The 288,358-nt window shown below is 39.7% G+C and overlaps 1 protein-coding gene across 1 annotated transcript; it reads right to left on the reverse strand.

Annotated features, from left to right (window-relative positions):
- Positions 1–47,391: 47,391 nt before the first annotated feature.
- Positions 47,392–203,114, reverse strand: P3H2 (prolyl 3-hydroxylase 2). The gene is made up of 15 exons (XM_039234232.1): positions 202,556–203,114; positions 82,495–82,647; positions 81,352–81,541; positions 75,952–76,083; positions 73,489–73,631; positions 73,062–73,151; positions 70,650–70,690; positions 69,323–69,417; positions 62,560–62,687; positions 61,672–61,767; positions 60,955–61,105; positions 59,982–60,099; positions 58,485–58,560; positions 53,748–53,888; positions 47,392–49,081 (listed from the first exon to the last, which is right to left on the reverse strand). Exons 1-15 carry the CDS (start codon positions 203,030–203,032, stop codon positions 48,989–48,991), a joined length of 2,124 nt encoding a protein of 707 aa, XP_039090163.1. The 5' UTR covers positions 203,033–203,114; the 3' UTR covers positions 47,392–48,988.
- Between the last annotated feature and the right edge of the window lie 85,244 nt (positions 203,115–288,358).

The raw sequence follows: 288,358 nt of genomic DNA on the forward strand, positions 1-288,358 counted from the left end.
TTCTGAAACTGGAGTGGCATCAAGGTACCAGTGTGTCTGGTGTATTAAAACAAATCCTGGTATTTCTTTTAAAATAATGTTCTAGGAAATTAACTTTTGTGAAACTCACCCAGGCAGGAGAAAGCCCTAGGAAGTATATTTCTAACACTTGATGTTCAGAGTGATTCTCAGGCCACTGGGAAGTGTGTGCGTGTGTGTGTTTCTTTTACTACTTTTGGGACGGGGGCCCATGCTTTCCTTTTGTCTTTTGCTTTTTCAGGGACCTAAAGTGTTTCGCCCTACCTGATTCACTCATTAGCAACACAAACTTGGCAAAATGATATGAACGTTATATTTGGAACATTCCCATTTCTTTGCCTATCTTCCTGTCTTCCCTACCAAAGACCACACGGTATTTCGTTCTCTGTGCACACCTGACGTTCCCAGAAGAGTGGTGATTCCCTCTCTCGTGGATAGGGCTCCAGGGTTCCTTTGTACTTTGTCAAGAACTTCAAGCCATTTCTTGGAGGCAGTTGCCTGCCACCTCACTCGTATTGACCCCTACCTTCACACCTGTGATAACTTCAAAAGTCACATGCAGGACAGGAAGTCGTATCTAAATGTAGCCTTACCAGGACTCGACAGAAGGCATCATGGTGTCCCCTGGCTGGCTAGTGTTCAATGAGGATTCAGTAATCAATGGGAGTTCTGTCTTTTTGTATACTGCCCTTTTTCTTCCCTCATATAATATCCTATTCATGAGAACGTAGCTTGGCTGCCTCTCCTCTCCATCTTTCATCTCCTCAGCCTCATTACTTCTTTCCTGGGGTACAATACCACGGTCTTTGCTCATCATCACAGCCTCTGTAACACTTTGACCTCCCTTGGTGAGTATGGCAGGAGTGGTGAAAGTCTGTCTCTCTCCCATGACTATAATGCATTTTTTTCCTTTCCTGAGGAAAAGAGCTCCCTGGTCTCTTGGCTGAAAGACTATTTGCTTATGAGCTCCATCCCAATTATTTGCATGGCACTCTTGTGTAATACCAGGCTCTCTTCCTCATGCTGAATGGGCCATGTGCATTCGTGGTGAGGGAATCAGAGGGAAAAACTTGGTTAAGATATAAGAATCAGACAGGACAGGCTGAGATCAGCAAAGGTCTGCGAAGAGGTGGCACACGGGCTTTGGTGCTGATGGTTCCCTTGATGATTCCTGCCCAAAGGGTTGCTCAGCTTCTCTTGATACCCTTTGGTCTGTTGCCAAACATTGTGGAAAACTCCAGTGGAGAAAGACACGGCACTATGATCTTAGAGGTACAGACCAAAAGGGACTTAGGGATCATCTGGTCTGACTTGTTTCCTGAAGGAGGAAACCGAAGTCCAGTCAGGAAACAGGACTATTCTGCATCTCACAGCAAGGGTGCATCCAACTAGCCAGTAACAAGGAAGAACTGTTCGTCCCCACCTTCCTTTCCCACTTTTAATGCAACACAACCCAACCTCTGCTTAGAAGAGGTCTCTTTTCCATGCCACAGCTAAGCCCTTGTTCTTATGGATCCTCTTTCTCAATGGAACTCGGCAATAAATACTCTGAAGGCTTCCCACAAATGGATCTTTCTCTCCCTCTGTATTGCTTTTACTGTTTCCCCACCCCCATGCTTTTGTGTAGCCACAAACACTCCTGGCCTAAAGCACTTTCTGGAATTCACACTCCAGGAGTGTTGGGAACCAACTGTGGCTTTTATGCTCATGGTGCAAAAAACCTCTTACCAGCTCTGGCACTTGCTTTGATCTTCTTGATTTTTTTTTAGTTTTGGTTTTGAATGCAAAAAAAGAATATTCACTATTGTGTTTGGATTAAGGATTTAAAACTTCTCTGCTTAACACAAAATTTTTAAGGAAAAATTAATTATAGCCAGCTCCATGGCCTGTCTACCAAAAATTCCTTTTGAAAAACTCGGGTGCTCCTTGATGGGAGGATGTCATCACTCTTACTTTAAGCTTACCGTCTCCTACAGAAACTGAGGCAAGTGTCCTTCCCAGCTGGACAATCTCCTGAAACCAGAGAATGCCTGACTCTCATGAGGATGCATCACCTCTCCCACACTGTGACAAACCAGTGTCTGCACTGAAGTATGTATGTAGCAAATACGAACGAGAACTTAGCTGTGCCGTGTGACCTTCTATGTTCCTACCGCCAGCTGGTGACTTTGGGAAAGCTACTCTACTTCTCTTTGCTACTCAACTTCACGTGTAAAATGTGGTTAGTGTGGTACCTTGTAACTTTGTTGTGAGAACTAGATGAGTTAGTATCTGCAAAGCATTATTTTAAAAACCCTGAGGCAGGGGTGCCTGGGTGACAAGCTGGTTAAGGGTCCGACTCTTGATCTCGCCTCAGGTCCTATCTCAAGGATCTTGAGCTTAAGCCCTGCATTGGCATCAGGCTCTGCGCTGATGGTGCGGGGCCTGCTTGGGATTCTGTCTCTCCTTCTCTCGACCCCTCCCCTGCTTGTGTGTGCCCTTTCTCTTTCTCTTAAAATAAGTAAATAAGATGTACCAAAAAATCTAAAAAGCCTAAAGCATAGTTAACGGTTGCTAGGCATTTATTTTTTTTTATTCTTTATTTATTTATGAGAAGACTTCTATGTGTTTGTCATAGGTGAATTCTGGGAACCTACCAGATTAAAACACCTCTAGTCTGAGTTTCAAAATTTGGCAGGAGGGTTTTCTCTGAGAAAGACCCTCCCACACTTTGGAAGGAAGACATTAGGTTTTCTTTTCCACTTCTTGTTCAGATGTGTCAAAAATCCAAATCTGGGATGACGAGGAGGTACTAGAGATAGAAATAAGAGAAGCTGAACGACACGGCTCTAGGGTACAGAACTCAAGTTCTAGTCATCCCTCTGCTGTGAGCTACATGCATCCTTGCACCAGACAGGTAGGTCTTATTCTCTTCAATCCCTTAGAGAGGAGTAGAGCTCTAAGTCTTTTTCTACCATGAGTATTCTAGAAGTGTGTAGTTCTACATGAGGTAGCCCACCACTTGGAAATACCACAGGGCCGCATGCTGATATTACATAGCTAAAATTATGAGGCCATGCGAATTAATACCATTTAGAGGAAAGCTGCGGGAGTTTCTGGGATAAAAGCAAAGAATTGTGCAACAGCTGCAGGTATTTTCCAGGGCAATATCCCTCCATAACGTGCCTCTCCCAGCTGAGGAAGCCTTGTTTAATCTCTGGGGGGGAGGGGGGATATATATATACAGACACATATATATATAATGCAGAAATTACATGTAATCATATATATGTATATATGTGTGTGTGTATATAATATATACATATGTGTATATATTAAATATATATACAAATAAACACAAGTATATTTACTTAAATTTATTAAATATATATACACAAATATATACAAATATATAAACAAATAAAATCAGGAAAAACAAAGCTAAAGAAAATCTGGTAAAGGACCTTATGACTGATTATATAAATAAATTTGAAATCTTTCTATTCTTCATATATGCTGACTCAAAGTTTTCTAAGAAATTTCATATAAATTCTCTCTTTTCACTTCTACAGTCCTATGCAATAGGCAGAGCAAATATTATTGGTTATAGTTTACAGATAAGAAAGCTGAGGCCCTGAGAGGTCACATGCATGCCCAAGTTCACAAAGCTAGATAGGGATAAAGTCCAAGGTCACAACCAAGTCCTTCATTCCATTTCAGAGTTCTTTCCCAGGGTACTACTATCTCTGCATTAGCAAGGAAGTTTTCAGTGGGCCACTCTTCTTGGGAAGAACACAGACATCCAGAAAGCAGATGCCTGTGGTCTTGTGCTAGGCAGTTCCAAAATGTGTCATCCCCAGCTTATAGCCAACATGCCAGATCCCTTAGTGGAGGGAGAACCTTTCAACTGCTGGCCATTGGTGAAAAGGTAAAGCCCATCTAAAGCCCACCGCTGGTTTACTCTTCACATTTAATGGCATCCAACCAATTCTGACTACTCCACATTCCCTGCTAGAATGTAATTTTTGACTAAGCAGGCTTCTTTGTGTCGCTTATTGATGAACCTCAAATACAGTAGTCACTTGAGAACTGTAAAATGAGAAGACAATCCTTGAATTTTCATGCTTCTGTGCACTGCTCCACTATTCTTTCCAACACAGTACCTTGAACTTACTCTCATCCATCTCCATATCTATCTCTAAGATGACTCATCTTTCAAGATTAACTCAAACATCACCTCCACAACCACACTTGATTGATTATCCACCCTAGGTATGACTCTACTGCACTGGCTTGTATTCCTGATCCATGACACAGTTCAGATCACCTCTGCTACTCACTTTGATTTTTGGCAGGGTTGTTTCTGAGCACTAAAAAGCATTGTAGTCATTGTGATGTAGAACATAACACTTCTCTTGCTCTCTGGGAGAAAAAAAAGAGGAAATAAAAAGTGAAATAGAAAAGAAAACAAATAGAATAGACTTCTGCGAACTACACTATCTGTCAAAAATGCCTTTAAAACCCAGGTACTCCTTGATGCAAGAATGATCCTTCCTCCCTCAGAACAGTAAACATTAATGTTTTTAGGGCAGGCACCCATTCTCGTTGGTCAGTGTGGACATTTTGAGGGATCTGTGCACATTCTGTATGGCTGGTTAAATGGTTTGACTATCACTCCTTCTTATATGGGTTACCACAAGTTGTTTGCGTTTTGGTGGCCATATATCTCTTGAAAGTGTTTCCTACACAGTGGCCATTTTAATATTCAATTTTCTATCCCAAATTCTAAGCAAAGTGTTTAAAATAAAGTATTTGGGAAAGGTTTGATGGATTTCTTTCAGTGATAATACACAGGAAAAACAGGTCCTATGTTTTTCTTTACCTAAATGGCTTTTAGTATCAGGAAGTAAAAAGATGAAAAGATACAAAACCAGATGGTGTATTCAAAGTTTATCTTCATACATATACACAGTCTTTTCTTGAAGGTTGCCTTTTCAATCACACTACACATCAGCTATGATTTGGCTCCTGTCTGTTATAGAAGGGAAGAGCTGTGATGGTTGGGGGTCCCAATCCCCAGCTGGGATTATAACCCTCAGATTTCAGATCTTGTCTGCTCTTTCCATCTATCTTCCTCTGGATTTCTTCCTAGAACCTGAAAGTCGACTGACATCTACTCTAGCTTCTCCTTGATTGGCCACTGACTTACCAGAGACATGCTTCATATTAAGGAAAAAAAAAAAAAAACAAAAAACCTTAATCCCTATGATGTATATGGAAATATGCTTTTTTCTTTCTTTTTTAGCACACATAGGATTTGTACCTTTAAAAGTATGGAAAAGTTTTAAAAAATAATATGATACCGATCCATGTAACTACACTGCAGAACTTATGATTGTTAACATTTTTTTTCATAATTGCTACAAATCACTGTGTATGTATACTTATAAATCAAACATTTTAACAAAGTTAAGACCCCTATGTTTACCTCTTATCTACAAACCTATACATCTTTCTCTGTGACATCTTCCCATTACTTTGGGCCAGAAAAAAAAATCTTATCAGAAGTTTAGAGCCAATTTTTTTTTATATCACTTTCCACAGAACAGATAGGTACATTCCATAGAGACAAAAAATAATCATAATCATAACATCTGCTACTATTTCTTGAGGCTTATTTTTACATCAGAATTTCTACTGTCATGCCGTCCTGTAAGTTAAATGATGATACTGCCATGTTATAGGTTCATATGAATTTGTTACAGAACTCTGAATATTTGGAATAATTTGAGCAAGACCATGCAGAGAGTAAGTAGAAGGAGCAGGAGTGAAATACAATTTTTTTTTACTCTAAAATCTTTGCTCTTTCCTCTGATTCTTGCTGCCTCTTCTGAAATGGTTGAACAAAACATGTGCCAATTGTACTGAACTTCAAAGCCCATAATTTCTAATGTGTTCTGGACACTAGGAGGTATCTTTAGGAGCAAGATGGATGTGAGTAAGACTTGGCCTGTGTCCTTTAGGTGTATATAGTCTAGAATTTAAGGAGAAGGTAGTAGCAGATACAGAAATATAAATAAATATCAGTAAGGTCTTTCAGAGAGAGGTTATGGTATGAATTACTTGGAAGCATATAGAGGAAGGAGGGATTCTTTTGATTAGAGAGAGTTAATGCATTGTTGGAGAAGCAACATTTGGACTCTTTTGTGGGATAAGTGTCACAAGCAAAGTCATAATAGCCTAAAAATATAGGGAGTCTGTCAATAGATGGTTTTCATTAAGCTAGGAACATGAATGGGTCCTGCAATGTCATACTTATACATGATCGGGAAAGAGAGGCCACTGCATCTACCTCAGGGAACTTTTGCCCCTGAAAAAATAATAGAATTTTAGAAAAAGCCTGTTTTTCTGGTGCTTTACAGCTCAGTTAAACATTTAAAAATTGCTAATGGGGGAGCGCCTGGCTGGCTCAGTCAGTAGAGCATGTGACTCTTGATCCTGGGGTCATGAGTTCTAGCCCCACGTTCAACACAGAATTTACTTTTTAAAATAATTTTTTAATGTTTATTTATTTTTGAGAGAGAAAGAGCAAGCGACAGAGCATGAGCAGAGGAGGAGCAGAGAGAGAGGGCAACACAGAATCGGAAGCAGACTCCAGGCTCTGAGCTGTCAGCATGGGACCTGATGTGAGGCTTGAACCCACAAGCCATGAGATCATGATGTGAGCCAAAGTCAGATGCTTAATCGGCAGAGCCATTCAGGTGCCCCAACTTTAAAAAAAAAAAAAAAAATATTGCCTGGCTCATGGGTGGTTCAGTCGGTTAAGCGCCCGACTTCGGCTCAGGTCATGATCTCACGGTTTGTGGATTTGAGCCCCGCGTCAGGCTCTGTGCTGACAGCTAGCTCAGATCCTGAAGACTGTCTTCAGATTGTGTCTCCCTCTCTCTCTAACCCTCCCCTGCTCATGCGGTCTCTCTCTCAGAAATAAATAAAACATTAAAAAAATTTTTTAAATTGCTAATGGAGTAGACACCCTTGAGGACATTTGGACAATTGCTCATTTACTCTTGGATCAGCTTGCAGTCTTTGCACTTCCCAAGATATGGGGCAAGGGGCAGGAAAGCTCTATGCCCTGGGGAGAATGCCACATGAGGAATTGCCAGTCGTCTGTGCTGGGGCTAGCTGATACAGGAAATACCCAATCTGCATACACACACTGAATACTGCTGGAAGAAAGACAAAATCATAGAAGACTGACAATGGTGAGCTAATAGGGACCACCTCATTCCACAGTAGGGATACCATTGCCAGGTAATTTGAGTCAATCTCCCAAAGTCACACAACCAGTCAGTGACCAACCTCGAGCAACTTCCCAGGGGTCTTCTTCATGTCCACTCTTCCCATCACTCCATGGTGAGAGCATTCCTAACATCTTCTCCAACTTTCTTATGCAAAACATGCCCCCGTTTGGCTTAAGGCAAACAATGGCAGGCTAGCAACACCCTGAAAATTACTCCATAGGATATTAGGTAAAGGTGACCTGCCCTAAGTGTTCATGTCTTCCATGGTAAAGAGGAAGGTCTGTTCTGTCCTAAACTTTCCTAATGTTTGGGAACCTACCTGGGCCTCAAGAGAGAAGGCCTGGCCCAGTTATCTGACGAAGTTAGCTTCTGTCCCTGCACCCATACACTGCTGTTTCTATATTACAGTGGCAGGCACAGAGATGACACAGGAGAAGGTGAGTTTTATGGGCCCAAATGGAGAGACAGTTCACTCAGAACTAGAAAATACCTCTATTGTTCAAAGGCTTTAAGTATTCATGCTGTTCTAATACAGCCAAAGACCTGCCTTGAAAGAAGACCCAGAATGCTTTGTCTGTAGCAAGGTTAATCCCCCCTGAATGTTTCTTCAATTAAAGCAAGCTCTAAGGGCAAAGAAATAGACAAGTGAATTAAGCCTCAGTGACTCAGCTCTTCTTTCTTCCATGTACTTGTCCACTAGCCAGGAATGTGGGGAGGAAATGAGTTAGATCAGATCTATGCTTGAGCTCCAGGAAGCAAAGAAGTAGGATCTATACACGCCCAAGGTGATTCTTCTTTAAAATGCTATTTCTTTACAGTGAATCTTCCCTAGCACTTGGCTCCAATGAGTAAGAATCTCTCCTTTACAAGTCTGGGAAGAACATGAGTGGTGAGAAAAGTATGAATGTCTAGAGAAAGGCAATTTAGGTGTGGCCTAAGTAGTCTCATTTGCACTAGGAGGGAATTGGGTGAATCACTATCATAGGTTAGATTCCCTACTATCAGAGCCAAAACCAAAAAAATTATAATATACAAGTGATTTGTTGATAAAGTGCTCCAAAGGAAAATGGCCAGAGAGTGGGAGAAGCAAGACAGGGAAAGAGAGAAAGCCAACCAGGCAAAGGTGCAGTGTTAGGCAAAGTCTTGGGCAAAGAAAGCACCTTCAGCTTGAACTTGGAGATGAACTCTGGAGTGCTCGGTTTGCCTCAAAGAGGTCCCCACTTGAGGCCATGGAGTTTGAGTTTCATAATCTTGTACCTATAAATTACTGGTAAAGGGCAATCCAAGGATTATAGAAACTTCCAGGCCCTTCCAGCTACCCATGTTTTCCAATTTAGGGCCCATACGTGGAGTAGTACTCCAAAAACAGCCACAGTTTCAGACTGTTGGAGGTAAAATACACCAAAGACCAGGGCATGTAGTAAGAAAAAAGGTATATTTTTTGTTTATTTATTTTGAGAGACACAGTGCAAGCAGGGGAGGGGCAAAGAGACAGGGAGAGAGAGAATCCCAAGCAGGCTCCACTTTGCAGTGCCGGGTCCAATGCAGAGCTCAAACCCACAAACCATGAGATAGTGACCTGAGCTGAAATCCAAAGCCGGAGCTTAACCCACCGAGCCGCACTGGTGCCCCAAGAAAAAAAGTATTTTTTTAAGTTTGCAAACCAATAAAAAACAATAACACTATATGTTAACTAACTAGAGTTTAAATAAAAACTTGAAGTATAAATGAAATAAAATATCATTGGGAATACCAGATGTCCAAAACAAAATAAAACAACAAAAACATAGTTCTGAGGGTATCATGACCTTAAGCCAATGGCACACTGCCAGCTACATTCACCAAAGTTTTCTTTTGACTTAGAAGTCTTTGTCCAAGAGAGTTAGTTGCCTACATTTACTACTTTTCAGGCTCTGAACTAATGCTTGCACATGTACACTTTTGTGCAACATGGTGGTTCCCACATATAGTATATGATAAAGCAAGACCCCTGGAGCTTGGCAGTCCCAGGTTTAACTCTTGATTCATCCTTTTGCTAGCTGAGTAACTTCACAAAAGTTACCTCACCGCTAAGTGACTCAGGGAGTAAGGAAGTGGTTGTGAGGAATAACCAAGTACGTTTAATCACCCAGTCACGACACATGGGTAAAGTCTCAGTCAATATTGGTTATTAAGAATGATGACAAGCGTATAGAATTGTTGAGCTGCTATATTAGAAACTGAAACTAATATAACAGTGTATGTTAACTATACTGGAATTGGAATTTTAAAAAGAAAGATGATAGCAATAATAATTTCATTTGTTTATACAACAAATACTTATCAAGCACCAATAGGTGTCAGAGCGTCTTCCAGGCCAGGACTTAACAGAGGTGTTAGATAAAGGCTTTGCCCTCATAGAGCTTACATTCTTCTAAGCAAATAATAAGCACACAAATAAGTAACTACTACAGTGTCAGTTACTAATCAATGCAATAAAAAATACTGAAGTTAGACAAACAGAAGCAGTAGGGCAGGAGATGGAGGTGATTATTTGATGCCATGGTAAAGGAACATGTTTTGGGGAAGAATAATTGAGCAGAGACCTGAATGAGTCAAAGGGGTGAGCTAAAGAAAGATCTGAGTATGAGTGTTTTGGGAAGAGACCACAAAAAAAGCCAAGGCCATGGTTAGGAATATACTTGGCTTGTTAAGGAAATAGAAAGAATCCAGTGTAGCTGCTGTGGGGTGGTGAAGCAGGCCACGAGTACCAGGAAATCAAGTCAGACAGTGGCAAAGACCAGTCCAGATCACACAGAGCCAAGTAACCCATGGTAAGAAGAGTGACTTTTATTCAATCTGACTGCAATAGGAAATCAGTGGAAGGTCACAGTCACAGAGAGGGACAAATCTGAGTTGCATTTCCATATGTTTTTAATTTTTAAAAATGTTTATTTTAGAGAAAGCGTGCAAATAGTGGAGGGCAGAGAGAGAGAGGGAGACACAGAATTCAAAGCAGCCTCCAGGCTCTGAGCTGTCGGCACGGAGCCCGATGCAGGGCTCGAACCCATGAACTGCGAGATCATGACCTGAGCTGAAGTCGGTAGCTTAACTAACTGAGCCACTTATGTAACCGATGAGGGGGCCTTTCTATGAGGGTACTCTTTTCTCCATATGCCATAGGGACAGCGCTGGACCTCACACAATCCCCAAGATCAGTGAGTAAACTGAACTCTAATTGTAGACATGGGTTACTCACTCATTCATGTTGCTATATTGTCTTTCAGACAATAAGAGTAATGATCTGTAATATTTTCAGAGCAAGTCTACATAGACCATCTCTAACATCAAGATAAGGCTGCAGATGCACCATCTGAGTATCTTTAATCTATAGCTCCTCTTATTTTTCTGGCTTCCAGCTTGTATCTCTAGTTCCTCTACCTACCTAGAGTATAGTCTCTCCCATCCAACTGCTTTAGTTTGATCTTATTTAACAAGGCTACCCAGTTTGCTAGAAGCAAAATTGCACACTGTTGGAAATTAATTTTTTGATGCATTCCATTGGACAGAAATTCCATCATTCAGACACTTGCAATGGCTCCTCACTGATTACAGATGGAAGTTCAATGTTTAGCTGAGTGTTCCACACCTGGACCAGACAGACATCTCCAGTGCGCCTTAGCTATGTTCTTACACACTCACCATGATACGGCTATTCTCCACAGTCTCTCAAACACAACACACACAGTTTTACTGCCACATTGTTGTTTGTATCTATTATTTTTCTCAGTGTTATGCTTCTCTCGTGGCCAATTTCGAGTCCCACCCCTTTGTTATATTGTCTTTTCTGACAACCAACCTTCAACAGTGATTCTGTCATCTGAACTTCTTCTGTGGTTGCTACACTTAGCATATGATCTCTTGGATTACTCCTAATCTTCTAAAGAACATACTTATATCTATGGGCCATCTGTGATCTTCAAGGTCAGGATCACATTTTACATGTCTTTGTACACCAGGCCCTCTGCATAGATCACTTGGCTTTCCCACCAAACTCATCATTTTTCAGTCATGCTAATTTCACACCTCTTTCCACTGTCAGCACACCTACACTATTTTATTTCCTTCTTGTAGAATGTATGAACCTAAGCCCACAAATCTGAATGAGCAAGAAATTTATTTTCCTTTATTCTTATTAAACCTTGATTTAATTTCTACTTCAAGATCTACTTTTGCCAATATAGGAACAATCTCAGACAATTCAGGCTTTTTTCTTCCTTTACCTGGTGCTTAGTCTAAATTGTATGGGTGGAGGTGGGAGGGCATGGTACTCAGGTGCATGGTACTCAGTTAACTGTCCAGTCAGATATTCCCTAAGGATTCCATGATCCCATTTGGCCCTTACTCAACCATCCATGAGTGTTACTTATGAGAGATTTCTTTCTGTCATGCCAATGTCCGTCCCTGACCCGCAGCTCTCTCCATACCAGGCTTAGAAACATGGTAATCTCTCTCATGCTGTTTAGGGCTCCACCCACCAGACTCATGCACAGTATTTATACTGAAGTCTTGCCACTTTCCCAGGGCTCTGCTCTTAGAGCAGGAAGTACAGCTCCTTTCTTCAGCGTCCACCAGTGCCTATGTTCTCATCTCTTGCACCTCATTAAGTATGACTGAGGAAAGCCTCTCAGGGAAGAACAATTGAATAGATAGAGACCTGAATGAGTCGAAGGGCTGAGCCACAGAAAGATCTAAGTAGTAGTGTTCTGGGAAGAAGCCATAGTCAGAGCAAAGGCTCTGGATGGGAGCATATTCTTGCTCTCTTGGTGAAGAAAACTGCTATGGTCTGAAGGAGCCAAAATCTTATTGTTTCTCAAATATTTTGTTTCTTCCCAAAGTCTCTAAGTTAATCTTAGAGATTTATAATCCAAATCCAGGAAAACACTAACACATCATTTCTAACTCTACTTTGAAACTTCTCTATCTTAAGTCAGCAAGACTAGAAAAACTACTGTTCTGATTAGGTAGGTATGCGAACATATAGATAAACTGCTGGGAACAAATAATGATCGTGGGCATAAAATGTTATGTTATCACAATTATTTTAATAAGCACAACGCACTTCTCTTCCACTTAACCTATCAATTTTGGAGTTAAGTTAGATGTTTTCCTCTTAACCCATTGACATCAGTCTTGTATATATATCCAATACCAAAGATAGCTCTGTGGCCTAAAATTAGGTCCAATATTAACACTAAGCTCCAGAAGATTCTGCTTGAGAGAAATGCATGAATAATGCATGTATTATGCATGTACATAATTCAAAGTAGATGGAGATAAACTTTAAACAGAGAAGAGATAGTATAATCTAGATATTCACATGAGGAATAAATTAATTCCATCACATAGCTTCTTGTCTTCCCTAAGGCTGACACAACTGCCTACATATTCAGTAGGCATTTGTTGTTCATGGTTGTTCATGATGATAATGACCTTGGTGTCCATTTGAAATTGAATTTGCAATTTTCTGTTTTTTCTTAAAGCAGGAATCACGTGTTGTTTATAATACAGAGCATATTATCTTCTCAAAAGCCCACTGCATAGAATGATACAGATCAAGCACTGAACATGGGTACAGCACCCACATGCTTGTCTATAGATATTACATACTTGTATATTTTTGACAGCAATTGTAGACAGCTGGAAAAATAAAGTGCTTTGTTTTTTTAAAAAAACTTATTATTTATTTATTTTAGAGAGAGAAAGACCAGAAGTCAGGGAGGGGCAGAGAGAAAGAGAGAGGGAGAGAGAATCTTAAGCAGGCTCCACACTCAGCACAGGGCTTGATCCCCTGATCCTGGGATCATGACTTGAGCCAAAATCAAGAGTTGGGCACTCAACCAACTGAGCCATGCAGGGACCCTAAAAGTGCTTTGTTCTAACAAAACTCTTATATAATGACAATTCCACAACAGGTAGTAGTAAAGCATCTTGACAAAAGGACAGCATGTTATAATTTATACAGTTGCCATATGGTCTGAGGGCTACTCTTCCTCCTAAGTGTCAAAGAGTTCTCTAATTTGGCCCTCAAAATTTACTTTTAAGGGGTGCCTGGGTGACTCAGTAGGTTAAGTGTCTGACTTCGGCTCCGGTCATAATCTCACGGTTTGTGGGTTCGAGCCCCGCGTCAGGCTATGTGCTGACAGCCAGCTCAGAGCCTGGAGCCTGTCTTTGGATTCTGTGTCTCCCTCTCTCTCTGACCCTCACCTGCTCATGTTCTCTGTCTCTTTCTCTGTCTCTCTCTCTCTCTCTCTGTTTCTCTCTCTGTCTCGCTCTGTCTCTCTCTCTCAAAAATAAATAAAAACGTTAAAAAAATTTACTTTTAAGAACCTCCATTTTATTCATACCATCAGACATTAGGAATATGCCATAGGCCATAATTTAGTTATAAATTCAAAACAAACTAACAAAAACAGACATCGGGTACCCCTCACCTTTTCTCTTTCCACAATCATATATTAATCTATACAAGGGACACCTGGGTGACTCAGACGATTAAGCATCTGACTGTTGATTTCAGCTCAAGTCATCTCACAGTTTGTGAGTTCAAGCCCCACATCAGACTCTTCTCTAAACAGTGTGGAGCCTGCTTGAGATTCTTTCTCTCTCTCTCTCTCTCTCTCTCTCTCTCTCTCTCCTCTGCCCCTACCCAGCTTGCACTTTTTCTCTATCTAGAAACAAGCAAAAACAAACAAAAATCTATACAAAACATGGTATTAGGAAACCACACAAAAGGAGCCAAAGTAAGATTCTAGAACTGCATCAGACCTTGCATTCACCCTCAGAACGTTCACACTCTGATTTACAAAATAACCAAAGACAAATGGTTAGAGCACTGTGTGATGAGAGGAATAACCAGTGCAGAGTGCTGAGGAAGCACCAGGAAAGAAGGGACTAGCTCTGCCTTAGGAGGGAGGAGAAAGCTTTGATAAGGAAGTCACATTTGCCCTAGATATCGTGGAATGAGTGGGGACTTTCCAGGCAAAAAAGGGAGGGAATGCTTCCCAGACAAAGAAAACAGAACCTGCCTGTCTCGGGGGAGTGAATGTTGCTGCAAGAACCACTAAGTGAGGCTGCACCTTGGGGTGCATGGGCGTGGACAAGAATGATGGAGGACAAACCTGGCGGAGGAGCCTGTCGGCCAGGGCCTCAAATTTGCTGTGAATAGGAAGCAGCGGAATGTAAGCCTGTAAAGGAGGAGCTTCAGAAGCTACTGGAAGGAGTGAGGCACTCTAGGAGCTGAGTTTGATAAATGTCTCTCTGACAGCCTTCTGGAGACGGAGTAGAGAAGGGAGGGGTGGGGAAGGTTCTAGTCGAGGTGGGAGAAGGGGGTCAAACCTAATGTCAGTAGCGTCCTAAGAACCTCCTCCCTTGCAGGATGTGGTGGGAAAGCCCCAACTGTCTTGAGAACAAGAATCTCACTCTGACTCCTGTTCAGCCCATAGCACCAAGCAGCTGAGGGTACCCATTTCCTGTATGCCATCCACCTCTGATGCGCACAAACAGTAGAGATGTTCATTTAATACCTCTTCGTTACTGGCTTTTATAGCATTGTGCTTTTTTTTTTTTCTTCCCAGCATTTTCCTTAGATTTGGAATTATTCTGTCACATGTGTCCTTATTTGACCACTGTCTAAGGATTCTCCCTAAACTCCAATCTCTGCAAGGTCAGCAGTTGTGTCCGAATTTGGTCATCACTATCTATAAAGGTGAATAGAGAGCCCGGCATGTAATAGATACTCAATACGTGTTTGTAGATGGAATATTGACGGAAATATTGAGAAACAGTTGAAGTCACAGTACTCTGTTTGGGAACATGTTTGGCTTTTCTTGTTTTTCAAAATATCAGGCAAAGTATTCAGTCTGTGATTTAATTACTGTTTGATCAAATTTTCCCCTTCGGATCGCAAATTTCCCTTCAGCACTGCATGTGAGTACTAGTTTAGCATGTTACATTCCAGCTCTGAAACTCAACTTGAAATGAGAAGTAAAGTTGACCAAATTATCTTATTCTGTGGACTTCAAATTCCCAAATAAAATAATACCAATGGCATAGCCTGCCTTTGATTATTAGTATTCCCTTTTCTTTATTTATTTTATTTTCTTCTATAACTAAAGAGGACTTTTTTTTTTTAACCTAAGGCAAGCAATTTTTCAGTCACGACTTTAAATTTGATGAGGTTCCATTAAGAAACTCCATGCATCTCCTACATCTAACAGGCATACGCAAAAAGAGACAGTCAAAGCACTTCATTAAAGGCAGAAAGATTAAGGCAAAAGATTACACAACAAAACCACCCACATTCAGTTTTGCAAATCTAACAGTCAGCTTGAATCATCACCCGACTGCAGCCTGCATTCCGTTCCAACTCGTGGCTTCGGCTTACCATTCAAGACCCAAGAAAGTAAAATATTAGTGTTGGTGACCAAAAAGGCAGGTGTGTTTCTCTTTCCTTGGTTACTCTTAGCCCTGCAGGCACTGATTGTTTCTGGTTTTTGATTTAGTAACACGTCTCTTGGGAGGTAATTAAAGAACTAGCACGAATCTTTAGATCACTAAAGAATAACACTGGATCCTATTGCAAGCAATGGAAACACTGGCTTAAGAAACCAGCTTTCCCCATCCCCGCTGACCCCCATCAACAATATCCTTCACATTATCCTAATTAAAGAACTAGCACGAATCTTAAGGTCACTAAAGAATAACACTGGATCCTATTGCAAGCAATGGAAACACTGGCTTAAGAAACCAGCTTTCCCCATCCCCGCTGACCCCCATCAACAATATCCTTCACATTATCCTAATTAAAGAACTAGCACGAATCTTAAGGTCACTAAAGAATAACACTGGATCCTATTGCAAGCTATGGAAACACTGGCTTAAGAAACCAGCTTTCCCCATCCCCGCTGACCCCCATCAACAATATCCTTCACATTATCCATCTCATTCTTTACCAGGCTCTTGTCTCAAGGACTGTATTTTTCTCTTCTACCTTGATCCATGTTGTTGCCTTAGTAGTGATCCTCTCCCGGTAATCTAACTCGTTCTTTACCTGCTCATTCAAAGGCCACCCTTGTGTTCTCCATTATCATTCTAGGCAAACTGTGTAATTCTTTTGTCTTCTTTCCTACAGCACATAGTTTATGCACTATTAGCCAGCCTTCCTATTCTGATGCATTCCACTCATCTGTTTGTTATTTTCCTGCTATTAGACTGCAAGCCCCTTTAAGTCAGAAAGTGGGGAATTCATATGCATGGCCCTACCTAGAATCCAGTTAGTGCCCTAAATAATGTAGACAGCATTCATTCTAAATGGTGAGTGAATGAATTCCAGAAAGCATTTGAGAATCTTTACAATAATAGACAAAGGTAGAATAAGGTAATTAAATGAAAAATATAAGAAATATCTTCTATAAGAAAAAAATACAGAGCAAGGTCAATATAGTTTTTATACTTAAGCATTTAGCTGCACATGAGCTTCCTGGTGACCAGTGGAAAAAGAGAACTAAGGATCCCATTACCCACATGACTTGCTTAGGAGTCAGAGGCAACGGGAAATTGACCGGTCCTCACAAAGATTGAAACCGGGCCTCAAGATATCACAGTCTCAGAGACTTGAGATAACCTACCTATCATCTATCTATGAGCTAAAAGAAAGCAAACACCCTTCAGAAGAAAAAATGTATATATATATATACACATACACACAGACACAATAATTTTAATACACAATGTCAAACAATCAATTCAAACTTACTAGTCAGGCCAGGAATATGATAAAATAATGGGGAGAAGGAGGGGGAAAAAAAGACACTGTAATAAAATTGCCAACAGGTAAATCACATTTAAAAAAAGTATTTTCTTAAAAAAATAAAAAATCAATAAATAAAGCATTTTCCAAAACTGACAAAAGAAATTATCCACAAATTCAAAAAGTTCTGTTTCTTAGATAGGATAAATACAAAAAATAGACACCCTCAATCACATTGGAGAAAAACAACGAAAAAACCAAACAAATAAAAATCAGAAAGATTATTTTAAGAGCTTCAGAAAACAGACACATTTCTTTCAAAGAAGTAAAAAACTGATAAGGTAGCTCTTCAAAGGAAACGAAGAAAGCCAGAAGACCAGAGAATGGTATTGTAAAAATACTGGAAACAAACTCACAGTCTAAAATTTTATACCAAACAAAAGTATCTTTCAAAAGTACATTAAAAACAGATAAAATTTATATAAATAGTGCAAAATTTCACTGGCAGTAGACATACACTAAGAGATACACAAGGGTATCCTTTGGGCAGAAGGAAAACTGATGTGTAGGAAGGAAATTTTCCTAGACAGAAATGTAAATAGGAGAAAATAGAAACACTGGGAAGGGTAACTATGTAGGAAAGTGGAAATGAATGCCAGTCAGATAAAACAATACTGCTAATATAAGGCAGGGTTTAAAATATATTAAAATACTTGACTACAATATTTCAAAAGGCTGAACGGGGAAAATAGAATTTTAGTGTCCTCAATTTCTACAAATGGACAAAACACAAATTTTGCATATGCACCAGTAATTCAAAAGTTCATGTTGTGACCCCAAGGGTAAGTAGTAAAATAAAATAGATAATTTATAACTCAGAAGTTAGCAGAGGAGAAAATGGAATGATAACTTTAAAAACAATCAAAGAGAAGACAGGCAAAGAGGGGAAAAAAGAAACAGATGGAGCCAACCAACAAACAAATAGCAAGATGGTAGATTTAAACTTAAAAATATCAGTGGTAAATTGTCTGTAAACAAACTGCATATTTCAGAGCTGATAAAAATAAAAATCCACATTCAATTTATGAGTCACACCTTAAACATAAATATGTAGAGAGGTTAAAAATAAAAGAGTGGAAAAAGATATAGTATGCAAATATTAACCAAAATTCACCTGGTCTTATTCTATTACTGTCAGATAGAACAGGCTTTAAGGCAGAAAGCATTATTAGAAGTAATAAGACATAAAAACTGTAACAATTATACATCTGTCTGTACCCAGTAGCAGTTAGACTATAAACTACAAACTATAAAACTATAGTCAATGTGAAAGATTTAAAACTTTTTCTCTATAACTGATAGAGCAGCAGACAAAAGCCAGTACAAATACAGAAGTTCTGAACCATATAATGAACAAACTTGACTTTAATATCTCAAAGTTTCAAAATTATAATGTGTTCACTAGAAATATACATAGTATATGGTTCTATAATAATTGATGTCCTTCTCACATAACTCACGGACTAAATGAATACATCACGATGTAAATTACAAAATTCTTTAATGGCTGCAAAAATGCAGCATATTACAACTTGTATTATGCAACTAAAACTGAGAAAAGAAAAGAACTTGGCTTTATACGCATGTACTAAAAAAGAAGAAAGGCTGTACCTCATAGTTTAAGTTTTCATCTTAGGACACTGGGCAAATGACAATATGTACAAATGCCAAGATGTCATATGAAAAAGGATACAAGTATCCCAGGAATACAAGTTTGTTTGAAGATTAGACATTTAATCAGTGCAATTCATATTATATACAGAATAAATGAGAAAAGATGATCATTGAAACAGAAGCAAAGATAGCTTTCAACAAATCTCACACCCATTCATGATAAACTCTCCTCAAATTAGCAATAGAAGACAATTTCTTTAATTTCTTTAATTTGTTGAAGGGTGTCCAATGGAAATAGAAGATAATTTTATACTTTATGGTAAAGGAGAAACTGACAAAACTCTACTGGTTACAAAATATTGGAAGAAAACTTTTTTCTCTTTATTTCGGCATATGAATGGACAATTAGCTTCTGTTGCCGTTAATGCCAAATGAACCCTTTATCTACTTCCGTGGGAATATAAACTGGTGTAATCAATCAGGAAATCAGCTAAGCTACAAGTGTGAGATTTAAAATGATTATACCCTTTGACCTAGAATTTTCACATCCTAGAATCTACTAGAGGATCTTATCATAGTTGTAGGTAAATATTTATATGTAAGAAAGTTCACCGAATAATTTGTTTTTATTGAACCCGAACTTTAAAACTGTGGTAATTAAGGTTCCTTGAATTTCCCTTTAGAGAACACAATCTACCTCCAAAATTATTTAAGAACTCAATTATTCCCTCCTCCTTCCACAGAGAGAAAAGAAAGGTGTATAACAATTCTCTTACTTGTCCTTAAACTGACAAAGAAAGCTCCCTATGAGTGGCAAGACTGGTCAAGGGAGGCTCACAGCTCCTAAGCAGAAGGACAACAGTGAAAATAATTATGCTTCTCAAGGAGTTTCAAAGAGAACCATCTTCTGTGAAAGTAGAAGTAGCTTGGAGTAGCTGGATCAAAGTTTTTCTCCATTCGGTTCAGTAAAGCATTGATGGGACAGGTGCTAACCAGAAGCTAAGATCTAGATTTTACCAGTTGGACTTTCTCAGCTAACATGAGGGTTCTTTTCTCTCCATATGCTTTTATGACCATTTTGTCCCTCTTCTTTAGATTCTAGGCACTATCTCAACATAATGGCTTACATTTTTAACTAATGATTTTCTTTCCATCATCTTAGGTTGTTTACAGATATGCATAGTCTATCGAATAAAATAACTTTATAATTTTATAATATCAAACAACATATCATATACATGCTAATTTTATAGCACTGCTTATCACTTAATGTGAGGTGTAGGCTCAAAGGACTCAGTATCTATCCTCTGAGATATAAAAATGTTTCTGGAAATCTTACTCTAAAATTATAGCGACAACAAATGCTAGTAATCAAAATAGTTACTAAGGAGATGTTGGTCAAGTTGCAGTATTACTATATAATAGAATATTTTTCATCCAACAGTTATGTTTATGAGCAAAGACTGGGAGGAATTTTCACTAGTATGTATGGTAGGTGCTCAAAAGTATTTGATTTGTATTTCATGTATCTTCTAATATCGGCATAATATTACATGTACAACTTATATGCTGCTTTTTCCCATTAGTCGCCTGGAGTATATCTGTAAACATTCTTTGAAAACATGACTGTCAAGTGAACATATGATATTTCATTATATGTTAGTGAACAAATTAGGACTAACTACAATAAAATAGATCATACTGGTCCCAGGTTAAAAATAGAGCTAACATTTTTCCAGATTCTACCATATTGGTAAAGAGTATCAAAGGCATTTTCTCTCAAAATTCACATCTGTCTCTATGGAAAGGAAAGGAAAGAGAAAGGGAAAGGGAAAGGAAGGAAGAAAGAAAAGAGAGGAAGGAAGAAAGAGAGAGAGAAAGGAAGAAGGAGGAAGGAAGAAGAAAGAGAAAGAAAGAAGGAAAGAAAGAGAAAGGAAGGAAGAAAAAAAAAAACCCACTGGGAAGCAAATCTCTAATTTTCCAAGGCCATCAAAGAAGTGTCCACTGTGTCCATAAGAAGCATAGAGCATTTCTTGGCTATATATAACCTGTACTTGTATATCAATAGAAAGACTTACTTTGGTTTTGCTGCAGCTCTGGTTTTTACCAAGTTTGTCTATTTGATCCTCAGACATATTGAAATTCTAGGGGTAATATTTCCAATGCCTCAACTGCCAGACTTTGAGGAGTGCTGTAGGATCTTGCTTTACAAAAGAATTGGTAGAGGGACGCCTGGGAGGCTCAGTTGGTTAGGCATCTGACGTCAGCTCAGGTCATGATCTTGACAGGGAAAATCTGTTGTAAGATGGCTGACCGGACTAATAAGAAAGAAAACACGTGTCCCTGATTAATGAGGAACACAGAAGTAACAGGCTATGAGTTGTTCCTCTGCTAATGCTCTGGGCTCAGACTTCTGGAGAATGAGCTCTTCTGAGCCCACCAGTGTAAAATAAACCTCCTCCCTTCCAAGATCACCAAGTGTGGTTCTTCCCCCAGGTGATCTAGATTCCATTACAATCTCACGGTCTGTGAGTTTGGGCCCTGTGTCGGGCTCTGGGCTGACAGTGCAGAGCCTGGAGCCTGCTTTGGATTCTGTGTCTCCCTCTATCTCTGCCCCTGCCCTGCTCATGCTCTGTCTCTTTCTCAAACATTAACAAAGATTTAAAAAATTTTTTAAAAAAATTCTTAAAAAAGTCTTAACAGATTGCTAAATCTTCTTCTAAATCTCAGTGCAAGAAGTCACTACACTGCCAATCTGACAATTGGCACTGTGAAAATTACACTATGCAATGCTTTTCTAGCTTCAATGGACGTAAGAATCACCTTAAAGAGCTTTGAAATACAGATTCAAATGTACCACGTCTGATTGACCATATCAGATTCTCTTGGGTTTGGGTTTAGAATCTGCATTTTAACAAGATCTCCAGATGGATTTAATGCAGGTACTCATTAGAAATGGTTCTCTGCTAGATTTGTTTTTAATACAGAATAGTTGACAAAACAGTAAAAAGGCTTCAGAGTTCAAGTATTCACCCACAAAGATTAACTTTCACATAATCATATCCTTTTAAGCACGAACAACGCCGTCGAACTGTTGTCCGTCATTCACCCCAAGGAGAGCATTAGCTTAAATAGAAGAAGGTGTCCCTTTAGAAGGGGGATGCCAGCTGCTGACTAGCTGTGTGACCTTGATACCTTCAGTAAAATGAAGGGAATCATCTACCTGGATCAGTGCACACAGTAGCTATAGCAATGAGATTGGATAATAGAAGTGAGAAGGCTTTGAAAGCCAATTCCTACGATGAAAGGTTATTCACTAAATTAGTTCTCAAACTCTGCTTCATATTAGAATCTGGGAAATCTTTCAGTTTCTGATGCGTAGGCATTAGTAATTTTTTAAAAAGTCCCCAGGTGATTTCAAAGTGCAAGCCAAGTTCAAGAAGAGCAGATTACATCGATCTTTGCATTTTTACTTTCCTGAATGGTTCAAGTTCATCAGAAATTCCCAAGCATTGATAAATTACTGCTATAAAATCAATTCATTGGATTCTTGGGATCAACGCCACTCTCACTACAAATCAGCAATGTTTTATGATGGGCACGGGCACAGCTGCCAAAAAGCCCATTTTCTCATTGTTCTTTATCATAGTTTTATGGACTGACTGAAATTGGATTAAGAAAATTGGCAACCAAGTCAGCGGAGTCTTAGGAAAACAGCTGCCATACTGTCCATTGCCACAGGGGAAAAGATCAACCCTTCATTTCTGGAAATGCTTAGTCACAAACCACATGTCATCAGCCTTACCAACAGCTCAGTTCCATTTCCCTTCAGGTGAGACTGAGTCACTTTTCTAGAATGATGACAGCAATGGAAGATGGCGAAAAGAAGAAATGTGTTACCAACACGGGGATAAGGATAGCTTATCTCACTTAATTTATTCAATGTATGTGCCTCTGGGTACAATTAGTTCAGAAAACCATTAAATTAATTCAGGCGCCAGCCTAGATAAGGTCCTTTACCTCCTAAAAGATTCATTTAAGTTTAAAGGAGGCAATGGTTTGTTTCTGATAGAGATCAATGCATAATCCCCGACCCTATCGTGAAATTAAAAAGAAGCACCACGGGACTGAAGGAGCATGTCCAACCAGAATGATCTGGCAGGAGAACTTGCCAGCCTCAGCCTTCCAATAGCTTCAAAGATGATTAGTTAGGACTTACACCATTGCTCCAGTCTCCTTTATCGTTATTCCCGCCAAAGGATCAATTTTACAATCCACTATCCTTGCTGTTCCAGAAGCTTGGAACCATCCCCAATCCCCTCTACCACCACCACCACCACCACTACCGCCACCATTACCTCTCATTGCAACATCACAGAATGGCCACTTTCTTTTCCATAGTCTCTTCAAATTTAATCCCATACTAGGAATGTGAAGAGCTGAAGTTGAGTGTAGTCTTAATCCAGCTATGTAACTGTTAGTAGTTTACGTACCGTTTCAGAGTCTCACTTTCCTCATCTGTAAAATGGACCCAGTAATTCTGATTCTGTAAGGTGTTAGAAGCCTTGAATGTCACGTTAAAGTGAGGAAGCCACTTTCTAAACTATAAAACGTTTCCAAATGAGATGATTATGATCACTGTCAAGACACCCAGATGCCCAAGGAGTTTCTCTCTCCATTTGGAATATTAGTTACCCTTTTCCTGTCTCCTAAAGAGGCCCCGGTGTGTCAGGATCTGAAACTGGATGACACTTGTGTTCGGAACTCTACGGCCCCTTTTGTGCAAGGTGAAGTTAGTGTCATGTAGAACAAGAACATTGAATAATGTCAGAAGATCTGTGGTTTATTTGTTGTTATTAGTCATTTAAGTTTTCTCAACTCTCATCTTCTCACCTGTGAAAATGGGGATTAAAAGCTCTATCTGAAAGACTCATTTCAGGATTTACATGGGAAAATGTAAATGAAAGTGTTCATAAATATCTTAAAACTATGCGAACAGCAGATTATGATGCAGGATAGTGGTTCTTAAGCATTGTGATGCTGGTTGAGACTGACCAGGCCAATGTCTGAGATAATCATTTCACCTATTTAGATTTGGGTGATTATAATATTGAAGTTTTAGGATCCAGATCTGGGGTGGTGTAGAGTCAAAGTCAGTCACCCTTGAATAGTTCTAAACCCACATGCATAAATTTTTTTCATAAATTCACATGCATATTTTTTTTTCTTCACCAAGTCCGAGATTCTCTTTCCTCCCTTGCTGCTAAAACACGTTCATCATTCTCCATCCTCTTTGTTAATCTCTTCTTCTCTGACATTACTTTTTTATTATTTTTTGGCTCTCTAAAAGTAATTTTTAACACACGCTTTTGTCTCTAACCTTTTTATTCTTTTCTTTCTACACTTTTTTTTTTTTAATGTTTTATTTATTTCTAGGAGAGAGAATCAGCGTGAGCAGGGGAGGGTCAGAGAGAGAGGGAGTCACAGACTGAAACAGGCTCCAGGCTCTGAGCTGGCAGTCAGCACAGAGCCCGACGCGGGGCTCGAACCCACGAACCGCAAGATCATGACCTAAGCGAAAGTCGGAAAGTCGGACGCTTAACCGACTAAGCCACCCAGGCGCCCCTCTTTCTACACTTTTTTAAGAGATGCTTACTTAGTCTCATAGTTTTGATTACCGTGCATTTATTAGGAATATAAAAGCCCTTGTGCTATACACTAGTAACTTCTAGATCTGTCTTTAGTATTTTAATTTCCCCTTAATCCTACTCCCACAATCTAAACTCCCTGGTAAACATCTAGAATTCCCGTAAGTACTCAAATAGATAGGTAAATGAAAATATAAAACAACCCTAGGATGCCTAACCTGAATGTTCTCCCATCCTGACTTTTGTTACCTCTTGCTCTCTGTTAATGCTCCTACAATTTTCAGGCTGTGAAAGCATTTTTAATTGAAGTGGTTGCCAGATTTTGACAATGTCTCCTCCATGATATTTCTCAGACTCAGTCTCTCATCTGCATTCCCCTGGGGGAAAAAAAATGTAATTATATCATCACTACCTCTCCCCCAGATTACTGCATAGGCTCAGTTAGATCTCCTGGGTTTGATAATCTTTCCATCTTATTCATCCCATCCAGATGCTGACAGAGCACTGTTCACAGCAAACTAGCGATAGAAGTATTATGCTTTGATTTGCTGATATATTGTTGAAAATGTTTGCATTTTGGTTCATGAATGTTAACTGCCTTTTGACATATAAAATGGAAACTGTAGTTGTAACAATATCATGAACTTATTTCAAGTAGTTTGCAATTCACTGCGGATGTATTAATCCACTAGCCTGTGAACAACTCAGGAAATTAACTCTCGTGTGTGGTTTTGGATTATTCCAGAATGTAGCAAAATGTATGATATACAAATTACTACATATATTCATTCAGTCAAGTGACCGACTGAATAATTAAGTACAGTTAGACCTCATTCTATCCCTTGAAATGGATTAGCTAATGGGGACTCAAAGGTGAATAAAACTGGCCTCTGTTCTACTGGATATCTCCTGATATTGTATAAGTCACAACTCAGAATTATCACAAATATGTAAAGTATCTGAATTTCAGGGTATTGGTCATTGTACAAATGGGCCAATTAGCAAAATCCCTGTTTGAAAGCTAATTCTCTATAATAAAAAGCAAGTTTTCCAGAAGGTATTCAGGGAATTCAGATAGCACAAATTATAAGTGAGGTATTTATCTACTATAGAAATAAAAGGGTTAGAAAGTGCAGTTAGTGGGGGAAATAAGTGTGGGATTTTTCTTTACATTTCTCATCACTCATTTCAACTTAGTTCTTTCCCAGTCTCCGCACTTCACCACTGACATTCCTCTAAACTCCATAGGAAACAATGACACGGATATTCACAATATGGGTAAGCTCTGATAAGTGTTTGCAGCAACAAAGGTAGGACAAATGTCCATTGTTGGCTTTCTCATTGAAGGGGAATAAAGAGCTTTGTGACGGAAACCTGAAGAATACAGGCAGAAAGAAATGAGCTGCTTAAGAATTAAAAAGACAATGGGTAGGGCTAGGTGTTTATAAAGATATTCCTTCATCCCTGATGCCATTTGCTAAACAAATGTTTACCAACTTCTTAGTATGTGCTAGGCCCTATGCTCAGTACATCAGAGATGAATAGACCATGGCTTTCATGCTTTCATGGAACACACAGTCAATGGAAAAACGTAGGTATGCACACAGATAACTAGCAGTGTCTAGCATAACATAGGTGTCCTTTCAGTACTTATTTATTGTGCATCCATTACTTGCCAGATACTATTGTAGGTGCTTAGGACATAGCATTAAACTAAACAGGGAGAAGTCCTTGCCTCCAAATTACTTCTAACAGGGGGAAAATTTAATGGTAATGAGAGAGAGAAAAATTCTAATACAGATAAAATGAGAAATACAGATAAAATGTTACTAGTGTCCTAGGAATGAGAGAGCAGTTACGCTGGATTAGGGAGAGTCAAGGAAAATGAGCCACAAGCTACAGTTCCAATTTGTGTTTTCTTTTCTTCCTTGGAGATTCAAGAGAAATGCAATTCAAGCAGAAAAGAGCAGGTGAGTCACAGCCTTCAGTGAGGCAGGCAGGTGCGTGTGCACTGGATTGTCAAGCCTTTATTGTGGCTGGGTGGGTTGGGTATGCGGCTGGGAATATGGAGACGTGAAGTTGGAGAGTTGCATGAGAATCTCGGGACACTAAGTACATGACTATATAGCTTGGGTTTTGTCTTAAAGACAGAAGAAAGCTAATGGAGATTTTAAAAAACAGAAAAAGAATGTTACCAGGGTGTTTTCAGAAAGATGGATATGGTAGAGTCACTGAGAACAAGAGAAAAGAGTTGGAAGCCAAGGTATCTTTCTGTTAACTTAAAACAGTGAAGGGGTGCCTGGGTGGCTCAGCCAGTTAAGTGTCTGACCTCGGCTCAGGTCATGATCTCGCAGTTTGTGGGTTCAAGACCCGCAGTGGGCTCCGTGCTGACAGCTCAGAGCCTGGAGCCTGCTTCCGATTCTGTGTCTGCCTCTCTTTCTGCCCCTCTCCCACTCACGCTCTGTCTCTGTCTCAAAAATAAATAAACACTAAAAAAATGAAAACCGTGAATAAACATGTATGTGGCCCTGTTCTAATCTAAGAAGCAAAGCTGATGCTGGCCTCCACAGGCTATGCATCAAAGCCTGTGACCTTGGAAAAGTCACCAAGGTACCGGAGAAGCATATTCTAGAAAAGTATCATAGTCTTCTTTGACATTTATAAAGTACTACTTTCTCTAGGCAATAACATAACCATTTAGGAGGATGGCTTCAAAGTCCCCACCATCTACTGAGTCACGGGCAGCAATGGGTCCATGCTCAGAAGAGTGTGTTGATATGATGACTCTACCTCTCTGCTCACATCTGCTTTAGAGAAAAGGCAGATTGTGGCCTCCCAAGTATCTAGCCTCTTTTCATCTCAGCAGTTGTTTCTGCACCTTATTTATTTATTTATTTTATCTCTTTGGGCAGAAAAAATAAGAGGGAAGCATGGGGAATGAGTAGAAGATATTACAACTCTGCTCATGATAGTTATTCTCAGGAGAGAGGGAGAAGTGGAATGGAGGTAATATAGACAAAGTAGTGACAAGCATATAACTGTCTCCCAAAGATGGCAAACAGGAAAGTTCACACCTCCTTACACACGCACGGCCAGAGTAAGTGGGGAAATAAGAAAGACAAAAACAAAAGATAAAACACAAAGAACAACAACATTCAAAAACACACAAACACACAGATGGCGGTTGAGTGGTTCCCAGACAGCGTAGTGTAAAACTCTACCAAATAATTAAGTTGGCAGATGGAGTGGAAGAACCACCCAAAGCCAGCTTAGGCTAGGATTTTGACAGCCTTGAAGATCGAGCATTCTAGAGCCTTGATTAAACGATATGGGTGGAGTTTTTTGAGGGGAGGAGTACCTCATATTGTTCAACTCCTAGTGTTTTTTTACCCCCGTTCTCTTTCTCAGTTCACTGGACTACTTTAGGAACACCAATCTTCCTGTAGGCTTTAGGTACAGAGAAACTTCCATGACAATTTTAGAGAATGAGATGGAGATGGAATGCTGTAGAATATTTAGAAAATGACAGTAACTTTCAAAAGCAGGATCTTGCAGCCTGTCTTTGTTGTTTCTATCTATTTATACACTTTTTGGTCTTTTGGGCACGCTTTTCAGTGTGTGGTGAACTCCTAGTCATCCTGTTAAGAACCCGTTAACTCCCATGTGAAGCTTTCCTTTTCCCTCTCAGCCTAAACCTACTCTGATTTTGTAATTCCATGACTTTTGTATATATTTTCATTTCTAAAAATTGTAAGGCATTGTGCTATTTTATGGTCTATCTTCCCCTCTAACTAGACCTGAGGGCTAGGGCTATCTGATTCATCTCTCTTTTCACCATAGCAAATAACACAGCTCTTGATACATTAGAGGCAGACAATATACACTAATAACATAAACAAATGAGTAAATGAGTTGATTGATCTCTTCCCTTCTCTTTCTGTCACTGCACGCGTAACTAGACCTTCTTGAGCACTCTGAGGACGTGCCACTCCTGTGCACTATCTTTGTGGCTGGTCCCGTGGGAATTCTCCTGGCCTTTGCCATGTACATCTTCCCTTTATTTTTTTGGCTGGAGAGTGATCAGACCTGGGTGTTGGAAGTCAGCTCTACCACTGAGTCACAGTGCCTCTGGGCACCATGGTTCTGCTCCGTGTGAAAGGTCTTTCTGCAGCATTCTTACAAGGTGAGTTTTCTAATTAGCTTTCCCTTATAAGGTGCCAGAGGGGACGATTGGTCAGCATTGGGGCCCACAGATGGGGAAACAGGGGCCAACAGACTTTGCCTGAGGCTAATGGGTGGGCTGAGGCCTCACAGTTAACATGTGGTGAGAATAGAATGACTCAGTGCTCTATTTCCCACCCTGGGTGTCCTCACCCAGTAGTTCTCTTCATTTGGCCAGGCCTCAACCTCAGGAACATGGAACAGAGTGATGTGAGTCTATGACTGAGCTGTTGGCTACATTCTGCACTGGTACTGAGATGCGCAGATTAAATGACTTTGTCTTTAAATGGCTAGAAGGGTACGCGATGGTTCCCTGAGTGTCCTCTGAATCCCCTAGATTATTTGCTTGGAAATACTCCCCAGGGAAAGGGTAACATAAGGCCTAAGAATTTACAGAATGGGAGAGAAACTGGGTAATAACTGAATAGCATAAGTACTGTTATAGCACAACTCTTGTGCATTATGCCCTTTGACTATTTAAAAGACTTGTATTCCATTGTATATAACCTTATTAAATATGAAGTTTAACTAATATCCCTTTAGGATAAAGTTATATAAGTTGTTTAGGACACCTGGATGGCCCAGTCAGTTAAGTGTCTGACTCTTGATTTCAGCTCAGGTCATGATCTCATGGTTCATGAGTTCAAGCCTGAATCAGGCTTTGTGCTGGTGGTGTGGAGCCTGCTTATGATTCTCTCTCCCTCTCTCTCTCTCTGCCCCTCCCTTGCTAATGTTCTCTCTCTCTCTCTCTCAAAATAAATACATAAAGTTAAAAAAATAAGTTGTTTTATGTTAAAAACTGAAAAACATGAAAAAAAAAAAAACCCAAAATAAGTTTACTTATCATCCCACCATTTATAAATAACTACTGATGGAAGCCTGGGTGGCTGGGTAGGTTGAGTGTCTGACTCTTGATTTTAGCTCAGGTCATGATCCCAGGTTTGTGGGGTTGAGCCTTGAATCAGGTTCTGCACTGAGCATAGAGCCTGCCTAAGATTTTCTCTCTCTCTATCTCCCCTGCTCTCTCTCTAACATAAAAAACAAAACAACAAAAAAAAAACACCCCAAAAAAAACTATGGTTGATTTTAGAGATTTCCATTTTACATTTTTTAGCATAGTTCTTCATAGCATAAAAAAGGATAAGCATAATCTTCATTTTATGAGTGAGGAACTGAGCCTGGAAGGTGCCTGGAAGAGTAGTTTAAGAGTGGAAAGATTAAGTCATGTGATCATTTACTGTGATACTGGCTACAACTTAAAATTTCTTTTGATCCTCAGCTTTTCCCTCCAAAGAAGATAAAATTCAAAGCCAATGTCAGTCCTAGCTCAAAGCCCTAAGATGAAAGCTGATCTTTATTTTTCTTAATGTTTATTTATTTTGATAGAGAGAGAAAAAGTGACACAGAGGGAAGGGCAGAGAGAGAGGGAGAGAGAGAGATTCCTAAGCAGGTTCTGAGCTATCAGCACAGAGCCTGATGCGGGGCTCGATCTCACAAACTGTGAGATCACGACCTGAGCTGATACCTAGAGTGGGACACTTCACCAACTGAGCCACCCAGGCATCCCGGAAAGCTGATCTTTAAATTCTGAATATTAGGGTGATGGAAAGTTCACTATTAGTGTGATGGAAAGTTCCGAATATTAGTGGGATGGAAAGTTCAGCTAAATTCACCTTTAACTTTAGATATGCTGCCAGAAAACCTATGAATTAGGGGGCTGTCTTATGAATTAATTATTTACCTCACCCATATGTTTTTTCATGTAGCCCCAGATTTTGAGGTCTAAGAAGGGAAGGGGGGAGGTAGCGCAAAAGACAATGAGATGAGGGCATCGGCTACCATTTTGATCCAGGAAATAGCCAATGGATGGATGGTGACATCATCAGCCCTGCACTAATAGTTAGCTGTAGTGTCAAAGGTAGTTTTCTGCATTCAGTTGACCTCACATCACATGACCTGAACACCCATATTCTGTGGGGCTCACACCCTCTCCTCTGATGGCCAGACATCGTTGCAAAGGGACTCCACCTGAAATAGGCAAAGTTCGAAGGGGATGAGAAGATGCCCACTCGGTCAGAGGAATGACCTTCAGTGTACGGGTCTCCAGACTGGGAAAGCAGTGAACATACGAAAAGGAAAAGATTCTGCATTCTTTCCTTTTCATTGTTGGTCTGTGATCTCTTGAGATTTTTTTTTTTTTTACCAGGTATTTATTTTGGCTAGATGTTGCATCTTATTTAGGAGGGAGCTTTGATCCTGAGGTTGGGGTAGTGGTGGAGGGACAGAGGAACCAGAGTAGGATATGGAAGCAGAAGGCCAGACCTGGCTGCGTTGGCTTAGTCCTGGGCTCTGAGCTCTGGGCTCAGGGACAGAGAAAACCTTTCCATCTACTACTTGGTGTATATCCAAGTTTAAGGTGAAACACAACAGGCTCTCGGGGCAGAAGTTCCATTCAGGAATAAAGGCCGGGCATCAGCTGGGGCATTCTTCATGTTGTATCATAATGTGGATTGGCAGCAAAAGGCAGAGAACATCTCAAGTATGTAATTTACAAAAATACCCAAACACTGTTGTTTAAACCCAACTCCGTAGGAACAGCGATGACGGTGATGGAGGTGATTATAATTACTACTATCCAGCGTGTTCTGTGTGCACTTGACATGTACTATTCTGTCTACAACCCTACAAGGATCGGAGTTACTTATCCTGTGGCACAGGGGAGGAAGATGGTGTTCACAGAGAAGGTGAGCAACTCTTCCAAGATCACCCAGCCAGCGGGTAACTGGGCCAGACGGTGGGCTTTTCACAGCCTGTGAACTTTCTTTCATGACTTGCTGTCCCTCGTTCAGGGTGCGAGCCTTGGGTTTTGGTCTGTCGTTACTGCCCTCGCCTCTCAGTAGAGAATGCAGGGTGCAAAGGCTGGGATCTCTGAAGGCTTCTGCACCCAAAGCGTCAGGGCTCCTGATGTGCAAAGCCTTCAAGAGCAGATCCAGCCTCACTGCGTGGCAGAGGTGGAGGGCATTTCGCAGCACAGACCACAGCCTGAAGGAGACCAGGAGCCCCCCTAAATTGCAAAGCAGTCCTTAAAGGTATCCTGGGAGGGAAGAAAGGCAGGGGTGGGTTCTTAGACTGAATGGGAAGCAGGGCTGCGGGGGTGCGGGGAGGGAAAGGGGGTGTCTGGGTTAAATGCAGGCGGCCCACAGCTATTTCCAGTGTCTGTCAGGGCAGATCAGAGCGGACTTCTCTTCCTTCAGCCCCAAACAAGTACTTGTTTTATTATTATTTAGAAAAGAGATTATCTTGAGACAGAAGCGGCACCCATATCCTGCCATCCTGATTAAAAGCGGGATGAACATGAAATGATTTCTGGATCCCGTGTGTCCCATGAAGCCAACGCCCCCCAGGGAAATGGCCCTCTCCCAGCCAGTCCAGCTCACCGCTTCTGAAGCTGCTCTAAGCCTGTCTGCATTGGGAGCTCCAGGGAGATGTGTGCCCGCTGCCGCCGGCTGGCCCGGGGAGGCCGCTCGAGCCGAGCGGGTGGCTGGCTTCCCAGGGGCACAACCGCGACAGTTAATTACATCAGCCCAATTAGCAGCAGCACCCACCTTGTGCAAGCAGGGCTCACCTGCAGATCTACCCATGTCTGGAAAAGGGCCCCGGGGCCTTGGTGGGGAGGTAAATGGGTAGCAGTGACCTTCTCTGACAACCCTCTTGTCCTGGAGATAAGTGAGGGAACTGGAAAAAGACCAATGTCTTACGCCACAGTGTGCTCAGTAGCCTGCTGATCATAATGGTTTTCAGATCATTCCACTGGGTAGGAACACCGTCTTCCCTCAGAGCCTACTGAATGATCAGAGGTGGAGCTTTATCAGATTTCTGCCGGCCTTAATGAGGCCGTGTTTGCCCCGCCTCCATGGAACAGGGACCGAGGACAGTGCCTTCTCTGCGGAGGTGGGAGGCAGGGGCTGGGAATGGCACAGCTGTTTTCCTTGGCTCCAAACTCTCACTTCCCACCCTCACAGGGAATCAGAATCCTGGGCTCAAACACAAAACCTAATCGCCCACTAGCTGCTCACTTTGAGCAAGTGGCTTCAATTCTCGGATTTTTAAGCAAACTACACGAGAAGGCACCCGGGCTTGGCAGGGAGCTGGAGGGGGTGTGGGGCGGGCGGGGGGGGGGGCAGGACCACAAAGGGCAGCGTGCAGAGGGGAGAGCGGGGAGCGGTTCTGTATTGCAATCGTGGTGGCGGCTGTACAACCCGATGCGTTTGTCAGAACCCATAGAACTGTACTCTGAAACGGCTGTGTAAATTCACAACATAAATTAATTTTAAAAAATTTACTTACTTTTGAGAGAGAGAGAGAGAGACAGAGCATGAGTGGGGGAAGGGCAGAGAGAGAGAGGGAAACAGGACCTGAAGCAGCCTCCAGGCTCTGAGCTGTCAGCACAGAGCTCAAAGTGGGGCTCAAAATCAGGAACCAGGAGATCATGACTTGAGCCGAAGTTCGACACTTAACTGACTGAGCCACCCAGGAGCCCCCACTACATAAAATTTAAAAATGTGATGAAAATAACTCTTCACAGGTCAGTTAGGAGGATAAAGATGATAAAAGGTTTGAGAGTACCTAGCACAATGAATGGCCCATATTTATCCTAAATATAGTGTTTTCTCCCTTTGTTTCAGAGGATTTTTTTTCCTCATCCATAAAATGGGAATTAAAATATTACTTCCTATAAACCTAACAAGTCTTTTCTTCTTCATAAGCCTGGTGCAATGATAATATTTATAAATCCAAATACTTTATCAGGGCTCAAGATGTAACAATTCATTCATTAATTCATTCCTTCATTCCTATTTTTAAAGTTCATTTATTTATTTGAGAGTGAGAGAGAGAGCAGGGGAGGGGCAGAGAGAGGGGTGGAGGAGAGAGAGAATCCCAAGCAGGCTCCACGCTGTCAGCACAGAACTCGATGAGGGGCTCAATCTCATGATCGTGACCTGAGTCGAAATCAGGAGTTGAAAGCTTAACTGACTGAGCCACCCAGGCGCCCCCATTCACATTTTGTAATGCCTTTGTCGTGGTCAGCCCCGTGGGAGGACCTGCTACATTAGCATATTAGAGCCAATCCCTGTCCTAATGTAGTTCACGGTCTAGGGAGGGAGACAGAGATCTCTGATGAAAACATCAGGGTAGTGAGTGCTACATGTGTGAACTTCCAGTGGCTGTGGACACACTTCTACAGGACATCTAACATAGACCATTACCTAAATATTTTCTGAGATGAGATTTGGAAGACCAGAAGGAGATAGACCCAAGAAGCAGCAGGGGAAGAGAAAGGGAACTGTAGGCTGAAGAAACTATACGTAGAAAGATCTAGAAGTGATGGCAACCAAGGCTCATTTAGGGACAGAGCATCTTTCAGTCTAGCTGGGGCTGGGGCTGGTCCAGTATGAAGATTCATGCCTTGGCCTGAGGACACGGGGGCAGGGGGGCACTAAATCACCGTTAAGGAGACTTCTAATCCCATGAGTATGTATTTCTGTGACCATCCTTGGTTCCCTCTTTGCACCCACTGGTAGGCAACTGGGACCTTCATCCTCCTTTCTCCTTGGACGTCGGGATCAGAACCTAAGGGAAGGTCTCTCCCTTGGAGAGTATGAAATCGTAGTTTCCTTGCATTTGCTTTTACACATCATCCAGCTTCCAGCCTGAGGTTTCCACCTCAGTGGTGGGAGGTGGGAGGAAGCATTGGAGGGATTCAGATCCTTTCTAAGGCTGCTGCTTGATATCAACCCAATTACCAGAGATGGCACTAGCTGCGTGGTGACAGCCCTCAGGTATCTGCACCTGTGTGGATCTGGGTGGAATTCTTTATGTGACATTTGGTGGGCAGCAGTTCTGTTCCTGTCTGCCTCTTCTTTCCTCTCCTGAAAAGGAAGCAGCATCAGCCGTGGGACAGAGTCCGAGTTACCTTAATAGCAATTACAAGGAAATCCTGGAACGTTGGGTATTCTGCTGAATTAATGCGTTCCACTGTGTTGTTCCACGATGGAGAGACTCGTCCCTAAAGAATTCTGGGCCATTTGTGTTTTTGTTAACATTTTAAAAATGTTTTTATTCATTTTTTGAGAGACAGAGACTATGAGAGGGGGAGGGGTCAGAGAGAGAGAAGGAGACACAGAATCCATAGCAGGCTCCAGGCTCTGAGCTGTCAGCACAGAGCCCGATGCAGGGCTAGAACCCATGAACCGTGAGATCATGACCTGAGCCAAACTCAGATGCTTAACCGACTGGGCCACCCAGGTGCCCCTATTCTGGGCCATTTGTAAGTAGCCCCTCCCCCCCGCCTGGCCCTGGACCACCTCAGACTTTAGAGCTCTGGTGCCCTCAACCCTCCTCTAGAACCCCTGGGGCAGCCTCACAGTCTAGCAAGTGACGGGGTGAAGCTTTCATGGTGGGCCTCCCTCAGGCCCTGTCCCAGCATGTTGTTTGTTCTGATTGCTTACGGGACACTAGTTGTTATATATTGTAAATGTCACCTCTCTAAAAGACAGAGGATTTGACTTCCCCGTGCAAATCACTTCTTTCTGGGCTCCTATTAGTCAATGCAAATAAAAATGATTGTCGTAGTATTAGGTACGTGGCGTTTTGAGACTTGCTGATTTCTCAGGTCTTTCCCCTCTATGACATTCTATGCTTTCGTAAATGTATGTAAACTCGTGAAGAAATTCAGGGTCCTGTATCTGTGGTCTGGCTAGCTGCAGTACTCGCCCAGAGGAAGGAGTTGATAGGCTGCATCCGATATGAGTGGGAACTTCTCAGAATCATAGATTCCTAGCATTTTCAAGCCAGGAGCAACTTGGAGTTCACCCAGAGGGCTATTTGGAACGTGCCCACACAGCTCCAGGGAGACCACAGAGGAGGATGAGGCGGGTAAGTGGTCAGGGCTCCGAAGTTCAGACTCCTGCTTCAGCCCGAGTAGCTGGATTTTTTCCTGTTTTATGCAGTGGTATTCCTCCTAAGATTTTATTCTAATAAACGTATCAAGGCAGGCCTGGGAGGCTCAGTCAGTTAAGCAGCCCACTCTTGATTTCAGTTCAGGTTAAAATCCCAGGGGTTGGGCGACTGAGCCCTGTGTCAGGCTCCATGCTCAGTATGGAGTCTCTCTCTCTCTCCCACTGCCCTTCTCCCTTGCTTGTGCTCGCTCTCTCTCTCTCTCTCAAAAACAAAACAAAAAAAATATTTCCATAGCTAGAGAACAAATCCTAAAATCCTTAAATCCTGGCTTAGCAACCTGCTGTCACTATGATTTTGACTAGGTTACTTAACCTCTTTGGGCCTCAATTTTCTTGTCTGTAAAATGGAACCACTGGTCCTATAGCTTAAAAGGTTTGAGAGCACAAGGAAGCCTTCAACACAATGTCTGGCATGAACTAGGGCTTTGTTATCTCTTCGCTGGATCTAAATCCAGTCCATGGTTACTTCCTTGAGGTGGAATCCAAGTTCCCAGGCTGCTCTGAGAAGACCGAGGTCTGTGGTAAACACACACACACACACACACACACACACACCCCACATAGAGGTACACCAGCAGGAATTGCCAGGAGGGCATTTCAAAAGTAGTAATTACACTTGCAACACTTGCTATAGCTGTTACCAAACAAAATGACAACAGCAAAATCTTATTCAACCGCGACTGCAGAGGGCGATGGTGCCGATAAACACCGCAACACGGTGGATTTGGTTACTGCCGAATAACTGGCTGACCTTCCTGGGCTCGGGTTTGCATCCACATGGTAGCTGTACAGGAGGAGCTGAATAACCGGTCTGGTCCCCCACACGCAGGGCGTGGCGGCTGCTGCACTCCGCGTGTCTCCTTTACATGAACTGTTCTAGCCCTTTCCATCGACCTTCCAAGTGCCCTAAGATGGCGGCCGGCTTGTTTCTCCCACCTGAGGCAGTGCGGCAATAGACAGAAAACTATGTGCATCTTGAATTACTTCCCGTTTCTGAAGGGATGATGCATTTGAAAATGGGACAGCCCAGAACCTCCTAGAATCCCTCTTCTGTTAAACCCTCTGTTCTCATATGACTAATTTGCGAATCCACCCACTCTGGGGGCCATTTGGTGGGTGTGAGGAAAGATTTGCAAGCAGTGTTCTAATCACAAATTGTATCAGTGCAGGGCTTTGTAATCTGATGGGGATTGGTCCGCCCTTGGTGTCATTTTCCAGGCTGCTAGGGCAATTTATCCCTGGGGTGAGGTTCAATGCTAGCCCCATGATGAATTGTGTGTGTCAGTTCGGCTCCATCATTCACTTTCTTTGCATTTCCTCATGCCTGGAACCTTCTTGTCTCTCGTATGTGGTTTTTTTTTCCCTCCCCCCCCCTTTTTTCCCATTGTAATGTATACAATGCTTCCCTTTGCCTGTTAATGTGTCCTTGCTTTCACGCCCAGGTTAATAACAACTTTGGATTCTGCTTCTTCCCTAGCGCTGACTGGTAGGTTTGGGGAATGTCCCTGCTTGTGGTGTCCTTAAGGAGCACCGAGTCCAAAGCCTTCCTTCTGCAGTTGGAGAAAATAAGAGCTGCAGGGAGAAAGTACCCAAATCCAGAGCGGCTGAGCTAAGACTGACACTCCGTCAGATGCCTGTCCACTGTGTTCATTCACTCCTTCCCTGAATCACATACGCATGTGTTCAATAAATATTTCTCGAGTTCTGCTCTGTGCCATGTACTATTTTAAAGTCTGGAAATACCATAATGAGTACAATTCCCGTCCTAGAAACTATGTTTGGAGTGGAGAGAGATAGGCGGATAAATCAGGTGAATTGTAAATAGGTTGTAAGTGCCGTGAAAACATAAACCAGACAGGGAATGTCCGCTGTAGGAGTTCAAGCATAAAGCGAGGTCATGGAAGACCTCCCTACAAAGGTGAGCTTTGGTCCAGATTGGTGGACGTAAGGACTGAGCTGTGTGAACACCTGAAGGGAGAAAGGTACAGGCATTAGCAGTGTATGCAAAGGCCCTGAGGCAGGAGCATCTGGGCACAGTCTAGGATCAGTAAGGAGGCCAGTGTCACTGGAGCTAAGTAGGGAGTATAAGGGAGGTAAGGGCAGAGAGGTAGCTGGCTCAGTCTTGTGGGCCATTGTAATGGCTCACCCAACGAGATGGAAAACCAGTGAAAGATTTTGAGCAGAGGAGTGACACCATCTGTTTACATTTTGAAAGGATGACTGGTTTCTGCGTGGAGAATACACTGACAAGGAGACAACGGTGGAAACAGGGAGAGAAGTTAGGAAACTGCTGCATTCTGTCAGCAGAGAGACAAAGGTGGCACTGAAGTAGCTGCTGTGGAGAGCGGGGAAGATGCACTTGAACTGAGTACTTAGGAAAGTGAGAAGGCAACAAAGGCTGGAGCCGGACTCCTCAGCAGGGAGACTGAACTTAGGCTAGGGTTATGGCAAGTCAGAGGAGGCTTCCTGGAGGAAGAAGCATCCAACACTAGAGTGGACTGTCCAGGTTTGTCTGGGGCCATCCTGATTTTAATCTCATCCCTCCCACCCCCATCCCCGCAGGAACTGGTGACACCGGCCCACAGTGAGAGTTTCCCGGTGACGCTGGGGGAGGTGGGAGCTTGAGAGTGCTCCGGGCAGAGAGAAAAGATGGCAAACTTCTGAGAAGCAAAGAGAGAGGACAGTGCCTGGGCCGGGATAACCAGGAGGAGAGGGTATAGACGGGAGCCCGATGTGCACAGTGCTATAAGCCCTAAGAATAAACAGGCCATGGGTTTGTTTTGATGTCAAAGCAGAAGGGTTTTTAAGTGAGGAGTTGTAACACTAATAACTTGGCAGTTCTACCCCTCACTTCCCTACTTATCAAAGAACTACTAAAAAAGATCATTTCTAAGTTTTTACCCAAAAGTGAAAAGCAAGAAATCAATAAACGGAGTAGGAAATCAGTTTGTATTCCAGCTGAGTGCTCAGCAGCTACTGGGGGCCATTTTGTCCAATAAGGTCATAGCCTCTATGGAACCAATTAACCCCCCCCCCCCCATTTCTCTATTTGCATCAATGGCATTCTTTTCCTAGGCTCGAGAGCTCAGACTCAGGACTTTAATCTTCTTTCCTTGGTGACTCTATTAGCCTCTTCTTTCTTTTTTCTTCAAGATGCTCTCTTTAGCCCTTTCCCTCTTGTTCCGTGGCCACCAGCCAATTTGGGCTGTCTTCCTGTGTGCCCTGGCAGTAGTGGGCTCAGGGGTGTGTGTGTATGTGTGTGTGTGTGTGTGTGTGTGTGGTGGAGCAGGTGGGTTTAGACCTCTCTGGGTGCGGGGAGGAAGGGGACGTGTGGCCTCTAGGGAATTCAAAACCATCATTTTCAAGTCAGTCTGCTTTGTTTTCTTTCTATAAGCCAGGAATTAATGACAATAGCAAAATCTCCTCACTGGAACCGAGCGCTCCCATATATTCCCGCCCCAGCCTTGATTTCTGTTAACAGTTTCTTCACTGGTCGCCCTGATTCCTGTCCGTTTTCTTCCAAACCCTGTATGCAGCCGCAGCGTATAAACCTGTCTCTAACTTCCCCAGACCTCAGAATCCTTCCTGAGGTTTAACGGATCAGCCCCAATGCCACACAGTCTAGTCTAGCTCTTGATCAAGCCCTCAGTAACCCGAACCCAGACTGACAGCTGAAACTGATCCTATTACTCTGCGTCCCAAGCTCTCTTTGCGGTGACAAGAGCCTTGTGTGGGTCACAAGGGTCTTGTGTTCCTGCCGCATGGGCTGGGGTAAAATCCAGCTTTGGATCCCAGCACTGCCAGAGACTGCTTGTGTGACCTTAAGCAAGTCACTTTCCCGCTGAGGGACTCCATTTTTCTATTAATCAAATGTGGATAATAATGTGGGTAAAGCTGAAGTCATAGGATTACAGTAAGAGTCACGTGAGATCATGGTTGTGAGAGTGGCCATGAGGACTTCTTTTTTCAACATTTTCATTTGAGAGAGGGGCGGGGGGAGAAGGGCAGAGGGAGAGAGAGAGAGCATTTCAAGCAGGCTGCATGTTCAGCAGAGTCTGACACGGGGTTCGATCCCACAACCCTGGGATCATGACCTGCACTGAAATCAAGAATTGGCCACTCAGCCAACTGAGCCACCCAGGTGCCCTGATCCATGAGGACTTCCATAAGCGACAGGGGTCAGACTTGGAGCAGTGGCTGCCAGGGATATAGTGTTGTTCATGGTCATGGCAGTGGGTGACTGCTTTTACTGCCTGGTTTACATTTCCCCTTTCATTTTCCCCACTCCATACTCTACTCATCCTTTAAGGAACAGCTCTAGAACAACCTCCTCAAAAGTCTACCTTTGGTGTTTAAGCCCACCCCCATCTTTCTCTTTTCAAAACCACCGGAACATACATACTGTGTGTTCACACAGGTCCCCTGCATATCGTCTTCCCCCTGAACTTTAAGGGCCACCTCTTATGTCTGTTTATAGCCTCCTTCTCAATATTGAATACACATTCGATGTCAAAATGAATGAATGAATGAATGTAGGCATCCCAGTTTTTTTTACCCCTTAATGCAAAGTATGCTGATAGTGCCATCTGCTGCTAAGCTTTGATTGTGCGTTTTGTACACCATGGAAAAGAAAGTGAGAGAATGCTTAGTAAAAGGACTAGAAAAAAGGTGGAGCCTTCCAAAGTGCTGGGACAGTGAAGACTCGGAAAAGCCGCTGAAATGTTCCAGGGCAGGGAGGCTAGGGAGTCAGGGGACCCGATGGGGTGGGCAGGAAAGCCAGCATCTCCTTCTAGACTGGCGAATGGCAACCAATTTGGAATTACAATGGCCTCTCAATATTGTATAGTCAGCTGCTCCTCTCCGGTGCCCCTGCCCCAGCAAGATGTGTATTATTCAAGGCCAGAGATAATTTTTAAATCTAACTGTATGAAAATTAACTTTGAAGATTTCGAGATGCTTCATGGAAGCGTGCATTTAAAACCAAATCATGAGAGCTGAAAAAGCATTGCTAGAGAATTCATAATCGTATTCGTTTTTCTTCCTTTTACAGAAGCGTTTCCATGTAGTAAAAACAATAGTTACCTTTAAAGATTGCCTGCTAGGTGTTTGACATTTCCCTTCTGCCTCAATTAAATTTTCTAATCACTCAACAGATCGTTATTACTAGTTCTTTTGTAGATGAAGACATCGCATATGAGGGGATAAGAAATGTGTCCGTAATCAGAGAGGTGGTAAAAGCCGCGAATATTCCAAGTCTAGGTGGCCCAAAGCCTGTGCTCCTCCCTGCAGTTTTCCCCTGACCCCGTTGAGGGTGCTCTGGACGGACCAGGCATCAGGCGACCTGGGTTTAAGTTCAGATTCTATCAGTAACTTTTGGAGTCAAGTTGGGTAAATCAATTCCTTCTCCGGGGCTCGGTATCCCCAACTCTAAAAGAAGGGGTGTAGGACCAGATGCTCTCCAAACGCCTTCCAACTTGGAGTCAGCTATTTGCAGCGACCTTTATTTGCTGAATTATAAATACAGAACTTTATTGTGTCTGTGATTCTCCCTTGAGTTTCCGCCACAGGCTTGATCTTCCCAGTCTAAACAGCTCTGGGCAGTTCAGTGTGGACTTCAGAAAAACTATGACCATATGCACTCTATGCTGAGCTTTGAAGACCACTTCCTTCTCGTTTTATTTAATTTGTAAATCATGCTGCATGTAAATGACACTTTTCTCCCCCTCTTAGAGTTCAAAGCATGAAGTATATTCTATGCCGATTCTGAAGGCAGTGTGGTTTGAAGCTTTCAGTATGCCAATTTGTCACACGTGACATATTTGACAGCTGGTCTTTAGTTGTTAAGTGCCATGGTAGGCAATGTGTCCTAGGGTGATGGGCACACCTCGACAGAGCAGGGTCCCCGGGAACAGAATCTCTGCATGGTGCCGAGCCTTTGAAGTGGCTCGCTGGTGCTTCAAAGCAAAGTTCATGGTACAGGGAGCAACATCTGATGTACTTTTATTACCCGTAGAGACAAAAATCATTACACAGATGCCAAATGTCTGGAAGAAAAATCTGTACCCTGTGCTCAGCCCTGCGGCCTGGAAGTTCAGAGGAGGCTCAAAGAGCCCCTGCAAGGAACCCGGAGCGTGTCTGAACAGAGCTATAATCACACCTGGCACACTCACAGTAGTCGTGGCAACCATCTGGCTGAGGACAGTAGCCTCCTTCTAGATTCCTACTGGGGTGTGAGGAGTGGTGAGTCCTGGGGTCAGAGAGGGTCCTTCTAATTCCTCCTCCCGCCTCCCTATTCAAAAAAATGGCCAGAATGGCAATGTGTCCTTAGAGAGTCCAGCCACTTAGTTTTCACGCAGGAAACTGACGTCTTTGTGACTTTGACTTAAGGCAAAGTATTCACCCTGCTCTGGGCTTCTTTTTCCCTGTATGTGAATAACGACCTTGTCTACTGGAATGTTGCAAAACAGTGACCACAATGCTATAAACGATGAGGGAAAGTGGAACATTCCTCCAGGAATCCAGTCAAAGGAGGTCCAACAATGCCTTCATGCCTGGTTTTCGCTTGTACGAAGCACCTCGAAACAGACTACATTTTGAATGAGGACCACTCAGAACCCAATTTGCTAAAACATGTTGTCACATCTTTATCTTGGATACGGGGGTGGGGGTGGGGGGAATAGTTTTTATTTACTTACCAACATTAACTTTAAGGAATATAATTCTAATACATATGATCTTGTGAGAATATCCCGTCCTGAAACTGAATTTCAAATCCAATAGAAATACTGCTGTCTGTTCAGCAAATGTTGCCAAACATCGGAAGATCAGGAGAGCACAGCCATATTCCTCTGACCAGAAGCCTTGAAGTTAGCTTCTAAGCCTCGGGGCTCTATAATTTATTTTAAATCTAAGCAGTATAATTACCTAAGACCTTCAAAGGCATTTGCAAAGGTGAATCAACCAAAAGCAGGTACAGAGAACAAACACAGTAAGTACGATTGGACACTCATTGAAGGATGTCCTATAGCGGCCCTTTGGTTTGAAATGAGGCAAATGGGCCCCATTAACTCTTGTTGGAAATGATTTGCTTCCAAGGGTTCCCAAAGCCTCTGAAACCCTGTTCCCTGCTTGACACTGGAAGAGATGTCCTCACTAAAGCATTGCACAGCTTTCTGGTTTTGCTAACCCCTTGACTAATTTTACCAAATGCTTGAGGCTTTCCAGAAACACACCTGACTGTCCTTAGGTGGGCCGGGATATGCTCATTATTCCCATTTCTGAGATGAAAGGTTAAGAATTTGAGTGAGTGGACTGGCTCCAGGCCACGTGAGATCGGAAGTTTCATGGACTCGTGGGCAGGGGCGAAGGCCACTGCAAGGGCTCCCTGAAGGCGGGGGCTCGCTTCAGCTCCCTCTGACACTCGCTGTTCTTCTGCTGTTCATAAGAAGCATGGTCCTGGGCGGCTTCACCGCACCCACTTAAATATACCTCCTCACAGGGTAATAAGAAACACTTCCTTATAAAGTGGTATTTATTCGGATTTTCACAGCATTCATTAAAGTGCTTTCCCAGGGCAATCTGCAATAAAGATCCCATTCCGCGCCCCCTCCAGAACACCAGCTTTTATGTGAACTCCTTTTCTGACAGCTTAACATTTCAGCATCCAGACCACACCCTGTGCTTCTTTCAGGGGAGGACACCGTGGTGGGATGAGAGGTCACGCGGCTCATTTCTGCTTGCTGGTGGCAGAGCCAGTGTCCTCTGAACGGGTGCCTTTTCTGTGAAGCCTTCCCTCTCTGCACCCGCTCCCTTCTCCCAACTCACATGGCCTTTTTTGTCTCTGTTTCTACGGTAACTTTTTTTGAGTGTTTATTTATTTTTGAAAGACAGAGAGAGACAGAGCACAAGCTAGAGAGGGGCAGAGAGAGAGGGAGACACAGAATCCGAAGCAGGCTCCAGGCTCTGAGCTGTCAGCACAGAGCCTGATGTGAGGCGCGAACCCACCAACCACCAGATCATGGCCTGAGCCGAAGTCAGACGCTTAACTGACCGAACCACCCAGGTGTCCAGTATTGTAATTCTTTATCACAGCATTTCCCTCATTTTGCTTTCACTTGTTTACATCTTTTTTTTTTTCTCCTACTTTACTCTGAATTCCTTAAAGGACGGGATGGAATCTTAGTAATTTTTGAATGCCTCCTTAAACCCACCATGCAGTAGCCGCTCGAAAACTGTCTGATTAATGAATTCAGGAGTGACCAGAGCTCTCCTCCAGCCCTCCCCCGCAACTGACCATTTTCCCTGTTTACAAAATGAAGATTGCACCCCTGTGTCTCTCACGATAATTGTGTAGTTACGTATGATTGCCAAGTGCTTTGAGACCATAAAGAAGCATAATAAATGCCAACCATGATTACAACCTTTTGAAACAATAGCATGTATGATTTACAAGTGGAAAAAGATGAGACATGGCAGGTAATGCATCTTCCCCGGCCCTCACTTCTATCCCCGCCCACCATGAGGTAGTAATTTGGAGGCAGAAACGCAACTTGGGAGAAGAAGAGAAGGTTTAACTAGAAGCGGGGGAGGGGTTCCAAAGCCTGTGCCATGACACCGCCATCAAGAGGTTTGCCTCTCTCCCTTTCCCCCACCATAGGTGACAAAAACTGAGGACTGATGGATGTGGGGGGGAGGGGGGAGGGGCATGGAGGAGGGCACCTGTGGGGATGAGCACTGAGTGTTATGTGGAAACTAATTTGACAATAAGCTATTTGTAAAAAAAAAAAAAAAAAAGAAAGAAAGAAAACATACCCAGTATCTATTAATAAGCTTACATTAAAAAAAAAAAAAAAAAAAAAAAAGAGGGAAGGCACCTAAATCTAACCAAAGGGGCTAAGGGCAAGAGTTTCCCAGATAGACGGATGACACCCAGTTCACTGTCGGAGACTGGAATGAGGAAGGCAGGTGGGTGGCCCTTGCAGGGCGGACGCCTGAGGAATAGGATGGATGGAGTGGAAAGGCTGTTAAACTCTGCTCTTGTTACCCTCTGTTCCCCCTCCTCTCAGGTGTATCCCTCCTATCAAGTGGCTAGAAAAGGTGTGTTGTAGACCGAATGAAAGGAGCATTCAGACCTTCCTCCTGGCACATGTGTAACAGGAAAAGAGAGGGCAGGGACATCTTGTTTGGTTATTTTTCTTGTAGGCCCTTAACAAGACTTTTGAGGGCAGAGGTTGACTCCCATGCCAACTTTTCACATGGCTGATGCCATCCATTGTGAAGCAAGCCAAGATCCACAATCAGATTGTTCCAGACCTGACGTTGTTTGGCTTCAAAGGTCAGCAGGGGGCACAGAGAACGTGGTGATTTTCCGTGGATAGGACAGAGGGGAAGTTCTGACAGCATCAGCCAGCAGCTCTAACCCAGCAATGAGCTCAAAGAGTGCTTGAGGTTACCTGTCTCAGTGTGTCTGAAGAACTCAACCGGGTCCCAAACAAACAGCCCTGTGTCTCATGCTGGAAACATCGAATTATCTGCGAGAGGGGATTTGCGGGTGGGCTGTGGGACTAGGTGGGGAGGTCACTTCACATCGCAGGCTTCTTGGCAAGGGGAAGAGAAGAATCGTAACCATAGGCCCAATCTAACTTGTGGTTTGGACATTTTGCCAAATGGCTCCCGTCTCCCTGAAGAATTCTGGATGTGAGAACAGTTCAGCTTTCCCCCACTTCTCAGCCACACCACTGTCAGTCACCCCAGAATGTTTAATTATTTGGCAGAAGGGATCGGTGAGGTGGCTCCCATCATCTCCTTCCTTGACGTCAGTTCTTCCCTGTGGCGGTCTTCTGTGAAATCATTCAGCATTAGTACTTCAATTAAAATTCACAGGTATATATTATTAAGCAGCAGTGACTCATTCCATGGCTTTTCCTCAGCTGAATAAGCGCCAAAAAATGCTATGTACGCAGGAATGACGAAGACTGCATTGAAACTAAAATTTCTTGTCAAACAATTTATATTCAGGGCTCTGAAGAGAGCACCTCGCGCATCCAAGAATATGGCTCAGTGTTGTGTCAGTGTCTTCTCAAGAAGGAATTGATGTTCAAGGTTCTTTGTGCCCGGGAGGAAGAGGAAAATGACCCCTGACTGAAAGAAGCCTCTCTCGTTTCGTGAGCTTCCTGAAGGCAGCGCCTGGCACCCAATGTTTTGTCCAAAGTGAGGCTGATCTCATTGAATTGTGCAACCTGTTCAGTGCCTCTCTGAGGAGAGAAAGGGAAATATGCCTTCACACATCACTCAGCAGGAAAAACAAGAGAGGAGCAAAAGTTCAGGTTTTCTAAAAATCTTACTCTTCCCACTAATGTATTATTTTATATTTAATAAAAATCCTGGAAGAATGGCCAAGGGAGCAAACAACGTAGTCAAATTTTTCCCCCTACTGTTACATACGCTTGTAACGTTTATTTATTTTAGTGTGTGTGTGAGAGAGAGAGAGACACAGAGAGCGAGAGGGGGAGGGGCAGAGAGAGGGAGACACAGAATCCGAAGCAGGCTCCGGGCTCGGAGTCGTCAGCACAGAGCCCCCCACAGGGCTCAAACTCACACACTGAGAGATCCCTCCTGTTCAAAAGGCTGTGCTTCTACCTCAGACACAGACACTCGGAGTGAAGTGATCAGAGGCTCCAGTTTCCCTTCAACGCCACCCATTTCTTCATCTGGGAAGGGAGCATCATGATCTGTACCCAGAACATGTCCCGGGGTGCTGGTGTGTGAGCACGCTCTGCTTATAAGCATCCAACACAATAATAAGGTGAAAATAAAAGCTTTGTGAAAGTGAAGACTTTGCACCCACAGGAGGGATGGTCATCAGGCCAGTGGTAGTACCCCAAGAGGTATAGCCTAAGAGGCCTGGACGTGAGGTCATTACAAGTGGGCCTTGCAGCCAGAGCTGTTTCCAGCACATACAGCACTTCTGAGGGAGTCAGAAAAAGCCACTGCTTCTGGACAGACACAGCCCTCCAGGTCGACAGATGGGGAGCAAGTACCGTCTATGGCCAATTCGGGAAAGGCACCCCTCCCTGTAGTGGACACCACCCTGCGCCAGCATGCCAGCGCCCATACACCCTCACATCCTTCGACTCAGCAGCCCCTGCTCAGGTTTGTCTCAAGGCATCTGATGCCACTCCCAAACTCTCTGAATAAAATTATGTACGGTTTGATGCGGAGCAGATTAAACAATAAATGCTTTAGTGGATACAAGATGTGCCAAGCGTAAAACCACATGGGCAACCTGAAAAACAGGAATCACTCCTCTGAGCAGCCAGCGCATGGCTGGAGGTGGATCCGCACGCCATCTATGGAGGCCATCACCCCCTTTCTGTGGGGTGGGGGCGTCTCAGCGTCGGTGCCGGCGCCGAAGGCCCCGTCCCTCCCCGAGCTCGGCAGCCCCCAGCAGGCAGGAACTAGGAGGAGCCGAAGACTGTGTCCTTTGTTGATGCCTTGTTGCCAGAAAACAGAAATTAGATCTTGCCCAGATTCTCCTATCAGCAAATCGGAGTGCCAGCAAACACTTCCCCGTGAGACAGCAAACAAACAGAAACCTACCTGTTCGAAGCTCAGGATGTGTGAGCCCTCAAGTTGGGTTTAACGTTTGTAAAATCACATCTATGCATAAGGAACCCATTCACGATTCTCGAAATGTACGTCCAAGTGAATCTGGTTGTATTTGTAAACATTTCCAAGGTCGCTTTTGTTTTTGTCTTTTATTTGCTTTGTAGTTCCAGCAAGAGGGCGGAGGGCTTTTGGAAACAATGATGACCAATTACGTGACTTTCAGACGAGGAAACCAAAGCCCAGAAAGGGAAAGACAGTAGCTCCAGGTCACACAGGCATACTTGTCCAGCTGCGGTTATCATCTCGTGCTCCTTGCACTCTCCCCTAACTGAAGTTTGGGTGGGAAACAGACGGCACACAGCTCACTCTGACTCAGTTTTTCAGCCTCAAAGGATGAACATGCTTGCCGTCACCCGAGATCATAAATGGCAAGAAAGGAAACGTGATTGTCAGAATATGTTTCAATGTGCTGGTTTACTTAGGAACTACTGCTTCTACCAGTGCCCGTCACAGAGGCGGGGACCCTCCCGCGGGTTAGTGGCGCAGGCTTCCCCCAGGCTATAACCACCCAGCTCCAACCCAAACAATGTCTCGGAAGGACTGCCTTAGAATTTTGGCCGAGGACCAATGGTTCTCTGGACGCACACCTCTGCTAACCATTTCTGTTCCTTCAAAAACAGTGCCTCCACTTTCTTTGTGGCCCCAAAGCACCTGCCAGCAAAACTAGCCGCGGCCCAATGTTGTCCCAGGGCTGTCCCCAAAGCCACAAAACCATTCCCTGAAGACACACCGAACATTTGAGAGACAAAAAATACATGCCAGGTGTTAGAATAAGGCTCCCGGTATTAAACAATCAGACGCAAGCATGAATCTGTGAACTGGATAGCAGCAAAGATCAGAGGGCACCAAAATACACACAGGTGAATACTGGAATCAATCAGAGATCCATCTTTCTTACAAAATGGCTCTTCTCGCCCACGGAGCCCACAATCAGGCAATGTGTGGGAGGTGTCCCGATTCAGGCGGGGTGGAAGAGTCTCTTCCCAAGTCACTGGGGTGAAGGGTCATGCTACTTCAACCCCCCTCAACAGCCTTCTGAAAGACACAAGTCTTAGGGCAGTCCTTTCTGGAGCGCTGTGGAGAATGAATCGAAGCTTCCAGTGTAACTCTGTTCTCAGATGAAAATAGCAGAGCCAAGAACTCCACCAAGGCCCTGGAAAGGCTGGGGCCCTCCGTGCCCTGCAGGGGTCTTCGGAGCGGATCAGTGATGCATGAGGCAGTGCAGACCCCACCGGGGGCCCCTCAGACTCCGGCTCATGGCCGCCAACACTGCGAGAGGGTGTTGCTGAAGGGCGCATGGCCAGAAAGGCTTCGCGTCCAAAGCACACGCTAACTGCAGAACTGGAGCACGCATGAGAGGCATAGTTTCGCCAAGAATGAACTTATTCTTTCTGCTGGAGCTTTTGCATGTGCAGCAAACGAGGTGCGTGTGTGTGCACACATGTGTGTGTGTGTGTGTGTGTGTGTACGGGGGGAGTTGATGACCTGATGAGAAATCAAGACAGACAGACGGAATGGGGCAAAGCAAGCATCCTTGAGAACAAAAGGGGAATCTGGTGACTTGGATTAACCTGTTAATTTATATACCATGGCTCTGTACAAAAATAAAAACGTTCTCATAAGATTAACAATTTAAATAAATATCTGATAGAACTTTTTCTTTCCTCGCTCTTATAGCTCGTCTTTGGGGTTGATATTCAGTTCGTGCTTCCCTTGTTGTTCCCGATCCAGAATTGCGATCACCTCATCGGCCTGTATTCGCTCCTACAAGAAAGATCATGTACACGGTTCTGTTACAAGAATCAGAATCAGCCCCAGTGGCGGGGGCTTCCCAAACACTTCCAGGCATCCATCTGTGCATAGGTCGGTGCTAGATCCAGTTGAAAATTAAACCTCACTTCCTTCCCTCCACTGGTGCCTTCTGCTGACTGCCTTCCTCATGCCCTAAACAACGACTTTCCAAGATTTCTCTTTGGCCAAGAAGTCTTATGTATTGAACTGACCAATACCCTTTCTACTTTGTGGTTCCATAGATGTCTCCCACTCAGTGCTCCAATCTGGTGTTCAGGCTGGAGTCGGCGTTTTCTGTCCCACACACCTAGGCCGGTCCTCCATACAAGTTCTCTCTCCCAGGAAAGACCACTTCTGCTCACCCATTTGCCCTAAAAGCCCAGCCATGGTTCCTTGGGTCTGATAAATTACCTACTCCCTTCTGTTCTACCTCCTGTTTCCACCCCTTTTCAAGGCGCATTACTGCTGCCGTGGTTTAGAGCAGGATTTTTCAACCTTGGCACTACTGACATTTTGAACCAGATGATTCTTTGGTGGTGGTGGTAGACTTGTGCCTTGTGGAATGTTTCACAGCATCCCTGGCCTCTGCCCACTCCAGACACCCAGTAGTCCAGTCTCTAGACATTGCTGAATGTGCCATGAGAACCGCAGGGTTAGGCTCTCATCATCTAATTCAGCTTCCGAATCATATCCCCATTTCACACCCACTTGCACATGCTTCTAATGAGCCTTCTGCACTTCAGTTTGGACCCCGTCACTGTCTGGTTCATGGCTCACAACTGTTGCTTGGGTTCCTGTTGCTCGGATTTCCAGGCCAATCCTCTTGGTGTGCTTACAGGTAGACCTTTCTCTCTTCATTGGTTCCCCTTGCCTTCTCTTCTCATCTCACCTTATTCTGTAACTTCCTGACTTACCTTGAGGTCCCTGAATGCAGCATCTTCAAAGAAATCCCTTGCCCTAGTCTAGGTTTAAGGTCTTTCGGGACGCTTCCATCATATCCTAGGCTTTCCATTTACCATCCACCAAACCATCAACAGGGCCAGGTGGTCTACTTCCAAATGGCACCTGCAGCCTTCCGTGTTCATTCACCTTCTCTGTCACTATTCTAGTCCACAACGTGTAGACCAGATGTAGCTTCCTCTCCTGTAGGTACTAGAGTTTGACAGAGCCTTTCCTAATCTGTAACTTCCTAGGATGGAGGTGGGGGGGGGGGGGGCGTGTGGCAGAGAGCAGGAGAGGGCACATGACTTCCCTGCCCCAGTTACAATGGAATTCATGATTCTTAATTAGTTTGTCATGTCTGACTCCTCCTCTTCTGGGTCCCCTTTTCAGACCACTGTCCATCTTGCATTTGCCCACCATGTTCTGGCCGCTCTGATTTCTTGCTGTGCTAACCACTCCATACCACCTCTGATCTCGGGGCCTTTGCAACCTGTTCTCTGCCTGGAATACTCTTCCCATGACCTTTACCCCAGTTGGCCTCTTCCTGTCACTCAGGTGCCAACTCACACGTCACTTGTCTGGAGAGACCGCACCATTTGTCACCTCCCCTTTACTCTCAAATCAGTTACCCTGCTCCTTTTTCCACACATCATTTCTCACCATCTGGAAATCTCTCAATTATTTCTTCTTTTACTTACTTTCTTTTTCCACTAGAAGGTAAGTGCCATAAAAGCAGGACAGCTTGTCTTTTTTGGTCACCGCTACATATCAGGTGTCCAGAAAGCCCACTGACATTTGGCAAGGGCTCCATTTTGGTTGATCAATAAATACGGAAGTGGATGAATGGCCCTCTCTCTGTCCCCCTAAGCTGCGTGCTAAATGCCATCTCCTCCATGAAGCTTTTCTGGTTTCCTCTTTATATCCCCTAACACGGGCAATTGCCCCTAATAATTCTTACTGAACTTTCCCTGGTGTTTTAATTACTTTAGCTCTTGCACTAAGTCTCCATTTTGACCTCCAGCTCCTTGAAAATAGGAGTATGTCTTATAGTCCATGCTGCCTACTACTGGTCCCTAGCGCGACGCCTCGTGCAGCAAGCTGTGGGAAAGCTATCTTGTGACTTGAAAACAAAGCCCTTGTTTCACTCCAGGCCTCCTAACTGAAAACGATGCTTACATAAAGTCAACCCAAAGGACCAAATATCCTAATAACAGAGAGCTAAAGTCCTGCCAAGATGCCTGAGCCCAACTGCATGAACGTGGGAACAATAACTTGCTGCTTAGCAAACTGTATCGGTACAAAACAGATACATACTCTCAAATCTGACTGCCTCAGAGACGGCCACAAGAGACATCTCAAATCAAGTCTCTCCTGAAAGGAAAGAAGTTCGTGAGCTGGAACTCCATGTACAGGGACCTGCAGCTTCTGATTCTGTACATCCTTAAGAATTTATGATGCTAACTACTCCTTGAGCACTGAGACCTTTAAAACAACCTAGAGCAAGTGCTGAAACCTGCAAGCTCTGATGAGCCCTTCATAGGCTTTCCTTGCTCGGGGATTCAATCTGAGAAGAGGCACCTTCTCAGGACTCTCCTGTTGCATGTTAGAATCAACAGGGGAGTTTAAAGCTCCCCACATCCGGGTCACACTCCGTATCAGTTATGCCAGAATGTCTGAGGATGGAAGGCAGATAGGTGCCAGTAGTTTGTGAAACTCTCTGGGTGGTTACAGTGCAGAGCAGAGTCTGAGAATCCCCTCTGCTAAATTTTCTAGTAGTTGCTCAAGAGGTTCTGGTCATTCTCTCCTGTGACCACTAGATGCCGCTATTGCCCGGGTTCCGGAGACGGTTCCTGACGCTCTGGATTAGGAAGGAGCCAAGAGAAATTTACTTTGTTGTTGTTCTTTTTTTTTTTTAATGTTTTATTTATTTCTAGGAGAGAGAGACAGCGTGAGCAGGGGAGGGTCAGAGAGAGAGGGAGTCACAGACTGAAACAGGCTCCAGGCTCTGAGCTGGCAGTCAGCACAGAGCCCGACGCGGGGCTCGAACCCAAGAACCTCGAGATCATGACCTAAGCGAAAGTCGGACGCTTAAGCGACTAAGCCACCCAGGCGCCCCAAGAGAATTTACTTTGTATTAGTTTATTTTGATAGAAAATATCTTAGAAGAGAGAGCTGGGATACTCAGTAATGAAACTGACTCAATGTCTGTTGAGTTGAACACTAAGGAGAGAAAAGACTGTGGTGATGTTCCAACAATGTATTATCCTCTGCCTGGATTCCCTGGTTTGGAGGCTGGGGCGGGGGAGGAAGGGGAGAAGGGGTCGGCATTTTAGAGTGGAGAAGCACAAGAAAAGAAAAGAATCACAGCTGAGGGAGACTGCTCAGTGTCCCTCTGGAGTCTTCGGAACTATGTGCTCTGCCCCCCCCCTCGGTCAGGACCGCTCTCCAGTGCCTGGCTAATGGCTATCATCTCAGTCAGCAGCAGGCTTCCTGATGCCCCCTACAAAACCCACACGGCTTCTTCGATTTACTTGCTAGTTGACCTCTCCAAGCTCCTCACGGTCACGGACTATATTCTGTCACCCTTGTACCCCCAGGACTCTTAGCAGAGTTTCCCAGGCACAAAGTAGACCTTCTGTAAATGAAGTATGTGAAAGAATGCTCACAGAATGTGGCCTAAAAACTGTGTGAGTCAGATCTGATGGGTAAAAAGTGTGTCTCATACAGAGGAATTAATTTCAAGTAAAGCATCTAAAGAAAAAGTTGGATAGAATGCCTTTTTAAAGGCTAGAATTTCATAGCTTGTCAATACTCAGGCCTGGAGGGAGCTGAAGACCATGACATTTCTGTTCAGTTTCAGCATCCCATGCCAAGCTGTTGCCAAGGCTTGGGCTGGAGCCAGTTAGTGACAAGGAGCTTGGTACTTCCGAGGCGTGCGACTCCACCAAACGGTTAGACGATTTGAAAGTCATTCCTATGTTGTGCCAACATTTCCCTCCCAACAGCCATTACCCATTGGTCTCATTCCTCTGCAGCCTCACAGACAGAGACTATTACCTCCTGTCAGGGGCATCCAGAAGGATGGGATCCTAATTCCTTATTCAGATTGTGTCTACTTCCAAAGTAGGGATATTTTACTATGTAATGTTTAAGTCAATAGTAAATAATAATAAACCTCCAGGTTTACACATCCTCTTCTACACGTGTCTCATAAATTATTTAGTGCTCTTTTTAATGATTTTTTGAGAAAACAAATCAGTCTTCCTGGTGCCCAGCAGAAAGTGGTTCATTTCTCCTGATGCCACGGTTTGTAACTAAGCTTAAGACTAACTAGAGACTGCAAGCTATCACTCTGATGTCTATTTCCACTAACATTCACTTATTAGAACCCATCTGATCAAGAAATGCCTTGCAAGCCCCTCTTCTTTCTCTCAGACTCACACTACAGGCATCAGACGTGTAATTGCTTCATCATGGATCAAACAGGGAAATTCGACTTTGCTTGGAAAACAGAACCAGTGGTGGAAACCAGAAATACAGGACTCTGTAATAGTTTGATGGGATTGATTTGTTGATTTTTTTGATCTCTGAGATCCCTAAAGAATATGGAAGAGTTAAAGGACTCTTCAGATAAAACAATTCAGGAAGCAGGTCTTTTGGGCACCTAACTGGTCTTCTGAGTGGGTCACATACTCACCAATTCTCTGTAAAGTGGGTCCAAGGTAAACCACAGAGCCACAGCACACCTCTGGCCCTTGGTGACGGCCTTCACTCCATGAGGGTTCTCTCCCCCAGAAGAGAAGCTGATCATGCGCCCACATTTCGGTTTGATAGAGGCCTGAGTAAGAAAGTCAAAAGTAGACTCTCAATTCTGTATCGTGAGAATTCTATGACCCTTTTCTCTATCCATCTATGGGATTATTCAGGTCAAGTTTTGAATCAAAGAATAATGGAATCCTGGGGTTGAACTAGACATGGGCTGGTTCACTTTCCTCAACAGTAAAACGAAGATAAGTTCAAAGTAATATCTAATTCAGTTATAAAGTCACTCAGGTAAAATGGCTGGCATAGTCCATGGCACACAAGTGACTATTCAATACATGCTGTATTATGGCCGGCAAACTCCATGGAGACAAGGGCTTTTTTTAATTCCCTCCCCTGCCTTGAGAGCTAGCACAGCATCTGGCATAAGGTAGATGTCCATTTCTTACTTGTGGGATAACAAAAACAAATCAAGGGGATACCTAGAATGCTGGTAAATGTTTACTGTTGATCTTGGTGGTCGCTCGATGGGTGTACTCCTCCTCTGTCCTTAATTGTACACTTGTGAACTTTTCGTAATACAAAAATTTGTAAAAGTCAAGTCTAATTTCACATGAGACTTTAATTACCATTGCAAAATGCCTGTCCAATGGTCCTCAGAAGATGCTTTAATACCTCTACTGATGAGAACACTCTACCCCTTGAGGCGACCTATTCCATGGCCTCCAGGGCTCTGAAATGACGGACACCATCTTTCCAAGTTTGTGCATCGCTCAGGTCAAAGTGTTCACTAATGAGTAATTAGAAGAGGGTAGAGAGAAAAGAGGCACTTCTGGGGGAGCCTGGGTGTTAGAGAAAATAAGCAGGCTCTCCAAATTGAGTGAACTTAACCAACAGAATATGAGAGGCCTAGCTTCTGCATTTTAAGAAGTGTCTGATGTCAGTAGAATTCATTTTTCTTTCTTGAGAAACACAGGAACATTACTCATTCCATTGTACACCCTAGAAAAGTAAAGTAGGGGTGCCTAGGTGGCTCAGTCAGTTAGCGTCTGACTTGGGCTCACGTCATGATCTTATGGTTCACAAGTCTGAGCCCCACATCAGCCTCTGTGCTGACAGCTCAAAGCCTGGAGGCTGCTTCAGATTCTGCATCTCCCTCTCTCTCTGCCCTTCCCTCCCTCTCAAAAATAAATAAAAACATTTAAAAAAAAGAAAAAGAAAAGGAAAAAAGGCACCATTCTACTATTTAATAAGAGGGGCTCATTTTAACTAGTTATTTCCTGAATTGACTTGGATTAATACATGTCCATTAGAAGAATCTTTGGTTTCCTGCACCTCAAAATGGGAGGCTATGTCTTTTCACTGCCAGCTTCAGGAGGAACATCTAGAAAATTTCCTGAAGCCTTTGGATACTACCTAACATAGGTACCCCTAGACTGTAACCTACACATGGAAAGGTGGAGGGAGGTGGACTGAGGAGTCAGAAAGTCAGAGATGTGTGTGTGTGTGTGTGTGTGTGTGTGTGTGTGTGTGTTAAAGGGGAGAGCAGGGAAAAGCAGTCAGTTTCTGGTTACTCTTCTATTCACAGTAATTGAGGAGGGATTTGTCTTTGCTGGGGAGAGTTGATTTTTTATGCAGCATTAGCAAGGTGACTTTTCTGAGGTAAATCTAGATAGTTTGCTAGCTATTGGTGACCTTGGTATCAATCTGATTTCATTTTTCTGGAGAAAGAATGTGTTGGATATTTCCACATAGAAACAGCAACATAAATGGTACTTGAAACATATGAAGTAGAGTCGGAAAGCCTTTGAATACACACCGCTTTGAGATCTAGTTTCCAGTTTCCTGGGAGGCTTACTCCCTGGCGCTGGTAAGGATTCACCCAACAACACAAGGTTGCCATCGCTTCTGTGTGATTATCAAGTGTCAGCAGTAAGTTTACATACAATATTAAAGAAAGTGTGTGGGGACAACTTGATTCTTTCTCCCTGATGCAACTCAATGAATTGAAAGTACTTTTATACATGAAGAACTTGGGAAAGTTTAGGAAAAGAAGCTATCAGCTGCCTGGCACAGTTGGTATTGATTATAGGTGTGTAGGCTCCCAGAAATCTCTGTGACTCATCTTATCAAATGGAGAGTGTCACTGGTTAGACATCAGCCATGTAAAAGGAATAAACAATCTTCATTTATGACATTACTACTACAGGAAAATATGTTCTGCAATTTAGATGATTGTAAACATACTTTTGGAACAAAGTTCTGTATTAAATTTAACTTTTCACCAAGTAAATAGAACTTATTAAATTTCATCTCTTCCAAACTTGCAAAGAAACCCAAATCCCAAAATACTCATGTTTCACAAATACACTGCTGTTGGAAATAATCCATGTATCTTCCAAGAAGGATAAAGGAAATTTTCTTTTGCTTTCCATCTAGCTGATGATTAAAAGTCAGAGAAGCCTTTGCGCTGTGCTTGTAAATGTACATCTTTAGCTACCATTTAGTTAATTATGCAATTCCCAGATTTTTCCTAAGTAAAAACTTAGAAGACTTTGCTACCTTATATAGCCCCAATTTCGGCCACTTCTCTGCTTCATTTGTCCCTTCAGAGTAAAAGAAATGAAAAGTAAAACTGTCCATTTCTCTTTATTAGGTCTGATTAGCTAAGAATTTTAATTACTTACAAAATGCCCTAAAAATTTTACCGTGTGTTAATCTGAAGTAGAGTTAATCTCTGAAAATGAATCTGTCAACTTGGAGCTTTTGAATCAAAACATTGTTTAAATCAATTTTTCTTGGGGCGCCTGGGTGGCTCAGTCGGTTAAGCATCCGACGTCAGTTCAGGTCATGATCTCACAGCTAGTGAGTTCGAGCCCCATGTCAGGCTCTGTGCTGACAGCTCAGAGCCTGGGGGCTGCTTCAGATTCTGTGTCTCCCTCTCTGTCTGCCCTTCCCCTGCTCTTTCTCTGTCTCTCTGTCTTTCAAAAATAAATTAAATGTTCAAAATTAAAAAAAATAAATAGATTTTTCTTTTACTTTTTTGGGGTAGTGGTGATGGTTAGATTCAGTATTTTTTAAAACATTCACACCATTCTCTTGGAAGTATAGCTACATGAAACAGCAGTATTATCTGGTATTATCTGCTTTCACATCTTTAAAAGGCAGGCTTACAGTAAACCCTGCATTTAGTAATTAATGAGTTACTGATTCTTACATGGTAGTCCAGGCATCACTTACGTAATTTCAGATATTGAGCATTCCCAAATATGGCCACTAGATGGAGGAGAAGCAAAGAAATCTTTTCAACCACCTTTCTGATTTTCTTTCCAACTGTGTGAGATGCAAGCATTTAAAAATTTTAGTGTTAGCAGAGCTCAGAAATCAAATGCTTTGTGCACAGAGGCTTTTCAAAACATATATACATAATTCTGTGCCAGGATTATAAACAACCCAGATCATCGATCTTGATTTAATTTCCCAGATCATGAAGCATTAAAATACTCTGTTGATACTTAAGCTTTTACAAAAAAAAAAAAAAGTGTGAGTCATGATAACCTTTTAGATATACATCATTGCATGAAATTGTATAAAATTTTTTTATTAATTATTCCAATGTTTCTGTACAGCTTTAACCAGAATCTCCATAGGGCCTCCCTTTAAATCCAGTAGTATAGATTTTTGTTTTATCTCAGCTGCTTATACCCCAGTAGTATGCCATGAATGATATATGGATGTTTTGCTATTGAGTAAAGGATACAAAATAGGAGAGGAAAAACATAAAATTCAGGAAAAGTTGTGGAAATAGCTTGAATAATGCAAAATCCTCTGTCAGATACACACCTCAACTACTTAGATTTTGTGTGGAGGAAAGATGTATCTCATAATCTATGAACAATTCAATTATCTCCTCAATTGGAAAACATGTTTTCCCACCATGGCGTATGTGCTTTGGCTTAAAGTCTAAAGGTTGCTGGCTATATGGCTTATTAAGTCAGTCGACTGGTTTTCCAAAATATTGGTTTGCTTAGAAAGACAGTGGTTGGAATTAAATGTTGATTTTTACCTATGAAGATGTGCTTAGAATCTCATCCAAAATGTGTGTGTATGAACACACACACACACACACACACACACACACACACAATTTTTCAGGTATAGGTTTACTTACAGTCAATCATATATCAATCATATATATACACATATACATACATATATATATATAATTTTGATACCTAGGGTCTATTGCCCAATGCTCAATCCAAGCATATAGAACACCAGGTTGCCTGAAAACTATTCTGTAGAATGATTTCTCTAGTCCTAGGCAGGGATGACTTAGAAATAGGTATTTTTATGCTTCCATCAGACTACTGATGAAGACAAAGAATCGGAAGACCTAAGTTCTGGTTCTAAGTCTAACACTAACCAGCTATATGGTCATGAGCAAATCTTTCATATTTATATTCTTCAAATTACCCATCTGTGAAGTGGACTAGGAGATTTTATTGGTGATTCCATTTCTAATATTTTATGAGGGATACATTTTGGGGGCCCCTCTAAACCTCTTGAATTCTCAAGCTCAGCTATTTGAAATCCAATAGTCTGTGAGTCCTTGAAAAATGGCAAGATTGAGATAAATGCTACATAAATTTGCCTGTATAGGGTTACTTACAGTCACAGTCTTGGCATCCATCTCAGTGAATATGAATTCCCCTCCTTCAAAGTCATCATTCATATACAGGAGAGCACTATAAGAAAAAAAGAGAAAACCATTTATAATATTCTATGCTTACAATGACATCATCACAGAATACTGAAGAATGGCTATAAACTGACCAGCCCGATTGGTAAGTTTCCTTTGAACTAGATATTGAAATAACCGACTTTCCTAACCCTAAAGAGTAAAAGTAAGGTCAGATACATACAGTTTGGGTTCTACCTTCAAAGTATTTATTTGTTCCACCTATGCTATAATTTTAATTCTATTTCAAACTTCAATGCACATTTCACTTTTTCCCAAGAAAACCTAATGATATTTAATCTACCCCTTTGCACCTGCCCACACTGCTTACAACTCTCTTCTTCCCTTTTGTGCTTGTAACTCTAAAGAATGCATTTTCCCTGTAAGTAACTAGAGAGCTCCAAGAGGTGTAGTCTTGCCTTAAAGATAGGGGGTGATCAAGAAAGGTTTTTTGTATGGAGCCCACTGCAATGATAATAAACATCCTACTATATACCTGGAGGCTACAACTCCTGACTCTTCTCTTTACATACTTACATATCATCCCATTTCTCCCTCTGACTTTCCAGTGTCTCATGTATAAAAGGCTGACACAGGTAAGTGGCATTATAAGATCCCTTTGTGCATTGAGACACCATATTCTTGTCTTTTCAGACTGAGATACGCATACCGCAAGGAATATGTTCCAGTGAAAGCAAAATGATCAAAAAAAAAAAAAACTTTTAGTTTTTATATTAAAACAAAATGAGCACTTTGTGGACTAAGATGCAACAAATTGTGCTTGAGATTTTTGATAAAAATATGAGAATGACTGGGGTGCCTGGGTGGCTCAGGAGGTTGGGCCTCCAACTTTGGCTCAGGTGATGATCTCATGGATCATGAATTTGACCCCACGTGGGGCTCTGTGCTGACAGTCAGAGCCTGGGGCCTGCTTCAGATTCTCTCTCTCTCTCTCTCTCTCTCTCTCTGTGTCTCTTCCCTACTCATTCTGTTTCTCTCTCTTTCAAAAATAAACTTAAAAAAATTTTTTTAAATGAGATGATCACATCATTTCCTGGTTGTGGCAGCTGCTTTGGGAGCTTATTTGATAATCTCTGCTTTGTAGAGATGAATAATGATGACAAGCAAAACAGATCAGCTTTCTAGTGTCCATGTTTTGGTTTTTTTTTTAATGTTTTTATTTATTTCCTGAGAGAGAGAGAGAGACAGCATGAGCAGGGGAGGGTCAGAGAAAGAGGGAGACACAGAGTCTGAAACAGGCTCCAGGCTGTGAGCCCGACGTGGGGCTCGAACCCACGAACCGCGAGATCATGACCTGAGCTGAAGTCAGACACTTAACCGACTGAGCCACCCAGGCGCCCCGTGTGTCCATGGGTTTTTGATAACTGCTGGGCAGAAGCTTGCTTCGGAAGCCTGTGCTGGTTGTACCTATAGTCCCGGAATGTGTAGGCGGGGGGCTCCTTCCAGCACTCATTGGCCTCAGGATCCAACAGGCAATTGTCAGCGTGGATGGGATGACTCAGGTCAGTTCTTCTCTCTTGTTGGCCTGCCAGAAAAGGGAGCAGGTGAGAATGACAGGGCAGCAGTGACCTCCAGCAGCCAATTTCACAACCTGACTGTCTTCTCCCACCGCTGGTCCTTTTGGGAGACATAAGTAGACCCAAAGAGATGAAAGAGCCAAATAGCAGTCAAGAAACTGGTCCTGGTTTGTTGCAAACTTTATGTAAAACCACGGGCAAGTCACATCTGCCTCTTCTGCTATAAAGGTTTCCTGACATAAACATACATAATAGAAATTCCTTGCATTCCATGGGTTATACTTCATGTAGGGCAGGAAAAGGAGAGGGGTGAAATGAAAATGTAAAAAAAAAAAAAAAAAAAGATTCAGCTGAAAGTTCACGTGTCAAAGTCTACTCCGATGGCACTGTCCCTCCCCTCCTACCCAGGAAGGTGTGGAGGAAAAGATCTAGGGAAGAAATATGACAGCAGGGAGTGAGGTGGCCTCTGCCTTTTCGAGAACATATCTTCCAACGATCCCTTCATCTTCCTTGCTTCCACTTAGTGCTTTTGGATGTGAAGGGAGACTGTAATTTCCAGGTTCCTGTCTCCCTGGAAGGAAAAACCTAATGCAGAAAAAGTATTTCTCTGTGACTATAAGCTACTTGCTTAAATGGATTTGAAAGGAAAGATAGGCAGAGCGATGGCCTTCTGGAATTTTAAGTGACCAAAAAGGTGTAAAAGATGGAAGGAAAAAATAAGAGTTAGCAAGGTTCTTCTGTTTTAGGAATTTGGAACTTCGCTAAACCATTAGTCTAAAATGCAACAGAGCTTTGTGTTACATTGTTCTCTTCCTCATTTCACTGTGGGTAAGAGGGAACAAGTTCACACCCTGGAATCTTACCAGACAGGGCTGTTCGGCAGACCATGTGTGTATAGGAAAAATACAGTGTTGAGTTCAGCATGAAATAGGATTCTACAATCTTCCGAGCCTTCTCGCTGATGTCATAAAACAGACGGGCACTCTTCAGTGGGACTCGGCCTTCATAACCAAACTGAGGAAAAAGAAGAGCACTAGATAGCACGGGGCTGATTGGAAGGCTTGAGAAAAAACAGACACCAGGTTTCAGGAAGGCAATATAAGGAGGGTCATGTCTGCCTTGACTAGTGGGAATACAATTACATGCTTGTGGATTTTGGTCAGTAAAATGAACCATTGAAAGTCATCCTTCCTAATCACAGAGGGAACACTGAAAGCGAATCTCTTCTTCCTCTCTCCTTTAGAGAACTTTCCTCTCTCTCCTCAACAACACTTGTTGTGGTACAGGATAGTCACGTGGTTCAGTATGATTTCACCACTGGCCCAGGGGTTCCTTGAAGACAGGGGGGGTGTATATTACTTGTCAGTTGCAAATTGATGAGATATAAAGTTTGATAAATTGATGGCTACATGGAGGAATCAAGGAATGATTTAAAACAATGGAGTGAAATTTCATACTTGCTCCTTTCATCTGTCCTGATAGGTCTACATTCTCAACGTTTTTTCCCATTATCTGCCATACATAGAAGGCTTTGGGTTGACACTTAGGAACCCCAATACAAAGAGAAGCTATGACTGTACCTTGAGTGCTTTCAGGACAGTGGCACCTTCAAACTTTTCATTGGGTGTATGGGGTGAAGTTTTTCCTCTGTATCCATCACCAACGAGCATGATTCCCTGGAAGCAAAATAAAAGAAGATGCTTTAATAATCACAACTATGAATTCTTCAGGTCTCCCTTTTTGCCTTGACTGCCAGGAAGCTAAGGACCAAAGTCAATATTCAGAATCATCCCTATTTTGTTAAAAAAAAATTTTAGGTTTTATTTATTTCTGAGAGAGAGAGAAAGAGAGACAGCGTGAGCAGGGGAGGGTCAGAGAGAGAGGGAGATACAGAATCTGAAACAGGCTCCAGGCTCTGAGCTGGCTGTCACAACAGAGCCCGACGCGGGGCTCAAACCCACGAACAGTGAGATCATGACCTGAGCCGAAGTCGGACGCTTAACCGACTGAGCCACCCAGGTGCCCCAGAACCATCCCTACTCTGTACCAGGATGATGGCATCATTAATTCTTCTGATCAAAAGAGATATTTTTATTTAAACTTAACTCTACATTTTCCTTATAAAACATCACTTTTTGTAGAAATAGGTAGAATATAAATGATTAATACATTTGTTTATTATTGATTAAAATAAGGAGATTCTCCCAATGACTTTATATAGTAGCTGGGGCATGTGCTGAATGGCTCTTGTTCTAGGTATGAAGCCACTAACTACTCCAGATCTACTAGTAGTGTCCAGATCTAGACAAAATAATTCCAAACAAGGATATTAAAATGCTCCCACAGTCAATGTCCCTGTCCTATGGAAAGTGACATTTCAGGTCTGGTTCCCTGACTCCAAGTGAAACGAGGACCAGGGCTCACATCAGGCCAGCACAGCCAGGCTCCCCTCCCCCCCCGGTGCTCACGCTGGCCACGCTGTGGAGTTCCCGGCACTGTTCTTCCGACAGGACATTATCCAGGAGAACCCGCTGAGTCCCATTCAGCTGCGCCGAGTTATAGACAAACGTGATGTTCTCATAGAGCAGAGGGCCGCCTGAAGGGACAGAACACATTGCCTTCTCTGTTACCTCTGTTCCCAAGGGGGGAAGTGCAGAACACCCAACAGTCTTCAATGTGCAATTTGTGAGACTCAGTTTGCCCACGAATGCTTAAGAAGGCAAAGACAAATCGGAAGCTTGACGAGTTCAAAATGGATACAAGAAAAAAAGATAGACGTCTGGCTACCAGGCTTCTCCATGACATCACAATAATATTAACACATTTGATAGTGTTTGGAGCTTTATAAACCATCTTTTCATCAGATTCCAGTGGTGACCCTGTAATGCAGACTCTGAATCTCACAGGATTCTGCTCTGAGAAGACCTTCCAGAAATCTCTGGGCAACAGCACCCATCCTTTTCCACAACCCTTGGTTCCTAATTCTGTAACAACATCGTAGGCAATTACTTGATGCCATGTTTGTGCACCCGCACATGAGGTACACACCTCAGTCTCACTGGTATGTGGAGAAATGCCTTCACTACAGAACTCAGCTGGTAAATGCATGACTCAGGACAGTCACACCCAAGCCAGCCAACCCCTTCCCAGTCTTCTTCCCACCATCTAACTGACTCTACGTATTGTTTTTAGAACACTTACTTTTCTCTGTTCTCTGGGTAAATCTTTGTATCATTTTCTTTGCACAGGAAGATTTCCTATAGGTACCTGCTCTTTCCCTGGAGACAGCCCACAGCTTTATGAAATTAGCCCATATAGGCTTTTCAGATCATAATGCTCTGAGGGCATGTTTTAGGGGGTCATGTACGAAATCTAGACCTGACAAAGCCCTTTCCTCCCAGATAATAGGACTGAAGGACAAAGCCTCCACTGGTGAGGAGCTCTTCAGATGTAACAGAGGACAGCCATCTTGAACCAGAAAACTGAACAGAAAAGAAAAACAGGGTTTTGCTCTCTATAGGATTCCAGAGGAACCTGACATGTGCTGTCATGAACACCAGTTCACCCTGGATGGAAGCACAGAGAGGGCATGGCTTCTCTCTTCCCCCAAGAAGCAATGGTCACAAACACACCAGCCTAAAACACACCAGTTGGAGAATGAAGAAATCAGTCGAAGTTTCTGCCTACTCTAGTTCTTGAAAACAAATTAGGGGAAACAAATATGTTTCAAATTTTCCTGAAAACAAATTAGTGAAAGTAGGAAAAACACCAATTTCATTAGTCTAGTTAGGATGAAAGAGTTCCCACAGCCCATAAGTCGTGAAGAGACCGTGTTTCTCTATCTTCAGGAATATATGGTAATCTGGGAAAAGAAGTATTCCCTAAGGAGTGGCAGGGCTGACACATGACTTTACCACAATTTTACTTCCATGCTTGCAATATTATAGAACTATGAGGGCTATATTTATCTCTAGAGGTTCCAATAACTCAAATATCAAAACTGATTGACAAGATTAAATAAAAGCAAGACCATAAAACCAACTACATTCAAGTTAACCGCCTTAATGAGATGGTTAATGTATTTTGCAGAAACCAGAAAGCTACATTCCATGTGAATATTCTACTAACTGCTCTAGCCCAGAATCTTCTCAGCCAGCATTCTTCATAGTATTTTGGGTGTGTAATGACTCATTCCACTGCAACTTTTCTCTCTTGAAATTACTATGAAATTGTAGTGTTCCATGATGAATTTGGGCCTTTACCTGGTCCTAATACATTACTTACCAGTTTCTTGTACTTCATTTCTTGTCCGTCTTCAACCACTGAAGTATTACTAACTGGTGCCTCTGTGATAGTAGCTGCACCCACTGCGGTATGAAATCTCAGGGTAGTACTTGACTATGAAGTGGTTATTTACGTGACCCACTGGTTGCCCCTCTAATTTTTTTAACTGTCATCAAAACTTATACATACAGAATTTCTTGGGTTCCAGGAATATAACCACAAGTTACAGTTTCAGTACCAATCTTTTGGGTGAATAAAAAAAATAGACATACATACACAATTCAGTGTTTCTCAGGCTTTATTTCGCAGAAAGTTTTTGATGAAAAGAGTTTCTTAATCAAATGTGTTTCGGAAGTGCTAGGTTACATAAAATTTAAGAGGAGTTCTTAGGACTTTTAGTCCTACACAGGCATTATGAATATCCTGAGTACTGAAATAATATGAAGCAGTTCTAACCCTTAATCTTAGCCCTTCCCTCCCTTCTTCCTTCCCTCCCTTCCCCCCTTCTTTCCTTCTCTATTTTTCTTCCTTCCTTCCTTCCTATGGCAGAGTGACTTTAAGATGGCCTACTAATGATCACTGCCTCCTGGGATTCATGGGTTTGCATGATTCGCTTTCCTCAAGTGTGGGTGGGGCCTTGAACTTGCTTCTAACCAAGTTAACAGAATGTGGCAAAGGTGATGGAATGTCACTTCTGTTACTGCATTACATGAGAATGCAACTTCTATCTTGCTAGCAGACTCAGTTTATTGCTTTCTCCACTTGCAGTCTGATGAAGCATGTGGCCGCATTAGACAGACTCACATGGCAAGGAATGAGGCATCCTCCAGCCAACAATCAACTAGGAACTGCAGACTGCTATCCACTAAGACTTTAGGAACCAAATTCTATCATCTGAGCTTGGAAGATCATTCCCCAGTGAAGCCTTAGAAGAGACCCGAGCTCTGATCAACTACTTGATGGAAACCTACGACAGATGATGAAGCAAGGGACCCAGCTAGGCTATCCCCAAATTCCTGACCCTAGAAACTGTGGGAACTGTGAGATAGTGGATGGATGTTATTATAAGTTGTTATATTTGTGTTATTTTTTTTCCTGTGGCAGTAAAAACCAGTAGACTCCCCCTCTCCCCGACAGAACCACTTAACATAAAACATAGGTTGTTTGGGAAAAGCTTCTCTAATCTCTATACCTGATTAACATTCATAGCCAAATTGAGGCAGTTTCTCAAATATTTGGAGAAATAAACCAGATATTCCACTCCCACTTAGAAAAACCGTTAAAGAGTTGTTCTATCAACAAGCAAGACAAGATACTTAGTTGTAGGTTCGCTGAAAAGCATTTTCTAATATAAAACTCAAATAAAAATGGATGACGGACTAAGGGTTTGGTGAACTCAGTGCTTTGTACTTTGTCATACATTTTTCCTTTTCTATATTGAGAGTGTATTACTTTATATATAATTACCTTATTTTCAAATATGGCTTTAACAGTTACTAAAACTAAAACATTTAGAAAAATGCTCACCGTTCTCAAGCACCGTGTAAGTATTTGGTATTATTGTATTGATTATTATAGTACTATTGGCAAATATGCCTGGTATATTGTGTTATGTTCTGACTGAGGCATAAAGGAGTATATTTTTAAAAGTGTTACTGAGATATCAACAATTTCCCCAGGCATGCCATACAGAACACACAAAACTCAGATGAAGAGACAGAATTCAGCATGGAGTCTAACTCCCTACACACTAACAGGTTCAGGCAGAATGTGTTCTAGAAATCTGCCTTTCATGTAATTAACAGAATCACCATGAAGCAGAGGGTTTTATACAGAGCTTTCCTACATACTCATGTAGAAGAAAAACAACCAACTACCCAACTACTAACCAAAAGAAAAAAAAAGTCAAAGCAAACCCTGCCATCCAAAAATGCACATCTAGCAGCCTACAAATGCCTAGTAGCACACCAGACAGAGGAAAACACTGAAATAAAAATAAAAATGTAGTCCAATAGGTTGTGGTTCCTGGGGCCTGATTTGATGGCTTCGGCCAACACTTAACCACAGCTCAAGGAGATTTAGTTAAACAACTTAATTCTTCTCTCATTCATAAAGTATGTGCCTGGCTCTGACTCTCCAATTGCAATAACGAGGGATTATCTAGGAAAATACTCCTTTGTGCTCACTGCCTGTGGCTCACATGGCAAGAAAAAGCATTTGGCCATAAATATTACAACATCCTACAAGTCACAACGGGGATGTGCTGAGTAACAAGCCTTTATGTGAGCACAGCCCTCTATGGTTTACAAAAGACATTTCACATCGGTCCTCTGCAAAAAGTTGCTACGTGTCTTTCACAGCTGAGCGTCAGAGAGCCCAGAGAGATCACGTCTCTGGTTATCCATCACGGCACAGCACATCAGACTAACCAATCCTGGAAAGCTGGACTCCTGATTCCAAGTTCAGGGTCATTTCCTTTTTTTTTTTTTTTTTTTTTTTTTTTTTTTTTTTTTTTTTTTTTTTTTTTTTTAGTTTTTTAATGATTATTTTTGAGAGAAAGAGAGAGAGAGAGGGTGAGCAGGGGAGGGGCAGAGAGAGAGAGAGATACACAGAATCTGAAGCAGGCTCCAGTCTCTGAGCTGTCAGAGCAAAGCCCAATGCAGGGCTTGAACCCACAAGCAATGACATCGTGACCTGAGCTGAAGTCAGATGCTCAACCGACTGAGCCACTCAGGCGCCCCAAAATGTTTATTTTATTTATTTTGAGAGAGAGACAGAGCGTGAGCAGGGCAGGGGCAGAGAGAGATGGGTGTAGAATTCCAAGCAGGCTCCAGGCCTTGAGCTGTCAGCACAGAGCCTGATGCCAAGGCTCAAACCCATGAACCGTGAGATCATGAGCTGAGCTGCAGTCGGACGCTTAATCAACAGAGCAAAGCAGACACCCTTAGCTCAGTGTTATTTCTACTATACTGACTGGGAATATTATGGAGCAAGACCTTTGGAGACTGGTATTGAAAGGAGAATGGATAAGTGACAGATGGTTCTAGTGAGATGATAGGCCTGTCCCACGGACTGGCGTCACTCTGGGATATAGCCCTGGCTGGAATGTAGCCTTGGGTCACTCCTGCAGTGCTGAAGACCCGTCCGATATGAGTACTATCAAATACTGTTAGGTAACCAGAGGAGATGATGATGGATTTGTGGAAGATGAGAAGAGCTGAAATGTATTCTACTCTGTGAAGCATGCTTCCTTTCTCGCCCCCTGACATCTTTCAGCCAGACTAAGATATGCAAATGTTTTTTTGGTTGGGAACTTTGCCTCTGTCTTCCTCTGTTCTTAATTTAGAAACTATTTCGATCTCTAGCGATTACACAGAAGGCTTTCCAGTGGTTTTCCAGAAAACATCCTAAGATGCGGTAGCCCATTCAACTAAGCAAACTCTAGGATAGAACTTGGTAGCCCAGCCAATAATGGTCTCTCTCCATCCTGTACAGTCTCCCACTCTACTCTTCATACCAGCCTTCCTAGTTAGGTGCTGGACGTCACAGTCCCTGGTAGCAAGAAAAAAAAATGCTTTGAAGTTTGGCAACTGTCCTGGAGGTTCCCAAACATCCACAGCAAAGTGCTGGCTTATTGGCATGTACTTCCTGGGTGAGTTCTCAGCCTAAAATGCAATGTGAACTCTGGCTGATCATGAAATTCTCTGGCATTCGTAAAACAGCTTGGACTTTGTGGCTGCAAACTGAGGTCTAGGTCAGATTAGATGAGCATATTATATCCTGTTTACTGCCTCAAACTGACTTGGAAGCTAAGAAAGGAAAGGGCTGGGAAATGTGAGAGCTGGCGAGAGCAAGAAATGTTCAAATCAGCTAGAGGAATGTGCTGACACACTCTTGTTGGGGAAAGGAGAACTGTACTTCTCAACGCACGTTTTGAAAGACTTCTTATCTTGCACGTATTTAATCAATAAAGGATAACACGTTGGATGTCTAAACACTTCTATGTTCCATCTCTAGGTGAGGAAGAGAAAATAGGGTTTGGATTCAAATGCCTGGGTTTGAATGCCTGCTCAACCCATTAAGAGCTGTCAAAACATCGGGTGAGTCACCGTAACTCAGTGAGCCTCAGTTTTCTTGCCTGTGAAATGGGGACACTTGTCTCACATCGAATGCTTCCAATATTCAAATGAATTGTGTGTAAAATTGTTTGAAAAATTCTAAAATACATAGCTATCATAATAATTGTTAAGGATCACTACTGAATACCACTGTGGCCAATAACTTACTATTATAACAGTGTGTAGCTGTATTTATAAACTACTTTTGACAACACTCTATATATGTTTCCACTAATTTTGAACCGATATAAACAGGCGTATGATGTTCTGCTCTCTCCGTCTCTGTGCCTTTGTTCCACTTGTTTTATCCAGTAGAAAGGCTCTTTCCACACCTCTGTCAGTTCACTAGATTCTACTTATCACTCAGAGCCCTGCTCAGATATATGTGCCTCAAACATCTTAGGTTAACTCATGAAATATCCATGTGACCTGTCTCTTCAAGTTCCTCTGATGCAGTCTATTCTGGACTGTCAAGCACTCACTCCCTGCATGACAAAAGGAAGCCCTGTGAACACTCCAAGCCTCAGGCACTTAACTGAGGATCACAATGATCATTCAGTCCCTGCCCAGTTCACAGGATTCCTGTGGGAAACACATGAGGGAATGACCTTGGAAGCACTTTTATTGAAAACCAAAGGCAATGATACACAGACCTGAGACATTTTTGTTTTTAAGTCTTGCTTTCAGAATTTTATAAACATTCTAGTTTAATCCTGTTCTTTGCTTCCTAGAGAGAGTGGGCTCTTCCTTAATTTAAGTAAGAACCAGACAAGTCCCATCTCCTCCTTTCCCCACTGCTGTAAGGAAAAGCACACAGATAGATACTTACCCTCTCTTAAGTCTCGATCTATCTTGGGTGATGATTTTTTCCCCATTGACAATCCATGAACTTCTGCCCCCTCCACATTCACTCCTGAAGGGACTCTGCCATCAAAAACAGTTGAAATTGAACTTCCCACTGCATAAGGACACTCAAGGACAAAAGGCACCTTACTCAGGTAGTCTATGACTCTATGCTGTATATTTTTGTTTTATATTGTATATTTTGTCCATCTATCTTTCAGGATCAAATTAACCGCCACTGCCTCCATGAAGACCTCTATTCCCTCAAAGAATGTGCTCTATTTCACTTCTCTAAATCTTCTTAGCACCGTTTTTTTTACAGTTAATTATATCCATAACTTTACCCCCTTGAGATTAGACATTAAGTCTCAACAGAGCAGAAAAAAAATGATCGTGTGCATCTTTAGAATGCTCAGAGTGTTGTATTTTTGTCTCGAGCAGAGTGCATCACTGAACAACGACTGACTAGAAATTAATGAAGACCTAGTGCAGTGGTTCTCTACTGTTCCAAGAAAGAAGACACAAGTTTCAAACTTGATAAACATCCAGATTATATGGATTGAATAAACCCAAATACACACATACACTCTTGGATATCTTCTAATAATTTTAGGCCACCCAGAGGTTGAGGCCTTGAAGACTAGTGAAAGACCACAACATCTGGAATAGGAAGATCTTGATCGGCCAGTGCCTTGTGGTGACACTCGGAGAGAGTCCTTTGCCTTGTCAGAACCTCAGGTTCTGAACTTGAAAATGAATGGGCTAGACCATGTCCTCTCAAACATGTAAATCCAACATACTATGATGCCTTGAACTGCTCATAATATGTACATTGATTTTCCACTTCTATCATTTAAAAAAAATGAGGTTCTTTCATTTCTGATTAGATTAGTAACACCTAATATTTTAGTTTGCCATGAAAACTTTCTGAACTCCTTGGTTTCAAATGCAGCAAGGCAATTCAGCATTAACAAGATAAAAATTAAGCTCTATCCTACTATAATAAATTAAAAACAGCATCGAATTTTCTCTGATTGAGAATCACAGAATATTTAGCCTTCAGAGGTCACCTGCTCCAGCCCCTTAAACTGGAGGAAAAACATGAGACCAGGAAGGAAGATAAATCACTCAAGGTCTCACAGAAGTATGGGAAGAGCTAGGACCAGAACGCTGAACAAGTAATTCCCATTGTGGAATCTTTTAATTAGATATTTTTGCCTATTTCATTGAGCCAAGGTCCTTACAATGGGTATGACTCTAAGTATTTCTCCTCATTAAAAATAAATGGATTGAGTTCTGAATGAAGAACTCACCGATTCTCATCCTGTCGCCCTCCATATCCGATCCAATAATTCTGTTTTGAATTAAAAACAAACAAACAAACAAACACCACATCAGTAGCTTTGTCACTAAAACATAACTTACAAAATAAAATATATACTTAAAATCCTCCAAATACCTAAAACATTAGGAAACTTGCCTACTGTATAAAGATGTAATATATAAACAGATTAATAAAAAAAACTAAAGTTGATGCTATTTTGGCAAAGACAATGTGTTTCACAAATGGATTTTTCAAAATAGCATGGAATTAGTCGAAGCATTTATATTTCTTGTCCAAGAAATGATTTGGAATTTGGTGTCAGGAAGACAATTACAAGATCGTTTAGTCCAACTCACTTATGTTTTGTGAACAAAACAAACATACAAAAATGTCCAGCTTGATTAATAATCTGTGCAGGATCATAAAGAGACTTTTTCTGAATTCTCTTGGGAGAATGCAGTTTTAAGAAAATAACAGGGGCATCTGGGTGGCTAAGTTGGTTAAGTGTCTGACTTTGGCTCAGGTAACGATCTCATGGTTCGAGGGTTCAAGCCCCGTGTCAGGCTCCATGCTGACAGCTCAGAGATTAGAGCCTGCTTCGGATTCTATGTCTCTCTCTCTCTCTCTGGCTCTCCCCCACTCATGCTCTGTTTCTCTCTGTCTCAATAATAAATATGAAAAAATTAAAAAAAAAAAAGAAAATCCATAGTAGGGCTATCAGCATATTAAAAATGTTTATTTTTTATAATAACTTTTAATATGCTGGTTATCAGCATATTAAAAATGTTTATTAAAGGGATGCCTGAGTGGCTCGGTTGGTTAAGTGTCAGGTTCCTGAAGTCGGCTCAGGTCACGGTCTCACAGTTTGTGAGATCGAGCCCCACGTTGGGCTGTGCACTGACAGCATGCAGAGCCTGCTTGAGATTCTCTCTTCCTCTCTCTCCTCCTCTATCTCTGCCCCTCCCCCACTTGCTCTCACTCTCTTACTCTCTCTCAAAATAAGAAAAAAAGAGGAATGTTTTTTGCATATTTTAAATTATCCTAATTTTTAAAATGTGCCAATAAAACATAACTAAGAAAGAAATGAAAAGATATGTCACAATAGGATATATTACGAACAGTGCCTTTTTATAAATATATGATAATGTGCATTACATAAAAAACTTATATGTAGTTAACCAATGGATAAAAAACAGGTATGCCCAGATAATTTCAAATCAGAGGAAAAATAATTAATAATAATATGTGAAAAATTTATTTTTGCTGGTCATCAAAGGAATATAAGTTAAAACAACAATGATATACCATTTTGTACATAAGAAATATAAATGATTTTAAAATGTTATTTCCCATTACTGAAATGTTTGTAGTAAACTAGTACTTAAAAAAATTGAGAGATAGAAATTAAAAGAGAGAACACGAGTCGGAGAGAGGGGCAGAGGGGAGGGAGAGAGAGAGAGAGAGAGAGAGAGAGAGAGAGAATCTTAAACAGGCAACAAGCTCAGTATGGAGCCCAATGTAGATATCTACCCCATGACCCTGGGATCATGACCTGAGCCAAAATCAAGAGTCACTGCTCAACTGACTGAACCACCCAGGTACCACAGTAAACTGGTACCTTTATGCATTGCTGTGGAGGTATCAGAAAACTCTCTTAGAAAAGCAATTTCAACAACTTTAAAACTTCTCATATCCCTTGACAATAGAATAATCCCACCCCTGGGAATTTATTCATAGTTCAATATAGAGAAAAATGCTTCATGCATTAAATACAGTAGAAAAAAAACCAGAAACAAACCAAATGTTCAGACTCAAGAAAATAATTACTTATTCCACATCACTTCTACATATGCAGCTAAAAATCATCTTAAAGGCTATAAAAATGTAGAAATTGCTTAAGAAACCCTAAATAAAGATCAGAACAGACATCTCTCTGTACCTTAGTGCTAGATCTGCAAAAGATGTGTCTGTACATGCAGAATGACCAGAAGTCAACATGGACAAGTGGGAAAAGTCAGCACAATGAAGAGTACAATGGAGAGTGTTTTTGTTCTTTATGGAGTCTTTTTAATGGTTCAAATATGTAAGAGAAATACAAAATGTTGCATCCAGAATTTAAGACATAAAACCATCCTGAGGCAAATGTATCAGGTACAAAACACTTCTCCCCAGATATATTTGCTTTTGACTTTGGATCTCAGTGCCGCGGAGATCTATTAAAGCCTTTTAACATTTACCACACATATTGAAAAAACATCTCCCCCACCTCCCCGGATTTTGTTAATGTAAGGCAGGAGATTAGAATCTTCAGTAATTGAAGCTGGGAAATAAAAACATAATTAAGAAGTCCATTGAATGGTTCTTTAAAGAAAACATTTCCTCTTTTCCTCTTTGCTCTTACCGGCTCCGTGTATGAAAATCCTAGACCCTCTGCAGCTGATTTTATTAGTTCAGATTCCAGTTTATGACGCTTCACGAACATTGCCAAATCCTAGAGGAAAAAATGAAAAGGAAGGAAAAGTTTATATCTAAATAACAGTTAAGAAATATGATAAATGTCCAAGTGGAAATATTTTTCATTAGGCAGTGACAAATGAGCTAAAAAAATTCACAGCTGCAGAAATAAAAAGTCTCCATCTCAACAGATTTTCACAAGCCATCACATATGAGTAAAATATGCTCCTGGCATTCATAATCAAGTACAAAAGAAAGGAATTCTACAACAGTTACTAAACTGCTAGATATCTTTAAGAGCAGTGCTACATTTTTGCCAGTTCTGCCCAGTGCATCTAGCAGAATACAGTTTCCTCACAGGACATTGGTCTCACCTCTCTGGCCTCAATGGATGCTGGGTCAATGTTGTCATCTAGTAGGCTCTCATAGTAATCCACATTGTCTAGGACATCCTCATCATCCGGGTGGAGGAGAAGATAGGCCTTGGCACACTCCAAGGCTTTCACATATTCACCGACTGAAATGCCAAAGAACTGCAGCATTAGAGTGAGCCTATGTCCATCTAGAGGATTTTTTTTAATGCTTTTTATTTATTTCTGAGAGAGAGAGAGAGAGACAGAGCGTGAGCAGGGGAGGGTCAGAGAGAGAGGGAGGCACAGAATTTGAAACAGTGTCCAGGCTCTGGGCTAGCCGTCAGCACAGAACCCGACGCGAGGCCCGAACCCACGAACCGTGAGATCATGACCTGAGCCCACGTAGGAAGCTTAACCGACTGAGCCACTTAGGCGCCCCTAGAGGATTTTTAAGAAACACTTCAAACTGTCTGTTAGAGGTCACCATTAAACGTGAATAAGAGGAAAGACAAGGTAAAGCTGAAGTGCATACACTAAAATAGTCACCCATAAAAACAGATTTCTTGAATATACAGAACAAACTGATGGTTGTCTGAGGGGAGGTGAGTAGGGGGATGGGAAAAATAAATAAAGGGGATTAAGAGGTGCAAACTTCCAGGTATAAAATACATAAATCACCGAGTTGAAAAGTACAGCACAGGAAACAGAGTCAATAAGATTGTAATAATGTTATTTGGTGACAGATGGGGACCACACTTATCATGATGAGCCCTGAGTAATGTACAGAATTGTTGAATCATTATGTTGTACGCCTGAAACTAATGTAACATGATGTGCTAATTATACTTTAAAAAAACTAGCCACAGACAAAAGGAAAGATATGATTTCAGGTCTTTAAAATGTACTATCTTTGGTCTGCTTTGGTCTGCATCTATTATTAAAAGTTTCCACCTGAAAATGTTTGCTATAACTTATATCATTTAACAGAGATAAGCAGAGCAGATTTTTGGGAGTTAATTCTGTTTTTTGTACTGAGTTTGACAACATGATATCTAAAACCAATTTTAGCAATCATAATTCTATGAATTTCTTTTAAACATAAGGAAAATTGCTCAGTTTTTTTTTCTCAATTAGATACACAGAAATCAAAACTAATTTGAGATTTAAAAAATTCACCTAATGGTTTAGGGAATATGTAAAATTTCCACAATATACTCTGTGGATGAGCAATGAAAAATGTACTCCATATGGAAGAAAATGTGGCCACATCTATCAAAATTTTAAATGAATAAACCATTCAACATAGCATTATACTTCTAGAAATTTATCCTATATATATTTATGTATGAATGTGAAATAACCTACATAAAATGTTATTCATTTGATCCTTGATGGAAATAGAAAACTGTTGCAAACAACACAATGTCCATCAATAAGGAGACACAGAAAATAAATTATAGGACAATGACACACGACTATCAAGAAATATGAGTGAGGAAGATTTCCATGTGCTGATACAATTAGGTCAAGCCATATAATATTGCCAAAATTTGACCATTTCTGACCTAAGCAAATGGCAATTTCATAGGACCAACTTACTAAAAAAGTCTGGTATATTTTATTGTTTTTTTATGTTTTTTTTAATTCTGAGAGAGAGAGAGAGTTGTTGTTTTTTAATTCTATTTTTAGGTAATCTCTACACCAATGTAGAGGGCTCAAGCCTACAACCCCAAGATCAAGAGTCACGTGCTCCACTGACTGAGATGGCTAGGTACTGCTGATATATATTATTCAGTGAAGGAAACAATGTAGAGAACAATATAATTAACATGCTACCTTCTATTCATAAGCAGGGAAAGTAAGTTGGTGTGTGTGTGTGTGTGTGTGTGTGTGTGTGTGTGTGTATTTCGAAGAGATAAATCAGAAACTGCGTTGTAGGGCACCAACTTGGGTTTCAGGAAAAAGGAAGAGAGGGAGGCTTTTATATTAATCTTTGGACCTGTGGGTCCAAATATATGACTTTTTTTTTAAGTTTATTTATTTACTTTGAGAGAAGCACAAACAGGGAAGGGTCAGAGAGAATCCCCAGCAGTCTCCATACTGTCAGGGCAGAACCCAACACAGGGACCAATCTCAAGAACCATGAGATCTGACCTGCATGGAAATCAAGAGTCAGATGCCTAACTGACTGAGCCACCCAGGCGCTCCAATATAGGACCTTTCAAAATTAAGTTGAAAAATTCTATTTAAAAATCATGTAAAATGTCAGCCTAGTATAATTTTCAGGACATTATCACAGCATTTGCCCACTTGTGGTTTCACCTGCTCTCTGTGGCCTGAGCTGCAGTGGTGTGAGGTGAGAGAAAAAACACATTAATCCCCACTGCCTCAATGGTAAACTGAGAAATGCAGAGGAAAACACAATGTCTGTAATGATGAGCAACACCCCTCCCTCACAGGTCTTCGGGATGAGCCATGTTTTACCTCGATAGTAGGCAAACTGTAGGTAGTCAAAATGCAGAGGAAGAAAGTTCTCAATCGGAGAAAGGCGGCCAGGGCGGGTGGCAAGCTCCCTCACGCATTCGTGCTGGCAAACCAGCACCTGCATGTAGTGATCTGGAAGACAAGAGTGAGAGGTGGGTCCCTCCCGTCTGCTGGAGTGTCCAGACTTCAAGATCAGAGCCACAATTGTCCAGGGCATGCCTCACCTCACCACACTCCTAGAGTGATCTCATTATTATCTTTACTTTATGAGCAGACACCGTTTTCACAAAGGAAGCAAGTGACTTGCCAAGGCCTCCTGATCAGTGTTCACTAGAGTAATTAATAGTAGATTCCAAATCTTCTGAACCCTGGTCTTTTCTCAGTGCTGCACTCTCCCCTTCTGTGTATCCCTTTCCTTCATCTCTGGAGAGTGACGCAGGCCATCTCACCCCACCCATGCCCAGCTGAATCCTCCCTATTTAATAAGTCCAGGGCCTCTCCTTGGATACTGGGTGGCCTGAACTGTTCTGGGTCAAGATCGGATGTTCAGATGCTGGTTATGCTAAGGACTAGTTGAAGGAAAGGAGCTGCCATGCCTGTGGGGAGTTCATGGAGAGAAGTGAAGTAAGGATGCGTTTTCTCCTTATTAACATTTTCAAGAACTTTTCCTAAAGGGGAAATAGAAACTATATTTCACATCTATTGATCAGGAACCTATTCTATTCACTTACAAAACGGTCCATCACCTGAACACTGGAAATCCTAATACTGTGGGAACTGATAAAAAAACGATAAGAAGGAAAGCTAAAGAATTTGGATATACACTCTGACTCTCTCTGTTCCCCTTTCTTTGTTCCCATCCTTCTCACTTACAAATAGGTGAGGATCCTCCAGTGTAGAGATTGTCACACTCCCTCGAGCTTTGGGCTCTATCTCATCCAAGCATAAGCTGAGGAAACACAAGGGGCTAATGTCCCAGAGGAGCAAACACTTCCTACATTTTGCCCCACCTATGATTTTTGCAGTGAAGGTGGAGATAGTCTTTTGCAGAAAAAGGAGAGTTTATTCATGCTTGTGCAAAGCAGGTTCTCATAAGAATGATGATAAAACCTTCTGATATCATGACTTTACATTTTATTACCACAAATGTCTCCTTTCAAAAGTTCTCTGTTGGGCAGAGTTTAGCTTGTATCTTGATGATGTGAAGAGGGACCCCAGAAAAAGGGCATGGGTGCTTCCTGGTGTGTAGGAAAATGCATCAGTTTTTGCACAGTCTGGCTAACTCACCCCAGCATAGCACAACAAACAGAATCCCTACAGTCCATTGGTTCTTAACTACAGTTGGAGGCTGAGAGGGGAAGAATGAGTTCTCTCTATTTCTTTTGCATCTCATAAATAAAGCAGCTATATAAAAATCCAATAAATAGCTGTTTCATTTCATAGGAAAACAACATACAACTTCAACTAGTTTGTTTCTAGTTGCCTGGCCACTGGCATTCCTCTTACCTTCTAATACACACTCCTCCTAATTCCAAATGACAAGCAGAAGGAAGAGGTGGAAAACACACCCAAGAAGAACCCCAAATCTGAATGGAGGTATTTTTCAACGTAAGTTATAAATAGCAACTAAATGAGAGTGACACAAGGATGTTCTTTAGGGCTTCAACAGCACAGTAACAAATAACTGCATTCAAAACCCATTTGTATTTTCCTCCAATTTTTCAAGTTCTTCTAACTCTAAAATTCAAATATGCTGACTTCCTAAATACATTCTGTATTTTAAGAGCCTCTTTCACTCTTAATTTAGAACAGTTTTGAACCAGACAAGAATTTACACAGAGCTATGATATCACATCTTATTTTTTATTATTATTTTTAGAAAGTTTCTAACTTACTTTCTTTCTTCCTTCCTTCCTTCCTTCCTTCCTTCCTTCCTTCCTTCCTTCCTTTCTTTCTTTCTTTCTTTTTCTTTCTGAGCGACAGAGACAGAGCATGGGGGGGCGGTGCAGAGAGAGGGAGACACAGAATTTGAAGGAGGCTCCAGGCTCTGAGCTGTCAGCACAGAGCCTGGCATGGGCTCAAACTCACAAACTGTGAGATAATGACCTGAGCCGAAGTCAGACGCTTAACTAACTGAGCCACCCAGGCACCCTGATATCACATTTTATTAGTTGTATTTTTTTCTCCTTTCTAGATCAAATGTTATTGTACAATTATTATGTTTTAATAAGTTTGAGATCCAAGTCACTTGTGTGGGAACACTTTTTAAAATTTTCTTCTCATAATAAACTGGATATGGGTCAAGTTCCCAAGACGACTTACCATATTTCTTTAATATACAATATTTGATTGAGCTTTAGAAACGATGCCTTTTTAAGTCTCTTGTCTTTTTTGGAAGTGGGAATAATATTGGTGGTCACTGTAGTATTAAGAGCCTATGTTAGGAGAGCTCTATTCTTTTCCAGTAACCAACATATTATGATAACTTCGAGCAAATCACTAAATGTTATTCTGTAAGAATCAGTTAGTCCACTTTCCTAAATCAGATGTAGGGTGTTTACTAGAGCCCTTTAGTAACCATTGATGGAGGCAGGTGTAAAGGAGATTGCGGGATATGGAGACAGGGTACATATCCTTACACTATTACAAGGAAACTATAATAAAGGAAAAGGATTCCCAAATAAAAGAATAAGTGTCAAGAAATACTCAACAATTAAAATGTGAAACACATATGAAACTGACATTCAAATGAGCAGTGCTCACAAAAATGTAGGCAAATGACTCTGCCAGAGGCCTAGCAAAACAAAATCATACAGGGAAAAATCTTCAATAAATCAGATATTTCTATTGATTATAGGTAAATTCAGTTGGTTTTAGGTAACTGAGTATGTGGCAAATAGGTCATCCAACAAATTGATTTTCAGTCTACTTCTTAATTTAATAAAAGATGTTTTCTAATTGTCTCTCTCAAAGACCTTAATAATTTATGACCTACGTTTTCAAAACACATAGTATTATACCTTTTTAATCAATGTGAATGATGGAGAGGTCATTTTCTTCTTTCTTCCCTTTGCTTCCCTTTCCTTCCTTCCTTCCTTCCTTCCTTCCTTCCTTCCTTCCTTCCTTCCTTCCTTCCTTCCTTCCTTCCTTCCTTCTTTCCTTCCTTCCTTCCCTTCCTTCTTTTTTCCTTCCACTCATTCATTTAACAAATATTTACTAAGCACATACTATTTGTCAGTCAGCATACCTAGGTCCTGAGGTCTAAGTACTTAGCAATATAGAACATTAGGCAAATAATAGAGGAAAACAAGTTTCAAAGTCTGTGAGTGAAAATGAACACAGTAGCCAAACAAAAAACAGAAAAAGAGAGAAGATGAAAATAAACACAAGTGCACAACCATGGATGTCCTTATTGAAGGTTTGGGATTTTATTTCAAGTGCAATGGCAGTCTTTGGCAGGGGGGTTCTGTGAATGTACTTTCATTTTTTCAGAAGACTGTTCTGTCTGCCTACAGAGTAAAACCTCATCAGGACATGAGGACTAGCAAGGACTATCATAGTGGCTTTGTTAAAACATACTGTTGATTTGAACCAGTGACAAAAGAGGTAGAGAGAACTAGGGAATCTTACACGCTATTAGGAGGTAGCACCTATCTTATGGTACCAATCAGAGAATAGCAATTAAGGGAAATGTTGGATTGGAAGGTAACAATTGGGATTTGGTTCAAACTCCTTAGGTGAGTGGTGCTTTTCATGGAGACAAAAAACACTGGCACTTGGGGAGAGCTGACTCACATCCGTAATTTGCCTTTCTACAGGTATTGGTGAAGTGGAGCACTGTTTTTTATATATTTATAACTTGGAACACAGTAGGCACTTGACAGATATTTGTTAGCCATGTGCTACTGAATAAGTTATCCTTTGTCCATTTTTCAATTATGTAGACCTAAAAATATGCACTCTAGAGTGAGATAAGCCTAGGTTGGATTCCAGCTTCACCATTTTTTGTTGTTAATGTTTATTTACTTCTTAATTTATTTATTTTGAGAGAGAGAGAGAGAGAGAGCGTGAATGAACAAGTGAGGGAAAGGAAGAGAGAAAAGGAGAGAGAGAGGGAGAGAGAGGGAAAATCCCAAGTAGGTTCCATATTGTCAGTGTGGAGCCTGACTTGGGGCTTGATCTTAATGAACTGTGACATCATGACCTGAGCCAAAATCAAGAGTCAGATGCTTAGCCTACTGAGCCACCCAGCTACTCCAGATTTCCAGCTTCACCTTAATCACATTGCTCTGAGGTATAAATTCCTCATTTAAAAAATGGAGAAAATGGTGAAAAACAATACCATACACCTATAAGAAGTTGTTTAGAGGATTAAAAGATACATAAATATGTAAAATGCTTTCTACATTGTAACTGCTATATAAATATTGCTTATTATTATAACTATCAATAAATCAGAAATAAATTACCACTACTAATAATAATATATAGGTTAGACTTAAATATTATGGATATTAACTGTTTGCATCTAAATATTTTGTAACTTTTTCCACTTTGTCATTTGTAATTCAGCTTGATTTGTTCTATCTCTTGTATTATAAATCTTGTGTAAAGTCTATCTTTTTCTTTATTATTTCTTGTTTTCTGTCATTCTAAGAAGTGGTTTTCTTCTTCCATTATACAAATATTCTCTTGCATTTTCTTCTAATAGTTTTATTTCATAGTTACATTGTTAACATAGAATTTATTTTTGTGTTTTTGCATACATATGCTTCCCATCATAAATGGTTAACCAGCCAATCTCCCCAATTAATGTATAATTCATATTATCTACTATTTTAAATGTCCCTTTGTAATATATTAAATTTTCATATATAATAAAATGCTCTTTTAAATAACTGAAGAAAACTAAACAAAATTATTCACTATTACATAGTTTATAATAATGAACACCTTCAACTTCCTTAATATTCATCAGTAAGCAGACCAGTCAATTATGCTTTCCACATATATTGGAACATTGAACAACCATTAAATACAATAAGGTAGATCTACATGTACTTACATGAGAAGAAGTCCACACTACACTGTTAAGCATAAAATAAAACAGAAACAAAAATATGCTGAAAATCAATACTCATAGTATTGTCTTATTTTTATAAAAAAATGAATTAATGATTATCAATAAACACATAAACATTTATATATGCATCTGAAAAGGTTTGGGAGCACAGTCACCAACATTTAAACTAGGTAGATTTATTTATTGGCAGTGGGATGGGTTAAATATCTTTTTAATTTTTTTCATCACATACTTCTGTATTGTTAGAATAGTTTACAGATTGCATGTAGTAGTACTTCTATAGTCAGGAAATAAATAAAGGGAAAAATAAGCTTTACCTGCAATGGCTTCATAGAGACCAGCTTTGTACCCTAAGTACTCGTACTCTTCAAATCTCTGTGGCCCCTCACACAGGGCTCTGCATTCCATATCTTCATTGAAATAGTCTCTTAACGCTTGTTCGAAGTACTTGATAGCTAGCTCAAAGTCATCAGCCTCATAATGTTTAACTCCTGCACTGTAACTCTCCTGCAAAGAAGCAGAAAAATATTGGGGCACTTGAAGAGCAGGATTCAGGCAGGTTCAGGATCACCTGGACAGAGGGCACTGTGCTCCTGTGCTGTGGAAGAGCAATGAGGCTTGCACTGGGAGATAAAAGGTGGTCTCAAGTAATTGTAAACGAGATGGGAGTTACCCAGCAAGCTGAGTGCTGTGACACCAGTAAATTTCACATTCTTCCTGAGCTCCTGCAAGAAAATGTTTTCTAACCCTACCTGCATAGCTATCTGCATATAGCTATGGCCATGCACCAAAGGCCGGGGAGATTGATGTGGGTGGCTGTGACACATCCATGTTCCAGGCCTGGCCCAAGTTTAATAATAATAATAATAATAATAATAATAATAATAATAACAACAACAACGTTCTGCAAACCTTCCCTTATCCTGTTCTTCAGTCATCTTGGAAATCACTGGTGAGAATGGTGACATCGCCAATTGAAAAAAAAAGAAAGAAAAAGAAAAAAAGAAAGCCCCAACTTATTGCGGTTTCAAGTAAGCTTTCATTTAAGTGAATAATTATGTAGCTTTAAAATGATCAGAAGTTGAAAAGTACAGGTATGATAGAAAAACACCTGGACTAGGAGCTGGGAAACCACAGTGTGACCTGAGCAGTTCACACTACTTCAACTCCTATCTGTAAAATTAAAGGGTTCGGGGCACTGACATTCAAAGAGGGAGACAGAGGTTTATATTGCTTTCTACTTTTCATCATATATTACTTATTTTCTAAGAGTATTTTCATTTTCTCTCAATTTTTTCAACCCTGATAATGACACTATGCCATCTGCAAACTCTGAAAGTACAAAACTATCACTATATTGGAAATTGAGAATCAACCTGAGACCCTCATGCACAGGTATCTGCTTTGAGTCAAATGAAACTTGGGAGCACCTGGTGAGGGCAATGGTCTGCGGTGCTTACCAGATGTGGTTTGGCTTCTCGATCTACCAACGGGAGGACTTCAACACCGGCCATTGTTCTATAATTCTCAATGTTCTGCTGCATTTCCATGTGCTCAGGGTTAGCCATGAAAAATGTGTGGGCTGCTTCCACTGCCTTGTCCAGCTGGTTAAGCTACAGAGAAAGAAAAAAAAAAAAAAGAGGACCAAATGAAGGCAAACATTTCTAACCCAGCTCAGTACTAGCCCAAGAGCCAAGAGCTAAAGTGACGGGGCAGGTTCCAGCTCACATTCACTATATACAACCCCCATACTGAAAAGTGGGACGGTAATAGACAGGGCTCCTAAAATGACATGTGGATATCTGGGCTTTGGTGAAAATGGGTACACATACTCTACTCCAAGGTCATTCTTTTCCCGCTCTTTTCTGAGCCATCTGCATTTTCAGGGAAATTGAATCTTTATGCTTCTGATTGTTTCATGATTGATCCAAACAGAAAGCTGCTGGGTTACCTGGGTGGCTCAGTCGGTTGAGTGTCCGACTTTGGCTCAGGTCATGATCTCATGGTTTTTGAGCCCCACGTAGGGCTCCATGCTGACAGCTCAAAGCCTGGAGTCTGCTTTGGACTGTGTCTCCCTCTCTCTCTGCCCCTCCCCCGCTCACACGCTGTCTCTGTCTCAAAAATAAAATCATCAAAAAACAAAATAGAAAGCTGCCAACGCTGTGCCACCTCTAATTCATATTTTTGACATTTTTATCTTGTACTTTTCTTTTCTTTCTGTTCCTTTTGCCTTTAATCCTGACAATACATAGGAGTATAAAGAAACCTATCCCTTTCCAGAGGATGGGAAGGAGTATACCTTTCACTCCACCAAATTTGTTATCTGGCTTTAGAATGTGAAGAATACAAAACTAAGAGGGGTAGATTATTCCAATGCGTAAGATGTGTTGAATACAGCACATAGAACACTCTACCACACTCCTTTTTGTATGAAATATTTGATTCCAGACTTATAACTTTGATTCTCTTTAATACAAAAGGAAGAATTTTTAATAACCACTCCACAGACACCACAAAATCGTCTCCTAAACCACACAATACACTGTTCTCCATGAAATGCAATGGTGCATTTTTTTAACAAAGTAGAATTAAATTTACCCAATTTGCGATATTTTGCCCTATGCTTTAGACACAGAGAATGTATAGAGACACATCTATTTGCCCCATATCAGAGAAGTGAATATTCATATTAGCAGTCTTTTTCATGGTAAAATTCAAATAATGTTGGATCGATTTTGGAGTATGAAGACAGGAAAACACATTGTTATTAAAAAGTAAACAAAAAATCATGGAAAAACATACAAGATTCAACTGAATCTGCTTTTGATGGTCTTGCCACTCAAGTATTAGTAAAAAATAGAAAGAAGCACTGAGTTTCCAAGTCCCCAGTTTCTGCCATCTTGTAATGGATTAATAATCTTAGCCTTAACCACAGAAAACATAAACTGCCCTATTTTAAGACCTGAGATCCTTAACTGCATCTAATAATAGTAATACCTCTTTCCTTCTTGAATTTGCGTACTCTTAGCTTCTGGTCTTCCTTCCAATAAATCTGGTCTCCTCTGCTTTCCCTGCCCCTTTTACCTTTGTCCTCAATTCTGTGCTCACAGAACGATTTAGGTTGTCACTAATTTGGGATGTGGTTTCTTTCTTAATTTACATATTCTCAACTTCTCACACACCAACACAGATAAATATGAATTGTATAGACATCTACACAGTAATGAGGACATCTACACATGATGAGGAAGAACAATAGGTCTAAACTGGGTGTGGCTACACATATTGATCAAGTAAACCTTGAAAAATCATTTTGAACATTTGTGCCTCAGTTCTCCTTTAAGAAAAAAATGTGCTCACAAAAAACCCATACCATCATCTACTGCATAGCATTTTGGAAGGATTTAATTGTGTAATGTATATAAATGTGCTTCACAAATCACAAAAATCCTTAAAAAAACAATCACAGAGAGGGAGGCAAATCATAATAGACTCTTAAATATGGAGAATAAAGGTTGCTGAAGGGGAGGTGAGTGGGGGGATGGGCTAGATGGGTGATGGGCATTAAGGAGGGTACTTGTTGGGATGAGCACTAGGTGTCATATGTAAGTGATGAATCACTGGGTTCTACTCCTGAAACCAATACTGTATGAAACCACACTGTATGTTAACTAACTTGAATTTAAGTAAATAAATTTAAAAAAAAAACACAGAATACAATTTATAAATGATCTGTTTCAAAGATGTAAATATGTTGTCAACAATGATGGTATAATCTGTAACTCCCATGGACTCATAATTTATGAGAATATAGTAAGGTCTTTGTGGTTGGTGGAAACTGTCTTTAGTCAAGAGCCAAACTATAAATTATGAACAAAAAGGATTAGCACTGACATACTCTGGTTCTATATAGCACAAGCCATTCAAGTTGCTAGAACATAAATAAAATATTTATTATTATTTTTTACTTTCCTACCTTCATCTTTTGCTCAGGCTATTCCACTGATCTAGAGAGCCTTTGTCCCTTGATCTTTCCTTCTTGAAATCTAACACACCCCATGAAGCCAAGCCTGAATCTTGCCTTCTCTAAGAGATCCTTTCTCAACAATCCAGCTACAGTTAAGCACAATATCATCTTATCCCTATTCCTCTACTTATTCCTCTACTAGCACTTATCAGACTCTTTTGTGCATTGCCTACCTGAGTATATTCGTTTTTTTCTGGTAGAGCTCTTTGAGAATAGGGGCCATATGACTTCTTCTTGTTTGTTTGTTTGTTTGTTTGTTTACATATAGAGGATATCTATGAAACGTCAAAAAAAAAGAGGAAGAACTTCTAACAAGTCTATCTTTTATACACAAATCAAAAGGTATATTATATGTGAGTGTGCTTCCTAAGCTATACTGTACTTATAAATGTATAACATTTCTGAAGTCATAATTCACACTGAGAGCTTCAATACTGATTATCAACAATGAATATGATTCAATAGCTCTTGAAAACTGTCAGCTGATGTTGACAAATTGGTTCCTTTTCTTAAATTTTACCACATTGTTGTTACTTGTTTTTCTTTCATATTTGATGCTTTCCCCACTTATAATTCAGTATTGATCATAATACCATCTTCTCCAATACAAATATTAAGAAGATTTCATGACTTAAGGTCAAACTATGAAACTTCTTCATGAACTGGCCATGGCTTTTAAATCACTGTGAACCAGATCAGGAAACTGGAATTGGGGGCCAAAGCCTAGAAAACAAGCCATTATTTTAACTGTAAGCTTGATATCTTTGCACTCAATTTTAGAAATTAGATATACACATCTGAAGTGGTAGGAAAAGTCCAAGCAAACATGTGGGTGCTGCATATAATGCTGTATTTTTGGATGGAGATTATTATAAAGCCTTGTAAGTACTAGGTTTCAGCTAAGAAATGATCTACCCACTACTTCATTGAAGCAAACAAAAAGCAAACCGCCCTTAAAGCCTGCACACTGGACTTCCTTTAAGATAAAAATAAAATAAGCCACAGGAGATGGTAACTCTATACATTAGGGGGAAAAAAAAACCCTGCAAAATAAAGAACAACTGAGGAAAGGGGAGTGATCTGACAACGAGATGGTATCAAACTTTTCAGGGAGCCGACTGCCCCACTGAGATATGAGAAATTCTGGCCAGAAATGCATTCAAGGCACACTGGGTCATTTCAGCTCAGGCTGTGAAGAACTGAGGCGAGCATTTTCTCCTGCCAGCCCAGAAGCATGACTGTACACGGCAGTCATGCTGCACAGAAAAAGAAATGAATGCTGATTAAATCAACACCCTGCTGACATTCAGAAGTTACTCTGTACACTGATGCCTGAATGAAACTCTTTTGACTCACTATGGTTTTCCATAGCTAGTAATAAGTACACATTGACTATTTAGAAGCCTTTAGTAGCTATCCATTGACCACAAAAGAGATTCCAGAAACTATGTACTATGACATTCAACATCTCCAGGATGTGGCCCCCACTAACTTCCTAATATAACTTCCTCATCTCTGCCGTACGCAAACTTTTCCCACAAAAAGTTCCAGAGGAAATTCTAGATGTTTCATAATTTACCCTCTTTCTATTCAAGAAAATACTCAAACGCCAAATGCTCCAGTCATGGCCAAATTCTTCATTTCACTCATTCGCTTATTCAGCAAATACTTGTTTTGTACTGAATTGGTGCTAGACACTGTGACAGTTGATGAGAATACCTGCATGGTCAAAACAGACAAAGACTCTGCTTTCTAGGTACTTAGAGCCTCCTCCAAGGGAACAAGGCTAAAGTAAGTCATTAGTGAAATTAATTTCATATTGTGCTGAATGCTATAAAGAAATAAATGAAGGATACTGTAAGAGCTGGCTGGGGCTGGGATGGAAGCAGGACTCTATTAGATAAATTAGTCAAAGAAGGTCACTCAGCAATGGTATTTTTCAGCTGAGCTCTACATGTTGAGAAGCCAGTCATGAGCAGAACAGGAGGAAGAACATTCCAGGCCAAAGGAAGTGAATTGAAAGGGCCCTTTCCTGGCAAAAGAAGGTCAAGTGGAAAAAGTCTTGATATGTTTTTAAAGCAGAGGAGAGACTAAGGAGAGATATTTGAAGAGCTGGAGAAGGACACATCATGGGAGAGTTTATTCGAAGTGCAGTAGGAAACCATTAAAGAATTTTAAACAGTATCTGATGCGTATTTCTACATGACAGTTCAGGTTGTTGGGTGAAGAACAGATCTTCAGTAGCGAGTAAGAGAACATGCCAGTAATTCAGGCGAGAGATCATGCTTTCACTTTCAAAATAAAAACAGGACAAGCATGGGTCAGTACCCTGTCTTCCCCCTTGCGTTCCTTTCTCTCCTTCATTTTGCCTATTCTTGCTATAGAATAGGCCAAAAAAATGATGTTTTTCAATTCAGACACATAGAACAAAGCAAGCAGTTCTAAAATTTCCAAACACAGTTTAGGGGTCATATGCAAGTTCCCTGTCTTCTGAATTAAGAGATATATGAACCTTAAATAGTTTGAATATGAAACTTAGGACAGCTTATAAGACATATGCAAGAAAGGAAATTCTAAAGCACATTCAAAACACGTAAAGAATCTATACTTCTGAGATAGAATATTTAGAATCACTTCCTATCCTGTGAAGCCTTTGTATGCAACCAGGATCAACCAGCAAGCCCATGCTAAGTAATTTCCACTCTTCTACTCAAACATCCACATTTTCAATAAAGGAGGGAACTCTCTCTCACTCTGCTTTTGCCACCCTAACTTTGGGAATTCATCCAACATCATGCATTAAGTTCTGATGAACTGCTATATTTTTTTGGCTTGGCTCTTCACTTAAATTTCACAATATAGCAACTTTAGCAAATTTTTAGGCCCATAGGAGGTTTCTTACCAACTGACAAGCAAGTAAGTTGACGCTGAAGGCATCCTGTTTCTAGGTCACAGTAGAATTTTTAAGTTTTAGTTAGCAGCAGAAACACACTAGCTGGAGGGAAAGGATGTCACTAGATGATAGAATGCACATCATGCTAAACACTGAAAATTCATGGGCTAAAAACCATAAGCGTTCTTTTATAAAACAATAAGATTTTTTTGTTTTGTTTTGTTTTGCTCGTTGATAATGGTGACACGAGACATGTTTGTAGCAATTGTGAATATCTCCAAATTTACCTCAAATTTTGGCCAACTCAGAGTTAATTTTTCTTTACAAAACCAAATAAGCAAATAATTTTAAAAACTGAACAATATATTAAGAGAATCGTCTTAAAATAAAGATCCATTAAGTTTTGAAACAAAATTCGAAAGCATTTTGTTAAGTACTGGATTAAACTAAATCTTAGGAATTACAATATTTCAAATGTAAAGGCCAGGCTGTTTAAGAAGAATTCAAATTTTAGAAAACTTCTATACATTTCCACATAATGTAGTAGGATTTTGAGAGATTCAAAAAATAGCTATATGAAAAATCTCTTTGGGAGTGCCTGGCTGGCTCAGTCAGTTAAGCGTCTGACTTCGGCTCAGGTCATGATCTCAAGGTTCGTGGGTTGGAACCCCACGTTGAGCTCTGTGCTGACAGCTCAGAGCCTGGAGTCTGCTTTGGATTCTGTGTCTCCCTCTCTTTCTGCCCCTCCCTTGCTTGTGCTCTAGCTCTCCCTTTCAAAATAAACAAACATTAAAAAAATAAATAAAAGAAAACCACTTTGCATTCTTATTTCACAATTTCCGATGGTGTTACTATCCTTTATGTTGTTAATATAACTTGTAAAAAAGACCAATGTATTGAATTATTCTTATAGTTAGGTTTTTTTATATTTCAGGAAGTAATTGCTGCTTCTCTTGACAAATACACAAAATTAATTTTACCAAGGCACCTGGGTAGCTCAGTCAGTTAAGTATCTGACTCTTGATTTCAGCTCGGGTCATCATCGCACTGTTCATGAGATCAAGCCCCATGTCTGGCTCTCACTGACAGCACAGAGCCTGCTTGGGATTCTCGTTCTCCCTCTCTCTTTGCCCCTCCCCTGCTCATGAACACATTCTCTCTCTCTCTCTCAAAATAAGTAAACATTTAAAAATAAAATAAAATAAATTTACCAGACATTGAGGACTGCATAATATACTGCATTGACCTTATTGTCCTGCTACTAAGCAGCTCAGAGCTTAATTTTATTCTCAAATACAGTAACAGTATTATACTGGGCTTCTAGTATAACAGACTGAAGCTGGTATATTATCCTTTTTTCTTATTCCATTTCAAAAATCTACTGATATCAATAATTACCTTAGGTAATTCAAAGTCCTTTTGGGCACAGGAGAAGTATAAAAGATAAACACCCTTGGTAAGGGAAATTCCTAGTAATTAATTCTTTCCTGCATCTTAATGTAGAAAATTTAGAAATTTCTAGCTTTAAATAATGCATATTAATTCACAGGTTAGGTGTTCATGCTAATGTAGAAAAAGAACTTATCTTCGACTCATGGAATGTTAGTTTAAAATGTAGTCATGGTTATAAGTAAATATTTATAGCTTTCAAAATGCTATTTGGTACGGATTAGATGGGAAATGGCATTTCTAAAGACGAACGTTTTCTCTATGGAGTAAGTTGGAAAGGAAGAATATGTATTTTTAAAGCATTTTCTTTTGCCAAACTGCTTATACTCTTTCCTTCAATTACTTATGGTCCTGGGCCTGATTAATAGACTCCGGCTCGTTCTGAACACTGGTAAGTTTCAAGCTGATGTTTACAACTTAATATTAAACACTGATTCAGAGTAGCCACAGTCAAATGAGGTTAACCTCATGAGCTCAGGGCAACAATAGATCCTATCAGCTAAGTTTGCTAGAAGGTTTCTTATCTAAATAAAAACCATCTTCCAGGGTAAGGAGAACAGGAAAGTGAAGAAGCAGAACTTTTAAACATAACATTTCTGATTAGAGACTATTTAAAACAAAAAGTCCTTGAAGTTTTTGAAAAAGAAGGAAGCCTCAAAAGATTAGCCAAAAATTATGTGTGTGCTTAACTGGACAAAATCACTCAAGCCATCTGTGTCCTGTATTGTCTAGCTCCCTAGCAAGAGGGCAGCCAAGGCTTGGATGCTCTCTGGGTAAGGAGAGAGCACTATCTTAGTGATGGAATGTGCCACAGACCCAATGAATCTAGTGTGTGTGGCTTGCTGGTATGTGCCTGTTGTTTTTGGTTCTAAACATTAGGACAGGGTAAGATTGAATAACTGGGCAGGCATCTTAACCTCTGAAGTATTGTCCAGAAGTCTCCCTTGAGGTGTCAGAGGATGACTAATGGTTACCGAAAAGAAGGTTTGGGCCAAGACCTCTCTGACATTTGCTTCCTGCTACTGTTTTTGGAAACACAGCTTTACTCCTCTTTAGAAATTTCTTTGGAAGGCAGATGTCACTCATTTCCTGTTCCAGTTTTGCCAACGTCTCATGGCTATTGTAGAAGTCATCATTTTAACTGGTAAAGAATCTTATTTGTCTCTTGATTATTCAAAAAAAAAAAAATCAACAGAAATCCAATACCTCCCTTTGTGTGCTCAGAACTGGATTCCTCTCCTTTGGGATCCCCATGTGGATGAGCACAATTGTGTTCACGAGGTTGTTAATAAGAATTTTCCCTGTGTTTTGTTGTATAGCTTGCAAAGCACTTCACAATGTTACTAATAAAAATAATAAAAGTGATCATTTATTGAGTGTCTACTCAATTCCTATTGTGACAATCTTCAAAAAGCTAGAGGATGAGTCCCTTACCTCACCTGGGGCCCAGGGCAGAAGAACCTGGTCATTATTTACAAATGTACATTATGATACAAACAATGAGCTATAGCTCATTGGCTCATTGGCTATAGAGGCCAGTGTTGGGATAGACTGAGTTGCCCTTAATGAACTTTCTGGTATCAAAACAGATTTTGTTGTTCTAACAGTTCACTCGTGCTTTGCTTCTGCCTGGTTTTCATTATGATAAATGGAGATGAATGTTGTCTTTCCCTAGTGACCCATTAAAAAAGCTCTAGCCGGCCATCCCTTCCCTGGAGCCAAGAGTCAGCTCCCTAATTGCTTTCTACCAGAGTTTCGTCTCTGCAATCAGCAGCAGCAGGAGCTCATGACCTGTCCCCAAACTGTCCAAAGTTGCAAAACTTTGACTTCATTTGTCAAATACAATCGCAAAATGGCAATTAACCATGGATTTGGGCTTTGTGCTTCTAAGATAGCCTTTCAAAAATCAGCAGTGAAATACCTTCACATAGACTTGGCACTGGTTTTTCTGCTCTTGAGAATATGGGGGGGGGGGGTGAGAATTTCAGAGATTTCAAAGCTTTTTTTGTGTGCCTGCACAAAAGCTTTTGTGTTCTGCAGAATAACAAAGTGATGGGCATAAAATGCTTGTCAAGGGCAAGATTCAATGGGAGCCCCCAGGACTGAGAATCAAAGTCCAGGTTTACTTCCTGTTTCTTTCATAAGTAACCACATTTCCTGAGTGGATTACGGTGGAGGCGCACAGTCAGGGAAAAGAAGTAATCAACTGGGCCTTGCCTTGTTAAAAAGTGTTAACAGTGCTAGGATAGCATCAGCGATAGCTTGGCAAAATTGATGACTTGGGGCGTGCTTTAGAGTTAAGCTACAGTATAGAAAAATGCTGGCATTGTAATTCCTAACATCTCCTTTCTACTTTGTGTTTATGAAACAAATTTAACATTCCACCCCCGAACCACTCCACCGTGAGAAATATAAGAAAAGCAAACAAGCAAATCAAAAGCTTTTCCACTTGTACCTTTTTGGTATAACTATGCTGCATTCCTCTTTGAAATACAAACTCTCTCTAGCCACTATAAGGGTGGGGAGGCTTACTTCAAAATGCATTTCAAAACATTTACTTGTCTCAAGGTAAGGAATGTACCATGGCTGCAAGCCAAAGGGAGTTTCACTCCAAAGACCCCTCTTGGAGGGGACTTCAGGGAGAGATGAAAGTCCCTTCAGGTATTCAACCCATCAAGCTGACTAATGGGTGTTCCTAACCTGACAAGCCACATGGTCTTATTAAAGAGGTGGTTTTGATGACAGAGTTCTCTCGGTGGTCTTTAAGCTCTTCTGGCATCACACCTGCACTTTTTAAAGCATCGAGCCACAGCAGTCCCCTTCAGGCTGAATGGTAAATTAAATATCCTGGCCATCTACACAATTTAAATATAAACACAAGCATTTCCTCTGTACCCCAGCCAACAGACTGTACCGGGAAGAAGTTCCAGTCCATCTGAATGTCTGAGGAGGTTGCAGCTTGGAGAAGTTCACGTACTTACTGAACTTACCAGGTAGTGTCGACTCTTCAGTTACTTTTGCGGCACTTGCACTGGTTTGTGGATGCTAACTTCCATTAGCCATAGATAGGCAGGGCTAGAAAGGCCCTTTAAATTATTCAGTACCACCGCCTCAAGTAGAAAAGGGATGTGCACAGAAAATGAATGGCAAGACTGTGGTTGGAATCTAACTCTTTTATTAAGATGTCCATAAACACGCATTTGGGATTTTAGTCCCTCTTATTTCAAAGTCAGGGTGAAGTCATGTCTCTCTGGTCCATGGAACAAGTGTTTCTGATCACCTCTGCCATAGAAAGAACTATGATAGGTGTTCTGTGAGGATATAAAATATTGGCAGTATGGTCCTTGATCTTTTATTAAATACAGTCCAGTAGGTTAAGGAGGCATACACAGACTAGTAATATCAAGAACTAAGTTTCTACAGGTTTAGAGGGCAGAAGGCAGACTAAGTGGGTAACTGGCAACACAGTGCTAGAGAAACTGAGAGAAATTTGAAATCACAGCAGCCTGGGAGGCTCAGGGAAGGCCCAACTGAGAAAGTGAGAATGAGGCTGGGTGATGAAGAATGAAAAACATGTGAATGTCTCAGATGCAGAATCGGGTGAACAGGGAGAAATAGGAAGGATTCATGTTTTTATAGAATAGTCATTTGGCCAAACTGGCTCACGGGCAAGGTCTAGATTACAGAGTAATGGGGAAGAAAGGTGAACGGGGCTGTATTATGGGGCTCTCTGAACACTAAACTGAGGTGTTTCGATTTTTTTTCATAGAAAAAGAGAAACAGATCTACCTATGCGTGTATGTATTTGAGTGTTGTCATGAAAATCTCCCCGCCTCATTCCAAAAATGATTTGAAAAATAAAAACTATGGTATTGGAGGTATCAATGGAAAACTTTTTCTTCAGATTTCATTTTTTTTGTTGTTTTTTTTTTTTTTTTTAGAATGAGTTTAGGTTCACAGCAAAATTGAAAGGAAAGAATGGAGATTTCCAGCATCTCCCTTTCCCCCATTATCAACACCCCCAACAAGAGTGGTATATTTGTTACAACCAAAGACACTACACTGGTGCATCATAATCACCCAAAGTCCATAGGATTCACTCTTGGTATTGTATGCTGTGTGGTATTTGGAGAAATGTACAATGACAGATATATATCATTACAGTACCATACAGAGCAATGTTGTGCCCTAAAATCTTCTGTTCTCCGTCTATTCATTTCTCCCTGCCCCAACCCCTCACTTATCTACTTTCTCCATACATCACCTTGCCTTTTCCAGAATGTCATATAGCTGTAATCATACAGTAGCATGCTCTTTCAGATTGACTTCCTTCACTTAGTAACATACATCCAACGTTTCTCCATGTCTTTTCATGGCTTGCCAGTTGATTTCTTTTTAGCATTAAATAATATTCCCTCATCTGGATGCACCACAGCTTATCGATCTGTTTACCTACTGAAAAACACCTTGGTTGCCTCAAGTTTTCATCATTGTGAATAAGGCTGCTATAAACATCCATATGTAGCTTTTTGTGTGTACACAGTTTTCAACTCCTTTGGGTAAATAAGAAGGAGGAACACTGATAGATGAGTATACTAAGAGCAGTGTAATTTTTGCAAGAAAGTGCCAACTTCTTCTGGAATGGTCTCACCATTTTGATTTAAAAAAAAATTAATGTTTTATTTTTATTTCTGAGAGAGAGAGAGAGAGCAGGGGAGGGTCAGAGAGAGAGGGAGATATATAATCTGAAACAGGCTCCAGGCTCTGAGCTGTCAGCACAGAGCCCGACGCGGGGCTTGAACCCATAAACTGTGAGATCATGACCTGAGCCGAAGTTGGATGCTCATCCAACTGAGCCACCCAGGCAGCCCAATCAGCATTTTGCATTCTAACCAGCAATGAATGAAAACTCTTGTTCGTCCATGTCTTCACCAGCACTGATGTCAGTATTCTGGATTTGAGTCATTATAAAAGGTGGGCAGTGGTATTTCATGGTTGTTTTCAATTTCCATTTCCCTAATGGCATATGATATGGAGGATTTTTTCATGTGCTCATTTATCATCTGTACATTTCCTCTGTTAATATGTCTCTTAAGGTCTTTGGCTCATTTTTAAATTGGGCTGTTTTCTTGTTTTTGAATTTTAATAGTTCTTTATATATTGGATAACAACTCTTTATCTCAAATGTGTTTTTTGTGAATATTTTTTCCTAGTCTGTTGCTTTTGTTCTAATTTTTGAAAGTGACTATTGATATAGGTTGATGAATATCCACAATATTTCTTGCCCTTGTTCTTTGTCCCTTTGTTCTCACAATACTGAGGGGGCTTCTATGACTGGGTCCCCTGGACATTTTAACTCTCAGAGTTGTCCACGCTAAGCTTACAGCAATTTGTCAATTAGAGTTAAAGTTTCCCTACCCCAGCACTTGTTCCCACAGTGATTTCTACTTGTGAGTCATTGCTCTGTAAGCCATGACAACTTGTATTCACCTATCTCTTCAATCCTGAGGCCAGTGGTTTGTTCTGCGTCCTCACCTCTTTTTTGGATCCTAGAATAGTTGTTGATTTTTCAGCTTTTTACTTGTTGCCGGGTTGTGATAGCAACATCCAAGCTCCTTATTTGCAGAACAAGAAGCTGTAAGTCTGAGATATTTTTCATTTCTCAGAGAGAAGAAGGGTATGAGAATGGGAGTATATTATCAAATTGATACCTTCTCTCTTTTGAAAAGATTAGTCTGGTTATTGCAGGATAAACTGAGAGTAAGGGAAGACTGGAAAAGAGGCAAAGTTATTGGTATAGAATATAATACTTTCTTACATAAAGAAGAAGCAAGTTGATTGTCCTAGACAGCATGGGCTACCATAATGAATACTATAGAATGGTTACCATGCACTAGCATATTTATTTTACTGCAGTTCTAGAGGCTACAAAACTGAAATCAGCATGCCAGCATGGTCAGGTTTTAGCAAGAGCTCTCTTACTGGTTTGCAGATGGCTGCTTTTTCATTGTGTCCTAACATGGCAGAGAAAGAGTGAAAACTCTCTTGTGTCTCTTCTATAAGGGCACTAATCCTACCATGACATGACACCATGGTCCCACTCTCATGGTGTCATCTAAACCTAATGATCTCCCAAAGACTCCCTCCATCTCCAAATACCATCACACTGAGAGTTAAAGGTTAAACATATTAATTTGGGGGGACACAATTCAGTCTATAGTATTAATGAAGAAAATATAAAAGTTAAGGATATCTTTAAAATTTCAAAGCCAGTCAATTAAGAATATGATAGAAATAGCAATGGAAATCAGTTTTTGAAAGGTGGTTCCAGAATTTGGTTATGGGCTAGAGAAAATAATCATTTCATTTTGAGCTAGGTTACATGTGATATAATGGGAAGGCATGCAAAAGAGTACATCTTCTTAGCAGTGAAGAACCTTGACTGGAGAGCTGATGGATTGAGCACTGGGAAAAGTCTACACTTGAGGTACACTGGAGGTCTTTAGTGAATAGAAAGTGAGACTCCTAGACTTTCCAGAATGAGAACATGAACAATTATAAGTGGCGCAGAAACCTAGAAAGACAGGGGAAAATGTCTTTGGGTTTGTAATTAATCTTTTTCTTGTTAAGAAGTGTATTATCCTCAAAGGTCAGAAGACTTACTTAAAAAAAAAAAAAGCTTTTATAATTAACTAAGTGTAAGATAAACTATATTAAAAGTTAAATATATTTAGGGTAAGACTTTTTAGACTTTCAACCACTATGATAGTTAATTTCCATGGATCAGATATTGTATTCTACATGTTTTGAAAGTTTTTGGCCAGAGAACCATCCTTCTGCTTCAGAGTGGCTCAAAAGACTAATCAGCTCTCTGAGACTCTACTTTGTTGTATACATACACACACATATGTCCCCACACGAACTTTAGGCAAACTTTGGTAACTCTGATGAAAGAATGACTTTAGTTGTAAAATCATCATGTAAGTGATCCCACAATCTCAAAATGCTAAGACTGAAATGGTCTTTAGACATAACTTGGTATAAGACTCCCCCTTTTGTTATATAAATAAGATAACTAAAATACAGAGTGAGATACTTTTCTTCTTAAAAAAATGTGTATTTATTTATTTTGAGGGTGCGGAGGGGCAGAGAGAGAGAGAGAGAGAGAGAGAGAGAGAGAGAGAGAATCCCAAGCAGGCTCCAGGCTTGTCAGCTTAGTCCCACCAACTGTGAGATCATGACCTGAGCCAAAATTAGGAGTCAGATGCTTAACCGACTGAGCTATCCAGGTGCCCCAAGTAAGAAATTTTTCTTACGGAACAAGGACCCTAATAGAAGTGCTAGGCCCCACAGCCTTGTCTTCTAAGTTACTGATTTTTCTAGTAAATTTCATTGTGTCTAAGACTCAGTGGCCAATCCTCCTCATTTGGCAGGAAAATAAAGAGTGTGCTATTTTGGACAAGTGCATATAAAAAACTCACACCCAAAATATAGCTCTCCAAAAGTCATAAAGGAATACCTTTCTCTATGCAACCCAGAATAAAATAAATTAATGCTGCAAAGTACCTACTAATAAGTACAGAAGAAAACTATGAGACCATGTTCAAATGAAGAGATTGGTTTGAATTGAACCACAGCCTAGAAAAATCATATCAAATAGACTGTAAAATTATATTCAGTGGTTTAAAAAACTCAGGCTTTCTGATTTTAACTTTACACATACTGTGGATTTACACTGGCTTCCTTCCTCTGGAAATGTTATATTGTAGTTTAGCAGCTGGATGTTTGGCCTGTACTAGAAATAGAGTGCCACAATGATCTTCTATAAATGGAGTCCAATGTTCCCATTTTGTCTGCAGAGGGTACTATAAGCTTTGCATTTCTAGGAATTCTGGGGCTCAGGCTACTCTACTATGTCTTCCAATTCAATCTGACCAGCAACATTCAATCTGAGCTGGGTATTGGGTAGGTGGAAATGGTGAAGAGAAAACTGTGATAATTCTTGCTCTTTAACAGTTAATCTGGGAGAAGTGGTGGGAAAAAAATACCTATAATTCAGGGTTGAATAAGGGATCATAAAAGAAGTAAAAACAAACACCATAAAGGTTCAAACTAGGGAAAAAAAAGCACCTCTAAATAGATGGTTTGGGGCGCCTGGGTGGCTTAGTCGGTTAAGCGTCCGACTTTCGCTTAGGTCATGATCTCACGGTTCGTGGGTTCGAGCCCCGCGTCGGGCTCTGTGCTGGCTGCCAGCTCAGAGCCTGGAGCCTGTTTCAGTCTGTGACTCCCTCTCTCTCTGACCCTCCCCTGCTCACGCTGTCTCTCTCTCTCCTAGAAATAAATAAAACATAAAAAAATAAAATAAAATAAATAAATAGATGGTTTGGGATCGAGGAGGTCTTTATGGAGATCTTACAAATAGGGACTTTGTAATGGACCCTGAAGGATGGATGGGATTTTAACAGGCATAGGTGCCAGGAATGGCAAACCAAAAAAAGGCGTCATTTGTGCATGAGTATTAATCTGGTGGGAGTACAAGTGTTCAGAGTGGGGTTTGGAGTAGTCGGGAATACTTAAAAAGCAGGCTAGGGCCGAAGTGGTGTGGGTTTCGAACTAAGCACATATGGTGTCACATTTGGGGGAGACTTGTAAACCTCAGAGCACTGGAGTAGTCTGTATCTTTCAAAACTATCTTCCAGAAACATCACTATGTCACTGTAGAGCAGTAAGTCTACTTTACTAATATATACTAGTAACACAGGATGATCTACAGCCAGACAGATTTAATTAATCCTAAGTGAGCTACAAGTGCCAGGGCACCTGACTCCCTGCAATCCGATTTCCAGCTGGTCCTGAATCATGACCATTATGGAACCAGGTCACATACTCACATGCCCAGAGTAGTTTGTCGAGCATACCACTAAAGTGCTAAATGGCCACAGTTCCTGTTTCTGGAAGACCCACTTTCTGTTCATCTAAAGCCGTTTATGTTTTACAGACTCCATAGCAAGTCCAGTGTTCAACCAGAAAGAAATCTTGGCTAAGCCATGACAATGAACATGGTCTTCCATTTGCGAGTGGCCACCTCTGCTCTTTCTACCCAGAAGGACATATGGCCCTATTACAAAATAATCTAAGCAGCTTTCATTCTTTTCATTTAGAAACATTCCCATGAGGCACTAGCAGAATTCTCACTTGCCTCTCCCTGTAGACAGCAAGGCAGAGAGAGTCTGTTACTTTCATTACTCTTCACCGCCTCCCTCATGTAAGCAGAAGTCTCTATGGTAATGGCTATATGAACTGACAATTATTAACCTTGTGCTTTCCTGCTCAGGAACTGAAGGTGTTGAGATCAATGAGGATAAAAGGGAGACCAATGGGAGCCTAAATCCTACCCTTCCTACCGCCAACTCTCATGGAAAAGAAGCTAAGAGCAAATGCCTGGATGCACTGTGCATCTTCTCAAAGGGAAGAAAGTAAGTATGTGTCTGTGTCCCTAAAATAAACAGTCATCTACCAGTTATTTTACAAAGAAAGTTAACATAAGTCATCTCAAGGCATCATCATATATAGATCAGGCAGATATTAATATCCCAATTTTACCATGAGAAAAAGGAAGCTCAGAGAAGCTAATAATAATAGTAGAGCATATAGTATGCCTGAGACCTGAAATAAACATATATTACTATAAGCTATAGACTGAGTTGTACTCTCTAAAATTCATATGCCAAAATCCTAACCCCAAGTACCTCAGAATGTGACTGTATTTAGAGATCGGGACTTTAAAGAGGTAATTACGTTAAAATGAGGCTTTTAGTGTGGACCTTAATCCAGTTTGACTGAGGTCTGTATAAGAAAAGGAGAAGAAGGGGTGAAGTAGTGGGGGAGAGGGAGGGAAGCAAATCCTAAGAGACTCTTGAATGCTGAAAACAAACTGAGGATTGATGGGTGTGAGGGGGAGGGGAAGGGGGGTGATGGGCATGGAGGAGGGCACTTGTGGGGACGAGCACTGGGTGTTATATGGAAACCAACTTAACAATAAACTATTAAAAATAAAATATAAATTTATATTTAAAAAAAAAAGGAGATTAAGACATAGAGACATCAGTGTAACTGGCACACAGAGGAAAAGACCATGTGAGGACACAGCCAGGTGGCCACCATCTGCAAGCCAAAAAGAGAGGCCTCAGAAAAAAACAATCCTTCAGACACGTTGATCTTGAACTTCTAGTCTCCAGAACCATGAAAAAATAAATGTCTGTTGTTCACGCCACGCAGTCTGTGGTATTTTTTTATAGCAGCCTTAGTAAACAAATACAGCTCATTTTAAATATAAAAATAACAGTGAGGTAGAAGTCAATAACTTCATTTACGATTGAGAAAACTAAAAACCATAAGGAATTAAAAATGACTCGAAACCCAGTGACTTCTTATACCAGAACTCAGCTTAATCTCTCAGCTATAGTCTCCCAAGTGATGAACTTATCAAGACAACACTAGCAACCTAACTTGGGCTCTTTAACTTTTAATTCAGGTTCTCTCTACAAAAGTATCATGAAATTACCTCAGTAGGCCCACTGGACATTAACACAGGATGGGAAACAAGATTAAGAAAAATAGAGTTCCAAATGAAAATCAAAATACCTTGTTTCCTTTATTATTTCTCAGGATAAGACTAAAAATTTCAGGGCAAATTAACCTCTCCTAGGCATTCTGGAGTGGCATATCTGTTTTTTATTTATGGTACTTAAACTTCCCATTTTGGCTTATCCAAAAAGGAGTTTGATCAAGTCTCTCTTCCTCTAAGCATCTCCTTTCATTTTATTGTAAGTAAAAAATTTTCCTAACACAGAAAACTCCCAAAGGGAAGATACTTTCCTGGTATTATTTTAATTAGCTGGTAAAGTTCCTGAAAAATGCTAAAAACCCATACCAGAGAAGTCTGCCTGGGAAATGTCATCTTAATTTTGTGAGACACAATTTCTAAGATTCCATATAAATTGATATGATCAAATCAACAGTGACGTTTCTAACAGGGATGGACTAAATTACAGAACAATCATATGGTAGAATATTATACGCCCACTGAGTATAATAAGACATACAAAGATGTTCATAATATACCCTTGAAAGGAAAAACCAGACTGCATATTACTGTGTATGGTATGTAATAGAAATACACGAGAAAACTGTTATGCACCAAATGTTCATATTAGCTGGGTTCAAACAGAGTCAGAAAACTGACTTACTTTAGGACTTAACAATTGTTCTTTTTCATTCTGTTTTCTAATTTTCAAAAACAGATATATGGTGTATGAGTGTTTTGAAGAAACAGAAATGGAAGTAGAATGAGAAAGTAAGCGAAGTCTAGCTTGATCATGATTTTCTGAATAAAGAAATACTTCTATCAAGGAGTTAATCTTGGAAGAAGGCTTGTTATTGTCACCAGTGAATTTGATTTATATAATTTAAATAGCTGAAATTCTGAAAAAGCTCGGTGTGTGTGCATGTGTGTGTGTGTGTGTGTGTGTGAGCACACACATGCACGTGTGCATGAAAGGCATAATATCTAAATGCACAAAGGACAATTAGCTGTGGGGAACTTTCCTGTGAACTCCTGATCCCCTTAGTCTATTTACTGCATTGAAGCCAGAACGATCTTTCTCAAATACAAATCTGATCTTATCCTTCTCTGATTTAAACTTTCAAAGTCTCCCCCACTGGTATGAGGAGAAAGTTCACATTCCTTAAGTGACTCATAAACTCCTGCCTGACTGGTCCTGGTTTACCTGCCCAGACTCACTCCTCACTATTCTGTTATTTTCTAAACATGATCCTATTAACTTTTGTCTCAGTTCCATTCATCTCTCCTCTTTGAGTTTACAGTGCTCCTTTTCTTGAGAAATTCTTCCAAATCTTTGCCTGATTATTTCTTATTTATCTTTAGTGGTTTACTTAGACATTGTTTTCTCTGCTATGTCTTCCCTGAACAACCAAATCTCAAGCACAGATAGATCCCTGAACGTCTCATAGTACTTCTCTCACATTATCACAATTACCCATTGCCATACTTGAGTACTTCATTGATTCTATGGAGCCAGAGTTCTGAAGACATTTTTTTTATGAGCATACAGAAGATTAAAAGATATTGCAGGTGAAAGAAAGAAAGAGAAAAAGAAAGAAAGAAAGAGAGAGAGAGAGAAGAGGGAGGAAGGGAGAGAAAAGAGAAAGAGGGAGGGAGGAAGAAAGAATAGAACTAACTTATTTGTAAACAAACAAAACAGAACTATTTTTTCTTTTTTTTAATTTGAAGGTATGTTCAACTCACAAAAAGCTAAGCTTCTGTCTCTCTGACTGGTTGTTGTATTCCTAGTGATTAACCCTCCTTGGCACATCTTAGGTTCTCAATAAGAACTTTATGAAAAGCTGTTCATGTAGTTTTCCACTCATCAAACACTCATTGTCATTGTGCCTAGCACTGATTATACATGATGGGCACATAGGGCACAAGTGTGCATCTCAATACACATCAGTATAAAAAGAGATTACAGCATTGTGAGGGCTACAACAAGTAAACAAGCAGACAATAATCAGACATTGAGTTAAGTGCCAAAAACAGTGATGCGATAACACACAGAAAGAACACTTAATTCAAAATGGTGGCATTTATTAAGTCAACAAATTTTTAAAATTATGGTAGCTTGTTAAAATTATAGCACTCTCCAGATAACTATTTTTCAAAAAGAGTTTGGTTAAATTGAAACTAGCAGGCCATTCTAAAGCAGCTTTAAAAAATAAAAATAAACTAATGATAATGCTGAGCATCTGTTAGCAAATGCTGGTTAACTGAAAGACACCTACTTAAGTAGGCATAGACTTACAACCACCTACAGACCGATAGATTCATCAGTGGAAAGACAAGCAGATGTGTCTTCTAGCCACGTGGGATGGGGCAAGGGTGAGCTATGTTAGAAGAGAAAAATAGACAAATAAAATCTGTGAATTCCAAAGGGAAACAGATTCTCCTTGTAAATATTTCCCCTTAGGATTTCTGACATCCTTTAGGGAAATGATCGTTTTAACAACCCTGGCTTTCATGCTGCTGCATTTTAAAATATCTTTTCCAGAACCAGAGGGTAAATGGAATGGTCCTGGCTGCCAAATGCTGATGGCCTGAAATCTTTCATAAAGAAAAAAAAAAAAAAGAGTCAATTATATCATCACCTCATAATTTTTGCATATGTAATATTATGCTAAGACTAAGACTTTGGTAAGTAGGATATCAGTAAATCTTATTTGATCTTATTAAAAAAGGAAAAAAAATATGAGTTATCTATTCTTCATAGTTTTCTCCAAGAAAAAAGATACTCCTCTGGGAATTTACTGAGGTGACATTTTGTGGCAAAATAAAGACAATAAATAGCTGATAGATGAGAAGCATTTATTACTTACAGGTCAGGAATTAGGGAGAGATTTATGAAGACTATAATAGTGCTGGTCTTTGAAAAAAATGTGATTTGGATATGAGGAATGGGTGCTCGCTCATCAAAGGTTTATTAAACTAAAAGAATGAATGAATAAAATAAATTTAAAATTTTATAAAATAAAATTAAAAATTATACCTATTTCCTATATTCATGAAGTTAGTTAATTCCTTGTATTTTCTTGTCATTGAAATTACTTTCTCTAATTTTTATCCAAATAATTTGTATTCTTTCTAAGAGAAAAGTAGACAGGGCACCTAAAGGTATGGCTATGTGAGAAAGCATATCATTGGGGAAAGGGAAGTAAGACTGCATAAATGAGGGGATATTTAGTTTCAACATTGACAGATGGATAAGATTGACAGCTGAGGATGGATAAAAAAAGGTATTGTTGGTGGAGTAACTACGACTGAAAATAGCATGCTATGTATTGGGAAAGGAGTTTCAGTCGGCTATCACTGAGGCTGATGATGCAAAAATGGGAAATTGGGCTGGAGGAGAGGTTTACATTGTGAATATACTTGAATGAACACAGACACCAACCCTGACCTGCAAGCTTGAGTCAAAATGAGGGGCTCATGGTCTTCTCTGCCATTTCAGAAGGTCTTGTGCATCTCCAAGGCCTTGGCCATAGTATGGGAGCCTTCTTCATCTATCATTCTGATTTATACCACTCTTTCCAAAAGACAGCATCATGCCCTCAAGCCGATGTCTTCAGAGATACAGAAAATTCTTTACTAGACATATGAGGAAGGAGCTACTCATGTCATGAGGGAAATGTGAGACAACATTCATGGATCCTAGTTCTGGCTCTGGTGGCAACTTGCTGACCAATCAACATCTCTGAATCTGCTACTTCCTCTGCTGTGTGACTTCTGGCTTGCTGTGTTTACAGATCTAGATTATATAAATTCCAAGTATGATATGAGCAAGTCAACCCATTTTAGATACTAAATTGAAAAAATTTTAAGGAGTGCTTCAGTATATAACAAGTCTTACCCAAGAGACCCTTCGGCTGTCCCTACTGTGCTTCATTCACTGAAGACTAATTCATTTCCATCCCAGGATCTTCCCCACATGCCAATAAGAGATTGTGTTCTATAGCAGAAATAGCAGTGACCTAGAAGTCAATAGTTCAGTCTTTTGGGTATTACCAGAATGAGCTCGGGTACAGCCAGTACCTTTGGAAAACCCTTTGGACAAGATTATGGTTGGTATAGTCTTGCCCGGCCTGAAACTCTGCCCCAAGGTTAGGTCTACAGATAAAAAATCTACTGGAAGTAAATACTTAAAAAATTTGAGTAGAGAACTTTGTGTGTATATGTGTGTGGGGAGGGGAGGTGGGGTATTTGCATTCTGCTTCTTGATCGAATATTGTCTCTTAGAGTTCAGGCATGATGGTAGGTCTCTATGACATGTTCCTGCTCTTTCGTTTGCTGGTCTTTCAATCCTCCTCCTCAATCACTGGTCACTACATCTATGCCTCATTTATCCTGAAGGGAGAAGAAATCCACAATATAGATCATTGATGGGATTTCCTATTCTGCTGGATTGAGTATGTGATAAATCCTAGTCTGTCTTAATGTAATTGCCTCATGTGTGCAAGGGGAATAATAATAATGCTTACTTTTTATTATTTTATTTTTTTAATCCAGAATGTTGTAATTTGTGGAAAGAATGACAAGCTTGTAAATTACAAATCTAACATATATTTATTACATTCTCACTGATTTTTCCATTGAGTCTCAGAGCTCAGAAAGATCTTAAGAGTCACTTGGCTAAACCTCCATCCTGTCTTCTGGTGCTTAAAACCTCTTTAAAGTTCTATCAATGGTCATGTGACTTCTAATTAAATACCTCAGTGACAGGAAATTCCCTATCTTCCAGAGCAGCCATTCTAGTTTTGGAAAGCTTTGGCCTTTCCAATGCCTTTTCTTATGCTGACTAAAATAGGTCTTAGAACTTCTAGCAACTGGTCTTCAATCCACTGGTCATGACCATTCCAAATAGGTCTAAGGTAGCCCTTCAAACATAGGTAAACTGAATCAGTGGGTCCTTTCAGTAGAAACTGTTCCTTTAAGAATAGTTTTACCATGTTATGCTGAGCAAAATGAATCAGGAAGAGAAGGACAAATACCATATGTTTGCGCATATAGGTGCATTAGGAAGAAGTTAACAGAGGATGAAGCGGGAAAAGAAGGGGAAAAATAGTTGGGGAGAGAGAGGGAGGCAGGCAAACCATGAGAGACTCTTGAATGCTGAGAACAAACTGAAGGCTGCGGGGGGGGGGGGGGGGGGGTGATGGGCAGGGAGGAGGGCACTTGTGGGGATGAGCACTGGGTGATATACGGAAACAAACTTGACAATAAACTATAAAAAATACTGAAAAACTTGAAAATAAAAGAGTACACTTCTCGTGATAAACACTGAGAAATGCGTAGAATTGCTGAATCATAGTGTACATCTGAAACTCCTAAAAAAAAGAATAGTTTTACCATGGGCTTCAGATGCCATAGCTCTGAAGGCAGATAGGTGGCAGCACTCTCTCTCATGGAATCTGTCCCCATCTCCTCAATGTGTTCCTTTGTTTTGTTCTTTAGATCCTTCCCAGCTGTCCTGTCTGTCAGGAGTGGTCCCTCCATAATCTAAAGGATTTTGTTCAAGGAAGCAGTGTATCATATGGCAATGTCATTTCTTGTTCCTTCATAAATCAGACAGCAATGACTGCAGCAGTGAAATTCTACTTAGTATAAATTTAAGCCACCTCAGCTGCTCTCTCAGGAAAGAAATTTTTTTTTTTTTTTTTTTTTTTTACTGTTGGTTCTTTAGTTACAGAAGCTTGGGGATCATCCCAAAAAATATTTCAGAAAGAGGCATTATTTCCAAAGGCTAAATAGTGCACACATGGGATGAGAAAGATTTGTTGACTCTGCTGAGCCAGCAACAGCATGGTAAATATACCTGATTCCTGACAATAACCAAAACAAGTCCCTAAGACAGCTTGGATGATGGGAAATCTTAAAAGAAATTATCCTCTGGATTTCTCCTTAGCACATTCATTGCCAGCGGTACACGGTTATGTGTTTGTCATGGAGCCACACCTCTAAGCCATGATGCGTTGTGCAGGTGGCATGAGATATTGCATGCCACGGGTGCTCTGGCCCCTGTTATTCTGGAACAGAAGACACATTTTGTTTGTGGATTAACAAGCAAACAATTGAACATTATATCTCTCTACAGCCTATTTCCTGAAAGTTTTCTCTCTTTGACTTGAATGATCTTGTCTTTGTGATTAAAGCCAAATTACTCAGGACATTGGAATGGTGCAAACTGGCCCCAAGAGAGCAGAAGAGTGCTTTAATGCCAGAGAAAACTTGCAAATGCCATCGATACATGCAACCTCATTTATACACGTACACATTGGCTTAAGCACAACAGATTTGAACAAGTCAGTGAAAATAAATGTCTAGCTTATATTTCCTGTGAATTGTCAGGCATGTCAAGATACAAGGGTCAATTCTATAGATATTTATGGACTGACCCTCTTATTATTAAGCTCTCACATGTAGTTGTTCAAGAATTATATGAAACTTTATGAGAAAGTTTCCTACTCGGCAAAGAGAATTTCTAATCAGAGGGAAGCTACTTTCAGTAAGTTATGCTCTTAGACATGGTGGCCTGTCTTACTGAACTGTTCCCATTTTCTCAGTTCAATATCACTTGCATACTGATGCACATTTCTGCAATGTAATAATGATAATAATAATGGTTATCATGTATTGTACCACTGTGCTAAGCACTTTAAATAAATTGTCATATTTAGTCTTCTTAATATTACTCTAAGGCAGGTGCTACTAATCTCACTTTGGCTGAGAAAACCAAGCTTAGATAAGTATTTCAGGCCTTTCTAACTCTACTCCTTCCCATTGCTAGTTTATTTTTATAAGGCATAAGGAGGCAAAGAACTGTAAGAGGTTGTGGATATGTTTGCATATATCAGTTGGGATTGTTGCATTCCTGTCCTTAAATTGTTCATTATTTTTGGACAGAGTAAATATTTTTAACTTTTCCTCTAATACAGACATCTGCAAACTTCTTATGTGGTAATGCGCCAGACTATTATAAAAATAGATGTAGAAACCGTAGTGCCATTGTGACTTAGGTAGGAAGAAACTACTGGATTCTATACCACTCATCCCTATCCAAAACACACATGGGACACTTGGAATACAGTTTGACCAAGCCCTCCCTTAAGAAAGCCAAATTAACAGTCATTCATTTCAGTAACTGGGAGATTCAATACAGTCACTTCTTTGACCTTGCATTTAAGGAGAAGCTAGTTAGACAGAGGAGAGGAAAACCCAAGGGGCCTGGCCCTTCCAGTATCTATGAATACAGACTCCTCTAAGACAACAGAGATTAATGATACTGATGTTACTTTTAACCACATTTTCCCCTGGAATAAATACCCATTTTTAAGCCAAAATACAAGGTAATTTCATTCTAACCCAGAAGCACAATGTGAGGATTTCATATTCAGAATACTTGGAGAGGCTAAGCTTAGTTTCTAGAACTGAAAAACTGTCAAAATACTCAATGGTATTGGTTCAATGATTTAAAGATTTATTCTTCCATGAAAATCTTCCTCTATCCCTACATCCATACATGTCACGATGCTTACAGGCATTTCTAATACTTTTAATTTGACACTTTGCAATAGCAAGCAGACAAACAACCTGAGTCTGTCCTCCATTGGCAGAACCTCAGCCAAGTAGCTGTACCACCCTCTTAGTTTTAACAACCCCGCTGATGAAATAGCAGTGATGACCCCTGCATGGTCTACCTCAAGGATTTGCTGTAAGGAACAAATGGGAAAATCCATGTGATATTACTTAGGATGAATACACACACACACACACAAACACACCCACACACATATCCACAAACCTACAACTGACGTTGCTATAATTATTTGTATTTAAGTATGTCTTCTCTCCACCATGGTGACAAGAACCTGTCATATCGTTCTTGTTATCTTGAGAGTTTAGGTAGTATAGGCATTCAGTGGATGTTAATGACAATGATGAAAATGCAATTTAACATCCCTTGTCCAGTGGACACAATTCTACCAGTAGTCATAATCACTGGTAGCAGGAGGTGGCTGAACCTTTCCAATTAGGAAAGGTTCACAGTTGGTCTACTTCTGTAATAAAGTAGGAAGCTACCAAGTCACTTCAAAGTCTTTCCCATTAGCTGCCACCTCCAAAAAGGCCATGACATTCAATACCAGGTTGCTGGTGAAAACAAAGGGAGTGATTTAAGAAACCTACATCGAGTATCTTGACAGCATTGGACATGAAATCAGCATAAAAATGTGTCATCTTGGTAATGTGAGTCAAAGAGATTTAGGAAAAAAGTAAAATCAATTAAAATATTATTTGGGAGGAAGACCTGGAAATCCTTCTTAATAACTAAGTTTGCCTCCTCTTTTCTAACTTAATCCAACCTTTTCTTTAAAGCAACTTACTGGATTCCCAAATATAGCATCAGCAGTAACTCCAAAGAAGCCATGATGAGTCCATCAAGGACTTTCTCTCATAAGCATCTCTTTTATAGCTGAATAGCCCTGACCTCAGGTCTCATCTTAAAAGTCAGAGCTTTCCCCTTTCATGAAAGCCTGCTATGTCTGATCAGTCCCAGATACACAGCAAAGATAAATAAGGTTCTAGTTAAGTATGGGTCTCTAGTGTGAAGACCATCCAGGGGTGGGGTGACGTTTCCTGTGCATGGTCTGGCTGGGTGGCTACTACAGACACATGTTGATTATTTTAAGCCTGCTGAGGTGCCTGAAGCCTAACTGGCCTTTCAGAAAAGCGTTCTAAGGAGTCATTTTCCAAGAAGGAGCGGACTGCGTCAAAAATGCAAAACAAAAGGAAGCAATGTCTACAAAATCCCAGTTAAAATGCTGGAGCAAAAATTGGCTGGTTATAAAACTGCAAGGCGTTTTAGGCATCGTTTAGTCCAAATCCCTCAATTTTATAAAAAAAGAAACTGAGACCCAGAATGGAAGAATGATTTTCCTAAAGCCACTTGGGAAATCTCAGTCCTCAAGACCCTAACTAGGGATCTTTGCTTTACACCAGGCTACAATCCGCCAGATGGTTAGCCTAAATAATGTCAAACTGCAGTCATCTGGAAACTGATGCTTACACAACACCCAACATGAAATGTTTCCAAATAATCAAAAATTGGAATTAAAAAGTTAACATAACAACCAAACAACATTTGTGTGATTTCAGAGATTTCATACCATTTTTGTAAATGCTTTAAATCTGTGGAGAAGTAAACAATCAGAAAGTACAAGATTGATTTCCTTTCTTATGCATCTTTGTAGCTCATAAAATAATAATAATTTGCCTCTGTCTCTGTTTATTTTTTGGCATTTCTTAAGCCTGGAAAAGTAAAATTAAATTGGCCTATTTCACTTTGTTTTTTTAAAGTCTTCCCTTTTTGAATGTTTTTGTTATTGTTTTATAACAATTAGATTTTCAACACTGTTTTAATGCATAAATCCAAAGAAAACACATTTTCTCTCTTATAATTTCCTTTTTTAAAAAGTGGCTTTCTGTTCTCTGTAAAAATTTTATTCCTACATTATGTCAACTCTTTCCCATCCACTGTTTTTAAAAATAAAGTCCATACTTCAAGCTCAAATTGTACAAATCTGTAATATTCATTCCAACAAATCTCTATCCCCTAGCTCTCCATCTGCTGCCCATGATCTATCTGTCCATGCATCCATTCATACATCCAACTGTTCACTGACTTTCTTTCTTTTAACCTGTTTACTTAAAAACGAGATTCTTGAGAATTCTTGCCATTCTTCCTCATAGCATTGTGACAAACTGAAATGAGAAGAGCTTTGTAAACTGAACAGATCACATAGACATTAATTGGGTCTGGCTTTTCAATCAGTGAATTGCATGCCCTTGGCAAAAGCTGAGTGAATATTTGATGGGTGTTGAAGCTGTAAAATTAAAAATGTCAGTGAGAAGAGAATCTCTACATTTTTATTTCAAACATCCGTACTTTCTACAAGTCAAGCAGTGTTTTAGATGGTTTACAAGCACAAACTCATTTAATCCACATAACAGTCTTATAAAGTAGGGACTATTGTCAGTAGGTAACATTATCAATAAATTGTCATATCTATTTGGAGAAACTGAGGTGCTAAGCACTAAAAAGAAGTTGCCCAAGTTAATGGGGTTAGAAACAACAGAATATAATTCAAATGTAGGCAGTTAGGTTTGGAGGCCTGTAAATTTTAAGCTATGATGTCTAACTAAACTCCTACTACTTAGCTCTGGAGAGAGAAGTGCCCAAATGGATAATGCCTTACTATCAGCAGGATGAAATAAAATGCCTTGTGGTATTATCCTTCTGTATTCTTCCATAAAGGCAACCAAAAGAAGGGTATCACAAGCAGCTAACTCCACCCCTATGTAATCAATCCTTAACCAATGTTGGGGATAATGGCTGGGTACCTAAAAAGTATTAGGGTAAAATAATTCATTCTGACCTTATAACATCAGGTTATATGAAGGAGGTCATTAGTTGACCTATAAAAGTGCTTACGACTATTAGCGATAGTTTCACTAAAAAAAAAAAAAAAAAACAGATCTCTGTAGTAGGTACTGTTAATATTTAGTGAATTTTACATGCACAATAAACTATATACTACTAAGTCCCTCCATCCTTCCTCTCAGGATCTTACACTGCTGCCCCTCCCCCTCCAGATCTGATCCTTACCCCCATGTTGGTACATGTGTTCTATGCACAAGACATCCTCTGTGTTGGGTCTGAGCATCCACCCTCCTCTCTGTCATCACATAATACAGTTCTCAGACCAGGCTTCTGCCACCTTCTCTGCCCACACTGTTCACTGAACCCCCTGTACTGCATTCCTATCAACATGTTTCCTCTATTTGCATATATTTCTAGAAGACTGAGTCAGTTTTCTCACAATTTCCATCATCCGGAACCCAAAGTTACAGTACCATGCCCAATGAGGGGATGTTACCCCTATCCTCAGCGGGATAATTATCGTATTTAGTGAGAAGAATTGGAAAGCCATCTCACCCAGGATACCCAAAAGCAAACACAGGTGACTGGTATTCCCTTTGACTCCTATTTTTGCAGAATGAAAAGTCAGAGCGAAGGATTTAAGGCAGAGTCAGGATTTGGAAGAATGAGGAGACTCATGTTGGAAGAGCTTTTTCAGCCCAGCTCTGGAATTCAGAAATCCTGCACTTCTTCTTTCCAGTTGACACATTCAAAGAGGAATATTCTTTGCTCCATGCTTCCGTGTTGAGATATTCTCACAGTGAGTGGTGTAGCCAGATGAGCAGTCACAGCTCAGACCAATGATCTTTTTGACCTAATCTTTGTAGGGCTCTGCATCAGGTTTGATACTCAGTGAATACCACCAGAATTCAATGAAATTCTATGATTCTTAGAATGGGGACTCTGGGTTCTGTTGGGATTTTATGGGGTTTTTTGTTTGTTTGTTTGGTTTTCTTTTAGTTTCCTTACAAAGTCTATTCTTTAAAAACCCAAACATATCTCTAAAGATATGAGAGAAGAAAATAATGATGTATTTGGACCTCAACTAAGAGTGTCTAGGGAGAGGAGAGGGAGGAAGCAAAGGAGAAATTTCCGGGAAGCCAAATCCAGGTAGAAAGCTTGAAATTACCACTGACTCACAAAGTCATTTACAGGCTTTTTAAATTTTTTAGGTGTTTGCACTAAAATGCTGGTCTGCATTTCTTAAGTAAATATTTGATTATATCTTAAGAGCTGGAGTGGGGGCAGTTAATATTTATTGAATATCTATGCTAAATGTGGCATCTTACAGATATCTCACATATATGATCTGAGTTCTCAATGTCTGAATAGAAGTTCATGATCCCCATAGCTGGGATTCGATTCACTATGAAGTCCCTATACCAGAGGTAGACCTATTATTTAATCTCTTACTGATAATTACAAGAAATAAAGAAATAAAGTCTTAGATCAGAGAAACCCAGGAATTTTTAAAAACTGCATAATGTTGCCGCATTTATTCTTAAGTAATCCCAACTTGACAATTTTTGTTGTTGTTGTTGAGGATTGTATATTCATGTGCCAAGTTGAGGTCAGTCTCTCACAACTGAGAACCCTCTAGAAATGCCAGTAAGCAAAAGGAAACTTGTTACTTTCTCTCCCTTCCTTCCTTCCTTCCTTCCTTCCTTCCTTCCTTCCTTCCTTCCTTCCTTTCTTAGAGAGACAGAGAGACAGAGCTTGAGCAGGGGAGGGGCAGAGAGAGAGGGAGACACAGAATCCGAAGCAGACTCCAAGCTATGAGATGTCAGCACAGAGCCTGGTGCAGGGCTCGACCTCACCACCTGCGAGATCATGACCTGAGCTGAAGTCAGAAGCCACCAAAGTGTGTGTTCTTTCTTTTTTCATTAAAGTAGCCGATCTGTGTTTTATGTTCTATATAGCTTGTGACTCAAAATCATGATAAAATATTAGAGAAATCCTTATCTATAGGGTTATTCTGTGCTGGAAATTTGACTAATAAAACAAGATATGACAAAAAAATATAAACAAAGAGAGACCAAATTTATCATTATTTGAGAAAACCAAGGAAATTTGCTTAATTATCAGAGTTAAGAAGTTCAATTAAGTAGCTGTATAAAAAAGATAATCAGATAAAAATGTTTAGTTTTCCTCTATTCCTTTAATAAACATGTAAATATATCATAGGAAAATAAAACCTCTACAGATTATATGGACAAAACTTTAAAACACTGACCATTTTAAATCATGTCTTAGAGCTACATGAAGAAAACTATAAATTTCACAAAGAGAAAAGATTTAGTAATTAGAAAAATAAGATTCCCTTAGAACTTCACCAAGTGATTCTGATATTCATGTGGGAAAATGAAAAGGCAAAGCAGATAACATTTGGAAAATAAAAAAGTAATGAATGAGAATTTGCTATAATGAAGTCATGATAATGAAAATAATGGGAGAAAACGGACAGAATATCATGGAAAAAAAACTAGATATCCCATAAACAGAGCTTGGAACAGAAAGGACTTCATATAGGAAATGTGAGGTAAAAATGTTCTCCAAAGATAAAAACAGTAGCTGAAATTAAGAAATGATGTTAGAAAAACTGGTTTTAGAAAATATTACTTTGATCTTAGCCTGATTATACCACTAATAAACTATGGATAGGTTAAAGGGTTACATGCACTAAAATGTTTTATCAAATTATATATTTTAAAAAACTAGAATAAAACACGTATGAATATTTCTGATATCTGCATGAAGAGTATATCTTGTGCTTAGAACTGATGTAACACACAAGTAAGCCATAAATCAATTAAAATGCTAAATTCCCTAAAGTAATCAAATTATAAAGCAACTGGAATAAAATATTTCTGATTTCTAGATAAGAGAGAATTTCTCACATTTAAAATGAGAGAGGATATTACAAGGGAAAAGCCTGTCAATGTTAACACACATAAACTAAGAAAACAAAAAGAAAACAAATCAAAACAAAACCCTTACATACATCGAATGACATACCCACAGTGTCAAAAATATTTTTAAACAAGTATAATTCAAGTTAATATGTTAAAATACAAGGGGCTTTCGTAAGTTTTAAGCAAAAATTCTAATAGATATGATCTGTTAATTCACAAAGGTAAAAACACAGATGGGTATGAACGTTTACAATTTCAGGTAAGGTTTGTGACAAACATTATAAAAGTTCAACCAGAAATTACTGACCATTGCTCATTACAAGAGTCAAGGTCTTTGAAGACAAGTGTTGTCTGAGAAACTGTCACAGAATTGAGGAGGCCAAGGAAACACAACTAAATGCAATGTGGGATCCTAGACTGGATCTTAAAGCAGAAAGAAAATGACAATAAAGGGAAAACCAGTGAAATTGGAATAAGTTCCGCAATTTAGTTAAAAGTATGGCACCACATATTACCTTCTTGGTTTTTCCCCCTGCATCATGGTTATGTAAGTTGATCACATAAAAGAAACTTGGCACAAGGCATCCTATTTTTCCAAGAGTTCTTTCTAAAATTTCTAGAAGTCTAATACTTTTTTCAAAACAAAATGTTAAAAAAAAAATAAATCACCAGGTGACCAAAGAGAGAGAGAAAAAAACATGCAATAAAATTATTGCATATCATTAATAAAAATGAACTGCAAGGTTTTTCTTTGAAGTAAAAACTTGCTCAACTATATCAGAATCAAAGATTTTCCAACAGGGGCGCCTGGGTGGCTTAGTTGGTTGAGCGTCCGACTTTCGCTTAGGTCATGATCTCGCGGTTCGTGGGTTCGAGCCCCGCGTCGGGCTCTGTGCTGACTGCCAGCTCAGAGCCTGGAGCCTATTTCGGAGTCTGTGACTCCCTCTCTCTCTGACCCTCCCTTGCTCACGCTGTCTCTCTCTCTCTCTCTCTCTCCTAGAAATAAATAAAAAATATTTAAAAATAAAATAAAGATTCCATTTACCAGAATGTTACTAATTAGGACTTTTCCTTAAAGGAGTCCCTGCCCCCTGACCATACACTTACTTGAAGAGAAAGAGGCCACTGACAAAAAAAGAGAAACTCATGCCACTTGNAAAAAAAAAAAAAAAGATTTTCCAACAAACTACACATGAATGCCTCAGAAACAGGAATGAACATAAATGTAGGCTCCTGGATGGCTCAGTCAGTTAAGTGTCTGACTTTAGCTCAAGTCATGATCTCATAGTTTGTGGGTTCAAGCCCTGGGTCTGTGCTGACAGCTCAGAGCCAGGAGCCTGCTTCAGATTCTGTCTCTCCCTCTCTCTGCCCCCCCCCACTCATGCTCTCTCAAAAATGAATAAACACTAAAGATAATTTTTTAAAAAGTAAGTAAATCTATCACAAAAATTATGAACAGGGATTATCTCATCTTTTCACTCTTTAAAAAAATTAAAAACACAGTATTATTTTTGTAGTCCGAAAAAAAAGTGTCAGTACATTTTTAAGAGGAGAAAGAAGTTCCAAATAATTTTTAAACCCCAAGAAGTACTAATGCAAACTTAATACTTTTCTAGAACAACAGAAAAGGCTCTATCAACAATGTGCCAGCATCCCTATGGGTCAAGAAGAGGCCATCATTTGGTTGAACAGGAGAAATGCATTCAATCATAAAGATCAAATATTAAAATAAAATGTAATCAGTCATCAAAAATTTTAAAAATTTTACCAAAATATAGGAGAAATATTTTTTAAAAATTCTTTCTCATATAAGAAAACTCTTAAATTCATTCAGTGGTGATATATTACATTTCAGAGGGAGTAGGTATGACCAGACAGGAACTTAAATATCCTGTGTTAACAGGATATTATATATTATTCACCATACTTCCCCTTTCCTTTCCTTCTTTTTCTCCCATGTCTGTGCTTTTTCTTTGCTGCCTATTTTTAGTTTCTTCAAAAATTTTCACTGAGTGCCTATTAAAAGCCAGACCTACTTCTACATCTGGAGATATAAGAATGCTTAAGACAAGCTCCCTGTCTTTGAGGAAGTGAAAAGGGTGATTTATAGTAGCTGATTGCCGGGAGCCGCACCGGCCTCTCTGGATGGCAGTCACAGCAAGGAGATGGCAGTGTTTGCACAGCTACCGCCACGAGAAATGAAAACTGGTATCTCCTGCTACTACTGGCTCATGTTGTGCTGGTATTGACCAGGCCTCACAATATTCCATATCAGACCAATATTCTGAACACAGATACCTCATAAGGAAAAGCATATTCCTGCCTTTACAAGAGAGAATTTAGATGAAAGCTTTATGGATGATTGTCAAAAGGCTCTTCCTAAGGGCCTTGCAGATCCAAGACTTAGGGGGTTAAGAACACAAGAATTACAACTGAGCCTGGCCCCGAGACAAAGAGCCTAATTTAGAGTTAAGGTACAGATAAGGGCAGAACTTAAGTTAATACTTACACCTTCTCCTAATTGGTGATGTATGGCAGTCCCTTCCCCAAAGCCTACTTTCTGCAAACACCATCCCTTACAGGTGGCTGGGATGAGGATAGGTAAGAGTAGCTAAAGCATCACCCACAAACAAAAGGCTGACACTTTTAGGGCCTCCACGGTGTTCACACATTCAGCATCAAATAGGTTTCCACAAACAACTTATTAACCAACTCAGAAACATTCATTTGAGAGCCAGACAGAATGACTCTTAGCCCATCTACACACTTAACCTATGACCTAACCTTAGCGTTATTAACTTAGAACAAATATGTATCCTGTCTTTTACTAAGAATATCGTAATTCTCTAGTTATAAGATTTACTTAACCTCACTATAATTGGAATAGTTCTGCAAGAATATTTCTGTAAAACCTGCTTCTGTACACTTTCCAAAGCATCTTATCAAAAAGAGTTATCCATTGTAAAACTTCCTTTTTCTGATGTCATGTTATCGTTTGACCTGTAAATAAAGACACCAAAACCGACAGGACAGAGATGCCTGCCTGGTGATCAGAAAGAATCTCGGGGCTCTCTCACTCTCTCTCTCGCCGACACCATCCATCCTTCAGGGACCCCTGGACCTGTCGGAGCCGGCCCGGCCTCCAGCAGCTGATGTCCCAGACACCTATGCCCAATGTGATGGAGGATGTGCTTTTTTCCACATTCTATTCTGAAGTGAATTTGTATCAATCATTCATTATCTCTTCAGTTCTAGAAATGTTTATGGTAGAACTTCCTGGTCCACATGGTTCATTCTTAAAGGATAAAATTATTCTTTCAAGTCACTATAATCCTGTGGTCTGGTGTCAAAATGCTATTTCATCTACTCAGGCCCACTAATAGAATACGTGTATTGCCTTAAGATTCTGAGGAGATTCTAAATTCTTTTTCCTCAAGCAACATGTGAAGATTCCAGTTCCATAATTTCTGTGATATATCCTCAAGAAGATCTGAATTAAAAAATCAATATTAATTTTTTTGTAACAATGCAAAACAATCAAAAAAAAAAAAAGGAAGGAAGAAAGGAAGGAAGGACGGGAAGAGCACTGGCTCACACACACAGAAGGTAGCGTTGGACACTTGACTCGCAGAAGCCATGGGAAAGAATAGCATAACATTAGCCTTTACATGGTACATTTGGAGTTTTGGATTTGCAAAATCAAAATTTTAGACCTTCTTATTTCCTCCAAGAAACATTGTCGACAATTAGATTGTCACTAGATTACAGAGGGCACCTAATTACTATGACAGATTAAGTTTTGGCTTTTTTTCTTTTTGGTAGATGTGATTTAACTGAGCTAGCAATATTGTGGTATTTGCCTTTTATTAAAATAATCGAAATATAAATCTTCATTAAAAATTATATTAAATACATAAAGGCATACAGAAGAATTCATTAAAGAAAGTAAATATCTAGTCCAATTTGGTACTTTTCTCATACTTCTTGAAAGCAAATCATCTGGATTTTATTTTGGTTTTGGTCTTTTAAAATCTTTTTGCTACTGGGGAGACTGTGTGGTTCAGCTGGTAAGGGTCTGACTTTGGCTCAGGTCATGATCTCATGGTTGGTGGGTTTGAGCCCCGCATTAGACTCTGCTAACAGCTCAGAGCCTGGAGCCTGCTTTGGATTCTCTGTCTCTCTTTCTCTCTGCCTCTCCCTCTCTGACTCTGTCTCTATCTCAAAAATAAACATAAAAAATGTTTAAATCTTTTTGCAATTTATGCAAAGAGAAAATCTTAGATGCTTTATCTCACTAGTGGCTGTGGTGCTTTTTAGTGTATGCTTTCTGGATCACCTGCAGCCGTTCTGTCTAGTTCTGGAAGGAACATTTCAATTTTCATCTGCAAACGATCACTCTCATCCATGCTCTTGGGATGTGGCACTTGGCTCTAACTCTGAAAGTTCCTGAGGAAGAAAAACTATTCTTATCGAGTTACCTGCACCTGGTCTTCCTGCCTTTTAATCCCCATGGTTTAAGCAATTTACAAAAGACTGCAGAAGCCATCTAGCCTGAAATCCCATGTTTTCGATTACTTTTCAAAGCAGAAGGGAGCACAATTACTATTCTATCTCTCAAGATGAAGAGGTCCTCTCCCTTTCAATAGTGTTGTTAGTTTATAGTCAAACATTCAACAAACATGAATTTGAATACAATCCCTTGGCAACCAAGGAAGAAGCTCCTATTTTCTGCCTTTGGATATATATTTACTTTCCTGACATGGGTCTCCCTACAATTTCAAGCTCATGTTTCAAAACAGTTTCTGTAACAACATTCAAACTGAACATAATGTTCCAAAAAGGTTTAATATGGTCTCCTATCAAATGCCAACAAAAGACTCAGCATGATGTAAAGGCATCTAAAAACTTTTCATGGACCTCTTCTATAAATAAAATTTTGCAGCAGGCTGATTAAAGAGGTAGTTGGTATACCAAATTACATATTAGTCATTATCCTCATAATTTCAATTTCAAGTCAGATTTAGTAATGTTGGAGATACTCAAAGAAAATAAGAGCCAAACTAACATTCTAGGGCTCGTATTCCTTTAGGTATGTTGGGTACAGCCTTTAAGTGGAATAATTTAAATAATGATTTGCCTCAGGAATTGGACATCAGGTTTCACAACAAACATAGCAATTCAGCAGTTTCTACAGAATTGCACAGTTCCAGGTATAAATTTTTAAAAATAGGGAAATAATCACGTATTCTCCAATCACTCATATAAAATATTTGAAAACAGAAAGAAGCAAGACTCAAAAAACTTCATACTGTTGGATTCCACTTATAGACGTTCTGGAGTTGGCAAAACTTCCAGAACAAAGAAGAGATTAATGGTGGTCAAAGGCTGGGGGCAAGAGAAGAGTTGACTATAAAAGGGCAGCCTGAAGAAACTTTGAGGAGATGATGAAACCACTGTGTATCATGATTTTGGTGGTGGTTACATGACTTTTTGTATTTGTTAAGAGTAATAGAACTGTACACCACAAGGTGCAATTAACTGCATGCAATTAAAAATAAATAAATACATTGGGTGTTATATGTAGGTGATAAATCCCTGGGTTCTACTCTTGAAACCAACACTATACTGTGTGTTAACTATGTTGAATTTAAATAAATACATTTGTAAAAAAAAAAAAAAAAAAAAAAAGAAGAAGAAGAATGGATAAATAAATAAATAAATAAAATTTAAAGATTTGGGAATATCTGTCAGAATGACTATTTTTCCCTTATTTTTAATGTGGTTCTTTGGCAATTAAGAATAGTTAGTAAAACAAAGGACATGGCATCAGAAGACAAGCATTTGAGCCTTGACTCCTGCATTATTTGTTGCATGACTTTCAGGAAACGTTTTAACTCCTCTGGGTCATTATATATAAAACAGGTATCAGGATAATTGACACCCCCATTATATGTGGGAATTGGGTTAATTAATCTATGTAACATCCAATCGTAGATAACATTAAAACTATCAAATTCCATATGAAATATAAATCTTCTTGAAGAGTAAAAAGTTTTAACTTTCTAAAGACTACAGAACCTTAAATCCTTAAAGAGCTTATTTTCCGTTTTGAACACTTGATTCCATTTGCGGGATATCTTCTGTGTCATTCCCTTTTGATCAGCCAGTTATGATCTATGTCTCAATTTTTTGTCACCCACCAAGGATCCTGTAGAGTTTGCTTTTACTTCTGCTGTTTCACTGATACTGTTATCATGCCCTCTGCCTTAATTTACACTAAAAAACTGAGCTATTGCTAGCTCAACGTTGTTCCCATTTGACCAAAAGGCAAATGACCAAGAGCCATCTGTTGAGCTTGAGGGAATTTGGGGAATTGAAGCAAACCCAGATCTCACATTGGAATGTCTTACTGAACTTTTTCCCTTAACATATGCTGCTAATTAGCAGTGAGATTTGGCATGGAGGCATGGAACGAAAGGTACAAATAGGGTATGTGCCCAACTGTTAGGCACTGTAGTTTAAGTAATCTTAGTCAGGGGCAGTAAAGAGTACCCGAAACGATCAGTGGTGCAAATATTTCCTGTTAATTATTTTATTCTTTTGCAATCACTGTCTGTCCAGTTCTACCTCTGAACCGGTTGGCTTCCTATTTTTCTACCTTCAGAACAAATTTACTTCTAGAAGTCCTGTTTGCTGTCACCACCTCCCCTTTGCTGTTCTCAAATATTCACTGGTAGGTAGTTTCTGGTTTTTTACCATGTGACTCTCCCTTTTCGTCCAAACCCTTTCTCACTTTTTATTTTGCCTGTGGTTTCTGATTTGAGAGGTTTGCTTTTAACTAATGACGTGTCCTACGTATTTCATGGATTCTCAAACAACAAATAGTAAATGATGTGTGTGTGTGTGTGTGTGCATGTGTGTGTGTGTGTGTTAATACTAGTGAAATCCCATCAGAACAGACCCCAAGGGACTGATCCAATTATTCTGCACTTTGGAATTGTGTTGAAATGATTATTCTTTAATGACTAATAACATTTAAAGCGGTATTATCATTTTGTAGTTGAGAAGCTGCATCCTACAGATATAATTATTTCATGCTTCATATAATCTTATATGATTATTCTTTTTCATCTCCATTGAAAAAAAAAACAGTAACATTGAGTCTCAGAAAGACTATCTGCATGGTTGCATGGAGACAAGGCAGAGAATTCAACTCATAATCTTATGTCAAATCACATTCATTTCTGTTCGTTTTTACTTCTTCCTCAACCTCATTCTCTAAACCTACCTATGATCTTTATTCAAAGAAAACAAAATTAGTTCTCCAAAATTCCCTTTGTAGCCTCTGACACAGGTCAAGGATATCTTTCGCTCTGCCCCAGAGGTGTGGTCACCTGACCCCACTGTCCCCACTATGATGAAGACCAGGCAGTGACCATGGTATATTAGATACTTATATTGATTCACTTAAACACAAAGGCCTCTAAAGGCATGGAAAACCTATGAACTGAATAACAATCTTTGAAAAACTACACTGACAACATTGGCAAGAGGAAGGATATATTTACTTGGTAATATAATAAAATTTTTCAACTAATAATGAAAAGTTATCATGGAAGAAGTTGTAGAAGCCCAAACAATTTAAGAAACAATAATTATCCCTGTATTTGCGTATCCTTAATTACTTACTCCAGACAACCATATATCCCGTATCTTTTGACTCTCAGAAGGGGAGAATCCACCATTTTAGAGATAAAGATATTGCAGGTCATACACATGAGAGGTCACATGGAAAGAATTAAGGACTATGATTTACACTTTTCCATCTCAATTCTAGGATCCTTCAACCAAACACTATCTTCCACAAAAGGGAAGCTAATTAGAAGTCAAAATCTACATTAGTAATTCTTAATATTACTGGATTATTACTTGTAGAATCTATTGTAAGCTTTAGATTCCTCTCCATAAAAATGATCATATATATACAAATTTGCATATAATTTGGGGGACTTCATAGACCACTGAGCCTCAACAAAAATATGGACTCCAAGGAAGAATCACTGTTCTGAATAGAAATTGCAGAATAGAACATAATAAGATACTGTGATCTCTGATTTTAGCAAATGGACTTTTTTACTTTCTCTCAATCTTTGTCCTTCCGTCTTAATACCCCAGTCTCACATATGCATATGCATCTTATTGGTATGATACTGCTTTCTTCATATAGTTATTTTTTTTTTTATTTTATTTCTAGGAGAGAGAGAGAGAGAGAGACAGCGTGAGCAGGGGAGGGTCAGAGAGAGAGGGAGTCACAGACTCTGAAACAGGCTCCAGGCTCCGAGCTGGCAGTCAGCACAGAGCCCGACGCGGGGCCTCGAACCCACGAACCGCGAGATCATGACCTAAGCGAAAGTCGGACGATTAACCGACTAAGCCACCCAGGCGCCCCGTCTTCATATAGTTATTAATCAGCATGGTTTTAAAAATTATTTTGGATGGCTGATGCTCATTAATCATTTGAAATATGAATGCTGATTCTATGGTAAGGCATTTTGATAAGATAAAGTCATAGCACTCTTGAATGCTGAGACTGAGGACTGATGGGTGTGGGGGAGGGGGGTAATGGGCATGGAGGAGGGCACTTGTGGGGATGAGAACTGGGTGTTGTATGGAAACCAACTTGACAATAAACTATTTTAAAAAAAGATAAAGTCATAGAAATTGAACTATGGATACTAATTTTTTCGCATCTATTTTAGTGTCACATGTTGCACTCACTATTTGTTCAACGAAATATGATTTTTCTTAAAAATTAAGACAATGGACTATTCCCAGAGCAGTGTGACCATCAATATCTGGGTTCAAATAGTATCTATAAGTGTTAGCATTTATTTTCATAACAAAGCCATCTTCTAGTCTGTGCTAAGTGTATACATCTCCACTAATCTCAAAGACCTCCAATCCAAGAACATGCCTGAGAATAGCTAGTTCACAATGATGACAGAAGCTATCTTTTTGGGAAATAAGAAAAATAAAACTGAATTAGAGTCGGTATTGAGATATCTCTAATCGAAGAGCAAATTAGAGCAAATATTTGTTGACAAACACTCCACATTATGAATTTTATTCTTTTTAAATGTTTATTTTGAGAGAGAGAGAGAGAGCACGAGCACAAAGAAGGGGAGGGGCAGAGGGAGAGGCAGACAGAGAATCCCAAGCAGGCTCCACACCCAATGCAGAGCCCAACACGGAGCCCATTGCAGATTCCAACCTGGGGCTCAATACCATGACTGCAAGATCATGACCTGAGACGATATCAAGAGCCAAGCACTTAACCAACTGAGCCACCCGGGCACCCTTCCACATGATGACTTTTAAAACCTCCTATTTTCTTGCTGTTTCAACAAGGCCACATAGAGGATATGAACACTTGCCCAGATGGCCAGGTGTACCAGTGTGGTAAGACTGCCCTTACCACAAATTTCCCTTCTTGCCCTCCCCTGACATGATACAGTGACATTCAAATACACCAATGAAATTCTTTCCTGGCTTACCCATGGGTCCTCGCTCTCTCGCTCTCCTCTCCCCAACTACTTGGTGGAGCCAACTCCCTTGGTACTCCCCTCTCATTACAGGTGGTGAATCTCTCTCTAGGACCTCATCCTTGTCACTTCTTATGGCTTTACCTGACTAACCGTCTCCTGAAAGAGTACAAAACACACTCAAACAGTTTCATAAGGTGCTCACCCCCTACGCCTAATGAGAAGACCCAGCACTAAAATGGAATCTTGACTGGTCCCCAGCCTCGTGGAGGCTATGATGAGCACCATGGTGTAAGACACACAGAACCTGTTGGCACTAGAACTGCTGAGGCCTCTCCTCACCCCCTGAGCATCTACTCCAACCCCAAGCCCCAGTTATAGCCCTGCAGTATTTCAATCTGGTGTCTTCTAGATAGAAATCTAGATATGAACAAGAAGAACTCACTCCAGAATGGTGAAAAGAGAAAGAAAAATGGGAAAGGTACAAGCAGGAATGGAAGAAAAAAAGTCATCTGAAATAAAAGCTAAATGTTTTTCAGTTTACATTCCATCTAAGACTCCAGGGATGAAATAAGGATAGTACCTGGCATCATAACTTAAAGAAAGTTGTTCCTCTAGATGCATTAATGACTGAAACCAGAATTGGAAATAACTGAATAGGCCATTTATTTTTTCCTCAAGACAAGCCAGAAACATACCTTATAGTTTCCTTCCCAAAGTATATACAGTATTTGTCATACTCTTAATAGAACCATATGCCCCAATAATTCACATTACACAGACAAGACAGAGGTTAAAAATTTAGAAAAATAAACTAGACTTAGCATGCTTCATTGTAACCTAATGTTTTATATGTTTTAAGAAATGAGCATTATCAGGAAGGAACATTCTTTGGGACATGGGATGGTTGAGTTCTCCACTAATTATAAGACCTCTCAGATTCCTTCAAACATCACTGTCAATTATATGTCAATGGCAACTCACAGTTAAATGAAAGCACATATTTAATTTTAATAAGAGTGACTCTGCACTTTGGTATAGTGCTTCACAGTTTGCAAAATTTAAGGCATCTAATTCTGATATTATAATGTTATAAGATATAGCATATATTATCCTCATTTCCTTACTTACAGATGAGGGAAAGGGACCCAGAGGTACTAGATTATGTGCTAAAAGTCTTACAAATTTTTAGTGGCAAAGCCATTGGACCAGTCCACTCATTCCATTTAGAAATATGTTAAGGTCACAGTGTGTCAACTACAGTGGGATTCACAGATACAAAATAAGGAAGACACAGTCCTTGTCTTCCAGATGTTCTAAGTCTACAAAAGAGAATAAAAGTAACACACCAAAGACTCTCATGTAAGGTAGACTGTGGTAAATCCCCACTCCCCCAAAGACTTCCAAGATGGGAGTTACTGGAGAGAGGCACTGATACAAGGAATTATTTGAGGGGTGCCTGTGTGGCTCAGTTGGTTAAGCATCTGACTCTTGATTTCAGCTCAGATCATGATCTAATCTGTGAGATCAAGCCTCATATCTGGTTCTGAGCTCACAGTGAGCAGCCTGATTGAAATTCTCTATCTATCTCTCTCTCAAAATAAATAAACTTAAAAAAAGAAATTATTTGAGTTGGTTTTCTACTGATCGGGAACTTGTCACATAGGGAAAGTGAGACTTATTCATTCTTATTCCCCCAGGGCCTACAACACTGTAGGTATTCAGCGCATGCTTGGTGGAAGGCGTAAATAAAGCGAAGACATGAAGTTGTCTGCTTCCTGTATTTCATTTATATGCTAGAGCTAAAATGATTACTATATGCTCTAGGAATAGGGAATAGGAACAAACTCACTGAACTATTGAGAAATGAGAACAGTGACCACAGTTTATTAGATATTTCTTAAAGGGACACTCAGCCTTTTAATTCTTTCCACATCATGATCCAACATGTGTGTCATAATGTTCATTGTAACTGGCACCACAGAAATGTGCCTTGCACTCTATGTGACAGCATGCAGCAGAATCCCAGTTATAGAACCACTGCATGTTTGGCCGCATAGATCTCAGAGCAGATTTGACAGTTCTGGGATGGGGCTGTTTGCAGAGCACTGCCAGAACATTTAAATCATTTTTATTGGGTCTATAAATGATTACGTTGTTCAAACTTGTACACATAAGGGAGTTGGCAACTAATGGTTACTGAATCTGCCCCTTGCAGAATCATTTTGGAAAACTAGAGTTAAGATATAATGTGGACTGTGGTCTCGTAAGACATGGTAATGATTCTGATTTCAGTTCCACTATGTGTAGCGGGGGTGAGAAGGGGTTTCCCCACACCAGGAAGCAATGCTCTGACAGCGGCGAGGTGTCCTGCAATTCAAATGAATCCCACAGGTTAAGGGCTGAGCCCCACAAGACTGACCTCACCATCCCCCATTTCAGATGTCAGGTTGTCACCTGTGCTTCCGACCTTTACATATCGGAAGTCCCAAAGACCCCTCCTCAGGTTTGATTGTTTTGCTAGAGTGGCTCTCAGAACTCAGAAAACAACTTTACATACTGGGGTACTGTTTTTTTAAGACAACTCAGGAACAGCCAGATGGAAGAGATGTATGAGGCAAAGCGTGGCACTTCCATACTCTCTTGGACTCTTCCGTTCTCCCCAAATCTCCATGTGTTCATCAACTTAAAAGATCTCCAAGCTCTATTCTTTGGGTTTTTATGGAGGCTTTGTCTTATAAAGTTATAATATATAACACGACTGATTAAGTCACAGGCCACTGATGACTGGTTCAACCTGTAGCCCCTCTCTCTTCCCAGAAATCAGGGGGGGGGAAAGTTCCGATCCCCTAACCAAGGTTGCTTCTCCTGGCAATCAGCTCCTGTCTTTCAGGTGCTTTCCAAAAGTCATTTCATTAACAGAAACTCAAAGGGGCTTGTTATGAAAAGCAAGACACCCATTTCATGGCTCTGAAGTGATTATAGGAACTGAGGAAGAGACCAACTATAACAAAAGATGTTCCCATTGATCTTATCAAACAGGAAATTCCAAGGGTTTTGGAGCCATGAGACATGAACCATAGACTAAGATCAAATATTTGAGAAATATGTATTTGGTCATCCAGATAACCAAATATATATTTCTCATAAATCATGCTATCACAAGTAGAATCTGATATGAATGGTCATCTGAGGACACTCAACGTATGGATGAAACAAATTCATTTCTATCCCTTGTGAATAATCAATGCTTTCATCTTCCTGATCATGATAGGGAAAGCAGTATTTTTCCAGGAGTGCTGATGGTTTTGACTTACGTCATCCACAGTTTTTAGTTTGTTGTCCTTACATAAAGTGGCCCTGAGTTAGGACAAACTGAATTATTATCTGTGGAAAGCTACTGTCTTGTAGATAGATTGGATACATTCCTATTACACCACACACAAAAAGTGGGCTGACCAACATGTGATCCACTTAACAAATATTTATTGAACATATAATACAAAGCTAATATGTCACAGTCATAAATTAAGTTCCATATGGTGGGTTATGTGACCTTTAGGTAAGCACTAAAATCTGTGCTCAACATAAGCTCTTTATTTGTTATTTTCATATCCTGTTTCCTTTAAGCTTTTTAAGAGTACATTTTCACAGAGAGGGTGGGAGTGAAGAGAAGAAAACTTTACTGCCTAATCAGCAAAATGTTTAAAATCTCAGTCCAATAAGGGGTCCTAAGAGGTTCACAGCTGGCTTCCACTTGGTGCAATTACAGAATTAAAACCAGTACTTTTGTCAGAGCCTGCTTAAAACTTTCCATGCCTGACTTGCAAATGCTGAAAGCCAGTAATAGCTATTCTGCAACCTGAAAGGCCCTGAAGACCCAGGTCAACAGCTCAACATCTGGTCTGGCCATTGTTTGCCCTCCATTAACATTTTAAAACTTAAATAATTTCTCCCAATTGCTTTTATATGACTTTAGATGTCCCCAAGGACAGGGAGAGGGACATACTGCCTTTATTGGCCACAAGGAAAATTTTTAATTGTTAAGTGGAAAGCAGTATTGTAAACAGAACTTAAAACTTCATGGTCATGGAAAGTTCAACTTTTTGATATTTCTCAACATATAAAAAAGTACCCCATTTTTCTTACCTAGTTTGGAATTTCTCTCTCTCTCTCTCTCTCTCTCACACACACACACACACACACACACACACACACATTCCCCAGAGGTAAATACCTTAATGATTAAAGTCTATAATTGCCTGGATATTATCTGACAATTAGCTGTTTTAAATATCTCCAACTGGCCCCTATTGTCTGAATGCAATGGTCAAGGAGTAGAGATGGGGAGGGAGAAATGTATTTATTTTGTTTAAGACAAAATCTGGAGTAGGATGTCGTGATGTCCTACTAACCTGACAGGAATAGGAATCTCAGATTCTGCACTGCGTTGGTGGCTGGGGGTCATTGACATGTTGGATGCTTTTTTTTTTTTTTTTTAACTGATCCAGTCCAGAGTTTGTTGCAAGTTTCCATGAAATTGCAGTGTAGACAGCAGAAAGAGCATAGCATTAGAAATCAGATGATGTGATTACAAAAAAATTTTACTTGTTCACTCTGTATGTCCTTGGTCAGCACATCCTACAAATTTCATTGTATGACATTGTATCGTTGTTGCAATAATATTATAATAATATGCTATAAAATTATTATTATTGTTACAATGTAATAAGAAATTATTAGATTTGTGAAAGAAGATTTTAAAAATTAATTTAACCTCTTCCTTCAGAATAACAGTATGGACAAAAATGCCATTTTGCACTATTTCTATTTTGCACCATTTGCAGTCCCTAAACTAAACCTTTTGGCCCAAATTCAAAGGAATGGTTCTTATTTTATACTTGTGCAGTTACTGTTCCCTTTTAAGGGTAAGTGGGATTCCAGTAAGCTGACTGTCTTAGTAACAAGAAGTTGTAAAAATGTGTCCCCAGAGCTCCACATTCTGGAGAAAATTGGTGAACCCGTGCATTTGTTTTTCACTCAAATAAAATAACACTTTGGTAGGAAGCCAGAGTAGGAATGAGAGCTGATTGATTCTAACACTGAAAATGAAGGCAGATAGATATTTTCATTTGAAATGTGTCCATTAGAGACGGTATTATATTTTCCTTCCTAAAATAATCTCTAGTAATAGAATAGAGCTGGATACATGGCCTCTTAGAAGAAGGTTGTGAGAAAGTAAGCATCGGAAAATGTTTGGAAATCTATGAAATACAACAGAATTTCAAAACTATTCCTATATTACATTACTATAAGAGAATAAAAGTGCGTGTGTGTATATGTGTGTATGTGTATGTGCATGTGTATGTGTGTGTGTGTGTGTGTTTAGTTGCAGCATTACTTTGATCACATTTCTATTAACTATAGTAAAATCTCATCTGAGTTTGTACTCAGATAAAGGAAATGCAGGCAGTTTTCGTCCTCTAAGAACTAAAACAGCAAATGAAAATTAAGGCACCAGCCTCTATGCCATCCGGAAGGCCAAGTGGAACACACTGATGCTTGAGGGTATGAAGCCGTGGTATGAGTGAAAGGGTGCTAGTTTGCTCTGGGTAATTCACAGCTCTCAGCATCTTCTTATTCTTCTTGAATGAGTTAGTACTTGATGTTGGTGGAAGAGAAGAAACCAGGATGCAGGAAGCCTGGGAGAGCTGGGCACAATTTTATTACGCACAAATTTCCTATTGATTTTTATTAGGAAGGTACTATGCTTCTATCAAGCCCTTCTACCGTTCTTGATACCAAGCAGGTGCGCATCCACCATGATTCCGAACAATAATAAGAATAGTGGTAATCAATCCGAACAGGCTTCCACAAATCCTCAGCCAGGTGTGTCTCCCCAAGTCAGACAGGGAATCCTGGACTTGAAAGAGGCACAGTGCCTGGGCTGAAAAGCAGCACAGAAGCCACAGAAGCTCACTCTTCTCATGGGGAAATGAAGCTCTGAGATGAATGAGATGGGGGTGGGAGGTTTCTACAAAGTTCTTGAGGGTCAGTAGCAGAATCAGAGCTAAAACTCAGGTTTTCTGACCCTTAGTAAAAGTTCTTTCCACTGCACTCACACCATTTAGATCTCTAGCAACTGCAGAAGAGGAAGGAGTTAAGGAATTTGACTGCTAATTAATGTAATTTGGCTGCTAAGTCAGCAAGTTCACATTAAAGGAAGAGTAAACAACAAAAGCAAATTAAAAACAAAGTAAGCTTTGAAGCCAATTCCCAGTTCTATCAACTATTGGACAAAATACTAAGCCTCCATAATCCTTACTTGCTTATCTAAAGTTTAACTAAAATATACATATCTGTTCTGTTTCTAGTTTCTTGGACATTTTGCTTTTGGTAAATACTCAGTAAACAGCAGTGCCTGGAGGAAGATGTGAGGCCTTAAAACAAATCTGTGGCTTTGTAAATACTCCCATCAATTTCCTCATGTTTGTCTGTATCTCTACTGCCCCTGGACTGTCAAGGCTTTGTGGGAATCCCTTCCGGGATGAGGTGCTCACTGGAGTCGATGCGGCTGTGCCGCATTACAACCTTGTAAAATCTTTCCATGGGTACTAGTTCTGACTTCTCCAGCTATTTCTAAGCAGCCCCATCTCATTTCTATCTTACAGTCATTTCAGAGCTCAAAGACAGTTCTCAAACCATATCTTCATTCCTCCTAATTTAACTTTCCCATTCCTTTAGCAAAATGAATTCCATCTGCCCTCCCCGCCCCCCCCCCCCACTTTGGCAACTGTTATGGCCTGTGTTTAGTGCACAGTGTAGGTCCAGGACATGGCACTGATGATGAAAAGCCAACTCAGCATCCCATCTAACCAATGAGATGAGACACTTGGAAGGCAGTCATTAGGTGACTATTTTTTTACCCTGCCCAAAGGTAATCCAAAAATGTGTATAAATAACCTGCTTAAATTTGGGCCTCCATTTGCAACATTCCTCTCATTTACATTGTTAGGTTTACATTTACTAAACTAACTTCAGTTAGAGAAGACATTCCTTTTGTAGTTTATGAGCATAGCTCTGACCCACAGCATAGCTACTGACTGTGGGTCAAGGTCAATCACTTAAATAGTAAGCATATGTCAATAAATATGAGTTCGCTGCTTTTATCTAAGATGGTGATATTTTCCAGAAAGAAACAAAATCCAGTCAAATGAATTATTTCATAACTCAAATAAGACTGACAATGTAGGAGGTCTTAGTGCATTGAGATACAGACAGAAAATCACATTCTTACAAGTGACTTCATAAAAGCAAACGACATTTGGGGAAACTTTCTCCCCTGAAACTAGAACACGCACACCTGCAGAAGAGAAATTATAAATCACAAATATTATTTTTTGATAATCATGAAAAATATCATGCTCTTTTTTGAGTTCTGTTGTGTTTGGTATCTACTAGCTGGTTTGTTGTAAATCCTTTTATGTCTATCAGAATAACAGCTGGTGAAGTCTTCTGCAGTACATTTCCAATTCAGAAATATTCTTAAAACAGAATCATTAATCCACTACCAAAAATTGCCCTAACAATATCCTGATAATCCACGTAAGTTCATTTTGCCTCCTAGAACAATGTAGGCAACAGAGAAAACAGTGCAAAGTTTTCACTGCTAGCCATGATATTCAAAGTTTGAAATTATAAACTGCCCATAAAATAGTGTTGTATTCTGAACACACAAATAGTGGGTTAATTTTTTTTTCTAGCAAAAAAACCATGTCTTTGTTATTAAAATAGGGCTTTTAAAATATTATCTGGATGAATTCCAGGGAGAAATTAAATATGAACAATAGAAATATCTTGGTTTACTGGACTTTTCCTGGTAAACACTTTGCCAGCAAGTATAAAATTAAAAGGAAAATTGTTTATGTGTTATTTTATTTTTAGTTAGCACTTTGCACATCTGTTAAAAGATACACAGGGTCAAACAAGTGTTTTCAAAATAAAAGCAGAACAAAAGTACCAATAAGGGACTGAATAGATGGCCAACTCAGTTTTCAAGATTTTGATAATTATCAGTGAATACTTCTTTAGAATTAGGCAAAAGTAGAAGTCGCTCCCCAGAGACTCACTGCTTTCTAACCTCACTTCATAATCCTAACACATGACATATTAGTTTCGGCCCAACCAGATGCCAAAAGGGAGAGATTTTATAGTACTGAAAAGTCAGTGTGGTGGAAAGATACAGAAAATCTCAGCCAAGGCACATTCTCTTGGCTCCCAATTCCCTTACAGCTGCCACACCTCTTGCTAAAACTCGTCACACACACAATACAGTTCTGACATTTGTCTCCCTTGCGATCCCTAAAAGAATTCTAAGACATTGATACATTCTACTCAGGACTGAAGCATCAGACACCTCTCCAGGGACACTTGATTAACTCTTCAAGATCACACATTTATCAACAGAATATATACCTACGACTTCCAAAAATAATATTATAAGGTAGCTTACAATAAAAATATATATAAAGAGAAAAAATACAGGGTTAGAAGGAAGGACAAAAAAAAGAATATACAGGAATGAGTACATAATTGTAGCTGAAAAGTAAATAGGGATGCATCCATTCATTCAATAAGAATGGTGTACAGCTGGGGTACCTGGGTGGCTCAGTTGGCTAAGCATCCGACTTCTGCTCAGGTCATCATGTCATGATCTCAGGGCTCGTGAGTTCGAGCACCGCGTCAGGTTCTGACACTGTGACAGCTCAGAGCCTGGAGCCTGCTTGGGATTCTGTGTCTCCATCTCACTCTCTCTCTCTGTCTCTCTCTGTCCCTCCCCTGCTCTTTCTCCCTCTCTCTGTCTCAAAAAAAAAATAATAATAATTAAAAAAAAAAAAAAAAGAATGGTGTAAAGCCCAACTAAATGTCAGATGAAGCTCCTGTCACTGTGATGTAGTGGAAAACAAAAAAAGAGTCTCTGTTTCCAAAAAGATCCAGATAGAATAGAGTTACATAACTAAGAAAACTGGTAAATCACTAAGTTTATTACAGATATAACTCTTCAAAATAAAAATTGAAATTGGGTAGTGAGATAGAGTAATTTGGGGAAGAGGAGACTGCATAGGGTGGCCAGGAGGGCCTCTCTGAGGAAGTAATAACTGAGATGGGACCTCAGTAACAAAGCCTGAAGACAGAAAACTTGGAGATAAGTATTCCAGGTAAAAGGAAAAGAAGCTCTTTGACATCTTTAGGGAAGAAAAAACACTCTTCTGGTTTTTCCAGAACCTGATAATATATGGTAAGCCTTGATAATCAAGCACAGTTCAGAGCAGCAAAGGCATGTAGGCCAAAGTAAGAAACTTGGATCCATTTCTAAATGATATGAAAATTAATGCAATTGGGCTGCACAATTAGATCTGAGCCTCCTGGGAGCCAAAAATCTCTAAACATGCTTATTCATCAACATGGAAAAATAAGGCTGTCATTGTAAGAAAAGGCATCTGGAAAAAATAAAATAAATCAACTCAAATATTCTTCTTCCCATTATCTTGCTTTCCTGTTTACTGGATTTTATGCTCCCCCCCCCACTCTGCCCCCAAATTCCTTCACACATTCTAGTTCTAATTACAGTGGATAGTAAGAGAGACAGAGAGATAGAGACAGAGAGAGAGCTAATGTAAACTAAATACTGACTTGTCATGGCCAGTTTCATGTGTCAGCTTAGCTAGGCTACTGTACCCAGTCCAACCTGGACATTTGTGAAGGTGTTTTGTCGATGTAATGAAAGTCTGCAACATTTTAAGTAGATTATCCTAGATAACAAGTGAACCTAATTAAATAATTTGAAAGGCCTTAAGAAGATAATCCTTCTTACTTAAGGAAAAATAAGTTCCTTCTGCAGATAGCAGCTTCAGTTCATGGCCAAGAGTTCAAGTCTGCCCTTCCTGATGGTCTGTCCTAAGGATTTCAGACTTGTCAGAATAGCACCCCCGCCAAACGTGTAAGCCATTTCTTTGCAATAAAGATCTCTTAATATATATCTGCTTTCATTTTTCTGGCTGAACCTGAACATACAAGATATCACATTTGTTTTAAAGTAATATCTTAAAGGTAATCTTTGCCAAACACCAAAGACGTAATGATAAATAGAACTCCTTCAGTTCTGAGACCACAAAATACAGATTCAATTATGTGGAAGATGGGGAAAGGAAGGATAAGCCCATGCTGACCATACATTTTCTCATTCCCATGCATCTGCAGTCTTCTCAACCTGCCACAGCGTGATGTCACTTGAGTGTTCTCACCTCAACTGCATCTATTCTTCATGTTCCATGACTCCTTCAACATAAATACAAGTCTTCCTCCTATCATGTCTAACAGAACCCCATCCCACGCATGTCCTCTGCTTATGCATATACACTGAATCCCAAATGTTCACCATCTTCATAGGGTTCTTCAAGCGTTCTTGAGACTTTCAAGAAGAACTCAAACTTGACAGTCACTCTTAAGGACCTTCTCTGCTTCTTCTCTAACATGAGCTATATCAGCCTACTCATTACCCTCCCTGGCATGCTATGAACCTCTATCTATATTCATGAGGTTTCCCCTGCTTTAGATTATTTTGTCCCCTGTGACACAGCACAGAAATCTACTGATATTCCAAGGAAGGACTCAATTATCCTCATTCCACGTCCCCTTAATCCTTCTAAACACAGCGAGTCCACCCTCCTGAGTTCTCACGCAGTTCTCTTTTCATTCCACCTATGGTATTTATGATAACCTGCTTTTTGCTCTAGAGAGCTGAATGCTTTAGCCTAAGATTTTGTGTTACTCGTTTTTTAATCTTGCAAGTGTTTTTTTCTTATAGTAGACATAAGCAGTGGACAAACTGACAGGATTGACAACGTGAAAAAAATTAGAGACATTAGGAATAAAATGATGTAGACGAGACCTTCAATCTCTAATCTATAGTATTGGCATCATGCTGGCAATCAAAAACACTATTCAGATTAAAGATCCAGTAACTGTACAATTTGATCTTTCGGGGGAGGAAGAAGAAAAGTAATCTAGAGCAGTAGTTTCTAAACCTAGGTGGAAGTAAAGATTCAAATATGGAGATTTTATTAATTAATTTATCTAATTTTTTTGGGTGCAGATGAGGAACCCCCCCTTAAGATCTACCAATTAAGAGCCTCTGGGGCTGTCAGCCAGAATCCTGTGTTTTAAAAAGCTCTAGATTATCCTAAGGCATAGTACTGCTTGAGATATCTAGTCTAAGAACCTGCTCTTATGTCTCACTGGTTTGAAAAACATTGAGAAAAACAAAATATATGCTAGGCCATATTATTGAAAAACAAGAGGTCATTTTTTTGGTTCTTGATCTAGATTTGCCTTATTTTTTAAAGTTTACTTATTTATTTTGAGAGAGCATGCTGGTGCAAGTGGGGGAGGGGCAGAGAGAGAGAATCCCAAGTAGGCTCTGTGCTAACAGTGTGGAGGGCTCCATCTCATGACCAGGTCTGGAATCAAAAGTCAGATGCTTAAGTGAGTCACCCAGGAGTCCCTACACTTGCCTTATGCTTCATCACAGAGACAACATTTCAGCTTTCCTGATGCATGTAGACCACTGATATCCCATATTCTAGAAGAGTGGCTGCCACACGAGTCCCTGGAATGACGGGGTGAATCAAGGACTGTAGATACAGAAGAGGCATAGTTTCACCACTACAGCTCTCCCCATTTATTGTACTTTCTTTCCTTTCCTCTTCCTTCCTTCCTTCTCTTTCTTCATTTCTTTCCTCCCTTCCTTTTTCCTTCCTTCCTTTCTCTCTTCCTTACATCCTTCATGCTTTCCTTCTTCCTTTCATTCTTTCCTCTCACTCCCTCCCTTCCTTCTTTCCTATTTCTCTCTTTCCTTCTTTATCTCTTTTTTCTTTCCTAAAATCACAATCACTCAAGAGTTTTCATTTGCAAAATGGATTCAGTTAAGAAAAATGGTTTGAAAATAATACTAGATTTTGCTTCCTTTCATTAGAGATCCGTTTTACCTAGTAGATTACTGATGGATTCTAACATTCATAATGAAGTACATTAAAAAGAGAGAGACCAGAGACAGAAAAAACTAAAATTTAAGCTTGGTTCCATGACTTTGGCCTATTTCAAAACTAGTACTTTTCATATCTTTGGCTAACTGTACTGAGGTATCTATGTGCAATATTTATGTAAAATGTTCACATCAATATTCTCCTAGAGAGGCTTATCAGATTTGAGGACTTATAGTATCCGATTGGACTATAGGGACAAGAGCAGAAGATGAGCTACAATGTATTCTATATTCCAGAAGCAATGTTTTTATCTTTATTTTTTTGATCAGCACCATAACATTCACAAATTTTTAAAAACATTCTGTAAGAGACAGGAAGGGGATTCTCCTTGCTGCTTCCCGACTACATGTCGTCTCATAGAAGCTTCTAGAGGAATAAGAAAAACAGCTTTGCAGGTGTGTGCATATGTGTGTGTGTGTGGATAACATTTCAAGAGCCGAAAGGCTGCCTGTCACAGTTGGATTGGAATTTGCTTCAGATTCTGGCTTCAAATTACAGAAGACGTGAGTAAGGGCACGTCCGTGACTCAGTCCTCAACCCTTGCCAAAGTAGTAGTTTTCTTTCTAGAAAACTACAGGAAAAGAAAAACAGAAAGTCAGAAAAACAGAACAGGAAAAGAAAGCACTGTGCAGGTTCATAACTCCTGCTCATAACTAAATCCTGACAGTGTGATAAGGGGCACAGGGTCAGAGCACTTAAGAAAGAGAAGCACACGTACACAAAGTCTACCCAATGCTTCAACAGACACACAGTTATTTTCAGTCACATTAATTAAGTTCTGTGCATGGTGCTTGCACAAAAATAAAACCAGATGTTTAAGATATGATTCAACCCTGTATTCTCTCACATCCCTCTCTGCCCTCCCTCACCACTTTCAAGAAATTGGCTCTTTGCCTAAAAGGCAGAGGAGGGAAGGGGAGGAGAAAAAAATATTTCTGGGGTTATGGCCTTACTTTTCTGTTGATGAGCAGTTGATGATGTGTGGTGAATATATTTGGCTTTCATGACCTCTCTGAGGGAAAGTTAAGAATTGTAGCTTTCTTGAGGCAATTGGGATCCTTAAAGGATTATTTATTCATCATGCCATTAATTTATCAACCTTGATGAAAACTATGTCTCAAAATTGTCAGTTATATATAAACATGCCTTAAAACCCACACTCCAATACACACAGAAACACACACACACACACACACACACACAGACACGAATGTGTTAATAAATATGAAGAGAATGGTTTTCATGGACTCAAAGCCAACAGATCTCCCTGCTTTAACTGTATTTCTCAATATGTGTTCTGAAGCATTTTTTTTCACAATATGTGAACATCTTTAAGACTTACATAAATTTGAGACATGTTGAGTTACACAAAGTTAAATAGGTATCTTCATTGTGGGATGAAGCTGTGTGCAACGCTAATCTAAATGAACCCAAAGGGATTCCTACAGTCTCTGGTTGAATTTTCCTTGTGTGAAGAAAATCACTACTTTCCAAAAAAGTCCACTCTGTTCTACAAAAGATCTAAGTCAAAACATAATTTTTCTAAGGTCGAGCCATAATCTACTTCCCTATCACTACCACCACTGCCTCTGATTTTTCACTTTGGAAGAATAAAAAAAGAGAAATGTAATCCTTTTTCTCTGTGATAGCTCTTCAGACATTTGAAGACAGCCATTATATTCCCACACAGTCTTCTATTCTTCAGGGGAAAAAAAAATCTCCAGTTCTTAAATGAACGTGTCAAATTATACGTTCTGATCCTCTCTATTTGTATGTCTTCTTTAAGTGAAGCTAACACGGAAGTGAACACGGAAAGTCTTAATATGCCTCTTCAGATGCAGTCCTAGATCTCATTAGTTTTTGTCTGGAGGACATGACTTATCATTGATTCCCATTACTTTACTAAAACTTTTGAGTCTTTCTCCTAAGTTTTGTAGCTAAGTGTGGTGTATATGTGAGTTTTTTGAAAAATGTTAGAACAAGTTGGCTGGATTCCATTTGCCCTCCATCACAGACTCTTCTGTACAATAAGTGGGCTCTCTTTCCTGTTATCTTATCAACTTATCTCCATTTTATGCAAATGTTACCACTTTAGCTTACTACTAGAGTCCTTCTGGTTTAATACTGCTTCATTACTTGATACCCTTCAAGCAGTTACGAACCCACGTGTAGTACCAGTCAGAAAACATTTCTCTAGCTGGTCATGAATATTAGAATATAATGAAGGACACTGTCAAATGTCTTTTGAAATTAAGATATTAATCAGCAGCAATGTCCTGACCTGCAAGCCCAAGTAGGCAATCTCATAGTTGAGATAATGTCATTTATATTAACCCACCATCTATGAAGTCAGTAATAATACCGTCATGTGGCATGATATGTTATGAATGTTGTGGGTCCAGGATGAAGATAATCAAAACTGACGTAGGTGCAGATTGGGATCTGAAGGAAGCAGGCTGTCAGTAGCTGAGTGGTCACTTTGAATGACAGAAGAGCAAGGATGCAGCTGAAGAAAATCACCTTAGTCATGACAATAGGCAACCAGTACATGGCAATGATTTTGTTTTCGTTCTGTATAATAAAATGGGAACAGAGAAAGAAATGACATAGAATTTTATGGCATTAAAATAAGCAATGCCATTTCACCCTTTGCTCAACTAATGTAATTTAATATGAAATCGGTTAAATAATTTGCTCAAACTTCTGTACCTCTAGATACAGTTAAAAAAAATTGATACAAACTGTGGGCATTCAGTAGCTGCACTAATGAGATGTTGCTTAAAGAAGAGCTGATTTCAAAAAGTTATAGCTTAGTCTATATTCTTTTAAAAATTAAAAGAAGCAAAAGAAATATGCCATTTGGCAAATCTAAGTGTCTAATTGTTGCTGATAGTTAAAATCCCCAATAATTTAAATGAAACACAGAAAATAATAAAAATGTGCAATAATAGCTTGCCATTTTAAGCACAAATATTACTTTCAAATCATTTTCCCTCCCCAAGATTTAATCTGCCAGGTTTCAGCCCACAGTGAATTCTTGCAGCTGGGTTAGGATCTCTCAAGAAAGGGTGTTCAAAACAGAAATGCTGAGGGAAGCATTTCAGCCAAGGGAGGCATTTCAGCTGTGGAGGAGGATGGAAAGTTTCTGAGCACAAGGTTTTCCCTTCTCAGGGCTGGGAATGTCATTTGAAAGTCTTCTGCACCCATTTGTTCTATTCAGTCTTCCACAAGAGTCAGATCTTGGAACCAACCAACACACCAAACAGATAAAAAACAAATGAAAAGTTCCAAAAAAAAAATAGTTCCTGAAAGAATACAGTTATGCTCTTGGTAATACAGATGCTCACACAAATAAAGGAAAAAATGCGAGGCATAATAAAATCAATAGCCTTAATTGATCACCGCAGGGTAATAATTTTGGCTAATGTTTATGGAGCTCTTACTCTCTGCCAAACACTGTTCTCCCCATGAGAGAAGTAATATTGTATCACCTTTTTACACAAAATTAAACTGAGGGCAGAGAGGCTATTAACTGGACTAGGAATATGTGGTTGTGCATGTGTGAGTGTATGTAACTAAATGTATCTGTATGTACACACATTTATATGAGTGTATCCATATGTATGTGTGCATGTATGCATATGCAAGCATATATATAAACCTTTACTAAGGTATAACTCATGTACAAATTAAAGAATATAATTTGATGAGTTTTGTCATATGTATTCATTCATGAAAGCATGCCACAACCATGATAATAAATATACCCATTACCACTAGAAGTTTCTTTGCACCTCTTTATAATCTATCTCTTTTCCCTTTGCCCATTTAGAGGCAACCACTTATCTTCCCATCTTTTCATGTTTTTTGAGGTTTCTCTTAATTATATAAAATGAATTAAACAGCATATATATACATATATATATTTAGAGAGAGAGTGCAAGTAGGGGAAAGGGGTAATGGGGGGTGAGAGAGAGAGAGAGAGAGAGAGAGAATCTCAAGCAGGCTCTGTGCTGACAGCATGAGGCTCGATCCCATGACCCTAGGATCATGACCTGAGCTGAAATCAAGAGCTGGATGCTCAACAGACTGAGTCAGCAGGGTGCCCCAGCATATACTTCTTTATCTGTCTTCTTTAACTCGGCAAAAACAGCTTGAGATTCAACCATGGTGTTGCACATCTCAGTAATTTACTTCTTTGTATTGCTGAGTAGCATTCCATTGTATGTCAATACTAGGATTTGTTTCATCACATACTTATTAATGGACATTTGTTTCCAATTTTTAGCAATTACAAATAAAGCTGCTAAAAGCATTCAGATAAAAGTCTTTAATTTCTCTGATGATAGTAAGCATCTTTTCATATACTTGTCAACAATATATCATATTTGGTGACGTGTCTGTTCAAATTGTATCCTATTTTTTAAATCGGGTTTTCTTTTCACACAATTGAAAAGCATTCTTTATGTGTTGTAAATACATATTCTCTGTCAGATAATATCTTGCAAATGCCTTCCTCCAGTGCATGGCTGCTTTTTCATTTTTGTAAGTGTCTTTTGAAGAGAAATCCTTTTAAATTTTGATAGGGCCAAATTCCTTCCTTTTTTTCCTTTTACATTTTGTGTACATTCCCTATTTAAGAAATAATCACCAAATCTAAAATTACTCACATTTTTCTCCTACATTTTCTTATAGAAATTTTATACTTTCAATTCTTATACTTTGCTCTGTAATCCATTTGAGTTAGTTTTTGTATGTGATGTGAAATAAGGATTGAGTCTTTTTTTGGCATATGACTATCTAATCTTTCTATCTCCATTAGCTTAAAAAATTATCCTTTTTCCACTGAATTACCATGATACCTTAATTGAAAATCGAATGACCATGCACGTACAGGGTTATAAGTAGACTTCATTCTCTTTGTTCTTAACCACGAACACTTCATTACACTCTAAAACCACTAATGCAAAAGTGAGGTCACTGAAATAATGCCTAATTGGAGTCCCTCATCCCCATCCACACTTTGGTTTCTAAATATTTACTTTATTATCAATAAAGCTATTTAGGCCATGAAAGAATCTGGCTTATATAATTATGGTGGTCTCAAGAAGATCATAGTCCGAGGAATCTGCATTATGAATAATCTAAGACTAGGCACCTATTCTCTGAGGATCTGGTGAAGTCATCACCTGCTACTCAGAACGACTTGAGAGTTCATCTCAGAAGGGACATCTGGCTGGCTTTGTCTTATCTTTGGGGCGTGTGTTTACAGGTGGAGGAAAAATCACAGAATTGCATCCCTGGAGAGATACTACTGACTCATAGTCAGCTCTTTGCACTAGGATCTTCTTTATCATGTATGGTATCTTTACTCTTTATCAAGATAGCTTGGATTGGACCCCTACAGAGAGGCCAATATCACTCCCTCCTCTACCCCAAAAAGCCCATTCATCTATGAACCCTGCTTCAAAGCTCTTTCTCACATTGTGCAGTTTCTGTGATCCTGAAATATTCACCTATGAATCCAAGTTTTGTAGGACAACAGGGATTCTACTTGGCCATCAGGCATGTAGAGATGCTCTCAGGTACTGCCCTAATTTCCCCATCCGATCCAGTATGATGGTTAAGAACCAAGGGAACTAAACTTAATAGTCTCCCCTCATCACATGATAGAGTTGTATCTCCCATACTGTCTCGTTCTCCATCTTGAATATTTTTCCTTCTTCAATATCTCCCATAAATGGTTAGCCCCAAATTGAACACAATTCTCTAAAAGTGATCCTGCAAGCAGTACGGTAGGAAAGTCAAATATAACATTCTTTAGACTTCCCCAAGCCCTCTCCCCTTCCTCAGCAGTGGAGGGATGGGGAGTACACATCATCCTCGCTCTCTGAAACAGGGGCATCAAGCAGTCAAGGCTTGAGTTCCTATGATCCCCAGTAGAAACAGGATGTGTGACAGGGACATTACATGGTAAAGAGAGCACTGACCTCTGTGCTCGTAAACAAGTCTTAATGGTGCATTTTAGAGTTAAGAATAATAACAAGGTGCACATAATACACAGTCTCATGTTTAGTAGTTTTCTTACTCATCCAAGTTTGTTTTGGTTTGGATAAAAACTAGAAATTTCTCAAGTTGATTATTCTTCAGCCAAAGAGTGATGTTATGTTTAATTTTGTAAAACCAAGTCTGAAAAACTAAAATTCACATTAATGTGTTTTGTTTCATTTTTTTAAATTTTTGAGAGACAGAGAGAGAGAGAAAAGGTGAGTGGAGGAATGGAATAAAGGGAAGAAGAGAATCTCAAGCAGGCTTCATGCTCAGTGTAGAGTCCAAGCTGGGGCTCAATCCGACAACCCTGGGATCACAAGGAGCCAAAATCAAGAATCGAACACTCAACTGATTGAGCGACCCAGTCAACCTCATATTAATGTGTTTTAAGTTACACCCTTTTATTTAAATAACAACCATGATAATAAAAAGGTTTTCAATTCCAGTAATGAAGACCTCAGATACTAAGCAAAATGTAAGCAAAATTTTGGGATAAGAACTCTTGCCAGATACGAAATGTTCTTTTTCCCTTAGTTTCACTAAATACCAAAATGCCCAGTATTTAGATATGTAAGGTATCTGGTAATTACATTTCAAGAGTCTGGCAATAGTCATATTTCACAAACCAATCATATTCTCTTGAAGGAAGCTGAAGATTACTATGTGGACGTTGAAGCAGGTATGAATAAAATAAACTCTGGTTTCCAAAAAGGCACATAGACTAGACTATAATTCTCAGTTTTATGTTCCTAGCTTTACTAACTTATATTCTGATGGATAAAAGTAAACTTTATAAAGCAATTCCATAGAATACAGTTCTAAAAAGAGCCTCTATTTTTTCCTTCCTGGTATGTACCGGAGTTTGTAATTTGGTCTTATTTGTGTGTTTATATTGTAGTACAAAAGTCTGTGTACTCCCCCAAATTCTTATGTTGAAGATATAACCCCAGGGTGGCTGTATTTGGAGATAAGGGCCTCTAAGGAAATAATTACAGGTAAATGAGATCCATAGGATTAGTATCCTTATAAGAAGAGACAAGAGAAAGTGTTCTCTGCCTCTCCCTTTCTCTGCCTCTGTCTCTCTCTCCTATCTCTATGTCTATCCCTATCTGTCTATTTATCTATCATCTATCTATCTATCTATCTATCTATCTATCTTTATTTCTATCTCTCCCTTTGTGCATACACTGAGGAAAGACCATACGAGAACTGAGAGAAGTTAGAGGTTTGCAACCCAGGAAGAGTGTTCTCAGCAGAAACGGAATGAGATGAAGCCTTGATCTTTGACTTCTAGCATCCATAACTATAAGAAAACAAATGCTTGTTATTTAAGCCACCAGTCTATGGTATACTGTTGTGGCAGCCCCCACCCCCTATAGACTAACATGAATTGTTAAGTGACTATTTCCCCAGCTAAAGTATAGGCAGTCCCATCAGGGCAGCTACCTCCTCCCTTTGGTTATCAACTGTATTCCCGAGTACTCAACACAGAGACTCTGCATAGCAACTGTTCAATAAATATCGATAAAAAACCATGTAACTTTACTAGCTTCTTCTGAAATGAATTTTGAAAATCTTAAAAATATTCTCACTGTATTTGATATTGGGACTCTATAAAACAGCTCTATAACCAATTCTGACATTAGGATGGGGGGGGGGGGGGCTCCTCCATACCAACAGACAATTCTTTAGACACCAACTTGGTGTCCTACAGTTGAACTCAATTCTGCCAGTATCTACCCAAAGACACATCAGATTCCACAGGTTATGGGCTTAGTCCCCCCAAGATACCACCACCACCACCATGCCCCACCCCCCCACCCACTGGCCCACTTTGGACATTAATCTCAAGTCCAGGTGTTTGCCTATGTTTCTGCCATACTGTCTATAGATTGGAGGTACCAAAAATCCCCTCCTTGTGTACAATTATTTTGCTAGAGTCACTCATAGAACTCAGGAAACTTGTTTACTTGCTAGAGTAAGCAATTTATTATAAAGGATACAACTCAAGTATAGCCAGATAGAAGAGGGACATAGGGCAAAATATGTGAGAATGGACACAGAGCTTTTATGCTATCCCTATACATGCCACTCACCCCATATATCCATGTTCACCACCCAGAATAGCTAGAAAACCAGTCCTTTTGTGGTTTTTATTAGAGGCTCCATTACGTAGGCATGACCAATTAAATCATTGTCCATTGGCAAGTGAACTCAGTCTCAATTGAGTAGAGACTCAATTATAGCCCCTCTTCCCTCCCCAGGAGGTGAGATTAAAAATTCCAACTCTCTAATCACCTGGTCGATTTCCTGGCAACCATTCCCAACCTTAGGTTACCAAAGGGCTTTTAAAAGTCATCTCATTAACAGAAGATCTTTTGGCTTTTAGCACAGGAAATTCCAAGGGTTTAAAAGCTATCAGGAATGAATCCCACTTGATCATGGTGGATAATTCTTTGTATGTGCTGTTGAATTCTATTTGCAACTATCTTGTTGAGGATTTTTGCATCCGTATTCATGAAGGGTATTGGCCTGTAGTTCTTCATTCCTGTGTTACAGGGCTGGTTCAATATTTACAAATCAATCAATGTGATACATCACATCAACAAAAGAAAAATAAAAATCATATGATCCTGTCCATAGATGCAGAAAAAGCATTTGACAAGATACAGCATCCTTTCTTAATAAAGAACCTCGCAAAAGTCGGGATAGAAGGAACTTACTTAAACATCATAAAAGCCATCTATGAGAAGCCCTCAGCTAACATCATCCTCAATGGGAAAAAACTGAGAGCTTTCCCCCTGAGATAAGGAACACAACAGGGATGTCCACTCTCACCACTGTTGTTTAACATAGTGCTGGAAGTCCTAGCATCAGCCATCAGACAACAGAAGGAAATAAAAGACATCAGAATTGGCAAAGAGGAAGTCAAACTTTCACTTTCTGCAGACAACATGATACTCTACATAGAAAACCCAACAGACTCCACAAGAAGCCTACTAGAACTGATCCATAAATTCAGCAAAGTTGCAGGGTAAAAAAATCAATGTACAGAAATTGGTTGCATTTTTATACACCAATAATGAAGCAACAGAAAGAGAAATCAAGAAACTGATCCCATTTATAATTGCACAAAAAAAATAAATAAATAAATACCAAGGAGGAATAAACGTTACCAAAAAATAAGAGATCTGTATGATGAAAACTACACAAAACTTATGAAGGAAATTGAAGAAGACACAAAGAAATGGAAAAACATTCCATGTTCATGGATTGGAAGAATAATTATTGTTAAAATGTCATTACTACCCAAAGCAATCTACAAATTCAATGCAATCCCAATCAAAATTGCACCAGCATACTTCTTAAAACTAGAACAAACTATCCTAAAATTTGTACGGAACCACAAAAGACCCTGAATAGCCAAAGTAATATTGAGGAAGAAAACCAAAACGGGAGGCATCACCATCCCAGACGTTAGCCTCTACTACAAAGCCGTCATCATCAAGACACTATGGTATTGGCACGAAAACAGACATATTGACCAATGGAATAGAATAGAGAAGTCAGAATTGGACCCAAACGTGTACAGCCAACTAATCTTTGACAAAGCAGGAAAGAGTATCCAATGGAAAAAAGACAGCCTCTTTAACAGATGGTGCTGGGAGAACCGGACAGCAACATGCAGAAGAATGAAACTAGATCATTTTCTCACACCGTACACAAAAATAAACTCAAAATGGATAAAGGATCTGAATGTGAGACAGGAAACCATCAAGACCCTAGAGGAGAAAGCAGAAAACCACCTCCTTGACCTCAACCGCAGCAATTTCTTACTTGACACATCCCCAAAAGCAAGGAAATCAAGAACAAAAATGAACTATTGGGACCTAATCAAGATAAAAAGCTTCTGCATGGCAAAGGAAACAATAAAACTAATAGGCAACCGACGGAATGGGAAAAGATAGTTGCAAATGACATATCAGATAAAAGGCTAGTATCCAAAATCTATAAGGAACTCACCAAACTCCACACCCGAAAAACAAATAGTCCAGTGAAGAAATGGGCAGAAGACATGAACCGACACTTCTCCAAAGACGACATCCAATGGCCAACAGACACATGAAACGATGCTCAGCATCCCTCCTCATCAGAGAAATACAAATCAAAACCACACTGAGATACCACCTCACACCAGTCATAGTAGCTAAAATGAACAAATCAGGAGACTCTAGATGCTGGCGAGGATGTGGAGAAACGGGCACCCTCCTACATTGTTGGTGGGAATGTAAACTGGTGCAGCCCCTCTGGAAAACAGTTTGGAGCTTCCTCAAAAAATTAACAATAGAACTCCCCTATGACCCAGCAATAGCACTGTTAGGAATTTACCCAAGGGATACAGGAATGCTGATGCATAGGGGCACATGTACCTCAATGTTCATAGCAGCACTCTCAACAATAGCCAAAACATGGAAAGAGCCTAAGTGTCCATCAACTGATGAATGCATCAAGAAGATGTGGTTTATCTATACAATGGAATACTACATGGCAATGAGAAAGAATGAATCTGGCCATTTGTAGCAACATGGATGGAACTTGAGAGTGTTATGCCAAGAGAAATAAGTCAGGCAGAGAAGGACAGATACCATATGTTTGCACGTATAGGTGGATTAGGAAGAACTGGAGGACCATGGTGGGGAAGAAGGGGAAAAATAGTTGGGGAGAGGGAGGGAGGCAAACCATGAGAGACTCTTGAATGCTAAGAACAAACTGAGGGCTGATAGGGGTGGGGGAGAGGGGAAGGGGGGTGATGGGCATGGAGGAGGGCACTTGTTGGGATGAGCACTGGGTGTTATATGGGAACCAACTTACAATAAACTATTTTTTAAAAATTTTAAAAAAGAAGTCATTGAAAAAACTACATAAAAAAATAAAAATAAATAAATAAAAGCTATCAGCCAGGAACCAAGATCAAATATATATGAGAAATATATCATCTGAATGATCTAATATATAGTTCTTATAAATCACAATATTGGACACTGAAAGGGCAAATCTATAGGGAGCATAATTTCAAGAAGGTGTGGATGACGATCTGGGTTAATTCATCCCTCTTTAAGAGACTTAAATTCTAACTAAGTTTGTAGGTACCAAGAGAAATGAAAGAGACTTTTTTCTAGCTTCAGGTCACTGAGATGCCTGAAACATGCCAGCACAGAATCTATTTCCACAAGTCGAGGAGACTGGGTTAGAGAAACCCATGCAGCTGCTCAGGCTCCCCACTTCCCCTGCCTGAGGAATGTCCTCAAATCCAAGCTCTGCTCAGACTCTGCTGTATCTTACAAAGGCTACACTTCCCAGGCCTCAACTGCTCAGACAGACCCCCCTCTCCACCCTTCACCACAGACTGGAAACATGTCTTTGGAAAATGTGACCTCATCCCAGGGTAACTTGGGTTCATTTATAGCAGAGAGGCTGATGGAGCTGCTGCCAACCTTCAGACAAGGAAGGAAGGGGGAGAGGGGTACTGGAGCAGAAAGAGATGGAATTCAGCACCACCTATAAATCGATTTTGAAAATTTCAGATGGTTTGACTTTAAATATCTTCTTATCCTGCTTCCTTTTACACACTGATGGGTAGGTTAGAGTCTTGCTCCTCAAGAGACTGGGATCCTCAGACCAGAAGCAAAAGCATCATCCGGGAACTTGGTGGAAATGTTAATCTCTGGCTCCACCCCAGAGCTCCTGAATTGAAACCACATTTGAACACAATCACCCAAGTGATTTGTATGCACAAGAAAGTTTGAGAAGCACTGACTGGTTCTCAAGGTTCAGAGAGAGCCAGAGGAGGCTAAGTCCCTGGGGAAATATCTGAAACCCACTATTCAGGCGCTACTGAGGCCTTTGCTCCCCCTCACAGCTCTCTCCAGGGGCCCCCTTCCTCAGGGCTGCCCCTTTTTGTTCTCCTGGGAACAGAATCCGGGATCCCTCCTCCATCTGAAGTAAGTGCTTATTCTTTGAGGGGTTTCCTATAGGTGATCATCTAGGTTAATGATGCAGACACTGAAGAGGAGGAAAAGCTGCCACACTATACCTCACAGGTCTCTCTGGTAGGAGACAAAGTTGCTGAAAGGTGGGCCGACTAGACATGGTGTGGTGTGCGGTATTTGTTGTAGGCAGAATTTTTAATTCATCTACATTTCAGTACAAAACCAAACTTCAGCTATTAAAAGCATTTTTCTGGGGCTCCTGGGTGGCTCAGTCGGTTAAGTGTCCAACTTAGTTTAGGTCATGATCATGGCCTGTGAGCTCGAGCCCCGCATTGGGCTCTGTGCTGACAACTCAGAGCCTGGAGCCTGCTTCGGATTCTGTGTCCCCCTCTCTCTCTGTGCCCCTCCCCCACTCACACTCTGTCTCTCAAAAATGAATAAATGTTAAAAAATTTTAAAAGTGTTTTTTCTTAGAAACACAAGAATGAAAAGAAAAATGAACTAGTAAATGTATTGAGTGGTATAGAGGTGCTTTCAGAGCACAAGATGGGGAAGGTCACCCATGGGGACTCCTCTCCCCCTTCTTTTTCCTTCTCAGTCCTTCCTAGTGCTTATATGTACAGTTGACCTTCAACCTGAAATAGTCACAAATAAGAAAATAATTTGGGATCTGGCCATGGAAGATGAGGGTAGTAGAGACAGAGAAACAGCTGGGACAGATCAAAAACGAGATGAAGGCCCTCCTCTCAGCTTCTTCTGTCCCACCCCACCCCAAGAAACAGTCCAAGAAAGAGCATAAAAAGTCCCAAGAATATCTCAGCAATTCATGACTTACAGTCACTTAGGAGAGTGCATATTCTTCTACATGTACCCTTAAGGGGTCAGCATAATGCCTTGGACAAAGAAGATTTTAGCCCATGTCTGTCAATCGGCTTGTTGAAGACCTAGTCCTTTTCCAATAAGATGGTAGTAAGTGATATTCTTCTGTGTACAAGTAGCATTTATCAAATTTCTTACAGATTTTTTATTTTAACCTCAGAGTAAAGATCATGGAAACTAATAACTCCCTAGAAGGTAAAAATATGCCCTGAACACGGGAGAAAACTGCTAGGGCCCACAGGAACTGCAAGAGACAGGCTCCTGGGGCTTCAAACATGAGTCAAAGTTCTGAGATGGAATGGGGAGTAAATGATCCCAAGAATGCTGGAAACAACTTGGGAACAGAGTTGGAGGGGAAGAAGGGGAATGGCCGGGAATGGAAAGGGTAACATGTTTATATCAACTTAAAAGAGCAAAAGGGATTTATTTGCCTTGACAGCTTCAACAACATGCTTAAAGCTGGGAGAAGTCCCCTTCCTCCCTCATACCCCCACTTTATTGATACAGACAGCAAGTTATAGGGAGGATGTAAAAGGGTCAGCAAAATCCAACCTTCATTTGAGCTACTTCTGTTATTTTAACTCTGTGCAAGGGGTCATAGTGTTTGTTCCTCCTTAATAATAAAAGGATGTTGAAAAAAGACCAGAGAAGACACATGTACAAAGGAAACTCACCAAACAAAGGTGAGATTTCTTTCAGGGAGAAATCTGGCTTTTACCAGAGAACCTTTGTAGTGACATACTATGGCTTTCTTCTTCTCTTGCTGTGTTACTAGTTTAATGGATTGGGGAAGAGGATACTCTTATTAGCTACCAACAATGAACATCCAGTGGTGGAAGTTCTGCATTGATAACCACCTCTCTGGATGGACTCCTGGTACCCACCACTTCCTTGGGACAAAGGCTGAGCCAGAGAGGAAGCTGGCCCAGGCAGGTAGCACCTGCTTCCTGGCAGCTGGGGAGGCTGCAGAGGCTCCCTACCCCGTGCTTCTGTAGCCTTGTGGGCATGCCTCTAGCGCCCCCCAACATGCCACAATAGCATATCAACTGTCTTCATGGCTGCCTCTCCCAGTTGACTGTGTGTCCTTTGAACAGCAGGTCTATGTCCTTTACACTTTTATAAAGTTAGCGCACACAGTAAGTGCTCAGTATGTGCTTGGCCAATGTATCATGTCAGGACAATCTCCAGGAGTAAGGGACTCTCAACACAGCTGTACTAGGCAGCACCAAAAGCACATACTGTCATCCAACACTGGAAAAAGAAAAATTGGAAAGGTCACTGTTCTGTCATGGAGGCCGTTTCCTGCCTTGTATCTCCAGCCATGGTGTCATGATGTAGGAAGCAAAGGGACTGAGAGAGCCATGAACTGCCAGAAATGGAAAAAGTGACATTTTCTCATTCATGATTATATCCTTATTTCACTGCTCTACTGCACCCCCAGGGCCATTCACCCACACTGTATCACACCGTCCAACAGCCCTGGCCAGCTTCCGCTGGTGCTGACATCCTTGTCCTGCTAGGGCTGTAGGATGTGAAAGACAACCGAATGCCAGCTAAAAATCCAGGACAAATAGATTCTTGAACTTCCGTTAGTATCCTGCAAAAACCCTAACTGAGCTCCCTTTACCATATATTCTTGTTCGCAAGCCTAACCGACTTCTTGCTTTTCACACCATGAAAATGCATGTTTCTGCTCATCATCAGATTTTGAAAGGCCACGGAATACCATCATGATTCTAAGTAAGTTACACTGGTAGACTCTACGTGACAATGGTTCCATTTTTAAGGGCAAAGATAAAAGATTTTTTTTTTTACCAGTTATGACAGATCAATGAAGAAAAAATTCAAAGTAATAATCTTGGACTACTCAAATATTAAGGCTTTGGCCAAAATCAAAAAACTTCTTTTAAAAACTGGCTATATATAAAATCTGTTTAACTTAAGAGTTTTGAATTGAACATTTTGATGTGACCATTTTGCTTAAATATAGTCCAATGCGTGAAACAATGCCTGAGAAATATCTGGGTTTTGTGGGGGGAAAAAAAGCAAGCAAGCTAGAAATGTTTGCCCTTAAGCAGCTTTTGGAGGGAGATACCAAATTCACTGAGATTCACAGCCTCTGAGGTTCCTCAAATGCCTGATGGTTAAGGGAAAGGAGTAGCTATTTAAAAAGTACAGTAACTACTACCACTAATAAACTGTAAAGCTAAATCCTAACCCAGGACATCTATTTTTAAATTAGGCTTCAGATGTGTAAGGAAGCTCATATCTAACTTGTAAGTCATTCAACAACAAAGCTGCCAAGTTTCTGAAAGTTACAAGTGAGCACAAAATCTATTCATGCTCACATATTAATTTTGTGGGAATTAGAAGTACCGTGAATGCCAAATCAGACTTAAGAGAAAAATTTCCTGGATATTTTAAACAGTCAATGAGTCATGGAAGTATTTCCCTCTCCCTTGCTCTAATTCCAGCTAGTATTTTTTTTTTCAGTAGTTGTGCGTGCTTTTGGTCAAGACATCATTATTCTGTTAAGTAACTGAATGATATCCTGTACCTTAGTCACAACAGCCTAATTTAGACTATGATCTCTATTTCCTGAGATGTAGTATATTCCCAAGGGACAAAGCAAAGATTTCAACCCAAACTGTAATTTGTGCCATTTTGTCCCACTGTCTCACAGATGGGTGAATCTGATTGTAAAAATGTTGGAGTTTTGTTCAGAGTGCATCATAACCCAAAATCCACCTATTACCATGTTAGCAGTGTAGGGAACAGTAAAGCAGGGGTGTCAGGAATGATTACCTCGCTTGTTTTATCTTGATTTCCCAGTGCTATACTGTCTGCTTCCTTCCTGATGGTAAGACTCTCAGTATATCCAGTGCCATAGTTTCTTTTTCACAAATTTTTTAAGTTTATTTATTTAACTTGGACGGGGAGGGGAAACAGACAAGGGAAGCACAGACAGAGAGGGAGAGAGAGAGAATCCCAAGCAGGCTGCCCCTGCACCATCAGCGCAGAGCCTGATGCAGGACACAAACATATGAACATGTGATCATGACCTGAGCTGAAAGCAAGAGTCAGACTCCCAGCTGACTGAGCCACACAGGTGTCCCAGTGTCACTCTTTCTGGCCATGGGACATTCATAAAGGCATTGAGTTGGAATAAAAAATGAAGTATCTTTCCCTGCTCTCCTTTCTTCTTACTTCCCCAACAATTTCTTGACAATTCCATATCCGTTTTCTTTTCCTTGGGCCTCAGGATAGCACTCATACAGTATGTTGTGTTGGGTAACTTACTATGTCCTAATTTCAACTGAGAAAGAACTAATGTTTCAAAAGAACACATATTTCATTGAAAAGCTGATGCAAGGAGCTCATGGGTAGATTTTATTTAGTGAAATATGGTTCTATGTCCTTAACAAAACACCCTGGCAATAAGGTGGAAGGGCAGGCAACGGCTCAAGGAAAGGTCAGGGATTACAAAGACCAGCAGCAGGATGATAGGAATGTAGATCTAACCACAAAATTCAGAGACAGAGGCAGATCACCTCGTTTATGTGTGCAAACCTCTCCTACTGTATGTAAACAATACTAAGCCTTGCAATATATAATTCCACAATGTTCCAGAGACATTTCTTACTCTCCAGTCTTCTAGTTGAGGCCACCAGTACCTCTTAGTCTTGTCTCCTTCCTAATTATTAGGCAAATTAGTGCCTAATGAGTAAATATACCCATGTATTCTTAAGAAATCTTTAATTTCTCATTGGCTTTGAAAGAAACAGTATGATGGATTGAAAGCCACATGTGTTAAGATTCATGCAAGCATGGATTTGAATCCTAGTATATCACCAATTGACCTTGGGCAAGATTCTTAGTCTGTCTAGGCTTCAATGTCTTCCCCCTTGATAGAATACGGAAAACAACAACTATTCACGGTTTTAAGAATTACATGACAAAAAAAAAAAAAAACCAAAAAACCTGAAAGCCAAAACAAAAACAAAACAAAAAGAAAAACACAAACATGGAGCACCTGGGTAGCTCAGTCAGTTAAGCATTTGACTTCACCTCAGGTCATGATTTCACAGTCTGTGAGTTCAAGCCCCACATCAGGCTCTGTGCCGACAGCTCAGAGCCTGGAGCCTGCTTCAGATTCTGTGTCTCCCTCTCTCTCTCTGCCCCTCTCCTGCTCATGCTCTGTCTCTCTGTTTCTGTCTCTGTCTCTCTCTCTCAAAAATAAAATAAAAATATAAAGCAAAATTAAAACAAAAACACAAAAAACAAACATGCAAAATGTCTGGCATACTCAGTAAATAGTAGATGGAGTTTATTTTCCTCAAGGTCCTCCATAATATGCCAATTTACTTTTCCAATCTCAGCATACATTCACTCCTCAATGTGCAATAAGAACAAAATGATGCTCTTTTCCCCCAAATTCTCCCCCAACTGCCTGGAATGGCCTTGATCCCTTATCACAGAGATCCTGTATCAATTGTATTGTCATGCTTCCATCCTTCAAAATTCAACTGAAATACTATCTCTTTATTCTGGAATCCTTCCTTATTTCTTTGACTCTTAATCTTTCCTTGTGAAGTTCATAGCTTCTTATGTTTATCGTCTTTTGGAACTTCCTAATTCTGTGCCCTATGTCAGAAACATATGCATATGACTCATCATATCCCCTCATGCCGTAATGCTTGATACGGACATCCCCTTATTTAACTCTCTCGTCTCAAAATATTTTGCATGGAATAACCCATTTAACAAATTCAAATGAATAAATAAATAAATTTCTCACCCCTGATAACTAGCTCTAATAACTGAAACCCCACAAGCCATATATCACCCATTGTTCTACCACATTATGCAGAAGATCTGTATTTGTATACCATGCACGTAATAGGTTTTCAATCAATATTTACTGATTAATGGTACTAGTATCATTTGTGAACATTGAATTTTATTTTCAAAAAATTTTTTTAATGTTTATCCATTTTTGAGAGAGAGAAAGAGAGAGTGAGTTGGGGAGGGGCTGAGAGGGAGACAAAGAATCTGAAGCAGGCTCCAGGCTCCAAGCTGTCAGCATAGAGCCCTATGTGGGGCTGGAACCCATTAACCGTAAGATCATGACCTGAGCCAAAGTTGGATGCTTAACTGACTGAGCCACCCAGGTGCCCCATGAGCACTGCATTTTAAAGCAAAGCTAGACTATCTTCTGCTTAGTAGCTATAAAGCCCTGGACAAGTTACTTAATCACTCTGCACCTCGGGTTGGTTTGTTTGCTTTTAATTTTTTATGTGTATTCATTATTGAGACAGAAACAGAGCATGAGTGGGGGAGGGGCAGAGAGAGAGGGAGACACAGAATCTGAAGCAGGCTCCATGCTCTGAGCTGTCATCACAGAGCCTGACACGGGGCTTGAACCCACTGTAAGATCATGACCTGAGCTGAAGTCGGATGCTTAACTGACTGAGCCACCCACGCACCCCTGTACCTCAGGTTTGTAATTTGTAAAATGGGGCCAGTAGTACTATCTTGCTTCCAGGTGAGTCCTTATTTCAATTACTTATTTTCAATTATTTTTTTTTAATATTTATTTTTGGGAGACAGAGAGACAGAGTGCAATCAGGGGAGGAGCAGAGAGAGAGGGAGACACAGAATCCAAAGCAGGCTCCAGGCTCTGAGCTGTCAGCACAGAGCCCAACATGGGGCCTGAACCCACGAAACGTGGGACCACGACCTGGGCTAAAGTCAGACGCTTAATTGATTGAGCCACTCAGGCGCCCCTTATTTCAATTATTAATATCAACACCTCTTATATCTGTAAACCCTACCTTACACCCCAACCATCACCAATGACTTCAGGAGGAAGCAAGACCCATAAGGAATGTACTGATGAGAAGAGAACACCAGCGTGGGAGAATACCAGAATTAGGAGCAAGAAGAGGAACATGATGGCAGGCATAGTTGGAACCATGTGCAAATACTATTGTATAATTTTGTTTATGTTTAGTTCTGAGCTTCCATGATGAAGATCCTTTATTTGTTTAAAGAAGTTATGTCAAGCTATTCTGTTAAGGTAATATATTGGTACTAAGCCACATTCTGCAATGAATGGTTCGTGAAATGTCGTATTTTAAAGTTCAGAGCACTACCTTTACAGACTGCTTCATAACCCGTGAAAAATGTGCCATGTGTGGAATGTAGCTACTGGTAAAGGACAGGCTGCTTCTAATTAGTCAGTGAGAGACAGTCTGCATAGAGCATGAGATGTGGATTATTCAAATGGAAAACAGTAATTCTGACATGAGAGAATCAGAATTAATCATTTCCATGTCAGAGCCTAGACTCCTACCTCCCAGGATGCCAAAGGCAAAAGCAAATGCTTCGACGACAAAGGCATTTTGCTAAACTCTTGCTCTGGTCAATGCATTTGGCTAGTATATTAAGGACAGATTATAGTACTAATGGCTGCTTTAAATAGGACAACCAAGCAGACATTGCTTGGTAAAAAAAAAAAAAAAAAAAAAAGTTATTTTTAGAAGTCATATTTGCAGTTGATTCCAGGCTTCTGTTTTGTACTTTTAAGCTTGAAAAGTTCTGGTTGCATATTTAATGTTCTATTAAATACCAGGTATATGTTTTCTTAGAGATTCAAATAATAATGTTCCAATGAAGTTTCCAACCTTGATGTTCAGTGACATACAAATGTGTCCACTTCTCCTCCTGTCCATTGCCATGATTGTTTTACGATAGTTAATATTATTCATGAAGTGAATGAAGCTTCTGTGGTGACCAGCAGAGACTGTCTGAGCTTCCTCTAAACTCAAGCTGTCACACAAGGATTATAGAGAAAGAGGCTGAGGAGAGAGAAGCAGAGACTTTAGAGAAGGCTTAACTATTTTCTGCAAGGAAGGAAATTGAGGAGCCTCCATTCTTCTTTTGTGATAAGCTAGATCTGAGTCTGCTTATATTCAACCACACAGTTGATTTTAAATTGACACAGTTAAGTTTAAGCTAACCCGAAATAAACATTAAAACAAAATAAACTTAAAAGAAGAAACTTAAAAAAAAGAACCAATGCTCTCAATAACAAAATTCTATGACACAATAGGTCACTTTGTTTCTGATCCTTTTTGAGGAGTGAGTCATGAGACAAATCAATTCTAAATGAGCTGGATATGGATATTCAGAGAGTGGAACAGACAGTTTTAAACAAGGACGTATTTTGTACCTTGATATAAATTCAATTAATTGCTCATGTATCTTTTTAGCCTCTGTGCATTCCCATATGTATATGTTTATTTGACCTCTCTTTATTGAGATTCAGAGTGTGTGGGGCTCTCTGATAGGCACTGGGGATAGGTATAGAGCAAGCACATTCCCAGGCTTCAGTGAAGTGACCATCTAAATATATGTATTTAAAAAACACAAAGATTATCCACATTTCAAAAAGATAAAATTCTACACAGTTTTGTAAATCCTCATCCCTCTAAATTAACATGGTATCTTGAGCATGTTCCTGACAGAGGGAAGTAACAGAGTACGGATACCTAAAAACCCCTTGTCCCAGATTGCAAGATGTCCGAGATTTCCAGAAGAGAATTATGGGCTCCCTTATGGAATCCAATTTCTCCCAGGGTCAGTGCAGATAACATCAGTATTTCAGAGTTTGTCCAGTTGTTCACTAAACCTGCTTCTTTTTTATCCTGGGCACAAAGCTAGAGTATATTTCTCAGCCCCTTTGAATTAATTGTGGCCACAAGACTGACATAGACAATGAAATATGGATGCAGGTGTTTTATGCCATTTCCAGCCCTGACCCAGAAAAGCCTCCCTTGTAATCCTGGGCTCTTTCTCCTCTGTTTTCTACCAACTGGCTGACAGATGTCAATACCCAGAATGACCTTGAAAGCCATTTGTTGAAGATGGTAGAGGGGAGTACTCCCCACCACCACGTGGATTTTACGTGAGAATAATTATTGTTGTTTTAAACCACTGAGATTGAGGAGTTTCTCTTTTATAACAGCCAGGGTCATAGCAATAAAGACAAAGAGATGATTTTTTCTGTACCTATGCCATTTTTTTTAATATTGTTATTTATTTCTAGGAGAGAGAGAGAGACAGCGTGAGCAGGGGACGGTCACAGAGAGAGGGAGACACAGACTCCGAAATAGGCTCCAGGCTCTGAGCCGGCAGTCAGCACAGAGCCCGATGCGGGGCTCAAACCCACGAACCGCGAGATCATGACCTAAGCGAAAGTCAGACGCTTAACCGACTAAGCCACCCAGGCACCCCTGTACCTATGCCATTCTAACTGATGGCTTGCTAGTTCTTGTTCTCTCTCTCTTTCCAGCCAAAACATTGGTCAAACCAGCATTTGAAAAGAAATACTGTTTTGTCTATATTGACATGTCCTTAATTTTACATAAAATGGCCAAACAATATTTGGTTTTCATATCTGCCTTTGTCACCAAAGGCAAAAGCCTTCTTGGGTTATTACAATAGCCTTCATCCATCTTCCATGTCTGTCCTCCTGCAAGCAATTTCACAAACCTGACAGTGAGATTCCTTTGCTTAAAATCATTTAAGACCTACCATCTAAAATATAAAATTCTTAATATGCCATTCAAATTCATTCACAATCTGGCTCCAACCTACATCTCTGGCTTTGTCTATTCAGAGCTTCCAAAAAAAAAAAAAAAAAAAAAAAGCCATCGAGCCCCTCATCTGTGCTTTTCGCTTATGGCATTCCTCCTGTCTATAATGTCTTCCAAATGCCTCCTCTTCCTACTTCTCAAGATCCAGTTCAAATGACACTTTCTGAATAATGCTTTTTTTGACAGTCCCTAACTGAATAGTAATTCTCTCCACTATATTTGCAAGTCGTTTATCTTTACATTTAACTATAATATGTGTGGGGGTGGGGTATGGGGGTGTGGGGGTGAGTAGGTTTTTTGTTTTGTGGGTTTCTGTAGATGTCTCCATTATCAGATCCTTGGTTCTTAGTAGGCATGGTTGGAGTCTGAGCCATCTTTTTACCAAGTACAATGCCTAATATATGGCATTCAAGAAGTATTTATTGAACAAAAAATTAAGGAAGAGAAAAGAGAAGGAAGAGAGAGAGGACAAAGAAATACAAATTACTTTGAGGTTCTCTCCTACAGTCTATCTAGAAACTTGAGCTCCATGTTTCTTCCACAGAAGCAAAGACACAAATACTTGTGTGATTCTATATCCCTTTCACTAATTATTTCCCTCACCTATACAAATAAATTAAAAAAGAAAGAATTAGTGACGAAAAACTCCCGATGACAAATCCTCAGTATCCTTTCCATAATTGTGTCTTCTCAATCTCTATGGTTTTCCTTTTGCATAAGTAATGGTTTTGCATTGCTCTCTGATATTTAATATTAGTCTCCATGTGGGATGGACACATTTACCTACCATAACCATATACTTATGATTCTTCTCACCCATAAGTATCTGATAAAAAGGTTTTTTTAAATTCTTTATGAAAGATGTCTAAGATAAATTTTATAAATCACATATAACATCCTTTCTCAGAACTTTAAAGAGAATACACTGTCAGCAAACATTCTGAGAGAACTTTAAGAAGGAAATTAACCTAGCTGAACTGCAACAAGCAATTAAAAGCAAATCAACAGCTAAATAACAAGAATTGACAACCTTGTCCCATCCTCTGAGACATTATAAAACTCCAGATACCATAACCAACCTTACTCATCACTCTGTGGGTCCCCTGGTATTCTGGCCACCCTGGAATGTGCTCTGCCCCACTGGACACACATAACTGTTGATGGGAAGTTAGCTTCATCTTTTTCTCACACAAAAGTTGTTTGGTCTTAGACATACCAGATTTGGTAACCTGGGCTCAATCTAAAATCTAACTGATGTCAAAAACGAACTGTTTCCTATTTTATTTTAACATTTCTCAAGACCTGGCAAAGCCACATAGAGTAATACTGTAGGAGATTAGTTTTCTTTGGAAATCTATTGCTTGGTCAATGCAATATTTCTGGAAGGAAGATGTACAGACAGGGCTGTTTTATAAAGGACAAAGTTGCAATTTCCTGAATGAGAATTCTCATCACTTAAAAGGATCACCTACGTCTGTAAAATAAAATAAAATAAAATAAAATAAAATAAAATAAAATAAAAGGATCACCTATTTGTTTAAGAGGACAACTGAAATTTGCTGATCTGAATAATGCATTTTTTTCTTTAGCAACAATTTTCAGTTCTCCTACTTATTGATGCTTTCACATCCAAAAAATTGAAATTAAAGTACAATATCTAAGACTTTTATCAGAAAAAGTTGCAAATACTTTTTTAAAAAATCAATTGATTTAATCCCTTATTATGACTTTCTAAACTCTTGCTATATATGCCATCCCATCCCCAGTGGTATCCTGAGAAGCTATGAAAAAAAGGTTCTTCATAGTGAAGAGGTCAGCATTTTCATAGGTGGCACTTTAATTATCAGTTCCAACAAAAATTCCATTCTCTGGTATATTTGTCTAAGAAGCCTCACCCACCAGTTCCTTTAGCATAATAAAAGCTCAATAAATATTTGGTGAATTAAGGAATGAATATCAGCCTCAATGTGGTTTGGCCCCAGACACTAGAGTAGTACCCTCTGGAGAAAATAAAGAAGAACAAGAAAGTCTGCAGTGACACACTCTTGGCTTCTCTTCGGGCACATTGCTAAGACTTTGGTTTCCAATAAAAAGAAATTGCCACCTTCAAAAAGGGGATTAATTAGCTCACCAACCTCTCTGAGTTAGCACCTTTTGACTTGTCAAAGCTAGAGAAAATTGAGGATTCACAGCCCCTAGAGATCTGTTCCTACTCTCAAAGTAGCTATTACATATTGATGGGACATTTTAAGCTCCTTCCATAAATAAATCTCCCCTCCACCTACCCTAAGCTCCAATATGACAGAATTTCTTCCCTGTAAAGTTTGAACAATTTCTTTCCTGCTTTCTGAGTCTTCATCTCCATATATTAAAATTCTGCCTCTCTCTTCAATGACTGAAATGGTCTGGCACTGCAACACTCAGAGATCTAGAGAAAAGAAGAGCCAACAAAGAAGATAGAAAACAGTCTGTTAAAAGAAGGAAATAATAAGCAAGAATAAGAGAAGGGAAGCCTAGAGAAGTTAGGGTCCCAGATGCAAGATCATGAAAGTAAAATACAGCTGAGACGTCAAGGAAGCTGGAGGCAGGTAACTGACCATTGGCTCTAGCAAGATGCGGACCACTGAGGTCATTATGAGCGCCACTGCAGTTCAGCAGTGTAGCCAGAAACCCAATCAGGATGAGCTGTGGAGAAAAAGGGGGAAGAGGCAGAAGAGACATCAAGACCAAACAGGTTTTTAAAGTTGTGATATTGGAGAAAAAGTGAAGTCATGGGCAGTTTATTGTTTTAAGATGGGTGCTTTAAAGTAGGTTTATGAGCTGACTGATAGCAATCAGCTTGTAGCTATAAAGATATTGATGATAACAGGAGTAAAAAGAAAAACGAAGAAGAAGAATTGCAAGCATGAACTCCTTTAGAAAGCAAAGGGAAGAAGCTAGATCCAAGGTACTAGTCAAAAATTTTAATATCATATTAATCTTTATAGAGATTTATTTTACTTTATTTTCACATTACTGTTATCATCATCATCATCATCATTATTGAGATATAAAGGAAAGCAGCATATCTATATACCTTCAGAAGCTAGTGGGCTGGAGGAATTGATGGTGAATATATGAGATTGCTCCCATCTGATGACATCTACCTCATTTTCTTCGAAGTCTTCGTATGTGACAAGGTGTAGAAGGGGTTCTGAAAAGTATCTAGTTGAATTTTTGTCTTCCATTTGGGATAACTAAGTTCTAGGGATATCAAGTGAGTTTCTAAAGTTATAAAAATTGAATGTGTTCTCTGAAGGAGTATGCAGGATTTGCTTTAGTCATGCTTCCTCCCTTATTCCTCTCCGGCATAATCAAGAGCTGTAACCAAGAGCGCCCCATCCAAGGGGCAGTACTCACAGTTACAGCAAGGAGGCAAAAGTTTAAACGATAATAAATCCTGATTATCTACATAGCCATTTCTCCTTCCCACATTAAACACTCTTATTTCTAACAAGCCATATTAACAGCTAGCCTTCTCAGAAAGTTATCTTTAGTAGAAACACATTGCCTGCCTGAAGCAGGGATTTCCATCACCTCAAACGGGCCTCAAATTCCATGCTTTTGCTATAGCTTTATGTTTCACACTTGGATGTTGACCTCACTTCTTTAACTTCTGTTAATTGAGACTAAAATGCTCACTGTTAAGCTGGCCAGAGCAGGACATCACCATCAAGGGGCGCCTGGGTGGCTCAGTCAGTTAAGTGTCCAACTTTGGCTCAGGTCATGATCTCATGGTTCGGGGGTTCAAGTCCTGCATCAGGCGCTGTGCTGATAGAGCCTGGAGCTTGTCTTTGGATTCTGTATCTCCCTTTCTCTCTCTAATCCTCCCCTGCTCTTGCTTTCTCCCTCTGACTCTCAAAAATAAATAAAAAAATTTTAAAAAAGAACATCACCATCAAGTTATGGATAGACTGCTCAAGGTCTTTTTAAATGATTTAAAAGCTGAGTAAATTATATCAAGGAAAATAATTTATTAGATAAATTTTAGAAAGTAAGATCATCCTGGCTCTAGTTCTGGATTCTAGAACATTTTTTCCACTAGCTTCCAAGAGATACATCAAATCTAAGTACCTAATTTCATCAGTAAATTCCAACATGTTCCAGAATGACATATTTGTACTGAAATTCATGAGCTAAGCAAAATCCCATGACACTGGCTTTAGCCATCATGATTTGTTTTAGGCATCCAGACAGTATCCAAATGTTTACGAGGTAAATGCTGAAATAAGTGTCCTTTGAGTGGCTTGCATTACTTTTGAAATCTTCTATTATAAACCACAATAAACAGGCTTTTTTAGTACCAGTCCCTAAAAGGAATTTGACATCTAGAAATATCGAATTAAACTTAAAATAGTCAATAATTTTTTCCCCTGGCAAATCAGTTAATCTGCTTACAGTTGCAGTGACATGTAAGTCCAGTCTATTCCTATAAATCCCAGCTAATCCTGGCATTACATTAATCAGTGAGCAAATGCTGGTTGACAGCCACTATGAATTTTTATTACAAAAGTCAAAAATTGAATAATTTGATTTATTCCAAATTATCCCAATGAGAATTTTAAAAGCACTATTGGGCTATTTCACTACTTTCCATTCCAGGAAAGATTATAGTCATTGCCTCCTTGTAGTCTTCATGGGTCTTTCTAGGCACACAATTGTTGAAACAAACAGTTGCAAATCTAAAAAAGTTATCTGAGTGATTGAAAAGCTAATTTGCTTTTCTAGTATTTAAAACTTATTTCAAATTAATTCTGGGTAAGTCTCCTGATCTCAGATCTGAGTTTGGGTGATTATTTGAGGAACAATGGTGAATTGGGAAATATATGTGCAGGGTGAATATCCTTAACCATAAAATATATCCTATCATATAACAATAAGAAAAATAATCAGGGGCGCCTGGATGGCTCAGTCGGTTAAGCATGATGCTTTGTTTCGGCTCAGGTCATGATCTCATGGTTTGTGAGTTTGAGCCCCACATCAGGCTCCATGCTGACACTGCAGAGCCTGCTTGAGATTCTCTCTCTCCCTCTCTCTCTACCCCTTTCCCTTTCACTCTCTGTTTCTCTCTCAAAAATAAATAAATAAACCCCCCAAAAAATTTTTAAGTCAATATCTCAATAAAATAGACAGAAGACAGGAACAATGGTCAATAAACATATTTTTGAAGATTTTTCAAAATGATAATCAAAAATGCATATTATGACAAGAGGAACTTTTTTATCCATCACATTATATCAGTTTCCTTTACTTAAGTATAATCTAGAAAGCTGGTAGTGGTTCATGCCTCAGCTGCTTAGAGTATGAAGTGGTACCAACTTTCTCAGTATATTCCAAATGCCTTCAAGTGTGTGTATTATTTGATTTAGCAAGTTTTACTCCCAGGAATGCACTTTAAGGAAATAATGGAAAATGAATATTTAAATAAACTAAGAAGCATTAAGTAGTATTTATGAGAGTGCAAAACTATACACAGCTCAAAGAATTAGAGGAAGTGTTGGTGAAACAGATTATAATACATTCGTACTACAGTTACACTACAGCCACTTAAAAACACAAAAGGTTTCATTTTATACATTTTTAATTAATAAAAGTTACAAAACAATATGCACCATAGGAGTCACATTTTGTTTAAATATACATATGTATTTAGCGGAAGTGTACCTAAAATGGTACAGATTGAAGTGTTAGGAATGGTTAGGTCTGGGACATGATGTTGAATCAGCATTTATTGCTTAATTTCTTATTTATACTTTGCTTTTCTGTATTTTGCAAATTATCTGCAATGAACACATATTATTCTAGAAAAAGTAAATATTATTCTTAAACCACTATTGTAACAGTCTCATACCAGAGTGTCTTCCTGTACTATTTTTAAGCTGCGCTTATATCTCTCCGCAAATAGCAGAAACAAAATCACATCATATACACAGAGATAATATAAACAGTAGTTTGTAATCAACCCTGTGAAAGAACTGAATATCACAATTTCCACTGACACTACTGGAAAGAGAGATCCAGAGCTCTGAATGGAGAGTGGGTGACGGTAAATGGTCTTTGTTAAAAGGATGTATATGTTGTGACATATGAGCTGTACACTTTTTCTGTGTCTGTGTTATACTTCAGTGAGAAAGATTAAACATAAGTCCAGCCATTGAATGCTGGCACATTCCATGCAGGCTCACAGCAGAGTTAGAAAGAAGCCCATGAGGTCATTCAACCTAACCTCTCAGCCTGCTTCTTTAGGGTTACAGAGAAGAGATGCCACAATGGCTTGGATGTCATTCCACTGTCAGATATTTTTGATAAAACCTTATTTTTCACAGTGAACCACAAACAATATGTCTTTTTCCACCTTCCAGTCAAGTCTGAACTAATAAACTACAGGCATGCTTGACTCTAGATGGTAAGAGGATCATCAAGCACTGAGGCCAGGCATGCACTCCTTCATCTGGCTCGAGAACTATAGCTGCCCCCACAACTCTGGTGGCCGTGAATGAAGGACGATGACAGCAGTGTGCTCAGAAACTGCGGTGTGTTAACAAAATTAGGGCACATGCAAAGAGTGGGGCCCAAATGTCTACAGCTTGGCTGACGGCAAACTGAATTTCTGTTTCAAAGCCAGTGCTGCAGTGGTGTATGGATGTCCCACAAATGTGACTGGAAAGAAGAGATGCTTGATAATGGAAACAGACAGTTCAAGTGCAACCAAAGACCTTTGCTTTTTTTGACCTAAGCCCATACCTCACACGAGCTACAAATAAGACCTATGAATCATGTCTCCAGCTGTATGAACCTTGCCTGAGTTTTTGTAAATGACAAAACAAAACTTACACAGAATACTGTTGAATGCAGTTTACTCTTTGTGGATGGATCAGTTATTGAAATAGATCATAAAATGAATGTTCATCATTAAATTAAGAAATATTGCTGTATAGACGAAAGACAGGACATTTAACCTACAAGTCGGGACACTTCAGTTACTCTTGAGTCTCCACAGAGAAGCTATGGGACTCTAACTAAAACACTGCATCTTGCACTACTTCAATTTATTCATTAAAGTGTAACTGGATCGCTTCATCTTAAAATCTCACTTATTCCAGGGAGTCCAAATCTAAATCTAAGCACTATGATTCTCAATTTTTAATCTCACACTTAAGGCTTCTCTGCAAAGAGAAATAGATGTCTCACTTTTCCAAACACAATTTAACTCTCACATTACAGAAGTTGTATGTGGATGAGTATTCTAGAGCCAATCGCATCTCATTACAGCCATAGGGGAAAGATGAAAAGAGACGCTGGTGCACAAGCGAAGGCAAGCTAGTGTCTCCTTAACCAGTATCTCTTTTATCCACTATTGTTTCATGTCTTTTTCTCTCCCTTCCTCATGCATAGTCTTAGGACCCTTCTAAAATGAAGAAAGGAAAGATCCGAAAGTAAATAGAGAGAAATGTACACAGTGCATCAAACTCTTGGACAATGAGAATGACTCTGACCACAATCACTTCTTTCTAAAACCTACCCTCCTCTGATTTTGCACAAGCTGCTCTTCACTCACTCTGAATGAGGACACCAGACAAACGGCACTTCCTCCAGATATCGCTCCTCCACTCCCGCTATCACTTGTTAGTATGTAATGTGGGTGATCCTTTGACCAATACAGAGGTAAAACAGAGAGGGCCTCTGTACCCAAGGAGCTCACAGCTGTGAAAACCAGAATATGAAACAAGTTACTGTCATGCAAAGTAGAAAAGAATGCACGAAGAGGAGGACACAAAGGAAAGCATTCTTCCAAACTCCAGGGGTCAGAGAAAACTTCCTCAAGGGCCTTAAAGGAAAGGGTAGGCTGTACACATGTAGAGATGGAAGAGAGAGGCACCAAGAAAGAGACAAGTAGGAGAAAGATTGGGCCGGTACTTAGGGTACCTGCAAATAATTAATGGAAGATGGGGCTGAATGATAGGATGAGTCAGAGAAACCTCGAGAGCCTTGAATTCCAGGCTAAGGCAGGCAGACTGTAGAGGGATTATTACTACAGATTTTACTACAGATTCCCACAGAGGAACAATACAACTGAATCTGGACTTCGTAATGATTCATAGCTCAACTTCTCTAAACTACTTTTCAGCTATGTTTCAGAGAAAGTCCCCCAGGGATATTTAAACCCAGCTTGGGTTTATACTGCTTGTGGTAACGTAAACTGTTGCTCTGTATGGTATTAAATGTGAATTGAGCAGATTTCATTTCATCTATTCAGTTCCTATCTCTTGCACAACTTTATTCTGGGCTTAACCTTTAATGTTAGCAGTGGTGGCTTCCCACCATTTTAAGATGTGAATTACATAGATACAGATATAGATATATAGATACAGATATACATAAAGACTGAAGTAATTAAGGACAGGTGTCCTTAATTTTGAGATATTTATGTACTTTGGAAGGAACACACTCTGGATGTCAAGAGCCAAGTGCTCCCTGCTTCCTGGAATCTTCACAAGAAAGAGGATGTGTTTGACCATAAAGTATCAAAAGCCAGAACATTCCCTGAAGTTCTTTCTTGGCTCTAGGGTACGGAATGCTGGGCAATTCTAAAATATGGTGACGTGCTACCTTAATTGTGCAAAGAAGAGGCAGCTATCATAGCTCCAGCAACATGAACTAGAACATGAAAGAAGTTACTCCCAAGCAAGGTAGGAAAGAATAAATTCACTAAGAGGGGTACACTCTTACAAAGTGGCAGTGTCTGCTTACAGATCCACATAGTCTCCCATCTCAAGTTTACCTTGTGACCCACATAAGTAGAATGAACAGAAGTTGTTCTAGGTTGGTGTCACCTGCCTGTGTTTCTGGATTCAAATAAAGCTGAATAATCCAAAAGGTGTTGTAATCCACAATTTCTGTCCTCCTTTGTCTGAGGAAAAAGGAAATTCATGGAAGAAAGATGACAAACTGAAGGCTACCCCGGCTGTTGGTTGCAAACACAGAAATCAGCAATGAGGTTTTTTGAGTACAGGTAAGGACACAGCATCCTGTCTTCTCTTATAAACAGTGTGAGGAGACTTGACTTTAACTCAGCAATGATGATTCATCTGATCAATAATTTCAACTACATCAAAGGAACTCCAAAGACAAGCAAGCTAAAACTCCCCTTGGGCTTAGGATTCCTTTTTTTTTTTCATTCTGAATAGTGGCTTAAAACACAGTACTATCTACCTCTGAGAGGCACTAAAATTTTCTAAGCATCCCATACCCACTGTGGAATCTTAAACCAGGAGTCTGTATCTTAAAAATGTAAAAATATTTTTAAAAAGAGAGAGAAAAACAAAAAAGAGGTAGGAAAACTTTCCTGACTGTTTTTATCTCTGGTTGATTCTGACTAAGCCCCACTGGCATGCGTGATTGAACGTTTTGTGTATAACACAAATTCCAGCCCAGTGCCCTCCATTCGACATGTTCTCATTCCTGAGCCTGACAGCACAACTGGTCTCCTAGCAACTCGCAACATTTTCTCTGCCTAGTCATCTGTAGCAATTGGCTCTTTTACATGGTTGTCCTTCTCTCATCCCCTGTCCAGACAAGAGCAAAAACTTTCTATGCCAGCAAAGGGGTCTGAGGTCTGGATCCTGATCTGGAAAATCAGTTCAGATTGAATTCTTCTCTTCCATCCTAGTTTCTCTTTCTCTCCCCTTTTCTTCCTTCTCTTTTCTGTCACACACACCCACTTGCACACACACACACACACACACACACACAGAATGGTCTTGAAATCTTCCTGAGTGATAGTAATATTGTCAAGCACAAATAAATAAATACATAAATAAAATAAAATAAAATAAAATAAAATAAAATAAAATAAAATAAAATAAAACCATGGAATGTTCCTTGCCTAGTGATAAAGTTAGGAATTCTGCTTCTTTGGTTACCTCATCATGTATAAGAGGATGGTAAATACCCACCTCACCTCGTTATTGGGAGGCTCAAAAGACATAAGGAATGATAAAGGGTTTTGAAACAATAGAGATTTCAGTTATTACGTTAATGGTATTCATTTTAACAGTAAGTGGAGGAAATACTCTTCAGACACATGTTTAGAAAGAAAAATAGAGGAGACCTGGGAAAACCAGTAATTACTTACTTAAGGACTAACTCCAATCATAAATAACATAATTAGAATTTATCCTCTCTTCATCACCCAAATTTCAAGTACTGGTTGTATCTTATGGAAATAGGAGACTAGAAAAAGCAAAACGGCATTCAAATGACTCAGAACTGCTCCTGTTGGCCCAAGACAATTCAAATAAGGGCCCTTCCAATGGCCTCCGACATGGCTTAAAACCTCATGTAAGAATTGATAGGGAGCTATTCTAAGCCCTCTCGATCCTCTTCCTTAAGACATAATAAAGTAGGGGAGTCTGGGTGACTCAGTCAGTTAAATGTTTAACTCTTGATTTCAGGCCAGGTCATGATCTCATTGTTCATGGGTTCAACCCCATATTGGGCTTTATGGTGACAGCACAGAGCATGCTTGGGATTCTCTCTCTGATCTTCTTCTGTTCACTCAGTCTCTCCCTGTCTCTCTCTCTCTCAAAATAAATATATAAACATTAAAAAAAGACATTATAAAGTACAACTGGAGTTTGTAGGTAGACAGAGTGGAGAAATACCTAAGGGGAAAAATAACTTAGCAACTGTTACCTGCTCCATGAGTCCAGAGATCAAGGGTTCTTTTCTTTGTTAATGTTTTTTTTTGTTTTTTTTTTTTAATTATCATTTTGTCTTCATTGCTTAGAACAGGCTCTACTGCTTGGTAACCTTTCAATAAACACTGGTTGAAGATGAAAAAATTCTGTGGTCAGGGCTGTCAAACTGCTCATTTTAGCAGTTTTGACTGCATTTATGATGAGTTTGACTAAAACTCATGATTACTACTAGCAAACTAGGAAATACATGTCTACTATCTGGCACTTAGAAGATGCTGTTGTTTCCTCTTCTACTACTCTCCAACACAACCATCATTCATTATCTCCTACTTAAGTAGTTAGGGGGAATCATGTACAAGGAGCTTTATAATCTAGCAAAGGAGAACGACAAGCAATAATAGCCCTATTAGACGGGGAAACTTATTTTAAGACCAAATGACATATGTTTTCACAAACTAGAAAGGACTATACTAACTTCAAGTGTGACTCTCCTCACTCTTAATTTCACAGAAAAGAAAAAAATAGGCTCAGTTCCTTCACCTGTTGAGTGTATGCCCAAATTTATCTCTGTCTTTATTTACTCTCATAAGATCATCATTTTCTTCCTGCAAATGAAGACCCTGCTCTTTGCAAAGAAAGTAGTAGGTACGCATTAATGTTTTTAGTCAAAAGGCACAAGAGTGGTCAGCCAGCTCTTGTGGGCCCTTTGCTGGGGGTACAGGTGGGTGGGAGCGCTCTTTGCATAGAGGTTGTTAGCACAGCATTGGGGGGCATGGGCTCTGGAGCCTGAATGTCCACCATGCTCCAGTCCTACCTCAGTCACTGACAATCTATGTAACCACTGACATCAACCTAACCTCTCTGTGCCTCACTAACCCACACCTGTGAAGTGGGACATACTAGCACCTACCACAAGGGATTATTTTGAGACTTGAGTTAGTACATTAATGATGAACCATAAGTTAATGAACAGTGCATGAACAACGAATGAGCAATAAATGTATTTAAATTTCATTTTTAGTAGAATATGATTTGGCGGTATCCCTTTAGATGCCCACAACTCATAGTACCTTTCCTTGATAGCTGATCTTCCTGAGACTGAGAGTCCACTAATGTCTTAAAGACACAGAAGGACACTGCCCCAGTTTGCATTTCCCTTTCCACCTGCTTAACTGACTATCCACCAATACCATACATGGGGCTAGGGACTGGTACACAAAAGTCAATAAGACATTGAACCTCTTCTTTTTTAATCCACTGACTTGAGACAATCTGTTTTAATGGCAAAAAGCCTTGGCTTTAAAGCAGATAGTTCTGAACTTGAAAATACTGTCTGTCATTTACTAACCATGTGACCTAGAGAATCAACCTACCAGTGTCCAGTTCTTTCTCATCCATGGGGAAAAGGTGTTCATAGCAATTTGAGAGATTTATAAAAGGCCATTAAATAATGCATGAAAAGTAATTAGGACAGTGCTTAGACCATAAAACCATTCAGTTAACAATTTCACAGTGATTACAATAAAGAAGGGGAAGGCAGGTTATATATTACATGTAAAGTAAAGGCAGAAGAAACAAATCATAAGAGAATTCACAGGCATGGAAGAGTTAGGGAAGTGATTATACAATCTGAAAAATCAGTTCAGGGGATGGCATTAGGGCTTGTCAGGCAAAAACAAAAACAAACAAGAGCATAAATAAAATCACAGATACATAAACAGGCAGAATGAATTCAGGCTTTGCCAGTATTCTGATTAAGAGCATAAGTAGTAGGTAATGAGGCTACCAGTAAGCAAGGCTGCATTGCATGATGGACCTTGGGTATCATGACAAGAGTTTTAGTCTTTATCTCATTGTCTCCAGATGATCTTGTTGGCAAAAGTGAAAGAGAATAAGATTTGGGCAAATTTTCTAACCCCTACTTTAGGTGGTCTCTGTAAAACTTGAGGGTAAAAAAAAAAAAAAAAAAAAGTTATCCAGGCAACTTCTCTGATGGAAAAATAAGAGATAATGGAATAAAAATAATGGCCTTTCCATCTGTTGAATTCACTGACACCTTCTAGAATCTCTTAATTAAAGCAAAAAGAAACATGCTGACGTTTCACCCACACACAGACAATAATTTGCTTGAAAAGAAGTTCAGGGTTTTGATTACCAACCTTACAGCTATGGCTAACAATAATACCCACTTAAGACATCTATGCTTATGCTATCTCCAAGCAAACAGTTGGCCCTTATGTGCCTCAGTTTCCCCACCTGCATAATAGGAAAAGCATAAGTATTTCTACATTTTCAATAAAGCTATAGAAATGATCAAATAATATGATGAATAAAAATCAATCTGCACATTATAAAGCTTTTATACATTTTATGGCATCATTTATTACTATTGTAAGTTCATGTCTGTAAAGTACTTTGACACATAAGAGACTAGGAATGGAGATTAAAGTAATATACATTTAAATAAAGTCTTTAAGATTTTCTTACGTGATCTATTTTTCTTACTTTAGTATATAATTATATGTAAAAAATATAGCTTCATGTTACCATTGACCCCAAAATAAGTGACTATAATAATAAGGGCTTCCTACATCAAGATGTATGTTGTATCTTTTCGAAACTGAAACTGAATGCAAACGGAATGAAAACGAGTGATTTAGAGAAAGGGAAAGTACAAGTTTTTTTCAGGGAAATGAGTCTGATTGCTAAAGTAAACTATCATCTACTTTGACCATTTTCTCATCTTCAGGCCTCAGAGAGCAAGGGACCCTTTCTCAGCCCATGAGTCTAGTCTGGAGAAGAGGCACTATCATACATCAGCCATATACCTGCCCTAGGTTCACCTTGCTCTGCGTTATTTGCCTCAAAGTCTTAAAATAACATATTCACTTTAAGCCAACACTATTTCAGAACATTAAGTTATAATATGAAATGCAGAAAAGCTGAAGTGATTCAAAGAGTCAGTGATAGAATGGGGCAATAGGAAGAATAATGTGACAATACTCAGCCACTCACTCATTCCAACACAACTACGATTCCTAGGGTACAAAAATGTGCTGATTTGCACATGTGCTGAATTGCAAAACTAATGGCTCACTGATCCTGTGAGATGAACCTGGGTGCAAATCTTGAATCTGCCTTCTTCTAGTTATATGGATATGCATAAGGTAGTCTTGGTTTCCTCATCTATAAAAAAAAGATAGTAATAAGAAGAAGAATGGCTACATCAGGGTTCTTATGAGGAATAAATGAGCTTATACAGATGTGCCTGGCAGAGTGCCTTGCATAGAATAAGTGCTCAAGAACAACTAATTACCATTACTAATATCAATACATCATACGTGAAAATAGAGAATCACTTTTGAGAAGAGGTTATATACTCACACATTTTAACAACTCAAATTGAAGTTTCACTGTAATCATATTTTGGTTAAAGAACACAACATTCCAAGTTTAAGTAGGTGAATATGTCTATTTAACCAGAATCCCATAGTGCAGAGAATCATGGAACTTACCTGCATTCACCTAAAGTCACAAAAGCCAATCAGTGGGTAAGGATGTCCAGGTCTTCCTCTTATGAAAAAACGGACTTTCTAAAAATGTGAAAACCCGATTATGAAAATAATTTGCAGCTTTGCTTCTTCAGCATAATCCATCCAAAATCATATTTGGCATAAGTAGGCACAAAGCATCTTGTGTATTTTAAGGGAAAGACGGGGAGAGGAGATGGGATGCTCAGCGTAAAGTTGCAACAGCAGGAAACACTAAAATCATCAGAAGTGTTAGGGAGGAGGGGTGTCTCATCCACATCAAAGGAAGAAAATCCACACCCTTTCTAACTTGGATAAGGAAAGGATTCAATTCCCTGGTGTGTCCTTTTTGACTAAAAACTACAGCCTACATAAATCTCTCAAGATTTTTTTGAAAAAAAAAATCTGAATGTGCAAAAAGGATCAAACCCTTTTTCAAAGCATTTTTAAATGGTAATCTTTCAACTGGGGAAAAATGAGGGGGTAGAAATTATATCTGTCATCAAAGGATCCACCCATCTAAAAATGTGTAATTGTGGTGTGGCCTGCCCCATCACAGACATAAAAGAAGCTTTAAATAAAAGTTCTTTCTAAAATTAACTGAGTATAAAAATTCCCTAGGCACCCCTAGAGATCTAATCCATTCTCAAATCATGTATAGCCTTTCAGAAACATTTTGGATTAACATCAAACCTTTCTTCCCCTTTGCCAATTGCACCCAGGGGCAACTCTCTCTCTCCACACAAGAGAATCCTGCCTTCTGGTTTCCACTGGGCCTGTAGCAATGTTCAGACAAAATAGCTAACTAAATTCATTTAAAAATGAACAAATAATAACCACAAACTTGGTTGGCTTTTTACAATGAAAATTTGGATGTTTTGGTTATAGGAACAATGAACAGGTTAAGGGCCTATGTGTTCCATGCTCATTATTTTGAAAAAAAAAAAAAAAAAAAAAAAAGAATGTCTCTCAAATTCAATAGGCATTTGTCAAAGCAACTTGAGTTGTTAATGAAAAGGAGATATAAAGAGTGTTGTATTCTCTCAGTGACTTAGCCCAGGTCAAACAGCTATTAAAGAGCAGAGTTAGCATTTGAATCCACCCATGACAAGGTTAGGACTCAAATGAGTTGACTGTGATGATGACTATGCATTCTGGGTATATGGCTAGAATTCCTGAATAACCCCTCACCACTCACCTCCTTTATCCTACACCAAGGCCTCCTCCATGTCTCTGCAGCTGACAAGCTTCAGAATAGAAAGAGAACACTCATCAGATGTCTTTTGCTACCAAAAGGGAATATGGATATCAATTAATCTCAGGAGCTTTTAACCAAACTTTCCCATCATTTAAGAGAGTTTCAGTTACATTTCACATAATTGTGTCTAAATTATTTTGTGTTTAAATTATTCAGAAAGCTGTCTTAATTTTCTCTGTCTTTTGGCCAGAAGACGTACCTACAGTCTTAGTCACAGGATTTCCAAGTCCTCTTTTTTTTTAATTAATAGTTTTTACTTATTTTTGAGACAGAGAGAGAGGAAAGAGAGAGCATGAGCAGGGGAGGAACAGAGAGAAAAGGAGACACAGAATCTGAAATAGGCTCCAGGCTCTGAGATGTCAGCACAGAACCCAATGTGGGGCTCGAACCCACAAACTGTGAGGTCATGACCTGAGCCGAAGTCGGACACTTAACCAACTGAGCCACCCAGGTGTCCCTTGGATTTCCAAGTCCTAAAAGCATACTGTAGAGGGAGGGAAGCCTCACTGTGAAGACTATAAAATCCAAATGTCAACTGAATAAATGAAGGGTTACAGAGACTAAAATTGTTATTCTGACCAATGGTCTTGCAGTTTCAAAACTACATTAAATATTTAAAATATTAATATATAAAAATATGCCAACTCTATGAAATGCCTTTATCCCATTCCTTTATTTTTCTTTCCAGGATACAATATGAAACAATGCAAAGTACACAAGTTTGGGGGTCAGAAAGACCTCACCTCTAATCTTTTCTCAATTGGACTTTTTGAGTCACAGTCTCCTCAATCCTAGAGCAGAAGTAAGATTTCTCACAGCTTTAATTGAGAAAAACAACAACAACAACAATGTGGTCTTTGGAGAAAACAATTAGGATTGCACTAACCACAAACATTGAATTAGACAGTATATGTGGGCTTGGGCTTGGTTTAAAGATGTTTTTGATTTAAGTACTGGATTATTGTTAGGATGCTCCTGATGAGAAACTAACAATAGAACTCCCTTATGACCCAGCAATAGCACTGCTAGGAATTTACCCAAGGGATACAGAAATGCTGAGGCATAGGAGCACATGTACCCCAATGTTCATAGCAGCACTCTCCACAATAGCTAAAACATGGAAAGAGCCTAAGTGTCCATCAACAGATGAATGGATCAAGAAGATGTGGTTTATCTATACCATGGAATACTACATGGCAATGAGAAACAATGAAATCTGGCCATGTGTAGCAACATGGATGGACCTTGAGGGTGTTATGCTGAGCGAAATAAGTCAGGCAGAGAAGGACAAATACCATATGTTTGCACGTATAGGAGGATTAGGAGGAACTTGACGGAGGACCAAGGGGGAGAAGAAGGGCGGAAATGGTGGGGGAAAGGGAGAGAGGCAAACCATGAGAGACTCTTGAATGCTGACAAAAACTGAGGACTGATGGATGTGGGGGGGAGGGGGGGATGGGCATGGAGGAGGGCTCTTTGGGGATGAGCACTGAGTGTTATGTAGAAACTAATTTGACAATAAACTATTTGTAAAAAAAAAAAAAAAAAAAAGAGTAAGGCAACTGCTAATTTGACAATAAATTATATTAAAAAAAAAAAAAAAAAGGATGCTCCTGATGAAATTCTCTCATTTCACAGATGTCATGACTAAAGCCCAGAGAAGAATGGTGACTTTTTCTGGGTCACCGTGAGTCACAGGGAGGAGAAAGAGCTAGAACCCAGTGCTCTTCTGCTGCATAGCATTACCTAGTGATGCAGTCATCTGTGATGTCTGCTGTGTGGACAGAGGGTTTTTGGTGTAAGCATGGTGTCAACCAAGAAGGCCGTAATGAGGAAACATCTACGTTTGTCCATACGGACACACTTAAAGATAACTAACCCCCTGAGATGCTACAAGTCTCTGGATATATGTGGTTAAAGACACAGGCTTTGAATTCAGAACAGAAGTGTTTGCACAGAAGAAAAAGGACTGATTTCCCAAGTGCTACACAGGTGCCTGTACACATTATCTGATCCTTTGCAGCTCCACACAGGCTAACAGATTCAATATGCTCCTTCCAAATGAATGACCTTTAGAAGTACTCTTATTAGAGCTGACTACATTTTTCCTCTCTGTAGCGTATTTTTCATTGTTTAATAGTAATTACTTTTAACCCTTTGTTTGAAACGGGTTAGAAAAACCTAGATGGAAAAAATAAGAACGTTTATGTAAAAAATTAAGTTTTGAATTATTGGCATATTTGATGTGTTTGGGAATGTCCTTCCTGCATTCGTTAACATAGATTATAGAAATGCAGTGCACTTTAACTTTGCGGATAACTTCCTCTTTATATCGCTTTCATCTTAAAAGTCCACACGTATATATTCCCAGTAATTTTACAAAATCAGTAACATGTAATGGCCTGATCTTCAAATATCCAGGGTAATACTTTTAACTAGACAGGCAAAGAGAGATGAAAAAGTTCTGTTGAGTAAAGCAAAGTATACTGAAAAGATTCACTCAAACAAAATGTGTTATTCACTACTGCTTATTCTGAGTGTTTGGGTGTGTCCCTCCCTGCCAGAAAATTCCTGTGGTGGAACCTAATTCGTAATATGACAGTAATTGGACGTGGTGCCTTTGGAAGGTGATTAGGTCATAAGGGTGGCACCATCCTGAATGGCGTTAGTGGTTTATAAAAGAGACCCCAAAAAGCTCCATTGGTGCTTCTACCACAAAAGAACATAGCAAGAAGTGGGTTCTCACCAGATTCAGAATATGTCAGTGCCTCAACCTTGGGCTTAAACACCCTCTAGAACAGTGAGAGATAAACTTCTGATCTTAAAAGTTACCCAATCTATAGTATTCTGTTATAGCAACCTGAACAAACAAAAGACTATGACCAAAACTAGCCTCACTAAATTAACTCCCACACTCCTTATTCTGTACTATTGATTTTGACCATTGGAATCACTAACAACACCATCACCCAAGCAGCAAATGTTGAGGTCATCTTCAACGACTCATCCCCAAAATTCAGACTAAATCTGTTTGACTCTGACCTTAATGGATCTTGGACCCACCGTCTCCTCTTGTTCCTCAAAACCACTGTCTTACTTTAGTACTTCATTATCTCTGACATGGTGTTACTAAATAGTCTCTCCCTGGAAGAGCAAAGCTCACAGTGGAACTTGTGAAGAAAGGATCAGGTATCTATGAAAGAACCTAAGCACCACCATATGAGGTGTTAGGTTCCGTGGGTGTCACTGGGGTACCCTGCTCGCTTCCAGATACCCAGCTGTCCTTTCTACCTCCCAACCTGCAGTGGTGCTCTGGGTTTCCCAAGTCTGCACACAGCCTGAAGGGAATCCAGTACTCCTGCTTCCGTGGTAGGAACTTCTGGATCCAGGGGCTGGATCTAAAGAATTCCATGAGGATCTGGAGAAATCTTTTTTTTTTATTTCTTTTTTTTATAGTTTATTTATTTTTGAGACAGAGCATGAGTGGGGGAGGGGCAGAGAGAGAGGGAGACACAGAATCCGAAACAGGCTTCAGGCTCTGAGGCGTCAGCACAGAGCCTGATGCAGGGCTCGAACCCACGAGCCGTGAGATTTGACCTGAGCCAAAGTCAGATGCTCAATCGACTGAGCCACCCAGGCGCCCCTGGAGAAATCTTCTTCTCTGCTACCAAGAAGTCATATAAACCCTCTCAAATATCCAGAAAGAAAAACTCTTGTCATGGAAAGGAGAATGGGGAAAAGATAGCAAACCCAAAAGATTGAGTATCTTTCCAAAGAGACTGAGCCATTCAAAACGGGAGGGGGGGGGCACAGGGGGAGGAAGGGATGAAATGTAATTAACTGACAAATTAAAGCCCTGCTCCATAGTCCAGCCCCTGGTCCATCCATTCAGTAGGATGGATATTTATGGAGAAGGTTAAATCTGTGCAACATAAACTTTAACTTATTCACACAATTGAGTAGTAGTAAGTAAATCTGCAACACTTATATGATAACCCATGCTATTGACTCTACCTCGAAAACTCGATTTGCACACTCTTACCTCTATACAAATACTTCTCAAATTCTATCACTGTTTAAATATTTGTATCACCTCCTTTAATGTAAGATCCTTCATGGGAAGGTCAATGTTTTATCAATTTGCACTCTTTTTTAATGTAAATTAAAGACCTTAGCACACAATGTAGGAACTCAATATGTGATGAAAACTAGATTAGTTATTCCAAATGCAGATAGATCTCTGAACTTCCATAATGCCCCCAATTTTCATAGGTTTTGTTAGTTTTGTGTTTGGTGATGATGTGTGGGTAGGGAGTCAGTGGAAAGAAATGGCCAGGGAGGGCGGGGAGACAGAAGACAAAGACAAAACTTTTCTGGGTTAATGCAAATTAAAGGCAAAGGTGACCACCCTACAGTTTCACAGATAACCTAATCTGAATGATGCCTTCAGATCAAATAAAAGTTTTAACAAATAAAAGTTCTTCTTATCAAAATTTACATGCTAGGTTTCCAATTTGACTTTATGCAAGGTGAGTTTAATAGAGACCAAAAATTCCCTGTGTAACACATGGAAATAGTCTTCATTTCAACAGATCTGAACTCTCACTTGTTGATGAACATAAAATTTAATGCCATTTTTAAAGGAGTTTTTTTCTCAGGTCCTTAAAATGAGTATTTCCTTCAAAGACTTTTGAAATCACAAAAAATATTATTTCCTCAGAATATAAAGATAGCTAATGTTGTATCTGGAAAATCATGCGGTGGCGGGGGCGGGGGGGGGAGTCCTTTGACAACATGGCTTGAAATGACTGTCCTGGACCACACTGAAAGCTTCTGAGATGTCTCAGAAGGAAAGGAAAGATGGCAGATTATTCATTAAGCTCAAAAGTTCCATATTTCTTTGTTGATCGGAAAAATGGTATGAACTAAGTCTGTGCTTCTTTGTACACTGCTGATGTCTAAAAAAAAAAAACACATGTAGGTCTCCCTTGTGACTGGACTGTAAACAAAATGAGTCTGAACTGGCAATGGAAGAATAAAAATTGTATTTAAAAACGTATCTTTATCTTGGCTCTTACCTGATAACTGCAGTTTTAGGGTAAAACTCAGCACAACATAAGACGTCAGATCAGAAGAGAGGTAAAGGGAAAATTGGCTTTTTTTCCCTGAGCAACAGCTATGGGACTGTAAGAACATCAAACACTGAGCCAAAGGAAAATCCCTGGGCTTGAATATTTTCTCACTTTTAGAAAAATGAGATTATTAATGAGATTCATATTTATTAAAAACTTATTAATGAAATTCATTTTTATTAAAGTTAAAAAGTTTACTTAGCATTTTTATATATGTGACTGGCATGAAAACCGTCCCTGTAATACTGGAGAATGTTCAGGAATGAACCTCCTTCCACCCATGGAATATGTATTGTTTAAGTTTGTTTATTTTGGGAAAGAGAGAGAGAAAAAGAGAGTACATGAGCCAGAGAAGAGCAGAGAGAGACAGAGAGACAGAGAGAGAGAGAGAGAGAGAGAGAGAGAGAGAGAACCCTAAGCAGGCTCCAAGTTGTAAGTACAAAGCCTGACACAGGGCTCACTCTCAACAAGCCTCGAGATCAAACCTGAGCCAAAATCCTGAGTCAGACCCTTACAAACTGAACTACCTAGGCATCCCATGCTTTTTTTTATTAAACATGCAATATTTGATTCTCATCTATACCACCCTTTAGCCCCTCTACACTCCACAACACCTTGAGTACCTGGCATGCAGGAGAGCCAGAGGGAACAAGAATTAGACCTATTTTAGTTAGAAGTCTTCCCCACACCCCCTATGGTGTCCCGAGGCAGATGTTAGGAGCCCCCCAGTCACACCGCATGCTTTATTCCTTTATCCTCCAGGATCCCTGCCACCACCATTCATACAAAATGACCAAGGAAGTCTCCAGCAGAGTGAATCGGATGTTGAAGTTAATGAAAACTTCCAAAGTAGCCATTTGAAACAAGAGCAATACAGGATGGGCCTCCATGTCCTGAGGCCAGATTATCAGGAACTGCTTAACTTCTCCTTCCTTGTGCCTTTCTGCTTCTGCCCTCCTAACCGCAGGCAGGACAGAGTAAATAGTCTCTCCCAATTCTAGAAGCCAGTCACAAATGCTCACCTTGGGCCCCATCCTCTGCTGGCCTTGTTTCTGTATCTTTTCAGGGCAAGGATGCAGTATTTATAGGAAGAAGCCAAGGAGGGCTTTGAGATATGTGAGGGGAAGCACGTCAGAGGCCGGGAGACAAAGTGCTGGCTTTCAGGCTGGGCCTTCCCAGCCCCTGGAGTCATAATCATCTGGGCAGGACAAGATGGGTGTCCAATTTGTGAGGTCTGTTAAAAGAGACGTGGAAACCACAAAGCTGCCACCCTGGTGCAATTTGGGTTTTCGATCCCATATTTAGCTCTAGTATTGCCTGATACCACATCACATTTCAGTCACAGAGTGAAGAAATGATGAATGGGGCCTTTGTGGGGAAGGCTTTCTGGGCCTGGCAAAGACTCGGTGGTTGGTGAGGTAAAGCCTGTGGTCGGGTGTCTGTGCCATAAAGTGGAAAGAATGTCAAGTCAATGAATCCTCTCTGTAGGTAGATGATCCGGGACCCTGGGGGTGAGTCTCCAGAACGGCTCCCTGCCCTGTGCCCCAATAGCATCTTTCCATTTCTCATCATGCATCAGGTCAAACCAGTTTCTTACTTAAATAAACATGGTTATGTCCTCAAATAATTGGTCATTTCTTTAGAAGAGAGCATGTATTTCCTTTTCATTTCTTTTTCCTTCTGGGGTGGACTAGATAATAGGCACTAAAAAAAAATACATTGAGTAAAGTACTTATCGAAAACAAAATATTACTCTGGTAAATAGACAAACATTTTATAAATCTACTTCCATAATTCTCACTGAGCATATTATAGACTCAAAAAATCATTTCCAACTATTACCTTAGAACACGGACTCTATAGCCAATAGAATTCCTTCCAAGCACTTCACTGCCACCAAGTCTTTAACCAGGTAACTCCTCCAATTTGGAAGCCCCACCCTTCCTTTGTTTGGGGGACTCTCATTCATTTGAAAGGCACAGCTTCAATGTCAACTTCCCAGGGAAGTTTTCCTTGACTCAACCCAAGTTATCCTTTCCTTGATCCATGTTTTCATGCCCCTTTTCACAGACGATTTTTTTTAAATTTTTTTTTAATGTTTTTATTTATTTCTAGGAGAGAGAGAGAGACAGCGTGAGCAGGGGAGGGTCAGAGAGAGAGGGAGTCACAGACTGAAACAGGCTCCAGGCTCCGAGCTGGCGGTCAGCACAGAGCCCGACGCGGGGCTCAAACCCACGAACCGCGAGATCATGACCTAAGCGAAAGTCGGACGCTTAACCGACTAAGCCACCCAGGCGCCCCCACAGACGATTTTTAAAACTTGACATATATGCCTGCCTACACTCTCCCAAAACTATGAACCTTTAAGACTGGGATTCTGTCATGTTTAATATGAGATGTTTATTCTATAAATGAATTAAATATTGAAGCTAGTGTTTGTAATACAAATGAAGAGGAATATTGACCACAAATAAATTTAAAAAAACAACAACAGGTAATCCAAAAATTATGCCTGTTGGCTTTCATATTAATTCTAATGTGAAGACACAAATTTACTTTCTAGGTAAATTAGAGACAACATTAAGTTTAAATCTGTTGAATGCCTTCTGGTCTGAAACAGTACTCAAGTTGATGGAAGTGCTTTAGGAGTCGTATCTTCCAAGTGAAAAAAAGTGCACATAACAGTGACTTAACTTAATGAATGCATACTCTTAGCTTCATGCTTCTCCTTAATTCACAGTTAATGGAATAATATAATAGGCTGTCCCAGGCTAATTCCTAGTTTAAGAAAACAAAGGAAATGTTATTATAACACCACTGACAACTTGGTTAGGAAAAGATGTACACTAAACAGATATTTGGCTGTAGTGTATGTGCCTTATATACCTATGCCAGAAAGGTTTGTTTTTTTTTTTTTTAAGTATCAATCTATATTAAGTGTAAAAGAAAATATGGCAAAAGCCAGACCCCTAGTACATACACTACTTGGAAAATACTGAAAACATTTATACCAAATGAAGGTGTTTTTTTAAATTTATTTTGAGAGAGACACGCAGTGTCTGTGGGGGAGGGGCAGAGAGAGAGGAAGAGAGAGAATCTCTCTGCATTGGTAGTTTCCACACTGTTAGCACAAAGCCCGATGTGAGCCCGATGCGGCCTGATGTGAGTAAAGCTGGAACTCACAAACTGTGAGATCATGACCTGAGCTGAAATCAGAAGCTGGGAATCCTAACTAACTGAGCCACCCCGGCACCCCTACCAAATGAAGTTTTTTAAAGAATCTATAGGCTGGCAGAGGAAAACAGCATTCTGATCGGATAAGAGCAAAGAGAGGCTGGAAACTCAGTAACCATTTCTTATGTTTTGACATTCTCTTTGAAGTGGGGAAGATGAGACACAGAGAGGCTGGAATGTTAATGAAAACACTGGAGAAAAGGAATAGAGAACCTAACTCGAACTGTATGGTAGGAACCACCTGGATGCCTGTGCTACTAATGCATCATTAAGGATGTAGAGTCACGTTTTCCATACTATATTTCTGTCAAAGAGGAAATGTTTCAGCTGAAATAGTATACAAGGGCCATGTAGCTATTCCAGCCAAGCTCCTACTAGAATAACCCGAGTGCCATGTGTCATTTCCTCACCAATTCTGTCAATCTTTAACTTGCTAAAAAACAAAACCTTCAGAGACGATAGTCAGCTTAGCAAAATAGCTCGTGCTTAAGACAAGACTTAAAATCTAGAAAATAGTTCCAGTAAGAGCTGCATCTTACTTACATGGTTATTACAAAAAAAAAAAAAAAATGAAGGGCAAAGGACTTAATGGCATTTTTCCAAAGGCAGGATGCTGTCCTACTTATCTAACATTAGAGGGCTTAAACGTGACTTATTAAGAGGATTATTCTTTCTGGAAGCCAGAGCCTAAACCCTATTCGGTCTCTGGTATGTGCCCTTTTATTTTGAAAACTCATTCAATTCAAGCAATATTTTTCTTCTGTTTTATTTAAGGTAATTAAGCACAAATAATGAGACTTTTAAAAGGGCAAAGAGGTACAAAAATGGCAAGGAAAATCACATCCTTCCCCTACTCTACTTTCTTTCTTACATTTCTTGTTTTGTTCACGAATCACAATCCATCAGTCACCTAGGCTCCAAACTGCTGGGTCAATTCTGATCTTTCTCTTTCACCTTTACTTTCTTATGAAAAAAAAAAAAAGGGGGGGGGGGGTTGTGCTTGGGTGGCTCAGTCGGTTAAGTGTCCGACTTCGGCTCAGGGCATGATCTCACGGTTCCTGGGTTTGAGTCCCGCATCACGTTCTGTGCTGGCAGCTCAGAGCCTGGAGCCTGTTTCAGACTCTGTGTCTCCTTCTCTCTCTGCCCCACCCCGCTCATGCTCTTTCTCTGTCTCAAAAATAAATAAAAACTATAAAAAATTTTTAATAAAAAAAGATACAAATTCCTTATTAATTTCACCTTCTAGGGGACTCATACACATGCTCTCTCTTCTCCTTTCCCAACATACCATCCTAAATTCCATTATTAAAAGTTATCCTAGAAAATAAAGTCATGCAGAGAAGGAAGAATTGCAGATCTGGGGACTCTAAACAATTCTGAACATCAACTCTGACAAAATAATATTGAGGAACAGCAGGAAACTCCCAAACAATGCTAAAACCCTAGCTGTGAGCCCATGGTGACAATAAGGGATAGATCCCAAGGCGTGGCTGTGTGACTTTCATCTTGCAATGTTCAAGGTTTAAATACTACAAAGCTTGACAGGAGAGAAGGTTAAGGAAAAGAGAGACAGTCAATCTTTATTGTAATGCAAATACCCATCTGCCTCTATCCAAGTGAATAGATAAAGAGGCCAGCCATAGAGATGGTTTGGACAAAATGGTAAATAAATATAGGAGGAGAGGGTATCAAGGGAAGTTCTAAAATACTACATAACTAGTAAGAGTAAAATCAGATAAAGAAATTTGAGAGTAAAGGGAACCCATCAAACCAATGTCCCCATGGTTGCTGAATTTGCAGAGGTTGGTAGTTGGAGAGAAGATAAGAAGTGAGGACCATGCCAAAGCTTCATGAACTGGAAGCTCAAGTCTTCAAAGAAGATGTCCAGGGCCAGGAGGGGGATCAGTGGTGGCACTGGTCAGAATGTGACACAGTATGGAAGTTAAAGTAAGTGGTTGTGCAAAAGGAGTGTCTGTCTGCTTTGTTTGGTTTGGTTTAATATCATCATCACCAGAATTAATAGTAGATACACTGAAAATAATTGAAAAGCTCATGGCTTTTGTTAAAGTGTGGCAAACTCACCATAATCATCTTTAATGATAATACCAGCACAATGGAAGACTAAATATTGTAAGTTTATATATATATATAAGTATACATATATATGAATGTATATTATTCACTGAAAGATCCCAATGTTACTTATGTTTCCTTTTACATGATAAAAAACTCATATTCTTTCTCCATCATCATCTCTACTTAAGAAGAACGATGGTACCATGTAGCATAAACCAAATTAATTTAGGTTAATTCTGAGAGTTTCACAAACACTGATACAGAGCAATGGCTAACAATCCAGTATACTGTATAACTAGAATTGAGAATGAGCTGATCTAGAAAATTAATCTGTTCTATTGCCTGCAACTGTGGGCCTACATACATTACCAAAAATACTAATCAGCAATTTAATACTGATACTATTCCTTCCACCCAAGAAAGCAGAATCATGGACGACATCCTCACCTCTATATCCACATCCGTTTTGAGTTACAAGCAGGAAATCTCAAGCCTCAAGCTACATTTCCTATTTAGCTTTCTTCAGCACTAGCCTTGGGATTCTTGCAGAAAACATTACTTTGGGAAGTTATTTTCCATTTCTCTTGCATATCTGATGTCCTTCAATTCTATGACCCTGGTTGCTGATGGCAACGAGAACCATTCTAGACAGATATGTCCTAATTTATGAAACAGTAAGCCAAATTTAGCAGCCAAGCAAAACAGCCCACTGATTCACATTTTCCCTGCAATTTCCACCGGACCCAGGCACGGTTCCATAAACACTGGGACAACAGTGGCCTTGGAAAGGCTGACTCAAGGTCAAGAGCCCTGATATAACAAAACATTGTAGTTGCACTCGGGTACACAATATATCCCCCGTGATTGTTTGGTTATATCAAGACAATTTTACCAGCCAGGCCAAACATAATCAATGTCACAAGTATGAAAACTTCCTGAGAGAATAGAATCAGTATTTCCCAAAGTGTGATTCATTAGTTTTAACAGAAAAGCTAACATGTGCTTCATGCTTATGATTTGCTGGGCATATTTAAGCACTTTATATGAATTAGCTCACTTAATATTCATTATACTTCTAGAAGTTGCTTATTCAGACCAAACAACCCAGATTTATTATTATGCTCATTTGCCAGATGATGAAACTGATTCATAAATATATTAAATAAATTGCCCAAAGCTACGAAGGTATGCACAGGAGCTTGAAGTTGAACTGTGTCACAGGGCACCTGGCTGGCTCAGTCAGCAGAGCATGCAGTTCTTGATCGCAGGGTCATGAGTTCAAACCCTATACTGGATTACATAAACACATAAATAACTGTGTCTCAAAGACAAACTCTCTCCAAGTCTATAAAATGGGAAGAATTACTCCACAGAATGATACACTGCTCAACATATTGTTTATAATTTCCCAATATGAAAGAACAAATCCCATCCAAAAGTTTCAGAGCAAAGATTTAAGTTGAAATTTCTCTTGGGCCACATAGTGGTAACAACAAGAGAGGGCTAAGTCCATGAAGATACGTCAATTTAGGGGAAAACTGAAAAACAGAAACAAGTTATAATCTTGACTCTACAAGTCAAGGGACAGACATGTAAATACAGAATACAAGGTAAAAGAAAAAAACAACAATAAAAACACATGTGATTATAAACCATCTCTTTCAATGTGCTTAGATTCCAAAAATCCTATAGCCCTGTAGCTTATCAGAGAATGAGATCTAACACTATATATCAGTGCTTCCAGAATATTCAGAAATGGAACACAAATATACACCAAGAACTGGCCAATTAATTTCGTTCTATATAACTATGATTTCACTTATGTGAAATGGACAATTGGGAGTATTACCCACGGGGCTCAAGAAACAAAGAGGGCAGTGTGGATTCCATCTCTGATGGGAAAAACTTTTGGTGATCCCATATTCATTTGTGCATCATGCTAAGCTGCTGGCTGGAAAGAGCGTTCTCACACCCAGCCTGTCTCATGCTGTCATAGATCAGTGAGCACAGATGCCCAACGGGGCCAAAAGCTTCCATATATTAAAGAGAGGCAAATGCCTGAATTATAGTCATTTCAGCTTGGAAATACTACATATCAGAAAAGATAAAGATACAGGAGAATGGCATCATGAGAACCTTGGAATGGAAACTTTAATTAGAGTTTAAAGCTTTGTGGCTACAAAGAATGCTTCAAATCTGGACAGACAGCAGCTGTGATATGCTGGCAAGAACACTGGCTTTGGAGTGAGACAACTTCTACTGAGTCACCCTGCCATTCCCTCAGCGTCTGACTGGACAGACAAGGGGATCTGGGCTTTCTCACAGGGCTCCCATGAAGAAGTGAAGACATGTGTGTGAATGTACTTCACCAATTTCCAGGAGTGATGCAAACAGGAAAGGCGATTCTCTTCATTTCCCTGGTAGTCGTCACCACTCAAAAGCAATGACAACCACGTCAGGAAGCTAAGTGCTGTGACCTACCTATCATGCATGTCCCGACTCTGTCACTGATAGGCTGCATGACTTCAAGGAAGGAATTGCTCTGATAATGGTACTGGTTTCTCACATACAGTTCAAGAAAAAAAGCCAATAAGGGAATGACTCATAAAACAAACAAGCTATTGATGAAAAAACAAAAGCAAACAAAAATCCCTAAGAAGGCACAGCACTGATATAACGTCAGCTCTAGGATCATGACAGTTATGACTTGATAATTAATGACACACACACCCCCAACAAACACACACACACACACACGCACGCACACACTATACAATGGGGCCAACAAGACCACCCTCACAAGCTCACATTGTTTCATCTCTTCCTGCCTCATGTATCACATCTAGAAGCCTTACTTGAAGGCCCAATTTTTATTGCTGCTAGATCTCCCACAAATTGCCAGATAATCTTTGGGAGCTGATGTTATCATAGGAATTCAAAATAAGAAGCTGCAAATATTCTAACCATTGGCCTTATCAAACAATTCCTGCTCCAAGTATTGTTTTAAGCAAAAGCTTCCATTCCCCACTCCCCACTCCCCAGGGGTAAAGGCATGCATGGGTCTGGAATGTATTAAAGGAAGTTAGAGGTCTTAAAAATCACAAGGACAAAAAGAAATCTCTATGTATGTTCTCTCAAGTCCACACTATCCATATTTGATTTAGGTAAGCTTGAAAGCATTTGGAAAAATGTTTTTAGGTCATAATATTGAGCTTTATGACCAGTATGATAGTGCCATTGGCCAATAAAAATGAACAATTCAATTTGGTAAAAAAAAAATTATTCATATAGCAATAGCAATTTTATAAGGTAAAACATTTTTATAAACTGTATACATTCTTTTATGAATAAACAATGACTTTGCTGGTACATTTGCATAAAACTTGAACATTTTCAAAATACTTTCCTCAATCATAACAGTAAATCTGTTCCACAAATAGAATATTAGTAGTATCTTCATTTCCCATTTTACCTAAAGGGAAATTGAGTTTCAAAGAAGTTCAAAGTCTTTCTCAAGGATCAGTCTATTGCTTTATAATCAGACTATGCCATTTAAGGTTTTAAATGACACTCTGATACGGTTAATCTCGTGCTAGTAATCACCTGAAAACATTAAATAAAAGTGAATCTTAATTATTAGCTTACAAAATTTCAGAGGGTACTGTAGAACTGTGTAGTAAATACAATGTATTTGTTTGTTTGTTTGTTTGTTTTCTAACACTGAAGTTAGAATTTAATTGAATGATAAAGTCAAAGTATTTCTTTAGGACTCACAAAGGCCTGTTTCCAGGATGACAGAGTGCCTGCCCATTTGACTTTCCTCTCTAATATATTCAGCATTTTATGTTATGAAATCCTACCATTTTAGTGACAAAACATCAAAATTTTTCATGTTGAGGGCAAGATGTTAAGATTTATTATGACCAAATCAAGAAGCAACCAACTCAATTGCTGAAAAGTTTCACAATTTAATAACAGTTAATGATTTATCGGAGGAAATACCTATGTTATTTTATTATTTTATTTTACTTTTTTTGGGAGGAGAGTGTGTGAGCACTGGAGACAGGCAGACGGAGAGAGAAAGAGAGAGAGAGAGAGAAGAGAGAATCTCAAGTAGGCTCCATGTTCATCATGGAGCCCAACGTGGGGCTCGATCCCACAGCCCTGGGATCATGACCTGAGCTTAAACCAAGAGTCAGATACTTAACTGACTGAACTACCCAGATGTGCCACCTCATTTTGTAAATGAAGAAACTGAGACCAAGATAATGGAAGTACATCATCCTATAGCCACACAGAGTTAGTGGCATATTATAATGAGAGCCACAGTATTCTAACACCTCCCTCTACAACTGTTTCCAAAGTATCACACTCAACTTCATGTTATTAATCTTTCTTTTTCATGTTATTAATATTAAATTGGCTTATAAAGTTGGATCAAATACAAAGAATCAAAGAGTGATATCAGCTATGTGTCAATGTCAAAGTGTCACATGTAATAATCTGTAGAATGAGGGAGGTATTAATTTTGGTAACGTAATATTTATTCTAGGACAATGGGAAAGAGAAAAGAGAATCATCATTTAGAAGCATTTTTTTTTCTTATTTTAAGTCCTATGTAAACTGGCTTCCCATGAAAAACATAGTAGACAAATATTTATTATGTGTCCTATTGGGAAGATGGACCAGGATGACCAAACATGTATGTATTTATAAAGAGTTAAATCATGGTGTTCCAGAGGGTTCTCCTCTATGGACCTATAATCAAGTGAAAGGGTTGGGTAGTAGCAACTCAACAAAAGTTCTGGGACAGTTTTATAAGCAGGACTTTTTAAAGCAGGAGTAGAAGAGAAAACCATTAACAATGAACAGTGGCAAAGTCCAATTGATTTACATAGGTTTGATTTAGTGTTGGTGAGAGAAGCTTGACTAAAGACTTCTGTCACAGATCAGAAAGACTTCTGTAGTTTCTTGCAATAAAGACTTTTTATAGCTTCTTGCAGTAAAGCATTGGTAACAGCTTTGCCAGAATTTTGAAATTAGGTCCACTCCAAATTGTATTTATCATCATCATCATAATTTAAAAAAGATCATTTAAAGAGTCTTCATGGAGACTTCTAGTCCTGAACAAGATAGAATTAACTCATTTCTCCCTAGACCTCCCCTGAAGAACACCTAAAAACCCTGGACATCCTACAACAGACAAAGACAGGAAGACCGAAAGTGGCATGAAGGAGGTATATGGCTAGGTGGACTTGAATATCATAGTGAATGTTCTGGATTTCCTTTTTGTCTCCCAAATATCTTAGATTGGACTTTGGAGTAGCCTACAACATGGCAATGCCAATGGGGTGGACAAAAAAAACAAGACCCCCCAAAAGCCTGTTCTAATTAAAAGACCCAAAAAGTAAGGCATGACAGAATAAAAATGTTTGTGACAGTAAATGTCCTGCTCCAAGCAAACACAAGGGGAACAAACCATGGTCAGCTGGTTGAGCAGACAGCCCGGACTTGCACTCCCCACTTCCCCAGAAGTAGCAGCCATGACTCTTCCTCTCATCTAGAGAATCAGGGAGAAATTTCAGGGAGGAGAGAGGCAGATAAAGGGATTCTATAAATATTTAAGAATATTTAAAAGTTGTTATTAAGTTCTGGGCAGACCCCCCTAACCAACCAGGAATAATACTGGCAAAGGTTTAAGAACTGAAACTACAGTGTGGAATCCAACCAGGTTTTCACACAGGTCTCTGGATAGCACACAGGTGAAGCAAATGAGAATAGCAATGCAGGGGCTTTGGGGGTTGAGCTTCCGACTTGGGCTCAGGTCATGATCTCCTGGGTTCCTGAGTTGGGCCAAACATTGGGCTTGCTGCTGTCAGCGCCCACTTCAGATCCTTTCTCCCTTCCCTGCTTGTGGTCTCTCTCAAAAATAAATAAACATTAAGAAAACAAATGACAGTGCAAAGACTGTGTAAATGAAATTGGGTTTTCTGAGTATACCGTGATGCACTTGCTAAGAGAGGTGAACCCACCTTCTGTTTTTAAGCATGGATATTTTGGTCCCTTGTTATACATGCAACTTAAAACTTTCAGTGGAGCTCTGTAACTGCAGATCAATCCTTTTCAGATGTTACCTCAGAGACACTTGAGCCAGAAATCAAAGGACTGATACGGATTATACATGTGGATATTGTTACTGCTAAATATTCCATGAGGGTGTGTTCCCGTGGGGGTTTTAAGGCGTGGTACTGTGTTTTTTGGTTTGGGTTTTTTTTTCCTCTCTCCTTCCTTTTTCACATTATCTAAACTATTTATAGAGAATGTGCTGGTGACCCTGGTCTAAGATTACTTTACCTAGAATTAAGAAGCAGGCCAGAGAGAGACCTTTAGGACTTTTCTAATAAAAAAGTACTTAATGACGCTCCATCTGTGGGTACAAGACAAATTTCATTTCATGAGATCATGGGGTCTTATTAACTCTGGATTGGAAAAAAAGTGTTAAATCTTACCTATCTCAGTATCACTTTCATGCTTCAAACTTAAATGCAGCCTCCCTGTGAAGCATTGTCAGACTCATTTTTCAAACACCTTCTTCCGGGGCTCCCAATTATATTTGAATAGTTCTTAGTGTTAGGAAAAGTCTTCTGTGTTTGAGACTAGATCTTGTTCTTTGTAACTTCTGTCACTTGGTCCCAGTTCTTCAGCTCCTCCGTGCCATAAAGATCAAGAATATTAATTGTCTCAGTTAATGATCTTTTTAAAACCTTGTGTCTTTAGTTTCTTCATCCCTATTTCTACTTTTATAAAACGTAGTTTTGAGTCTTCCGTCTATCTCTTTATCCTCCTTGAACATGCCCAAGTTTATCTAATACCTTTTAAAGTACCACCAAATTAATACTAGTACAACCTTCTTTCAAGTTCTACTTTGCAGTGATTGACTAACCAAAGATGAGGACCAGCCTCAGACACACTGGAAGTACTTCCTTTCTTGTGGCCTTTCAAATGCCTTTTATCTCATTCTACTTTTTACTTCATTATAATCTCATCACTTTTTTCTCATCCACAGGGAGATGGTTGGATCACTATACCAGTCCACTAACATATTTTAGAAACTCTAGCTGGCAGAGATAAATGGGCTCTTATAAGCCATCTGGTCCAGGACAACTCAAGGCCTAGAGAGAAACATTAGTGATAAAACCAGAAACAGAGCCTAAACTGTTTGATCCTAGACTAATTACCCTCTACATGGTTATCTGAGCTACTCACCCACTTACCTGACTGTTATGTAAGAAGCAGTCGATGTCACTGGTGTCTATGATAAAGAGATGTATTTTGATTCCCAAACCTAGGCTATACCCCAGGGATACTCAAGATCAGGGTGGGGAAGAGGCATAAAGGGGCTTAAAATTCCCAAGATGTGTTGGTTTGTGGGAAGAGATTTTATCTACTAATAGGAAACAGAGAAGGCTTGGAATGTGTTTGAACAGAGTCCATTTTTTGGAAAATACAAAGAAGAGGCCACAATCTCAAGGAAATTGTGAAATCAGAGGGTCAGAAAATACAGTGGGGAAGAGAGCAAAAGGACTTTTTGCAACACAGTCCCAAGTGCCCAGTAAGAAGATGATTTTTGTTTTAGCCCAATGGTGAAAGGAGGTTGGTAAGTCTGTGCTCCATTGTATAGAGAATTGAACTTGAAGTCAGTAGCTCAAATTGAGCATGTCAGGTTCAGGTTTTTTGTGTCTCTAAGTTTTCTGAACCTTCTGCACATGTAATTATCTTCTCTGTTGATCATGATATGTTGGCTTAACTTTTATTTGTCTTTCACCTTCCCTCACACAAGTTTGCCCTCTGCCCAGACACTCAAAGGCAAAGAGTAAGTATTCTTTTCTTCCTCGCTTTCTCTCTTGCTCGCTCTCTCTCTCTCTCTCTCTCTCTTTTTGGAAGAGAGAGAGCATGAGTAGGGGAGAGCGAGCAAGAGAGAGAGAATGAGAATCTTAACCAGCCTCTAAACTCAGCACAGAGCCCAATGCAGGGCTCAACTCTACAAGTCTGGGGTCACAACTAAGCCAAAATCACAAGTCAGGCATTCAATCAACTAAGCCACCCAGGTGCCCCAAATAAGTACTTTTCTGTCAGTGCCAACCTAGGTGAGCCCACAAACTGTTCTTTAATAACTTCTCACAAGAACCCAGTAGATTAGGTATGACTACACCCATTTTCCAGGAAGAAACTCAGGTTCAGGGGTGCCTGGATGGTTTAGTTGGTTGAGCGACCAACACTCGATCTCGGCTCAGGTCATGATCTCAATGGGATTTTTGTGGTGCTTCGAAGATGATAGCCAAGAAAGAATTCCTGAAGACGTCTTTGGTGCAAAACGGTGATTTTATTAAAGCACAGGGACAGGACAAGAGCTGTACTCGGGTTTGTGAAGAGTGACTGGCTATATACTATGGAGTCAGGGGGAGGTTAAGTCAAGAAGGAATTTCTTAAAGGGGTTTATATGCTAAAGAAGACTCACAGATCACTGGAGGTATAGCTATTGCCAAAATAAGGTTGTTTTCCACTCTAGCAAAGCTCATCCTTAAGATAGTAGGGAGTTCCTGGAGAATAAGCTATTGATAAGAATGCCCTTTTCTTGTAATATTACTAAGATATTTGTAAACTGATGGAGACTCTATCAGTTTAACCATTTGTTTTCTGTCCTTTCCTTTGTTCTCGGGCAGCCAGGAGTGCCTGAGGAATGTCACACATAATCCCACTTTCAGGGTGGCAGTGGGGAGGGTTGTGCTAGTTTGTGCTTGGCCCTCAACTTGCCTTCTGGTCCCTCATCAATCTCACAGTTTGTGAGTTCGAGTCCTGCATCAGTGCAGAGCCTGCTTGGGACTCTCTCTCTTTCTCTTTGCCTCTCTCCACCTTGCTGTCTCCTTCTCTTCAAAATAATAATAAAAAAAAAAAACTTAAAAAAAATAACAAAACTCAGGTTCATATAGGTGAGCTTTCAGAAGGTCCTACAATAATTAAAAGGCAGGACTTTTTGAATACAGGTCTGTTTGATGCCAAAACTCAAGCCATGAGAAGTCATTGAGAACTCAGGCTTTTTCATCAGAAAAACCTGTGTTCAGATTCTGTCTCTGTTATGTCATATTAGCTGAATGGTCTCAGACATATTATTTAAACTTCTAACCCTCAGTGTCCCTGGAGCAAAACAATAATTAAATTATACAGTTGACCAATGATCAACATATGTTTGAACTGCATGAGACCACTTTACACACTGATTTTTTTTCCCAGGAAATACAGCACAGACTGTAAAGATATTTTCTCTTCCTTATAATTTTCTTAATAACATTTTCTTTCCTCTAGCATCCTTTACGTAAGAATACAATAGATGATACATGTAAACATACAAAATATGTGTTAATGAACTGTTTATGCTATCAGTAACACTTCAGGTCAAGTGTAAATTATTAATGGTTAACTTGCTGGGGGATCAAACGTTGTAAGTGGAGTTTCAACTGTGTGGCAGTTTGTACTCTTATTCCCCATGTTGTTCAAGGGTCAGTTGTACTAAGATCTGTATCTTAGGGTTATTATGAGAATTTGATGGGAAAATTTTTTAAAGCTTTTAGCACAATACCTGAAACATAGTAAAGAAATAATATCTTATTACTAAGAATTATAAAATATACTGCTTCAAAGCTCAATCCCAATGTGTGATTTCTGTGGGTTTTTTCAAAGGTAATTTTGTTATCTTTTCATTGAGAAGGACATGGGGTCATAGACTTGGTGAGTAACTTGGCACTCTGTAAAAGGAAAGGCTTAGGTACCCCTAGGATTTCAAAGAAACCTGAAATGGCAAAATGGCTTTTCCCTTAACAAACTGAAAAAGTCACTCTATCCACACTTCTCTTGGACTCAGCTTTGAGGCAGCATATTTCATAACTATAATTATAAGTAAAATTTCCTAAAAGGTAGCATTTCATATGTTACCATATATTGATTTTTTAAGCCTCAAACATACGACGGATCAAATGTACTCTTAAAACAACCTGTACTCTTGATTAAATTATCCTGCTTTCCCACCATCTCTGCTTCCAAATAGTCCTGTTTTCCTATCTCGAAGTTTATAATTACTAGCATTTTCTAAATGGCATTTCTCATATACCACAAATCTTTAAGACATATCTTTTTTCCATATCTAATTCCATCATGTGGATACAGAACATCCCTGAACAGCCTCCACATAATCTCATAGGAGTACTATTTCTCAGCTGATGGATTAACATTATAACTGTATACACACTAGTTTCCTTCAACGAACCTAGCTGAAGGCAGAGGAAATGCTTTATTCATCTTCACATCCCCAAACAGAGAATGTTACACCTAAATGTGCTCAGAAAACTCTTTAATTGCTGATTGGGAAAGAGGTGTGGTTTAATATAAATTAAGAGTGAACATTTTTATTAGGAACCTCTTTTTGGTTCGGTTCCCTGTGGCATTTATTTAATTACTAGAGAGGGATCATATCATTTGGTGAATATTCAGTGCTGTGCATGTAGAATCTTCCCCCAAAAGGATTCCTTCCTTCTCTGTCTCGCTGAGGAAACGGAATGGCTTTGTTACCCCGGGCTTTCTCAAAGCAGAACCATCTCTACTGAGAATTGAGCCTGTTGCCTTGGAGGGCAGTTTTATGACAGACATGGATGCTGGAGTGGGACACCCACGTGTTGCTTCATGAAGCTTCCTTTTACACATGGGACCTTGCCTGGACTTTGATTTCACTGCTCTCGCTTTCCTTGTTTCTATCATCTCTCCATCTTTCTCCCTCTATTTCTGTATCTCCCTCGGTAGGGTCAGAATATCTGTGTCCTCTTGATATTCATATGCTGAAACCTAGTCCCCAAGGCAGTAGCATTAGGAGATGGGCATCTGGGAGGTGATTAGGTTGTGAAGGCAGAGCCCTCATGTATGGGATTGGTGACCTTATAAAAGAGGCCCTAGGAAGCTTCCTGGCCCCTTCTGCCATGTGAGGTGACAGCAAAGCAGGACTCTCACCAGACACCGAAATCTACAGGTGCCATGATCTTGGCCTCACAGCCTCCAGAACTGGGAGAGACAAATGTTTGCTGTTTATAAGCCGCCCAGCCTGTGGGTTCTGTGATAGCAGCCCAAATAGACTGATACCCTCTGACTCTCTGTCTCTCTCTCCTCTCTCTGTCATTTTTTTCTTTTCTCTGAGGCCCTCTTATTTATACTCCCCACTTTTCAGACATCTGTAAGTTGGTGTTTAGGGTTTGAGTCAAGCTGTTTTTTAAGATTACATATGACACAGAGCTAAGCCCAAGAAAAGTAAGAGTTGCAGTGGGTTACTTTTAAATGACTCAGTTTGGATACACTTCAAACTGAAAGAGATGTAAGTTGGTTCTGAAGTCTGAAGTTTAGAACTAAAGAGTGTTAGTTGGTATTGCTAAAGTAACCTGTCCTATCACATTCAGCTGACAAGTATAAGTAGAGAGAAGCCAGATCCTCACGGCTTTCCTACAAGCTAAATTAGCGCACCCACAGAGGAGGCCCAGCTATCTAGCACATGAGCCCAGGGATCTGCATCTCAGAGAAAGCAGCTCTACTTCCAATGGGTTTCCCCTCATAAAAGGGGTCAGATTACAGCCAAACATTTTCATAAATATCATGATTCATCAGTAAGCACATTGCTATCTAGCATATATTGTCAAAAACTTGAGGGGCGCCTGGGTGGCTCAGTAGGTTAAGCGTCTGACTTCGGCTCAGGTCATGATCTCACAGTTCCAGCCCTGTGTCGGACTCTGTGCTGACAGCTAGCTCAGAGCCGGAAGCCTGCTTCAGATTCTATGTCTCCTTCTCTTTCTGACCCTCCCCTGCTCATGCTGTCTCTCTCTTTCTCTCCCAGAAATAAAACAGTAAAAAAAAAATTTTTTTTTAAACTTGAGTTATACTTATCTAAACATGATGTCCAGTTATCTTAAATATGCCTTAATATTTAAATCAGTGATTCTCATGTGCGGTGATTTTGACCTCAAAAAACATTTTGCAATGTACGAGATGTTTTTGGTTGTCACAGCTTGGAGGGGGATTGAAGCTGTGACTACAACTATAAAATAGGTAAAGACCAGGGATGCTCCTAACCATCCTAAAATCCACAGGACAGCCCAATACAGCGGAGAATAATTCATCCCAAAATATCAATAAGCGAAGGTTCAGAAACTCCAGCACAAGGTTTACTGACCTGAAAACATGTAGACTTCACCGTATAATTGAGTCCTCGGTAATCCCATGGAAACAATGAGTGACTATGAAAGTCTCTGTCCCTAGTGACTTTTCTAAATGCCATGTTCTAGAATCAAATACTGAATGTTGATCCTGGATTCAATCTAAAAAATATTTTTAAGAAACAGCTCTTGTTTCAGTGGGGAAATGATTAGTATGGTCTTCTAGATTAGTCTTTGATACTGTAATTTGAGGTCATTCTTTTAAAAAACAGCCAAATCTGGTTTTAAGGTAATTCACTGTGTCTGGGGTCCTAATTATGTGTTGATGTCTTCGTGCAAGCCTCCTGATCTTGGCAGAGTAAAAACTAAAAATTTAGCAGTCAAGCAGGAAAAATAAATCAAAACTGGCTCATTTAACGTTTCTGTGATTGAAGGTTTGTTAACAGTTTCTCTGTTTTGCTTTGGATTTATTTATTTAATTTTCTCTCTAGCTTTTCTCCAGTCCCTTCCTGAGTTCCAGGATAATTACACTGCAGTCCTAAGGAGTATCCCATTACTTGTACAAAAACTGAATCCACTATTTGCAGATAATGAATTCCAGTAGGATCATTCCAATACCCCTGAACTTCTGGAAAATCTGACATCTTGGATCTCCCTCTCTCTGGCTCTACTCTTTCGCTTCTCTTCCAAAGAAGATTCTTCGCCTCATTCATTTTCATCAGGTTTACTGGGGAACAACAGTAACCCAGGTTCCTATTCCTGAGTTCTTCCCAGAAGTGGGCAGAATGGTAGCTCAGGGAATAGCATTGCATTAGGTGGCTTTTATTTGCAGCGTTTACTCCATGTAGCAAATAATGTGTTTCATTTTAATTGGGTTGAGTTTGTGTTTTCAGTGTGAGTCTTATAAACAAAGTGATCATATGCTATGTCACAGAGGTGGGACTTAGGGTTTTTGGATTCTAATCCTGGACTTTCCATTAAATTTCTGGATGAGTCTGGACAACCTGATTCTCCTTCAGGCTTTATTTTCCCATCTGTGAAATGAGATGGTTGGAACACTGATGTCCCATGCATGTGGCAGTTAGCAGTTGCAGAAAGATGGGGAGTTGGGAGGGGGGAGGTGGGAGGCATTCCCAACATATGCCCAAGTCTTGCCCAAGGCATATGGGGAAAAGGGACATTTAAAACATCTCATAGAACTAGATACCTATGTCTATGTATCACATTAAACAAGAGGCTCTTAGGGCCTTCATTTCATTAGAGCCAGAAACCTGACATTGCTTCTATCACTACCTGCTTTTCTCTTTCCTGTATCTACCCCCTCAACCCCCGCCTTTTCAGATGTAATTGCACTGTGTGGATCACCATCGGGACAAGGAATCAGGGAGGAGAGGAAGAAAGAGAGGAGTGAGTGCAGAAAGCAAAGTAAAGCAGAAAGGGGTGTGGTCAAGGGCGACCAGCTTCTTCGGACAGTAGTCTTGCAACCGTCTTCAGTCCTGAAAACCAAAAATCTTACGCTCAGCACTAAAGCATACCAGATCCTTCTCTAACACTGCGTTTGGGCCATTTGGCAAATGAGGGTAGGCCTCATGGAAATTACATAGCTAGGAAGTCAGATGGCAGGAAAGCAGGAATGGATAAAAGGACAGAACAAGAATTATAGGAGAAAAGCTGAATGGAAAAAAAGACAGGAGAAATTATTTTTCCTAATGAGAAATGCAAAGTTTTCCACCAGACAGCTCTGACTCTTGGCTGAATGGCTTATGCATCATGTGAATGAAAATGCAGGGTGGGCAGGGCCGTCCAGGAAGCTCTGACTTGTGTCTGCTCTGTCTCTGAAGGCAACAGGTCCCTAGCAGGACTCGGTCGCACCGCTGATTCACCAGACGGTCCGAAGGTAGCCATGGCCACTGCAGAGAGTCCGGGAAGCGCACTAGCCAGGAAGTAGAACACCTGCATTCTGAACTCGGCTTCATCTAGTGACCCCCCCTTGACTTACAGAAACTCTGATACCACTTGTCACCCTTGCTGGACTACATTTCTTGCGCAAAATACTTATCTCTCTCTCTCTCTCCCAGCTCTAAGATCTGTGTGTGATTCTAAGAAATATCATTTACTCAATTCCTTGGCAATACAAACAAAACAAAACAACATTATTATAGTGAATCCCAGGACTTTTCCTTGTAGGTGAACGCAGCCACCTGTCAGAATGTATCAAGCTCCACTCATGAAGCAAGCTGACATTTTATTAAACATCACCAAAGGAATTCCACACAGCGATCCCTCTGGAAATCATCAATGAGCAAATGATATTAGCGACAGAATACATTTATTTGATTCACAGACATGGGATCTGTGAAGAGAGACTAGCAGTGTATTGCTTTCCTTCATTCCTGTAAAGGAATCCCTGATTCACCAGACTAGGGAAGGAGAAAACTTGTAAGCAGTTCATCAAGCTGAATTTTAAAGCCTCTGTGGCACTTACTATTCATAATCACAGTGGGTGACTAATAAAGAGCTGAGCTCCATTTGGGAGGCTCCAAATGGACAAGCCCCCAAGGAACACAACCGAGATTCTGATTCCTTGGCTCACAGGACCGAAAAGCTCCTAGACAAAGAAGCTCCCAGGTTTCCTTCCCAAGGAGTGGTTCAGAAAAATGGTACTAGTAGATTTTGATGATGCAAGCACAGAAAAGGCTCAGTTGTAAGCAAAACAAAAGATAATAATAATAAGCCATATCCCTGGGGAAATAATCACTAGGGCAATTTCAGAACAGCTATTTCAAGAAGGCATAAAGTTACCTTCCTATTTGAAATAATTTGGGGACAAAATGTACAGTCCACAGATAGGCAAAAAAAAAAAAAAAAAAAAAAAGATGTGAAAATGCGATATCAAAAAGGCTTTTTTTTTTCTGCAGTCACAGTTCAGAATTAACTAGCAGTTGTTTGTTTTGTTTTGTGAAGGCATTCATCTAGAAAGAAAAACAAGTTGACAGAGCAGATTAAGAGTGAGAAAGTTCCTTGGGCTTAGTTTTTTTTTTCCTTTTCTAGAAACCCCTGATAAAATAGATTATGGTCAAGAAAAAGGAAGTTTAGGGAGATGACTCCAGGAGGGAGATAGGATTGCCTAACTTAATTGCTATTTCCGATCCACCCCCCACCCCACCCCCACCCCCTGCTTTAATCCTGAGAAGAAAAACAAAGGTCAAATGGCCCAAAGCACAAACTCAGAAACAAAACAGAAGGGGCAATCTTTTTTTTTTTTTTTTTTTAAGCAAAATAAATAAATAAGCAGCACTGGTCTTTTGCTTTTTTGTTTGTTTTGTTTTGTTTTTTATTAAATGGCTGGGAACAGTAGGAGAAAAACAGTATTTCTGATTATAAAGCATAGAGATAAGAGGGAAGGTATCTCTCTTACCTTTGTTTAAATTCAACAAATATACATAAAGCAGCCACAATGTGTCAAGGATTTTCAGAAGCATAGCTTTTAAGTAATACTTAAATTAGAAGAAAAAAAAAAAAAGATGGAGGGGAAAGGAACTGAGATTTGCAACACTAGCCAGAACTTACAAGCAGAAAAGAGTGAGATGTCAAGGAATCTGCAGTCGTTCTGTTGAGTTTCAGCCGCAACTGACCAGACAAGAAACCAAATAACTAGTGTCACAATACCAACAATCATACGCTGAGGGTTTATTGCTACTGCCTTCTATTTTGGGTATTTGAGGGGAATATAGAGGCTGAGGACCCAACACAGACCTACTGTACGTGAATCTCTAATTTTAAATCATATTTTAATGTCTGCATGGTTAATAATCATCCATCTAATAATCATCCAGATCTAGAAACTCCCACTGCAGGAGTTGCAAAAATGACTAAGACAGTCCTTGATGTCAAGGAACTCATATAAGTGATAGGCAAATAAAGGAATTTCTCAGAAAACAAAGCTAAAAATGAAACATGCTATGAAAGGAAGAAACTCTTTGCTGCGGACATTCAAAGGAAAGAGAAACTGTGTTCTCTTGCGAGCTCCAGACAGAGGGAAGGGCCTCAGAGAAAGAGGTATGTTTGTATTAGGATAGTTACCATTTGTACGTGTACAGAAGGAGAAGGAAAAATCTACTATTAAACTAATAAGAAGAAGAAATATGTTTATTTCTTCTATGCTTACATGTTTATTCTTATTATGTTATACCTCCAGTGTTTATTGACAAATAGACTCTGTCTATTCAGGCCCTACTGAGAAACAGGACACTTTACATACTCTTAGACATAGCCTACACCAATCAGAAAAGTCCTATTATGTCCCCATGTTGCAAATGGGAAAAGCAAAGCTCAGAAAGTTTAGGTAATTTGCTCACAGTCACACAGCCAAAGCCTGAGGAGCTAAAAGTTCAATGCCAGATCTATCCCGTTCTAGAACCTATCTGCCTCCTAGAAAATAAACAAAGCCCAGATGTGCAAAAGTATCAAATGCATAAAACTAAGCATCCATTGCTCCCTCTAGCTGGAAGGAGGCAGAGAGGGGAAGACAGGGCCAGCCAGGACAGTTGGGGGTAGGGGGGCGCCAGGCTGTGGATGCTGGATTCAACTATGTGGGCTTTATAAGGCAGCAAAGGGAAACCACTGAAGGTTTCTGAGCAGAGAATACTATAACAAAAGTTCTATGTTAGCCTTTGGGCTGTGACTCATGAGTTACAGCTTACAATCTGAAATGATAAAAATCAAAGTTTGAAGAGTCTCACCGTGCGTTTGAACAAAAAGGTGTGGCTAGACACCAAGTGGAACTACTGCCTTATAGCTGTCCAGACAAATTCCCGCCATGCCAGTTCTTAAGGAACGTTCTACAGAGCAGAGCAGAGCTTAAGATAAACGCAGTGACTATTATACCACAGGAGCACAGGACATGGACCCGCTCATCCCTGGAGCTGTCCAAATCTGGTAGAAGGATAGCCCTGGGGACTGCAGGGTGCCGGCGGACCTGAGGAGACCCCAGGGGGCAGCGGGCACAGCACAGGCATGGGCATCAGTGACTGGCAAAGCCCAGACTCCCGGCTATCAGTCCTGAGCTCATTTCATCAAATACTATTGCCTTTGCCATTAAATATGTCACACTCAGGTGAGCCCCTTTCCCTCTCTGGCTCTGCCTTTCCTCAGCTGTGAAATGAGGACTTGGACTGGATGGGACTCAGATTTCGCAACTGTCAACCCATCTTGCTCTCCGACACACCTCATCTCTAGGAGGCCCACTAGTTCTGACCACATGACAGGCTTCATAGTTCTCCAATTCTGGCTGAGAACTCGCCACTGAATTCAATCTGGCCCAAGACTATCCTTTTCAAGAGCAGCCTGGTTCACTGAAGTCAGAAGTAGTTTAACGACATAAGGGGCCATGCTCATTTCCAGGCACATGCAGGGAACTCCTCATTCTATCATCAGGGAGTAAACACTTCTGGATCCACACTTGTCAGAGCCCGAGCCGACTTTGTTATTATTTGAGAGTTTTGTTTGACTCTCAAAGGATGGCATCTGCACGCATGGGTGCGTGTGTGCATGCGTGTGTTTATGATTAAAATTCCCAGGAAGCTAAGCAGAGACTGAACTTGTGGTGTTCTTGGGAGAGGGGAGGGAGGGACCGGATTACACCTTATTACACATCCACAGACACTCCTACAAAGCTCCAGCCATCACAAATGAATTTCCAAAGACACACAAATATCTCCTCAAGAGATTAGCAATTATGTAGATCCAAGAAACGTTGCTTATTAGAGTAGAGGTGAACAGGGAGAAGGTATGTGTTCCAGTCTGACAATCGTGGCTGGTAAGACAGAAATGAGCACACGGGTTCACATTTTGGAGAGAACTTCTTAAGCTTCATTGGTTCATCAGATCACACCCAGCAGTTCACCCACAGAGATGCCCAGGAGTCACTAATTCCTATCATCGATTCACTGCAAAACATGTGAGGCATGTCAAACCTATAGTGTCACTTTCTCTGACCCTCCAGCCAGGGGACTGAAGCGGAATGACTGATAAGCGTGTCACTGGCAGTGATGCAGGCTTCATTACAGAAACAAAGCAACCCACATTTCAAGAGTTACCTCATGGTTATTTATTTTTATAGGACTGGAGAGGAACATGCTCTCCTTCTCCACACACGAGAAAGGAAAATCTCCCCAAGATGTGTGACAAAGCTATCAGCAGCACTGCCAGACTCACATCTGAGATTCCTGGGAACACTGTGCTGTGAGGACCACACTGGACCACCCACGTTCAGTTCTGGGAACTGGCTGAGTTTATCTTCAGCTGTCAGGTACTTAAGGTCTCTTCCCTCTCTGCTATTGACTGATTTCTCTAAGACCACCAAAAACTATGCCATTCATCCAAAAGAAAGCAGATTTACACTTCATGCGTGCTTTAGCAAATTCGTCAGGAAGCCCAAGCAAGCAGAAGACAAATAAATCCTGGAGAGGATTCAGGCTTTATCCTTATTTCTCACCCAAGGTATTAGTCTAGTGAATTCCCACCCCCTTAGCCATCGCACTGGGAGTTAAGAGTTAGTCTCAGTTGTGATTTCCCCAGCCCCGCAAACAACTGCAAGTCTGCAGAGAGCCCTTCCCACAAGAAAGAGCACAGACCTTGCGGGATGGGATGGTGTTCACATGGATATACAGGGTGTGCTTTTTTGCCACCCTAGAAATTCAGCCTGGCTACTGGCTAACACTAAAGTCCAACCCACAAAGCTGCCACTTCAACAAGTGTAGAAGAGACGCTGACACACTGACATAAAAAGCCAGAGAGTGGGGCGTGTGGGAGCAAAGTATAAGTTCAGAGTAACAAGGATGGGGGTGGGGTTCCAGAAACAGACTAAATTCTCTCTGCTGAAGCATCCGGATAGATCTTCAAAATTACGGATGTGGATAAAATGCCCATATACACCGTACACTCCCGATACTAACTTCAGGCAGGTTGAATACACAAAAATAAACCCAAAGGAGAGTACTGGGCATCTGATGTCAAATAAGTCACTCCAGGGCTTTCCTCCAGAAATCAGAAGCCCGCTGTAAAAGGACAGTAAGTCAGCACTCGGGGCAGATACTTTCAGTGAGATTGCCTCGCACACATTCACCTCTTCCATACCTTCTCTTTAACTTTTGCTCTTTACTTGTTAGGCGCAGGGGGAAATAGGAGAAAACAGGTTGTTTCGGGGCAAGGCAACTTTTGACTGGGCTGTTTTGAGGATGTTTTCTTTTAAACTTCAGAGAGAAGGTGCAGCCTGGGTGTATAGGAGGGATGAGGGAGTGGAGACAGAAGAGGAAAGGGGGTGAGGTTAGACCAAGAAATGAGGCGAGAGAAGGCCTTATACTAGACCCAGCTCTGCCAAAGTCTCGGAAAGGGGTGCTGAGTGGGTATTTTAAACCTCATCTTATCAATGCTGTCTTCTTTGGGACAGACAAGGTGATGCCGGACGAGCTAATGGCTTGCGCCAGGTTCAGCTGGTGTTAGTTAGTTACACAGCCTGGGCCACAGGATACCTAGATGCGCAAACGGGGGACAGGCGGGTTCAAGGGGACCCAGGCTGAACGGGCCCGAAGGAGCAGAGGAGCGCGGGCAAAGGGGCAGGGGCCGTGGGGAGGGCTCGGGAGAGCGTCCCGGAGCCGCGGGGCGGGGGGCGTTAGGTGCGCGCCCCGGGTACCTTGATGTAGGCCCGCTGCAGGTAGTTGTAGGGCACCCTGCGCTGGAAGTCGCTGCGCACATCCTCGCTGACGCGGTGGCGGGACGCGGGGCCGCCGAGGCGCTGGGTCTGGCAGCTGCGGTGGCAGCGCGCGCGCTCCAGCAGCGCGCGGAAGAAGGGCAGCTCGGCCGCGGGGCCGGCGCCGGGGGGCGCGAGCGGGCGGCGCGCGGCGCAGTGGCGGGCGCAGCGCGCGCGGACCTCCCGCAGGCGCCGGTGGCTGCGCAGCGCCGCTTCCAAGTCGCGCGCCGCGCGCTCGTAGTCCTCGCTGTAGTAGGCGGCCACGCCGCTGGCGTAGAGCAGGTCGAAGGGCTGCAGGGGCCCGGGCTCGCGCGGCGGCTCGGGGCGCGGGCTGTCCGGGGGGCCGCCCCACAGCGGCGGCGGCGGCAGCAGCAGCAGCAGCAGCAGCGGCGGCGGCGGCGCCCAGATGCGCTCCCGCATCCTCCGGCGCGGAGAGGCGCGGGACGGCCACGCTCCCAGACGGCTCCGGCAGCTGGCGTCAGGGCCGCGTGTCCCCCGTCCGCCGGCCCCGCCGCGGTCCGGCTGCCGCGCGAGCCCCAGGTGACCGCCGGCGCTCCGCGGACTGAGAGGCGGAGGCCGGGTCGGCCGGCCGCTCTTAAAGGGACGCCCACAGCGCACACGCTCCTCCCGCTGCCCGAGCCTCCGCGAGCCGCTCGCCGGCGCCCCGCGCGCGCCCTGCAGGCCCCCGCCGCCGCCCCGTGCCAGCCGCGGAGCGGGCGCCGCTGGAGGCCCGGCCGGGACCGGGGCTCTCCCCGTGGGCTCCTTGTGCGTTGCAGAATGGATGGGAATGCTCCCGTTTGAGACTGGAAGAAACCCCGGCTTAGGCTCGGGCTCCAGTCCCCTTCTGGAATTTGAGCACGACCTCGCAGTTGGCAGGGGGGGTCTCAGGCTGGGAGCAAAGCGCCCGGGGGCCCGCTGGCCCAGGTGCAGAGGCTTGAGGGGAAAGGCAGTGAGTTCAAGTTCACAGACGTGTGAAAAGGCAAAGGAAGGACGTAGCCCTGGGCCTATGGAATCCGAGCTTCCTGCGCCCTCCCCTTGGGGAGGGACCCTCCCTCGCCTTCATATCCCGGTTAGGATGGGTGTGTGTCTGCCTTGGAGCAGGGGTGGGGGCACGGGGGGAGCCAAAGAGCCCACCTTTCTGTGCACAATACCACAGGACCTAGAGAACCATTGGAGAAGGCGAGGCTGTCCTTAACATTCTGCCCGTTAGTGTACCACCCGTTGACCTTGTGCAACCAAGCCTCAGTTTCCCCATCTTCTACAACAGGCAAGTGTCCCAACACACCAAATAGTTTTCAAATAGAATTTCTTATTATAAGAGTTGAACAAAGGAGGCAGTTTAAACTTCCAGTACCCCCAGGACTTAAGCCATGAGCATCCATCGAGGAATGAGAAAGCTGAAAGAAACGAATGCCAGACTCCAACGCACTTTAGCTGGAGGCTTTCCTATTCCTCTGCTTCTCCTCTCTCATAAATACCTTCTGAGCCAAGGTGTTCCCCTCTTTCCTGTTTGTTGGCGCCAAACTCTCAAAGATTCCAGAGAGCTTACTCACTGGACCCTTGACTCCCCCCCAACCTGCCTCCCGAAGGCATTCCTGTGTTCTCCTAGTGCCTATGGCAATGTCTCCAAAGTCTCCTTGGCCACTGAGATGGTGAGCAAGAGGGAAGGGCGATGGGAAAGAACCACAGGGTTCCATAATGTAGTTCATATGAATGTTCAAAATAAGTCTTTTGTGTGGGATCCCCACTATACTGAGGAGGTTGTGGGAGTTTTATGCTCCTTCCTTCATTCATTTTGTCCGGTTTGACCACACTGACCAGGAACAGCCTTGCCTTTGTAATTCCAAGGGACACCGAAGAAGCATGCTGTTATTATTTTTCTCCACCAAACCTCACTCATTCTGGCTCATCCCACTGGCGGAAAAGCTCCGGTTTGGAGCTGAGTGTATACTGAATGCTTTGAATGTTCCGTATGCCAGAATGTGCACTTGGATCGTTGCCCAGACTTTTCCTCTAGGGATTGTCTCTCTTTTCTGAGAAGACTCAGAGTCCAGAGGGGCGCCTGGGTGGCTCAGTTGGTTGAGCTTCCGACTTCGGCTCAGGTTATGATCTCACGGTCCTTGGGTTCGAGCCCCGCATCGGGCTCTGCGCTGCCAGCTCAGATTACCTGAGCCTACTTAGGTAGGCTACTTAGGATTTTGTGTCTCCCTCTCTCTCCGCCCCTCCCCTGCTCACGCTCTGTCTCTGTCTCTCAAAAATAAATAAACATTAAAAATTTAAAAAAAAAAAAAAAAAAAGACTCCGAGTCCCGAATTATCAATGCGCTTGTGGAAGGTTTTGAAGGCGAGGAGGTCCTGCTGTGTGAATGGGGTTAAAATGCCAGGAGGCCTTGCTACAGATTATCATTACATTCTGTGTCATTTCCATGTCATTTTATAAATGTCAACTAAATTCCTCTCTTTGGATGCTTACTCTCAATTAGGTATTCTAGGAAAAAGGGGCAGATGGATAAGCCAGGGTTCTTATTCCTGAAAGCCCACAATGTTGTGCAGAAGACAAACTTAATATGTGGCACTATAATACAAGGTAGAATGTGGTACATGTTAGATTCTATTCAAAGTACTATAGAAATGAAGAGCCTGCAAAGATGGCTTCTGGTGGAAGAATCTACAAAAACTTCAGGGAAGAAGTGGCATTGACACAGAGTCAAGAGCTTAGAGTCTATAACCATACCAAACTTCCTACTGATCCCCCAATCTGATCATGAAGGTTTTCAAACCTTCTGAATATCCTTCTGGCTTATTTCCCTCGTACAAACCCTGCATGTCTTTATAGAAAGCATGAATTGAGGCCTCACAGGTGCTTGAACACTGGAATCAACTGAAAAGGCAAAAATACTGATAACTGGCTCTCACAATGAGAGAATCTGATTTAACTGGTCTGGGGTAAGGCCTCAGCATTGAGTGTTTTTGTTTGTTGCTTTTAAAGTTTGCTAAGCAATTCTAAGATGAAACCAAGATTGAGACCACCAGTCTAGAGCCAATGCCATAGCTAAAGTCCATGCGTCTGGACTCCAGGTGCCATGGAGGACTGATGAGTCTGAGATGTGCTATCCCTCATATCCTCAGACATCTGCTCCCCAAGACAGGCAATCTGATCTGCTCTTTAAGGCTGGGTCAGAATAAATGTTCATGACCATATTGTAATAAGAGCCATGAAGGAGGGAGAAATTGATACCAGGCAATGTTCTACTCAATGGCGTCAACATGGCTGAGAAAGGTAGTCCTCTCTGGGTCTCTCACACCCTGGAACATTTTGCTGAGTGCGCCAAGAATGCATTTACTCTTTACCTGTGCCATATCTTGAACAACTGGGCCCTGTGTCAGAGTTTGGATTCACTAAGTCTGGGATGAAGGCTCAAAACTGTGCATTTCTAGCAAATCCTCTGGTGGTTCGTTCTTTCCTTCTTTCCTTGAACCCTAACACATTCCTGAGCCATTCTGGGCAAGAATCATACTTGGAGAATCACTTCTTTAATACAATTTCTGATGAAGAGTGGGTCTCACATTTTGTTGTGTATCCCAAAACTAGCAAAAGACACAGAGGCCCTGATTTTTTAAAGTGGAACCACGTATGGACCTTAATGTTTCTACCAAGCTCCCCAGGGGTTCTAGATCCACCAAAGTTTGAGAACCACTGCTTTAGTTAGGGATGTACCCCCCCCCCAACACACACACACACAAAAAGACACGATTGTGCGACAACTAGGGTAGAGGAATATAGTTGCACACCTGGCTTTTCATGGGTAGAGAGAGCACGATGCTAACCATTTCACGATGTACAGGAGAGCCTCCTACAACAAAGAATTACCCAGCCTAATGTATCATAGAGCATGGCTTTCGCACAGCAGATCTTATTCAGTTTCCTCATATTACAAATGAGGAAACTTAGGCCTACTGCATGTCAAGGAGCACTGGATGATAGTAGCTCTGTGAATTTTTTTCAAAAGGGAAAAGAAACAAAAATTCTTGAAAGTAAGAAAAAAAGATGAGGTGGAAAAGGGAGCCATTGGAAGTGACAGATGTTGGAATTTCTGCTGAGATGGGTATGCACTGGGAGAGTTCTTGTTACCCGTTCCTTACAATTCAGAGAATGGCCAAAGCACAAGAGGATCCATCCAAAAGCCTTAAAAGGGATTCAGTCACTTCCTTTCTTATTATATTTGGAATGAACCTTGACAGAAGCTTGAATTTCCTTTTGACTTCTGTTTATGAGTTGACAGCATCATCCTAACCACTTGCTTTAGGAAACCTCCAGGAGGAAGGAATTCAGGGAAAGAGGAGATCTTCAACTACTTCTTATTTCCCCCAAATCAGCTCAGTTTTTCAAAGCAGATTTCTCTCTTTGCTGCAAAATCCTTATGGAACAATGAAAAGTGTACTCAGACCTCAGCAGTAGACGTAACCAACACGTTCCATAAAGAAATCTCATTTCAGTTTGTTTCAATCTTGTGTAACTAGGGCTCCTGTTGCCCCAAACATCTTTGATTCCTTTAAAATGAAAGGAATAATTCTCACTATGCAACAACCCAACCCTGTTCAGCTGCTGTTGATGCTGGCGACAAGGGAGCTGTTTGGAAGATTTTTTTCTTACGCAAATAGGATCATCTGAAGACTATTTTTCCCTCCAAATAAGTTAATGTGAAAGGCAAACCACCAATAATCTATCACCATAAGAAAGAAAATGGCCTCCATGGACGGAGACGTGTTGTTTTTTTTTTTAGAAAAATTAATATTTAACTTACATTTAAAATCAAGCAGGAGTTGCCACATTCCAGGACTCTCTGTTCCCTTCCAATTTCCTTAATAGCTCTGTCCGCGTGCTTACCTTAGTTCCTAATCGAGTTCTACAATTCCAAATCAAACAAAAGATTGTAAACATTCAGTCCCCACTCTCCTGTCATGGAGGCAGTCTAAATTCATTTCTCGGGAGACTCGCATTTTAGTTGAACAAGAAAAAAAAATGACATAAGAATGCTAATTATTCCCAAAATAACTTAAGCTAAAAGCACAATTCAGAATGAAATCAAGAGAACTGGGTATGTCCTACGTGTTGGGTATGGTGCCAGAAAGATATAGTCATTTCACTTTCGAGGTCCTTTTTCAGTAAGACAGTAGTACTGTAATTTTACCAGTGAGAAAAATGAGACTTCTGAAAGAGGAATTACTTGCCAAAGGCCGCTAGTTTACAAGTTGCAGGGCCAGAGCTGAAGCCTGTTTACTGCCTCTCTCACAACTTCATGGCCGCTCCCTAAGCCTCAAATATCTTCATAGCTCCTGTCAAAATTCTGCTTTGGTTAAACTGGTACAAAGCACATTTTTTTTCTTTAGTCATCACCTTTGTTTTATGTTCTCATTCAACTAGAGTCACAGACTCATGAAATTTTTTTTTGCAAAATAAATATGGACAAAGTGTGTGTGTGTGTGTGTGTGTGTGTGTGTGTTTAAAACTATACGTATTAGGCCGAAGCTGAATACAACCTAAGAGATGCTAGATTGCTGGGTATGGATCCAAGGAAAACCTTAATTTTGAGAAATTCTGGGAGAGATTATTGATACGTATAGGTGATCCATTATTCTGAGATCACCCTCATGCCCTGCCTGTCTTTGAGACCCCCTTCCCATCTCCCTCTCTGAGTTCTCCAGAGCAGGGGCTCCCTGGCCCCAGGTCTCAGGTCCAGCCCTGCTGCGGGTCCTTGAGGCTAAGTCTGAGTCCAGTCACCTAGTAGTTCAAGAAGGTTTTCTCCCGCGGAAAACTCCCCCCGCTTTCTCCTACTGCCCTACTGTGCTCTGGAAATCTCGTTTAGAAACTGACCGCTTCCTTCACCTATTGGGATATTAGGGCTGGTAAGTCATCAGTTCTCCTTTTCCAACTTTAATTTTAGAACCACTTGAGTGGATGCAGACATGGAAGCAATAAACATTCAAGTATTACCTTTATTACTAAAAAGCAGGTTTGGAGGCTGTGGGTTTTTATATGTCATAAATGGTTTTTCTATCCCTTTTGCCACACACCCTCAAATCAAACTTACCTGCCTACTCTCAGCCCAAGCTCGGGAACTTCTGAAGCATTGCTCTAGAACTTCCCACAGCAAGACAGATAAGGAAACTAGGGGCTTACCTCCAACATTCTACTTATTTAAAGAGAATAATGATCATCCCACTTCTGAAATGGGGCCCCACCTTGCTTCTGCTCTCCGTGACAGAGATTCTTCCCAAACCAAGCCCCTGTTTCCAACTGTCTGACATCACTAACAGCAGCCACAACCTACCTGAATCAGGACCTAGTTCTTGCTGGCAGAATCTGGAGACTGGGCTTCATTCTTCTGCCATGATGCCCTCTGTCTCATCTGACAGCCACGCCTGATGGTGACTGCTTTGCTACTGGACACCTAGCTGAATTTCATCTGTTGCTTGCAGATTCTGTGTTCCTAATTTTGGTCTACCAAAGTGTTTCTGACCAGTTGTCAGGACCTTTCTGGAATCTAGTCTACCTTGCACTCAGTGGCCTCCAAGTGAACACTCTGCCCACTGGAGGCTGAGTAGCCCATGCTGGCTACAGCAGAGCTATTGGTGTTCTCATCTGTCTGGCCTCAACTTTGTAGGGAAAGGAGGGAGAAGACCATTTCTTTTTTCCAGCAAAGACATAGGCTATGGCAGTTTCCACGTTTTGTTGGGGGAACTAGATTGAAAGCTGAATACAGAATACACCGGAAGAAATATTACTTGGCTGAGGCTCCTGGGTGCCTCAGTCAGGTAAGTGTCTGACTCTTAACTACAGCTCGGGTTATGATTTCATGGTTCATGAGTTTGAGCTCCATGCTGCTCTCTGCACTGACAGCGTGAAGCCTGCTTGGGGTTTTCTCTCCCCCCCTCTCTCTGCCTCTCCCCTGCTTGCTCTCTCAAAAAAAAAAAAAAAAAAAAAAAATCCTTATTTGGCAGGTAAGGCATTTACACTAAATTCCCTCATAGCATTGGACTTTCACCATTGTTCAAGCTCAAATAATACCAATTGAGGATTCTGAGCTGTGTACATTTTGTGGTTTTATTTGATCTACAGGGTTAGGAAATGGGCAGAAACTAAGGATATAATATTGTAAAAACTGTACAAATAAAGTAATTTGGGTAGAAGAAATTGGCTTTTTGTTGTTCTTGTTTGTCAAAACAAACAAAAAACAAAATACAACAAACAAACAAACAAAATGTCCACAGAGGAAATAAGTTATGGAGGTAGGATTTGTATCTGAGTCCAGAGCCCACTTTCCTCATGATCCCTTTCTTCTCCTGTTAGAGTTTCCAGACACGAACTCCTTTCAGCACGTGCCTCCAGATGCTTTGTTCTAGTCAGTTTCTCCAACCTTCTCCTGGCCTCCAGATCATCTTCTGTTGGGATCACAGGGAAATAAAAAGAGCCAAATATTAGGGCGGTAAAGCATCAGCTACTAAGAGCTCCTCAATTCTAGAACTAGGTGCCTGCCTCTCTCAGTATTCTACTCTATTTTGCCCACATGTATCACTATTTCCTTCTTTTAGGACATTTCTAATCTTTCTGTCATGGATGGTCAAACCTGTGGTACTGTGCATGCTAGCCTCCCTGCTTCTCCAGATAGCATCTAGATGTTCTTCCACCAGCACTGCTGAGTCTCTTTTGTTCTGTCTCCAGTACATAATAGGTACTGGCAGCCCATCCAACCTGCTGTAGGGTGATCTCTTCAGGTCTCAAGAGGATACATAGACTTTCCCCTTTTTAGCTCCAGAAATCTCTGCATCTCATTAGACCCTTGCCTTGGCACATCTAGGATAAATTGTTTTTGAGGTAAGAATATTATATCATATATATATATATATTTATATATTATATCATATATATATATACAAATAAATTAGTGCTTCATCTTTTACCTAAATCTCACTTGTAGACACAGAGATTAACAACTCTTATGATTTACTATCAGCTATAGACTATGTGTGTGTCTGTATGAGAAAAATAATTTCGCTTTACTTTTGAATCAAGAAGAGTGTTCTCCACAGAAGTTTCCCCAAACTCTTCAAAAAAAACCTTGGTGATCCACATAAAATTACCAAAGCTAAAATACCAAAAACACATCTTTAAAATTGATTATTTCACTTATCGTGATTTTAAGGAATTCATTCAAACAAAAACATTGGCAGTACTCTTACAAAACCCCACAATGCGCCACTGCGGGAGAGCTTGTCACTCATCATCCCTGAATACTTTAGATTCTGACTTCACAACTCATTTTAAGGCCCCTGAAAATAGATTCCAGCTTCCTGATTACCTGACCATCTTTTCCTGCTCACCAATCTGGGGCTGGGGGCCTGCCCGCGGTTTCTTTAACCATGCTGTCCCATCTCCAGACCACTCTTGCTGTGTTCACTTCCAAATTACCTTTCATTTGCCCTACCTGACCATGTTCAGATTGTCCAAATGAAAACTTACCCAAGGAGGTATCTCATGATCATCATCCTCGTAACCTCTTGGGAAGAAAGAGATTTACTAGATCTCAACCCCATATCTGTGTTCTAGGAAATGCTATTCGGATGAGTGAACAAAATGAACTTCTATTTCAAAAGAGACATGCACATAAAATAACCGTGCACATGAAATCAGAATACTCCCTATCTCATTCTGCCTCTGCCATGGACTCACTGTGATATCCTGGGCCTCTTTTACCCGCATCCGTGAAGGAAGGTGTAGAACAAAACTTCTGCAATCCCTCCCAGCTCTAAGTAGCTTGAATTCTTTCATTTTAAAAATACGATGTCATCACATTTTTCATAGTCCCCCAAAGCATTACTTCCCCTCACCCACATCTATTTCTGGGATAAAGTTAAACTTTGGTTCCCAAGCAAATTTCCAAGCTCCCTGGGGGTCATTAAAAGTCTCAGCTTACTGAGAGCTTGTTGCTTTTGCCTAGAAATATCAGCCAGCCCAAGCCAGTATAGCAGGAGACTGGCGTTATTGTTTTGAGACAATCTGTAGCATAGTAATGATTCCAGACACTGCAGATTGATCCATATGCCCCAGCCCCCAGGGGAACCTCCTGCTCACTCTGTCCAGCGTGTGTATTTCTTCTGTGCTCTGTCTTTATCCACAGGAAGGATCATGAAAAGACTCCAGGATCTAGGGAAAATGAGGAGTACCCTACCCTCATTTAGCTACCCTACCCTCCAACCCCACTTGATAAATGGAGAAGGTAAGACCCATGCATTGATGAAGTGGCTTAACAGAGAAGAAAAAACCTTAATAAATAGTTGGCCAAAATGATATTCTAACTCCCCTTTCTGCTAAATCTGACTCTTTTACCACCATGTACTTCGAATAATTCAGAATGTAAGTAGTAAACTCACCTGGAATAATTTACTTTGGGAAGATGGGACAATTTATATTTAAAAATTAACATTATCTTCAAACCACCTTCAAGCTTTTAATAATTACTTTTAAGGCACTGTAAAAATACATATGTATATGTTTAAAACCTTTTTAGACAACTCCTTCCTCTTACTTGATGATGTAAGTTGTATAAATAAAATTTCCATTCCCCCCCACTTCAATCTTAACATATCCACAAGAAAACATAGACTGCTAACTTGACATTTGGCATCTGAAAGACTGCCAGACCTCAGGCTCTACCACACAAAGTATAATTACATGTTGATTTGTTAAAATAAACATAAAAGAAATTGTATAGTCAACTTCCTTCAAAGGAAACACCCTGGGATGCCACATGCTGATCCCATTTATGACACCAATGCTTTGAGAAGGATTTGCAGAGACATTTTGCATATCATTTTCTAATCAAAACTGAATTTTTACCAAAAAGAGTCTTCTTAGACTTATTTCCCGGAAGCAACTTCAGGTGGCATAGATGTTTCCTGAAGCCAAGTGTACTTTCGAAAGATAAAGAATCTCCCTCCTTAAAAATATTGCAGTGACTGAAGCCAGTCTTTGAAGCAGTCAGAGGTGTTACACTGGATTCATGAGTGGTCATTTCATAAATAATAATAATAATCACTGTTTTTCAGAAAATAATATCACTTTGGGGCATCGGGGTGGTCCAGTCAATTAAGATTCTGACTCTTGGTTTTAGCTCAGGTCATGATCTCATGGTTTGTGGATTTGAGCCCCATGATAGGCTCTGCACTGACAGCATGGAGGCTGTTAGGGATTGTCTTCTCCCTCTCTATCTGCCCCTCCCCTGCTAGCTCTCTCTCTCTAAACAAACAAACAAACATATTTTATTTTAAAAAAAGTAACATCACTTTAATTTTTGTAGCAGTTCATCATTTTGAAAGCCCTTCCAACATGTAAGATAATAGATGTTGTCTCCCTACTTGGTCTGGACTCCTGGACATTCCCTGTACAAGGGGTTAGGGTCATATTGCAAAGTGGGAAAGTCAAGATCTCACTCACCACTACAGCAGCTTTTAGCAAACCATGGAGAATTTGCTCATCCATACCCTGGGACTAGATACTTCAAACTAATTGGTCCCTCCTCTTTTTCCACAATGCCATCTGATATCCCTCAGGATGGAAAACGTTAGCGAGGAAGAAAACAATTTTATTAAAAATTAAAATATATTAAAGCAATATATTTAACTTTCCAGAGGTATGACCGCACTTTGAGAGATTACCAAAATCATTCTCAAAGTTGGGGATATATGAAAGGGTTTCTGTTGAACGCCCTTTTCTTCTATTTTCCCCCCACCTCATTCCTCGTACACCCACAAGAAAACAAGATCAACTAACTTCTACATTCTCCATCAGAAAGACTGCCAGATGTCAGATCTTATCACGCACAATTTGAAATTCTCTAGGGATCTGTTTCTGTACTATTGCAGGCTAACAGGAAAGAACTCATGAAAACGGGAGTGTATCCTTGTATTACATTTACTGCATCATTTTAATTGGCAAAACTTGTATCTCTTTCCTTGGAAAATTATAGTATAATACTAAATATTTTTGACAAGCCTAAAGGATATTAGAGGCCAGAGATAAATGTTTTCATTCATTCATTTTTCTTCAGTGACATTGTTCCTAAGAAGAATTCTCAGCTGACATTCTAAAAGCAGAACAATGAGGACAAATTATGTATGTATTCTAATCACCATTCTTTTCCCCATGAATGTAGATCAAAACGTCTCAAATTTTACTGATAAGGAAACCGATCAAGACCCAAGGATTTGCCTTATCCTCAATCCCACGGTAACCCGGGACTAAGCCAGTGAATGAGATTCAGTAACTAGCTTTCTGGTGTGGTGAGCCAAATCAGCCTCCTACTACCAAGCATATCCAAACTTCCCACTATCTTTCCTTCCCCCTTACAATCATACGCTGACTTACCACTCAAAGGGAAAGCTAAAAAGGGCATCATGAGCATGAATCCGAGACAGCCTTGCATAGTAAAACTCATGGGATGTTCTAGGATGAGAGAACATTTTAAAATTCTCTAGATCATCAATTCAGCTGAAGATGTCCAGGCCTAGTTTGGAAAGTGATTTGTCAGCATACAAGCATACAGTGATTTGGTGACTAAACTAGATGCAAACCACACTTTTATAATAAAGTGAAGGTTGAGTTTTGAACTCTTCCTTGCTGATTTCCCTAATGGAACTGCAGTCTGTGAAATCCTTATTTGTGCCTTACAATCCCTGGGAGCTTTTAGAAATCCTGCTACCACATCAGGCAAAGCCCTTGCATTTTATTTGCATATAAGGCATGAGAAAAACGTACTGCATCTTTGAAATTTTGAAAAACCATAACTTTAAATATACCGCGGTTCCAACCAATGTATTCTCATGAAAGCCCAGCAAAGACCTGGGGAGAAGACATTCTTGAGAACAAAGAAAACATACAAAATCTGTCAAGGTTCAAAGTTGAAAATACCAATATTGTTCAAGTGCACAAGACATTATAAGTGGTTTTGCTTTTGTTTTCCATTTTATTTATGCTGTGTTCAGATTTCTGTGAGAGGATATTGTTTACTCCTAGGCTACATGTCAAGATGAGCAAAGGAAACAGAGCTACTATAATCAGATCTGAATCTGAATCCAGCAGGACTATAGAGTCTGAGATGGATCTAAACACAGTGGAAATACAACAAAGGGTCAGGGAGAAACTCTGAACAATAGTTTTATACACAGAAGACAAATTGGAGAAACTTGAGAAAACAAAGACAGAGCCATTGGGTAGATCCAACCAAATTGCTTTGGGAACCTCAGAAACATGAGGATGTGGCTCTTTATCTCAAGCCTCCCCTTTCAATCTCATTTGACTTCTCTAGTCTTCCAAATATCATTAAATCCACCAATATTCATCTAGTTGCTCAAACCAAAAACCTTAAAGTGATTCTTGAGTCTGGTTTCCTTATACTCATAGCTCATCACTTAGCCTTGTGCATTCAAAATTAAAAATACATCTCTAATTCTTTTTTTTTTTTTTTTTTTTTTGCTTTAGCCCTGGCCACCACTCTAGAGCAAAACACCATAATCTCTCAGTTGGTAAATTGCAATAGCCTTCTTTCCGGTCTCCCAGCTTTCATGATTGTTCTCCTCCAATTTGTTCTCCATACAAGAGCTAAAATAATCTATATTAAAATAATGTAAGTGTGGTCACGTCATTCCCCAGCTAAATATTTTTCAATGATTTCCCACTACAGTTGAGATAAAACACAATATTTTTTTTTATTTTACTGCAGCGTAATGCATGATCTAGCCAATGCCAAACTCAGCCTTACCTCTTGCAAATTTCCAACTACTCACTGTTCTATTTTCACAGGACACCTTTTTCTTTCTTAAACTTGTCCATATCTGAGATGCTTTCCCCATAATACACTCTCTCTTTCTCTCTCTCTCTGGAATTCTCTCCTTTCCCTCAGTTATCAACTTAAATGTTACTTTCTCAGATGGATTTTTTGTTGCCTTTTTAATACCAAATCCCTGTCATAATCTATTGCACAGTTCATTGTCATTTTTCTTCATGGCACTGACCACAATGTATATGTATATGTTTGTTTTTCATCTGTCTCCTTTAGCAAAAAGAGATTCCTTTAGTAATCAGATATTTTGTTTGCTACTGTGTACCCAGAAACTAGAACAGTGTTTGGTATACACCAATACTGTCAATTGACTAATTAGTTGGTAGAACCAATAAATCAAACAGTAAATAAAAATGTAACAAATGTTCAGCTGATATATACCTTAAAATCTCGTGGAAAGCTCCTTTATCAATCTCCATGGCCTGTGTAACTTACATAAATTTGTTTTCTTCATCCCCTATGACAATAGGATAAAAGTTGAATCCATTTACTTGACATCTCCGACGATATTTGAAAACAACTCTTGTTTCTCAGTTCTATCATCTTTAACAAGATTCACAATAATTGCATGGATTTAATTCATAACCCTTATGTGTCTGCTATGTGCAAAGCACTTGCTTGATTTAATGGAGAATGGAAGAATAAATAATGGATGCTGTGCCCCAAAAAGACAAAAAAGTCATAGAAGTGCATACAGTTCAAAGTAAAAGATGGTTTGTGTTTTAAGAGATTTCAAAAGACCATATATTTTCTAGCTTAGGAGCAGCAGAGAACTTCATGAAAGAGGAACTAGTTGAGATGAACTTTGTAGGATAGATAAGATTTCAGGAGAGTGAGATGAGGGAAAGATAACATCATTCCAGGGAGATAAAAGAGTGTGACAAGATGTACATGTTTAAAAAACATGGCACATGTTTTGGAAATAGAAAGAAGCCCAGTTTTCTTGGGCCATATGTTATGAGAAGCAGTAAGATATAGCTAAAAAGGAGAGATGACAGCAATTTTTGGAGGCCATTGATTCTCAGGCTTTATATTCTATTTGGAGAAGATGGCCATGTTTTGAACTTCTTGTGCATGGCAATTGTGCATTTAAAAGATTAGACTTGGGGGGCACCTGCGTGGCTCAGTTGTTTATGTGTCTGACTTCAACTCAGATTATGATCTCATGGTTGGTGGGTTGGAGCCCCATTGGGCTCTGTGCTGACATCTCAGAGTATGGAGCCTGCTTCAGATTCTGTGTCTTCCTCTCTCTCTCTGCCCCCACCTTGCGCATGCTCTGTTTCTGTTTCTCTGTCAAAGATAAATAAACATTAAAAAATGTTAAGAAAAATATTAGACTAGGGCATTTTAAAAAAATGTATTAGGAAGGGAAACCTTGGACCCCTGGAACAGGGGATATTACTGAGATAGTTTCTGCAGCTGCTTAGGAAATGGTACTTCAGACCAAAAGTAAGATGTGGTGAGGGAAAGGAAAGAGCAAAATTAGCTCATGATTGTGATAAAACTGAGGAATGTTCTCCATTTGTGAGATGCCCACAGTAGAATTGAGCCTCCATTGGCCACTGCAGTAATATGCTCCCTAACATGTCCTTCACTGGCTTCCTTCCCTTTTCTGTTTCCCTTCCCCACTTGCCTTTCCTGTTCTTCCTGATATCACCTCTCAAATATGCTACTTGCATTCACATCTTTGATTCAGAGATGTTTTCTGGGAAAACTCAACCTAAGTCAGATGATATTAATAATAATAGAAAACATAAAAATTAGAGCAAGCTGAGAGTAGGAGTTGGAAGGAAAGGATCAAAATTGATTTTTGATATTTTGAGTGGCATTGGAATTTTGATTATTATCCATACTTCGTTGAATCAAATCCATGCAAAACATAAAGTATGATTTGAATTGAAACGGTAAACAAATGTTTGTAACTGATACCAAATTGTGAGAATTTAACAACTGCAAATATTTTACATCTGTGCATTCAAGTTTTGTGGCTAATCACTCATTTTCTCCATTAAAAATCAAACACCTGAGGGCTCTGGTTTACACAGAGACCAATACAACCTGACATTGAGTTCCAAAGATCTTCTGAAATAGCTCCATTTTTAATAGCAAACACAAGAATATAAAATCCCTTTCTTTTCTTAAACACACACCAAATAAAATTCCAACAGAATCAAGTTAAATATAAAACCTACAGCCATCAGGAGAATAAGAAAAAAAAAGAAATATAAAAAAGAAATATAAAACCTATAGCCATCAGGAGAACAAGAAAAAAAAAAAGAAAAAAACAAGGTCAGTATTTGGTCAATAAGTAAGGAGGAATTTCAGAAACATAAGAGTGACTAACTATGTTACAAAGAGATTAGTAGACTTAACTATATACTCTTAAATATTAAAATAAAATATTAAAATTATAATCAACTGTGAAAAATTTCAACATGTATTACAAAGTGTTAGTGTCTTTAATATGAAGAGTTCTTGTATTAATATATTAATAATTAACATAAATATTAATTTAACATAGTTTATCATAAGATTAATTTTTCAACTATAAAAGACTAAAAGACATTATAATGATACCAAAATAAAGACAATACAAATAAGTACCATATAGGAAAAGTGTTAAAATTTTTAAAATATTCTATTTTGTTTAGCAAGTTGTTAAATTTAAAAATAATAATGGCTAAAATTCTATGAGTTACTATTCTATTCATCCACACTGTAAAGGCATATCAATTGATATGGATCTGTAATACCTTCTCTACACTTCCAAAGTTTAAAAGTTTTTCATAGCTTATTTGGTAGCAAAACAGACTTAAACTGATAAGAAACTACTTATAGTTTTTATTTATTCTATTTAATAACAATAAATGCATTTTGCTAAGGAAATATTGTGTTTGATTGTGTTTGATTGGATGTGTTTTCTTATACCTAAGGAAGGATGTTACCTACAGTCTGGTTTATGCAACCTGTTTTCATTCCAAAATCCCTAAGTTTCTAAATTCCAAACTGGACTTAAATTTAGGGGAGGAGAACAATATGTCAGTATCTAATATCTTAGAAAGAGTTTATATTCCCTTAATAGTAGTTCACTTAAGGACTTATTCTAAGGAAAACTAGCCAGTAACATGCAGTAATATTTATAAGCAAGGACATTCATTAGAGTGTTATACCTTATATTAAGAAACTGAAAATAACTTGTATGTTCATCAGGAGAAGAATGTCAGATAAATAATGGATGCCAACATATGCTGGAATATCATGGTAAAAGCAGGCTTTCGAGGAAATTGAATGATGGCTGTCAGAATTGATGTTAAAGCAAAACACACAAGCATATTTGGAACAATGATACCAACAGTATATTTACAGAAAAAGTACCTGAAGGAAATTATTATCTCTGAAAAGTGAATTATGTGTTGTTTTAATGTTTTAAAACTTTGCTTCTGCATTTTCTGGATCTTTCTCAAATCGTGTATTACCCTTATAAGCTGAAGAAAGGGCATACTATTTTATTATGAAATTTCAAATCTCTTTAACGACTTGGGCTCAGAAAAGAGCTTTTGAAAACAGAGACCCACGCTTAGACATTTGGACGAATATTTGCGTGGCAAAGACTCCCAGCCTTGATTCAATCACAAATGATATATTAGTCTTTGCAATTAAATGAAAATACTTTTCATTCAGAAATTACTGACTAGAAACTCAAACATATATTTCAGGGGTTTTGCTATCATTTGTTATTTGTTATAATGGAATGTAAAAAGAGCCATAGACAAGATTTGAATCTCAAAATTAAAACTCACGATATAGAGATGAAAAATACAGCATAGGGAACATAGTCAATAATCTTGTAATAACATTGTATGGTGACATATGGTGGCTACATTCATCGTGGTGAGCACAGAATGATTGGAACAGTATATTGTGCACCTGAAACTAATATAATGTTGTATGTCAATGTTTTTTAAGTTACAATATATTTGGGACTTGCTTTATATTTTTAAAGACTTTTACAGTTTGCTCACGACTGTCACATGTGTTTACTAATTCATTCTTCATGTGTATTTTTTGTGATTCTGGATTTTATAAAAAAAAAAAAAGTTTCCCAAAATTCAAAAAAGTACAAAGAGTAACATACTTCTGAGTTCTCAAGCCTGGTATTAATAACTGTTAACATTTTGTCATTTTTATAAAAAAAAAAAAAAAAAAGAATGAACACCCTCTGGCTAAACTTAAGTCCTCTTTGACTTTTCCTCATCCTCATTCACGCATGTATCTTGAATGTATACACATTTCTGTATGTACACATATTTCTCCACGAACAATACATAGTGTTCTTTTGTGTTGGTGGGGGGATATTTTAATTTATATATAATTTTATATCATGCATATTGCTCTACCTTTTATTTTTATTTCAAATTGTATTTTAAATTTTACCCATATTTGTACAGACACACACATCACTGCACTGTGTAAACTACCAAATTTTATTCTCAGTTGCTCTTCAAAATAACCCTATAAGGTAAGCAGACCGCAATTTTTTTCCTACCTTACAGGTAAAATGTTGAGGCTTAACTGAAAATGCTCTAATCCAAGTTCAGTGTTCAATATTCCTCCTCTGATGAAAAGCATTTTTAGATAGAAAGTCCAGAACTTACAGAAACATGGAAATTCATCAATACTTACCATTTGATGCTGCCCTTATGAACACCTGGAGATTTGTCTCTTTTCCAAGGACCAGGTTAGTTGGAAACAATGACTTTAACTTTTACTGGTCTCTCTTGCTTGTTGAACTCCTGACATAAATAAGATATAACTATGTGTGTGTTTCCCACTATTCTTTGACTTTTAATCAGTCTTCCTAGACTCCAAAAGACACAGCTACAGGCCCCATGTCTTCAATTCTTAAATTATAATGTTATGGTTACTTTCAGCGTAAACACAGTATGAAATCAGAGGCTATAATGTCTGTCCAAGATACTAGCCACATTCCTGCACCTGACATGGCAGCTAGTTGTTCTTCTGGTCAAATTTGGGTCTACTTCAAATTGGAGGCCAGTTGGGGAAGAGGGTGAACTGAGGGTGATAATGTCCTTTTGCTCTAAGCTCTTTCACTTTCTCATTAGCTGTTTTCACATTTCTTTTTCTACTGGAGTCTAAGAAAGAAAAAAAAGGAAATATGATTAGTAGGGCATTTATTACTTGATTGGCTGACTTTCTGCTTCATGGATACGAATGCTAGGGGTCAAATCTTTCTCTTGATGATGTTTCTGTGAGTTCTGTGGATATTCTTTGCCAGACCCCTCTCTTAAATTCCCTGGATACCTTTATTCCACGTGATTATCTGTAATCCCTTTTGCTGCACCTGGTTGTCCAGGGTTACACACGTAGTTTCTTGCCAATGCCTCCTCCAGGCAACCCTTTCGGACAGGTCCAAGAAGACTCTTTTCTGGCTTTGTCCTTAATCTGACCCTTGGAAAAATTCAAGCAGCCCTTAGCCATTGGGCAGTGATGGATCATCGTGCAGAAGCCCTCTCCAGGCTCTACCCCAAAAAGCCAGGCCTGCTTTCGTTCTTTAGAATTCCTAACTTACAGCCTGATAAAACCTTCTCAGGGAAGAGATAGGCAGTGTTCTGTAATGCCCAATTTTTGAGAACACATTCTAAAACTCTTTTAGTTATATTGCCTTGAAACCCCTACCCCTATGTTTGCAGTTAGAAGTTAACAGTGTCCCTATACCAAATGGCTGGGATAAAGATTCAGAGCATAACAACGTGTTTCCAAAGAAGAGTCTCTGCAAATCCCATGATCAGACCATCTCTTCCAGTTTTTTTTGCTTTGTTTTGTTTTGTTTTGCTGTGTCCAAGAGATTCCATAGCCCAGGTATCATTTCACGTAAAGCAAAAACAAACAAACAAACAAACAAACAAAAGAATTGGTAGGAAGGGTTTGTTTTATATTTTGGTAACTAAAATTTATCTTATTGACCTCTCAGTCAAAATGAAGCAGGGAAAATCCCATTCTAATTTCCTGTGGTACCTGACCAAGTGCCCCAGGGCTGATCGCTTACCTACTGTGCAATCTGCCCACATTAAGAAAAAGATTAAATGAGGTAACAAGTTAACACTACTACTGAAATCATAGGATTGTTGAGATAATTCAGTGAGTTAGTACATGCAAAGGCTTAAAACATATCTGGCTTGTCATAAGAACTTAGTAAATTTTAGCTGTTATTATTTCTCTTTCCAACTTCCAGCAATAAAATAAATAAGTCATGGGGATAGAATCTACAGCTTGATGACTACAGTTCATAACACTATATTGCATACTTGAAAGTTGCTTAGGGAGATCTTATTCGAGCCACAAGAAAATAAGAAGTTTTCACTATATGTTGTGATGGATGTTTACTGGACTTTGGTGATCATTTTGCGATATACACAAACATCAGATCATTTGTGTTGTAGACATGAAACTAATATAATGTTCCGTGTTAATGATACGTCAACAACAACAAAAAAGAAACTACATAAAAGAAAAATTCAACTGGGCTAACATTTCTCCAACAAGTTTTTCTTAATTTATCCTGTCAATATTGAGCATGCCTTCATCAGTATTTCCAAAATACAGTAGGTGATTTTTGTCTCTTTGTGTTTTCAAATTCATGTACTGTGTTCCTACAAATAGGTGTTTATACATATGTCTTCCTCTTTACCTCTTCAAGCCAGGGGCTTTGATCATTTATTTTTGTCTCCCAAGCATGTTTGATGGACGAACAAACGGACAAGACTAAGAGGATGGCTAGACACTCAAAAATAAATAGTGTCAGTAGATGTTCAACTTTGCTGAGGTAGATGAATGAAGGGATAAAACCTGAGTAGCAAACAAGTCTCTAAAAGCCTGAAAAGAGCACAGAAATATGCATAGTTTACACATGGCTGTGCCAATATTTTCCTATTAAAGCCATAAGAATTTGTAACAAAAACAGACTAAGGAAACATTGGATTCTAGTAGATGTTTAATGATACCAGGCTGTGTTCAGAAAGAAAAGCAAATAGCTTCATAACCATTCCATGTAGGCAATTTATTGAAAGAACTTCAGTCTAAAAATGGAGGTAACCATTGCTTCCCATTGCTATTATATAATTCTAGCTGATCATTATGCTCTAACCCCCAAAGAGAGAAAATGGAAACTCACAATTGATCATATTAGCTAGATGAAACTGTTGAGTATTAACACTAAAAGGTATGATAAAACTAGAAATAATCTTTAATTATAATCACCTTATAGTACTTAACAATGGCTATGGATAAAAGGCTACCATAGAGTTAAAAATAGTGCAATGACATTATTTTTTCTGTTGATTCATATAGAAGTTTTAGCATTACATTAATTCTTCAAAAATAATATAACACATTATATTAACATAGTTAATTTGGGACGGAAAGGCACCCTAACAGAAAAAGAACTGATTTCCTTGACATTCAAAATCCACTCAATTATTTTTTCAAATGGATACTTTCTACAGTTGAGGAGGCAGCTGCTAAAAACATTAGTAATCATTAGGAGAAAGTAATAGTGAAGAAGTTTATCGCTTTTTTATTTGCTTTTCCTACTGAAGCGAAAATATTCCATGTATTTAGTTTCATCAGATCTGAAACTTTGGGGATGTTTTGAGCCATGAAAAATAAACTTATATTAACCTTTATAATTCCCCATGAATTCTTCTCCATAGAGTTGCTTTACAAACTGCTGTAGGAGTCATGATGGAACTTTGCATATATCTTTCTGTGAATCTTCTAACCTGTCTATTTCAATCCTTGTAAGATAAGCAGTCTTGTGAAGGTCTGGTTGATAAAGTGGGGACTGAGGAATTGGTTAAACTAACCCTGCCTGACTTTGGGCAAGTTTTCAATCCCAGTTTTAGGAATAAAATGGGCCATCTTTTTAATTATTGGTAAATCGGAGATGAGTACACTTACTTCCTAGGGTTAATTTTTTAAAAATTTTTTACAAATAGTTTATTGTCAAGTTGGTTTCCATATAACACCTAGTGCTCATCCCCACAAGTGCCCTCCTTCATGCCCATCTCCCTCCTCCCCCCACACCCATCAGTCCTCAGTTTGTTCTCAGCATTCAAGAGTCTCTCATGGTTTCCCTCCCTCCCTCTCCCCCACTATTTCCACCTTCTTCTCCCCCACGGTCCTCTGTTAAGTTCCTCCTAATCCTCCTATATGTGCAAACGTATGGTATTTGTCCTTCTCTGCCTGACTTATTTCGCTCAGCATAACATCCTCAAGGTCCATCCATGTTGCTACACATGGCCAGATTTCATTCTTTCTCATTGCCATGTACTATTCCATTGTATAAATAAACCACATCTTCTTGATCCATTCGTCTGTTGATGGAGACTTAGGCTCTTTCCATGTTTTGGTTATTGTTGAGGGTGCTGCTATGAACATTGGGGTACATGTGCTCCTATGCATCAGCACTCCTGTATCTCTTGGGTAAATTCCTAGCAGTGCTATTGCTGGGTCATAGGGGAGTTCTATGGTTAATTTTTTGAGGAGTCTCCACACTGTTTTCCAGAGGGGCTTCCCCAGTTTACATTCCCATCAATGTGCAGGAGGGTGCCCATTTCTCCACATCCTCACCAGCATCTAGAGTTCTCTGATTTGTTCATTTTAGCCACTCTGACTGGCATGAGCTGGTATCTCAGTGTGGTTTTGATTTGTATTTCCCTGATGAGGAGGGATGCTGTGTATTGTTTCCTGTGTCTGTTGGTCATCTGGATGTCCTCTTTGGAGAAGTGAGCAAGGGAATCAAGAGTAAAAATAAACTATTGGGACCTCATCAAGATTAAAAGCTTCTGCATGGCACAGGAAACAATCCATAAAACTAACAGGCAACCAATGGAATGGGAAAAGATAGTTGCAAATGACATATCAGATAAAGGATTAATATCCAAAATCTATAAAGAACTCACCAAACTCCACACCTGAAAAACAATCCAGTGAAGAAATGGGCAGAAGATATGAACAGACACTCCTAGGGTTATTTTTTTAATGTTTATTTATTTATTTGGGGGAGGGGTCAGAGAGAGAGGGAGAGACAGAATCACAATCAGGGGCTCCATACCAAGAACTGTGGGATCATGTCCTGAGTCTAAATCAAGAGTTCGATGCTTAAGTGACTGAGCCACCCAGGTGCCCCACTTCCTAGGGTTATATTTTAAAGATTAAGGCCAACCTTTATTATGAGCTTGAGAAATTTTTGCATATTCCATAACACTAAAATTATTATTCTAGTATAAATTTTGATTGCAAGGATCAAAAACTAGTTCAAACAAAGTGGGAATTGGGCAACGGTCTTCATGGTGGAAAGGAATGGTTTCACTCTCCTTTCTCAGCTTGGGATATATAATGTACTCTAGTCTAGTTCAGAAGTACTTACCCCTTGACTCAGCAAATATAGGCACACTTACTTGATACATGAAAACTTGAAGGTATTTAATTCACTCACACTTTGACTGGATGTTTAAATCAGAATCATAAGTGAGATGTTCCTTTTTACACAGGAGCAACTTTTCTTGAGGGATCAACAAGTGGTCAAGGAGCAGAGTTAGTTCAGTTGAAAACAGCCCTGAGCAGCTGAATGCTGCTTCTCCAGATCCTCAGGCCCTAATAGTTTAAAAGCCACAGACCACCTATGGACCACTCTAAAGGATGGAGACCACAAAGCATCCAACCCCTTTTCTGTTCCCATGACCCATTTTCTTTAGGCTCTCTCTTTCAGAAATTCTCCTCCAATTTCTTGTCCTGCAGGGGCTTAATAACTAATCAGAATTTGCTTAGTGGCCAACCAGGTGGGGCCTCATGACTTGGCAACACAAAATATACTTTACACTCTCTTTGAATGTATGGGGTGAAATCACTAGAAACACAGCTGCTGTTCTTGTTTATCTGTGAGGAAGGAGGAGTGGTATTTCTTTTTCCTTCTTGATACATCAGTAGTTGACAACTAGGGCTTCTTGATAAAGAAGTAAAAATCACTAAATACATACAACAGGCGGTTCCCTGCCCCACTGTAATACCACAAGCACTTAACCAGATTTCCAAGTGAGGAAAGAAAGCACTGTATTCAGGCCTCACTCAACTCACAGCAGAATGCCACATACTGAGAACACCATCTCTACACTCTTTTTCCCCCATTGCTTTATCTCTCTACATTTTTTTTGCTTGATTATCAGCTTTATCTATTTATTCGTTATTTCAGCTTTTTATCAGATCTCTTTATTATCAGCTCCTTCAACATATTCATCTTTCTCATAATCAGCTAAAAACACGATTCTTGGCTACACATCGTGTGGTCTTAGGTCTATCACCTACCTTCAGCTGACAATAGTCTCAGGGTCTCTTAGATTAGAGAGACAATGAAATTGCCCCAGATAGTGATCTATCTACTGTCAACTTCCTGACACTATCATCAAGATAACCTGTCGACCACCAAAATAATCTCTTGGAAAAAGAAGACAGTGTTTATTGCTTAACACACGGGTGGGGCCCATTTTTGGCAGTCTCAGTGACATCTCAAAGACAGAGAAGCCAAGGGTGAAATTTATACGAGAATCTGGAGGTCCAGTTTAAGGTAAGTCTTTCAATGCTGGAGCTAACTTGAGATTGGATAAGTTTGTGACATAACAGCTTAGGGTTGGTGGATATAGAGGAGGGAGGATTTCTAAGAGTCTTGAATAAACAACCTCCTGATGAACTTACTGAAGTCACCTATTGTCCTAAGAAGGAATAAGGAGAGCTAAATGGGTAGCTTGCTGTTCAGATAAATGGATTTGGGGAATAGTTCTTGAAACAAACAATAAAGTCATCTGAAATTTTATCTTCCTGGGCTGGGTTTTCCTAAAGTTATGTTAATATAGACAGTGAACTGTATGCTCTAGATGGTTTTCTCTTCTCAGTCCTCAGTGCTGTCATTAGAATCACTTGGAGGAGGAAGTTATTAAAAATATATACTTTATCCCACACTGGGACATTAAACATTTGTCTTGAGGAAAGTACTTGGTCATTGGCAAACGTATAAGAAGTTTCCCAGGTGATTCTAATGCTCAGCCAGGGTAGTAAACCAATGACTTAGATGACCTTTTGAAACCAAGCCACAGAAATCATATGTATCTGGCCATCCAGTGGTTTTTCACGTTTGAGCAGATATCCATCTGTAATGGTCGGGGAGGAGAAGAAGAAACTGGGATATGTGAAATATAACATTGCTCCTTCTAGGGACTATGGTTGGGGCAGTAACTGGAGTCTCCTCGAGGTATTTGTCATCCCCGGGGAGTGCCTGATCAAAGACAAACCACAGTATGTGCACTCCACCCACATTTTCTATCCAGGTGTTAAAAAGCCAACGCCCCTGGAAGTCATAGGGATTTAGACTGCCAGGACATGAGTGTGTCAGGAGCCTGTGTAGGCTGGATACACCAAGAACCATAGTTGGTATTGATGACTAAAAGTGGGTGGAGGCAGCAGAGGGAATTTTGTAGTGTCTGGGCCATGGCCCAGAGGTTCCAAAGAACAGGCATTGAAAAGATTATGAATAAACTAATCAGTGTTGGAGTCAAGATTATGGTCGGGAAAAGTCTATGGGAGACATCAAGGGGACTGGAGAAGGAGGAGCCTGGCTAGGGACCTGATAGGGCACAGAAGAAGTGTGACAGGAATGGAAACTGGTATCCCATGGTTTTCTTGATGGAGAAAACAAACAAAGCAGGATCTAGAGATGAGAAACTAGGAAGAGCATCGAAAAAAAATCTGGTCACAATTTACCAGAGAAGAAAAGTAATCCAGTCTAGGGATGACTGTCAGTGGTGTTTGATCTCAGGCTACTTGACAAAGGTAGACCTATAAGGATTGTATATGATGACAATTACAGCTAGCCTGAAATAGAGGATTAGTAACAGAAAATGGGAAGGGTTAATACTTCAGTGTTACCAAGACAAAAAACAAACACAAAACTAGTTGAGGCCAAATGAATGAAGAATACCTCAGAGAGTCATTATTCTCAGGGAGGGATCTGATGGCATCATATCCATGGAGTTACTACTTATGGGCCAGGAAAGTTAGAAGGGAAGATAAGCCATAATATTGACCAAAAATAAATAAAATAACAATAAAGCAAACACTGATATGGCAAGATTATAAAGACACAACTGTGTCATGTGCTGCTGGTTTATAAAAATCCCCTTGAAGAGCAATTGGGCCTCAGAAAAATGTCCTAAAAATTCCACTTCTAGGCATGACTCCTAGAGAAATTCTTACACATGTATACAGGAAGAAATTTACAAGGATGCTCATTAAAATGTTTATTATGAAAGCAAAAAAGTTAGAAATAGTTCCAGTGTTTGAAGAATTACCAAATTAATTATGATACATTCATGTGAGGGAATACCATATGTCAAAATAAACAACTTAGACTATAAGAATTGGCATTTACAGATAGTAAGTAAGTAAGATAGTAAGTGAAAGAGCAAGTTGAAAGAGTACACTTGCAATATGGTATTATATATATAAGTGTATGTATATATATACACACACTTTTAAAAACATAGAGAAGAGTAATAGATTTCATTTATTGATACATATATGTATTTAGAAAAGATACGAAAATGTAAATTGCATATGCACCAAATCCACAAGAACAATTGCCTCTGGAGAGAGGCATTGAAGTTTGGGATGGTATTAAGACTTGATGTGTAATATCTTATTTTTAAAAATCTGAAGCATAGGGGAGCCTGGGCAGCTCAGTCAGTTAAGCATCTAACTCTTGATTTCAGCTCAGGTCATGATCTCAGGATGGCATTGGACTCCTTACTAGGCATGGAGCCAGCTTAAGATCTTCCCTCTCTCCTTCTAATACTTGTGCTCACTCTCTCTCTAAAAAAATAATCTGAAGCATATATGATATATTATTATGAGTTTGGTAGGCTCATGGGTATTGTTTATATATATATATTTTTTGCCTCATTGATCTTAAACCAACCAAAAAATAAATATGCAAACAAAAAAGGCTAATCACAAGATGCTCTTCACAATACTTGGTGAATTTTATTAGTTCGATCTATCAAATACCATATAGGACATTGAGGATGCCAAAAACAATGAGATTTGGTTCATGCTCCCAAGGAGTTCACAATATCTAAGGAACACACCACACACACACTTATTAAGGTAAGTGTAAACTCTTATGGAAATACATGTAAAAGAGATACTAAGGAAGACTGCTAAGGAAGGGGAGCAAAAAAAAAAAAAAAAAACCCCACGAAAACAAACAAAAAACAACTACAGTGTAGATATGACATTTTAGATTGGCCATTAGGAAAAGTAGTTTTTCATAGCAGGCAAAAGAAGAAATAGTGTTCAGAAAGGTAGGACAGTGTGAATAAAAGGGCACAGAGAAATAAAACATGAAGCTTTTTTTAAATAATAGTGCTTAGTATTGTGTTATTGGGACTTATGTAGAGGTAAATAGCAGAAAATGGACATAGAAATTGGATCTCCTTTGTAAAATGTTTAGAATACCTTATTAAGAAGTTTGGAGTACAAGGGTACATTTCAGTAAAATTATATTGATGATATATGAAAGATAGATTGAACTGATGTTAATCTGGAGGAAGGATTGCAAAAACCCAAATAATAGATACTCACCATACATTACTGGATGATGGAGAGTATTTAGATGGATTCACTTCCAGGTCAGCCACTAAAAGTATAGCTTCAAAATTTCAGAGGTGAACTGAAGGTCAGAGGTGGAAAGATTAGCCTGCTCATGGCAACCCCAGGGAGAAGTCAACAGTGAGGCTCAAAATAACCAGAAAAGTAGAGCACAGAGTTGCTCTTCACCCAGTAGGGAAAGCTTTCTGTTGACTATTTCTCATTTATAAAGAGTAAATAAATAAATATTTAATCCACACTCTCTAGGCAAAAAGGGTTTTATTTGTTTGTGAAGCAAAACCAGATTTCTTGAATGGTTCTACTGTAAACAGGAGCCCTTTGTAACTGCACCCTTAAGATTCTGGTGAACTTGCCAAAGGGTGGGTCACCTTGGCTGGAGTAGAAACAAGATTGGCTCCTCCACAGGAAAACTGAGGATTTGAAATAAACAATCAAGGACCCTGAAAGCACTTGTTTGAGTGGTATTGGTACTTGCTGGAGTGACATTTTGGCTGAGACAGAATTTATTTCTTTGGCCCCCACCCTGCTCTCTCCACACTGTAGAAAGAACACTGTTCTGGGTGTCAGAGGCCTTTGAGCTTGCCTTAGTTACATTTTTCAATCCCATGAATTATTTATAAACCTGCTCTGCCTTTCTGGGTTCCGGGGCCCTCACCTAAAAATAAATTTTATTTCTCTAATTGTAACATGGTCTGGGAGCACAGAATATGATATCCGCATTACTTAACAGCTTGGCTCAACCTGGTGATTCTGTGTCCTTCTTCAAATCCCTTCCACTAATTCAAGCAAAGGGACTGCAATGTTTTTGAGGGGTCTCAAAAATATCCCTGTATGCCTTCTAGCCTTGGAGGGAAAGGATGATCCAAATATGGTTTCAATCTTTACAGGATTTGGCAGAAGGCAGCCAGTCAAGATCCACTGAGATGAAGATGAGTGTAACTTAAGTGATTCCAAAGGATCTGAGAACATGGCACCCTGTGACTCTCCTGTCAGTGTGTGGTGGACTCTCTGGCTTTTTCAGGCTTCCTGGAGAACTCCAGGGACAAGTTACATGTTTGGCTGCTTCGTATTCTAACGTCTGTTTGAACACATCTCTACAATAAGAATGTGTATGCAACCTGGGAGCAACGGCTAGAAACGTCAACATTAATTACAAAAATCGGCCACTTTTTGGTATTTTTCTTTGGGGCGTCACAACTTAGAAAGAATTAAAAATCGAATGATTTAAGCTTTTTTTGTTGTTGTATTAATGTACTTATTTTCTAATAGCTTATGGGTCAATTGCTTGTTAATGCCTAATAAAAAAATGAGGATAAAATGCTCCCTTTTAGAAAAGGGATTTCTTGGGGCGCCCGGGTGGCGTAGTTGGTTAAGCGTCCGACTTTCGCTCGGGTCATGATCTCGCGGTTCGTGGGTTCGAGCCCCGCGTCGGGCTCTGTGCTGACTGCCAGCTCAGAGCCTGGAGCCTGTTTCAGTCTGTGACTCCCTCTCTCTCTGACCCTCCCCTGTTCACGCTGTCTCTCTCTCTCTCTCCTAGAAATAAATAAAACATTTAAAAAATAAATAAATAAACGTTAAAAACATCTTTAAAAAAAAAAAAAAGAAAGAAAAGGGATTTCTTCATATCCTGCAGAGGTAAATGATTATCATGGACAGAAATGGGAGTTAGAGTCAGTGTTCTAAATTTCAGTCTGGTAATTTTACTGTAATACCTATGCCAACTAGAAATCTACACACTATTTATGCACTAAACTAAGATTATTTTATTTGTATCTCAGAGTAGGTATCATAAAGGCATAAATATCCATACATTTTTAATTTCTTGAATGCTAGAGCATGTGAGCAACTTGAGGTCTCTTACATTTACTCAAGAATATCTTTCCACTGTTTCTGCATTAAACACTAACAAGCAGATCCCTTCGGAAATTTGGCATTGCTTCCTGAACTAGAATTAAAGAAAGTTTTTTCCTGAAATAACTGGAAACATAGCACGTGTTCTATTCATTGCTTCATACCAGCAAAGCCAGCCTCATAATTCCTTTTCTGATTTTGTCTGGACAGGTCCAAATTAGCTACTACATGACTAGCCCAGACAGCCTTTCATAATCAAAATTGGTTGGCAAACAGCAAAAACTTTGGCGAAAGCTATGTTTTCCTGTGCTCTTATAAATTGCTTAGTTTAGAGAGACGTGAGAGTTAGACAATTGTTGTTTTTATAAAGAAGCTTCTTAGAATCATAAAGTGGTAGAGTATATTAGAATTAAAATGGTTCTTGGGGATCTATCTGGCTCTGTGTTTCTGTGGAAAGGACCAAGTGTTTGATTTTTTTCCACCTACCACCCATTTGTCAAATACTGATACTCTAAGAAAAACAAAATCAAACTGAATTTCTAGAAAAGAGATATACAAAATACAGGCACCATGTTTTATCATACATCCAGAAGGAATGAAATCACTCTGCCAAAATGCTGTGCAAGGTCTTTAAACATGTGTTCCCAGTTTCTGTATTCATCACACAGCAGTTTGACGGAGTAACAGTGGCAATATCACTATCACATTGAAGGGCTGTAGAGGGCAAAGTGATGGTCATCTTAACCAGGCACCTTCAGTCCTTTTTTTTTTAAAACATTTATATATTTTTGAGAGACAGAGTAAGACAGAGCACAAGGTGGGGGTGGGGGGGAGAGCAGAGAGATAGAGAGTGGGGACACAGAATCCGAAGCAGGCTCCAGGCTCTGAGCTTTTAGCACAAAGACAGATGTGGGGCTCCATCTCACAGAAAGCGAGATCATGACCTGAGCTGAAGTTAGATGCTTAAACAACTGAGTCACCCAGGTGCCCCAGGCACCTTCAGTCTTGAACTACTTACTTCCAATTAGCTATAGTTATTTAACAATTGTCCAAAGGCATGTTTGGTCTCAAACCCTGTGCTCTTGTCACTATAAACTTCATAAAAAAGTATGTTCACATAATGGGGTTGATATGAAATAATTTCAAGTTATCTCTATTTTCTTAGGAATTTTGAACATGCAAAAGTCAATAAAATAGTGGATGAAAAGTGATCCATTGGGAAAAAATAAGATGGTGAACAGTTAGAAGCTCATGAAGATCTTAAAGAAATCCAGAAATATGGAATACAAATTTTTCACCAAACTCTATTCGTTAATCTAGCTTTGTTTCCTTTTTCAAGCCTTCTTTATATTGACACTTTCCTTCCCTACATAATAAGAGGTGAAATCAACTTTTCAGCAGATCAAGACAGATTAATCATAAAGCTGATGAAACTTTCTGTAGACTCTTCTTGTAGGCTTGGAAGGAGCCCTTGCACTGTAACCCTATGGTCTTACATTGCTGTAACATTTACAAAATTTTATTTTCACGCCAACTTCCTTCTGTTACATTTCCATTCATGAAGTGTGCCCTTGGAATTGTCACAGGGAATTTGAGTTGGGAGGGAACACATTTAGTTTGGGTTCAGTGGAATATATTTATGTGGCATGCAATTACTTAAGTTAAAAGTGTTCAAGTGCTACACGTCATTAGCAAAGAGCATACCCAGCACACAGATCTTGGCCTTTAATACCATCTCCACTGGCAGGAAGCAGGGCTGCCAAAGTTACGGATGGACCGGTGTCGAAACAGGTCAAAATGAGCTGGATGAACAATTTGTTAGTCCTGAAAGTAAAGTGCTAAAAAAAAGCATAAGGTCATGTACAAGGACACATAACAATGTGGATTCAAGAAATTCATGAGTTCACATGATAATAAATAAGCAAATCATTGGAGAAAAAGAGAGAACATCTGAAAAACAAAAAAGTAAAATATTCACAATAAGGGAATTTGGGCATAGGTTACTTGTTCTTTTACAATTTTCATTTTTGAAACTTCTCTGTAAATTTACAGTTATTTCCAAATTCAAATCTTTAAAAGAAAAAGTAGTCTAGTGCTAGTATTTTCCTAGTAGTAATTTTCAGGCGTACTCCTACAACCATTGTGTCAACCCATCTTGCAATGAAGAATAAAGACGCAGGACCAGAGCTCCTCACATTGTCATAAAAATGGCTCCTGTTACACCCAGCAAATGACCTAAAGGATAATGGAAGGCAAAACAAGGTTTGAGAAGCATTGATCCAGAAGATAGTGAGTAGAAATTCTTCTAGACGTCAGATGCATAAACCACAACAGCCATTCAAATTTTCATCAACACCTGAACAAAAGGAAACCTCTCCTTACAGAAATAAACCTAATATTAAAAAAATATATATCTAATATTACAGGATATGCAATTATAAACATCATCCTTCTTTAAAAATTCGGTTCAGAATTACGCAAAATAGAATGTGTCGTATAATATCTGTGTTTTGTGGAATAAATCTGTAGCACTACTACAATAGTGAGTACATCTGTAAGTGAATATTCATGTCATATATCCCAACATATGGGATCATGTCTTAGCATTTCTGTTTCACTTTGCCCTGACAAGTCTGGAGCTTCCGGATGAAATAGCATGCAAAATTGCCTTTGACCCAGTGAAATGGCCTGAAGCAAAAAGTATTCCTGTGACAAATCTCCTACATTTTCCCATCAATAAGTCAGTATCTGTAATATAGTAATTACATGATCATACAATTATGCAACCAAGCCCAACATATCAGGCAGTTCCAAAAGCATTTGAATTTTTAATATGCATTGACATATCCAAAACTGAGCTGTAGGGTTGAAAAACACTTCTTAGAACTCAATAATGAAAACAAAGTTTGATCAATCATGCTAGAAAAAAGATTGTATTCTGCTTCTGGCTAGTGTAGTTACAAAGTCTAAATTTACTTTCCTTCCTGCTACCATACACATCTGAAATAACTAAATATCTGTATAAAATGACCAAAAAACAATGTGAAACAATTGTTTTCAACACATTGGACCTCAGGCAACAAGGAGTGGCAATCACTGAGAGAGAAGCAAATGAGCATTACTGTTGCCCCAGCTTACTGCCTTGAGAGAGTTTCTGGGCTATGACACAGAAGGAACCCTCAGACTTCATGACTGAGACACCAGACTGAAAGCCTGGGAAGACATTGGCAATAGAACCATGGAGTTGATAGCTATACACAGAGATAACTCCTGAGAACTGCAAAGAGCCTCCCTCAAGTATTCAGCTAATAAATGAATAGTTATGAGAAAATAGCTTTGGATATGAGAAAATAGCCTGAGGCCAGAGAAACAGCCACCAAAAAGGATTAGCAATAATAGTACTTGGAGCTCACAGAAGGCAAGAAGAATGTATCTTTCCACACAGCCAGACTAGGAAAACTCCTAATTTATGGGGCACTGGGTGGAATGCTCAGAAGACAGGTCTTGTCTCAGTAGTAGGGTAAAATTAGCTCTAGAATAAATACTGCTTGACTCTCTTAGAAAAGCTTAAAAGCAAGACTCAAAAGGATCAAACTGTTTCCAAGTAACTTAGCATTCCATAACAAAGCTCAAGAATCTTTACATGAATACAAAAGACTGAGCACTATATTCCTTTCCTAGAGCTTCCATAACAAAGTGCCAAAATGTGTGGCTTAAAACAATATTGTATCACAGTTCTGGAGGTTAGAAGTCTGAAATCAAGTCAGCAGAGTTGTGCTTTCTCTGAAAGTGATGGAAAAGAAATTATTCCATGCCTCTGTCTTCACTTCTGGTAGCCTTCAATGTTCTTTGGCTTGTGGATGCATCGCTTCAATCTGTCTTCATATGGTGTTCCCCTAATGTGTCTTCACATTGCCTTCCCTCTGTGCATTTTTGTCTCTGTGCTCAAATTCCTTCTTTTTATAAGGACACCAGTCACATCACATTAAGGATCGCTCTAAAGGCCTCATTTTAACTTGATGGTTTCTGTAAATATTTTTCTAATAAGGTCACATTCTAAGTTACTGGGGGGTTAGAACTGTAACATATCTTTTTTGGGCAAGACAAACTCATACCATGCACTCAACAGTGTAAAATTTACAATGTCTGGCATCCAGTTAAAATTTATCTGGCATGCAAAACAAAACAAAGCAGAAATATAGGAATGTAATGAAGAGAAAAGTTATATACCAACCCAGAAAATAAACAGGTTTTAAAATTATTGAAAAGAGCATTAAAATAATTATCATTGTGTTTTATGTGTTCAAAAGCTAGAGGAAATCCTGGTTATATTAGGTAGAGTCAATGAAGATAATTTTTTAAAAAATTTTTTATGTTTTATTTTATTTTTGAGAGAGAGAGAGAAAGCAAGCAGGAGGGGGGAGAGAGAGAGGAAGACACAGAATCTGAAGTAGGCTCCAGGCTCCGAGCTGTCAGCACAGAGCCTGACATGGGGCTCGAACTCATGAACCATGAGATCATGACCTGAGCTAAAGTCCGACACTTAACTGACTGAGCCACCCAGGACCCGCAAGGAAGATAATTTTAAAAGACTCAAATTAAAGTTCTGATGATTAAATTAAAATGTCTGACATAACAAATACATTGTGTAGATTAATGACAGATCAGATATGGCAGAGGAAAATATTACTGAACTCAAGGACTAAGAATAGACACTATCAAAATGAAATGCAAAGAGAAAAAAAAACTTAAAAAAATTAAAAGGATACAGCATCAGTGGGCTATAGGAGAATGTCAGGCTACTGAAATTACATATAACTCAAAGCCCTGAAAGAGAAAAAAATGCAGGACAAAAAAAGAATATTTCCAAGAGTGGCTGGGTAGCTCAGTCAGTTAAGCATCTGATTCTTAATTTCGGCTCACGTCATGATCTCGTGGTTTGCAAGATCAAGCCCCAAGTCAGTCTTTGTGCTGACAGAGTGAAGCCTGCTTGGGATTCTCTCTCTTCCTCTCCCTCGGCCCTTCCACTGCTCTTGCTCACACTCTCTCTCTCTCTTCCAAAACATAAATTTTAAAAAATTTAAAAAAAGAATATTTGCAAACATAATAACCAAACCTTTTTCAAATTTGATGAAAACTATGAATTTAGAAATTCAATAAGCTCAGTACACTTCAAACATAAGAATCATGAAGATAGCTACACCAACACACATAACAATTAAACTATTCCAAACCAATCAAAAAAGAGAATTTTCTTAAAATACAGAGGAAAATGACAGGTCATGTACAGAGGAACAAAGAAGGATAACAGAAAATTTCTTGTGGAAGCAATGCAAAAAGGCCAACAATGATGTAGCGTCTTAAAGGTATTTAGAGAAAAATGTCAACCTAAAATTTTACACTTACGGAAGTACCTTTCAAAATGAAAGCGAATTAAACCTTTTTGAAACATACAAAATCCTAAGGAATTCATTGTCAGTAGACTTGAACAAAAAATGTTAAATTCTTCAAGAAGAAAAAAATGATACTAGACTAAAAGAAAAGAACTAAGAAGCCTGGATATGGTAACTATATGAGTTACATTCATGTGATTTTATGAAATTGTTTCTTAATTCTATTTAAATGATAATTAGCTGTTTAAGCAAAAACATCACCAGTGTAGCTTGGTGTTTATAATATGTATACAGGCAATGTATATAGCAACAATAACATAAAAGCCAGAAGAGGAGAAATGAAAGTAATGCTTTTATAATTCTCACATATGAAACGGTATAACATCACTAGGAAGTGTAGATTGTGATAAGGTAAAGAAACTTCTGGTATAACCAAAGTGTTGTAGTTAATACGGCAACAAATGAGAGAAAATGGAATTGTAACAAACAAAAGAAGGTGGTAAAATGAAGGGAAACAAGAACAGATGAGACAAACAAAAAGCAAGATAGAAAATCTTAAGCCTGAAAATATCAACAGTCTCATTAAATGTAAATAGTTTAAAAACACCAATTAAAAGGAAGAGGTTTTTAAGTTGGATTAAAAAAATACACGCCAATTATATGCTGCCTAAAAAAAAAAAAAACGTTTTAAGTATAAAAACAGAGGTTATCTTTGACCTTGGCCCAAGAAAATTTTTACTAGACATATGACCGAAGGTAAGGAAATAAAAGCAAACATGAACTATTGGGACTTCATCAAGATGAAAACCTTCTGCGTAGCAAAGGATACAATCAACAAAACTAAAAGGTAGCCTACAGAATGGGAGAAGGTATTTTCAAATGACATATCTGATAAAGGGTTAGTATCCAAAATCTATAAAGAACTTATCAAACTCAGCACCCAAAACACAAACAACTCAGTTAGGAAATGGGTAGAAAATATGAATAGATACTTTTTAAAAGAAGAAATCCAGATGACTAATAGACACATGAAAAGATGCTCAACATCGCTCATCATTAGGGAAATACAAATCAAAATCGCAATGAAATATCACCTTACACCTGTCAGAATGACTAAAATTAACAACACAAGAAACAACAGGTATTGGGGAGAATGCAGAGAAAGGGGAACTCTCATGCAGTTTAATTAATATAAATAATATTTTTTTAAAAAAAGACAGGTTAAAAACAAAAATATGTATCAAGCCAGTACTAAATCTGAAGAAAGTTTTAATGGCTATGTCAATACCAGACAAAGAAGATTTCAGAACAGAGAATATTACCAGGAAAAATGAATGCCATTTCATTAATGATAAAGGGCTCAACTAATCAAGAGGACATAACAATCTTCTACATTTATGTACCTAATAACATAGCTTCAAAATGGAAGAAAATAACTGACAGAAAGGTAAGGAGAAATCAACAAATTGATATTTAGTTGAAGATTTTAACATTAATTCCCCTCTTTCAATAATTGATAGAATAGACACAAAGTGAGTGAGTATATGTATATAGGACTTGAACAACACTATCAACCATTTTGATCTGACACTTATTTTTGTTTTGTTTTGTTTTGTTTATTTATTTTTGAGAGAGGGAAAAAGAAAGAGTTCAATCAAGGGAGAGCAGAGAGAGAGGGGGACAGAAGATCTGAAGTAGGTTCTGCACTGACAGAAATGAGCCTGATACAGGGCTTGAACTCACTAACCGTGAGATCATGGCCTGAGCTGATGTTGGATGCTCAACTGACTGAGCCACCCAGAAGCCCCCTAAATGACCATTTGCAGAACACTCTACTTACAAAGGACAGAATGCTTTATGTGTTGTACACAAATATTTTCCAAGATAGACTATATGCTGGGTCATAAAACACATATGAACAAATTTAAAAAGATTCAAGCCTTACAGTATATGTTAATCTGGAATAAAATTAAATTTAATATGGAATTAAATTAGATATTAAAGAGTTTTGAAAGATATCTGCAAAGTCCTTTGTATTTGGAAACTAATAATGCATTTCTAAATAGCCTATCTGTGTCAAAGATTTCAAAAAGGAAATTAGAAAGTATTAGGAATTGAATAAAAACAAAAACATCCTCAAATTTTGCAAGATGCCACTAAAGCAATATTTAAAAAGAATTTAATAGCACTAATACTCATGTTAGAAGGAAATATAACCATTTAAGTTTGTGATGTTAGAAGGCCTTGGCCAAATTGCTAACGAAGATCGTTCACCTTCATACTCTACAATCAATGATAAGACCACATAGAAATGATCCAAGTAGGGGCACCTGGGTGGCTCAGTCGGTTGAGCCTGTGGCTTCAGCTCAGGTCATGATCTCACGGACCCTCCCCTGCTCACACTGTCGCTCTCTCTCTCAGAAATAAATAAAAACATTTTTTTAAAAAAAGAAAGAAATGATCCAAGTGGGCATTTATATTTCTTAGTAAATGTTTAAACCCATGACTATTTCAGAACTTCCCAATTACTGTCATATACATTGTCTTCCTAAATGCTCTTTCTGAAGTGAGATATTATGGTTTTGAAAAAATTAACTCGAGAGTTAAAGTGGATTTGAGGGCATGTGCTGTGAGAAGTGACCAATGTCTATGACTTTGGTCATATAATCCAGTGCTTTTTCTTATCTTAGACACAAGAAAATGTACATTACTCTGAAGCAGGTATATAACCACGCCATTGCACAGATGGGGAAATGTCAATGGTAGGAACCTGGCCTATTTCCCCTTGGGAGTTCTAGAACTTCTACTCCCTTCCTCTTTATTATCTCTAGAACACATATTGTGGGGGAGGACAATGTGTTCATTGAGGAGCTTTGCTGGGGATGTGGCAGGGGACATTCACAACAGAGACATTTTACAAGGTTTGGCCAAAAGACTCCAGTGCATTTTCCATGTGATACGTTTGTTTCGCCGAAGATGTGGTTTGAGAATTTAATATTTCTCAGCAGTTCTTGCTTGTTAAACCACTTTATTTCCTCTATTTGAAAGATCGGTGGAATTAAGTTGCAATGACTTGTGGTGAAATACAGAGTAGAGAAAAACAAACCGCTCGAAGTGGGATACAGATTGGAGAAAAACACATTTTATTGTTTTAGTCAAGAATGCCATTGGCTGGAAGCAGATGACTTGAATGAACTGCCATCTGCTAGACTACAGCCTGTGGTAGACAAACAGAAAACAATGAGGTCATGCAGGAGTAACTCATTATCCCTAACACAATATCAGTTTTACTAGAAGCCTGATTGGTGCTTAGCGTGATGTTTAAAGGCACTGGCCTAGAAGTCAAGACACGTGGGTTCTAGTCCTGGTTTTACTGGTAACCAGATGTATGCTTGTAGTCAAGTCCTCTTTTCTGGTCTCTGCTTCACTGCGTGTGAACAAATAATGAATGGATAAGTTTAATGACACTTAACAGCTCTTCCAGCTTGGCAATCTATCCATATTTATTTAGCACTGGTGTGTGCCAGAAACTTTATCATGTGCTGGGAATACCTTAATAAACAAAATACATTTGATTTCTCCCTTTATTTCAGCATGAAGAAAGAGCCAACAAATTGGTTTATAAGGTTTTCATAGGGGCTGAAATATTCTCGAGGAGCAGGAAAGCCCCCGGAGTTCGCTCACTGTGCCTCGAGGGGGCTATATATTTGTATTCAAATCAAGGTTTGACTGCCATTCCTCACTTTGTTTTCATTATTTCTTGCTTGAAGCAAGAGCAATCCTCTCCTCACTAGTCTCTTTGTCTCTATTCTCAGTCCATCCATATAACCGTGCAAATTGCTATTAAAAATTACTGTCAGCGGTCCAAGAAACTATTAATATTATTCTTTCTTTTAAAAAAAATCTTGTTTTCCCCATGGCAAGCACAAACAAGAACAAATTCCTTAGGATGAGACTCAAAGCCTTTCCTGCTCTGGTCTGAAACTCCCTTTTCTATTTTTGCCCGTCACATACATCAGCCCATGCTCTACTGAGGCCAAACTAATTATTTCAACAACCTCAGTCTGCGTCAGAATGTCGGTTACCAGTGTCAGCTTCTGTCACTACACTGGGAGCTCTTGGGGAGCAGAAATGGCTTCTTATTAATGTTTGAATCCCAATGTGTAAGCCAGGACTTGATGGCACAATAGACACTCCATAAATATTTGTGGAATTGATTGGATACCCTTTGGGCAGGATCTTGCCCTACTTGTTGTGTCTCTCACACTGTGAGCCCTCCATAAATAACTGTTGATTGTTGCCTAACCAGTTCTAGGCAATGGTCTGTGAACTACTAGCATCAGCTTCACTTGAGAGCTCGTTAGAAATAAAAATTCATGAGACATAGCCCAAGTATCTTTCAGTGTGGGGACTAGGGAATGTCCAGGCTTCTCCAGAATTCTTATGCATGCTAAAGTGTACGAAGCATGTCTCTAAACCATTACCAGAAACTACTTTATAGACTCTGACCCACTTTTCATTTAATAAAAATGTGCTTATTTAACCAGCGCCAAAACACTTTGGCCTGGGGGTCCACTGGACATCTAGAGACAAATTCAGGGTAAAACCTGAGCGTTGATAAAATTGAGACAAATGTCAAGAATTGTTTTTGAGCTGCTTTGTTCATCACAGCTCCAGTGTGGTCTTCAGCTCCACTACCAGTGAAAAACACAAAAAAATAAACATTTGCAAAGGTTCCATAATGTGATCAAACTCCCCCGTACTGTGATATTGATACGTGCTAGGCAAGGGCTAAGGAGGCCCTAGTCAATCCCCCTAGATATATTAATCCCTCCTGGACTATATATATAACTTCAGTATAGCTTTAATTTACTGAGATCTTCATGATATCCGCCCTTTATTTTTTCAACTAATATTTGGTGAAGGACTACTATGTGCATTTATGCTAACTACTGCAGAGTTACACAAAGAATCAAAAGGCAACATCTTTGGACTCAAATGCTTGATAGTGTAATAGGATAAACCATGTGCAATTTTAAAACTATGCCGTTTGTATGAACTAGGAGTAAACACCAGTTGTCAACCAGCCCAGCATATGAGCCCTAACTCAGCTAACAGGGCTTAGCAGGCTTTCTGAAGGAATCAGTATGCTGGCTGAGGCCAGAAGCACCAGAGTTATTCAGGCTAAAAGTACAAGGAGAAGGGATGGAGTAGGGAATGGGATAAAAGGCTGTTCCAAGTAGAGGGAATTGCATTTACATGAAGCAGAGAACAGGGCAGAACAGCAGCAAGGTGCTTGCATGGGACTCTGAGTTGTTCAGTCTGAATGGAACACAATAGAATAGGATACAATAAGAGTGAGAAAAGATAAAGGTGATGAGAGACAGGGACAAATTGCAGAGGCCTCCTGAGCCATTTTAAGGTGTCTTAAATTTATCCTAGAAAATGGGTGAAAGAAATTAGGGTGAAGAGGAGGAGAGGAGGTGGGTGTCATCTAGAAAGAGCTGAAGATGTTTAAAGGATCAAAATGGCCAGAGCCTTGTTTCTGTTAGTCTGGCTAGCCTGTGTAACTGATTGGAACGGGACAAGCTTGGAGGCAGCGAGGTCCGACAGAAGCTCTGTGACCCTAACCTCGTCACAGAGGGGGTGAAGAAAGGACAGATTCAAGGGGCTAAGTACTGAGAAGCGACAGGATTGATATACTATTGGATGTAGCATGGAAAATGAGTCTAGGATGGTAGCTAAGTTGGGTCTTGGAACAACCAATGGGCACGGGTTCCCTGAGAGGAACAGGAGATGCAATGTGATGGGAGTGGGGGTTCAGGGAATGGGCAGCAGTGGGTGAGAGATATCAGTGATGGAGCTTTAACTTCAATGTGGGGATTTGGTTTGCAGGTTGGAGGTCTGTTGCTCTTCAATGGCATGCTGTGAGAGCACCCCCTCCAGCTGAATGTTCCACAGACCCTTCTGTCTGAATATGTTCCATCACATGGCACAGAAGCCTGCAAAGCGCGGTGGATTAAAGAGGACCTAGTCATAAAACAGCCCTTTGTCCCATGATCCAGTTCACTGAGCCACAGAAAGTTCTGAACACAAAGACTCTGCCCCTGATTTGCTCTATAACCTCTGCATTTTTTTCTTCATTTGTGAAGTGAGAAAAATATCATATTAACCCTCTTTGTACACTTTCCCTAAGGAATGTCCATTTAAAATACATATAAAACATTATACAGACTGAACATAATCACAAATGCATAACAACAGACTTGCAAAACTTAAAAAAAAAAAAAAAAGATTCCTAAGCTGTGAAATTTTTCACCAGTCTGGAACTTCTTTGAAGCCACAAGTCCCGAGTTTTACAAAGTGAGTGTTTCTTACCTTATCTCTCAGCATAAGCTCAGGTAGAATATAATATTTCCTCTTATGTAATTAAAAGCAAGTAAAATGTTAACCTTAGAAGGAACTAGAAATGAAACACAGAGCGCTTTTCATGCCCTGGTGCAACATGTCTAAGCTTTTGGCCACTAGTTCCTCAGTACTCTGTTTAGGTGTTCTAATATCCCATTTCAATTTGAAAATAGTATTTTGAGGGGAAAACACTTCCCAAGATTAGTGTCAGAGAATTTGAACTTGAGTCCCTGGTTTGATATTGCTTAGCTGGGTGACCCTTGGGTAGGCCTCTGTGTCTGTTACAGCTCAATTACTTCATCCATTCTATGGAATGAAGATGGTACTTCCTGTTTTGCTTTCATCACTGGCATCACTAAGCATTTATTTAGGATTTACCTATGGCTTATGACACGCAGGGCAGTTTGCTAGGTTTGGTGAAGCAGAAGAAATATGTAATATTGCTGTGGAAATGCATGTTTAATTGGAAACATTACTAAATAACACTGTATTTACTATTCATTTCTTTAAACAACTGTGGAAGGGCAAAGAAGAGAAAAACTCTCAGCCTAGGTGAATCAAGGAAGGTTTCATAAAGGAGGTAGTTTTTGAGCTACATCTTAAAGATCTAGTTGAGTGAATGGTGATTGAAGGCCTTTGTTTTCTTTTGGAATACCATGTAGTGAAGATACAGAGTCATGCTGGGGGACTGTGAGAAATAATTATTATTATTAAGAGTCATTGCTATCTATGTGTACAAGTACAAATGAAGAAAAAATTCAAGGTTCAGGTAATTGTTTCCATCAATAACGATTATACCTTTACCTGTCACTTACCTCCTTTACCCAAACTACCCAGATATACCCTTGCAGTACCCCAGTGTGAGTGCTATGCATGAACTTTGTAGTCCAAAATAAGAGCAAAGTTATGACCCAAAGAATACTACCCAAGGAATCCAAGAGCATAGAATTGGAAAGGTAGGTATTAAGTCAAAGTCTGCAGAGTTCAACAAAGTACAAAGCCAAGAAATCCGAGTTCTCATGCCAAGTCCAAAGGGCAGACGAGAGGTCACAAGACAGATACAACATCAAGGGTTAAGTGAAGAACGGAAAGTGACATAGCACCAGATCATGAAAGAAGAAAAGGTCTTGAAATCTAGTATTGGACTATTGTACCTTTCTTTTATTGGTCATCGGCACATGGAATAAATTGTAGATGGTCAATTTTATTGTTTTTCCTAATTCTGCTTTTGTATTTCCTTAATTCTGCTTCTTGCATTATTATATGATCTGTGTACTGGTTTAAAAAGTTCTGGCTTTTCTTTATTTTTTAAGATTATTTATTTATTTTGAAAGAGAGACAAACAGAGAGGGAGAGAGAGAGAGAATCCCTAGCAGACTCTGAGCCGTCAGTGCAGACCCCAACACAGGGCTCAATCTCATGAACCATGAGAACTTCAGAACTTCAAAAAAGTTCTGGCTTTTACATTCACCTTGAATTTCCTATCTATATTTACTTTCATTCTACCCACCCCAGACATAAATTCATTCTGCAGACAGTGTAATCCGCTCCCTTTTTATTTCTCATAAGTTGACTTTTAGAGCTGTGTATCCAAATTTCCTTCAAATACCTGCTAATGAGAGAAATTAAAGCAGTTTTTCTTGTCAGATTTTCTTCTTAAGATTTGAGGTGCAGACTGAAAAACATAATTCTCAAGATACACGAAAAGAGACATTTTCTCATTATTTGCAAAAAGGTGAGGAAAGATTTGTAAATATCCTATGAATGAAGAATGTGAATACCCACTGAACAAACAGTTTTATTCACAACTTTGAGCAAAATTCTTCAGGCTAAAAATCCATTTATTTTCATAAGAATGCACAATACGATAGTAAGATTCTGTTTATACTCTAGTAGAATGTTAAAATTTAAAGAAAGATGTTTAATGTCCCATGTTGGCAGGGTAGTGAGGAAATGGACATTCTCTAGGACTAAGGAGACTTTAAAATAGTCAAAGCTTCCTGGTGAGCAGTTTGACTATACATGTAAAACTCTGATAAATGTCTCATGCCTTTTGTCTCTGATTCACTTACAGACATTTAGCTTCTAGATGGAAAATATTATGGCCCCATGTTCTGACTGTCCCAGGAACTGATTTGACGGTGAAGGAGATACAGCAATAAACGTACATGCCAGGATGGAAAGGTCTTTTACAGTTGATTTTAAATACTTTCTGAACGTTAGGCTCTTCCTCTCTCTCATTAGAAAGAAAATTCTAGGGTCACCTGCATGGCTCAGTAGGTTGAGCATCCGACTTCGGCGCAGGTCATGATTTCCCGTTTCACGGGTTCAAGCCCCACATTGAGCTGTGTGCTGACAGCTCAGAGCCTGGAACTCACTTCAGATTCTAAGTCTCTCTCTGGTCCTCCCCTGCTTATGCTCGCGCTCTCTCTCTGTCTCTCTCTCTCTCTCAAAAATAAACATTTAAGAAAAAACTGAAAAGAAAAAAGAATTCTACATTCTTTTTTAAGTTTTTTTTATTTTTGAGAGACAGAGACAGAGCATGAGCTGGGAAAGGGCAGAGAGAGACGGAGACACAGAATCTGAAGAAGGCTCCAGGCTGTCAACACAGAGCTCGATGCAGGTCTCGAACCCACAGACCGCAATATCACGACCTGAGTGGAAGTCAGACGCTTAACCGACTGAGCCACCCAGGCGCCCCGAGAATTCTACATTCTAATCCACACTTTGTGCAAAGACTATACGTCGGGCCTTTCTAACCCTGTGTTTGGCTCAATATGTACTGTGAGCCCTCAATTCATGCACCTCTTTTTATTTAATTACCAAATTATATTTTTATTTGAGATTTACCATGCTTTTCAAACGGGAATTTTCTTTTAATTTTATTAGAAATAAACTATAGGTGTTTACGATAAAATTTGGGTAGCTTAGAGCTTAAAAAACCAATGTACTCCAAATACCAAATATATATATATACTATTAAAAAGTTCAAGCAAAATTACTTATTTTCTGTTTTTAATAACATTGTTTATTGAGTTGCCTGTTCCGCAACTTATATTTTATGTATTATATTTTATATAATACCTCATATGCATAGGACTGTTTAAAGATACAATAACATTTTTTCCTTTCTCACAACAATGTCATGAATAAGGTTCTAGTTTTGTTCCATTTTACAGATGGTGAAACTAAGTCTCGGGTTGGTGAAGTGACTTTGGAAGATTCTGACACATAGTTACCAGCTGGGACTGAGAAGCATGTGTCCTGCCTCCAGGATTCAGGCTCTTAATATAACACGAGATGCATTGCTGGTCCCCTTAAGGCTTCCCAGAACTAACCTGAAACTGTTGGCAATGGCAATGGCAATATCTTCCTCTGACCTATACGTTTTTCCCCAGTGTTTGGGGGTTTTTTTGTTTGTTTGTGTGTGTGTTGTTTTTTGCTTTTCCCATTAAGATCCTTTCTCTGTGTCTAAGACCAGTACATTCTGTGGCCTCTAGATGTCCTCTCTCCCGGACTGTTGATTCACAGCTGCTTCCTCCAGATCTTTCTGGTGCTCACCTCAGTGTCCTACGTTATACCGTTCGACTTCACCAAGGCCACTTCTTGGTCCCTGAGGCTCTGGCTGTTGTGACCCTATCATCGTCTTACACACATACAAGCTGCTTGGCTGGACAACTACATATCGCAGTTTGGAAAATCCTAAAATATTTCTGAAGTTAGTCTACTGTTTATATTTCTCCTTTTGCACCCTAGAAATGTTATTACATCTGCAAGACAGTTTTCTGGAGCCCAATATCAAATGGAGCATACTTGGAAACTGAAGAAATATTTACACTGCTTCTGAATCAGTCGTGAAAGTGACAGCATATAAATATATTGTAATTTATAAAAGCTTTATAGATACTGCCAGATACAGTAAAGTTTCCCCAGAGAATATTGGCTCTTGCTCCGGTGTCAAAGCAATAAAGAATGATAATCTACATGGGATAGATCACCTATTAAATTTAGTAAGCCCTCTGATATTTAAGACCCACAACCAGACTGATTAAACTTGCTTTTTGGTCTTTTGCATCAAATCTCGAGGCTCCAGCACATATGAATCATTTGCTTTTTCTCAAGCATGACTTTCAGGCCATGACTTTCCTCAAGTTTATCCTTTGACCTGGCAGAATAATAGCCTAGATACTAATAAAAGCCTACATTTGCAAAAAGCATCTCCACACATATTATTTTATATGGTCTTTACAATAGCCCATTGCCATTTTACAAGTGGAAACCAGTGAAAATTCCAGAGGGAAATACTTTCCTGTATGGGTTCACTCTGGAATATCACAGATCTGAGATTTGAATCTAGGCTTCAAAGCTTCACCATGCTGTACTGATGCTCCTGCTATACTTTAATTAAAACTCAGAGAAAGATACTTTTGATAAATACAGCCACATATTTATGTTATACATTAACCAAATGCTATTAATGTCATTAGGCTAAAAGATCAAAGAAAATAGAAAAATTTACACTTATAAACAGCACAAAAAAAAGAGAGACGCATCTTTCACACATTCAAAGCTTCATTCCCCTCCTCTTTTTCTAATTCTTGCTCATCATTAAGATTTTATCTTCAACATCACCTCCAAAGGGAGCCTTTTCTGACCTCTTCCCCTTTGGAGACTGGAATAGATGATCTTGCCATGGGATCCTGTGACACGGTGACTTCTCGACAAAGGCAATGAACACAGTTTAGTATCTCTTGTTTAATTTTCTATCTTTGCTGTTAGAAGGAAAGCTCCATAAGGAAAAAAAGACTGTATCTTTCCATTACCCTAGTGTATACCAGAACCGTATACAACCTCTGAAACATGATGGCCATTTGTATTTGATAAAGAAAGAAAGAAAGAAAGAAAGAAAGAAAGAAAGAAAGAAAGAAAGAAAGAAAGAAAGAAAGAAAGAAAGAAAGAAAAAGAAAGAAGACAGAGAGGAAGGAGAGAAAGGGGTTGTAGAAAGCCCTTAGACTCTGGAGTCAGACCAAACTTAGCCATTGTGAGTTTTTTACTTTACACAGTTCCTCGCTTCTCTTAATCACAGTTTCTCATCAATAAAAGGGCCACTCTAGACAGAATAACGGCTATTTATTAGAGGTCCCATGAAGTTCCTGGAACATAATACACAAATGCTAAGAATTTTTTAAATATATATATCCAATCATACAACATTCTCCGAAAGATACATTGTGACTCCAGAGTGACTCTGTTTGTAGTCTTTTGGTGGCAGTTCCTCTGATGACTCTACCTGTGTTCTAACCGTGAAGAGAGAGCCCTTAGATATTTCAGAATCAACACAACAAACGTGCATTTCTTCTCTTTCTTCTCAAGACTTCTCTTCCCCCTTCATTCCCTTATTCTAGTGAAAGGCTTCCCTATCCACGCAGAAGACAAAACCAAAGCCAAAAATCTTGTCTCCTATCCTCACCCCCCTCCCCCCATTGTTTGTTTTTCTTAGTCTATGCAGTGCCTCTCAGGTAGGTGTAATTTTGTCTTTCAGGGGACATTCGGTGATGTCTGGACATTTTTGGTTGTCACAATAAGAAAAATGTGGTGGCATCTAGTGATAGAGGCCAAGGACGCTGCTAAACATTCTACAATACATACTACAACCCCCACAGCAAAGAATTATTTGACTCAAAATATCAACAGCACTGAGGCTGAGAAAACTTTGTGTACAGTGAGGAGTTAGTAAACTTGCAAAACTGACATTCTAATTGTTGGTCTTTGAAACTCTTGACAGTACTCTGTAATTTGCTGGTGGGAAAAGGGGCTGGCTTCCTCCAGAAACTACTGTCATTGCCCCAGATTTCAGGAGAAATGTGGCAAGATTTCAGATGAGATCCAAGGTCGACTGTTCTGGAAGGAGTTTTATAGATTCTCTAGATTGTCTCCGCAACAGCAATCTCACAGTATCGTCCAGGGAGAACTGGAGGCCCCGGAGAATTTTTCAGGGAGTGTTCGAGACTAAAACCATTTTTATAATAATATTAAGGTATTATTTGCCTTTTTTTGCTCGTTGTTTTATGAGAGTACAGTGAAGTTTTCTGGAGCCTACATGACGTACTATATTGCCACATATTAAATTCAGAAACAAGTATCCAGTGCAAGAATCCAGCTGCTTTCTATTAAAGCAGACATTAAAGAGACTTGCAAAAATGAATAACAATTCTACTTTACTCACAAGTTTTTGTTTTTAAAGAATGTGCTTATTTTTTCACTAAAATGTGTCATTTATGTTAACATATAATAAGTTGTTATTTCAAACTAATTAAAAATAAATAATTTTGACAATACTCAGTTTTCATTTGTAATATAGGAAATATCAATAGATAAAACCATATAAACAAAAGTATTTTGGGATCCACAATAATTTTTAAGGGTGTAAAGGAGTCAACAGACCAAAAAATTGAGAATTGTTGATGGAGTGGATTAATTCTCATACTCACATTTGGGTATTAAATGCATGCATATGCATAATATGTTAAAACACATACTCTGACTAAGTAGATGTGATTTTATGTGTCAATTTGTTGGGGCCAAGTGGTGGACAGGTGTTTGGTCAAATACTCAAGAATTCTGGATGCATCTCTGAGGTTTTTCCAGATGTGATTAGCATTTGAATTCCTAGAGGAGGTAAAGTAGATTGCCCTCCTTCATGTGAGTGGCCCTTATCCAATCACTTGCAAGTCTGAATTGAACAAAAAAGACTAACCCTAGAGTAAGTGGGAACTCTTCCAGCCTTAACTGCCTTGAGCTGGGACATTGGTTTTTCCCACCTTTTGACTCACACCGGAACATTGGCTCTTTCAAGCCTCAGCTTGTTGGCTTTTAGACTAGAACTGCATCATTAGGGGGCACTGGGTGGCTCAGTTGGTTAAGCATCAGAATTCAGCTCAGGTCATGATCTCACAGTTGGTGAGTTCAAGCCCCATGTCAGGCTCTTGCTGACAGCTTAAAGCCTGGAGTCTGCTTCAGAATCTGTGTGTGTGTGTCTCTCTCTGCCCCTCCCCTGCTTGTGCATGCTCACTTACTCTCTCTCAAAAATAAATATTTAAACAATTTTAAAAAAGAGTTGGACCTGGGGGGCCTGGGGGACTCAGTCAGTTAAGCGTCAGACTTCAGCTGAAGTCATGATCTCACAGTTTGTGAGCTCGAGCCCCGCATCTGGCTCTGTGCTGACAGCTCAGAGCCTGGAGCCTGCTTCAGATTCTGTGTCTCCCTCTCTCTCTGCCCCTTACCCTGCTTATGCTCTGTCTCTTTCTCTTTCTCTTTAACAGAATTAAGTAAATTACATTGAATAAATGTTACATGAAATAAACATTTAAAAATAATTTTAAAAATATGCAAAATATTAAAAAAAAAAAAAGAACTACACCATTAGCTCTCCTGGTTCTCAGGCCTCTGGCTTCGGACTGGAACTATACCGTTGACTCTCCTCGGTCTCCAGTTTTCTTACTGTCTGTCTTGGAATCTGTCAGCCAAAGTCATGTGAGCTAATTACTTATAAGTGAATTTATTTATTTGTATATTTCTCCTGTTCTGTTTCTCTGGCTAACCCTCACATAGTACGTCGGGGTGGGATCTGAGTTTCTGCATCATAACAATCTTCTAGATGATACTAATGCCACTGATCAAGGGACCACATTTCTAGTGGCAAGGGTCAAAGCATCAGAATCACCTGGAAATGTATTAGAAATGTAGACTCCCAGGCAGTACCTCATACCTATAGATTCAGAATCATCTTTTGAACAAGATTCCCAGATGATTGATTTGCACATTCATATTTAAGAGACACTGTTCTCGCATAGTATTTCTCAACTTTGACCACATAGTAGAATCACTTGAATAGCTTTAAAAAAGATGCCTGGACTCCACTCTGCTTAAATCAAACCAATGAAATCAAAATATCAGTGAAAACACCACAAATCCTCTGTTTTAAAAGCTACATAGAAGAGCACCTGGGTGGCTCAGTTAGTTGAGCATCCGTCTCTTGATTTTGGCTCAGGTCATGATCTCAAGGTTCTCGAGTTTGAGCCCCACATCAGGTTCTGCACTGACAGTGTGGAGTCTGCTTGAGATTCTCTCTCTCTCTCTCTCTTCACCTCCCCCACTTGCGTTCTATCTCTTTCTCAACATAAATTAATAGACTTAAAAAAATAAAAACAAATGCTGCATAGTTAACATTAATATGCAATCATGAATGAAAACTATTGGTCTAGAGAAAAGACTGAAGATGAACAATTGCAGTCTTTGAGTCTTTTAATACAATTTTATAATTTTCCATCCATAATAATAATTCATAGATTAGTTATTAATACTAATTAATAACAATTAATTTCTGTGAGAGCAAAAGACGTCAACTCGCTCCTTAGCATTTCTGGATGTGGAGTCAGTAGCTAATCAAGCAGCCAAATGCTTGAATAAGACACCAAAGGAAATCACAGCACTACTGTCTGTCAGAAGAGACTATGCAACTTCTTGTGTGTTTGAGATCTCTTCCTGGAATGGTGATTTAGCTTGGAGTGTTTCCTGAGTATTCTAGGTCTAGGGTTGAATCGTTATGAATTGTACTGTGGAAGCAGACTCACAGAGCCAAAAGTGATCTTCCAGAACTGGACATAGACTAGATTGTCTAGATTCATTTACAGATGGGGAAATCGAGGCTCAGAGAGGGCCATTCACTCACCACAGGAGGTAGTACAGTATAGTGGAGGCAAAAGACCAGAGTTCAACTCACAGCTCTTATCCCTTCTCGGGAGCCATCCTCCAAAAACCAAGCCATGCACTGCAGTTAGCACTGTCAGAAGTCTAGAAGTACAGTGATCAGAATGCCTCCATTGAAATTTCGCTCACTGGTTACTACGTATTTTATATATATTATTATATATGTATATTTTTCATCATTCAACAACTGTTTATTATGGCTCTGACAACTCAGTAGGAACTGAGTAGACCTCATTAAAAGTAATGATTTTGTCATACTACAATTATTTGTGGAATTATTAAGCCGAGCCAGTGATCCTGATTTCCACCTCAGTATTTACTTAATGGCATGTCACACTGACCTCGTTGGCAGATGTGGATGGCTGAAAAACGGAACTATTCACCCAGCTGGGAAAATGGGCCTGGGACCTTGATTCTGGGCCCACTCTCCTCTTCCCTCTGCAAACAGACTGGGGCCTTAAGAACAGGCACTGACATTGGAAATCATTAACCACTAAAACCTCCTCCCAGCTTTTCCTCCTTTCTCTGAAAATAGCACTTAAAGAGAGAGAGAGCAAGTGAGGAATAAAAGAAAGAAAAGAAAAGACACACTGTTTGATGTACTGTATGTTGGAGGGTTCTGGAAAAATTTATAATGTGTTCTGAGCTCAGAGACAAAATTTTCCAAAAGGACATTTATACTATTTTCTTCCAACAGTCTGCATCCTGTTATACTCTGGAAGAAGTGACCTCATGGTGTTTGTATTTGTCTCTCTCACAAAACCTCTTTTATAGTATTAATGCATGTGCAGATCTTAGGATATGTAATACACGAGGCTCTGACTTGGGCAGGTCATTCAAAGAACAAGCTGTTGCTTTTATAATGGCGTCATCTTGTTTTATAGTGGCAGAGAGGCTGGGGGGGAGAATTGGATGGGAGGAAGTTCTATGCCAAGTTACTTGGAAAATATATGCCGCAGCAATTGAAGGGACCTAATAAAAGTGAGAGAATATTAACTAGTGATACATGTTATTATTCTCAGAGGAGCTGACAGTAATCACTATAATCCCTTACAGACTATTAGAATTATAAGGTGATTGCTTGCACATTACTTCATTTGTATAATACTTTACAGCTTATAAAAGTACTTCCTCATAGATCATCTTGGTTGTTTCTTCCAACATCCATGTGAGATAGGCAGCACCAGTAATATCCCACATTTATAGGTAAGAAAACTGAGGCTTTGAAAGAAATACAAATGGATAAATTCTTTTACATAGGACTTGACAACGTCAAAAGCCCTTTTATAGACGTTGAATTCAATCGAACTCCGCAAGAAGTGTCTGTAGCAAATAAAATTATTATTAATCTCGTTTTGCATATAAGGACACCAAGAGACAGAGTAAGTGGCTTAACCCAGATTTCATAGCAATTAAGCAGTACCTTGAGAAGCTAGATCCAGACTGACTCCTTAAAAAGTGCTCTCTCTACTCAGTAAAACTGCCTGTTCTATGTATAGAACATGGGCTTTGGAGTCAGCCAGACCTGAGTATAAATCTTGGCTCTTACACAGGCAAACCATAGGGTGAAGTCTGAGAAACCACTTAACCTCTCAAAACACAGCTTTCTAATCAGCAAACTAGGGAAAGTAATCCCTACCTCATGGAATTACTGTGAGGAAAAAAATGACCTCATGTTTGTAAAATGTTTAGCATAGTGCTTGACACACAGAAAGGGCTGTTACTGCAATAAATTTTATCTCTGGCCCCTACTGGTGCACAAGCCCATGCTCTCCCAACTTTAGTCCCTCCGGTGCTGCTCAAAAACTTTGGAAAATGTTATTTTTACCCACCGAAGCTGTGGACTCCCTCTTGGAGCAGTGCAGGGAGATTCGCACTAGTCTCTGGAACAGAAGTCAAGGTTTGAAGAGCTAACGCTTTCATCTCCCTCCTTTCGTGGCTCCTAGAACTCCCCCAAGCCCCCAAGCCCCCCTCATTTCCAACCCCTGTTCCCAGATAAAGTGAGAACCACATTCAGAAGGAAAACAAACTAGAGCTCTGTCCCAACATCTGGTTAACATACCAGAGCCCAGGACCCCACACTAAGAGGGCCCTGCTCGCTCGCTCACTCTCTCTCTCTCTCTCTCTCTCTCTCTCTCTCAGGCATCTCGTCAACCTCAGCTGTCTCTGCTGCACCGCCAAGAAAAAAAGCACCTGAAAGTCAAGGCAGGTTTGAGGCAAAGCAGTGCTTACAGTCAGGGAATAATGAAGACTTATAGAGATCAGCCCTGATCACTTAGTTGTTCAACATATTGATAATGCTCATGGGAAATGGATATGTCTCAAAGCTTTTCCCTCTTCCGGAAACTCGACACTGTATTAAGGTGACGTGATCAGCACGATTCCTCTCCTAGCTTTACAGCCTCACATGCACCTTGCACCCCCTCGTCCTGCACTGAGTTCGGGTCTCCCAACAGACCTCGTCGCTCCCATTTAGTGCTTTTGCACAAGCTGTTCTTTTCACCAAGACTTCACACCCATTGCCTGAACTGTTGTTGCAAGGTGAGCTGCTACACTTCACAAAGATGTAGCTTAAAGAGCTCTTCTTTGAAAAAATGCCCCCCTGGTTGGTGACCACTGTTCCTGAGGATCTATCTGGGGTGAAGTCGGTGATTTTACCTTTCTCCGACCATCTTCATCACCACCTAAGTGCTCTGTATGCGCTTAATGTTCACATGCCTATTTCCTTCACAAGTGTGAGCTCACTGCGGTGAGTTCTTCTGTGGCTTCATGAAGCCCAACAGTGGACATAGGGTAGGCATTTAATGATTTTTTTGAAAGCCAGTATAGGAGTTTTTGAATCTTAATTATTTTTACACACTGGATACCTTCGGCTCCCTTGGACCTCCAGGACTATCGTGACTTTGTTGTTATTGTCATCACTCATACTTGAGTTAAATTTTATTAAATATCAGCATGACAATGGTTTTGTCCCGTCCAAGTTAATGGGCATTTTGAATTCTAACTCACAAACCTGGCAACTCCGAGAAAACATGGAGTATTTAGAATCAGACTGAGAATCAAATTATCAACATCTCTCTACAGAAAGTAAATTTGATCTTTTTGAGATTCTGTTTCAGATTGGTATAATGCTTAGCTGTGTGTGAGGTGGTGTGAGAAAAACAGACAATACCTAGGGTGGCATCCAGTACACGGCCACTGCTCAGTAAATGCTGAATGTTTTTAGTTGATCGAGACTTCGTGGAACAATGAAAGGAGCCCCAAACACCCTGCATTTGAATCTTACCTTGCCTCTTATGTGATTGGGCCTCTTTAAATGTCAGTTTACCCATCTGGAATATGGATCCAATAATACCTACAATGAATGAAGCCTTTTTGTGACAAGGGGACACAATAGGAGACGTGGTAGCATGCACCTGAAAAAGAGGAAATACCCAATAATAATAGATTGAATAAATGCTTGACAGTTAAAAATATAATTAATTCTGGGGCGCCTGGGTGGCTCAGTCGGTTAAGCTTCCGACTTCAGCTCAGGTCATGATCTCATGGTTTGTGGGTTCGAGCCCCACGTCGGGCTCTATGCTGACAGCCAGCTCAGAGCCTGGAGCTTGTTTCGGATTCTGTCTCTCTCTGACCCTCCCCTGCTCATGCTGTCTCTCTCTCTCTCTCAGAAATAAATAAAACATTAAAAAAATAAAAATATAATTAATTCCACTTTTTTAGATCAAATTTCAGTTCCTAAAGAAGTTAAAAATTCTCAAAATCAGGGTACTGATTATATCGACTCATTCAAAATCAGTTCAAGTTATCATTTATTGATGTTTTTAAAACAGAAAAGTTAAAATTTAAAGATGATGTCACCTATAATTTTTTTTTAACAGATACCTTTTTTGGGATGCCTGGGTGGCTCAGTCGATTGAGTGTCCAACCTTTGGCTCAGGTCATGATCTTGTAGTTTGTGAGTTCAAGCCCCAAGTCGGGCTCTGTGCTGACAGCTCAGAGCCTGGAGCCTGCTTCAAATTCTGTGTCTCCCTCTCTCGCTTCCCCTCCCTACTCCTTCTCTCTCTCTCTCTCTCTCTCAAATTAATAAACATTAAAAACATTTACAGACACCTTTTTTATAGATGTCAATATTTTTTGGAAAAAATTTGAAGAAGGGAGATGGTTAACTAAGCAAAACACATTTCAGTTAACAGATCAATGAAATTCTAAGAAGATAATTTTTTTAATGTTCTATTTAATTTTTTGAGAGAGAGAGAGAGACAGTGTGAGCAGGGGAGGGTCAGAGAGAGAGGGAGACACAGAATCAGAAGCAGGCTCCAGGCTCTGAGCTGGCTATCAGCACAGAGCCCAACACGGGGCTCTAACCCACCAACCATGAGATCATGACCTGAGCCGAAGTCAGACGCTTAACTGACTGAGCCACCCAGGTGCCCCAAGAAGATAAATTTTTATTTTTTTTTTATTTTATTTTTTTTTACAAATAGTTTATTGTCAAATTAGTTTCTACATAACACTCAGTGCTCATCCCCAAAGTGCCCTCCTCCATGCCCATCTCCCCCTCCCCCCCACATCCATCAGTCCTCAGTTTTTGTCAGCATTCAAGAGTCTCTCATGGTTTGCCTCTCTCCCTTTCCCCCACCATTTCCGCCCTTCTTCTCCCCCTTGGTCCTCCGTCAAGTTCCTCCTAATCCTCCTATACGTGCAAACATATGGTATTTGTCCTTCTCTGCCTGACTTATTTCGCTCAGCATAACACCCTCAAGGTCCATCCATGTTGCTACACATGGCCAGATTTCATTGTTTCTCATTGCCATGTAGTAATCCATGGTATAGATAAACCACATCTTCTTGATCCATTCGTCTGTTGATGGACACTTAGGCTCTTTCCATGTTTTAGCTATTGTGGAGAGTGCTGCTATGAACATTGGGGTACATGTGCTCCTATGCCTCAGCATTTCTGGATCCCTTGGGTAAATTCCTAGCAGTGCTATTGCTGGGTCATAGGGGAGTTCTGATAAATTTTTAAATGAACAGAAATAATCACCTATTTCTTAGCAACTATTTTTATGAATAAAGACATATTTTAACCTGTAGTATAGGAACATATAGTTAAAATACTGGACATAAATATAAGTAAATCAGAAATATCGGGAAAAACAGCTAATGAAATATCTAAGGACTTAACAAATGCAAGGACTGAAGATTTATTGAACACAGGTGCCAGCCACATATGGAGAAGTCCTTTGATTAACTGCTCACTATTGCATTTCCTCGCAGCTTCCCATCGTTTCTCCAGAGTCTCAAAAGCCAGGGTGGATGGCGTGTCTGCATGTGAGCTGCACAACTATGACCACCCCAGAGAGCTCTTCCTAAGTTTCTAGCTGATGTTTAACATGAGAATAAAACATTAACAGATGCTGTGTCATAACTTGGCCTGCTGTCTTACTGGCTTTTCTGGTGGGTCCATCTTGGCTGATGATCATCTGACACCAAGCTTGGAAAGCTGCCTGGTAAAGGGAAGGAGGGGTACGGGGCACCTAGGTGGCTCAGTCAGTTAAGTGTCCGAATTCTGCTTAGGTCATGATCTCAAGGTTTGTGGGTCCAAGCCCTGCTTGGGGCTCTGTGCTGATAGCTTGGAGCCCGGAACCTGCTTCAGATTCTGTGTCTCCCTCTCTCTCCTCCTCCCTGCTCCTACTCTGCCTCTCACCGTCTCTCAAAAATGAATAAATGGGGGCTCCTGGGTGGCTTAGTTGGTTGAGCATCTGACTTCAGTTCAGGTCATGATCTCACAGTTCGTGGGTTCGAGCCCCGCATAGGGCTCTGTGCTGACTGCTCAGGGCCTGGAGCCTGCTTCAGATTCTGTGTCTCCCTCTCTTTGCCTCCCCCACTCATGCACCCTCTTGCTCTCAAAAATAAATAAACATTTAAAAAAAATTTTTAAATGAATAAATGTTAAATAAATAAAGGGAATGAGGGGAAATGAAAGACAGTGAGAGAAAGGAGATTATCTTGTGTGATACTGGAAATTAAGATATCTGGAATGTAGTTTCACAGAAGCCGTTAACTTACTGTGGGAATTTGGGAAAGAGATATCCCCACCTCTCTGTGCCTTCGTTCTGCATCTATAAAATGAAGCAATAGGATTAGATGGCCTAAAATGTTCGTTAGACCTAGCTGTATTATTCGGTGCTTAAATTGCCATCTTTAATTACCATTGATCCCATACATTTATAGCCTTACCAAAACAATAAAACCTCTATTAATAAGACTAACCTGGCCATTTGAGTAGGTAAGTTTTATCATTCCATCAATAAAAGGGAGGAGGAAACTAATGAGAGGTTTAGTATCTGTCATACCCTTTCATACAGTTCTCCTCATACATGATGCTAGTGCTGTAAGATAGCCCTTCCCCATTTTAGAAGAATAAAATTAATTTCTATAGACCAATAGCTTAATTACTATCAGTGTTATTTAGCAAGTTCAGAATGTGATTGCTTCTATTTATTTACGCATTTCTTCAGTAAATACAGTTGAGCAACATGCCCGGTACTGGATTAGGTGTAGGGGTGTCATAGAAAACAAGTGTCTACGAACATCTTATTTCTTTTTCTGCTACACTGAAGGCATATTCTTTCCAAAATATCTTGAGAATATCAAGGAACCAGATCATTTAAAATTTTCAAAATACATCAAATATTTGGGGGAAGACCTTGAAGTCATTTGAGAGTAGCTTTCCAATATTTAGGCTCTGACTCTTATTTTACATTTAAAACATGAACTCCATAGGGGCACCTGGGTGGTTCAGTTGGTTAAGCATCTGACATTGCCTAAGGTCATGGTCTTACCATTTGTGAGTTCGAGCCCCACATTGGGCTCTGTGCTGACAGTACAGAGCCCGGAGCCTGCTTCCAATACTGTGTCTCCCTCTATCTCTTCCCCTCCCTCTATCTCTCTCTCAAAAATAAAAAGCATTAATTTTTTAATAATGCGTTCCTGAATGCATTCCATGTAGTAGACATTAAGCTAGGTACTATGCAGGACCAAAAACTCAAAAGAATTCAGATTTTAAAAAGGGGGAATTCAGATCATATCAAAGTGAATGAAAGATTCTGTTGAATTTGTTCGAGGTTGCTGCCGCTGCTCTCCCTACTACTACTAGTAAAAATAATAATTCACCTTTACTGGGTCCCCACTGTTTGCCAAGCACAGTGTTAAAGAGCTTTGAAAGCATTACATTAGTCTTCTCAATGCCTTTATAACATAGGCACCATTCCCAGTGCAAGGATGAGGAAGACAAAGAATTCGGGATGCTAGGTAACTTGCATAAAGACACAAAGAAAAATCAGTAAAGATGATATTCAAAGGCAGATTCTTTTAAGCCCAAAGATAAGGCTCTTAACATCAAATCTAACAGTCACGTTAAGATCTCAAGCCTAAGTAATTACCAGAGAGATGAAGCTGTTAATACCATAAAACTCAAGGGACACCTGGGTGGCACAGTTGGTTGAGTGTCTGGCTCTTGGTTTCGGCACAGGTCACGATCTTGTGGTTCATGGGTTTGGGTCCTGCATCTGGCTCTGTGCTGGCAATGCAGAGCCTGCTTGCTGTTCTGTCTCTCTTTCTCTCTCCCTCTTTCTCTCTCGCTCTCTCTCTCCCTGCCACTTTCACATACTCTCTCAGAATAGATAAATAAACTTTAAAAAATGTTTTAAATACCATAAAAATCAAGATATGCATTGGGACAAATACAATGAGTTAAGATCCAAAGGTGTTCACTTTCCAGTGCCAGTAAGACGTGTAAGTGAATGTGAATGTCCAGTGGGAATTGAGCATGAATAGGGTTTAAACCTGCTCTTGTAAAAAAAGTCAGGCAAAGAGATAGCAGATGCTTAGAGGACAGCCTGCGGGGACTCTGAAACTAATTATGGCAAAAGAGATGGGGGAACTTGACATGCCTGAGCACATATGGACAGGCCAAGACTTCTAAGACCTTAGAAAGACTTCTAGGTAGATTTCACGGTTTCGTGCACCCGGCTGCATAGTACAGGAGGTTAATATGTGTGTGTAGACTGAGGGGCTAGACATGAAGTGACCTGTTACATTTCAGAAGGCGTAGCCTTGGGTTTTTCTATTATGTTAGGTAAGGTAAAGTCTGAGAGATTCCAGTAGGTTTTTTTCTTCTTCTTCATACTTTTTGGACTGAGACCCATGGTAAAAAGTACATTTTTATCAGAATCCAGCACTCATGTTCCTATAGATGCATATACTTAGATAACACAAATTCCTGATAGAAGGAAATTTTCCTTTACTATATCATTATGCTCTGATACCTTTCTTTTTTGTTTTTTTTAAATTTTTTCTTGTTTTAATTTATTTTTTGAGACAGAAGTAGAGAAAGAGTGAGCTGGGTAGGAGCAGAGGAGGGAGACACAGAATCTGAAGAGACTCCAGGCTCTGAGCTGTCAGCACAGAGCCTGACACACGGCTCAAACTCATGAACCATGAGATCACGACCTGAGCTGAAGTCAGACACTTAACTCACTGAGCCACCTAACTGCCCCCATATTTTTCTATTATATTTCATTTTTTATATTACTAGATGCAATTAACTAAGTTAATTTCCCTACCCACTAATGGGCTACAATGTGCTGCTTGACAAATATTTGCCAAGAAGTCACTGGGGGAAGGTAAGTACTAGCAGCCTATCTTCCCTAGAGGGAGAGAAAAACTCAGATAGTCCGTGAGACATGTTGGTCCATTATTAAGAACATGAGATTTGAGGATGAAAGTGAGTTCAGAGTCATGATAGCAGTTTGGGGGTTCTGGGCACAGGGTTGAAACTCTATAGTAGTTAAGTTATCTGGAGGGAGAAAAATTGAATGAAGCAGAAGTTCAAAAACTGAACTATGTAGAATACCCACAGTTCTGCACTGGACTGCGAAAGAGGAATTAAAAAACAAACAAACAAAAACCCTACAATGTTTATTTCAGGACTTTAATAAAGTATATTTTATGGCAATTGTTTTAGAGTCAGGGATTATCGATCTATTTTAGGTTGTTTTTGTAAATAACTCACCAATGTATGCTGGTGCATTGTGGGCTAAAAATAATGTATTCTCAGTGGGGTTGTGAATCAAGTTTCTTGTCTAAAAAGGTTTACACGAGTACAGGAAAGTCGGTTTATTCTGCCATCTAGTGGCCTGTTTTATTACACTGTCAGCTGCAAGTGGACAAGTATTGACTGAGAAACCCAAAACATTTCCCCAAAGAGACTTTTTAAAATTTTAGACAGATAGCATGAGAGCAGGGAGAGAGGGGCAGAGGGAGAGAGACAGAGAATTTTAGGCAGGTTCCACGCTCCGCACAGAGCTCAACAGGGGGCTCTTTCTCACAACCAGGAGATCATGACCTGAGCCAAAATCAAGACTTGGTGCCTAACTGCCTAAGCAACCAGACACTCCATAAAGACACATTTTAATTATGAGACTGCTGTGTGAATATTAAAGACCATTCAAGAGGGCTAGGAATATGAAATCTGAGGTAGACTCTCCTCTTAAAGTTGAGATTGGCCATCTTTTCAAAATATTCCTCTTCACAAAATTCTAGGAAAAACCATAAATTAACTAGGAATAAGCCTAACATAAAACGAATAAGGCATTCATTAAGACAATTCTAGAACTCTGTCAAGGTACACAGAAGAATGATAAAGTATGCTGTGTTTATTGAAGGAATATTCATTATTGTAAATATGCACACTTTTTTTCAAGTTAGGTATAAGTCAAATAAAATCCCAGGAAACTCCATCCAGAATTTTATTTGTTTGTATATTGGAACATTATAAATTGGTTCGAATGTTTAAATGAAAGGGAAGATGTGAAACAGTAACCTTCCAAAAGATAAGATGAAAAACTTGTTTAATATGTAAAAAGTTATCATAAAATAATAGTTATTAAAAGATGTAAAATTATGCAGAATGAGCCGTGTAGGCCAATTGAATAGCACACAGAGTCCAGAAACAGAATCATGAAAAATATTGAAATTAAGCTGATGATTGAAGTGACGTTTCAAATCGGTGGGGGAAAAAAGAGCAAGTATTCAATGAATGGTGTTGCCAAAATGTGTTATGCATTTGGAAAAAAATAGTTATTTCCAAGCCATATATCAGCATAAATTCCTTATGGCTTAGAGAGGTAAATTTAAAAAACAAAATTATAAAAGTGTTAAGGAGAAAATGCAGGGTAATTTTTTATAACCATATGGTGGGGAAAACCTAAGCAAAACACAATCCCAGAGCCATAAAGAAAAGGTTTGAAACACTTGACTACATAAAAATTTTCAATTTGTCTGTGATGACAGACACCATAAACAAAGTTAAACAACAAGTGACAGACTGGAAATTACATTCAGAATAGAAAAATGCTTCTACATCTATACATCAATAAGAAAACAGGTCAATAAAAACTGGGCCATTGGTGTGGACCAGGATTCACTGAAGAAATACAAATAGCAGATAAACTGATAACAAGATGCTCACCCTTAACACTGATCAGAAAAATGCAAATCACAATCAAAATCAGATAATTTTACTTATTTTTGAAGTTTGGAAATACTACGAATGTGTAATAATGTGAGGAAATGAGCACTCTCAAACACTCTGGAAGGGTAATCAACTGTTGAAGCTGCTTTGGAAGGCAGTTTGGCAGAATGTATAAAATTTCTAAGTGTACATATTTTTGACATAGCAATTCTACTTCTGGAATGAATCCTCAGGAAGTATTCACATATGTTCACAAAGATGTGTCTTCCTTGCTTCGTTTTTAAAAATAATAGTGAAAAATAGGAAGTACTTTAAAGCAAAATAATTTCTCTTGCTTTCTAAAACATTGTGCTCTCCCGGTCTTCTCCCCTCTTCTATGGCCATTCAGACTGGGTCTCCTTTCTCTTCATCTCCTCTCCGTTCTCCTGTTACAGGTCCCCAGGACTCAATCCTAAGACTTCTTTCCGTCTATTCTCATTTCTTTGGTGACCTCCTCTGGCCTCTTGGCTCTGATTCAACATCTCTTACTCTCCACTTGACAATTTACGTTCCTCCCTCATACATTCCTCCTCTGACCTCCAGATGCCTGCTGGCGTCTCCTTTTCTGTGTCTTAAATGCATCCCACACATAACGCGCAAAAACAAAAAACAAAAACATAAAACTCAAAAACTCTCCATCTTCTCTTCCAAGCCTGTTCCTACCTCACTTTTCGAGATCTCAGTAAATTGAAATTTCATCATTCCAAGAGCTCAGGCCAAAATTCTAGAAGCCATATTTGAAATACTTTCTCTCTGTTCAATTTGCCGGAAATTTGTACAGCCCTATTTTGTCCATAGTTTAAAACCATACGAAAATTTTACTCATGGTTCACCTCCTCCATTCTAACTACTCTGGTCTAGCCACCATCATCTCCTACTTTATTGATTGAAACAGCCTCTAACTTGTCTCCAGACTTCCACTCCCTCCTGTGATCTACTTTTAATAAGGCAGATAGAGTGCTTCTTTTAAAATGAAAATTAGATCCTGTCTCTCTCCTGCTTAAAATTCTTCACTGGCTTCCCATCTCCCTCACAGTAAATGTTGGTATTTGTACAACGTCATATAAACCTGACCTCAGTATAATTTCCTCTCTTCCCAGTTGTCCATCTCCTTGCTTTCTCCCCTCCCCAACCACCTCCAACCAACACTCTCTCCTGGCTCACCGTATTCAACACACTTTGCCCTCCTTTCAAATCTTCTACCTCCAGACATAACTTTGGCATGGGGCCCATTCACTTCCTGTTCCTTCTGCTTGTCATTATAACTTGTTCCCTGACCTATTTCAAGTGTTCACTCAAATGTCACTAAGCCTTTCCTGCCTACCCTATTTAAAAGTGCATGCTTCATCATTACCAGCTGACATACTGTGTGTTTTGGTTTTTATGAATTTGTGTATTTATTTCCTGCCTCCTCCAACGTTGTTTTTAACTAGGTTTTTGTTTGGTTAGTTGGGCAATTTTGTGTATTATTATTCATTAATGTACCTCCAGCTCTTAAAATAATTGTTGGACACACAGTAGGTGTTCAGTAAGGATCTGCTGATTGAAGGAATGATGGAAGTCTATCAATAAGAGAGTATCATCAGACAATGATCTTTAAAATTTTGTTTATCTATTCCTCAAAAGGACTTTGAGAAACTATGACCTCAACTTTATTTTAATCATAATGTTTTATTGCAAAATATATGCTTTTGGATGTTTTTTAATATTGTGCACATGCTTTAAATATATTGTCATCCAAATCTAGGTGTTATAAATTCACTCATTCAATTTATGTAAAGTGTCTATATATAATCCCAATAGCAAAGACAGTTCTTGCATTTGTGTCAGAAACATTTGACTTCATTTCCAATTCAAACAGCATATAAATACCTGGGCCAACCATTTCATTTTCAATTCTAAGCTTTCCAATTGCCTGAATAAAATCAATGTTATGTCTCAATATGTTAAAACTTTCTGTCCCTTGTTCTTGCAGTCCCTTTGAGCAAGAAGCTATGCATTTTCCAGCTGTCTTTGGATTTGCATCCCCAAGTCATTTCTATCTTGAGGCAATTGCATCATAGTGAAAGATAAGGATTGATGAGAGGTGTACCTCTCTGCTGTTAAATGGGTGAATGAATGGTGATTGATTGATTGATTGCAAGCGTGGAGAGAGGAAAGGAGACCTTTCAGTCAAAAGGCTCATTCTCAGGCAAATCAATTTTAGGTAAAAGTTCCTTTGGAAGTTGAAGATCTGGAAATCATTTCCTTTTCCCATTCCCATACATTCTTGGAAAGTCTATGAGCAACTCTGGGTACTCAGACACCCACACCCAATTCTAATAAAATTAGTAAAAATGAATTTAAGAGAAATACTAGCAGACTCTGATATTATAGCACTGGTATCATCTTTTTTTTTCTCTTAGAGCAGTTCGTAAATATTATAGAATATTGCCAATAGCTTTACATATGAAAGTCAGTTGCAACAAACTTCCCCCTTCCCTATATACAACTACTATTTTCCTATCCCACATGGTTGATAGTCGCTTTCAACCTCATCATATCATGCGTTTTGTTACAGCTCTCTGTACCTATACCACTTCCTCTCCCTAAATGGTATTTTTCTTAAAGGACTATACCATTTCGACTTTGCAATCCTCATACAATGCCTTAGATAGAGTAGGCTCTCAATGACATTTTGAGTGAACTAATACATGAATAAATGAATGGAAGTAAATGCTCTGTCCCCTTTTCCTCCTCTTTGTCTCAATGATTAAAACACATTTAATTTTAATGTTTATTTTTGAGACAGAGAGAGAGAGAGAGAGAGAGACAAAGCATGAGTGGGGAAGGGGCAGAGAGAGAAGGAGACACAGATCCGAAGCAGGCTCCAGGTTCTGAGCTGTCAGCACAGAGCCCAGCATGGGGCTTGAACCCATGAGTCCTGCGATCATGACCTGGGCTGAAGTTGGACGCTCAACCGACTGAGCCACCCATGTGCCACCACAAATAATTTTTTTAAATTTTATCTTGCATGCCTAATGATCTATACTTATTGGACAATAAGTTCTAGACATTTAACACACTTACAGACATTATCTCATGTTTCTTCCCCATTTTGTGGTGAAGAACCATGGGTAGACCAAGATTCAGCTTACGCTTAGAGAAGTAGTATCTCACAGACAGAAAATATCTTTCTAAATGCACAGCCACATACACTGTGACCATTAGGTTGTAAGTGTTGATCTGCAAAATGAAGAGCCATAGATGAGTTAGTACTTGGCCAATAGATCTTCTAATACAACATCATGATGCTTGAGATTTAGTAGGTGTTTTAAAAGAAGTCTGAAACTGGGCATTCCTTCCTTAGCAACTTAGATATAATTTATTAAATTATATTTTTAAAAGTTTTTTAAGAGTATATAAAGTAGTCCTTAATTAGTACTTGAAATCTTTTTTTAAAAATACCAGAAAGGCATCACAACATATATATCTGCCAAAGGAAAAAAGAGAATGGCTGTTTTTATGACATGAGCATGTGTTCATGCATGCACATTTATCAGAGCAAAAGCAAAATGGAAATTTACAAAAGCAGAGAAAATTTTTGTGTGTGAATCCTGTAGTGCTTTTGATATTGATTATTAGTAGCAACAGCAGTGAAAACAATGCAAAAAAAAACCCCCCAAAATAACGAAGGCAAGCAAGAAAGTGGTCAGAGAATTCAGTACCCTTCTCCCTGCCTCCCTGGAGATAGGAAACTTCTGCTGCATAGAAGCGATGAAGCCATTTCCAGGTTAGAAAGAAATCACTACAAAGTTTTATGAGGTGCAGAGTTAAGACAATATTCTATGTCTCTGTTGGTACTGCATTTTCCACATTCATTTCAAGTTAATACAGACAGAAATGTAATAATTTCAGAGACAGAAATGAATAGAAGGTGGACCGTTATACCTTCAGTATAGAACCCCTAGTCCAATAGATGTAGTCTAGTTCGAAAGCAAAAAAGACTGCATTACTCAATTGAAATATAGTAATCAAGTCCAAATTTCCAGGAATACATGCTACTATTCAAATAGAAAAGACTCAACCGAAGCCAGAAAATTTAGAGAAAAAAAAAAAACTTGATGAATGGTAACTAAATACCAGAAATTTAACTGTGTTATATACCAATCAGATCTTCATACTAAGGGCCGAGTGTAGTATTAAGGTCTTATAAAAATATCACACTATTCTAATTACTATGAGTTGAAAGTATATCTTAAATTTTGTCTTTACTCATCTTTTGCATTTACTTGTGTCTTCACCCTTATAGGATAGAGGAGACTCTGATAAATCTGAAAGTAATAAATTAAATTAGCAAGTAAAAATATCACTAAATTTGGACAGACAGTTGAAATATTCATACCAAAACTTCATAGATGATATTAAAAAGTAAAACACAGCCTAGGAATAAATATTTGCAATGCATATGACAGGTGAAATGTACATATAATCAATACACAAAAAACTCATTTATATCAATAAAAAATACTCTGGCTTTCCAAATGAATAATAAGCAAAAGATACAAACTCATAAAAAAGAAATATGACTTACCAATCCCCACATGAAATAAAATTTCAATCTCCCTAAAAGTCAAAATTCAATAAAAATGTCAAGATTTTTTTTTAATATAAAACATTGGAAACAATTTAAGCTACTGAAGAAAATTACCTTGTAAGTGTGATCAGAATTTGAACAATGGAGTTTACTTATTATCAATTATATGACTTAAAACAGTAAAATATATAAATGGTTTAAAGACCTTGTGAAACATTGGTATAATATAACATTATATTTTCAGTGAAATAATAAATTTGAAGAATGCTTAATGGTATAATGAAATTTAGAATGTGTAATATTAAATGAAAAGGCAAGACTTAAGTTGAAAATATTATTTCAATTTCATTTTTAAAATATAATAATGACAGTAATTGCTTAAGACAGTCATTACTTTATGTTCCTCTACATGTAGCTCCCTCTCCCTCACCTCTCTCTCTCTCTCTCTCTTTCTCACACACACACACACACACACACACACACACACACACACTTCCTGTCCCATACCATCCTATCCCCTATCTTTACTTCCTTTAATTGTCACAAAGAAGGCTTTTAAATAAAAGCAATCATTCTGAAGTCCTCAGAATGCTATGCTCTTGATCTAATACCTTATTTTCTGAAAAATAATGTGGGCTAATTTCAATATATCTCACATTCCTATTTATCTCAACATTAAAGTGTTGTCTAGGTATATGTTCTAAGAAGCTCAGAGGAAGACAGGTGTTTTGCCTGCTTCCTCTTAAGAACTATAACTTAAAAATTTCTTCTTCCTTCTTCAGAAGTTTAGCTCTTCTCAGGTTCAAACCATCTGTCTGTGTCATTCACAAGGCTTCCCAAAACTATCATCTCTTGGCCTTGTTCATGGAAATCTTTATCTTTTGGACCACTCTCTTCCTTTCCATCTTTACTCTGCTAATAATTATCATCACCATCACTATCATCACATCATGTTCATTCTCATCGTTATTGACACAGATAACACCTCTAGCACTTAGTATGTAACAGACACTATCATAAACATTGTGTATGTTTTAATGCAGTTCCCACAAAACCCAAAGAGGCAGACATCATTATTATATCCATTTTGAAAGAAAAAAATCATTCAGGCTGAAGTTAGCCACTTTCTTCAAGTCTCATAGCTTGTAAGTGGCAAAATTGGCATTCGAACCCCTGTAGTCTAGCTCCAGAGCCTATGCTGTAAACTATTTATCTTGTCTCTCAATATAAAGACTTAGTTTTGATGTCTTCAGTATCCAAGTAGACATTCAAACTCTCATCTGCCTGTTCTTTGACTGCCTCTTGCTGGATAAAAATCACATAATCAAAGATAATAGGTTTCTTTTTACATTAGTTACTACATTCTGAGCCTGTGTTCTTCTAAAGCCAGACTCTGAGAAAAGGTAGATATGATGGCTAATTTTATGTGTCAGTTAGGGTAGGCTATAGTCCCAATTATTTGGTCAAATACTAGTCTAGATGTTGCTGTTGAGGTATTTTGTAGATGTGGTTAACTTTTTTACAGTCAGTTGACTTTAAGGGAGATTACCCTTGATAATGTGGGTGGGTCTCATCCAATCAGTCAAAGGCCTTAAGGGAGCAAAAGCTGAGATTTCCCAAAGTAGAAATTCAGTCTCAAGGAGACTGTAACAAGAATTCAGCCTGGGTTTCCATGCTTCTGGCCTATTCTACATAATATAACTTGCCCACTCTTACAATTACATAAGCAAATCTTTTAAATCCTACTCTTCCTTCCCCCTCTCCTTTTCCTCTTTCTTCTAGTATATATGTCTACACACACACACACACACACACACACATTTTATTGGCTATGTTTCTCTAGACAACACTGACTGATACAGTAGGTAAGAAAGAAATGCAAAACATGAATTTATTATCAGGTTGGTTAACCATGTAAAAAACACTTGAAAGATGAAAATGAGGAGAAAAAGCTAGGCAATGCTTTGTAGGGAATACTCAGGGTAAATGAAGTGCCTAACCTACAGTTAGTTAAATATACTCCTTTTCAACCTAGTGAAAATTTGGGCCAGTCAAGAAATAAGAATGTGTGGCTCTTGCCTACGAGGCAAGATATAAATTTAGTAATTATCACATGTATATATTGACTGGGTCATAAAATAAGTAAAGGTAAAATGTGATGGGAATATAGAATTGGAAAAAAAAAAAAAGTGTTCCTTCCTGAGTCTGAAAATCCGGGAAAGGATGTAATTTATCTGAGCCCTGATGTATCATCATAATTTTCAGAGGCAGAAATGGGAAGAAAACAGTTCAACCACTTTCATGCAACTAAGGGGATTGATTCTTCAACAGGGAATTCATCAGCTCTCTGTCAGTGTGATACCTGCATCTCAACCACTAATTTGCATTCAGATTAGAATAATTGTCTTTTGTTGTGTCTTGGATTTGACATGTACTCATTTGAAAGGATGGCAATGTTTTAATTCTGTTCTATTCACAGGATGAACTAATAAAAAATGGCTTCATAAAATCTTCATTCTATAAAAGATGCTATTTTGTTATAAATATGTATGGTTATTGGTTATTTCCAGCATAGCTGAAAATGGACACCAAAGAAATCATAACAAAAATTGTGTTTTAATGTGGCCTCTAGAGCATGTGGTCTTGTTAAAATTTTATTACAGTGTCTCAAAAATACAGGGTCTTTTAATGTAGCTCTTAAAAATAAAATCAGTAGTGGTTTCACAGATCTCCAATATTTATAAGCTAAGTAGTTCATCTCATTATTCAGGGCAGTGTGTAACACATTTTTCTAGAAGACTATAACCCTCTTAGCTCTGCTCCAAGGCTTAAACTGTCAGAATTCAACTGTCACTTGAAAGTCCTCAACGACTGAGGATCGGAAAAACAATCTTTATGCCTATAGGTGGAGCCACGTGAACATAATTTTTAGAATTACTTCATTTAATTATTTATTTAACCTTAAATCATGTCTCAGGCAAATACTTCCCCCCCCCTTTTTCCTCTCTCTCCCTCCCTCTCTTGTTTTTTCTCTCTTTCTTTTTTTATATTTTTATTTATTTCTAGGAGAGAGAGAGAGAGAGAGCGTGAGCAGGGGAGGGTCAGAGAGAGGGAGATACAGACTCTGAAATAGGCTCCAGGCTCTGGGCTGGCAGTCAGCACAGAGCCCGACGCGGGGCTCGAACCCACGAACCGCGAGATCCTGACCTAAGCGAAAGTCGGACGCTTAACCGACTAAGCCACCCAGGCATCCCTTGTTTTTTCTCTTTAACAGAGAAGTCCATTTCTCTTTACTGTTCTTTGGTTATTTCTTTTACTTTCCTTGTCCCTTTCTCCAGGGTGGTTCCTTCCCTCTTTCTCTCCCTTCTTCTTTGAGTATTAAAACTATTACTGAAATATATTTTTATGCTAAAATATGAGCTTCCGACTTTTATACTTGAAAGGATCCTTGTGATGCTCTACTACTCTAGTTCCTTCTGCCTGGATTTTTTGAACCAAAGTCTTGGCAATTTCAGGGTTCATCAGAACTCTTTCTCTCCCAATCGACTAGGCATGTCACAGAATCCTAAGGAAAAGAAAAAAAGTTTTATTTCTTCCCTTTAGAGCTCTACTTCTTCTTGCCCTCTCAGGAGAGTATTCTTCTTTTTATATTTGATATACTAAACACAGCTATACCTCTCAACGCCCTTACTTAAGACTCACTTTTTTTGCAAAAGGGCAAAAAATATTTTTGGGTAGCGTGCTGGTGATAATAAGTCAATTCTTTGCTCACCAAAAACTTCCTAAGCACCTTCAAGCTACTATCATTGTATGTTAAATGTTTCTCTTTTCTCCCCTAACAGCAATTAGGTCAGTGGGAAGGGAAGGAAAAAGAACAAACGGTGACCAAAGTAGTGAGATAGAATCAAAACCAAATTCCCACTTTTAAAGTAAAAGGAAAGATAAGGTCAAAAAAATGGCCTTTCTCACGTAAGCTACCCAGACATCAGAACCCAGACTTCTAGCCTGGTCTTATATCTATGAAATTTGTCACTTTGGTTCCTGGAGAAGTCATAGCGTTTAGATCTCTCAACTGGAAAAACAAAAATTTCTGAGTTTTCGTGTCCTGAGGGCTCTCATTGCAGAAGATGCTGCATTTGATTTTGTGGCAAGTTATTAAGGAAGCAGAACACATCAGTTTTGTTCTTGAGGAACTTAAAACCAAAGTGAAGGTGGAACTGACCCCTTTGGAAAAACAATGAAGACAGAAGTTGTCGTGGAAACATTGCACACATCCTTATACATCGTGACCACACAGAGATAGACTCAGTCCATAGGATACAGTCGAAAACCTTCATGAGAGAAGCCATTAGCAGTATCAGAAGAGAAGTGTTTCAATCCATTGTCCAGGAATGTGGGCAGCAGGCCATGCAAAAGAAAAGAGATATGTGTAAACTCCCCAGACGGATCAACTGCTTCATTTACATAGGACGTTTTGTAGTCAGAATTAACAATAGAAGTTGGGGCAAAGCAAGGTATTTTGGAGATAGTGGGCGGAGAATGGTAGGAGAAACACTTCTTGTTTTAGATGGATTCAAGTGAGAATTTAGAAACTTATGAAAAAGCATCATTCTTTTACATTTTACTAGGGACATTTTCAAACCCACATCAGAGTTGAGTGATACCACGAACCCCCGGGTGCCCACCTGCTGATAAATATCAACATTTTGCCAAATATTTGAGTGGAGATTTATTACTGCTACTGACCATGTGAATTATTCTGTCTCTTGGGAGTGGTGGAGTGTACATGGATAGGTTATCAGAAGGGAATTCTGGATTTTCAAGCCAGAAAGGGTTTAAACATTCATGGTAAGTCAAAATAATTCTGCTTTTAAACTAGCCTGCCATAGGCCAGACACAGGAACAAAATGGCAAGTCCTTCAGAAGTCAGGTTTCTGGTATTAAGGTCTTCCCAGGGGAACTGACGTAAGGAAGAGAGGTCTTAATGGGGACAGTGCTTCTCACTGGGCGTAGAAAGAAATATAGTCTAAGTGTAAGGAAAGAAGACAAGTATTCTTACAAAGTGGAAACACCAATAACAGCCAGATAAGATACTGGAAGTAGAAGTGATATTTGATAAGAACTCTACAAATACTATTCTAGGCATTTTACCCATGTTATTCCACTTAAATAAAAAAAAAAAAAATACAAACAACCCACAACACTTTAAAAAGTTTCCCCCAGTTTACATGTAAATAACTGGGGCATAAAGCTGCTAAGTCACTTAATTGCTGACACAGGCCTGGCTAGAAAAGAGATCAGTTCAGTCTGATCCCCAACTGTGTTTGTTCCCCCCACACAACCAGGTAACCAGAAAGAGAAAATGAAGTCTTGTTCAACGTCGTGCTGCTCAGGGACCCAAGGCCAGAATGACTTCTAGCAGTGAGCAGTGTAGAACGTTCTGATACCCAGAAGAATATGCAGTCCAGATAAGAAAACGCCGTCTTCTTCAAGCAGACTGTGGATTGGGCATAGCTAAAACCCTATGCTTTTTTAAAGCCTTTCCTTAGTGTGCTTTCTTTTTTTAGTTTTTATTTTGCATGTGTTTGAACATGAAAGGGCATTGTCCACACGTAACACATAGAAAAGGACTTTGAAAGGTGATGGTGGTGGGAATTTCCAGAATGGAGTAGATGAGTGGACTTGGTGAGTTGGGTGGGTGTTGAAGAGAAACTGGGAGGTGTAAGGTGAAGACAGACAGTGTGCTGGCTTCATTCTCTCCTGGACTTTCCCTCACAGGCTGCCTTTGTCTTCTCTGTTATGGGGACAGGTTTGCTCACAGAGCACCAGTAGCCTTGGGAAAATGTGTTTCCCTAAGTTCGATTGGGGTACAGGGTACAGGAATAAACTTTTTTCAAGTGGTGCTATAAATTTTATGAGTATCAAGGGAAAAATGGTTCTAAATATGTGAATTCGTGGATGTGGTGAGTTAGAATATGGACAAAGTATCACAGAGACCCAGTTTGCATTCTGGCCCTACGTGATCCAAACGACTGTAAGCAACATACTTGATCGTTGGGATCTTGGTTTCTACAACATGGGGACAATGAAAAACTTATTGCAAGATATACTTGAAGATTTCAGGTAATGAAGATCACCAGTGTGGCTCCTCACCTAGTAGGTATTATGTATGTGGCAACTGTCGTGACATGAGTGGTGGGGTAAGAGAGGACAGGGACTGCTGTGGAATGGTTTTGAGACCAGTAAACAGGAAGCATTTTGATGTGGCACCAACAGAAAGTGGTTAGGTAGGAAGGGAAAAGTGGGTTTGGGTTTTTAGAATCACTTTTAGAGGAGCAAGTAGGTATACGTTATGCTTATGTTAGCATCTCCATTCTGGAGAGTGAATCATTTTCCTCCCCATTATGCCATTTCTCTTAACATTCCTACCAAATGCTGGAAATTTAAAAGAAAATTTCCTAAGTGAAAGCTGAACTTCTAGGATCTGGGTTCCATGAAACTACAATGCTGGCCACTCTTCATCAACTTTTTTGGCATCTGGATCATATCAGCTTTCCTTGAATCATAGATCTTTTATCTTTCCCACTTTTGCAAAAGCAAATTAATAATATTGTTTCCATGTGGCTATATTTCTTTGTATAGCAGGACAGAAAAATGTAAAGTGCTCCGGGAGGAAACAAATGCATTGTATACGACTGGTGGTACTAGCAGGCTCCTCCCATCTAATGTAATTTATTCTAAAAGTAAGTACAAACACGTTCTTTACACGTGTACAGCTCTTATGAGTTTGCCAGCTCCTTTATTTCATGTGTTTCTCTTGATGGTAGTATGAGACAGGTACTAACATTCTTACTTTCTACAAGAGGCAGCCAAAACTCAGAGTTCCGGTGTCTTTTTTTGGCATTCCATAGCTAATGAGCAGTTGATCCACATGATCTGACTTCAAATTTGATATAGTTTTTTCACTGTGTATCTCCATTTCTTAGTTTCATCATTCAACATAAGATAAAACATTAAAACAATGTTTGTCCTTGCTCTCAAAGAAACTTCAGTTTCATTTGGCAAGGAAATACACACACACACACACACACACACACACACACACACCCCTGAGTAAAACATCCCTACAGGCAAGATATCAATATATAATGCCAAGTGCCTTACAAGTGTTACTCACAACGGAGTTACTATTAACAGGAAAATAGAGTTTGAGATCACTATGAGTTGGAGTGGTCAAGGGCATATCATAGAGCAGGTAAGAAGGAGATTTTTGAAGAGTAGAAAGCCAGGCACCATTTGAGATGACTCTAATGATCAAGTTGTCCTCCACCCCCGGCTCTAACTCTTATCTGTAAGCATTCCAAAATGAATTGGACATTGCATTCTTGGCTGGAAATGAAACAAGCAAATGAATCATCTGAAAATGCAAGGTTGGAGTAGGTTCTCATGTGATTAGTCTGGGAGATACCCATGTTCCAGGGCTCCCTGCTGACAGCGTACCTGCAGTAGCCAAATCGGTGATGGCTGACACCTTTCATGTTCTACTATCCAGAGCCTCACTCATAAGCAGAGTTCAACAAACCAAATCATAACTTTTGTGAGTCAGGGCGGTAAGCTCTGTGGACAGGGACACAAAGGAAAGAGCACTACACTAGGAATCAGAAGAATGGGACTTTGTCTTAGTGCTGTAGCAACTGGCTGAGTATGTCCTTGAGCAACTCACCTCATCTCTCGGAGTTCTAGTGTCGTCATCCTTAAAATGGGCCTAATGATATGTGCCCATCCTACCATTTTCTGAAGCATAATGAGGCCACATATGTGAAAGTGTCATGAAAATGGTAAAATATTATATAAAAATATACAAATGTACAGATTATACAAATATACATGATATACAAATATTACAGAATTTCCAAGGGATCCTTTCTATAAAATCCACTCCAAGTCTCTTTGGCAACTTATCAAGCAGTTGTTGAAAACATTTTTTTGTCCTTTTCACAGTTCCCAAATATCTGTTGTACACAAAGATAACTGTGAATAATTATACACAAATACCTAGTGAAAAACCCATTTTCCCCTAAGCCTATGCTTCGTGAAACTGTTGGTTATCATTCTGAGCAGGAATGATATTAAATGAGCATTTGTATGATGACTAGAGTGTAGATTCATACGTAGGGTTGGGATAGGAGTTGGTGAAGATGGGGAAAAAAATAACATATAAAGACTATAACATATAAAGACTAAAACGCACCCTTCTCAGAAAACTTGCTAAAATGGGCTAAAAACAACCCATTACTATCTGATGCTTTACTTTCTACCACCATGCTATTCAAAATGTGCTCTATGGACCAGCTTAATGGAACATCACCTGGGAACTGGGTAGATATACAGATTCCCCAGCCCTGCCTCAGACCTACCAAATCAGAATCTGCATTTTAACAAGATTCTGGGTGATCTGTATACATATGTAAGTTCGAGACTCACTGGCCTATGGGGCATTTTCAGATACGTTAATCATTTGATTCTTGAGACTACTTTTACAAACAGTATCGATCAATGTCTTGCCCTTCCCACACTCGATTTTGCAGTGAAACTCAAAGAAGTTGAGCCCAAGTGACCTGGCTAGGTGTGGTGGCTGAGGGATTTCAGAGTCAGCTTTCTGATTCTAAAGTCTGTGTTTCTTTCATCACAGACTTCTTGTGTTCCATCCTGGGGCTCTCAAATATTTTATATGAGGACCTATGGGTGAAACCAGATCTGATCTCCAGGACTCCTTTCTGACTTATACATCCAAGGCACTGCACTCACATGACCCTACCCGATGAAGGAAATGTCACAGTATTAGAGGAAGAACCGCTTCCTTTTGTGGCACATTCAGACCCTTTGGGTCTGTGCCAAGGAGATGACAGGGGAAATTCCCATTTCACATTCTTCTTCTTTTACTCAGATAATTGAGATCTTAAATGACATCAGACTTTCTAAGATCTTTCTGGGAGTTCATTCTTTACTGATTCCATCATCTGAATACCACTGTTATAAGGGAGTCACCTCTGGAATTGCTCAAACCCAGTGGCTGACTGGGCTTCTTTCGGTTGCCTCGGGGTGGCTACTTGGAGCATAGAGTCCGCTTACATTGTAAGGTGAAGGTCTAAGTCAATTGCTTACTAGAAGTTTTTGAAATATGTGGCTGGATGTCTTCCAGCTTTCTCTTTCTTAACAAATTCCCATTCTTGTCATTAGAAAACATGTTTGGGACAGAAGTCAACAGGCAGTGGTTTGAAAAGTTTCATAAGCAGAGATTTATTTACAGCTGGGAACTGGAAAATTAGCTACATTTCACTTAATGTAATATGCATACGTAGGCAAAACATTTAAAAGAGATAACAACCCCCAAGTGAAGAATCCAACAAATGATGAGGATAATAAGAGTGTGCTTTGAGGCTTCTTGGCATACCAAGTATGCCATAGTCCAACCCAGAAGAGAGACTTTCATTGTGTTCCTTAAGAGTGAGCTCAATTGGACTTCCAGGGTGAGTAGACCTGGGCCTACAATATCTCACTCCCTTCATATCTACCCTATGGAGGGAGCACAGAAAATAGCAACAGTTTCTAGAGACCTTTAATCCAAAATACTCCCCCTCCCCAAATCGTCACTGCATAGCTAGACTCAGAGTCACCGTTAAAATGAGAACTAATGGCCAGATGGTTGTTTCTGTTGAGTTCAGGTCAATGAGAAAGTCCATTTTATTTGCCACCAAGTCTTTCTATTCATCATCGGAGCCCCAGCAGCTTCTATAAGATGCACTTAGCTCTCCCAATATTGCATTGTCTACAGATACACAAGATCTTTGCTTACAGTGTTCTTCTAGCCTGAGGTGTCCGTCACCAGTTCTACTTTTCAAATCCTAGGCACCATTCAAGGCAATTCTTTTGTGAAGCCTCTTGTATTATTCAAATCAAATATAACCACAGTTGATTGATAGCTTGTGTTTACTAGAACCCTTGGGTTTTCTGTCTGTTTCAGAGTTAGCTGTGTAATGGTCAGTTTTTCTTACTGGGCACATATCAGTCTGCTTTACTAGACTCCATTTTCTTTGTGTGATTTCACAAACTCTTATAATACCTATTTCTTACACCCTCTGAAAAGTGTGGGTACAATAATAAACCAGCATTAACACTAAATCAGAACAATAACAAATCATAATGGGAATATCTCAGTCATGGTGAAACAAGAAATGTCAGGCCTTGCTCTTGCACTTTAGAGTGGCCAGGTCATGATTATAACCCTCCAATCCTGTGCTCTTTTGAGGATGTCCATGCACCCCAGGGGCTGTCTTCAAACCTGTAGGACTTGTTCTCCAGTCCCCATGAAAAGAGCTCTTCACTTCAAAAAGAGGTTCCACCCTTTCTCACTTTATGAAACCTAAAATCATGCTCTAACATAACATAGATATGTGTACTAGACTTTAAGAAGATGTCTTCTTATCTTTAAGAAATCACTGTTGTGGCACAGGTGGTAAAAGAAAAAAACATGAAAATTAAAAGAATAAATATGATTATAAATACTACTATTGTCTCTAAATAATTTTATTTTAAGTTCTGTTTTATATGCTATATAGGTGAAAGCATTCCAAACAGCTCTGAACAAAACTAGCAGTTAATCCATGACCGGGACTTACAAGGGAAATGGCTTCCTAGAGGAAGTACTGAAAACACAAATCTCTTTCACATAAAGGTTTTGTAAAGGATTATCAAAAGGAAGAAATGGAGGCATGTTCTTTGAAGAGGTCTCCAGTATCCTGCGGTTCAAAAGGTAGATGAAAACAATTAGAAGCAGGAGCTTGAAATGACAAAATATTGCCAGGGGAATAACTGAGGAGGTGATGCACTTGTGGGTCACAGGTAAGTGGGAACGTCTCTGGACCTTCCACTTAATTCTGCTGTGAATAAAGGTGCTCTAAGAAATTAAGTCTTAAAAAACATATCTATGGATACTGCCAAATGTCCCCTGGGAGGCAAAGTCTCCCTGGTTGAGAACCACTTCCTTAAATTTGTTAAAAATGCAAACTGTGGGCTCCACCCCAAACCTACTGCATCAGAAACTAGGGGGTGGGTCTGTTTCAACATGTCTTGCAATTCATTCTGATGTAGTTAAGTTTGAGAACACTGGTCTTCTCTACTCCTCAGGGCAAATGTATCCCAGAGGATACAGACTAGTAAGTACTCCTTAGTGCAGGGACCATGGGTCACCTGCATCAGAATCACCTTTGTTGTTTGCTAAAGTAGCATCTGGCGGCCCACCCTAAAGATCTTTCATCAGAATCTGAATGTGGATGGAGAAGATGAGAGTGAACTGGGAAGCAGAGATCTAGCTTTTCTTTTTCTTTTTCTTTTCTTTTTTTTTTTTAATGTAAGCATATTCCATTAACTCTTATGTGCACAGATGTTTGAATACAACTGACTGGTATTGTCTCTTCATTTTTTTTAATATTTATTTATTTGGGGGGTGCAGGGAGAGAGAGACACAGAAACCAAAGCAGGCTGTCAGCACAGAGCCCCATGTAAGGCTCAAACTCACAAGCCATGAGATCATGACCCCAGGGGAGGTGGGATCTTTAATGGACTGAGCCACCCAGGCACTGGTATTGACTGGTATTGTCTCTTTGGACTCTATTCATATCACTACCATCTCAAATTCTGAAATTATGTTTCCAAAACAACTTTCTGATAACAATTTGGCTTCTGGTTTAGACTTACCTACAGCAATGTTTCCCAATCCTCATAGCATTTCTGAAATACTTTGGGAGGTTTTAAAAACTATCAATGCCCAGTTTTCACCCGAGTACAATTAAATCTGAATCTATGGAGTAATATTTTGTTTTAAGAGTACTAGATGATTCTAATATGTAAGTAGTCTCCAAAACTACTGCCTGTAGGGGAAAATACACTACTCTTATGCAATATTCTAATAGGTTTAATGCTTATATATCTCATTACAAATAATAAAAGTAACATTCTGGCTTGTATTTCATTCCCTTTATGTGTCTCTTTAAATCCATTCAAGTTCTGAGGACCATAGCTAAATACCAGATCCTGGAATGCAGTGATGTAATTGGGATACTCTCCTCCTTCCCACAACACCTGCTTGCCTTTTCTGTTGCTCTTTGTAAGTCAATGAATTATAATAGAGAATTATTATTCAATAATAATTGGTTTGTTCAATGAATTATAATAGAGAAATGACTGAAAGTTTATATCTTCAAAAATAGAGGCACTTTGATGTTAATGTAATCAAATCATTAGCTCTTACTTTCAATTCATAAGAAATATGGAGGATAGAGAAAGAAAAGCACCAATAATGAAAGATTTACACCAACAGAGAGGGTGGACTTTTAAAGAATAATTTGCCTGTCTTTTCAACAGGTCAATATTTTGAAAATTAAAATAATAGATAAACAGAAATAATAGGTTATGACATTAAAAGGGAGAATATTTTACTTATTTTTAATATAAGTTATTGTCAAATTGGTTTCCATACAACATCCAGTGCTTATCCCAACAAGTGCCCACCTCAATGCCCATCACCCACTTTCCCCTCTTCCCCAACCCCCATCAAACTTTAGTTTGTTCTCAGTATTTAAGAGTCTCTTATGGTTTGCCTCTCTCCCTCTTTGTAACTTTAAAAGGGGGAATATTTTAAAGTAAAAGAGAGTTAAGAAACAACTCTCTAGAAGCAATGTCTTGATTGGATCCCAGTTAGACAAACCAGCTATAAATGAAATTATTGCAGCACTTGGAAGAATTTCAAAATGATTTGAGTACTAGGCGACGCTAAGAAATTATTCTAAATTTTGTTAGGTAGGACAATGATACTATGGTTACATATGGGAATATACTTTTTTAAAAATAAATGCATAAAATTTGTACAAGTTTGAGACAAAATGCTGTGCTATGAATGATTTACTTTAAACTAAAGTCAAACATGGATGACGTAAATGTAGCAAAATATGAACAAATGTCCAGTCTTCATTTGCTTGAAAATGTGTTTAGCAAAAATTGGGGTGGCTAAGGGGAAAAAAAGAAAGACTATATAAAGTCAGTTACATAGTGAGAAACTTTTGGAATGGGAACAAAATCTCCTCAGTCTGCTCTTGACTGTGTCTCTCTCTGCCTCTGCTGCTCCTATGCTCAATGAGGGGTTAGACCAACATCCTTCCTGCGTGGAATGTCCTCCTACAGGATTGTGGAAATGGAAATGGAAATTCCACATCCTGTGTGGAATGTCCTCCTACACAATTTTATTAGGACCAGATACAGTAACTGACCCCTTTAAAAGCAAGATACTGTCCTAAAATACAATTTAGAACATCTCTGGGAAATAGCAATTGTGGATGGAGACGTTTTATTTGACAAAGATTTTCTATTGCTAATATTTTAATATGAATTTAGTATTTAATATTTTAATATTTAGCTTTTGTCTTTGAAGTGTATGGAAAACTTGAGTTTTATATCTATGGTGGGAAAGCCTAAGAAGACATTTCTTTTTTTTTTAATTTTTATTTATTTTAGAAAGAGTGAGTGAGGGGCAGAGAGAGAGGGAGACACAGAATCTGAAGCAGGCTCTGTGCTAACAGCTCAGAGCCTGACACGGGGCTCAAACTCACAAACTGAGATCATGACCTGAGCTGCAGTCAGAGGCTTGACCAGCTGAGCCAGCCAGGTTCCACCCTAAGAACTAATTTCTTATGTGGAATTCTTTATAGCAGAAAATGCTAGGGTACAATCCTGTCTAAAGTGTGAACAAGATTAGCATTTTGTTTTGTTCCAGACTTGACTATGGAAGGAAGAACATGATTCTAATGGGATGATGGTGCTTTATTAGGGAATCAAGAACAGGCTGTTCTTGGGGCGCCTGGGTGGCTCAGTCAGTTAAGCGTCCAACTTCAGCTCAAGTCATGATCTCATGGTTTGTGAGTTCGAGCCCCGTGTCAGGCTCTGTGCTGACAGCTCAGAGCCTGGAGCCTGCTTCAGATTCTGTGTCTCCCTCTCTTTCTGCCCCTCTTCCACTTGTGGTCTGGTCCTGTCTTTCAAAATTAAATAAACATTAAGGTAGCAACAACAACAAAAAAACAGGCTGTCCTAAAGTCCTCAAGCGGGAAAGCATGCTAACAAGGATTTCAGTCATTTGAGCAGATTCTCACTGAGCACCCTAGTGTGTATGTCAGTGATGTTGGGAGAACACACATAACAAATATTTGTGGGGCACCCACCATGTTTCAGGCACTCTTGTTAGTCTGGCGGCATTTTGAATTTAGTCTTTCAGGTGCTTATCAAAACAGAATCCCTGGGCGCCTGGCTGATTCAGTCTCTTGATGTGACTCTTGCTCTCGCAGTTCTGAATTTGAGCCCCACGTTGGGTGTAGAGAGTACTTAAAAACTAAAACCTTTAAAAAACTGAATCCCTGTCCTCTGGGAACATTTGTACATTCTAATGGGGAGAGATGTTCTATAAACGTGTAGATAATAAGAAAATGTCAGCCACTGAGAAGTGTTATTAAAACAATAGAGTACTATGTAAGATACTGGGTGGGAGGGGACACTTTTAGGAGGTAATCCGTGAGGGCTTCTTTGAGGAGATGCTATTTTAATTGAGTCCTGAATACGAGGAAGTCAGTGAGTGATGCAGAGATAATGTCTGAAGATTAACTGCCTACTGTGTGTAAAGGCTGTGAGCTCTCTACTTGTAACTAATTTAAGCTTAACGGCAACCCTTAAGAAGGAGGTACTATTACTTATTATCTCCATATTACAGATGAGCGTACTGAAGCAGAGACATGGAACCATTTGCCTGATGTGACAGACCTGAAATTTAAACTAGGAAGCCCATCACAAGAGCTTGCACTTTTATGCCATAGCGTCACTCCGTAAGCTGGGGCAGTAGTTTATTCCAGGAAGAAGAAATAGAAATTGCAAAGGTCTTAGCGGGCAATGAGTGTGGTGTGTTTGAGCGACCAAAAGAAGGTGAATGCGGCCAAGCAACCAGGAGGGAGAGAAGAGGCAGAAGACCTAGAGAAGACCTGATCATGTGGGGTAGTGTGGGACTTTTTTCTGCTTGCAGTAGGAAGTCTCAAAGACCTTTTAGGCAACATATGATCTGCCTTTTATTTTTAAATGGTCACCTTCCTGTACAGAGGATGGACTTTTGGGAGCAAACGTGAGGCATACTTGGACTAGGGCTTAGTTTCAGAGACAGATACCAGAACTTTTTTTTTTTTTTAATATTTTTACTTATTTCTAGGAGAGAGAGAGAGAGACAGCGTGAGCAGGGGAGGGTCAGAGAGAGAGGGAGTCACAGACTGAAACAGGCTCCAGGCTCTGAGCTGGCAGTCAGCACAGAGCCCGACGCGGGGCCCGAACCCACGAACCGCGAGATCATGACCTAAGCGAAAGTCGGACGCTTAACCGACTAAGCCACCCAGGCGCCCCAGATACCAGAACTTTCTTATGTGTTGCAAGTGAGATGTGAGGGTCGGACAGAAATCAAGGTTGACCCCTAGGGTCTCTGGGCAATGAGGTGGACGATGGTATCATTTAGAGGACTGGGGAGTGCTAGGTCAAGTTTGACTTGGTCGTTAGAATCTGAGTCTAGGTTTTGAGTTTAGAAAAAGTTGACTTGGCTCATTGTAGCCTAGAGAAAAAGAAACATTTTGATAAGCATAGTCTCTTCTGAAATAAATTCAGTCCAGGCAGTAGAAAGAGGCATATGGGGCTAAGAATTTATCAGTCTAGATCAAAAATTGCATACAGGTGGCCCAAGGATGTGTTTTACTTGGAATTCAGAATGTTTTAAAACTTGGATCTCACATAAAAATGCTTCTGGCTTCTCTTTCAAAATAGGAAGGCTGGGGAATACAGAGCCAACATCTCCATGTTTGGAGCTCTTTACTTTTCTGCAGACTTTACTATTCCGTGTTGTATTGCTCTTGTCCAGACTTTATAGGAATTAGAATTCATGGCACATGAACTAGATTCTAGTTTTCACTCTGCTACTTATGACTGTTTGACACTTCGTAGTTATTTAACTTTTCTGGGCCTCAGGCCCTCAAGGATACAATGTGTGCTGTGACCAGCTCACAGGGTTCTTCTGAAAATCACATTAAAGAATGGAGATGAAAGCATCTTATTAGTGGTAATGTACTCTAAAACTGTAAAATATTTTTCCTTTGGAAAAAAAAAAGAGTTTTGGGGCACCTGGGTGGCTCAGTCAGTTAGGTGCCCAACTCTTGATTTCAGCTCAAGTCATGGTTTGTGGGATTGAGCCTTATGTCGGGTTTTACACTGATGGTGAGGAGCCTGTTTGGGATTCTCTCTCTCTCTCTCTCTCTCTCTCTCTCTCTCTGTTCCTTCCAGGCACTTTGGTACATGACACTCTCCCTCTCTCAAAATAAATCAACTTTAAAAAAAAGAAAAAAAATAAGAGTTCAGATTATCAATTCATACTGAAAAATTGATATTTATCCAGTTAGATTGATAAGTTCTAAATTTAATGATTTAGATATTTAAAAAGTTTCAATTGCTTCTATAATAAAGTCAAATTTAAAATAAAACAGAAATGGGGAGGAATTATTTCCCCAAATTGAGAAGAAGAAATTCTTTGAGGGAAGACATATCCACAAACTACTGAGAATTCAAGACATTTCATTTGGACAAAGAGTAAAAGAGAAAGCAGAAGAATGAAAGAGCAGAGAAACTGGAGTCAGAAACCACAACTTCTTGTTTGAGCTTCACAACTTCTCCGTGTGAACTTAATGCATAGTTATAAGAGGAATTCTTCCTTAAAAAGTGCTTTACATATATTACTTCATGCAGCACAATCTCATGAGGCAGGTAGAGCTACTGTCCCCATTTTATGCAGGAGGAAATTAAGGCACAGATTAGTTGAGGAATCTGCCCATAATTATGTAGCAAGCAAGTGTCAGAACTAGATGAGCCATTTCACTTCTCAGTTTCTTGGAGTAAAATGTGAAGAAATGAATATTTACTTTGTAAAGATCTTCCTACAGTGCTGTAGAGATGTATTCTCTAGATACATAGATATATATGTATGCATGCATCCATCAGTACATACGTACACACCTCATCAATACATGCAGTGCATACATACATCAAGAAGCTGTTATTAATTCCAGTAAGGAATCGCATTTTCATATAATTCACCTAGAATGCCTATGATATCTTAGAGGCTGTTGTCCTGTGATTTATCAAAGTTTGGAAATTACAGAGTCATTAAGTGGCAATTTATGAAAATAGATGCGTCACCACTGGGTTGTTTAATATTTTATTTTAAACGTATTGATGTATGCATCCACTGAAATATATATTCAAAACATTTCAGGGGAAGGAGGCAAGATGGCGGAAAAGTAGGGAGCTCCGTACATTTCACTCGCCCCCCATCTCTCACACGGAGAAGGCCTGAAGCCATAGGAGCCCTTACAGAATCCAGGAGTTTGGGAGGAAAGGAGACAGAGTCCGCTGAGAAAACCATCCCCGCTAGAGAACTGCCTTTTTTTTTTTTTCAGCCAGAGCTAGGGCAAGACCAACATGGATGCACTGCCCTGATTAATTCTGGTCACTGGCTTCCTTCAACAGTCACATTTAATCCATTCTCTAGATGTAAATTCTACACCTCCACCACTACCTTTTTATCTATTTCTCTCTTGGGAGTAATCAGACTATAGAGTTTCTCTGAGTAGCATTATTGTCATTTCTTTCGCCTCCTCTCCAACCATATTGCCCTCTTTCTCTCTCTGAATTAAGCCTATTAGACTTTCTGCCTGCTCATTTCATTTCCAATTTCGCTTCCTCCCCACCCTGTCATTTCTCTCTTTCTATATGCTTTTCCATCAGCACAGCATACACCCGCCTCTTTATTTGTAGCTGGGAGTTCTGGTTTTATGCCTTTCGACTGTCCTTTGTCTACTGGGTTTTTTCTTTTTTTTTTTCTTCTTTTTTAGGTATTTTTATTTTTATTATTTGTCTTCCCTCCTTCCTCTTTTTTTTTTTTTTGTACGTGTCCCTTCCTTTTTTTCTTTTTCTTTTCCCTTTCAGTTTGTGTGTTTGTTGGATTTGTCTGTGCATCTGTGTGCCTTTGTTCCCTGTGTATTTGTCTGTTTTTCCCCCCAGGGCTACCTCAAGAAACAAGCAAAAGTACACATGGTGGAGAGTCCCAAATACCACTATGAGTAGGGAAATAAAATAACCAAGGTCTCAACAAGAAAGACCAAGAGACACCATTCAAAGAACACTTCTGAATGGACAGGCCCTGGACAGTCAAAGAGCCTTCTTTGGTACAGCAGCACTTATAGGTGCAGAGTGCATACCAAGGTTTTAAAACTAACAAGAGATAGAAAGCTAACCAAAAGGACAAAACGGAAGAGCTCTCCTCCAAAAAATTCCAGTAAGAATTGAGAGCTAAAGAACTGCTCAAAACAGATACAAGCAAAATAACTGAACAAGAATTTAGAACAATAGTCATAAAATTAATCACTGGGCTTGAAAAACGCATGGAAGGCATCAGAGAAACTATTGGTACAAAGACTATGGAGCTTAAAAATAGTTGTGATGAATTAAAAAATGCTATAAATGAGATGCAAAATAAAATGGAGGCGTCCAATGCACGGATTGAAGAAGCAGAAAGGACAATAAGTGATTTAGAAGACACAATTATAGAAAAAGAGGAAGCTAAGAAAAAAAGAGATAAACTGATACAGGAACACGAAAAGAGAGTTCAAGAGCTCAATGATACAATGAAATGGAATAATATCCATATCATGGGAATTCCAGAAGAGGAAGAGAAAGGGAAAGGCCCTGAAGGAGTCCTTGAACAAATTATTTCAGAGAACTTCCCCAATCTGGGGAAGGAAACAGATGTTGAAATCCAAGAGGCACAGAAAACTCCCCTCAGATGTAACTTGAATCGATCTTCTGTATGACATTTCATAGTGAAACTCGCAAAATATAAGGACAAAGAGAGAATTCGGAAAGCAGCTAGGGAGAAAAGGGCCCTAACATACAAAGGGAAACCTATCAGAGTGGTGACAGACCTATCTACTGAAACTTGGCAGGCCAGAAAAGAATGGCAGGAAATCTTCAATGTGATGAACAGGAAAAATATGCAGCCAAGAATCCTCTATCCAGCAAGCCTGTCATTCAGAATAGGAGAGATAAAAGTCTTTCCAAATAATCAAAACATTTCACAAATGCTTTTGGCTAATACAACCTATGATTTATTTTTTTTAAATGAATTAATTTATAGTAAAAGAGAGAGGCAACACAAGTGTGCACGTGGGGCAGGGGCAGAAAGGCAAAGAGAAAATCTCAACCAGGTTCTGCACCATCAGCTTGGAGTCCCATGTGGGGCTCGAACTCACAATGAGGTCATGACCTGAGCCAAAATCAAGAGTTGGAAGCTCAACCGACTGAGCAACCCAGCCACCCCCAACCTACAAGTTCTGTGCCCAGCCCAGAGCCACATAATTTAGGCAATTTATGCATCTTTGTTGTTGTTGTTGAGGCTCCAAACACATTTTACAAATGAGATCTCACCTACTCAATCTCCTCGGCTTCCCCTTTAATGGCAATATGGCCATTCTTTTGGTAGTCCATAAATAGAACACAAGGTTGGGAGATAATTGATGTGAGTTCTAAAACTTGCTCTCCTGCTTGCCCACTAAGTGAACTTTGAAAAGTCAATATCCCTTTTGGGATCTTAGTTCATCCATCTACAAAATGAGAGAGTTGGGCTAACTTCCTCTTAAATTCTCAAATTTTTGAAATCTAGGTACAAAGTGAGATGGTGCCCTTTCATTGTTACTAGCCAAGTATTAGTTGAATTCCCCATTAAAAATAAATGAGTCTCCAAGAGTTTCCATCAGGACTAGAAGAACAAAAATGAACCATAGGTTACTCGTTCTTATTCCTGAAGTTGATGGCTTATGTTGGACTGCGGGTCTTACACATTTTAATAGCTCTGAAGCTCTTCACTTGAATTACTAGACTGAATGCAGACCAGGGACTCTGGCTGTGCAGGGTGAGCCTTGTCTGATTACATCAGCAGGGTGGACTGGGATGCTCAATTCAGTTCAGAGTAGTCATTCAGCAGTTCAGTGACACATAGAAGGTCATGGACTTCAAAGAGAATGCTGAACGCAGAGATGAAGGCTTGTGCAGAATGGTCCAGTTAATGATCACACTTCATAATTTCACGGTGTGCTGACTCTCCCAGGCATGGTGTTCAGCCTAACTTGTACTGATTGGCTTGGGAATCAGGAGCCTTCACCTACACATCCCTCCCTGATTCCTCTGCATGTTTAACTGAGTATTTGCTTTACATAATTGTTTTATGCTTAGCGAATTCAGCAAAAAGAATGATCCACATCATGTCGGGGCACTTTGCTCCATGATTTGCAAGGCTCTTTTCACATCATTGGTCATTTCTCTGAGGCTGTGAAGTACACAGGTCATACACAATGACCCAAACCTTACAAGTAGGGAAACAGAGTCAGAGGGGAAACAACTTGCCCTGTATCACATGGCTAGTAATTGGCACATTTACTTTACATCTTTTATGCACTATGGAGGAAGGGGTATAATGTCTGCTTTTATATGATGCAGTTCATGTCATTTAATAATGACCATTTGTTGGTCCCTTGTGGTATGATTGATGTAGGTATTATGTTCGTGTCCATTTGGTTTCCCTTTATATACAGTGGTGTGTGTTCTCCAACAGTGGGTTTCAATAGGTCTCTTAGGGACCATCAGAGTGTGGTGATTGGGAGGATAAATAAGTCACTCAGAGACATCATCTCCACTCCAGCGGAGGATCTTTGCCATTATTTGCTTTACATAGTGAACTGTCTACCCAAAGAAAGCCAACCCCAAATTAGGTTAGTAAACCCTTTTTTTGTTGTCTTATTGAGGATGATAGCCTGGGAGATAGTCTTTCAAATTGCTCCAAAGAACTGCTCTGAAGCTTGTTAGTTACAGGGGATTATATGTATGAAAAAGGAAAGGTATATACGTGTTTACAGCCAGTTCTCCAAATACATGCACACCACAAGACCTAATTTGTTACAGTTGTGATCATTCATTGCACAGAGACAAGAGAAAGACCCTTATGTCATCTGAACGCATTATGTCTCTATCACTTCTGATTGTTTAAAAATATTGTATGTGGGTCTGCCTAACTGGTTTCCCAGTTCTTTCCTTTTTTTTTTTTTTTTTTTATTTCTTCTTGAGGTCACTTGAGACAGTCACAGCAATTTTAGTGCACAGAACTTCTTCATTACATTGTGAACAAAGGTGTCTCTAGCAAAATGTTTCAAAACCATAGAGTAATCATGTTCTTTTCAAAGGCCATATTTTATTCCAGCAAGAAGCTCTAATTGAGTAGCAGGAAAAAGCACTGGACTTTGGCTTCAGGAAGAGCTGTGTTCAAGCTTCAACTCACTTGTTATAAATGAGCTTGAGAAACCTC

This window comes from Hyaena hyaena, unplaced genomic scaffold (assembly GCF_003009895.1).
Source record: "Hyaena hyaena isolate Hyena2069 unplaced genomic scaffold, ASM300989v1 scaffold_84, whole genome shotgun sequence".
Taxonomy (NCBI): Eukaryota; Metazoa; Chordata; class Mammalia; order Carnivora; family Hyaenidae; genus Hyaena; species Hyaena hyaena.

Excerpts from the sequence above, each read along its gene's own strand:
- P3H2 (XM_039234232.1), bottom strand. The coding sequence starts at position 203,032 with ATGCGGGAGCGCATCTGGGCGCCGCCGCCGCCGCTGCTGCTGCTGCTG. Across the intron at positions 70,691-73,061 it reads GATTTTCATACACGGAGCCG|AATTATTGGATCGGATATGG; the intron begins GTAAGAGCAAAG and ends AATTCAAAACAG. Across the intron at positions 62,688-69,322 it reads AGATCGAGACTTAAGAGAGG|GCGGCCCTCTGCTCTATGAG; the intron begins GTAAGTATCTAT and ends CTGTCCCTTCAG.